Genomic DNA, 288,358 nt, shown 5'->3' on the forward strand with positions numbered 1-288,358 from the left:
TTTTTTTTGTTTATCTTTTTTTTTTATAAATAAATGCAAAAATATTGATCAATGTTTAGCAGTAACGTGAAGCACAATGTGTCACAAAAAAAAATTAAAATCTCAAAATCACTTGAGCGATTTAAAGCGTGTCAAAGTTATTGCCATATCAAGTGAACATGTCAGTTTTAAAAAATGGGGCTGTCTCTTTAAGGCAGTTTTTGGCTGTGTTCATAAGGGGTTAAAAAAAAATTCTAACAGAGCACTACCTCCTGACTCCCTCCATCTACTCTTTGCTATTCTCTGCCAGTTTTTTTTATATGTAGATTGTGAGCCCCATATAGGGATTACAATGTACTTTTTTTTTTCATTTAAGTATGTCTTTCTAGAATGGGAGGAAATCCACACAAACACGGGGAGAACATACAAACTCCTTGCAGATGTTGTTCCTGGTGGAATTTGAACCCAGGACTCCAGCGCTGCAAGGCTGCAGTGCTAGCCACTGAGCCACCAAGTCGCCCCAATTCTCTAACAGTTTTTAATGACAAGTCGCAGTGTTGACATCATGTGGACAGTACAGTAGCCAATTTGTGGCCTCAATGTTGTGGCTATTCAACAAACACCAGAAGAAAGCAGCACAGAGGATTCAGGAGGTAAGTAGTACTGTGGCCAACATTGATTCTAGAGAAGAGATTTTCGGTTACACACTTCATTTAGGGTATTTGTCCTTTCAGATTTACTGCCCTAAAGAAACTTTTTTTTTTCCTGACCCACTACAACTAGAAGATGTTGCCCATGGAAAAAAAAAGTCACTTTATTAAATATCTGACTGAGTCCACCACCAATACAAAATGACAATTTACTTTGAATCATGGTGAAGTGTTGTTTGACCTCAGTTTCCATCAGAACACATTTGCTAGCGCCGACTCAACTAATGGTAGGTCAGCATGCAGAGAAAGCCATGAGAAAGAAAAAAAAATGGCCTGAGCTTTGTGCAATTGGTTGGAATAAAGTGGTATATTTATAATATATACACAAGGCAGAAAAAAAACAAAGCTATGCTACTAGTTTATGACAAAAGGAATAGGCTAGAAATGATGCACAGTGGAAAAAAACTCTGCATTGGGGCAAACAAAGCCATTTAGCCAAATGTTTTTGTTCAGGGATTGGGCAATGTATCGTCGTCATCTTCCTCAGTCACATGCAATCCACCAATGCTATTTTGGATCATCTTTTTTCTCCATCGCCTTTTTCTGCTTCTCTTGCATTATCTGAGCATCTCTAAAATAAAAAGGAGGAATACATTACTTTGGTATTGTGACTGTAAGCTTAGAATTCTTTGCATAAAATTAGTTCTTTAATCACTGGATTAGGGACTACCAAAAACTACCTGTATATACTCGAGTATAAGCCGACTCGAATATAAGCCGAGGCCCCTAATTTTACTACAAAAAACTGGGAAAACTTATTGACTCAAGTATAAGCCGAGGGGGGGAAATGCAGCAGCTACTGGAAAATTTCAAAAATTCAAATGGTCGGAGTTTTTGGGTGCAGTAGATGCTGGGTGCTGGGGAAGGGGAGGGGGTGTTTTGGTTGTCTGTCTGCCCCTTCCCTGAGCTTGAGGACTGTTTTTTTTCCCCCACTTGGAATTCAGCCTGGCTGAATATAGGGTATCTGCAATGCTCCTATTAACCCCTTCCCGACGGAAGAGGAGCACTGCAGATCCCCTATATTCAGTAGACCAGGCACTTTCAGACACAGGGATACTTAATGTTTATGTGTTTCACAGTCATTTTCTACTTCTATATGTATTCTAGGGAAAGGAGGGATTTAGAATTTTATTTTTTTAAAGCTTTTTTTCCCCACTATTTTATGGGAGATTCTATACAATCGATATTGCAGCTGGTCATAGACACCCCATCCCCCTTAGGCCAGGTTCACACGGAGTTACGTGCCGCGAGATTTGGCACGTAGACGCCGCGTGACCCTTTGCGTGCCGTACACGCTCCCATTCATTTCAATGGGAGCGGGGAGCGTATGCGCCGCGCTAGTTTGCGGCCGTGCATTTATTCACGGCCGCAAACTAGCGCGGCGCATACGCTCCCCGCTCCCATTGAAATGAATGGGAGCGTGTACGGCACGCAAAGGGTCACGCGGCGTCTACGTGCCAAATCTCGCGGCACGTAACTCCGTGTGAACCCGGCCTTAAACAAAAAAAAATAAAAATTTTTTGCTGACTCGTATAAGCCGAGGGGGGCTCTTTCAGTACAAAAACTTTGCTGAAAAATTCAGCTTATACTCGAGTACATACGGTAATATTATTTAACACAAAGGGTGCCCTCACAAAAAATAAAACATAACTTTTAATAAGTAGTACTAAAATGGTAGGGTCTAGCCCGCTTATAAAACATAGTGATGTCTGTTCATTCTTAATCACTTCTTAAGTTTAAAACTACTATCTATAGTGGGTAGTTGTATAGATAATGGGGGCATGTATTGTTCACCGTCACCCCTTAGAGCCCCCATTCATCTAAAACAGCACCCCACCTAAAAGCGTGTCGGGAAAAACCTTGGTGGCAATGCATCGCAGTTCTTCCTGCAGCGCTTTAAACAAAGTTTGCAGAGTTTTCCTCCGCAGACTTTTTGTTGCAATTACACCTATAGGGAAACCGCCATTTCCGTAGGTATAATTGACATCCTGTGATTTTCAAAACCATGCCGGTTCTGGAAATCGCGGCGTGTCCGCACGGCGGTTTTTATCACTAAGTGGGCATGGGATTCACTAGAATCCCATCCACTTTGCAGGTACTGTAAGGCTGATCTTACACGACAGTAAACTGGGAAAAGAAGATAAACAGGATGGCACTGCTGGGTCTGTAAGTATGATTCCTAGTAGGCTGGAGGTGAATCAGAGGAACATAACCTTAAATATTAAGAGTCGTGGGGGTGCTACACAACCAGAAACAAAGCACTATGGCAATAATGAAAAAGTAGAAAAATTGGAAGGGCACTCACCCACATAGAGGCTCATCTTCATAAAAAGACTTCTTTATTTAAGTATCACATCTTAAAAACAATTCTTGAAGGGAGGGAAAGACAGCATCAAAATGGCAAGAAGGCCTTTAGTCCACAAACGGTCCGCAATTGTGGGTTCTCAATTGCGGACACATTGTATTCAGTGCGGCCTCTTACACCACCGGATATTCTATCCGTGGTGTATCGTGCCGTGATTGTGGTCCGCACTGAATACCGCAGGTCCACAAAGTTACGGACATCACAGCACGGCATGGACTTTCCCATACAACTCTATGGGCGTGTGCCGACGGACACAGACGTCTGTGGAATGACTTTTTGGAGTGAAATTTAGTGTTGCTGATCAGAAAATTGCGGACCGCAAAAACCACTAGTCGTGTAAGACCAGCCTTAAACGCCACGATTTTTCCCACATCATTTCCATCCCGTGGGGCCCCAGCCTAAATTTGTGTAGTACTTTCTAAATTGCACAGTTAGCTCAGTTAGGTAAATATGCATTATAGGGTTTTACATTAAACATTTTGCCTAGACTCATCTGCGATTTTAGATTCCAGAAAATTATAGAAATTGTCAACTTCTATGCATTACCTCTGCTTCCGTGCCGCAGCTGATAAGCCGTCATCCTGCTTTTTCGCCTTGTCTTGATTTTTCTTCAGATTCTTTGCTCTGGCAAGTTCACGCTGGTTTCCACCTGAACAAATAGAACCTCTATTACTTCTCTATATCAACCCAAAGTTGAAATAAATGGATAAATGGGAACTGAGCTGAAGATACTGGCACCCATCCACTATACAGAGACCAGAGCCAACTGCTTCAGCCCAGTGCTTGTGTATAGTATGGGTGAGGGAAACAGCCCCATACAGCTGAGATGTGTGAGGACCATCTGTCAGCTCCCCACTGATCAGATATTTATGGTCTTATCTAGTTCTGAGGTTCCATTCCCAAGGAGTAACGGGAGTAAACTCCACGGAGTAAAAAAAAAAATGTCATGCCAGAATTGCTGTTTTTTTAATCACCTTGCCTTCTTAAAAAAAAGAAAAAACAAAAAACTGTAGGCACCCTAAACTGGGACCAATAAAAACTAAAGCTCAACTCACAAAAAACAACCGGGTGGCAGAAAACAGCAACAGAAAGCAGTTTATAAACAAAACAAAAAATCTGCAATTTTTGAAAATAGTGAAACAAACTATTCTTCAGCAAGATTATGGTAATGCAATATTTATATAAAGATTTATAAGGGGGGGGATTTATAAGTTTGTACTGTTCCTCTGGCTACTGGAAGTACAGAGCCAAGCAATTAAAGGGGGATTATGTGATCACGATACTAATGTTCTATCCTTCAAACAGCTGATCGGTGGGGGTGCTGGAAGACATTCTGAGGAAATTCCCTATATTTCAAGACCACACATAAAGAGTCCACTGTGAGAGGATGACCTGTCCACAGCAAAAAAAAAAGCTGAAATTGTCTTATTTTCATTGGGAGATTTACCCCTGCGGCTGAGCCAGTTTTCAGTCTTTGCACTGCAAAACCATTCTGAACCCGCACAGAGAATATGATGTACTGTGGGTGCAAAGCCAGGAGTGCAAAACACTTTGTGCTGTGGGTTTTTTCAGCAGCCTGTGAGTCGGATTTGTTTAAAGGAAGTCTACCACCTCCCCTGAGCATATTCAGCAGTCAGCACCTTGTTACAGAGCACAGTGATAAATAACACAGCTTTGTAAAGTATGTCACCTTTATAGATTTGGAGAAAAATGCTGAAATCTTATGCAAATGAGGCAGTAGTGCACTGAGGGCGGCCCTTCAGCTCCCCAAAGAATTGGCCTTGACGCTCAGACCTCTCCCATCTCCTGCATGTGCTAGCCCATGGAGTGAGGTGTTGATCCTCCCTTGACATCACTCATGCTACTTGAATAGAAAGAACAGAGCTGAAAGACCCGCCCCCAGTGCACTAGAAAAACTTGGACAGTCTACCAAGATTTTGCGCATGAAAATGACAGACCAGTCTATAAGTAGTATGTTGATTGTCTGTGGGAAAAGTCACAGTACAGCTTGTCATTTATCCACTGAAATCTCTGCTCTATGTCAAGGAGGCGGTCCTATCAGTGTTTAATACCTATGTTTCTATGTATAGTCATAGAGGGGAGGTTATCAGTCACTGAGAGGACTCTATGTATACTCAAAGGGCTAGTTCACACGTGGGCAAAGGGGCGGATTTTGACAGCGGATTTCGCTTCAAAATCCGCCCCTTTACAATGGTGGTCTATGAGCAGCCGCTAGCGGAGAAAAGAAGCGACCTGCCCTATCTTCAGGCGGAAGCCGCGCGGGCTCAGCTCCCTCCTATGTCGGCTCATTCATTTGAGCCGACAGCGGAGGGGAAAGCCGCGACCGCGATGGTCGCGGCAGGCGGGTTTTGACAAGAGAGAGACGCGGCTCGCCGCGTCTCTCTCGGTGTCAAAACCCGCGCGGGCAGTTCACGTGTGAACTGACCCAAAGAGGGGAGGTTATCAGTCACTGAGAGGAAAACCTCCTGGACTTCTCATCATAGAAATAATACAACAGAATGAGTGACAAGTTATATTAAAACTATTCATCAATCTGCTCTATAACATGCTGCCTGCAGATTGTGCCGCCTTACCATGAGACAGGTTTCCTTTAGGCTAAGGCCCCACTGGGCGGAAATGCAGCGCTAAGGCGCTGCGGGAAGAACCGTGGCGTGAACACATTGCGGTTCTTCCTGCAGTGCTTTCAACAGAAAGTTCACAGAGTTTTCCTCCGCTGACTTTCTATTATAATTATATGCATAGGAAAGCTGCCGGCGTTTCTGTAGATATAATTGACATGCTGCGATTTTCAAAGCCGCAACGGTTTTGGAAATCGCAGCGTGTACATGCTGCAATTTTTTTTTTCGCAAAGTGGGCATGGGATTCGCTCCACTAATCCAGCTATTGGGACAGCAGGTGATGACAGACGGGTCTTTGGAGTGGTAGAGTGCTTCATTCACTTCTACAAATACACCACCTCATTGTTCGCATGGGGCACCTCAGTCCCATCACTGCTGGGGGTCATCATCACCTAACCTGAAGACAGGGAAGCAAGGTTATTAGTGAAAAACCCCTTAAGCCTATGGCCACATATAGAGTTCCGCAGGAGAAAATGCTGTGGGAAGAACCGCGGAGGCGACATCACAGATTTTCCCACACAAAGGTTTCCTCTGTGGACTGTTTCCATTATAGCTATAGGGAGACTGCCGTCATGTCTGTAGGTATAAATGACATGCTGTCCGGACCACTTACCCTGGACAAGCCCTGTAAGGCCCAGAATGCACCATACGATGATGTGATAGATAAAGCAGTTAGTGAGCAGCCCGCACAGCAAAGCACTTGTATCAGGGGCACATTTATCTCCACATGGGCAGAGGGTCTTGGCTCACAAGTTGGGACTGTCCCTTCACCAGGAGATCGGCCATCAATACAGCAGGACACTGCGGGCGGGGCGCTCTGTGTAGTTCCGAAGCTGGACACCCCCAGTGCTGACTGACCAGCCAGGTCTCCCCGCATTACAAACGGTAACGGTACTCGGCGCATCTCTCCAGCCGCCCCCGGGGCTCCAGGCCTTGTTGACGTGGCAAGCAGGCCTCAGGCCTATCCGCTCCCCTACGCCATTCTAGTCTGTCAGATATACATTCCGCGCCTATGTGGACATATGACAGTGTTCACACTACATATACTTACGGGTCATGACTCCGGTTCTCCGGGACTCGCTTCCCAGTCCTGCACCAACTTCTTCCTTAGTCCGCTGCGGTTCACCGTTTGCTGATCGCTGATTGGCTCTCCCACGTCACATGGGTCAGAGTAACATTCCTACAAAACAACTAGTTCTAATGTGTTACACAGAAGGCCCGCCCCTAGGAGGAGGAGCCAATGCGTGAGATGAGCGAATAGGAGCGCCCTTAGCGAGCCGACGCGTAGTCACGTACATACAGTACTATACGAATGTTGTCGTCACCGGGAGGTTTAAGGTTAAACGTCAAGGCTTCTGGGAAGCATCACGTGTCATGTGAAATTCTTCTGCTAGACACTAGAGGGCAGTACTGCACGTGGACTGGTGTGATCTAGGTAACCTAGGTCCTAAAGTACAAAAAGTATTCGAAGAGATCACATAGCTGTCCTTCACAGCCCCCTCACTGACCGCCTTAGTGCCCCATAATCCCCTCACTTTTACATAGTTCAATCATTGAGTGTTTCTCAAAGTTCTCTTTCTTACCACCTCCCCCTATTAGCGGCCTTCTTACTGACTGCTCCTCCTCCTCCTCTGTGGTCCTCTTACTGACTGCCTCCTCCCTGTGGTCCTCTTACTGACTGGTTCTCCTCCTCTGTGGTCCTCTTACTGACTGGTCCTCCTCCTATGTGGTCCTCTTACTGACTGCCTCCTCCTCTGTGGTCCTCTTACTGACTGGTCCTCCTCCTCTGTGGTCCTCTTACTGACTGCCTCCTCCCTGTGGTCCTCTTACTGACTGGTCCTCCTCCTCTGTGGTCCTCTTACTGACTGGTCCTCCTCCTCTGTGGTCCTCTTACTGACTGCCTCCTCCTCTGTGGTCCTCTTACTGACTGCCTCCTCCTCTGTGGTCCTCTTACTGACTGGTCCTCCTCCTCTGTGGTCCTCTTACTGACTGCCTCCTCCCTGTGGTCCTCTTACTGACTGGTCCTCCTCCTCTGTGGTCCTCTTACTGACTGGTCCTCCTCCCTGTGGTCCTCTTACTGACTGCCTCCTCCCTGTGGTCCTCTTACTGACTGCCTCCTCCTCTGTGGTCCTCTTACTGACTGGTCCTCCTCCTCTGTGGTCTTCTTACTGACTGGTCCTCCTCCTCTGTGGTCCTCTTACTGACTGCCTCCTCCCTGTGGTCCTCTTACTGACTGGTCCTCCTCCTCTGTGGTCCTCTTACTGACTGGTCCTCCTCCTCTGTGGTCCTCTTACTGACTGCCTCCTCTCAGTGGTCCTCTTACAGACTGGTCCTCCTCCTCTGTGGTCCTCTTACTGACTGCCTCCTCCTCTGTGGTCCTCTTACTGACTGGTCCTCCTCCTCTGTGGTCCTCTTACTGACTGGTCCTCCTCCTCTGTGGTCCTCTTACTGACTGGTCCTCCTCCTCTGTGGTCCTCTTACTGACTGCCTCCTCCCTGTGGTCCTCTTACTGACTGCCTCCTCCCTGTGGTCCTCTTACTGATTGCTTCCTCCTCCTCTGTGGTCCTCTTACTGACTGCCTCCTGTCAGTGGTCCTCTTACAGACTGGTCCTCCTCCTCTGTGGTCCTCTTACTGACTGCCTCCTCTCAGTGGTCCTCTTACAGACTGGTCCTCCTCCTCTGTGGTCCTCTTACTGACTGCCTCCTGTCAGTGGTCCTCTTACAGACTGATCCTTCTCCTCTGTGGTCCTCTTACTGACTGCCTCCTCCCTGTGGTCCTCTTACTGATTGCCTCCTCCCTGTGGTCCTCTTACTGACTGCTCCTCCTCCTCTGTGGTCCTGCCTCTTCCTCCTCTGTGGTCCTCTTACTGACTGCCTCCTCCCTGTGGTCCTCTTACTGACTGCCTCCTCCCTGTGGTCCTCTTACAGACTGATCCTTCTCCTCTGTGGTCCTCTTACTGACTGCCTCCTCCCTGTGGTCCTCTTACTGACTGCCTCCTCCCTGTGGTCCTCTTACTGACTGCCTCCTCCCTGTGGTCCTCTTACTGACTGCCTCCTCTCTGTGGTCCTCTTACTGACTGCCTCCTCTCTGTGGTCCTCTTACTGACTGCCTCCTCCCTGTGGTCCTCTTACAGACTGATCCTTCTCCTCTGTGGTCCTCTTACTGACTGCCTCTTCCCAGTGGTCCTCTTACTGACTGCCTCCTCCTCTGTGGTCCTCTTACTGACTGGTCCTCCTCCCTGTGGTCCTCTTACTGACTGCCTCCTCCCTGTGGTCCTCTTACAGACTGGTCCTCCTCTTCTGTGGTCCTCTTACTGACTGCTCCTTCTCCTCTGTGGTCCTCTTACAGACTGGTCCTCCTCCTCTGTGGTCCTCTTACTGACTGCTCCTCCTCCTCTGTGGTCCTCTTACAGACTGGTCCTCCTCCTCTGTGGTCCTCTTACTGACTGCTCCTCCTCCTCTGTGGTCCTCTTACTGACTGCCTCCTCTCTGTGGTCCTCTTACTGACTGCCTCCTCCCTGTGGTCCTCTTACAGACTGATCCTTCTCCTCTGTGGTCAGCGTTATGTGTATTATTAGATATATATTGTATCTGAGGTACCTCAGTATACACCGGGGATGTCTGGTGTCTGTATGTTAGGACATAATCCAGGTTTCTGTGATAAATCATGTCCTACATGCTGTCTGTCAGGGGACCTTCACACTTACGCCCCAGTGCGCCCTGTGCCAACCTGCTGGGTTTCCGTCCTCAGCTCAGAGAAACTGAACGGGGACGGAAACCCTGTGGTCTGCTTTAAAACTCATTTATTTGAATGGGTTTGTAAAGGTGACCGTCGGTATCCACCTGCGGCCTCTCCGCGGGGAAAACAGATTTTTTTTGGCTTGACACAAAGTCCTGCATGTCCGACTTTGTGTCCGGTTAAAAAAAACTGGTTTCACCACGGACAGGTACAAAACGCTCACGGGTGCTCACTTTTCAAACCCATTTACTTGAATTGGTTTTGAAAACTGACTGCCAGGTTTCCGTCCCCTGTTCAGATACTCAGGGCAGAAGACGGAAGCCCAGCAGGATTGCCTAAACGTGCAGGGGTGCAGATGTGAACCGGCCCTAATTAGCATATAAATAAAAACGGACTTATTCAAACACCACTGAGGCAATCTACATACTAAAGGTACGTGCAATGGCCTTACTAAAGGCTATGCAAGGATGTGATTAGTTAAAAATGACTTTTGCTAATGATAGAGTCCCTTTGATCTACTTCTGCCTTTTTTGGTGTAAATTGTGCCTATTTGAGTTTTTTTCTGTGCTATGCTTAATTTCTGAATCATTTGCATATTTTATTTTTCATGCTATAATGCTGCTCTCGCCACTTACGAGGGGCGTTCAATGTATTCTAGGTATCGGGGTGATTTAGTAATGAAGGTTTTTTAATTATCTCCATGTCAAATGACACCCCCTGAGGGTATAAATACACATTTTTAATTCATTATCATAATTACTTTTCAAGATATCCTTGGAGAAAGATGACCAGAATGACTGATGCAACAATGTTGTGAAAAATTGAGCATCGCGCTGTAAATAAAATTCCTTACAAAACAAGGAAAACCCCAGAAAATCATCCACTAAGAGATGGTGGCTGGTTATCAAGATTCTACTCCTTCATTATCCACCATTCTAAAGTGGTCAAGTGAGTTTAAATGGGGTAGAGAAAGCACTGAAGACAACCCCCATGCCAGCGGGCTGGTTAGTGCCACTACTGAGGAAAACATGAAATTTGTTGAGAAACTTGTACTTGAAGACGCTCGTATAAAGGTCAAAATGTTAGCATAAATGACTAAGCTATCCGTGGGTACCATTCACACTAGCCTTCATGGCCATCTTAACCTGTCAAAGGTCAGTGCAAGATGGGGGCTCCAAATGGTCACCGTGCCTCAGAAACAAGTGTGAGTCAAGTGCTATAGGGAGTTTTTGGAGCTCTGTGGTGAAAATCCACGGAGTATTTTCAACCGGATTGTTACCGGAGATGAAACGTGGGTTCATCATTATGATCCTGGGAGCAAGCAGGAGTCCAAGCAGTGGCAAAAAAAAAGGAGCACAGCCACCAAAGTAGTTCAAAGTCACTCCATCGGCCAGAAAACTCATGGCCACATTGTTTTGGGACTCAAAGGGAATTTTACTGGTTGAGTACCCAGAAAAAGGTCCTAGTATTATTGCTGCATCTTACGCAAACACTCTGCATAATTTGTGGGAAGCATTTAAAGAGAAAAGGCATGGAAAATTCACTGTAAGTGTGTTGCTTCTCCACAACAATGCACCAGTTCACACAGGGCGTGTTGCCAATGCTGCTGTGCAAGACTGTGATTTTGAAGAAATTGAAGAAAGTGATTACTTTCTGTTCCCCAAACTCAAGAAAGATCTTAATGCAAAGCGTTTTTCCGATGATGAAGAGCTGAAGGCAGCAATTAACGCACATTTTTTGGACAAAGAGGAAAAATATTTTTTACAGAGTTCTGAAAAGTTAGTTTCCAGAACAAACAAGTGTATTGAGGTTATGGGGGACTACATAAAAACATCCAAAAATAAAATTTATTCAGAATTTTAGGATTTTTCCTTCATGCCTGTACCGAGAATACATTGAACTCCCCTCGTATGCTTTTTGGCAAGAAAAATGGTGTGAACTAAATGGAGATTATTTTCACACTGTATTTATAACTTTTGCCTAAAAAAAAAAAAAATAAAAAAAAAAAATGGGCAAATGCACTCAAGTCCACGGGCAGCATAAGAGAGCCAGTCAGGTTAGAACGCATTAGAAACAGGCAAAGTGCATGTGGCCAAAAAAGGTGCATCCAAACTAATGTGTACAGCATTTGTTAAGGAGGCGCGCTGACATCATAAATAGACATCACTGTATAACGAGTCTAAAAAAAAGTGCACCTGCAAAAAGTATGGCCAAAAAGGGGCAAATGATAAATAAATAACCCCCAGTGAATCCTCTTTAAAACAACCAACCTAAATTGCACTAAAAGGTGGTCTTCTAGGGGATGGTCTCTCAAAGAAGTTGTTTAATATGGGAAAACCGAAAATCCATCTCAAAAAATGGGGTCTGGTTCTTTTGGAGAAGTTTTACTTTTTTTTTTCTCTCTTCGTAAGAATTTTACTTGTTTACTATTCCTATAGCTGTCGCTTATTTGTGAGGTGACCTGCAGCAGCACAGTGCCAGAAGAGGGCTCTTCAATAAGTGACCCTTTCTAAGACAGAGTCCCTGCACCTATGGCAATAAGTGACCGCAGCTATGAGACCCTGCACCTCTGCCAATATATGGCTGCAGCTGTGAGACCCTACACTTATGACAATATATGCGTACAGCTATGAGACCTCTGACAATATATGGCTGCAGCTATGAGACCCTGCACCTCTGACAATATATGGCTGCAGCTGTGAGACCCTACACTTATGACAATATATGCGTACAGCTATGAGACCCTGCACCTCTGACAATATATGGCTGCAGCTACGAGACCCTGCACCTCTTACAATATATGGCTGCAGTTATGAGACCCCGCACCTCTCACAATATATGGCTGCAGCTATGAGACCCTGCACCTCTGACAATATATGGCTGCAGCTACGAGACCCTGCACCTCTCACAATATATGGCTGCAGCTATGAGACCCTGCACCTCTGACAATATATGTGTACAGCTATGAGATTCTGTACCTCTGACAATATATGGCTGCAGCTATGAGACCCTGCACCTCTGACAATATATGGCTGCAGCTACGAGACCCTGCACCTCTCACAATATATGGCTGCAGTTATGAGACCCTGCACCTCTCACAATATATGGCTGCAGCTATGAGACCCTGCACCTCTGAAAATATATGGCTGCAGCTATGAGACCCCGCACCTCTCACAATATATGGCTGCAGCTATGAGACCCTGCACCTCTGACAATATATGTGTACAGCTATGAGATTCTGTACCTCTGACAATATATGGCTGCAGCTATGAGACCCTGCACCTCTGACAATATATGGCTGCAGCTATAAGACTCTGCACCTCTGACAATATATGGCTGCAGTTATGAGACCCTGCACCTCTGGCAATATATGGCTGCAGCTATGAGATTCTGTACCTCTGACAATATATGGCTGCAGTTATGAGACCCTACACTTATGACAATATATGCATACAGCTATGAGACCCTGCACCTCTGACAATATATGGCTGCAACTATGAGACCCTGCACCTCTGGCAATATAAGGCTGCAGCTATGAGACCCTGCACCTCTGACAATATATGGCTGCAGCTATGAGACCCTGCACCTCTGACAATATATGGCTGCAACTATGAGACCCTGCACCTCTGGCAATATAAGGCTGCAGCTATGAGACTCTGTACTTCTGACAATATATGGCTGCAACTATGAGACCCTGCACCTCTGACAATATATGGCTGCAGCTATGAAACTTTGCACCTCTGAGTGACAACATATGGCTGCAGCTATGAGACCCTGCACCTCTGACAATATATGGCTGCAGCTATGAAACTTTGCACCTCTGAGTGACAACATATGGCTGCAGCTATGAGACCCTGCACCTCTGACAATATATTTGTGCAGCTATGAGACTCTGCACCTCTGACAATATATTCGTGCAGCTATGAGACTCTGCACCTCTGACAATATAATTGTGAAGCCGATATACGCACGCTTCCCATTGAAATCAATGGGCTCTATTTTGAAGCGCCGCGCTCGGACACGTGTATAAGTGTCTAAATGAGCGGCGTACTTACGCCGTGTGAAGGGGCCCTAAATGTTTTTGTTCATTTGGCTATAAAAGAAACATTTTTCTGAAGAATTGTTTCTACAGTTTGTGACAAGAGCATTTGCTCCACTATTGGTTCATAGCATATAAAGACCTCAGAAGCTGTTATATGATCTGTGAAGCACATGAAGCAATTGTTTTTTTATCTATTTTTTGTCAGCAGAATATCTCACAAGGTATGTGAGCTGTGTGAGAAGAATCTTGCCCTACATCTGTTAAACCTGTAGAGGACAGTAAAAAGAATTAAAGGGGCTCTATCATTGGGAAAAGTCATTTTTAGCTAAGCACATTCTTGCATAGGCTTTAGGCCGGGTTCACACGGAGTATTCTGGTTCGTCATTTGGTACGTAGACGCCGCGGGAGGATTTGCGGGCCGTATATGCTCCCATTGTTTTCAATGGGAGCCGATACCGTACACACGGCGCTATTTTGCAGCCGTGATTTTGCAGCGGCCGCAAAATAGCGCCGTGTGTACAGTACCGGCTCCCATTGAAAACAATGGGAGCGTATACGGACCGCAAATCCTCCCGCGGCGTCTACGTACCAAATGACGAGCCAGAATACTCTGTGTGAACCCGGCCTAAAGCTGTGCAAGACTGTGAGTTTGAAGAAATTGAAGAAAGTGATTACTTCTGTTCCCCAAACTCAAGAAAGATCTTAATGCAAAGCGTTTTACCGATGATGAAGAGCTGAAGGCAGCAATTAATGCACATTTTTTGGACAAAGAGGAAAACATTTTTTTTACAGAGTATTGAAAAGTTAGTTTCCAGGTCAAACAAGTGTATTGAGGTTATGGGGGACTACATTGAAAAATAAAATTTATTCAGAATTTTAGGATGCATGGAGAAGCTAATTAGCAGATGAATAAAAACAAATAAAGACAAAATCTACTGAGGCAATTTACATGCAAAAGGTGTTTGTGGTATAGCCTTTCTAAAGGCTATGCAAGGATGTGCTTATCTAAAAATGACTTTTCCCAATATAGAGCCCCTTTAAGAATGTCAAGAGTGGCTTCTTATACTCCTCACTATCACAGCTGTAAGTGGCAGCCCCACATATGAAAGACCTTGTAACATGAGTAAAGTCTTCAGTTCCATTCTATTTGCACCTCACATGGAGCCAGATCTTGTTCCATTATTGCAGACGCTTGTCTCTAGTGGTTTTCCCTATAATCACTGTAATATGTAGGGGTAGCATCCTCAAGGCACTCAACATCCTAAACTAATGTATAAGGGTATACCATACATGCCTGTAGCAGACATGACTGCTCTAAATCAGGGACACTATCCTCTCTGCCTCCTTCCTTTAGAGTAGTTTACTTTTAGTGTTGAGCGAATAGTATTCAAAACTAGAGATGAGCGAACAGTGTTCTATCGAACACATGTTCGATCGGATATCAGGGTGTTCGCCATGTTCGAATCGAATCGAACACCGCGTGGTAAAGTGCGCCAAAATTCGATTCCCCTCCCACCTTCCCTGGCGCCTTTTTTGCACCAATAACAGCGCAGGGGAGGTGGGACAGGAACTACGACACCGGGGGCATTGAAAAAAATTGGAAAAAGTCATTGGCTGCCGAAATCAGGTGACCTCCATTTTAGACGAATAGTGGATTTCAAATCCGGGTCATATGAGAATGTGAACTTTGTGACTATGAGACAGGGATAGCTGTACAGGCAGGGATAGCTAGGGATAACCTTTATTTAGGGGGGAATGTTATTAAAAATAACTTTTTGGGGCTCTATCGTGTGTGTAATTGTGATTTTTGTGAGATAAACTTTTTCCCATAGGGATGCATTGGCCAGCGCTGATTGGCCAGAGTACGGAACTCGACCAATCAGCGCTGGCTCTGCTGGAGGAGGCGGAGTCTAAGAGCGCTCCACACCAGTCTCCATTCAGGTCCGACCTTAGACTCCGCCTCCTCCATCAGAGCCAGCGCTGATTGGCCGAATTCCGTACTCTGGCCAATCAGCACTGGCTAATGCATTGTATTGGCGTGATGAAGCAGTGCTGAATGTGTGTGCTTAGCACACACATTCAGCTCTACTTCATCGGGCTAATAGAATGCATTGGCCAATCAGCGCTGGCCAATGCATTCTATTAGCTTGATGAAGCAGAGTGTGCACAAGGGTTCAAGCGCACCCTCGGCTCTGATGTAGCAGAGCCGAGGGTGCGCTTGAACCCTTGTGCAGCCTCGGCTCTGCTACATCAGAGCCGAGGGTGCGCTTGAACCCTTGTGCACACTCTGCTTCATCAAGCTAATAGAATGCATTGGCCAGCGCTGATTGGCCAATGCATTCTATTAGCCCGATGAAGTAGAGCTGAATGTGTGTGCTAAGCACACACATTCAGCTCTACTTCATCGGGCTAATAGAATGCATTGGCCAGCGCTGATTGGCCAGAGTACGGAACTCGACCAATCAGCGCTGGCTCTGCTGGAGGAGGCGGAGTCTAAGATCGCTCCACACCAGTCTCCATTCAGGTCCGACCTTAGACTCCGCCTCCTCCAGCAGAGCCAGCGCTGATTGGCCGAAGGCTGGCCAATGCATTCCTATACGAATGCAGAGACTTAGCAGTGCTGAGTCAGTTTTGCTCAACTACACATCTGATGCACACTCGGCACTGCTACATCAGATGTAGCAATCTGATGTAGCAGAGCCGAGGGTGCACTAGAACCCCTGTGCAAACTCAGTTCACGCTAATAGAATGCATTGGCCAGCGCTGATTGGCCAATGCATTCTATTAGCCCGATGAAGTAGAGCTGAATGTGTGTGCTAAGCACACACATTCAGCTCTACTTCATCGGGCTAATAGAATGCATTGGCCAGCGCTGATTGGCCAGAGTACGGAACTCGACCAATCAGCGCTGGCTCTGCTGGAGGAGGCGGAGTCTAAGATCGCTCCACACCAGTCTCCATTCAGGTCCGACCTTAGACTCCGCCTCCTCCAGCAGAGCCAGCGCTGATTGGCCGAAGGCTGGCCAATGCATTCCTATACGAATGCAGAGACTTAGCAGTGCTGAGTCAGTTTTGCTCAACTACACATCTGATGCACACTCGGCACTGCTACATCAGATGTAGCAATCTGATGTAGCAGAGCCGAGGGTGCACTAGAACCCCTGTGCAAACTCAGTTCACGCTAATAGAATGCATTGGCCAGCGCTGATTGGCCAATGCATTCTATTAGCCCGATGAAGTAGAGCTGAATGTGTGTGCTAAGCACACACATTCAGCACTGCTTCATCACGACAATACAATGCATTAGCCAGTGCTGATTGGCCAGAGTACGGAATTCGGCCAATCAGCGCTGGCTCTGCTGGAGGAGGCGGAGTCTAAGGTCGGACCTGAATGGAGACTGGTGTGGAGCGATCTTAGACTCCGCCTCCTCCAGCAGAGCCAGCGCTGATTGGCCGAATTCCGTACTCTGGCCAATCAGCACTGGCTAATGCATTGTATTGGCTTGATGAAGCAGTGCTGAATGTGTGTGCTTAGCACACACATTCAGCTCTACTTCATCGGGCTAATAGAATGCATTGGCCAATCAGCGCTGGCCAATGCATTCTATTAGCTTGATGAAGCAGAGTGTGCACAAGGGTTCAAGCGCACCCTCGGCTCTGATGTAGCAGATGCTAAGCACACACATTCAGCTCTACTTCATCGGGCTAATAGAATGCATTAGCCAGCGCTGATTGACCAGAGTACGGAACTCGACCAATCAGCGCTGGCTCTGCTGGAGGAGGCGGAGTCTAAGATCGCTCCACACCAGTCTCCATTCAGGTCCGACCTTAGACTCCGCCTCCTCCAGCAGAGCCAGCGCTGATTGGTCGAGTTCCGTACTCTGGCCAATCAGCGCTGGCCAATGCATTCTATTAGCCCGATGAAGTAGAGCTGAATGTGTGTGCTTAGCACACACATTCAGCTCTACTTCATCGGGCTAATAGAATGCATTGGCCAATCAGCGCTGGCCAATGCATTCTATTAGCGTGAACTGAGTTTGCACAGGGATTCTAGTGCACCCTCGGCTCTGCTACATCAGATTGCTACATCTGATGTAGCAGTGCCGAGTGTGCATCAGATGTGTAGTTGAGCAAAACTGACTCAGCACTGCTAAGTCTCTGCATTCGTATAGGAATGCATTGGCCAGCCTTCGGCCAATCAGCGCTGGCTCTGCCGGAGGAGGCGGAGTCTAAGGTCGGACCTGAATGGAGACTGGTGTGGAGCGATCTTAGACTCCGCCTCCTCCAGCAGAGCCAGCGCTGATTGGTCGAGTTCCGTACTCTGGCCAATCAGCGCTGGCCAATGCATTCTATTAGCCCGATGAAGTAGAGCTGAATGTGTGTGCTTAGCACACACATTCAGCTCTACTTCATCGGGCTAATAGAATGCATTGGCCAATCAGCGCTGGCCAATGCATTCTATTAGCGTGAACTGAGTTTGCACAGGGGTTCTAGTGCACCCTCGGCTCTGCTACATCAGATTGCTACATCTGATGTAGCAGTGCCGAGTGTGCATCAGATGTGTAGTTGAGCAAAACTGACTCAGCACTGCTAAGTCTCTGCATTCGTATAGGAATGCATTGGCCAGCCTTCGGCCAATCAGCGCTGGCTCTGCCGGAGGAGGCGGAGTCTAAGGTCGGACCTGAATGGAGACTGGTGTGGAGCGATCTTAGACTCCGCCTCCTCCAGCAGAGCCAGCGCTGATTGGTCGAGTTCCGTACTCTGGCCAATCAGCGCTGGCCAATGCATTTCTATGGGGAAAAGTTAGCTTGCGAAAATCGCAAACTGACAGGGATTTCCATGAAATAAAGTGACTTTTATGCCCCCAGACATGCTTCCCCTGCTGTCCCAGTGTCATTCCAGGGTGTTGGTATCATTTCCTGGGGTGTCATAGTGGACTTGGTGACCCACCAGACACGAATTTGGGTTTCCCCCTTAACGAGTTTATGTTCCCCATAGACTATAATGGGGTTCGAAACCCATTCGAACACTCGAACAGTGAGCGGCTGTTCGAATCGAATTTCGAACCTCGAACATTTTAGTGTTCGCTCATCTCTATTCAAAACTCAATACCTCCCAAATACCTCCCTCCCATAGGTATGCGTGGAAGCGGCCAAACGCTAAGAGGTTAAGCCTCTCCCTTCCTATGGGAGTGAGGTATTTGATGAATACTATTCGCTAAACACTATTGACTTTCACACATGGTGAGGTTTTTTTCTAGAAAAACTCCATAGGCTTTGTTGCATTAAGCTTTTTTTGTACCAAAGCCAAAGGATTCAAAAGGAATGGGAAATATAGAGGAAAGGCTTATACTTCATCTCCCTGCTGCATCTCTGTCTGGTTTTGGCTCAAAAACAACATCAAAACTGCTATTCTGTTTTTCTAAAAATGTAGTGTGTGAAACTATTCTCTATTTCCTCTTACTGACTGTTTCCTTTCTCTACAGTCCTTTCACTGACTGTCTTCCTTCTCTATGGTCCACTTCCTGGCTGCCTTCCTTCTCCACAGCCCTATTACTGACTGCTTCCCTCTTCTACAGTCGTCTTAGTGACTGCCTCCCTTAAATTATATCTCCTGAGGTTCGGTCATCAATAAATTTGAGTTTATTGTTTGACTCTTAGTAAATGTAGGCCAATGAATTATTGGTATATTTTTCTAAGATAATTACACTCTCTTGTTGTCTTTAAGATTTTACCATTTATTTTATTATCTAGAATTATGCAAAAATATTTTCATCATATGATTTTAAGTATACATGAAAGGATCGTCCAGGTTTTTAATTTGTCTAGGCCATTGGTATTATACCCCCCCTTCTGTCCCTTAAGGTCACTGACAATGGATAAAAACATTTTCTTCTTTGTCAAAATTATTTTACATTTTAACATATATATATATATATATATATATATATATATATATATATCATACAACATTGTAACACTGTTTAATGTGCACATTAGCTACACATCTTGGGATACACAGGGATTGTTCAACATAGGTATTGATGACATTTCACTAATATACATGTATATTGCAATACTTGACATAGCCCTGGGATGGCAAAGGCGCTGTTTTGGAAAGAAATAGCTATCAGACATTAATAAGGAATATGTTTTATGTGCCATCATTGCTTAAGCTTAATACAGTTTTATTAATTTGATTATTTATTATGTTTTGAAGCAATATTTGTCTGACATTGAGCTCCAAATCATCTGCATAGGGCATAGAATGAAGAGTTGACATTTTAGATGCCTGCAGTCACCACTAGAGGGAGCATACTGTTTTACATTGGCCTCTACAATAACACATTAGTTCTAATTTATTAAAGGGATTCAATCATTAAAATGACAACACATAGGAATAGCCTTAAGAAAGGCTATTCTTCTCCTACCTTTAGATGTCTTCGCCGCGCCGCCGTTCTGTAGAAATCCTGGTTTTCTTGTGTAAGCAAATTAGTTCTCTCGCAGCACTAGGGGCGGGCCCCAGCACTGAACAGCACTGGGGGCATCCCCAATGCTGCGAGAAAAATCTCCAGCGACGCCTCTATCTTCATCTGGAACGGCCTCACCTTGCTTCTTCTTCCGCCGCTGGCTTCAAACTTCTAGGTATGCACAGCCGGCTCTGCCGTCGGACCTTGGGCAGAGCCGACTGCGCATGACCGCAGCAATTTTTCTGTGGTCGCTTACACAGTAAACTGGTGTAAGCAGCCATTTTCTTGTGGCTGCTTACACAGTAAGCTGGGGTAAGCAGCCACAAGAAAATGGCCGTGGGCATGCGCAGTCGACTCTGCCTGAGGCCTGACGGCAGAGCCGACTGCACATGCCTAGAAGTTTGAATCCAGCGCCGGAAGAAGACGCAGGGAAAGGCCGTTCCAGGTGAAGATAGAGGCGTCGCTGGAGATTTCTCTCGCAGCATTGGGTATGCCCCCAGTGCTGTGAGAGAACTCATTTGCATAAACAACAAAACCGGAATTTCTACCAAATGGCGGCACGGAGGAGACATCTAAAGGTAGGAGAAGAATAGCCTTACCTTTTAGGGAGAAAAAATTTCATTTTAATGATTGAATCCCTTTAACCATTTAACCCTGGCTTTGTGACGTTTTATATGTACTTGCAACAAAAATCGTTACAAGTGTCATTTTTATGCCACCCTCACCATTTTCCTTAAATGGTTTGTAGTGAGATTGCGCTGTGGGCAAAACCATCGTTCCTGCCAGATTTTTTTTTTTTTTTTTAAACTGTAATTTTTATTAAAGTTTTCAGAAAAATAAAACAAAACAACAAGGTAACAAGTACAAAATCAACCATCATTTATGCCAGTTTTTTGAAGTCTGAAATCCATGTCAGCTCTGACTTATAGATTTAGATAGATTTCAAAAAAGGCGGACAGCCCGCCGGTGGGTGCTCCTAACTTCTGATGAGTCCCACACCCAGTCATATATGAGGCTAATCCTCTGGCAGTACAGAGATTGTCTATATATAAGCAGATCTTGATGAATCCCCCCAACCTCTAGTAGAGACCGCAGGTAGCTGGAATGTCCTGTGTTAATGATGTACAGTAAAACCTCTTTGAGATGACTACCCAAAGTTTCATTGAAAATTGGTGTACTATAGGATGGTCTTCTCTAAGAGGATGGCCTGTATACATGATATATGGAGGAATTGGAAATCTGCCACAAGATTCTGGTTTGAATAAGGATGTGTCTTTAGCATTTGAAAATGAATCAGCTCTGAATTTTAGACCTACAAACTGCCTTGCTGTGAAAAGATGGACACCCCTATACAAGATTAGGGTGCTAGGAATGTTGAAAACTGTATAATCCTTTCCATTCAGTGCTTTCTTTAATACATGACTACAAAGTCTGTCCTTTGCAACGTATGGAGAGCATGGCCCGCTGACTCCATTTTTGGTGGTAGAAGTGGTCGCTGAGAATGCACTACTAGACACAGCTTCAACAATATGAAAGTAAGTCTTCAGTCATCATATATTATCTGCACATGTAGACGACAGTGACTGTAACATACAACTGAAGATTGTCCAGCAAACATCGGTATTCAGGTATCCTGCACAAAGATGAACGTTGCCAGTAAACTGAGTAGTGCTGCGGCCACGGCTCCGATCAGGAGCATTCTGCTGCTTACCTGAAGATACAAGAAATACAGAGGTAATTGTGCAGTCACAGGCTTACTTCACGAATGAAAACAATACAGCACACACAGTATTGTTACTACTAGCAGTTGTAAAAAGCACAATGATTTTCAATAGTTTTTCATTTCATTTTTTTCAAGTGTTTTGGGATTCTTTTTTTACTTTGTTAAAGGCGTTATCTAATTTTTCAAAAATGAGGCAAATAACAAGCTAATCTATATCCTGTTTTAAATTCAGTACTTTTATCTGATTTGTTTTCAGATCATTGACCTCAGCTGGGATGTTTTGTTTTCAAGCTCACTACCCCTCCCTGTGAGCAGTGCAGCCAGCAAACAAAACACATAGAGCAGTGGTTCTTAACCAGGGTTCGATCAACCCCTAGGCCATATGCACGGTTCATTTTGTGTACCAGTAAAAAAACATACCTGTGTCTTGAATTTGGAAAAAAAATCAGTTTTGATTTATCACTAAAGAAGGGTTCATTGAATGTGCATATGAAACTGGTGAGTTCAGTACCTCAAACAAGGTTAAGAACCACTGACAGAGTGAGAGCAGGTAGATGAATGATGGGAAATGTAGTTTATCCACAGATTCACTGCATGGAAATAATTGATACAAGGGACCGACAGTAAAATAAAGCCAATCAAAGGGTGCAAAAAGGAACAATGAAGATTTAGCCCTGCTGTGAATGTATTTACAGATAACTTTTGAAAGCTGGATAACCCCTTTAAATTTCTAACTTGCTTTCTTCTGTTGTTTTTAGAGTCTATGGGGAGAGATTCATCATCATCATTATTATTTTATTCCACTTGTGGCTTGTGATTTTATAGCATCACTTGTGATTAAAATGGCTGCAAGCGGCATTTTTTTCAAAGTGGATGGGTGTGTGGACCCAATGACCACCCCACACAATATAAGGTCCCTACATGTAGCTCCCACGTAATGCTCCCTTCCCCCTCAGTACCCATTCAGTCAGAAGATACATATTAACCACTTCCATATCAGATCCTTTACCCCCCTTCCAGACCAGGCACATTTTCAGGTTTTAGTCATGTTCCAGTTTAACTGCAAATTGTTTTTCTATTACTTTGCCAACCTACATGTATTTAGTCTCCTTTTTCTCGGAAAATAATGGGCTTTCATGCTTTATAACAAAATAAGTGATAAATTTAACTTTTTAGAAAAAAAAAAACAGAGGGAAAAGGGTAAAAAATGTGTAAAAAAAATGATTTTTCCTACATTTATATACATGATAGCCTAAAAAAAATGTAATACATATATAGATTCAAAATATATTTTATTTCTGCTGTTTGTATTAATACCACATTTGAGTATTTTCTCCATTATTTGGGCCTACAACAGAGCCTGCAATGAATGGTGTGCAAACCGCTTCGTTCCTGCATCCTAAGGCCAGGGCCCCACGGGCCGGAAACACCGCGATTTGCCCGCAGCAGAGACACCGTGGGAAAAATTGTGGCATTGTACAGTGCTGGCAAAGTGGATGGGATTCTACAGTGCTGGCAAAGTGGATGGGATTCATGCGAATCCCATCCCCACTTTGCGGAAAAGATCGCAGCGTAGACCCGCTGTGATTTGCAAAACCGTTACGGCTTTGGAAATCGCAGCATGTCGATTATATCTACGGAAATGTTCTCTTCTTGTCAGAGGAGAGGCTCAGCCAGTGATGAGAGCGTGGCACCATTACTACACTGGTTCAGCACCTCCAAACAGAGATTACATGGCTGTTCCAGAAGTCCAGTCAGTTTATAACATCAGGATCCCTCACATACCTGTTGAATAGAGAAAGGGGCAAGACTGAGCATCTGTGTCCATCTTGGCACTTTTACTGAGGTGGGTACTGAAAGGTGGCTCAACTGAAACAGCAGGTGGCACTATTATAATGGAAATCCCATAATATCTTGGGGTATAAGCAATTGTTTTCATATTTGTAAATTATTATAATTATGGGCGAAATTCACCAGATTTCGGGCATAATTTTTGCCAAAATACTGTGGCATGCCTTGTTCCATATTACTAAGGGTTTAGGCACTGTAAAAATATCATAATATTTAATAATAACTTATTCCCCTCCCACAAAATATGGAATAAACAGTGATCAACATTTCATAGAATCTCTAAAATGTTAATAAAATCTAAAACTTGCCTTTTTTAAAAAAAAAAAAAAAAATTAAAATCTTACATAGCACCATAAACAGAAATATAAAAAAAGTTACATTTTCACAATATAGCGGCGGAAAGTGATTTTTACGTTTTTTCAAAGTTTGGAATTTGTGCCATGGTGTTAAAAGGTAAAGACTATACATATTTGATATTGCTGTGAACGAACCACAGAATATAGGTAATGTGCCAATTTTACTGCACGTTGAATGCTGTAAACACAAAGCCGGTAAGAAAATAGTGCAATTGAATTATTCTAAAATTCCATTTAATTTTTTTCTGACTTTCCTGTACATTGTACAGAAAATTAATTGGAGCCACAAAAAAATACAATTTGTCCCCACAAAAAATAAGCCATCATATGTGAACATATGTGGGTTTATGTCTTTTTATACACATCATTAAGACAGCCATTAAGATAAGAACTGGGGGATCTGGCAATTGATTGTTTGTTGTTATAAGTATATAGTAATGAGCCTCTTCCCCCCCCTCCCTCCTGTAATTCTAGCCCTGTGTCCAGTTATAAATATGCAGCCTCTACAGAGTGTTTTTTAGTTATATCTGAAGAAGAAGCTCAGAGGAAAGCTTCGAAACGTCATATTCTGTCATCATTATGAGTTAGCCATTAAAAAAGGTATCACCTACTGAAGACTTGCAAAGTTTTTTTTGTTTTTTATGTGAACATAAAAATTCAAAAGTTATGACTTTCGAAAGGTGCAGAGGACAAATCGAAACGCAAAGTTGGAAAACTAGAATATGTAGAATTATTCTGTTTGCAGAATGCGATTGCATTTCCTAGTGATATGCTCTCAGTTTTAGATCAGTTTCCGATCAGTTTACTGTACATCCCCATACAGTGGCCCTCCCTCCCTCTAGGTATGCAGGAAACTTCTGCTAGTTCTATTCACTAGAATGTTGTTATTCCCTGCACTGCAGGTGGCCAGGAGCACTGCTGTTTAGGGAAAAATGGAAAGGAGCATTAAAGCACAGAGGGGGTCCTGGCAGTCGTATCTTACAATATGCTATCAATTTTGTGAAGGGAATATCTCCTTAAATGCCGTGTGCTAGAACTTTAAAAAAAAAAAAGTTTCTTATCTTTTAAGAAAATAAAACTCATAATTGCACATCTTCCTGTCTATTTATACTTTATTATACATTCTGCATAGAACAGATACAACATTCACAGTGATATGCACTCATAAAATAATGGGGGTACATGATGCAGAATGGAACTTTACCATATCCTTAAAATAACCTTTGTCCTCATTCTTTATTGTTGGTGCAGTGTCCCTATCTGCACTTGTAGTTAATGAAAAGTCTGTATTCACCTATAACCTTTATGGGAATAGTGGTCTTAGTTTACTGCTATAAGTTAGGCCAATCTATCTAAAAAAAAAAAAAAATAGGACATTAAAGAGCCATTGAAGTACAATACAGGTATGCCATTACTATTCTATAACATTAATAGAAAGTGGTGTATTACATAGGAGAAACAGAACTCACCCTCTGTTTTGCGCTGTGACGAATAAGCGGATTTAAGTCATCTCTAAGCTTAAGATGAGCTTTGGGTTTAGTTCTCACCAAGGATTTGGTGACTTCAGGCTGTCCTTTTTGTCTCCTTACCAGCTTGGAAAGCTCTGCATGGATTGCCTTTAAAGGAAACAAATGTTTATATTAACCTTATTTATTGTATTAGTCATAGTTTTGTGTGACAACAAATAAAGCAAATTGCTAATATTTTACATAATGTGTAAATCTATCTAACATTGTTTATCATTGCACATGTCCCACTTTTTAGACTATAGATAATTGACAACACTGCAAATGCTGACCCTCACTAATATCACACTCCCCAACATTAAAATTGCAGCACCAAGCAAGGAAAGTCTTGGAATTATCAAAATCACAGGATCAATAAATGTGTTTTTGCTATGCAATGGAAACAAAATCTTCAAAACATCTCAATTTATTCAGTATTATGTATGAGTTCCACATGCAGAACAGAAATACATGCACTTACATGCCTTAGTATGCTATCAATAAGGATAAAGGAGTTATCTGGTCTCTAAGATTGACAGAGTAAGCTTAGGAGAAGCCATCAATATTATACCTGAAGGGGTCTGACACCAGTGCCGGATTTACCAATAGGCTAGCTAGGCTTCAGACTAGGGCCTCAAGATCAAGAGGGGCCTACATTCAAATTGCTAGCAAAATTAAAATTACACTATTCTAAAAGCAGTGAATACTAAAACACAGCCGAAAATAAGGAAAAATTCTACGCATATGACTAATAAACAAACATAAAAATGTATTGGTTAAGATTGTGGCGGAGCTACCACCAGAGGGCAGCAACAACTTGCCCGCGACATACAAAAACCGGAAGCTGACGTAAGTCACTCTCTCTTCTACTTTGTATTCGACACGGTGAGCAGCAACGAAGGATTGCGCTCTCGACAATAAAGTATTTGTTCAGCTAATCTAAGAATGAGTAAAAGATTTGAAAGTGGCGCTTGCAAACGCAAGAAAAAGAAGCTACAAGAGTATGAGGCAAATCAATTAAGAAGCACAATGACCCAGACGAGGTTGTCTTCATTGAGTATTTTGTGCACCGAAAATGAGACCTTCAGAAAAATAGATTTTGATGAACTTATAGAAGAATTCTGTGTGAAAAAGTTTAGAAAGATATTCTTCTAATCTACTATTTTCTTTTAAATGTATGCTTGGATTGAATCAAAAAACGGACTTATTCAGAAACCACTGAGGCAATCTACATACTAAAGGTAGGTGTGGAATAGCCTTTCTAAAGCCTATACAAGGATGTAATTAGATAAAAATGACTTTTCCCAGTGATAGAGCCCCTTTAAATAAAATAACTATTAACATAAAATTTAATATGATATACAATTTGATATTTTATTTCTTGTGATCTGGATTTTGTTTGAATAAAGTTCCATTTTTGGTTTAGTTTAAGACTTAAAATTCATAATAATTCATACTTAAACTTTAAATGCGAATTATTATGAAATAATTTTATCTGAATTGAATTTGGTTTAATATTCAATGTACTGAATATATTTTATTTAATTTGATAGAAAATATCATAATTTTTATTGCGTATTTTATTTTCGTAGTCAAAGATTTTAATTGTTTGAATTTTGTTTCTTTGTAAATGTTGTGTGTTATGTTTGATTAGTTATTGATACAAGTACTATATATGGTGCTGAGAATAAATGGCCAAATAAGTGTTCTCGACTTTTGTATTATCCGTGTCACATTTTTTTTTATAAAGGTTAGTACCAATAACAACATGTTTCATTTAACATATTGATATATATCACAGTAATGATGTATTTTATTATCTCTCATGTAATTTACAAACTTAAAAATGTGAGGTGAAAGGGCCTCATAAGTGGAATAGCCTAGGGCCTCTTTTCATCTAAATCTGGCACTGACACCCAGGACCTATGCAGATCACCAGTACCAAGGCAGCACGCGAGAGGTTCTGCAATACTGCCCTGTTGAAGTCTATGGAGCAGCTCTTCTGCACTGCATCAGTAATGGTGATCTGCAGGAATCCCGAGAGTCAGATTCCCAAAAATAGGCCATCAATCTTAGAAACCGGATAATCCCTTTGATGGCTGTCTGAGGAATGTTATGCCATAGTGAATGCACTTGGACATGTAAATCATCAAGATTGGCTCCTGGCAGCTCCCTTTGCAATTAACAACTAATGACATTCCCGATGTGATCGGAAACACTGCAGGCTATGGTCGCATATTAGGGCATGTAGGCTGCTCACAGTAGCATAAACAACATGCAGCTCAATATTTTGCCGGTTTAAGGGGGCCCCATGAGGGTGCGTTATTGGCCGTATGATTAAAGTAACCCTGAATGGAACGCCTGTAGCTGGATGTCTAGCACTCAGTCCAATGTTGTGCAAACGTCTTCAGATGGTTTGTGTTAACACAGTTTGTCACCCTGTGGTTGGGGTGTGGCTTCCAATTTCACTTGCGATACAAAATCGATCACTACGTGTCATTCTCCCATCGGACGCTCTATCTTTCCATAGGCTCAATTCCATGCATCTCTTGCTGTCATTACAGTTCATCATTGTTCTCGTAACCACCTAGACACGCAACAATGAACAGTGCTAACATCTTGGCTTAGGTGCTTGGTGATCTACCGGAGTGATAAACCAAGGTCTCTTAGTTTGTGATAAGTATTGGTAACTGGCACGTCAATGAACAGGAAGTATCACCCCACACCACTTGATCCAGCTTTTAAGGTTTCATGTGGCGATAAAACATTTCTTTTAATCTGGCTTTTATGTCCTTCCTACCTGCCACAGATTGGTGTTCGGTGCTTAAAATTTGATCATTTACAGATCTTAGCGACACCTGATACTTCCTCAATTCACATAACATGCCTTGTCCTTCTTGGTGTTGCAATTTCAATGTTGAGTGTATATTCCAATTGATGCCACAGGTGGAGTGTGCCTGCAATGCACTCATTTCTCATTTATACTAGTTCTAAGTCGCTACACATTACATTTGAGGCATATAAAATGTTTACTGAGAAAAAAAACCATGTAACTGTATTCTAAATATATACTAAATGAATTCTAATCGATGGATCTATTATTTTTCTTAATTTTTTTTGTTTTATAAGGTAGTGAAAATGATTTTCTAAGTGTTTCTCTGATGAATCCGCTGTATAATGTGCAGGTGTATGCAAAGTATTCCTGTATATTTAAATCCATTTGCTGTTGACTTCGTGCCATACAAGAAGCTCTCCAGCATAGACACTTTTTCACCTGATTGTTTGTCACTGTGCAGGCTTCTTTTCAGATATACTACACTTATATCCCTGTAATCTATATTCTCCCCTGTTCCTGAGCATATTCCATCTTAGCTGTTATATTTTCTTTGCTCTGCTATCAGTCCCATGATTCTTCAGCACAATATCACAGGGACAGCTAAAGACAGTACTACATCTACCTGCTGGGGCAGTGCAGTTCCCTGCAATACACTAATATTCAACTCTCCTGCTGTTCTGTCAACAGTCTGTGGTCCAGAGTCTTCAGGGAGCTGCAGACATGGTGTGAGTGATGACATCACATTGCGCCTACTGCTCCTGGAGCAGAGACTGGGTGACTGATGAAGCAGGGTGCAGCCAGCTCTTGCTTTGCCATTGTAATGTCCAGAGAGGACACAGATGAGTTGAAGCCTGTACATACCTCCTGCTGACTGGGTATAAGACTCAAGCTAAGCACACATCTATCCTTATTGTATAATCATATTCATGACGTTTGTTTTTTAGAAAACTTATGCCTATAAATACATGAAGGTGTTAGGATGTTGAGATTTTTTTTTCTTTACCACAACATTTTTTTTTTCAACTGTAATTTTTATTGAGTATTTAAACAAGTACAACAATACAAATGAAAATCTAGGCAAATAAAAGCCAAGAACAGGAGGGAAAGGCTGAGCTGCCAGACCCCAAGGAAAGTAAAACCAAAACAGACATACAACTCAGCATCAAAATAATAGAAGAAAAAAAGGGGGGGGGAGGGACAACAGACAAACAGAAAAAGGAGGAGGAGAGGGTGGGGGAGTAGGGGAAGAAGGTCCAAGATCTGAGGCCACGCAACGCACAGTGAGCGTCCCAAGGAGACCAAATGATTAATATTTCTTATGGTCCTGAACATAAAAAAAACTTGCATGTGCCACTGCCTACCATAAGCATGGGATTTAGTGTTCATTGTTAAATACTGACATATTGAATGTTAATCTGCAAGAGAATGATGAGGTAAATATTGCCATTATATGCATTACCTCACTTATTTTTTGCAAAACAGAGGAAATTGTAAGTTAATTCTTGCTGTATTATTTTCAATCAGGTATACATGACTATCCCCATGATAAGGGTATGCCTGAACAAGCTTAATAGTCAACTCAAAGAGTAAGTGTGTTGTATGTTTATGGGGATCTCCAGTTTCATAAATGAAAAATTAACCCATGATGGCCGAAAGTTACGAGAAAATCTATGTTCCATATAACCATTGTCCTTCATTTAATGTATTGACATGCAAATCCCTGGTGTTGTATGATTGAAGAAATGCTGAAACCCAGATAGGGATTACTTCCCCCACATGTCTTATCACTGGAAATCAACAATATTTATTCAAGGAAAATACCCAAAAAGAGTGTTAATTATGTCTTCAGTCCTAATCCTGCCATAGATTTTAGATACAAATCTGTACAAAACATGTTTATTCTGTTCAGTCTTGACTGCAGTTTTTATCCAGTTTCTACATATATGCAAAAGAAGTTAATCTGATACTCAAAGTATGGCAGAAAGTAAAAAGCACAAAAAAGTAGGAAATTACTCTATTATGGGCCACAATCAGTAATGTGTCTTTGGGGGCATTCACAGGGAGTGTCTGTGCGCTGATTCTGATGTGGAATTCGCGTCAGCATCCGTGCGGAAATAAAGCCTCTCATTGATTTCAATGGGTTCCATGTGGAGAAAGGAACCCATTGAAGGCAATGGGAGGCTTATTTTTTCTGTACAGAATCTGCGCCAAAATACTCCGTGTGAATGCCCCCTTACATTACAACACATGCCAAGCACTAGGAGCCAGAAACAACATACAGCAGCATTGGGTACACATTTGGGATGTGCCCTCCTGGCCTTATTACCTGGATTTTTCCCTCTCCTTTAAAAGTCAGAATAGGACTCCTCATGATAATTACAGTGGTGCCCCCTTACCCTCATGTACTAATTACTGACCGAACATCAGTGGTGTAACTAGGAATGGCAGGGCCCCATGGCAAACTTTTAACATGGGCCCCCCCTCCCCAGCCGACACCAACGCCAAAGACCTCGACCGACCCCCTCCTCTGCATTTCTGCGCGCTCTATTATGTCCCTTAGTGGCCCCTGCACACAGTATTATGTCCCTTAGTGGCCCCTGCACACAGTATTATGTCCCTTAGTGGCCCCTGCACACAGTATTATGTCCCTTAATCACCCCTGCACACACTATTATGTCCCTTAGTCGCCCCTGCACACACTATTATGTCCCTTAGTTGCCCCTGCACTCAGTAATATGCTCCACTGTGGACACCCATAAACAATTATTATACTCTGGGGTCTTTTCAAACCCCAGAGTATAATAATCGAAGACCCAGGGGAATAAAATCATAAAAAACTACTGTTGTTTACCTGTCCCCCGGCTCCTACGCTGTTGGCCACCGCTGACGTCCTTCTTCAATGACTTCGGACGTCACATGACCTGGGATGCAGGCCGGGTTCATGTGACATCAGAGACCTCAGACAACTAGGCCTAAGTAGACAACTAAGCCTGCCTGAATCGTGGAGAGGTAAGTAACAGTGTTTTTTTATGTTTCTTACCTCTCCCGGGCCTCCGATCATTATTAGAGATGAGCAAACACTAAAATGTTCGAGGTTCGAAATTCGATTCGAACAGCCGCTCACTGTTCGAGTGTTCGAATGGGTTTCGAACCCCATTATAGTCTATGGGGAACATAAACTCGTTAAGGGGGAAACCCAAATTCGTGTCTGGAGGGTCACCAAGTCCACTATGACACCCCAGGAAATGATACCAACACCCTGGAATGACACTGGGACAGCAGGGGAAGCATGTCTGGGGGCATAAAAGTCACTTTATTTCATGGAAATATCTGTCAGTTTGCGATTTTCGCAAGCTAACTTTTCCCCATAGAAATGCATTGGCCAGTGCTGATTGGCCAGAGTACGGGACTTGACCAATCAGCGCTGGCTCTGCTGGAGGAGGCGGAGTCTAAGATCGCTCCACACCAGTCTCCATTCAGGTCCGACCTTACACTCCGCCTCCTCCGGCAGAGCCAGCGCTGATTGGCCGAAGGCTGGCCAATGCATTCCTATGCGAATGCAGAGACTTAGCAGTGCTGAGTCAGTTTTGCTCAACTACACATCTGATGCACACTCGGCACTGCTACATCAGATGTAGCAATCTGATGTAGCAGAGCCGAGGGTGCACTAGAACCCCTGTGCAAACTCAGTTCACGCTAATAGAATGCATTGGCCAGCGCTGATTGGCCAATGCATTCTATTAGCCCGATGAAGTAGAGCTGAATGTGTGTGCTAAGCACACACATTCAGCACTGCTTCATCACGCCAATACAATGCATTAGCTAGTGCTGATTGGCCAGAGTACGGAATTCGGCCAATCAGCGCTGGCTCTGCTGGAGGAGGCGGAGTCTAAGGTCGGACCTGAATGGAGACTGGTGTGGAGCGATCTTAGACTCCGCCTCCTCCAGCAGAGCCAGCGCTGATTGGCCGAATTCCGTACTCTGGCCAATCAGCGCTGGCCAATGCATTCTATTAGCCCAATGAAGTAGAGCTGAATGTGTGTGCTTAGCACACACATTCAGCTCTACTTCATCGGGCTAATAGAATGCATTGGCCAATCAGCGCTGGCCAATGCATTCTATTAGCTTGATGAAGCAGAGTGTGCACAAGGGTTCAAGCGCACCCTCGGCTCTGATGTAGCAGAGCCGAGGGTGCACAAGGGTTCAAGTGCACCCTCGGCTCTCCTACATCAGAGCCGAGGGTGCGCTTGAAGCCTTGTGCAGCCTCGGCTCTGCTACATCAGAGCCGAGGGTGCGCTTGAACCCTTGTGCACACTCTGCTTCATCAAGCTAATAGAATGCATTGGCCAGCACTGATTGGCCAGAGTACGGAATTCGGCCAATCAGCGCTGGCCAATGCATCCCTATGGGAAAAAGTTTATCTCACAAAAATCACAATTACACACCCGATAGAGCCCCAAAAAGTTATTTTTAATAACATTCCCCCCTAAATAAAGGTTATCCCTAGCTATCCCTGCCTGTACAGCTATCCCTGTCTCATAGTCACAAAGTTCACATTCTCATATGACCCGGATTTGAAATCCACTATTCGTCTAAAATGGAGGTCACCTGATTTCGGCAGCCAATGACTTTTTCCAATTTTTTTCAATGCCCCCGGTGTCGTAATTCCTGTCCCACCTCCCCTGCGCTGTTATTGGTGCAAAAAAGGCGCCAGGGAAGGTGGGAGGGGAATCGAATTTTGGCGCACTTTACCACGCGGTGTTCGATTCGATTCGAACATGGCGAACACCCTGATATCCGATCGAACATGTGTTCGATAGAACACTGTTCGCTCATCTCTAATCATTATACTTGGGGGTCTGCAAAGCTTTCTAGTGGTATATAGCACTGCCGGTGTCAGAGGACATGACAGGCTCTTTAAGTTTGTGAAAACCACCTAGCAGGTTCCCTTTAAAGGGACTGAGAAACAAATGACACTTATCTTCTGCCCACAGTATAGGGGATAAATGTCAGATCGCTGGAACAACAGGGGCTGTAAGGTTCTCCTGAATTCTCCAGGTGAATGTAGCGCTGTTGTACATGTGTGGCATACACTCTATTTCTTCTGAAGCATTGCCAAGATGGTGATCTCCAGTGCTGGCTACGCTGTCCTAGTTGTTGAACACCCAGCAATCTGACAGTTTCCCCTGTACTGTGGATAGCAGATACAAGTTTCATTTCTAATACAAATCTTTTCATTTCATATAGTGTAACTTACCTTCGTTGTAGGCTCCAATTTAAGCGCTTGTTTGAGAATAGACATGGCTTCTTCATATTCACCTCTTTCTGATAAAACCTGATATGGACACAAATAAGTAAATAAAAGACTTAGGGTAAATTCACATAGTGGAAAATGAAGAATTTCAGCCTCAGATTCCTCTTCATTTTCCAAACCACTGCATCCCTTTTCCCCATGTTCCCTGCAGAGGAATGCCAAAGCATACAATGGGTGGTAGAATTGTGGCAGAATATGACTCCAAATCAGAGGCAGATTCCACCAGGTGAACATAATCTAATGTTATGTAATAAGCCCTTATTTGAGATTTTCCATCATTTTTAATGCCACCCAAATAAATGTTTTACTTTAAAGTATACCTGTCTACCATATGAGTGTTTATGGGAAATCACACTATTTCTAGCCATTATATTGCCGCATCTGCTACCTCTTGTGTCACCCCCTTTACCTTACAGATTGTAAGCTCTTGTGAGCAGGGCCCTCAGTCCCATTGTGTAAATTTACTATTTCTTTGTATCTTTTTGTCTGTACTTGAACCCTACATATTGTACAGTGCTGTGGAATATGTTGGCGCTATTTAAATAAAATGTATTATAAATGTATTATTATCTATCTAAAGGTGCCATTCCTCCCTTCTCCTCCTATTCTCACTTCTTTCTTCTGCTATTGGCAGCAGCAAAAACTTACTCTCTCAATGAAGCTGAATCCATCTAGTCTCACCTTCTCAAGATGGATTTAATCAGTGAGATGAGAATAAATGCTCGGTTCGGGAGACGGGACAGATGAGAACAAGTGGCTATTAAGTGGAGATGAAAGAATTGTTCTCTACTAAGATATATCACAACATTTCTTATCTTTGTACTATTGCTTTATACAAAGTTTGTTAAAATGACAGTGACTATTTAAATAGGAAATCCTCTGACATGTCAGTGAGGTGACAGGCTTGCTGTTGTTTCATTGACCGTGCTGTGTGTCAGCACCATCTTTGTGCACATATTGATTTAGCTAATACTCATCTATGTAGTATTGGAAATTGTCAACGATCTTCCCCTGATAGGGAGGAACTAGACATTTGTTGATGCATCACAAGTAAGAGCCATCAGCATTTCTGTAACTCCAACATACACTAGCTCTGGCCCAAGAGTACTTGCAAGCTCCTTAAGTAACTCACTGAATATTTACAAATATTTTTATATTGCAATTTCTGAATGTAGTCCCGAGCTAACCTGTTTTTGAATTACTCAACTTCCCATACTAACCCACCATATTGTAGTGCTATGTCATGGCATGATAAAACCTGAAATATTACATTAATGCCAGGAAATTATCTTAAAAATAACTACAAAAACAGATTATTATTTTAATTAAGATTGAGAACAGGCTGAAATGTACTGTACTAAAGCCCATTCAGAATTGATATTAATAATGGAGAATGAAAACATTACTTTGTAGTGTTTATCTTAGTCATACATGAAAGGGTAAGGTGACATTACCTTGCCTTTCCTATAAAGTGCCTTTGCATTGTCTGCATCCATCTCTAGGACCGCATTGCAGGAATTAATGACGTCATCATAGTGATGAAGCTTCAGCTGGGCGGCTGCCAGGTTATTCAGACATTTGATTCGATGCTCACGAATCTCCTCTTCTTCCTCTGAGCTCAGTGGTTCTGAGTAATACAGATAATGGTGAGTCATTATCCAGGAGATGTGTGTGCGAACATCCCGTTACATGGTGCCATGACAACATAACCAGACATAGAGTTCCAGTTTGGAATACCAGCATAAGTAAAAAAAATAAAAAATAAAAAAACAACAACCCATAGCTAGCAAGTGGCACCTATGGGAGACACGATTCTAGGTGAGGAGTATACAAAGACAGGATTGGAATATCATGATTAGATTAGTATTTTCTGTAAATGACATTTGTAATTTATTCTGAGACCAATGATGTAGACGTAATACTTATCAGATGTGTATACATACATATTGCACATCAATTTCCACGTACGCTGCACATCACCTACACATGTATATTAGCAAGTGGACATTGTATTAAAGGGGATTTATCACTGGGAAAAGTCATTTTTAACTAATCACATATTTGCATAGGCTTTAGAAATGCTATTCCACACCTACCTTTAGTATGTAGATTGCCTCAGTGGTTTCTGAATAAGTCCGTTTTTACTCATATGCTAATTAGAATGGTGCATGATGCATCGTGCACCTCTTTGCTATTGTTTCCTAAGCACAGGCTGCTGCTGCTGCTGATGACTCAGCTTCCTGTTTGCCTCACACACATAGGAAATAATAGAAGAGACGAGTGCTGCTGGGAACTTCCTGTGCTGGCTGGAAGCTCATTAGCATATGAATAAAAACGGACTTATTCAGAAACCACTGAGGCAATCTACATACTAAAGGTAGGTGTGGAATAGTATTTCTAAAGGCTATGCAAGGATGTGATTAGTTAAAAATGACTTTTCCCAGTGATAGAGCCCCTTTAAAGGTTACTGTAAAATGCAAACTATACTAGATGTATTAGATTGAATTTTTATGTACCAACGCTTATTATTAATGAATGAAGCTATCTAAGAATTGTCAGTGTTGAGTCTTGGCTTGTACATTATGGTCAAGCATATAAAGAATAATGTAATTGCAACTACTGTAAATGATAAAAATATTAAAAGATATTACGAGATGGCAAGGATTTCACCAGCTTTATAAAGCTGGAATCACACAGGGTTTTTTGGGCCGGATTTTGACGTGGAGGCCGCCTTAGAATAGGTCCAAAAAAGTCTCCAAAATTCGCTCTGGATTAGGCCTAAATGAATGGGCCTAGACAGGAGGGAGGTGTCGCGCCGCGGACACTGCCGCGGATTCCGCCGCAGAATCCTTGGCAAGAAAGGGCAAGTTGCTTTACTTTTCCGCTTACGGAAAGAAACTGCTCGCGGAAAAATGAATTGAACAGCTCCCATTGAAGTCAATGGGAGGCAGTTTTTTGAGCCGGATTCTGGGTCGGATTCCGCATCAAAATCCGGCCCAAAAAACCCCATGTGAACCCATCCTAAAAACATGATGCTGCTCCGTGGGTAAATATAGTGAGCCTAGCCTTAATCATTGACTAGCAAAAATAAGCCTTTTACTCCTCAAAACAAGATCCTGTTGCACGTGAAGCAAAGTTTGGGTGTCAGAGGATGCAGACATACCCTGGCTATAACATTTGTGCATTTCTGACAGCTATTCTGCAACATGAAAGATAAAAAGCCCCCTATACCAGAAAAAAGGCATAAAAAGATGAGCAAACCTTGACGGAAATTTTTGCAAATGCCGTTTTTACATTGCTCTTGCTCTAAAATAAATGTTAGCTATGAGCTGACATAGATATCAGTTAGAGTCTTGGTTAGGCAGACAATGCTCCATATTGATGATGATGACCAGAAGCTTTCTTTCATCTTGTCTACTTTTCAAGCAGTATAGAGAGGCCTGCACGTAAAATGATGATATACAACTGATAATGATTTAGAGGAGCTTTGCTGCTTCTGACTGATCACAGCTATCAGCCATTTATGAAGGAGATAGAGCAGGATTTGGAGTTGAGCTGAGAAAAATAGGAGTTGGAGTTGGTGGTTAGACCTACTAACTCTACAGGCCTGTGGTGTTTGATAGAGGACATTTATAATAGTTTTAGTTACCTGCCATGCTAGGTGTGAGGATAGTCAGTGCTTGGCTATAAGAGTGCATGGCACTTCGAAATTCTTCACGTTCAAAATGAAAATTTCCACATTCCCGTTTCTGGTTCCCAAGAGTAATGCGGTCAGCTGTGGTAAGAGCAACCAGGCTGGGCTTGTCTCTGACTTCAAGTAATGTTACTTTATATAGTAGAGAGGCTTCTGATGGAATGTCTGGGTCCCTGTATTGAGGAATAGAGCAGTACAACATAGAACTACTGCATAAATATCATGTACATTATACTAATACATTATATTTTGTATTAAAGAGAAACTTTCACCGGGTTTGAAAATCTCATTATATACATCATCAGATGTGCTGTCACCCTTAGCGTTTTGGTGTTTTCTTTCTTCCAAATCCATTCAGCCATTCCACAGATAGAAGCCCTTTTATTATTGATGTAAGTCAGGTTTTACTGCCAAAGCAGGTGGTAACACTGAAAGACATATAGCACAAAGTCCCTGCCCAAGAGAAACCACAGTGTTACTGCCTGCTTGGCTAGTATACCCTAATTTGCATCACTAAAAGGGCTTATATCTGTGGAATGGCTGACAGCTCTTCTGTCATAGTGAAAATATGCTGCCATGTGTGTCTTTGTGATCAAATCACAATTTACCAAATCACAAATTGCTGGAGAGTAACATGTGGTTTTAAAATGCTTTATATTTCATCATTCCTTAAAGGGGACCTGTCACCAGTTAGAAAATACTAAATAACATACGTCATTTATTTCTCATATTTTTAAAATCCGTCCACCCATTCAAACGATATGGCCCTTGGAGGATTATATGTAAACTAGCTCTTATTCTCCATGAGGGGGGAACCTTTTATCCCCAATAAGAACAGAACGAAACCCCCAAATTGTTCTGGAGCACAGTGAGAATCAATGATGTAAGGCAGGGGTCCTCAAACTTTTCAAACAGTGGGCCGGAGGCAGAGCAGGTCGCACAGACATCAGGAGCGGTGCCCTCCAATAGGTAAAGTGAAGTGTGCTCCATGGCCTGGCCCGAGCTCCCCAGGAGCTTCATTATAAATGCATGCCTGCCGGCGTTGTCGGCGGGGCCAGACAGGAGTGCTTGGCGGGCCGCATGTGGCCCGCGGGCCTCAGTTTGAGGACCCCTGATGTAAGGCATGTAGTATTTTGTACTTAGCGATAGATCATCTTTAACCACTGAACATACCCTGAGGGTCAGTGCACATCGAGTTTTTTGGCACTGATTCCGCCTCAAAATCAGCTTCCAAAAAAGGCCTCCCAATCGAGTTCTTTTAAGAGGCTTTTTTGGAGGCTGATTTTGAGGCGGTTTCAGCATCAAAATCAGTGCCAAAAAACTCTGGGTGCATTGACCCTGAGGGTCCATTCACACAGAGTTTTTTGGCGAGGATTCCACATGGAAATAACACCTCCCCATAGAGTTCTATGGGTTCTGCTAGCTTTTTTTTCCCCACTACCGGTTTTTCTCCGCTAACGGAAAAAAAGCTTCCTTCAGGCGGATTCCACCTGCAAAAACCAACGCAGTTAATGGGATGTGGAAAATCCATGTGGAATTGGCAAAAACCACATGGAAAAAACGCTAGCGGTTTTTTTCAAGGTTCATACACTGTGCTGGAGGAAAAAACCTTTGATATAATATGATAATACTGATATAATCTGCGCTCTGTATTACAGTCATACATCCCATTATATGACTTTTAGGGTTTGAGAACCTTTAAATTATTGCACAACACACCGAACACTTTATCCTTGATTTTTTTTTTTTTCTTAACTTGGTACGCAGTACAAACAAGGATAACTAACCTTGCACTAGATGCTACAGCCTACAATGAGTTGGTGCTTACAGTATGTCTCTATGTATGGGCTCCAGAGTACAGATTTGAACATCATATTCAGAAATAGTAAAGTTTTCTATTATTACATGCACTATTGGAATTGTAGGTAGATTTTTAATATGTCCCTACTTCTTTCTTTTTCACCAATGTACCCAGCTAGAAACTGATCATTACTGGTTATTTGTTATTGCTTAAAGTGAATATTTCATAATAACGCTGACTTATTTCAGGTTTTTACTGATACGTCTTAAAATAAATACCTTCCAAGAAGACCAAAGGCATAAAGACCATTTGACAGTAGGAATGCCACTTCTCCCAACTGCATTGATCGGACACCCAACTCTAAAGCCTGTGTATACAAAACATGGCTATAGTCAGACATGCAGAATACAAGCATTTAAAAACAACGTGAAAGTATTGAACCATTTGGAATTATCCAGATATCTGTACAATTGTCTTCAGTCTTCACCTGTTTAATATATGGCCTTGCTTTTCTTACATTTTTCAGTTATTTGCTGAAATAATGTTATGCAGGATAAATACTGCATTAAGCTAAAGCTCCACGTAGTGGAAACGTTGCTTTTTGTTGTAGATTTTCAACATTTGTTGTGTTTTTTTAACCAAAGCCAGAAGTGGCTACAGAAGGAATGAGAAGTATAAAGGAAGTGCTTTGGCTCAAAGAAATGCTGCAAAATCTGCAACAAAAAAGCTGAGTTTCTGCAACGTGGGGCTGATTTTCTTCCCTTATTACATACGAGTATAGGGAAAATGCCAGCATTTCCACAGGTATAATTGACATGCCGCGATTTTTAAAAATGCTAAAATTTTTGAAAACGCAACTTTTCCGCAGTGTATTTTTTCTACAATGTGTGGATGGGATTATTTACTTTGCAGGTACTGTAAAACATAGTGTTTTGGGGGTTTTGCAGTGGTGATTCTGCAGCAGCTAAATCACTATGTTTTTACAACATGGAGCATCAGCCTAAGGCTCTGTTCTCACAGAGTAACGCGCTGCTCATTTAGACACATATGCACATGTCAGAGCGCGGCGCTTCAAAACAGATCCCATTGATTTCAATGGGTGCCGGCTTTCACGCGTAACACATTGAATTCAATGGGTTACAAAGCCTCCCATTGATTTCAATGTGTAGCGCACGTAAGCCGGCACCCATTGAAATCAATGGGATCTGTTTTGAAGCGCCGCGCTCTAACACATGTATACATGTCTAAATGAACGTTGCGTTACTCCGTGAGAACGGAGCCTTAATGTGTTTTTTTTTCCTTCCCTGGATAGAGAATCATAAGACTGCCCAATGCCTATTCTACTCTGTTCACAAAAGGGAGAGTAGACAAAATACAGGCTCTGTTCCTTGAGCTCACCTAACCATCTGCAACCACAGTCTCTGAATGTCAGAGATGACTTCTGTTTGTGCTCGGCACTTGGTGTAGGATCCATCCATTTGATGGCAGGAACCTTGTAAGAATAATCTTGTGGGTGACCACCTCCCCTTTGGGCAAACCTGGCATTTTTTTTTGTTTTTGTTTTGTTTTTTGAGAGAGAGCCATTTTAAACAGATTTCACACCAGTACTCTGATGGTGCCAAGAAAATGTAATCCATGTCTTTCTGATTTCCCACAATTTGTAAAACACCAGGAAAAACCTTGGGAAATACAAGAAGTGAAAGACCACTGCTCTTTCAGCAGGTCTTATAAAGACTGTTTAATCTTATAGAAATCCCTGCAGGCTGATCAATAGATATTTTCATGTACTGAATGAAGCACCATAAAACAATGACAAGTGGACCTGGTGATTTTTAATTAAAGTATATTATAAAGTGTATTTTAATGTTGTGGATCACTTAAAAGCTGTTCTTTGGGTTTTGAAAACCTATTTAAGTAAAGTAAATTACAGTATAACTAGAGAAAGACTGAGCGGGGCAGACGTTCCTAGAAATCAATTATAGAAAAGTAAACCTTTTGCATAAACCTAAAGACATAATGAAGCAGTTGTAACAGGTTTTAAATGGGGGCCATGTGCCCTTGTATAAAATGCAGTGGTGGTCAAGCATGTATACAGCTGCCTCATTCATACTTATATGGCTGATGATGATGGCGGAGCTATGAATTGAACGACAGTGCAAATGTTTGGCCATCACTTCATTCACATGAGGAATGGGAATAGGGGACCACGTTTTTGTTATTGACGGAGGTCAGAGCTTCACTAATCAGACATTTGTCATCTATCCTATGGATAAGTGATGTTTAAAACGTAGTACGATATCTTTAATGCCTTGAAAATGGTCAAGGTCACTGAGTAAAGCCTAAGATAGTTTAGACTCTGCTCACACTGGTCAAACTATCAGGGTTTCAGATATTTTGACAACATGACTTGTGCAGTCAGCAACAGTATTAGTGCAAGCAAGACTATTGAATACTGTGACCGAAATCTGACAGTCCACATTATGTGTGGGGAGTGGGGAGTGTCAGAATTCATGTATATCTGTTTATATACAAATCTGTCTTAGCTCTCATGACAGTTTTTTCCCTGTCAAACACTAAAACCCAGTGAAGTTATATACAATACCTCTTTAACCCCTTCCCAACATCCCCTGTAACAAAATGTCAGACGTTACATGTTTAAATATGGCACCTCAGACTGTCATAGACTTGTTTTTAAAACAATTTATTTGCACTTTTGGTCTGGAACCGAAAGTGCTTGTTCATATCTTATTATGAATAGAAATAGTAACATTTCATTTATCATTACCTGTATAACATCACCTTCATCCAGAACAAAGGACAGCTTGGGGTCTTTCTCCACCAGACTTCCATCTTCCAAAATTCCCATAAGGTAAACAGTTACTTGCTGTCCAGGGAGTGGTCTTGAGTCCTCACCACGACCTGGCCTCAGAATTTTCTTTCTTAACAGTGTATCATCTACAATGCAAAATATTTGATATACATGTGTCCTTGCTTAACCTTCTCTCATGGCTCAAGATATCTCAAAATGAGTCGCATGAAATGACTGGCTGTAGCACAAAAATTTTCTTTTGCAAAGCTAGTCATCTCATGCCAGAATAAAGCTACAGGGGTTGTCCAGTTTTGGGAAATAAATGTTGTATAATGGAGAGTAATACCACTTTCAGAGTATACTTTCTATATCAATTTACTTCCAGTGAATGAAAATCAGTCCATGGTCATGTGAGTGGTGCACGGTTCATTACAAGACATGTGTCTGATTACTCTGCTGTGACCGTAACACGTTGTGCACCTGTGTGTCCATCACATGACCATGGACAGTCCATCACATGACCATGGACTGATCTTTCACTGGAAATAATGAATCACAGCAAACAGATATCAAGAAACCACAAGGAATTGATGCAAAGAGTATATTGGGAAATTGTATAACTTTTCATTATGAGCACATTTATTTGCTGACACTGGACAAACCTTTAATAACTCTCAGCCTTCAGTAGGCTCTTTATTAAAGAGGAAGTTAAAAGGGTTAACCAGCTTCTAAAAATTTAAATGAGTGAATAGCATAGCAAGCCTCCACTCTAAACCTATAAAAAATGGAGCTTCTGAAGAATTCATTAATTTCCTATACAATGGCATTAAAGGTGGTGTTCAGGATATCATATTTTATGGCCTATTCTTAGGCTAGACCATAAATGTCCCTGTCTAAGCCTCTCACCTCTACCAGGTTAGTCTTCTCTACATCGAGCTGATGTGATGCAATAACATCGAAACGGCCGTCCTCGGTTGAGAGACTATACCTGGTAATAATCCTAGCATCATTGCAAAACAAAGACCCCTTGGAAGGTCGAGCATGATGTTAAAGGGAGCAGCCTCTATTGGTCTATATCACTGAGATTCTGTCTTCCTAATTACATCAGGGAAGACAGGCTTGCACATTCCAGTGAGCGCCCTCTATTGGTTTGCAACGCTGAGGTACCTGACTTCCTAATTACATCATGGAAGACAGATTTGCAAATTTTTCCCATAATTTATTGGAGTCAACAGCTCGCCCCTAAATGGATAACTACCAAAGAGAACACAAAAACAACACCGAGCAAACCAATGATAGTATAGTATTTTTGTATAGCGATCTAATATATAGACAAAAAAAGGTTAATAGACCAGATGGCCTCTCACCTGCTCCGGTTGTGACAATTGCGTTCACAACCACGTTTAGAGCTTTGCCATAATGGGCTGAAAGAGCAGATGGAGGGGGCAGCACGCCTTATATCCACCGGTAAACCAAAGGAACCCGGGAACGACAATGGAGAAAGAAGAAAGAATATTGGCGGCGCTCACTGATCGAAAACAGGTCCTTTTATTGGAGAACAATAGGCACAACGCTAAAAACACCAAAGCGTTTCGGGCTCCACTTGGATAACTAGGGTGACTTCTGCTGCCTGTACTATACACAGCACTGTTGGCTCTTTGCTCTGTACAATGGCCCAGCGCTGATACTGCTGCTCAGCTCCATTTGAAGTCAATGAGAGCTGAGCTGCAGTAACAGGTGAGGCCCCACTGAACAGATATTTATGGCCTATCCTAAAGATCGTCCCTTTAAGCTAATGTCCTAGAAGGTAGTCAAAGACATGGCATGGATCAGATGAAAGTTTATGTAAGTAAGATGGTATTTTTCATGGATAAATAAACCTGTGATCAGACATCCACAATAGAGATGAGCGAATAGTATTTTGCATAGTTATTGGTGTACTCAGTCGAATACCACGCGGGAAAAATTTGAATCCCCTCCCACCTTCCCTGGCGCTTTTTTTTTACAACAATAACTATGCAGGGGAGGTATTCGATCGAATATACTCGCTCATTTCTAATCCACAATAGTCTTTTTACTTTTTGAAGTTACTGTAATAGTCCTTGTGTGGTTCTTTTAATTTTAGTATAAATTTTGTGAGCAGATTTCTTGTGACTTAGTCAATGGGAAATCTCTAACCCAACAGTCTTTTTTCTTTTCTTTTTTTTTCTTATAGACTTTTTATGTGTGTGACATTGCAGGTGCCTTGTGGTCATACAGTGCTTTGATTGGACTATACGTGTTTACTCGGAATGTGATTGGTAATGGAAGCAAAAGATCTGGCTTTCATTAGAAAATATAAGTGTGGAATACTGTGACCTACTTAAAGTTTCATAAAGGCTCGTGTTACTTTGCTGACATAGGGACCTTGGGAAATTACAACATCAGGGCTCTTGCTCAGTACAGCACATGAGCCAAATCCTAAGAACTTCTGCACAGTGTGTTACTACAGAATGTCCTCAAAACAGAACAGGGTATTCTTCCTTAGAAATTACAGTCATCAATGGGATTTTATGGTGGGTAATCTCTTTACAATTGTGAAAAGAAATTAAATGGTTGTAAACAATTCATTGATGAAAGGCTAAATTACCGTATATGAGACTGTCAGCAGGCCAGCAAGAGAAAGACATCCAGGTGCTTTCCTTCTGAACAGAGAAGAAATTGCCAGATTCTATAAGCCCAAATTACCCCGGCTGTAAACATGAGGCTGATTTATTAAGATTGGCGTGTGGTATGTCTGTGTAAATCAAATGCTCTGGCATGAAATACGACAAATCTATTAAGAGGGGCATGTTGATATGTCTGCGCACTAGAAAGTAAAATCTAAGGCAACTAGGTGTTATTTACACTGGGTGAAATAATGGAAAATATATAATATGTCAAATATATCAAAATTATTATTATAAAAAAATATATAAAAATATGTGAGGCCACAAAGGTAGCAACCGTCCCCCAAACTTTTTATGAAAGTGATCAAGAAGCAAAAATGAGTATATTATTTCCTGAAAATTCTAATAAACTGAAATTAGAAAAATAAATTGTACATTATTGTATAATAAGGGGCCATTTAAAACAAACCAACAAAAAAATACCTAGTGGCATTTTTCATTGATACCATGTGTGTTACAATATTATCCTTTAGAAACTTTGCCTGTGTGGAAGAATAGCATCATCCATGCTGCGCCCAACAAACCTGTATGGCAGCATATGAAAGCAGTACAGGTCTGCAGTGTCGCACGTGCTCTGTGAACATAACTGCATGAAGGTTTAGTGTGAGATGCAGAAAATTCTAAGCTAAATATCAATTAAAGAAAATGTTACTGTGAGTAAATGATCATACACTGGTGCAAATAATATGTGTGTGTTAATGTGTTTGTTTTTGCAATATACATGTATGTGCAGAATCGTAGCACAAATGCAGAAGTTTCTCAATGATCTCAATACAATTGTATCATTACAGGACCAGAGTTTCAAGGGCAACAAGTAATCATTAGAGATGAGCGAACAGTGAAATATTCGATATTCGTTTCAAATAGCCCCTCAATATTCGACTATTCGAACGAATATCAAACCCCATTATGGTCTATGGGGAAAAATGCTTCGTTTCAGGGGAAGCCACACTTCGACTCAAGAGAGTCACTAAGTCCACTATGACACCCTAGGAAATGATGCCAACACCCTGGAATGCAACTGGGACAGCAGGGGAAGCATGTCTGGGGGCATCTAACATGCCCAAGTACCTGTATTACACCACTATCTCGTCAGGATCACTCTTAGCTTGCGATATACTGGAGCTGACTTTTTCCCATAGGAATGCATTGACCAGCGTTGATTGGCCGAATGCCATAAAGAGTACAGCATTCGGCCAATCAATGCTGGTTCTGCTGTAGGAGGCGGAGTCTAAGATCGGTCCACAGCAGTCTCCATTCTGGTCCAATCTCAGATGTAGCAGTGTTGAGCGCACAGCTCTACTACACCGGAGATGTAGCAGACCTGGCCGTGCGCTGAGCTCTGCTACACCCGAGATGTAGCAGAGCTGCATGTGCACTGAGCTCTACTACATCCAGAGATGTAGCAGAGCTGCGTGTGCGCTGAGCTCTGCTACACTTGAGGTGTAGAACAGCTGAGTGTGCACTGAGCTCTGCTACATCCGAGATGTAGCAAAGCTGAGTATGCGCTGAGCTCTGCTACACCAGAGATGTAGCAGAGCTGGCCATGCACTGAGCTCTGATACACCAGAGATGAATCTCTGGTGTAGCAGAGCTCAGCGCACACTCAGCTCTGCTACATCTCTGGATGTAGCAGAGCTCAGCACACACTCAGCTCTGCTATATCTCTGGATGTAGCAGAGCTCAGTGCACACTCAGCACTGCTACATCTCTGGTGTAGCAGAGCTCAGTGCACACTCAGCACTGCTACATCTCTGGTGTAGCAGAGCTGTGCGCTCAACACTGCTACATCTGAGATTGGACCAGAATGGAGACAGCTGTGGACCGATCTTAGACTCTGCCTCCTCCGGCAGAACCAGCGTTGATTGGCCAAATGCTGTACTCTGTATGGTATTCGGCCAATCAACGCTGATCAATGTATTCCTATGGGAAAAAGTCAGCTCCCGTATATCGCAAGCTGACAGGGATCCCGATGAGATAGAGCCCCAAAGAGCTGTTTCAGTAACATTCCCACCTAAATAAAGGTAATCCCTAGCTAACCCTGCCAGTACATCTATCCCTGTCTCACAATCACATAGTTCACAGTCTCATATGACCCGGATATTAAATCCACTATTCGTATAAATTGGAGGTCACCTGATTTCGGCAGCCAATGGGTTTTTAATTTTTTTTTCAATGCCTCCGTTGTCGTAGTTCCTGTCCCACCTCCCCTGCGCAGTTATTGGTGCAAAAAAGCGCCAGGGAAGGTGGGAGGGGATACAAATTTTTAGTGCGTTTGCCTCGTGGTTTTTGATTGTAATCGAATACCTCAAACGGCCTGATATTCAATCAAATATCAATTCGATCGAATGCTGTTCGCTCATCTCTAATAATCATTATTATTTGCCAACATACTTAGGTTAATAGTAATATTCAGAAATGTCAAACCATTTCTTCCCCAGTCTAAGACTACTATCTACTAACAATTACTGTTGCAGCCATAAAATTAAAGCCAAATATTGTGTAGGTCCTCATCATGCACCAAAACAGCCAGGGCAGATTAAAGGTACAAAGGGCTCTGGGCTGTTCAGAAAGCATGGGCGCCCTCCAATTCACATCAAAGATTCCTGTGACAGAATAAAGTCCCTCCATGTAGTATAATGTCCCATAATGGCCTCCACACAATATAATGTCCCATAATGGCCTCCACACAGTATAATGTCCCATAGTGTCCCAATCACACAATATTATGTCCCATAGTGGCCTCCACAAAGCATCATGATCCACAGCTACCTTCTAAGTAGTATTATGTCCTATAGTGGCCCCCACACCCAGAATAGTGTCCCATAATGGCCCCTCCACGTAGAATAATGTCCCAGAGTGACCCCAACACTAATGAAGTTAAAAAAAAAACAACACATACTACTAATGTACCAAAAAAATTGTTGTTTGGCCATACCCGAAATGTTTTGGGCTTGTCACCAATGAAATGCTATTATACGCTGGGGTCACTGGGGTCATAATGCATCTATAAGTTATAACTTTGGTGTGACCCAGGAGGCTCGAAGAGGATGGGGACACATGCTAGAGCCCAGGGGAAGTGTTTATTATGTTTTCTCTGAGGAGACCATAGAACCATGATGGCGAACCTATGCCACGGGTGCCAGAAGTGGCATTCAGAGCCCTCTCTGTGGGCACCCATCTGTGGAACAGATTATACTGTGTGGTGGCCACTGTGGAGCAGATTGTACTGTGTGGAGGCCACTGTGGAGCAGATTGTACTGTGTGGTGGCCACTGTGGAGCAGATTGTACTGTGTGGGGGCCACTGTGGAGCAGATTGTACTGTGTGGAGGCCACTGTGGAGCAGATTGGATTAAGAGTGGACCCTTTACCATTTATATCACACAGTATCTGTTTTATAGCAGACAGGTCATAATAACATTGCACGGTCACTATAAAACAGATCTCTACTATGTAAATAGTGAACATTAATTGTTCAAAATTACACCAAATGCAGTACAAAGTTGTTTGTATAATTGAAAGCTCTGTAAAGCCCATTCACACAACTGTATTTTTCAGGTCCATAATTGTCCGCACTTGTGGATCCGCACAGTATTAAGGTTAAATTGCCGTGTTGGTACATTATGATAATTTTGTGGGTTTTGGATTGCAGTTTGGGCACTCAGTCTCTAAAAGGTTCTCCATCACTGCCATAGAGTATAATAGAAGTCATGGTTTGGATGTGTTTGATCTCAGCAAAACAAAAGTGAGAAAAACTTGCAAATATTGAGGATTGCCCAACAAATACCTTCAGTAGACTACCATGCCCCACAACAGAATATGCTGATACAGTTGATTATGGAGTTAGGATTATAATGGGGAAAAAAATGAAATTATTTGCTGCTGGGCCCGGTTTCACCTCGGGCCCTGGGCAACCACACCCTTATTTTTAATCTGCCCCTGAAAACAGCCTGATCCATCAGGGCATGTACTCCAAAAGACCTCTGAAGGTGTCCTGTGGTATCTGGCACCAAGCCAGTAACAGCAGATAATGTAAATCCTATAAATTGCAGGGTGGGGCCTGCGAGTCTGACATGCATCAATGATTCTTCAGCTCCCATAACCCTGTTACCAGTTCACCAGTTGTCCTTCCTCATTTCACTTTTGATAGGTATTAATCCCTGCATACTGGGAACACCCCACAAGATGGACTGTTTAGGACATGCACTGAGACATCACAGTTTGGCCCTTGCCAAAGTTGTATCGTTCTTAACCTTCCTCATTCCGAGACATCTTCCGAAGAACTGACTGTTCACTATTCTAAATATTCCACCACTTGACAGATGCCACTGTCACATTGTCAGAAGATAATAAATGTTTATATTGCTTTATTTTTTACATAAATATTTTTTTTTAATATACAGTATATCAGCATTTACTATTTTTATTATGATATTGTGACAGTGGCACCTGTCAAGTGCCACACACACACTATATATATATATATATATATATATATATATATATATATATATACCGTATTTTTCGGACTATAAGACGCACTTTTTTTCCCCCAAATTTGGGGGGAAAAGAAGGGTGCGTCTTATAGTCTGAATGTGGCGCCTGGCACCCGCTGTACTAGAGAGGCGGAAGCCGGAAAGGGATAGACGCCGGGGCCTGAGACATCGCTGCGCTCCTCTGCCCTGCCTGAAGCCAGCAGCGGGAGGAGTGATGCTATTCCGCTCCTCCGTCCCCCCGCCGCTGGCTTCATTCAGGGCAGGGCAGTGATGTCTTAGGCACCGGCGTCTGTGATGGCTTCTATCCCTCCCCGGCATCCGCCTCTCTAGTACAGCGGATGCCGGGTCAGTATCGGTGGCCCCTTCTCCCCCGGGACCGGTCCCCACCGGCCCCGTACCTGTAGAGTTGCAGGCCGGCTCCTGCGCGGCGATATCGCAGGAGCCGACCTGTTCGGGTGACAGCCGGGAGCCTAATGAGGCTCCGAGGCCTGTCACTGCTGTATTAGTATTGCGGCTGGTCTCTATGACCAGCCGTAATACTCATAGACAGAATGTCCCATAGATGGCAATACAGTTGTATTGCCGTCTATGGGACTTGCGATCAAGTGACCGCAGGTTCAAGCCCCCGGGGGGGGAATAAAATAGTAAAAAAAAAAAAAAAGCTTTAAAAATATAAATAAAAGTTCTAAATCACCTCCTGTCCCTAGAAATTTTTTTATATATATATATATATATATATATATATATATATATATATCATAAACCACCGGGTTTTTTTTCAATAAAAGGTGATCTAAGCAATAGATATTCCCCAAAATGGTATAACTAAAAAGTACAGCTGGCCCCACAAAAAAAAAACACTCTATGCATCCCCGTACAGCTGCAGGGTCACCTGTCAATGTGGCCTTGCAGCTGTTGCAAAAACTACAACTCCCATATATTAAATAATTTACCATTTTTTGCTTCAAAATTTTTTTTCCCTATTTTCCTCCTCTAAAACCTAGGTGCGTCTTATAGTCCGAAAAATACGATATATATGCGCACACATGTATACATTTGTATCTAGATGTTATAATTTTAGCCATTGGGAACTTTACTCTTTGTCTAAGCATTCTAAAACATACGAGGATGTGCAGGGTCCTGAACATTTCTGATATGGCAGCTCCATCTTTAAGACTAATCTTTTTGCTTTTACATGCTTGTGGTTGAGACATCACTTTCATCTTTAACTTTTTGCAATCTAGTTCAACTGGTCTTAACTTCCCTTAATGTGTAAAACTGTTTTGCTTCTTTGTATGTATATTTAAGTATTTTATTTTTTACCGGTGGCCTTTGTGCGAGAAACCAATATCTACACTAGTAAGTAATTTCAAACAAGTTGGGCTGTTTACGTCCCACCACATTCATGTTCAGCCCACATTTTAAAGTGTTGTGAGAGTGAAAAAAAAAAAAAAAGATATATATTAAATGGCATTTTCCCAAAAATTGCACCTTTGCGGCATAGGACTAATGATAACTTCCCCAATAAATGTATTACGTTCATTACAAGAGTTTTAAATGATTATCAATTAAGAACCTGTAATGTATGGTACTTACAGACTATGTACAATAACATAATGTATACTGTATAACAAAAACACCAAATAAAATTGTATCATACCTGTAATATCTATCCACTGGTCTGAGGTAAAAATATGTTTGAAGCTGTAACCTCTACCTCCCAGGACATCTTCCACTGCTTGAAAGAACTGCAGTTCTTCCTCTTGGGGTGCATTGTCCTCAATGGTGATAGGGGGTAAAAGAAATTTGACTTGTTTTCCAAAACTAGGTGTCCTTTGCAGAAGCCTTTCTGTTTCCCTGTATTCTTCTGGCTGTGGTTCTGTCTCTTGCACACATACAATAGGAATCTTATCAATGTTTATGTTGTCTTCTAGTTCAAGTGATGTATCCCACATGGTTTCATGTTCCAGAGGATCTGGGATCTTCCCAGTCTGGGGAATTCCTTGTGGCATCACCTCTTTTACTTACTCTGTCAAAGAGATTTATGTTACTAACCAAATAGTGATATGACGGTTTATATCTTCCTTCTTCAGCTGTCACATCATCTTTTGGTTTTGCCTTACTATCTGATGAGGGTTTCAATATATATTTAAAAAGAGAAGGAAACACAAGCTCGGAAGGCAAGCTGTCTTCAACCTGAACCCTGAGTCTTCTAAATGTCTGTAATTCAATTACTGCTATTAACTGAATGATTAACATAAGCCTCTCTTCCCTCTCATTCTGTCTATTTACATTCGCGTAAGGATCTTAAGTCTGTTGACTGAGGGCACACATGAAGCCTTCCTGACATTTGTACAGAAAACCAGTTGTTCTCTGGAGTCCATATCCCTGAGCAAACTGACAAATTGGGCATTTTATTGGGCAACTTACATAAAACCATGTGTGGTATTTGTTTCATGATATGGGATCCATGTCTGGGCTAACTTAAAACCAGGCGAAATAATGGAAAATTTTTATTGTGTTTTTATTGAAATGTTTTTTCTTTGTAATGTACGACATACACAGTATACACAGTAAGTTAGTCTAATTGGCACAGAGAGCTGAAGATAATCCATGTCATACACGTGTGATGGAAAGCTGGACTGGAATATCTCAGGAGAACATTTCCATGGAAAAAATGATATGGATATACAACATTATAAAACTGAACCATGACTGTGTTGATACATTCTAGAAATTAAATAGTTACTTCAGCTGTTCTACTATACATAGAGAACATATCCTAAATAATGTAATGGACCTGTTAAATATGGAATTAGCTATAGTAACCACTTATCAGGTCACAAGAATTTAAGAGGAGTCTATCGCCTCCTCCAAGCTTGTTCAGCTATGAACACAGAATTAGAGAGTATATTACAGGGATAAATAATATACAGTGTTTCCCCGAAAATAAGACAATGTCTAATATTAAATTTTGTTCCTAAAGATATGCTATGTCTTATTTTCAGGGGATGTCTTATTTTATTTTTGTGTGCTGCTGCCGCCACTGCGCTGCGCTGAGATGTGCTTGTTGCGCAAAGACTGTATGAAGAAAAACATGCCGCTGCTGTGATGCCGTACGTTGTATCCACTGTTCCAGCTGCTGTGGGATACGCTGGGAGAGTGGACCCCTGCTGCATACAATGCTTAGTGTATGCTGTGAGAGAGTGAAGGGTGTGGACTGGGAAGACAGGTATGTCCCAGCCAGGCAGCTAAAGAGTGTTTGGTAAAGACCCACACCAAGGAGGTCAGCTGGGTAATCAAGGCTGATAATAGTCTGTGTGTGAGGACTAGGAGTGTGGCATCACACTGCCAGAGCTGACCTGTCCAGACCAAATCTACAGAGCAGGTACTGTGCCACCCGTTGTTGTTGTTGCCAAGGTGGGAGCCTGGTAGCCAGGCTTCTGTATAGTCAGGGAACAGTTTTCCTATGTTTAGTGAGTTCTCAGCCGAGAAGGCTTTTGTTTTGTTTATTGTGTGCCTTTGAAAAGGCAGTGTATGCACTACAAGTGAATAAAGCCTGAACTTGTGTGCAACCCAGTGTCTGTGTCCCTGTTTCCTGCACTGCTACAAGCATCTACTTGAGCGATTCCCCACAATGCACAGCGAGCATCTCCCAGCTCATCCTACAGCAGCAGGAACAGTGGATACAACGTATCAAAGCGGCCTCAGCAGCCAGCATATGTTTTTCTTCATGCAATCTTTGCGCAGAAAGATTATTATTATTGGGGGATGTCTTACTTTCGGGGGGTGCCTTATATTAGGCAATTCAACAAAACCTCTGTTATGTCTTACTTTCAGGGGATGACTTATTTTCGTAGAAACAGGTTACCTTCATTATATATGTCACTTTTGTAGTTTAGGAGGAAACCAGCTTTGAAGTCTTATGTAAATGAGGAAGTTGATGCCCTGAGGATGGGCCCTTCTCTGTAGGGGGCCACCATCTCTGACACCAGAACCTCCTGTATGATGAAGCTGCACAGATTGCCCACCACAGGTTTTCCATAGAGGGTGCAGAAACTCCTATCACAGTTACTGCTGATGATTATACAGGCTCCTCTCACACAGTTATAATGAAGGAGGTGGAAGTTTAGCCTCTCTGGTACTAGTGGTAGCTGCCCATGTGATTCTGTGCCAAAGCATCATGGGATTCATAGCAGAACACAGAGAATAGGAAGTTTAAAAATGTTCCAAGATAGTGACTGATAAACAGCAGATATAAGGCTGGACTGCAGAGTTTGATAGATAGGACTGCTTTTTTAAGCATGTAACTTATCTCATATTGTCACCTCCAATATGAGATACCATTACATTCTGTTTATATAATGCAACATCAGTCTGCAATCACCAAGAACATTATTGCTATTTCCTACTGAATGTAAAAATACATGAAAATGAGACTCTTGGTGTATATCTTGATCAAACTGTATACATTTTCATGTATTCCTGGATACAGTAAGAATTATTAGTAATGCTCCTGGTGCTAGAATCCTTTTGCAACTTTTCCTGTTCACATTTCTATTTCAGCCATTGCAACATGCACCTGCATTACTTGCTCACATTGTTTGGCAGTCCTGACCATTTCTATGTGTTGTTTGCATCCTCTCTATATAAACTACATTTAGTAAGGTGTGAAATATTGTTAAGATTTTTAAAGACCATAAATAAAGATATTTTTTAAAAGTCATGGTTAAAACATATTGTTTCATTTTGCAACTATTTTTGTTTAAATAGATAGACTCTTTGTTCACATGTGTCATATTAATACAACAAGCCATACTTCAATACTATCATTGCATGCTAAGGTCCTTACTCCGTATTTGAATAGTGTTTTTTTCAGCAACGGCGTATAGTTGGGGGAGGGGGCATTAATCTGACTTGTCCCCGCTACTATAAATGACTACAGGATTTGGGATTAGGCATTTGAACGTTAGAAACATCCTAATCTGTCAGGTCTAGACAAGTATATAAACTTGGCTGGTCTTTGGAAGCAAGCATAAAATGCATATACTGTCGTGTACTAATTAAATTGTCAGTAAAAACCAAACCTTCTTCATAGTAGGTGAGGACAATTTAGGATTTTATTTAGCATTTATTATCACCAGTTCATGTTATGCAGTTTGTTTACAAATATATATTAGTATGTCACGGAATTTATATCCGCTTTTGATTAATTTTTAATTAAGCCTTTAAGTACTACTCCTATTGTGACCTTAATGACAAGAATATATTTGTTATGTCCCAGTTACCTTCCAAAAGATATAATTTTTTTTTTCTGTTGCTGTAGCTATATGAGGGCTTGCTTTTTGCATGTGCCATTGGCAGGATTATAGGCTACAAAGAGCTTATTGATTAATTCTTTCGGAGGGGAATGGGGAAAAAAACATTTTGCCATATTTTTTTCTGCATTATAAATTTTGTGTTGCTCACCTTTCAGTATAAAAACATATTACCTTTACTCTATAGGTCAGTATCATTATGGAGATAACCAATATGTATACAGTTTTATCATAGTCTTAAGTGAACTTCATCAGATTTGTTTTTCAAGTACTTGTGAAGTTCAACCCCATTTGGTTTGGACTGAAATGTGTGTTTTTTGTTTTTTTTTTAAATAATTGAAATATTTTAAAACTTTTTATAAACTTTTTTTTACATTTTATTTACACCACCTACTAGTGAGTTTGATCACTAGTATAAAACACTGCAGTACATGTGTGCTGTAGTGTATTATGCCTGTGACATGAATGCTGTAAGGCAACCTATTAGGCCCTGCTTCTGGGAAGGACTAATAGGTGTTTCAAGGAAGCTAGGCAGATTGAGTTTTAAGCAATTTGGTCACCTGAAGCACTTAGGAGTATGTTGTCACACTGCCAAGGACAAAAAAGCATCCATAATTATTGCTGTCCATCGATCAGGGAAGGGTTATAAAACTCTTTCATAACATTTGACAAAAAACATACCCAGCATATCAATACAAACAACTCTAGCCAACTGTCAAGTGCGGTAGTGAAGGGGTGAAAATTTGGGCTTGTATTGTCACCAAATTACCTTGCAGTCATTGAGTTGACCATGAACTTCTCTGTATACCAAAGTATTCTATGCTCAAAATGTGAGGCTATCTATCCAACAGCTAACGCTTGGTCAGAACAGTGGTCTCAAGCACACCACCAAATTGACAAAAGAATGCCTGAAAACAGAAGAATCAAGGTATTGCAATGGCCCAGTCTTATCCAGACTAATCTAATTGAAAAATGCTGTGATGGGACCTTAAGAGATCTGTGGATAAATGAATGCCCACAAACCTCAATGAGCCAAATCAACGTCGTAAAGAAGATTTGGCCAAAATTCCTCCGAAAAGTTGTAAGAGACTGATGAAGTCTTACAGAAAACAATAACCTCAAGTTATTGGCTAATAGACATGGTTCTACAAGCTACTGATTCATGGGGTTGAATTAGTTTTTCACAGATGGCTTTTCCATTTTCCATTAACTAAGACCCTCTGAAGTTCAAAGATGATGTACTTTGTCTGTCTGTGCATCGCTTTCACATATGTGGGTGCCATAAACAGAAGAAAATAAATAGTGTAGAACAGATGTGTGTTACTGTGTATCATCAGTAATTTATCCCACCAGTTTAGTTATATACCATGGGGCAGATTTACCAAGCTAAATGCCTCATTATTCTGATGCACAGAGAGGTGAATGGAAGCTGGGCTATACGGTTACTACAGCTTCACAGTTACAGAAACACCTTAAGTTCAGTAAATATGCCATGTTGTTTCTGTGGACACAGACAAAAGTGGAGAAAAACTGGAATATAATTTTGTGCACTGCTGAGGTGGTGGATTTAATGCTCATATATACTGGTAGTGCGTTTCTACGCTCAACTGGCGTCTTCATCAGGCCAACCAAAGGAAGAAGTAGTAATGATTGTATGCCGTTTCTGTAGTTCCCACTCACCTTTATGAGAGTTATGGGAACAGCATAGAGCAGCACTACTCGACTGTATCCATAAGTCTTGCCCTAAGAATAACCTTTTACAGAAAGGACTATGGTTACAGAACATTATATCATATGTAAAAAGCTTTACAAAGTAATATGTGTAGTTGTAACTATGCGACTTGAAATGGATTATCTATGGGGAAACATGGCCTTTCTTTGTAGAAATACGAAGCTGTACTTATAGTTGTGTGTGTTTATGAGCATACAAGTCATGCTTTTCTCACTCATGGATTATGTAGTAAATGTATGTCTTGTTATACATATAAGATTAGAGATAACCTTTATCACACATCACATTATTTGCACTAGATGTCAAGTGGAAGACAGTTATGAAAGAGGATTTATAGAGCAACAAATGATATCTCCGTTTGTTAGACAATGTAACGGGATATAAGACATATTCCTCACGACTATCATGTCTGCCGTGTAAATCTGCCATATTAGCTATCAGATTTTTAAACTGAAACTGAAATCAAATCCCAAAAAGTTGTAGCTAAATGTCAAATATGCAAATATCATTTATACAGAGGCAGGAAAAAATAAGTGAACCATTTGGAAGCGTCTGTATTTTGCACTACATGTCCATTGTTATCCAAATCACAGTACTAGGTAAATGTTATCTAAGTTAATTAAAAACACAACTACAGTTTTATTGTTCATGTTTTTTATTGAACACATTGATGGTATGTTAACACTGGGGTTGGCCTATCTGTTGTTCAGGTGGACCACTGTAAAAGCAGTTATACAAAGAGCTCAGTAGACCCCTTTGGCTATAATGGGTCTGTTGGGTGACTGTTGTTTTAACATTGAAACCGGCAGAGGAAAAAGTTGGCCATGAAGAATTTATTTGTCCAACAATTACAGGGATAACAGACCGTAGTGCAGGTAGAAAAAAAGGATATAAAGCTCTATGTTACTAAAAGAGTTTCCTGGCAAAAACGTGTTTCATTTATGGAGTTGAGACTGGAGGTGCAGCATTCAAGAGTGCTTTGCCCATTAAATAAGACCGGCCGTATTTGAGCATTTATCTGGACCAAAAAAAAAACCCCTTCCCCTCCACCAAACCCCTTGTGTGTGATCTTCACATAAATACTGACCAAGTTACCTTTGAATGGGTGGGGTCGGCCACAGCTTTATTACATATATATGGCATATGTGTATATATATATATATATATATATATATATATATATATATATATCTGACATAAGCAGTAACCCTGTTCCCCTCCTCCTCAGCGAACGTTGTGGTGTGTGCCCCGCCTCCTGGTGGGCACACGTTGGACTTGTTTCCGGTGGGGCACGTCGCTGGTACTCTTCATCGCTGAGAAAGGGAGCCAAGGTCCTGCTACTATGCCTGCTGTGACAACAATTTAATGCAAATATATATTTACAGCATGTCATTTGCTAACAGAAAGAAGAAACAAACAAAACTTTTATCTGTACGGTACATAGTTAATGAGGTTGGATAAGGACATTATTCCCTACAAACGCTACAGTGGTGATCCAGAGGAAGGCGAAAAACCCCATGAGGCTCATGCCAATTTGCCCTACGTCAGGGGGAAAATTCCTTCCCGACTCCAAATCTGGCAGTCAGTATGAAAACCCTGGATCAACGTGTCCTTAAAATTCTAGAGTCCATAATCTGTTATATTTTTACTCTTCAAGAAAGGCATCCAACTGAGGAAATAGTGAATACTAAAGCATATCAAAACTTCTTACAGGAATACGGCAGTAGTCCATAACCTCAAGCCAGGGGTGAACCATTGGTTTCTGCCGCCTGAGGCAGACATCAGAAAGCCGACTCCACCCCCCGGGGGGCGAAGGGGGCGGGGCCTCGCGGAAGGGACGGGGCCTCGTGGAGGGGGTGGGGCATCGCGGAGCGAGCGTCTTGAGCAGGCAAGGAGAGGACCTGCTCTCTGCCTGAGCGTGAGGGGCGGCCGCTGGAGCAGCGCTGCTCCAGCGGCCACCCCAATCCACCGCTCAGTGACGGTGACCCTAAGCCAGCCCAGGACAGTTTGTCCTGGACTGGCTTAGGCCAGCAAAAATGCCGCCCTCCCCGAGGCCCTGGCATAACGCCGCCTGAAGCAGTCGCTTCAGGTCGCCTCATGGGAGGTGCGGAGCTGCCTCAAGCTAAAGAGACATTAAGCACACAAGTAAACCCACTAAAGAATGGTTGAGAAAGAGGAGGGTTTGGGTTTTGGAATTATCAGAAAAACTTAGCTATCAAGATGCCTTGGCATTACCTAAACAGGACTGTTCATTCAGTTAATTCCTTCTCGCTGCACTGTCAATGTTTACTCAGTGCTCAATAGAAGACGTGAGCAGTACAACAGTTTGTGTATTTTTACTTTATTACGTAGTCCCAAGGAGTCTCTTACCTTTTGTTGCAGGTGCATGCTTTTTTTGTATAAGGATAATAAAAACTAAAAATATAAATTAATCCAGTAAAAACGAAAAAGCACTGAGTTTTAGGAGGATCTATTGGTGGAAGAACAGTGTAATAATTGCCATTTATTGTCAGGACCATCACTATGTACTTAAAGGGATTTTCCCAGGAATATTATTGTATTTAAGATTGTAGACAATTAATCATTAAACATTTTTACAAGTACAAATAATTAAAACATTTGCAGAATTTTAACCCATTCCCGACATTTACTATTATGGTGGATGCCAGATGTTTAAAGATGGCAGACTCTCTGCTGCAGAATAGCCACCATAGCTACCAGGTCTCCACCGTAATATACAGTGGAGACCCAGAGCTAAAATAATAATGCCAACATTTTCCTATGATCACAGGTAAAGAATAGGTTAAAAGTATAACTGGTGAATTATAGGTTAATAGGACTACAAAGAACTGCAATCATCAAGGAAAATGCTAGTCATGAGCTGCCTGCTGATAATATTCCTCATCCTACCCTTCAGACAAGCCCTGACTGTCAGAGCGCTCTCAGCCCTTCCTTGTCTATGTCTACTGAGTCACTAGTATTCAAAGTGACACCTGTTTTAGAGAACGCCAGGAAAGGCTGACGTCTGTGTACACAGCAATGCTCCAGTGTAATCCTCTGGGCTGTATGGATTAATTGTAGTGTGAATATTTGATTATAGGGCATGCAGACCTTCATTCTGGTTTTGCAAACCTTATGTCGGATCTCATCTATTGTTATTAATAAAATGCGATAAAGTATCAGCATAGACCGCAGCATTGTTATGTGGTGTAATAAGGAATGCTCTTGTCCATAGCGATACTACTGTAGAACATACATCACATTATGATTGATAAAGCTAGCAGTGACATCTTCAGCACTCATTTATACAGAAAGATATTATTACTTAAATGTCTTCTCTCCACTTGTATCATTCTCTAAAACATGAAAAGTGGATCACAATTTATATGTCATTCTAAAAGCTACTTTGCAAATGAACTGTTCATGGCGCCCCCTGTCCCTTTGTTCTTTTGAGTAGTGGGAGTCTCAGGGCTAGTTCACACAGGCACAGAGGGGGCGGATTATGGAGCGGAATCCACGTCATAATCTGCCCCCTCACAATGGTGGTCTATGGAGACCGCTCGCGATCATGGAAAAAAGAAGTGAGCTGCCTTTTCTTCAGGCGGATTCCACGGCTCATTGAGCTGCAGCGTCCGCCTCACGGCAGCACCCTCTAGACTAGGCCCATTCATTTTGGGCCTACTCCAGAGCGGGAAGCCGCGACTGATAGTCATAGCAAGCGTGTTTTGGTCCCAATTTTGACGCGGCTTCCCGCATCAAAATCAGGATCAAAATACGCTATTCCGTCCCCATGTGAACTAGGCCTCAGAGGTTAATCACAGACTGATCCCATTGTTATGGCATGTCCTAGTGATATGCCATAATGTGGTTAGATAGGAATGCTCCCTAAAGCACTGTTCACATGGTTGTCCCCTTGTTATTCTGACCCATTATTTTTGCAGATAAACATAGTTTTCTGGAGACAAAGGCCATCATCTGGCTTTGGTTGCACCAGGATTCGGTGATGTTTGGCAGGCAGAATAGAGTAGCTGCTACGCTGATCTGCGTAAAATCCTCCAATAAAGCCCATATAAGTTATTAAGATTGTTAACCCCTTAGTGACCTGCCTGTTTTAGACCTTAATGACCAAACCATTTTTGCATTCTTCCATCAACACATATCAAGAGCTAGAACTGTTTTATTTGTTAAAATAATAATGTTACTGTATAGGGGCTTATTTTTTGTGTGACAAGTCGGAGTATATAATGGTACTATTTGGAGCATTTATCTAATTCATTATCTCATTCATTATGCTTATTTACACGGCAGTGTGAAGGCTGTTTTTACAATGGCCTTCACATGGACCTTTTGACAACACGTTTAATTCAATATTCATATTCAAATAGCTATCTTTTGCACATCAAAAAATGATATGCAATATCTTTGCCATGTGAATAGACCCATTGAAACTCATGAGTTTATTCATGGCCAAGTGAATAATGGACATCCATGCGCATCCACAGACAGACACTTTTCAGGAACATTATGTGCACAAGGCCTAACTTTTATTAACACTTTCTGGGAAGGAAAAGAAAACAGAAACTTTGCCATTGTTATATCATGTTTTATTTCACTCGCGTGCCATTTACAATGTGACTCTTTTTTTAAGTTTTCTCCCTCTGCAAAATAAAACCCTTTTCTCTAACATTCATTTTCTGGTGACATGAACATCTTATTATCTGTGGGAAGAACTGATATTTTTATTGGAGCCATTTTAGAGCATATAACATATTTGTATTGCTTTTTATAATGTTTTGTAGGAGGCTTAAAAAAATTGTCAATTCTGGTATTGATTTTTTTATTTACTTTTGTATTACTTACAAACCTTTTTGTGATATGGGATTAATGTTTAAATTTTTTTTTTCTTTATTAAACTTTTTTATTTTATCTTTTAGTCCCTCTAGGGAACTTTGAATTATAATCTTCTGGTTCCTTACACAATACACTACACTACCTATGTAGTACAATGTATTATACTGTCTGTTGCAGAATGACACGCAGTGAATTAGGACAAGCCTCTGGTTATTGATCTTGTCATTAAAGTATTAAACTGAGCGTGTTCTGTTCATGGGCATTAGGAGCAGGTGCCTGGCAGGGAGTACACAAGTGGGCACTCACTTCACACAGTGCAGGTGACACACTCTTATTTCAATACAAGTGACATTAGTTCACAGCTTCACACCAAAAGTAGCCACTGCCTAAGTCCAGCTCTATTGAGAAATTGCACATTTACAGGAATGATGGAGATGGGAGGAAAACACCCAAAATATGCACATTGGGAATATTTACTAAGCAAAGGGTACCAAATACAGTATAATGTGTATGGGACCACAACAAACAATGTAGGTCAGTGTGCTATCTGTTAAACACTTGGCTAGTACAATGATAGCGCATGCATTCTTGTGCATGGAGTCTTTAGAGTACCGTAATTTGTTGTTTTCTGTACACTTCAATGTTAGGTTTAGCAAATTTATTACACTGACCTAAATGTATCGAAAATGGGTTTTTTCCCTTTGTATTGGGTGGAGATAGCCTTAAAGACATTTAGCTGGAATGCTGAGCTGACTGTACCAGCAACGTGGGGTGTGCCTAAAGGTAAACAAGACGAGGCATCTCTCACGCAGCATGGTTGCGGGCCAGGGAAGTTGCACACATTCATTTCGACATTAAAATATGAAATGCAAACAGACATTACTATATCTTTTACATCTTAATTATAAGCAAATAAGCTGTAAATATGTATGCCTTCTGAAGGAGAAATAAGAGGAGCCAATGTAACTAGATAAAAATCTAAAATAAAGCTCTGTCACTATAAAGCTCTATCTGTCAGGCTGCAAAAGCGAGTGACTAATGTTAAAAAAGTTTTTACAGGAAAGTGATCAGCATGAAAAATATTAACTGATGGTCACGTGATGAACAATGATGCACAGACCAAAAACGATCAAAATATTAACAATGCATTGTGTATACAAATAATCACTTTATGTCACATAATAGCAGCCAGGATACAATTACATATATTAAGGAACAATGACACAAAAATAGTACAAAGCAGGATTTTTCTCTTTGACAATTTCAGGCAGAAACCCAGTGGACCTCATCATAGTCTAAGGAGGCAACCGGTATTTAAGCAGATAGGATTTACATTTTTTGGGTCCCCTAGTGGACCTGAAGAACGGAAACACAAGCGCTAGTGTGAACCTAGCATAATATAACTACAAATATCACTCGAGTATGTTTTCTATTTTGCCAGCAGGTGTCTCTGTTTCACACTAAACACCTTATTCCTTGGCGGATACAATACACTGAACAATATAACTCATTGATTCTCACATTTATGCAAAGACACAGCAGAGTCAGATTTTATCTCCTCTTTCTCCTTCTCATGTTTTGCTTATATGATAGTAAAGCAAGCTTGAAAGAAAACCACTAAGGCCTGGTTCACATCTGCATTTGGTAATCTGTTCGGGAAGTCCGCATAGGGACCCCACAAAACGAAATACCGAACGCATTGACAAGCGGCGTTCAGTGAAAGCACATGGACCCCATAAACTATAATGGGGTCTGTGTGCTTTCCGTGCGGTGTCCGCACAGAACATGCGAACAGAAAAGTACTTCATGAACTACTTTCCTGTCCGCGACTCAAGCGGAGACCGCGTGGAAAGCACACGGACCCTATTATAGTTTATGGGGTCCATGTGCTTTCACTGCACACCGCTTTATCAATGCATTCGGTAGTCTGTTCAGGGGGTCCCCATGCAGACTCCCCAAACGGATTACCGAACGCAATGTGAACCAGGACTAACTAGCAGGGGAATAAGTATACAGGGGATGCAGTAACTATGCCAATGTGGCGTTTTTTGGGTGCAGAAATAGCAGTCATAGCTGCATCTTCAGATGAAGCCCTTTTTGTGTAAAACACGTTTCCAGGAGGAACTAGCTAAACAAAATCTAAATTAAATGCAACACTGAGCACCATAAGTAAATTCCTTCTATATATTTTATTTCAGTTGTTTTAATAGAATCAATACAGCTACATCTCATGGAGTCTCTATTATCACTCTATGTGGTAATCCAATTTTATAACAAGCAGTTTTTTGTATCAAATTTCATAAGAATTGGGAAAAGAACATAGTTCGTGAAGCATCACATACCATATTATGAAGATATGCTAGAAGCACTGACAGAGCATTATACCATGGCACAAATAGTTCCCTATGTTACAAAGGATGGGGAAAACACATTGTTTCCTGTTGCGTTACTCAGATCTTTACACTTGTCTGTTTTTTTTCTGCTTCTACTACATTAACCTCAACAACGGATTGTTAGGGAGTCTTCACACGGAGTATACGCTCTGATCATTCTGAACGTAAAACTCGTTCAGAATGTTCGCATAAAAACCAGCTCCCTTTGACTTGAATGGGTGCCGGCATACGAGCACTACCCATTGAAATCAATGGGAGGCTTTTTTGCCTATTGCTTTCAATGTGATATGCGCACGTATGCAGGCACCCATAGAAATCAATGGGAGCTGGTATTTACACGCTCATTCTGAACAAGTTTTACGTTCAGAATGGGCGGGGGAAATATACTCCATGTGAAATCTCCCTTAAATTGCTGCCTAATTTATACCAAATATCAATGTCACTGCGTAGATTATGTAACAAAAAGTGTCGACACAAACCAACTGAACTGGTTTGGACATTGGACTATGAGCTAGACATCCAGCTATAGGTTTTTCATTGACCTCTCGCCACCGTTCTCAAAGACTAAAAGGATGTCAATGGAGGATGAAATGGAGGTCTATCCTCTTCAGCAATGAGACCCCTTTTTGTGTAAGACACATGATTGGTCTGGAAACCATGTTAGCAACTCCATGAATAAAACGTCACAAGGGAACATCACACTAGTGTCACTCCCAGAATTTTGGTGCGGGGTGGCATAATATATAGTAGCCGGACCCTTCTAATCTTCATTTCAAGTACACTAACATCTTGGCATTACATTGATTTGACTGTGGCACAGCTATTTCCAGTGTCCCAGGAACCATTTATCAACAAGACAATGTCAAGCCGCATCTCTGAACAACAAGGGTCAGTGGTTTTATAGGCAACAAATTTACCTATCAGTTTATTTTTGGGATTCAGGAGCAAACATGAGGAGAACATACAAACTATAAGCAGATGTTGGCCTTGGTTGGAACCTAGAGCCACCATGCTATCATGCCGGGCAATGTCTCTGGACTTGTCTCCCATCGAGCACATCTGGGTTGTCTTCAGTTTCCAACTGCAAAGGGATCTGCAAGAATCCAATCTTGATGATTTGTATGTCCAAGTGCATTTAGCATGGCTCCTCAGACAGCCATTAATAACCTTACAAGTCAAAGTATGTAAGTGCATGTATTTTCGCACATGGCATACACATTGAACACTGACTAAATCAAGATGTTTTGAATATTTTGCTTCCATTTTTTTATTAACATGTTTAGTGATCCTGTGATTTCCAGAATCCCAAGACTTTTCCTCCTTAAGCTTGGTTCTCATCTACGTTCAGGGATTCCATTCCCCTCTACGCATGAAAAATGCGGAGAGAAAAGCGATGCAAGCAGCACCTTTCTCTCTGCATTTTTCATGCAGAAACCAAGCGGAAACTACACCGTCCCCATTATAGTGTATGCTTTTTTATGCAGATTAGGTTTCCATTTGAGGGGTCCAGAAGCAGACCCCTCGAACATAAACCCAAACGCAGATGTGAATCAAGCCTGAGTTGTAAAATTTCAATGCTGAAGAATGGATATGCAGAGTCTGTATTCACTTTAAACCTGCTATCAAACATAACTTGTTAATCTGTATATAAAGAGATGACTAAATCGTAGTCTATGAAATATTACATATATTTTTGCCTTAATCTGAGTATAGCTTTTAAGCAGAACATTCCCAATACAATATTCCATTACAAAAGATGATGATTAGAGATGAGCGAACACTAAAATGTTCGAGGTTCGAAATTCGATTTGAACAGCCGCTCAATGTTCGTGTGTTCGAACGGGTTTCGAACCCCATTATAGTCTATGGGGAACAGATACTCGTTAAGGGGGAAACCCAAATCCGTGTCTGGAGGGTCACCAAGTCCACTATGACACCCCAGGAAATGATGCCAACACCTCTGGAATCACACTGGGACAGCAGGGGAAGCATGTCTGGGGGCATCTAACACACCAAAGACCCTCTATTACCCCAACATCACAGCCTAACAACTACACACTTTACACACTCAATACCACCTCTCTGACAGTAGGAAAACACCTTGAAACATGTGTATTTGGCACTTGCAGTGAGGAGAGCTTGTCACCAGCAGTGAATTTGGCCCTTGTAGTAAGTTGAGGTTGGCACCAACATTTGTTTTGAAAATCAGGGTGGATTGAGCCTCTAACCAGCAGAGTTTGGGCAAATTCATGGTGGAGGGAGCCTCTAAAAACCCCAGTTTGGACCAATTCATGGTGGAGGGAGACTCTAAAAACCCCAGTTTGGACCAATTCATGGTGGAGGGAGCCTCTAAAAACCCCAGTTTGGACCAATTCATGGTGGAGGGAGCCTCTAACCAGCCCAGTTTGGGCAAATTCATGGTGGAGGGAGCCTCTAACCAGCCCAGTTTGGACCAATTAATGGTGGAGGGAGCCTCTAACCAGCCCAGTTTGGACCAATTAATGGTGGAGGGAGCCTCTAACCACCCCAGTTTGGACCAATTCATGGTGGAGGGAGCCTCTAACCAGCCCAGTTTGGACCAATTCATGGTGGAGGGAGCCTCTAAAAAACCCAGTTTGGACCAATTCATGGTGGAGGGAGCCTCTAAACAGCCCAGTTTGGGCAAATTCATGGTGGAGGGAGCCTCTAACCACCCCAGTTTGGACCAATTCATGGTGGAGGGAGCCTCTAAACAGCCAAGTTTGGACCAATTCATGGTGAAGGGAGCCTCTAAAAACCCGTTTGGACCAATTCATGGTGGAGGGAGCCTCTAAAAACTCCAGTTTGGACCAATTCATGGTGGAGGGAGCCTCTAACCAGCCCAGTTTGGGCAAATTCATGGTGGAGGGAGCCTCTAACCAGCCCAGTTTGGACCAATTAATGGTGGAGGGAGCCTCTAACCAGCCCAGTTTGGACCAATTAATGGTGGAGGGAGCCTCTAACCACCCCAGTTTGGACCAATTCATGGTGGAGGGAGCCTCTAACCAGCCCAGTTTGGACCAATTCATGGTGGAGGGAGCCTCTAAAAAACCCAGTTTGGACCAATTCATGGTGGAGGGAGCCTCTAAACAGCCCAGTTTGGGCAAATTCATGGTGGAGGGAGCCTCTAACCACCCCAGTTTGGACCAATTCATGGTGGAGGGAGCCTCTAAACAGCCAAGTTTGGACCAATTCATGGTGAAGGGAGCCTCTAAAAACCCGTTTGGACCAATTCATGGTGGAGGGAGCCTCTAACCAGCCCAGTTTGGGCAAATTCATGGTGGAGGGAGCCTCTAAACAGCCCAGTTTGGGCAAATTCATGGTGGAGGGAGCCTCTAACCAGCCCAGTTTGGACCAATTCATGGTGGAGGGAGCCTCTAACCAGCCCAGTTTGGGCAAATTCATGGTGGAGGGAGCCTCTAAACAGCCCAGTTTGGGCAAATTCATGGTGGAGGGAGCCTCTAACCAGCCCAGTTTGGACCAATTCATGGTGGAGGGAGCCTCTAACCAGCCCAGTTTGGGCAAATTCATGGTGGAGGGAGCCTCTAAACAGCCCAGTTTGGGCAAATTCATGGTGGAGGGAGCCTCTAACCAGCCCAGTTTGGACCAATTAATGGTGGAGGGAGCCTCTAAACAGCCAAGTTTTGGGAAATTCATGGTGGAGGGAGCCTCTAACCAGCCCAGTTTGGACCAATTCATGGTGGAGGGAGCCTCTAACCAGCCCAGTTTGGACCAATTCATGGTGGAGGGAGCCTCTAAACAGCCCAGTTTGGGCAAATTCATGGTGGAGGGAGCCTCTAAAAAACCCAGTTTGGACCAATTCATGGTGGAGGGAGCCTCTAATTAGCCCAGTTTGGACCAATTAATTGTGGAGGGAGCCTCTAACCAGCCCAGTTTGGACCAATTAATGGTGGAGGGAGCCTCTAACCACCCCAGTTTGGGCAAATTCATGGTGGAGGGAGCCTCTAACCAGCCCAGTTTGGACCAATTAATGGTGGAGGGAGCCTCTAAACAGCCAAGTTTTGGGAAATTCATGGTGGAGGGAGCCTCTAACCAGCCCAGTTTGGACCAATTCATGGTGGAGGGAGCCTCTAAACAGCCCAGTTTGGGCAAATTCATGGTGGAGGGAGCCTCTAACCAGCCAAGTTTGGACCAATTCATGGTGAAGGGAGCCTCTAAAAACCCGTTTGGACCAATTCATGGTGGAGGGAGCCTCTAACCAGCCCAGTTTGGGCAAATTCATGGTGGAGGGAGCCTCTAAACAGCCCAGTTTGGGCAAATTCATGGTGGAGGGAGCCTCTAACCAGCCCAGTTTGGACCAATTCATGGTGGAGGGAGCCTCTAACCAGCCCAGTTTGGGCAAATTCATGGTGGAGGGAGCCTCTAAACAGCCCAGTTTGGGCAAATTCATGGTGGAGGGAGCCTCTAACCAGCCCAGTTTGGACCAATTAATGGTGGAGGGAGCCTCTAACCAGCCCAGTTTGGGCAAATTCATGGTGGAGGGAGCCTCTAAACAGCCCAGTTTGGGCAAATTCATGGTGGAGGGAGCCTCTAACCAGCCCAGTTTGGACCAATTCATGGTGGAGGGAGCCTCTAACCAGCCCAGTTTGGGCAAATTCATGGTGGAGGGAGCCTCTAAACAGCCCAGTTTGGGCAAATTCATGGTGGAGGGAGCCTCTAACCAGCCCAGTTTGGACCAATTAATGGTGGAGGGAGCCTCTAAACAGCCAAGTTTTGGGAAATTCATGGTGGAGGGAGCCTCTAACCAGCCCAGTTTGGACCAATTCATGGTGGAGGGAGCCTCTAAACAGCCCAGTTTGGGCAAATTCATGGTGGAGGGAGCCTCTAAACAGCCAAGTTTGGACCAATTCATGGTGAAGGGAGCCTCTAAAAACCCGTTTGGACCAATTCATGGTGGAGGGAGCCTCTAACCAGCCCAGTTTGGGCAAATTCATGGTGGAGGGAGCCTCTAAACAGCCCAGTTTGGGCAAATTCATGGTGGAGGGAGCCTCTAACCAGCCCAGTTTGGACCAATTCATGGTGGAGGGAGCCTCTAACCAGCCCAGTTTGGGCAAATTCATGGTGGAGGGAGCCTCTAAACAGCCCAGTTTGGGCAAATTCATGGTGGAGGGAGCCTCTAACCAGCCCAGTTTGGACCAATTAATGGTGGAGGGAGCCTCTAAACAGCCAAGTTTTGGGAAATTCATGGTGGAGGGAGCCTCTAACCAGCCCAGTTTGGACCAATTCATGGTGGAGGGAGCCTCTAACCAGCCCAGTTTGGACCAATTCATGGTGGAGGGAGCCTCTAAACAGCCCAGTTTGGGCAAATTCATGGTGGAGGGAGCCTCTAAAAAACCCAGTTTGGACCAATTCATGGTGGAGGGAGCCTCTAATTAGCCCAGTTTGGACCAATTAATTGTGGAGGGAGCCTCTAACCAGCCCAGTTTGGACCAATTAATGGTGGAGGGAGCCTCTAACCACCCCAGTTTGGGCAAATTCATGGTGGAGGGAGCCTCTAACCAGCCCAGTTTGGACCAATTAATGGTGGAGGGAGCCTCTAAACAGCCAAGTTTTGGGAAATTCATGGTGGAGGGAGCCTCTAACCAGCCCAGTTTGGACCAATTCATGGTGGAGGGAGCCTCTAAACAGCCCAGTTTGGGCAAATTCATGGTGGAGGGAGCCTCTAAAAAACCCAGTTTGGACCAATTCATGGTGGAGGGAGCCTCTAATTAGCCCAGTTTGGACCAATTAATTGTGGAGGGAGCCTCTAACCAGCCCAGTTTGGGCAAATTCATGGTGGAGGGAGCCTCTAACCAGCCCAGTTTGGACCAATTCATGGTGGAGGGAGCCTCTAACCAGCCCAGTTTGGACCAATTCATGGTGGAGGGAGCCTCTAAAAAACCCAGTTTGGACCAATTCATGGTGGAGGGAGCCTCTAAACAGCCCAGTTTGGGCAAATTCATGGTGGAAGGAGCCTCTAACCAGCAGAGTTGTGGGAAAGCAGGGTGGAGGGAGCCTCTAACCAGCAGAGTTGGTGGAAATCAGGGTGGAGGGAGCCTCTAACCAGCAGAGTTGGGGGAAATCATGTTGGAGGGAGCCTAGTATTAGCAGAATTGTGCAACGCTTATGGTGGATGAGTATGAGGATGCGGAGGAATTGGAGAGGTTGAGTACAGACATGGAGTTTCATGTTGGGGTGCTTTACACAGGTGGGCACAAAAATGAAGGCTCTATCCAGTGGTGGTTCATTTTTATCAAAGTGAGCCGGTCGGCACTCTCAGCTGACAGACGGGTGCGCTTGTCAGTGATGATGCCACCGGCTGCACTGAACACCCTCTCAGATAGGACGCTGGCGGCAGGACAGGACAGCACCTCCAAGGCATATAGGGCAAGTTCAAGCCACAGGTCCAACTTCGACACCCAATACGTGTAGGGCGCAGAGGGGTCGGAGAGGACAGGGCTGTGGTCGGAAAGGTATTCCCGCAACATGCGCCTATACTTCTCACGCCTGGTGACACTAGGACCCTCCGTGGCGGCACTTTGGCGAGGGGGTGCCATCAAGGTGTCCCAGACCTTAGACAGTGTGCCCCTCGTTTGTGTGGACCGGTGAGAACTTGGTTGCCTACTGGAGGAACTGCCCTCCCTGCCGCCAACGTCACATGCTGGAAACATCTCCATCATATTCTGCACCAATTGCCTGTGGCAAGCATTGATGCGATTGGCCCTCCCCTCTACCGGAATAAAAGACGAGATGTTGTTTTTATACCGGGGGTCAAGGATAGCAAAGATCCAGTACTGGTTGTCCTCCATGATTTTGACAATACGCTTGTCGGTTGTAAAGCACCCCAACATGAACTCAGCCATGTCTGCCACAGTGTTAGTTGGCATGACTCCTCTGGCCCCACCGGAAAGTTCAATCTCCATTTCCTCCTCATCCTCCATGTCTACCCATCCGCGCTGCAACAATGGGACGATTCGAAGTTGCCCGGAAGCCTCCTGTATCACCATCACATCATCGGACAACTCTTCTTCCTCCTCCTCCTCCTCCTCCATTAAACGCAGTGAAGCGGACAGATGTGTGGACCTACTCTCCAGCTGTGACGGATCGGATGCTATCCCTAACTCCTCTGTGTGATCTGAGTTATCCCTGATGTCAATCAGGGATTCTCTCAGAACACACAAGAGCGGGATTGTAAGGCTCACCATCGCATCCTCAGAGCTCACCCTCCTTGTGGACTCCTCAAAGACCCGTAGGATGTCACAAAGGTCTCTCATCCATGGCCACTCATGGATGTGAAACTGAGGCAGCTGACTTTGTGGCACCCTAGGGTTTTGTAGCTGGTATTCCATCAAAGGTCTCTGCTGCTCAACCACTCTATTCAACATCTGAAACGTTGAGTTCCAGCGTGTGGGGACGTCGCACAAAAGCCGGTGTTGTGGCACATGCAGGCGTTGCTGGAGAGATTTTAAGCTAGCAGCGGCTGCTGTCGACTTGCGAAAGTGGGCGCACATGCGCCGCACTTTCACCAGTAGCTCTGGAACATTGGGGTAGCTCTTTAGGAAACGTTGCACCACTAGGTTGAAGACGTGGGCCAGGCATGGAACATGTTGGAGTCTGGCAAGCTCCAGAGCTGCTACCAGGTTCCGGCCGTTATCACAAACGACCATGCCTGGGCCCAGGTGCAGCGGCTCAAACCATATTGCCGTCTCATCGAGGAGGGCATCCCTCACCTCGGAGGCAGTGTGCTGTCTGTCCCCCAAGCTGATCAGCTTCAGCACAGCCTGCTGACGTCTACCAACGCCAGTGCTGCAACGTTTCCAACTCGTAGCTGGGGTCAATCTAACAGCGGAGGAGGAGGCGGTGGCGGAGGAGGAGGCGGTGGCGGAGGAGGAGGCGGTAGAGGAGGAGGAGGAGGGGGGTGTTCTTCTCGTGTCCCTGCCAGGAATGTTAGGCGGGGAGACGAGGTACACCGGGCCAGTTTGGGAAGCAGTCCCAGCCTCAACTACATTCACCCAGTGTGCCGTCAGTGAAATGTAGCGTCCCTGTCCGCATGCACTTGTCCACGCGTCGGTGGTCAAGTGGACCTTTGTGCAAAGCGCGGAACTAAGGGCCCGCCTGATGTTGAGTGACACGTGCTGGTGCAAGGCGGGGACGGCACACCGGGAGAAGTAGTGACGGCTAGGGACGGCATAGCGAGGTGCCGCAGTTGCCATCAGGTCCAGGAAGGCGGGAGTTTCAACAAGCCGGAACGCCAACATCTCCTGGGCCAGCAGTTTAGCGATGTTGGCGTTCAAGGCTTGCGCATGTGGGTGGTTAGCAGTGTATTTCTGCCGCCGCTCCAATGTCTGAGAGATGGTGGGTTGTTGTAAAGAAACGCCTGATGGTGCCTTTGATGGTGCAGGAGAAGGAGATAAGACAGGACCAGGGGAGGATGAGGTAGAAGTCAACAAAGTGGCGGAGGCAGATGAAGTGGTGTCCTGGCTCGTCCTCTGGAGTGCATCGCCAGCACAGTCAGCAGTGGCAGTGGCAGAGGCAGAGGCAGTGGCAGTGGCGTGAACGGCAGGCGGCCTTTGTCCTGCCGTTGCTGCCTGCCACTGATTCCAGTGCTTGGATTCCAAATGACGGCGCATTGAAGTGGTGGACAGGTTGCTCTTCTCAGAGCCCCTAATCAATTTCGAGAGGCAAATTGTGCAGACAACACTATATCTGTCCTCGGCGCATTCCTTGAAAAAACTCCACACCTTCGAGAAACGTGCCCTCGAGGTGGGAGTTTTTCGGGGCTGGGTACGAACTGGAACATCTTGGGAGATTCCGGGTGTGGCCTGGCTTCGCCTAAGCTGCTGACCTCTGCCTCTGCCTCTAGCTACCCTTTTTGGTGCTGCACCTGCCTCAACATCCACACTACTTTCCCCGCTTGACATCCCCCCTGTCCAGGTCGGGTCAGTGTCCTCAACATCCACCACTTCCTCTTCCAACTCCTGTCTCATCTCCTCCTCCCGCACAATGCGCCGGTCAACTGGATGCCCTGACGGCAACTGCGTCACATCATCGTCGATGAGGGTGGGTTGCTGGTCATCCACCACCAAATCGAACGGAGATGGAGGAGACTCTAGTGTTTGAGCATCTGGACACAGATGCTCCTCTGTTAGGTTCGTGGAATCGTGACGTGGAGAGGCAGGTTGAGGGACAATGAAAGGAGCGGAGAACAGCTCTGGGGAGCAGGGACAGTTTGGGTTATTGTTCTGTAAAGCTTCGGAATTTTGGGAGGAAGGAAGACAAGACTGTTGGGTAATAGGAGGAGAGGAGGCAGAGTCTGACTGGCTGCTGGACAATGTGCTGTAAGCGTTCTCTGACAGCCATTGCAAGACCTGTTCCTGGTTCTCGGGCCTACTAAGGTTTGTACCCTGCAGTTTAGTTAATGTGGCAAGCAACCCTGGCACTGTGGAGTGGCGCAATGCTTGCTGCCCCACAGGAGTAGGCACGGGACGCCCTGTGGCTTCACTGCTACCTTGCTCCCCAGAACCATTCCCCCGACCTCGCCCACGGCCTCGTCCACGTCCCTTTCCGGGAGCCTTGCGCATTTTGAATTCCTAGTTAGAAATTGGCACTGTATACCAGTAGTAAAAATTGTGGGTGCACGTAACCCCAATATATTCTTTGAATTCCCAGTCAGAAACTGGCACTATATGGCAGTAGCAAGAAATGAGGGTATTTGTATTCCCAATATACTCTTTGAATTCCCAGTCAGACAATGGCACTGTATACCAGTAGTAAAAATTGTGGGTGCACGTAACCCCAATATATTCTTTGAATTCCCAGTCAGAAACTGGCACTATATGGCAGTAGCAAGAAATGAGGGTATTTGTATTCCCAATATACTCTTTGAATTCCCAGTCAGACAATGGCACTGTATACCAGTAGTAAAAATTGTGGGTGCACGTAACCCCAATATATTCTTTGAATTCCCAGTCAGAAACTGGCACTATATGGCAGTAGCAAGAAATGAGGGTATTTGTATTCCCAATATACTCTTTGAATTCCCAGTCAGACAATGGCACTGTATACCAGTAGTAAAAATTGTGGGTGCACGTAACCCCAATATATTCTTTGAATTCCCAGTCAGAAACTGGCACTATATGGCAGTAGCAAGAAATGAGGGTATTTGTATTCCCAATATACTCTTTGAATTCCCAGTCAGACAATGGCACTGTATACCAGTAGTAAAAATTGTGGGTGCACGTAACCCCAATATATTCTTTGAATTCCCAGTCAGAAACTGGCACTATATGGCAGTAGCAAGAAATGAGGGTATTTGTATTCCCAATATACTCTTTGAATTCCCAGTCAGACAATGGCACTGTATACCAGTAGTAAAAATTGTGGGTGCACGTAACCCCAATATATTCTTTGAATTACCAGTCAGAAACTGGCACTATATGGCAGTAGCAAGAAATGAGGGTATTTATAACCCCAATATATTCTTTGAATTCCCAGTCAGACAATGGCACTGTATACCAGTAGTAAAAATTGTGGGTGCACGTAACCCCAATATATTCTTTGAATTCCCAGTCAGAAACTGGCACTATATGGCAGTAGCAAGAAATGAGGGTATTTGTATTCCCAATATACTCTTTGAATTCCCAGTCAGACAATGGCACTGTATACCAGTAGTAAAAATTGTGGGTGCACGTAACCCCAATATATTCTTTGAATTACCAGTCAGAAACTGGCACTATATGGCAGTAGCAAGAAATGAGGGTATTTGTATTCCCAATATACTCTTTGAATTCCCAGTCAGACAATGGCACTGTATACCAGTAGTAAAAATTGTGGGTGCACGTAACCCCAATATATTCTTTGAATTCCCAGTCAGAAACTGGCACTATATGGCAGTAGCAAGAAATGAGGGTATTTGTATTCCCAATATACTCTTTGAATTCCCAGTCAGACAATGGCACTGTATACCAGTAGTAAAAATTGTGGGTGCACGTAACCCCAATATATTCTTTGAATTCCCAGTCAGAAACTGGCACTATATGGCAGTAGCAAGAAATGAGGGTATTTGTATTCCCAATATACTCTTTGAATTCCCAGTCAGACAATGGCACTGTATACCAGTAGTAAAAATTGTGGGTGCACGTAACCCCAATATATTCTTTGAATTCCCAGTCAGAAACTGGCACTATATGGCAGTAGCAAGAAATGAGGGTATTTGTATTCCCAATATACTCTTTGAATTCCCAGTCAGACAATGGCACTGTATACCAGTAGTAAAAATTGTGGGTGCACGTAACCCCAATATATTCTTTGAATTCCCAGTCAGAAACTGGCACTATATGGCAGTAGCAAGAAATGAGGGTATTTGTATTCCCAATATACTCTTTGAATTCCCAGTCAGACAATGGCACTGTATACCAGTAGTAAAAATTGTGGGTGCACGTAACCCCAATATATTCTTTGAATTACCAGTCAGAAACTGGCACTATATGGCAGTAGCAAGAAATGAGGGTATTTATAACCCCAATATATTCTTTGAATTCCCAGTCAGACAATGGCACTGTATACCAGTAGTAAAAATTGTGGGTGCACGTAACCCCAATATATTCTTTGAATTCCCAGTCAGAAACTGGCACTATATGGCAGTAGCAAGAAATGAGGGTATTTGTATTCCCAATATACTCTTTGAATTCCCAGTCAGACAATGGCACTGTATACCAGTAGTAAAAATTGTGGGTGCACGTAACCCCAATATATTCTTTGAATTCCCAGTCAGAAACTGGCACTATATGGCAGTAGCAAGAAATGAGGGTATTTGTATTCCCAATATACTCTTTGAATTCCCAGTCAGACAATGGCACTGTATACCAGTAGTAAAAATTGTGGGTGCACGTAACCCCAATATATTCTTTGAATTACCAGTCAGAAACTGGCACTATATGGCAGTAGCAAGAAATGAGGGTATTTGTATTCCCAATATACTCTTTGAATTCCCAGTCAGACAATGGCACTGTATACCAGTAGTAAAAATTGTGGGTGCACGTAACCCCAATATATTCTTTGAATTCCCAGTCAGAAACTGGCACTATATGGCAGTAGCAAGAAATGAGGGTATTTGTATTCCCAATATACTCTTTGAATTCCCAGTCAGACAATGGCACTGTATACCAGTAGTAAAAATTGTGGGTGCACGTAACCCCAATATATTCTTTGAATTACCAGTCAGAAACTGGCACTATATGGCAGTAGCAAGAAATGAGGGTATTTATAACCCCAATATATTCTTTGAATTCCCAGTCAGACAATGGCACTGTATACCAGTAGTAAAAATTGTGGGTGCACGTAACCCCAATATATTCTTTGAATTCCCAGTCAGAAACTGGCACTATATGGCAGTAGCAAGAAATGAGGGTATTTGTATTCCCAATATACTCTTTGAATTCCCAGTCAGACAATGGCACTGTATACCAGTAGTAAAAATTGTGGGTGCACGTAACCCCAATATATTCTTTGAATTCCCAGTCAGACACTGGCACTATATGGCAGTAGCAAGAAATGAGGGTATTTGTATTCCCAATATATTCTTTGAATTCCCAGTCAGACAATGGCACTGTATACCAGTAGTAAAAATTGTGGGTGCACGTAACCCCAATATATTCTTTGAATTACCAGTCAGAAACTGGCACTATATGGCAGTAGCAAGAAATGAGGGTATTTGTATTCCCAATATATTCTTTGAATTCCCAGTCAGACAATGGCACTGTATACCAGTAGTAAAAATTGTGGGTGTATATAGCCCCAATTCTATTGCTAGGGGACTTGCAGGGTATTTCTGGGGTGAAGGTGGGGGGGCACACCGTTGGAACGGGTATCGGGGTATATATCGGGTATACGGGAATACACTGACAGTGTATTCCATTCAGGATCCTGGGAAAGCTGGGTTGCGGCGATTGAGCCCGTCAGTGCCACGTTACACTGACAAGCTTCTCCCTGGAATTTAGCTCTTACAAGAGCTGTTGGTTGTCTTCTCCTTCCTATCCTAGCCTGTCCCTGCCTACCCAGAATCTAAGCCCTAGCTAGCTGGACGGAAACCTCCGTCCTCGGTGAATTGCAAGCTCAGAATGACGCGAAGCTGGGCGTCGCTGTTCTTTTAAATTAGAGGTCACATGTTTTCGGCAGCCAATGGGTTTTGCCTACTTTTTTCAACGTCACCGGTGTCGTAGTTCCTGTCCCACCTACCCTGCGCTGTTATTGGAGCAAAAAAGGCGCCAGGGAAGGTGGGAGGGGAATCGAGTAATGGCGCACTTTACCACGCGGTGTTCGATTCGATTCGAACATGCCGAACAGCCTAATATCCGATCGAACATGAGTTCGATAGAACACTGTTCGCTCATCTCTAATGATGATGACATTAAATCAACCACACGGAATAATAGTATTCATTTCTGTTTCTTCATTACGAAGGTGAAATGAGTTTTTTATTGCTGAATCTCTAATATTCACTATTAATTCTGCTCATATGAAATAAAAATAATTCAAAACAAGCCATACTAAAGAATAACATCAGGTTGTCCTATATCTCACCCCAACCCTGGTCTAAAGTTATTGCAAATATGCACATAGCCCAAGAGATAATGAGCACATGAAGGTGTATATAAGTTGTGTAACCCCAGTAAACATACTATTATGAAATATGAAGGCTATTGTATACAGAAAGTTATACTAACTTATACTGCCCATATCCTCAAGGCCAGTTTGAAAAGGTGGAATTACCTGAAATACAATAAATATGCCTGACTGCTTCAGCAAATAAATGTTAGTGTTTGTGAAATTAAACGTTCTAAAGCTTTTCAATATACTTTCTGTATCAATTGCTTGTGGTTTTTTAGATCTCTGCTTGCTGTCATTCATTCTGCTTACTACCAGTTGATAAAATTCTGGTCAAGGTCATGTGATGTACAGTCCATGGTCATGTGATGTACAGTCCATGGTCATGTGATGGACACACAGGTGCACAGCTCGTTACCATGCAGATGTCTGATTACTGAGCTGTGACTATAACGAGCTGTGCACCTGTGTTTCCATCACATGAAAACAGCTCTTAAGCCCCAATTTTAAATCTGTATTGGGTCCCCTGCTCCTTTGTGTCATTTAGTATTGTGGTATATTTTTTGTGCCATATGGACCTTTGGAGAACCTTAAGGTCCATTGCCAGGTAGCAAATACTACCTCTGCATTCCCTATAGCTACACCCCTAATACAGATGTATTATTGTGTGTGAATATAGAATGCGTCCGGTCAAGAAGTACACAATACTTTCAGCATATTTGACATTGTTGGACTGAAGGGCCTAGAGCCCACCAGAGGAACTTGTCCTGGGAGCCCACCCAACAGCTTCCTGCTAATAGCCTACACCATGGTACCTTCACTGAAATCTTACATATGTGCTGACTATCCAGCATTACTGAGTATGTTCCCAGTATAGTTAGCACTTATAGTACTGTGCACACCCCCAATAGTTCCATGGTCAGTTCATGCACAGTACTGTATGGGGAATGACACAGCCATGAAGCACTTCACTTACGTGCAAGATTATAGTGAGGAAACTGTGATGCAGAGATAGCACACAGGGTTGCCAGTAGGACTTTTAAGCCATTCCCCCACAGTATAATGCTCCACATAGTATCTAATGCTCCACAGTGCCCTCCAGAGTAAAAATACTCTCCTGAGTATCCCATAGTGGCCTTACATGGTATATAACACTTCAAACAGTAAAATATGATCCCCAAAGCCCAAACATAGTATAATGTTCCACCATGGCCTCATATAGCTTAATATGCTCTCCAGAACCCCCACACAATATATATAAATATACCCTAGTGGCCCCACACAGTGTAATATGCTCCCAAGCAGCCCCACACAATATAATAAGTCCTACACAGCATAAAAGGCTCCCCACAGTGCCCCTTCCCATTATAATGTTCCACAGTGACCCCACACAGTATAATTTTCTCCCCAACAGCCCTACACAATATAATAAGTCCCACACAGTATAAAAGGCTTTGCACTGTGGCCTCACATAGTATAATATGCTCCCCAGAGCCCCTCCCTAACACAGTATAATGCTCTACAGTACCCCAGTATAATGCTCCACAGTGGTCCTCCATAGCATAATATGCTCCCCACCACAGTATAGTATTCCACAGTGGCCACACACAGTATAATATGCTCCCCACAGTGGACTTAAATAATATAATATGCTCCCCAGAGACCCTCCCTACCACAGTACAGTATAATGCTCTACAGTGTACAACATGTACATCTCTTGGGCATCCTTGCATTGCTCCACTCCTCTCCTGGGCATCATTGCATTGCTCTGCTATCTTCCTCAGGTTCTTCTTTAGGTCGGTGGCTGACATCACGCATTCTGGAAGTTACCACTGAGGCCTGGCATTGGTCCTCAGGGATCAAGTGAGGCATGCTGACTATATGACTCTTGATGATAGCTACAGGCCAGAACGTGACACCGGACTTTGCCGGCGGCCGGCCGCTTAACCCCGGATGCGTCCATTCATTCCTATGGGTGCGTGCTATTCGAAACGGGAGTTTCGAATAGTACTCGCTCATCTCTAGTTCCCACCAACAAAAAAATATTTTATAAAATGGCACAGAATTCTAGAAAAATGTGAAAAGGTACACATCTCATCCACAAATCCATCCCCTTCCGCTCCCAATCCTACACGACTTGGTTTGTATTCTGCAGGACATTTGGGGTTTACTATCATGTGTCAGAACTTAGGTCCACCAGAGGACACTCTGGTAATCTGCTGGACTAGTCCGCTAATAATTCACACTGTGCAGTTCCTTCCCCTCTAAGGTCTAGTTCACACGGGCACGGAATAGTGTATTTTGGTCCTGATTTTGACGCGGGAAGCCGCGTCAAAATCGGGACCAAAATACGCCAGCCGTGACTGTCAGTTACGGCTTCCCGCTCTGGAAATGAATGGAAATGGACCCAAAATGAATGGGTCTAGTCCGGAGGGTGCTGCTGCGAGGCGGATGCCGTGGCTTAATGCCGTGTCAAAATCGGGACCAAAATACGCCTGCCGTGACTGTCAGTTGCGGCTTCCCGCTCTGGAAATGAATGGAAATGGAAATGGACCTAAAATGAATGGGTCTAGTCCGGAGGGTGCTGCCGTGAGGCGGATGCCGCGGCTCAATGAGCCACGGAATCCGCCTGAAGAAAGGGCAGCTGCTCACTGCTCTCCACGTGGATTCCACGTGCTCACTGCTCTCCACGTGGATTCCGCACCAAATTCCGCCCCCTATGTCCCTGTGTGAACGAGCCCTAACTTGCCTGCCTGCAAGCTGAAGGCCTAATGTGCACACCTGTGAGTTTTCCAAACTAATTTCAGGCACCACCTTATGTCCTCCTTGCCCTCAGCATTGCAGTTGAGGTGCACAGCTTTGCTAGTTCCTGTAAGGCTTGCAGCTGGCTTGCCCTGTATATTTGCAGTTTTTGAGTCAGAAATGTATCCTGAAGCTTCTGGGCCCCATTGTAAAATCTGTACTGAAACCCCTACCTACCTAGTGCCACTTAGAATAGTGGTATAGTTTATGTGGCAGGAGGACTTGTAGGGGGGCCCTCAGGATCCAGGGCCCAGAAGTAAATACTACCTCTGCACCCCCTATAGCTGGACCTCTTTTTACAGTGTATAGTAGCTTGGCCCCTGACTCTACATCTGTCTGCTCATTCTGATCTTCCTGATACTTGTTATCAGCTTTGGCTCGTACTGACTCCGCACCAATCTGCTCATCCATATCTACCTGATATTTGTTACCAACTCCTAGGCCTGTATCTCAGCAGTTTTTGTCTGTACCTTCAGTGCTTTCTGTTCTATGGACAGCTATACTGGGACCACTCTGAGATGTAGTGACCTGGTAGCCTCTCCATGGGGAAAACCAGATCACTGTACAGAGATTAAAGGGATTCTATCATTAGAAACCCTTTTTACAGTAAATACTGTAAAATACTGTACAGTAAGTACTCTGCCGTTCGGCCACAGGAAAATGGCCTACGGACATACGAAGTCGGCGCGTTTGTACCCAGAGAAGTGGATCGTGTGAGAAGGAGGCGGAGAAGAAGATAGAGGCGTCTCTGGAGAGTTTTCAAGCAGCAATGAGGACGCCCACTGTGCTGTTTAAGTGCTGGGGACCACCCCCAGTGCTGCAAGAAAACTCATTTACATAAAGAAGAAAGAAGATGTTTCTAGTGAAAGGCTGCGTGGATCAGAATAATAAAGGTAACAGAAGAATTGCCTTACTTAAGGCTATTCATATGTTTATTTACTGTAAAAAGGGTTTCTAAAGGGTAAAAACCAGGGAGGCTACATAGATAATGCCCTTGGGAGTTTCCCAACACTTAGGCTAAGGCCTGACCTTGTGGAAGCACAGTTTTATTTTGTTGCCTTTTTTTGAGCCAAAACCAACAATGGCTACATTAGGAATGGGAAACATAAAGGAATTTCTTATACTCCTACCTTCTGCTCAATCCACTCCTGGCTTTGGCTCAAAAAAGCGCAACAAATAATGCTGCGTTTCCGCAACGTGAGGTCTTAGCCTAAACCGGTTATGTGGCTCAGTGGGACCACAATCCACTGCCTGCTATGGATGCAATGGAGCAGGGGCACACAGCATCTGACACCGCTTAGCACCAGGACCTTGTATGTGCCGCCTCCTAATATCTGCCGGGCACTGAAAGCCCTGACGGATCAGGGGCCCTGTGAAAATGGCAAATGTAATTTATAATTTTGCACAATGTTTTACTTCATAAAACAATTACTATAATAATCAGCCTAATATATGTCATGAAAATAATACAGACAAGTTAGATCCATCGATGTGGTGAAAATCAACAAACACTGTCTGAGCTTTGAGACCCAACAACTCCAGTGGTTAAGGGGTTAAGAGAAGCTAGGGAAGGCTTGGAGCTTTATGAATGGGCAGGACACGTGTAGCTACACTAGTACCAAGTGACAGCTAGAAAGTACATGACACATTGTTGGAGGCTTCAGTATGACAGTAGTTGCCATTGCTGCTGCTTGTGCTGTCAGTTCTTCCCCCTCCTCAGTCTCTGTTATCTGTCCCTCCCTCCTCCCGCCCTCCTCACGCCTCCCTGGGCTGCTATCTCCAGTTCCCCTGCTTGTGCAGCTGGCTGTCAGTGTTTGCCATGTCTCGGCCCGGGGAAGAGCTGAGCGGGACTCTGTCTTATCGGACTGAGCCCAGGAAAAGCCCTCGCCTCAGCCTCTTCCACCTGAAGCTGACAGACTCTGCCCTGCGCTGCCTGCGGGACTTCCAGAAGGGGCTGGTAAGAAACTGCTGACACAAAGTCTCACTACTTTCTACTGTATAATACAGCAGCACCATGGTGCACAGGCTCTCCAGCTGTTGTGGAACTACAACTCCAAGCATGACTAGCTGGAGGTCCGGCAATGCTAGGAGTAATAGCTCCACAACAGCTAAAGAGCCACAGGTTATACAGCATTACATTAATGCATATTGTCCTTATACTTGTGTATAATAATGTATACTGCCCTGATACATGTCTACAATAATGTATACTGTCCTTATACGTGTGTCTAGTAATATAAACTGCTCTTATACTTGTGTATAATAACGTATACTGGCCTAATACTTGTGTATAATAATGTATACTGTGCTAATACCTGTGTACAATAATGTATACTGTCCTATTACTTGTGTATAATAATGTATACTGCCCTAATACCTGTGTACAATAATGTATACTGTCCTATTACTTGTGTACAATAATGTATACTGCCCTAATGCTTATGTACAGTAATGTATGCTGTCCTAATTCTTGTATACAATAATGTACACTGCTTTTATACATGTGTACAATAATGTATACTGCCCTAAGACTTGGGAACAATAATGTATACTGTCCTAATACTTATGTACAGTAATGTATGCTGTCCTAATGCTTGTATGCAATAATGTACACTGCTTTTATACATGTGTACAATAATGTATACTGCCCTAATACTTGTGTTCTTTGGTGCAAGTGCTTCACTTCACCACACATCTGTCTGCCATGCTAACTCTATATTTCTACTGCTTGTTTATTCCCTGCCATACCATTTGGTAGTTATGATGTATATTTTCTATAGGCGCAGTCATTTTACAAGATAAGATTGTGATCCCTTTTATGTCATTTATATGGGTTATAATATTGATATTGTTTTATTGATCACTTCATATAGCCTCTTATAAGACTTTATCTTGTATCTTCTTTGCACATATCATTCCCCAACTGGTCTCTTATATTTTCTTTATCCCATCTGTTTTGTGTATTTCAGTTTTGTGTCCTGTGTACCTTACCACTGGCATATGGGTAAAATATAATACCATCTGCTGTGCCCTAGTGAAGGGTTCTTATGCCCTTGATATGTTATCTTTGATATTTACACTCTCCCACCTGTTGCCATATGTTGTGCTCTCTCCACCATTGGGCCACTTCAGATATATCTTTCGACTGCCCTTTATAATTCACCTGACATTGTGGGATCGGCAACATTGTTGTCGTAGTCACCATGCAGGATTTTGTCCTGTGTGCCATTTGCACAAACCAGTCATTGACCTGACAGTGTTACATTTATTATAACTTTGCAAATATAATAAAAGTAATGACAGGTGTGGCATTTTAGTTCTGCCCTACATATCGCCCTGCCCATCTTGTGTTTTAGTCCTAGGTTATTAAAGGGAGTCTGTCATCTGAAAACTCTATCCAAAGCCATTGTTCGAGGCACTATGCTGAGCACCATATATAGTCCAATAGATGCTCCATTATGTATTTATTTTTCTTTAATAAATATGCAATGGAGGCTAAAGTGCAGTGGGGGTGTGCCAGAGCATCCAAGGCCTCTGCATTGCACTTTAGTTTAATTTGCATATTGATAAAAATGGCTTTTTTCAAGGAAATGATGCATCTATTTGTCTAGTTAAAGTCTAATGGTGCTGAGCATATTGCACTGTGGATGGTTTAATATGGTGTTTCCTGGTAGCAGACTCCCTAGCTGGTTTTATGTATACACAAAACATATATATGACTGCACCAGTCTAGGCATAGGGTGCTCACCAATGGGAAAATGATTTGTCCCTTTCAATATAACTCCAAAAAAGCAGGCGGCACACCAAAAATTGTGAAGGAGGTTTATTGCCACATACTGGTTTTATGTATACCTATTATGTTCAGGTTGTGATAAATTGGAAATGGAAATCCTATCCTATCTGATCACTATCTGACTCTCAGTTATTGCTGATATTGTGGAAGCAGCGATCGGTTTGTGCCCAGGGTAACCTACCCACCTGCTTATCACTGACATGGACATCTGTTCCATATAAAGCTCATGCTCTTTCCTCTTCACATATCCGTTGAGCTAATTCTGCCTTTATCCATCAACCTTCCTGGCATATATCTGGTTAATCCTCGATAAAATCAGATTTCTATGAGCGCTGCCTTTCCTGACACTCTTAATTTGATCATATGTCCACTATGCCTTCCAGTCACCTGAATGGTGTATTTCTAGTTTACCAGCAGTCAGCACAACATTATGGAGCACATGTCTCCAAGTGTCATTTCAGATCTTATAAGGCATATCAATGAAGCTGCCAGTGCAATTGTCAATGCATTTACCACTCTCTGTCATCCCTATTTGTAAGTGTAAGTGGTTAGTATGCTGCTGGACAGGCCATGGAAATGTAAACTGTCAATGCTTTATTTTAGGCTCTTTATGTGGTTTACTAACCAAGGTTTACAGCTGTTGTATGGCAAGCCACTATTTATTAATGCATGAAGGAATACTAATGCAGATGCGGCTTATATATGATTGCAGTGGTTTAAATTGATGCCTTATGGTACTAATACATTAGCTCCACTATGTGCTCACAGTCTATAGGTAACGCTGTTGGTGGACGCTATGACTAGTATTTCAGTATTGTATCCGCACCTGTGTTCAGGCTGCAGATGGTTTGTACTACTGCGTAGTCTCAGTTTCTGAAATAAGATTAAAATGTCAACTTTCAGTCTCACAACATATAATGATTTTATCTTCTTATCAGTATTAACTGTTTAACTGCTAACTAGAGGCAACAATAGATTAGTTGCTATACTAGTAAATTGGATGCTATTCTTATGATGGTTAGAATCTATCTATCTATCTATCTATCCATCCTTCCAGACTGGACTTCACCCTTTACAATGCCCGTGTTTCATATTACCAAGCAAGTGATTTGACAATCTACAGCATGCCCTCAAGTTTAAGTCTCATTTGTTTGCATGCACATGTATTATTTGCTGTGGTTCATGGACAACATCCACTTTTTCATATGGGTCCATGTTTTTCAGTATTAACACATAGTGTATCAGGGACAGGGCCTTGGTGGCCACCTGTCACTGCCACTAGGTGAGTGAGAGGCTGAGGGTTAATTGATTTACTGTCTCTGTTAGAATTTTATCTGTTCATGCTTTATGACAGCCTAGCTGGTTTCTTCCACCATTGTTTGGAGATGTCCTGTTATTGAAATGACTATCTACCTTCCTTATCTATTGTATGGGCCCTATTGAAATGCTTATCCATTTGGGCACTTCAGGGTCCATTGTCTCCAGCCAAAAGGTGTTGGATCAAATCAGCTCAATGCATTATTGATTTATCCCAAAATATATGTTTTAACTACATAGGTTCTAAAGAACTTGACAACATGGGGTTAATGCTGGCCATAGACATTTGAAGATGCCCCCAACCAAACAATGTTTCAACATTTTCCCCACCTTGGGGCTCTACTTTATAAAGGCATACATTGTAACACAGCTAAAGCTATTGGAATCATTTTCTTCTAGTTGTATTACTGTTTTTTTCCAGTATTAATGTTACCATAGATTTTACATTGTACCCAAAAAAAAACCTTATCTCAAATCTATTACCAGCCTTATTCTGCCCTTAGTCTGAAGTGTAGACAACCATTCTGAATTTAGCCACCTGTCATTTATGTGTAAGCAAAGTTTTGTTAGGCAGTTTATTAGTTGCAAGTGTTGTGAAGTCCAATGTATTCATGAGTTGTGGACTCCCCACCATTGCCCAGTCACTGATTGACAGCCTTCTCCCTATTACTGTGTTTAAGGAAAACGCTGTCAATCATTGTAACAAGGGATTTGCATCTAACAGATTGCCTTTAAGATCAATGTTAGTTCATTTGTCCATCGCCTATAACAAAAAAAAGAGTTGAAAATACTCCAGACTGGGACTCTTCTCTTTCTTCCCATAATGCAAAGGCCATGTCTTCAATATGGGTGCCACGTGATCCTGTTTGAAAGTTTTAGACTTCCAGTAACATTGTAAGCCTTCCCTCCTTGTATGCCAGCCCACTGTTTGCTGTTTTTGCTTGCTTTGATAGCTTGTTCACATGTTATATTTAACTTCTCATTTCATGGATTTCTCGTATATAGTGTTGTGGCAGTTAATGGCGCCATAACATAAGTAATAACAATAGGCTGCATTCTTTGGTTAATACTAGCATGGGAAAGATTAGCTGCAGGTTTGCACAATGGACTGTTCTATCTCCAGTTGCCTACAGTCTTGTATGTCTTCCACCCCAATATCTCATTTATGCTTGGATACCATTAAGAGGAAAGTACAATGATAAGGGACAGATAAGCACAGTGAAGCCGTTGTAAATGTCAAATGTAAATCTCTATACTGATAACATAATATCTATTATTTCAATAATTATATTTCTATATTTTAAGACTGAAAAACAAAAGATGGTTGCTCAAGTCAGGGAGACAGAAAGATATGTATCAGCGGAAACCAATGAAAAGTACTTAGACGTTAAAAGAAGACTTGTCACTTTTTTTTTTTTTTTTTTTGCGCAAACCTTGTTATTTACTGTACGTGGAAGTAAAAGGGTTTTAGTCTTTGTAGTTTCATATAGAAGAATGGATCTCTTAGGCGAGATAACTGATTTACAGCCCGCCATATTTCCACATGGCAATAAATGAATTTGGCAACATTTCAGTATTTCTGCTTGTGCACCAGAGAAGAATTTGGTTAGGGATGCTTATTCAAAGCTTAACTACTGTTAAAGTATGTGAACGCTATTTGCATCTATACGTGATATGTAAAAAAAAAAAAAAGAATAAAAGATTTCTATTCTAAATCATGATTGTAAAAATGGAAAGAATTTGGTTCTCTTTAAATGCAAACTACTATTTTGAAGTCTCTTATCTCTCTGTTTAATTCTACTGCTGCTAATGCAAACTTGTAGATGGGAACATGTTCCCTTGTCTCGGCCAATAAGTCAGTACATTGTGACCTTGGAACAACCAACATGCCTTGTAGCTATGTTTTTAAATGCACTCAAAAAATGGTGGTGATGACCATTCATGCCCATAGTTTCTTAGCCATTCAGTCCACTGGGTATAGAGAAGAGGAACCATTTTAAGTGCATGTCATTGATTTTGGTCAACTAGCAGTGAATAGTAGCAGTAATATTTTGTTGGTGGTTGCAGATGAGCGGGACTTTTCATCCTTGGTTAACTTTTAAGCAAGCAAAGTAAAGAAAGAAGGAATGGGGTAGCCAAGGTAATGAAACAAAGGCAAACAGAGATATTAATAAAATTCAAGAACCAAGATAATGTTAGAAAATGATGGTAAGCAGTGGTTCCTAGAGACAATGCAAGAGTATAAGCAACATTATTCATCTTGGAAGAGCACATCCATTCATAGAATAGACAAAACTATTGCCAGTGTCTATGTCTTATGCTGGGATTGAATATGGGCAGCTTGGTAAATAAACAAGAGTGATAAATGCCAAGACAAAAAAGAGGTAGAAGTAGAACCTACCAGAGCCTACCACAAAGCAGCCACCAAATCTTTGTGTTTTACCGCACTGTATGTATATTTATATGTGTATGTGTATATATATATATTATTTACAGGAAGTAATTGCACCTATTGTAAGTTCACGTAACTGTCTGTGCCAGGCTAACCATCCTATATCTATATGCTGCAGTGGTTCATCCCTTTATGGTTCAGTGCGAATCATGATTGAGGAGTTCTAAATAAATTGAGGAATAAAACTAGACATTAAAATCATATATTAAAGGGAGTCTATCATTGGCTCTATTGATTTTAGCCAAGCATATATTTGGATAGTCTTTATAAAGGCTAATCCAGACATACCTTTCATTCATTAATCCTCTCAGCCGTTTGTGAATTAGCCCGCTTTTAATATGCTAATTAGCCACCGGAAGTCTTTGTGATTCTCTCTGAGCACAGTGTGATATATGTTAAGAAGGAGGAGATGAGTCCTCATCATCAGCCTTCCCTGCTCTCACCTCCCCCTGTTTACACATATCACACTGTGCTCAGAGAGCATCACAAATACCTCCGGTGTCTAATTAGCATATTAAAAGCGGGCTAATTCACAAACTGCTGGGAGGATTAATGAATAAAAGGTGTGTCTGGATTAGATTTTCTAAAGATTATGCAAATATATGCTTAGTTAAAAATCACTAGAGCCAATGATAGACTCCCTTTAATATTATAAAATGTACATTTCATTTATGTCTTTTAGAACTGCTTCACACCTGAACAATGACACACAGCCAATCACCAGCTCTTCTGTTTCCAGACACATAGCCTTAGAGAGATCTGATAAGAGACTCTGAAGGTTATTTACCCCTGTAGAGAGTCTGGCTCATAAACAACTGTTCTCATATTTATCATTATGTTATCAGTCAGCAACTCTTTCTTTACTGGAATGTACTGAATTCAACATAGTGTTTATGGTGTTATGATGCAGCTGATGGGGGGGGGGGGGGTGTCACACACGACTATTGGATTCAACTTGGTGTATATGGTGCAATGATGCAGTTGATGGGGGGAGGTTCACCCAGAACTACTGGGTTCGATATGGTGTTTATAGTGCAGTGATGCAGCTGATAAAGGAAGGTTCACCCAGAAGCACAGTGATTATGAGCTGAAGATATCACTACAACAATGGAATTCAGATGGCACATGTTTATCACCAGCTTGCTAACCCCATCAATAGGCTACCCCAAAATGACCAGTGGTATATTTTGTTCACTTACATTCATATTTCAATAGAATCAATAACATACCTCCCAACTTTTGAAGAACCGAAAGAGGGACAAAATGTGTGGCGCGCGCAGCGCGCCGCGGCAAATTTAGCCACGCCCACTTTTGTGTTGACTCCGCCCACTCATTAATTTTTCATGTGCCCGCACACAGTATAATCCTCCTACAGTCACCCGTAAATTATATGTCCCCCCTCTATCTCTCCCCCAGTTTCATATACACCCTTCATCTGCCCCCAGATTCATGTCCCCCATCTCTGCCCCCAGATTCATATCCCCACATCTCTGCCCCCAGATTCATGTCCCTCATCTCTGCCCCCAGATTCATATCCCCACATCTCTGCCCCCAGATTCATATCCCCACATCTCTGCCCCCAGATTCATGTCCCTCATCTCTGCCCCCAGATTCATGTCCCTCATCTCTGCCCCCAGATTCATGTCCCTCATCTCTGCCCCCAGATTCATGTCCCTCATCTCTGCCCCCAGATTCATGTCCCTCATCTCTTCCCCCAGATTCATGTCCCTCATCTCTGCCCCCAGATTCATGTTCCCCCAGATTCATGTCCCCCCTCCATCTCTGCCCCCAGATTCATGTCCCCCTCCATCTCTGCCCCTAGATTCATGTCCCCCCTCCATCTCTGCCCCTAGATTCATGTCCCCCATCTCTGCCCCCAGATTCATGTCCCCCATCTCTGCCCCCAGATTCATGTCCCCCATCTCTGCCCCCAGATTCATGTCCCCCCCTCCATCTCTGCCCCAGATTCATGTCTCCACATCTCTGCCCCCAGATTCATGTCCTCTCCATCTCTGCCCCCAGTGTCATGTCCCCCCATCTCTGCTCCCAGTGTCATGCCATCCTCTCCTTCATCTGCCCCCAGATTCACGTTCCACCTCCACATTAAACTTACCTTCTCCTCCGCTCCCTCGCCGCTCTCTGTGCGCCTCTCGCTGACACATGCGGCTGAAGGAAGGAGCTGACACAGGTCAGCTCCTCGCTTCGCCGCTGCGTGTCTCTCTCGCTGACACATATGCGGCTGAAGCGAAGAGCTGACATGTGTCAGCTCCTCTCTTCGCCGCTGCCGCCGGTTCCCGGCTTGCAGACGCGACGTGACACATCGCAAGCCAGGAGCCGGCGGCAGCGGCGAAGAGAGGAGCTGACACATGTCAGCTCTTCGCTTCAGCCGCATATGTGTCAGCGAGAGAGACACGCAGTGGCGAAGCGAGGAGCTGACCTGTGTCAGCTCCTTGCTTCAGCCGCATGTGTGTTCAACTCAGATCTGCGTCCTCTGGATAATATATACCCTCTGGACGCAGATCTGAGTTGAAATCGGGACATATCTCCCTCCAACCGGGACCGCGGGACATGTCACCCAAATCGTGACTGTCCCGCGGAAATCGGGACGGTTGGGAGGTATGCAATAATTTAGTTGTGACAAACATCAATTTGGATTAGGTTACAAGTATGGATTTGGTTTCCAAAGCCAAACCAATGTATCTGTGAGATCAACTGATTTTCCACAGATTTTCTTAATAAAAGAGGATACTACTTGCAAGGAAACCCTTATGAGTGAGAAGATACTCCAACAATTCTGATAGTTAGACATCTGACTTCCGCTGTAATAGTATGGTGGATGTGGGGAAAGGGTTAAGGTTCATGGGTTATTCAGTTTAGACCTCCCTGTAGTTGTCTTTTTGTAATCACAATGTAAACATGCATGAAGGGACAGTACAAATTTCTGTGGAACTTTTCACTTCTAGACCTGTGACAATGACAAAGGGACATCCTCTGTGCCGCGAGGAAAGAACATCTCACCAGCATTATAGATTGGGATTCTTTACTGTCAAAGTAGTAAGGCTATGGAACACATTTACACAGGATACCATGATGGTAGCTTCATTGTGCAAGGTCAAGAATGGCATGGATACCTTTCTTGAACAGAACATTATTACAGGTTACAGATTTTAGAATTTTGGTAAAGACAAGTTTTTATGCTGATGTCAGATTAATAGTTAGGAAATAATTTTTTTTCCTCTGATATGGAGCAATTGGCATGTTTTTTTGTTTTTTTTTGCCTTCCCTTGGATTAACACAGTAGTGTCATAGTTTAGACTTAATTGACCAATGTCTTCTTCCAACCTCATCTACTATGTTACTGTACTCCACCACACCCACAGCTTCACAAAGTGTCCTCGAATCTGGAGAATTCTCTCAAAATACTTACAAAATGACACAGAACACCAAGATTTCAGTATCGGAAATTCCCCGAAATGCTATAACTCAAAGGTGTATTTAGCCCCATTGAAAGACAGCTTATGCAGCCCTACATATGGAAATATACAAAAGTTAGTTGTCAGAATCTAGTGACTCAAAGAATTAAATCTTAATCTTAAAGACTTAAGAATTAAGTCTTAAATGTAACAAAAACTATATAAATTTGCTAGACACATGTAAACTGCTAGTTGGGTGTTCATGGGATATACTTTGGTTTCAATATGAGTATGACAACTCAGTATATAAACTATGCCCCTACTAGATATAAGGTCAAACACAGAATACAGCTAGACCTATCCAAGTGGACCACAAAAAAACTCCCCAAAAAACCAAACTATATAAATCTGGTATCATCATAATTTTACCAACCCGCAGAATATTGTTAACATTTTGGCTGCATAGTGACTGCCGTAAAAATGAAGCCCATAAGAAAGTCACGCAAATGCAGTTTTTCTCTAATTCCACCCTACTCTGAAATTATTTTTTCTCTAGCTTCCAGTATATTGTATGAAATATTAAATGATACCATTATGAATTAAAATTTGGCCAACAAAAATGAAGCCCTCATACGGCTCTGAACAGAAAACTAAAAAGGTTATGGCTTTTGGAAGGCAGGGAATAAAAAATTAAAATCGATAAATGGCTGTGACAGGATGTGATAGAAATTTCAGGCAGTGATGACAATTGTACAGATGTCTTTTGTATGTAAGATATACACACTTCTCTAAAGCTCTGGCAATAACCGATCTCTGGGCATATATTTAGAAACTGAATTGGGATCATACATGGACATAATATGGAAATCGTCATAAAGGTCAAGTTCATCAGGAAGTTTCTCAGATTACTCTCAAGTTCTTTTTAATGAAACAGGTGGATGTGACGGTCATAGAATAAGGGAGCCTTCACACGGAGTTTACGCTCCGCTCATTCTGAACCAGTGGCATAACTACCGTGGTAGCAGCTGCCACAGGGCCGGGGACATTAAGGGCCCGGCGACAGCCGCTACCGCTGCGTTTTTTTTTGTTTTTTTTTTAATACGCCGGTACCGGCTGGAGTTACTCCAGCCGGTAACGGGCCCTATATACTTACCGATGCTGGCAGGGGCCGGGATCGGTAAGTGACGGCGCAGGCCCCACAAGCACTATTATACTCGGAGGGGGGGGTTCTTTTCAGATCCCTGAGTATAATGATTGGAGGCCCGGGAGAGGTAAGATGACCTAAAAATCTGTGTTACTTACCTCCCCAGGCTCCAGGCAGGCTTCGGCCTACTTGCTTGACGTCATATGACCCGCAACGCAGGGCACCGGTCATATGACGTCGTGGAAGATGGCCGACAGCGACGGAGAATGCAGGGGAGTCGAGAGATAGGTAAGTAACAGTAGTTTATGTTTGTATCCCTCTGGGACATAATACTGTGTACTGGGGCCACTATGGGACATAATACTGTGTACTGGGGTCACTATTGGGTCATAATACTGTGTGCAGGGGCCAATATGGGGTATTATAGTGTCCGCAGAAATGGGGGGGGGGGGGCGGCGGTAGGGGTCAGTTGGTCGAGGTCTTCAGTGTCGGTCGGGGGAAGGGGGGGGGGCATGTCAAAAGTTCGCCACGGTCCCTGCCATTCCTAGTTACGTCACTTTTCTGAACGTAAACTCGTTCTGAATGAGCGGCGTTAAAAGAGATCCCATTGATTTCTATGTGTGCCGGCATATGCGCGTATCACATTGAAAACAATAGGTAAAAGCCTTCCATTGATTTCAATGGGTATCGCGTGTATTCCGGCACCCATAGAAGTCAATGGGATCCGTTTTAACGCCGCTCATTCTGAATGAGTTTACATTCAGAATGAGTGGAGTGTAAACTCCGCGTGAAAGCTCCCTAATAGTTATATTTGGATGGATAGATATGTCAAAGAATTATTCATACTATAGCATAACTTTCATACAGCGTGTGTGTGTGTGTGTGTGTGTGTGTGTGTGTATATATATATATATATATATATGTATTACTGCCTATATGCAGCAATATATATATAATCAGAGAGCTAGCTGCAATTTCTGTCTACCTTCGGTACAATCTAACATGTCTCTAGCAGCTGTTTGTATGAATCATCCTTATGACGTAATAGAAGGAAAAAAAATAACAAAAGCTACTGGATAATAGAAACCGCACTGCACCCGGCCGAGATAATAAAATGGCTTGTGTAGTTCTTATTTTGACATGCCAGGAGGGGCTATCTGTGATATTGTTTTACAATACATTTATTTTCCTTATAAAATGAACATTGGTCCATAACTTCAATAGGTATATACAGTACTAATTTAATATATAAAATATATTATATAAAAAAAAATGTCATATGTCATTATCTTCATTTTTTTTTTACAATTTTGTTAACACTTGTACTGACCAGTGGGACGTTAACTGACGGTAGGCCAGGTACAATAAGATTTGGTTTGTATACAGAACAGTAGAATGAGCCATCTCTCACATGAAATTGTAGAAAACCATGCTTGACCCACACAAGCCTTTATCTTAGAGCTTGCTGATGAAGATAAAGGGGGCTCCCCATTATAATCGACAAGAGTCTGAAAAGTGGTAGCTATGGATAGGCAATAAAATGTTGTCAGTGGAAGTATACCAGTAAAGTAGCAATGTGCATAGAAAATAAGAATATCTCCTTGTACCAATACTACATGGTCCTCCGCAGCCGGAGTAGAGAGTAGATATACTGTAACACAATGACTGCGAGGATGGCTTGTGCACTAGGGGAGCATTTACTACTGACCTTTGCTTTGTCATCCTCTGGCAGGGCCTGTATACTGTACATGGGGATGGGCAAAATATACACAGGACTCAAGTAGTACTTATAACTGAGTCAGATTGTAGCCACAGTGTTTGTACTAGTCAGGTTGCACAATAAATAAGGTGGCAGCTATTTTAACCTACACCCTCTCCCCTTATTCACAGGCTCCATCATAGTGCAAATGCTATAAGCATCCTCTGTAGCAGTTGTTCCCCTATAATATACTATCTCAGGAAAGAAGCTGTCACTATGTAATTCACCTGTAGTGAGGCTGAATGTGCTTTGTAAGACTTTCTTTTATTTAGATACAATAAAGAATCAGATTGTGCAGAGAAAAGTCTGCTATAATGACAATGTCGCAGGTACGGCTGCCTGGCTGGATCTCCTTTATGTACAAATTCTATGTATCTATCTACTTGCCCATCAGTTGTAGTGACTGAGCCTGAGATTGTCCAGAAGAGCTTTGTGTTACACTTCTAGCACCTTTTGCTTGGTTGTAGACTGTAATATTACGAGGACGTACTTTAGTACAGCTTTCCTTTATCTTTATGGAAGTTTAGGGTCAATATTTAACAGCTCTGCGGTCACACAGCACTAGTCTTACCTTGTGGATATCAGTGGTTATCCTGGTGGTTGGATGCTGAAGCTGAGTGCAGGGTTGTTTGTTTTTTTTTTTTCTATTAATGGTATAACAATGGAAAGCATCCATTACACATAGTGATAAGTAATATGGCAGTAGTCATACTAGACAAATTGGCATGGTTAGGAGAAAATAACAAGACTACAGTATTCAAAGTGTCCAAGTGGCACTAAAATAGCTTTCTGTAGTTTTTCTAATACACAAATGAAAGGGGAGGGAAGGGGAAGGTAAAAATGCAAGAGTAGAGGAAGACAGAAATTAATAGGGGAAAAAGGGAGAACAGACTTATCAGCTTTAGGGTTGAGCGATCGGGATCGGAATTCTGACCCGATCTTTTCCAGCGGGATCGAGATTGGAGGTGATCCCAAGATCGCCTCAACCCTAAAAGTGACTTTTCCCATAGAGAAGCGTTGACTAGGGTTGAGAATCGGGATCGGACTCTGATCGGCGACTGAGCAAATTTCACAATTGAGATTGGCTGGAAAATGATTGGAAATCGGATTTTAAAATGTTTTACATACGCTCTCTTCTATCTAGAAACGGAAGTAAGAAACATTTCCAGTAATCAGTGGCTTGTCCATGACCACACACGACCACAGTTGGTGCATTTTCCAGGAGCAGTTGTTCTTGGTCCATTGAGAGCATTTGTATATAGCATTCATGTATAGCTCTGCATATATGGATCAGTAGTATGTCAGTAACACACTTCCACACCTCAAAGAATACTTTCACATTTTGTTCTTTGTTCCTCCACCCAATCTATTTTCATGACATAAGTCACTTTTTCTAGACATAGTTTGTAAGGTGGATCTGTGGGGTGTAGCCACATTTGAAAGTTCGGTCTCCCTTCCTTCCCCCCTGGCTGCCATGAAGTGGAATAGTTTAAGTTTGATTTTTACAGGTATACAATTTTGTACAAGGGTCTTTTTTTACATGGGCTGCTTTCCTGTTCTGATGTGTGATAATAGTATGTCGATAGCACTTGTATCCTACAAGTAATACTGTAATCAGGGCCGGCTCCAGGTTTTTATGGGCCCTTGGGCGACAGAGCCTCAGTGGGCCCCCTTGTAAAGGAGGTGGGGGAGTCGAGACACTGTGCGTTGCAGATGAAGCGAGTGACGTCATGCAGGAGTGTGGCGTCACCAACGCCATACCTCCCAATCTTTTAAAGAGTAGAAAGAGGGGCAAAATGTGCGGCGCGCTCTGCAAATTTAGCTCCACCCACTTTTATGTTGATTCCACCCATTCTCATTCATTTATTATGTGCTCCCACACAGTATAATCCTCCTACAGTCACCTGTAAATTATATTCCCCCCCCTCCATCTCTCCTCCAGTTTCATATACACCCTTCCTCTGCCCCCAGTTTCGTGTCCCCCCCTCCATCTCTGTCCCCAGTTTCATCACGTTCTCCCCCTTCATCTGCCCACAGTTTCATGTCCCCCGTCTCTGCCCCAGTGTCATGCCGTTTCCCCCCTCCCCTTCATTTGCCCCTTCAGTTTCATTGGGCCCCCTCAATCTCTGTCCCCAGTTCCATGCCGTTCTCTCCCCACCCCCTCCATCTGCCCCAGTGTCATGCTGTTCTCCCCCCCTCCATCTGCCCCAGTGTCATGCTGTCCCCCCCCCCCTCCCCTTAATTTGCCCCCCAGTTTCATTGGGCCCCCTCAATCTCTGTCCCCAGTTCCATGCCGTTCTCTCCCCACCCCCTCCATCTGCCCCAGTGTCATGCTGTTCTCCCCCCTCCATCTGCCCCAGTGTCATGCTGTTCCCCCCCCCTCCCCTTAATTTGCCCCCCAGTTTCTTTGGGCCCCCTCCATCTCTGTCCCCAGTTTCATGCCGTTCTCTCCCCACCACCTTCATCTTCCCCAGTGTCATGCTGTTCCCCCCTCCCCTTCATTTGCCCCCCAGTTTCAAGGGCCCCCTTCATTATGTTTCACCTTAATATGTAATACAAAACAAACACTTACACTCACCTTCTATCACTCACCTTCCCTCGTTCCCCCGACGCTCCTCTCTCTCTCCCTCCAATCACATACGCGATGCAGGAGCTGTGAGATCAGCTCCGGCCCGGCTTGCGTGTGTAAGCGTGATGTGATGACGTCATCACGCCTACACACGCAAGCCGGGCCGGAGCTTTAAAGCAGGAACTGATCTCTCAGCTCCTGCATCGCGTATGTATTCCAGCTCATCGGCGGACGGACGCCGATGAACTGAAATTGTGACAGGTAAGTGCCGGGGGGCCCCCAGAGGCTCTGTGGGCCCCGGCACTTGCCCGACTATGCCGTGCGCTGACGCCGGCCCTGACTGTAATGATCAGGAGTATAGGGAGAAATGATCATTAATAAGATTTCTGAGCCCATACAGTTGCATTTTGTCAGCGGCACATCCCCTGTTTGCATTTTTATGTTTGTAAAAATATGATCAGCTGACAAGCACTTGTATGTTTATTGTACATGGGGCAATGTAGTCCACTTCATCATTGCGTCTTAAGAAATGTTCATCATACAACAGATGATCTGAACCAGGGATCAAGTCACATCTCGGCCTCTCAGTATACTTTATAAGGGTGGAAATTTTCTATAATCTAGTTAATATAAAGATAGGTTTGGACACTACTCCCTTTTCATTTGTTCCTTCTCTTTACCTGACCATTTCTGATTATAAAAATATTAGATAAAAGCAGGAATTCAAGGCACCAGGTAGGCAATGTCCATATAAATTTGCTGCTTGTGTCTAGTTCTTAGCTTTGTTTCTATTTATCATTTGGTCTCATTGGCTCCTAAAGTCCAAAGTTACTTGTTTATCCCAGTAATAGACACAATAGATGTGATCATCCATCCATGATACAGGGCGGAAAGGAACAAGATTCTCTGATCATTGCACAAGCTGTACCTTAGAAGTAGAACATTATGTAAGATAAAGTCTTGTACTTTGTGGTAAAAACAAACAATGTATTATGCCCACTACTCATGTTAAAGTTTTTCTTTGCAAAACACAGAAGTTGACATGGGAGTGGGGAAGAGTATAAATGAGATATTTCAGCCTCCTCATTGTCAGATCCTATCCCAGATTGGGCTATAAATATTAAAATACAAAATGTGAAATGTTGCCCTTTGAAAGTTATCTACCTATCCATGCAGTCACAAGTGATGTACCCCAATGTTCAGTGCTGGGTCGCCTGCTATTTAACTTATGTATTAATGATCTAGAAGATGGGGTTAATAGCACTGTCTCTGTTTTCGGGTGACACCAAGCTATGTAGTACAGTACAGTCTATGGGGGATGTACATAGGTTAGGAGTTGGTAGGTTACAAGTGTTTGGGCATCCACATGGCAAATGAGGTTCAATATGTATAAATGTAAAGTTATGCATCTGGGTAAAAATAATCTACATGCAACATATGTCCTAAGGAGAGTAAAGCTGGAAGAGTCACTGGTGGAGAAGGACCAGGGTGTAGATCATAGATTAAATAACAGCATGCAATGTCAGTCAGCTGCTTCTAAGGCCAGCAAGATATTGTCATGTATTAAAAGGGGTATGGACTTGTTGGACAGGGATATAGTATTACCACTTTACAAATTCTTGGTGCGTCCTCATGGAATATGCAGTTCTGTTCTGGGCACCAGTTCATAGAACGGATGTCCTAGAGATAGAAAAGGTACAACAGAGAGCCACAAAGCTGATAATGGGCATGGAGGACCTCAGTTATAAGGAAAGATTAAAATACTGTAGTTCAATTTGTTTATTCTTAGGGGCAACACGGTGGCTAAGTGTTTAGCACTGCAGCCTTGCAGCGCTGGGGTCCTGGGTTTGAATCCCGCCAGGAACAACATCTGCAAGGAGTTTGTATGTTCTCCCTCTGTTTGTGTGGATTTCCTCCCATTCTTCAAAGACTTAGTTAAAATGAAAAAAATAAATAAAAATAATGTACATTGTGATCCCTATATGGGGCTCATAAGCTACATAAAAAAAAAAAAAAGTTTAGTCTTAAGAAGAGACATTTAAGGGAAACTTGACATGCATTCGGGGATTCCGTACCCCTCAACCGCATTAAAATTGTAGAGAGAAAATCGCTGCAAGGAGCATTTTTCCCTACGCATTTTTCGCACTGAATCACACAAACCCCATTATAGTCTAGGGAGTCTGCAGGTTTTCTAAGGTAACTGCTTTTTTTATGTAGATTAGGTTTCTGTTTGGGGAGTATCCAAGCAGACCCCCCTGAACAGGAACCCGAACGCAGATGTGAACCTAGCCTAAGTCATATGGAAAATTATGTATACAGCCACAATGTTAACTGCAGCTTGAAGCAGGTCATTTTGTTTGCTTTGGGTGGAGATATAAACAATTCCTAACAATATATGTTTCAATAGCATATTGCTTGTCACCATGCAATATAAGATTTGTAGAATTCATACTAAATGCAGTTCATTTTGCCTTTTGGTAACAAAGTAGTTAAAGGGGCTCTATCAGCAAAATCATGCTGATAGAGCCCCACATATGCGTGCATAGCCTTTAAAAAGGCTATTCAGGCACTGTAAAAGTTAAATTAAACTACCCCCCCGTTTTAAAATAATAACTTAAAAAAGAATGTTCTCTACTTACGGAACGTGCACCCTGGGCGGGCATTCAGGGTGCGCCGTCTTCTTCTTCCCCGCCTCTTCTTCCTCTGACGTCTTCGGGTCCCGTCCTCCTCCGGCGCTTGCTCGCGGACACTGATAAAAAAAAATTAGCCCGGGCGCATGCGCAGTAGCACGCGGCTTCTACTACGGCTACTGCGCATGCGCCCGGGCTATTTTTTTTTTTTTATCAGTGTCCGCGAGCAAGCGCCAGAGGAGGACGGGACCGGAGGACGTCAGATGAAGAAGAGGCGGGGAAGAAGATGAAGACACACCCTAAATGCCCGCCCAGGGTGCACGTTCCGTAAGTAGAGAACATTCTTTTTTAAGTTATTATTTTAAAACGGGGGGGGGGGGGAGTTTAATTTAACATTTACGGTGCCTGAATAGCCTTTTTAAAGGCTATGCACGCATATGTGGGGCTCTATCAGCATGATTTTGCTGATAGAGCCCCTTTAAATATAAGCCATGCTCACGTATTAATCTAACCTATAAGGCTCTCCACAGTGCTTTACTTACTTGTCCAGCAGCATCTCAGTCTATGGCCCTACCCTGGCTCTACAGTATATTCTACCAACAATATTCCATATCTTCCATTACTGTCTCTAAGACAGTTCTCTAGAATGTATCCAGGACAATGAACTTCACTTTCAACACTGACCTATCACTTTCCCTAATCTGTGTTCTTTGCTTTGTCCCCTCTTCTTCATTATTCCTTAAAGGGGCTCTATCAGTAAAATTATGCTGATAGAACCCCACATATGTGTGAATAGCCTTTAAAAAGGATATTCAGGCACCGCTAAAGTTATATTAAACTAACCCCCATTTTAAAATAAAACCCTAAAAAAGAATGTTAAACTTATCTATCGTGCACGGTGGGTGGGCATTCAGGGTCTGATGTCATCTTCAGCCACGCCTCCTCTTCCAGCGATGTCTTCGGGTCCCGTAGGAATACGAGACCCAAAGACATCGCTGGAAGAGAAGGCGTGGCTGAAGATGACGTCGGACCCTGAATGCCTGCCCACCGTGCACGATAGATAAGTTTAACATATTCATTTTTTTTATTTTTTTTTAGAGTTTTATTTTAAAATGGGGGGAGGGGGAGAAGGGGTAGATTGATATAACTTTAGCGGTGTCTGAATAGCCTTTTCAAAGGCTATTCATGCATATGTGGGGCTCTATCAGCATAATTTTGCTGATGGAGCCCCTTTTAAAAGCTGATTCTTTAATTATTCAGTATTTCAGACAATTAAATGCATTTTATGTCTTTCAATACTCTGTTAGCCATCTTGTTCTTTGTATAAAATATAGCTGCACCATAATACATAATGAGAACGCTTAACTTTTTGTGTCATACTTATTGCCTTGTACAAATGACGCTGGGTTCACACCTGCGTTTGGGGTCTCCGTTCTATGGTTTCCGTCTTCTGCATGCCAGAAGACGGAAACCATAGACCGGGTCCGGCCGTGCGCGGCGGTGAGCGTTTTAGGCTCTCCGCCGCGAAACCGGATTTTTTTATCCGGACACAGAGTACTGCATGTCCGACTCTGTGTCCGGATTATAAAACCCGGTTTCGCGGCGGAGAGCCTAAAACGCTCACCGCCGCGCACGGCCGGACATCTCTCTCACCCATTCAAATGAATGGGTGAGAGAGACTCCTGCAGGTTTCCGTATCCTGCCTGTGTTTTAGGCAGGAAACGGAAACCTAAGTACGGAGTGCCGGGCCGCAGATGTGAACGAGCCCTGACAAATGTTTGTAATGCTCTTTTCTCATGGGGACTGAAGGCGCAGGGTGTGTTATGGAGTAGGGAAAGTAGTGGTTCCCATACAGGCACTCATCCCCAACACCCACAAAGAAGCCAGTTTACCTATTGGTATATTTTTGACATGTGGGAGAACATACAAACTCCATGCAGATGTTGCCCATGGTCAGATTAAAACCTAGGACACCAGTGCAGACTCTAGATTAGACTGTAAACTTTTGAGAGCGGAGCCCTCATTCCTTATGTTAAAATTATGAGTTGTGTAGCTTGTATTTTGTATATGTAATGTTTGTACATGCATCTGAATTGTAAATTGCCACAAAATATTACCATGTAAGGCTCCGTTCCCACGGAGTAACACGCCGCTCATTTAGACACGTATACACGTGTCAGAGTGAGGCACTTCAAAACAGATCCCATTGACTTCAATGGGTGCCAGCTTATGCGCGCTACCCATTGAAATCAATGGGTTATAAAGCCTCTCATCGATTTCAATGTGTAGCACGTAAGTGCTGCGCTCTGAAACGTGTCTAAACGAGTGGCACGTTACTCCGTGGGAACGGAGCCTAAAGATTATAGTGGTCATGTCTTGGGGTGTCTGTTTTGTGCCGTTACTTTGTACATTTTAGCATGAATTTGGTGTAATTTATGTATTAATCATGGAAGCACATAATAATAATTAATAATAATATAATATTTATTATTATTATTATTATTATTATTATTATTATTATTATTTAGTTTTTTATATAACACCATTAATTCCATGGTGCTTTACATTTGAGGGTTTACATATGGTACACAAACTATACAAACATAATACTAACAATGACCGACTGGCACAGTGGGGTAGAACGCCCTGCCCGCAAGGGCTTATAATCTATGGGTCTTAAGCACATGGCTCTGCATAGGGGTTGTGTACACAAAACTGATTTGCATAACAGTCCTTTAACTGTTACTCAAATGTTTTGACTATGCAGGCATTATAAGATCTCGTACATAAGTGTCAATCATTCTAAATTCGGAGACCTACATTATTGACCCAGATAGAGTTTGTTGCCTCACTACTTTACAATGCTGCCTTGCCACTCTCATTAAGGTCGAGATGAACTCTACTTTTGTCTTTTATTGTGTGCATGTTGACAGCCCCATTCAATGACTTATGTCTTCTCTTTTATGAAGGGTTCAGGATCCTCATTGCCACAACCGGTGATCACATTCCAGGAAAACCAGGGGGTGAGTAACCTTTCTCACAAAGCAATGATTAACATGGATATGCTAATGATAAGATTTAGGCTGTCTGTATTTATCTCAGAAAACCATGTCTTGCAAAGAATACTCTTTAACTAGTGAAATAACAGGACAAGCAATTGGACTATAATATAATGCTCAGAAACCTTAATATTAACACATTGCAATGCTTCTTTTATTTTTTTGCTGCAAATAAAGCACTTTAGCATTTTACAGTCTTTTAGGCTAAAGCTCCATGTAGCGTCCCGTAGCAAAGAAGCGCTGCAGGAAAAACTGCAGCAGTAACACATCGTGGTCTTTCCCGCAGCATTTTTTCCAGAAAGTTCAAAGGTTTCCGCTGCTGAATTTTTGCTTCAATTATACCTATAGGGAAACCGCTGGTGTTTTTGCAGGTAAAATTGTCATGCTGCAATTTCCAAAACCGCAACAGTTCTAGAAATCGCAGCATGTCCTTTGTTCTATGCAAAGTGGGGATGGGTTTTCGCTATTGTAAAATGTTGCATTTTTTTCAGTGGCATTTGGCCTTATGGTTTTAATGTGTTTGTCCAAGAATAGATATTGATGGCCTCTCCTTAGAATCGGTCAATATCAAAGTCCAAGGTCCAGCCTCGGTACCCCTATCATTCAGCTGATGCTGCCTTCTAAGTGAACGGGAGCTGAGCTGCAATAGAGCAGTTCAACCACTACACAGTGTATGGAGCCATCTGCTTCCAGCTCCATGCACTCTGGAGATCTGATAGCCACAACATCTGATTGGTAGGGGTGCAAGGTGTCAGACCACTACCAATTTGATATTGATTATATATTCAATATTTACTCATGAGCTATTCCTTTAAGTTATACTGGAAAATGCAAGGAACGATCTAGAAGTGGCCAAGTATGTATCACAGGCTCCCAAGCAGGCAGTGGTTCCCATACAGGTGAGCAGTGTTCCCTACAGTTATGTACACCTTCCTGTGAGCCTCTGCTCAGTTCAAATGCAAAGAGAAGGTGCGTCTTTATTCTTCAGTTATGCAGATGCCCTCCCCTCCACCTCAGGAAGAGGCAAGCAGTAGTCGTAGGTCGGCTCTAGTCTGTGGCGCACTCCTTCTGCACCAGTCTTGTTGTGTGCTGTGTGTTTGCAGTAATAGTGGGATTGGTGTGGATTTGCTCCTACAAATAAAGTTGATCTATCTATATAGTAGTACCAGTGTGTGTGTGTGTGTGTGTGTGTGTGTGTGTGTGTGTGTGTATGTATGTATTTCAGTCACAGAGTTGTCAGTTTTATCTTTTGTGTTACATGGGACTGCAGGACTGTATTAAATGGGTCTGCAGCCACATTATCAGTACTGAGAGAGTTAGTAATGTGCAATCTGTGGTGTTAGCTAATACAGATAATGCAGTAGATGGCACCTGCAATCCTATGTACCACCACAGATAACACACAGCAATAAGTCTCTGAGTACAGATAATGTAGTAACTGTTGCCTGCAGTTGTATGTACCATCTCAGATAATACCATAATGGCTGTTTGAGTCAGATAGTTATCACTGTTATCTAAGGTGTGACATAGGTCTGTCTATAGTTATATAACATTATCTGCACAACATCATGAAAAGGGGGTATGGCAAGCCCCAAAAGGGGTGTGGTTTTAGTAAAAGTGGGTATACAGATTTTTGTGGCATCAGGTCTCCTTAGTCTCCACTGACAATAGTTGGCAAGTATTAAGTAACCTCTATTATATTAAGTGCACTCAGTTATCTTGGTGTCATCTGTGGTGATACATAAGGCTGCAGCTAACTTACATGTACTTTGAAAAACCATGGCAAATAGAGAAACAAATGTTTTCTATAAGGTGTGTGTATTTTTATTTTTTTAACTTTACACCATTTACTGTGCAGTAAAAATGTCATGTTGACCTCTAATCTGTGGGTTATGACGTTATGATGTTTTACGACACTGTATTCACTTTTTGGCAGATACACCAATGTCCTTGTTAGGTTTTCTGGTCACCCAGCCCCTTAGTCACCCCCGCTCAGCAGCTGTTGAGGTTTAGAGGGAACATTACAGGTGCGAGGATCCATAACCTTTCATCAAGCAGTGTTCACAATTTTGATAACAGGTTTTTCCATTGAGGACAGAATAAGATGACATGCCCATGACCATGTACTTGTTGCCGGGCCATGATTAAACTCCAGGGATGGCACACGGATAACATCTGTGTGCTGCCATGCCTCCACGGTGCCATTCACTGAGCTCAGTGAGCTGGGCCTCAAAATGGCCAGGAAGAGGCCCTGTCCGGAGTTTTGCTCCTGGCTCACGCCTCTTTAGGCTAGTAAGTCCCCACATTGCGGGAAATACATTTTTTTGTGTTGCAGATTTTGCTGCAGTTTCTTGAGCCAGAGCCAAGAATGGCTATAACAGGAATAGGAAATATATAGGAAGCTTTTGTACTTCTCCCTTCTGCTCAATCCAGTTCTGGCTTTGGCTCAAAAAAATGGAACTAAATCTGCAACAAAAAAAATGCAGTGTCTTGCAAATGTGTGGCCTCAGCCTACATGGTCTTGTATATGGGGCTATAGCAATGAATGTTTGCTATCCGTGAAAAAAAAAGCTGGCACACTGACCCTCATGTGCATGAGGCCTTACCTAGTGATGTGGTTATCCTTCACACTCTTTTTATAATTCTTACTCTCATACAATGTAGTTCCTTCACAAGTACTCACCACCCAATAACAAAAGGAGGGACCAATTAAGGCAGTTGCCACTCTCTGTATGGGGACAACAGCAACCATATAGTCTGCCTTTATTGGTTTTATACACGCTTGACCATATAGTCTTAGAAAACTTTGTACTGTTGGCCTTAATGGACATGAAAGAAACAGCATACTATGTTCCAGCAGGAGAGGTTGTACATTTCTAACACAATACAAATAAAGAAATAAGCATAAAAGCAGCAAGGTGTACATGACTCATGCTTAATCCACTTAAATTACAGTCATGTCTATGACTACTTTTATTTCCTTAAAAGGCATTGCATTATTTTCTATTTGCACCTTCAAGTTTGCTATATTCTCCATTGCCTTCAGACACCAATTCAGTTCTATGTTTCCTATATAGATAGCTCACAAAAATATACATGTTGGATACTACTGATGTTACAGGGAAAAGATTGCTGTTTAACATGGATGCTATACTAAATTGTCCCTACAAATTAGTTTAGGGTCTCATGCAGATAACCTTATGACATCTCTGTTGTTCTGGGCGGTAAAAGGACACCCATACAAGCACATGTGGCCTTATAGTATCTCTGTCTGTTTCCAGTTTTTAGAGGCATATGAAGGCTTATTTTGTTGACACATACCTTAGGCTAAGGCCCCATGGAACGACACGCAGCGCTAAAGCGCTGTGGAAAAAAACGCGGCGGGAATGCATTGCGGTTCTTTCCGCAGTGCTTTAAACAGAAAGATCACAGAGTTTTCCTCTGCGGACTTTTGGTTACAATTATATCTACGGGCAAACCGCCAGCATTTCCGTAGACATAATTGACATTATGCGATTTCCAAAACAGCGCCATCCGCACTGCTGTTTTAAACGTAAAGTGTGCATGGAATTCGCAGGAATCCCATCCTCTTTGCAGTTACTATATAATGCTGCAATTTTTTCCGTGGCATTTCCGCCACAGGCACTTCGTGGCATTTGCGGCCCGTGGGGCCCCGGCCTTATGAAGTTGTTGACCCATAGAAGCCATGATTGGCATATGCAGTACAGAGTGCCACTATATAGCCTCTGCTGTGGATCTGAGTTTTGCTGGCTATGAGGTTTAGTCCAAACATTCTAAAGCTGGGTTCACACAGGGTTTTTTGGGCCGGATTTTGACGCAGAATCCACGTCAGAGTCCGGCTCAAATAACGGACTCCCATTGACTTCAATGGGAGCCGTTCACGTCATTTTTCCGCGAGCGGTTTCTTCAATCACGGCTAGCCATTTTATGGACCGGATTCTGAGGCGGCCTCCACCTCAACATCCGGCCCAAAAATCCCTGTGTGAACCCAGCCTTAGAAGTTAGTCTTCAGGATTGGTCACGTTGGATTTCATGCCCAATACTATTTCCATGGGACATAACTCACCACTGGAATTGTGAGTGGGGTTTGGTACCTCAGCCGACAGATTTATTACAGCTCGTGTCATTTTTTTTTGCCAACAGCATACAATTGTCATGTATGCTCTGTCCATTTTAGGCAGGGTTCACACTGGGTTTTTTGGTCTCGAAGCTGAGGTGGAGGCTGCCTCAAGTTCCGGTCCAAAATACGGGTAGCCACGACTGGATTAACTGTGCAGTGCACCGGCATCCAGTTGCGGTCTCTGCTCCGGATTAGGCCCAATGAATGGGTTTATTTGGGAAAAGGGAGTGTCTTCAGGCGGATTTGCGAGGCGACGCTGCCTGAAGAATGAGCATGTCCCTTCTTTTTTCCTGGAGCCGGAGCAAACGTCTCCTGGAAAAGAGAACTGACCGGGTCCTATTGATTTCAATGGGAGCCATCTTTTTGGTCAGGATTTTGAGTTGGATACGGCCTCCAAATCCTGTCCAAAATACCCCGTGTGAACTCAGCCTTACACAGATCAAATTCAAGACCATGTTTTTTTTTCTTTCTAAAAATGGTTGATTTGTTCTTCACCATTGAGAAGGACAGATGAACAGGACCATAAAATCAAATTGTCTGGCTGCTGTCTGTTATAAACACTTACAGTATATGTATGTTGAAAAAAAGGCAGTGTGAACGAGGCCTAATATTGTGGACTGCTCACTGGATGGTTATTTGCATTGTGTAAATTTGGTGAGTGAGAAGAAACCACAAAGTATTTCATTGCAACACTGTAAAATAATAGTTTCAATATATATGCAAACGCGCTCTCAGCACAAAGTTATATTCATACATTTACAGAATGAACGTTAACACTATTCTACTCAAAAATACATAACTTGTACCATTTGAAAAATGCATTAGTCTATATAACAAACAAGTAAAGGAAGTGTAGAACGAAGGCCTTACACGGATCATTGCCTCCATCTGCTTTTATCATGGTGATTTGCTTGTGTGAGCAGTGTGAATTTAGTTAATATATATCAGATTTGATCAACTCTGGCAATTTCTCTGAACTCTATCCCCTAGAAAGCGCTCTCTAAACCTTGTAATGGCCTCAGTCTTTTCGGTTGAGGGCCATTCTGTTTTGGCAACATTGTAAAGTTATAACTCTGGTACTTCCTGTAGTTCCATTGAACTGCGTACCATAAAACTCTATGGTAATGTAAAATTCAGTACAGTAGAAACATGCAGCTACTTTTTTTTGGAAGAACAGAAGTTTTTTTTATGCCCTGTCAAAGCAAATGGTTTTAATGATGTCACAAGATTCCATGGTACGCTGCCAATACAACTCCATGTGTTGGCAGCCTAGTTCTACAATACCGAGTAGTAAGGTAGTTCTCCATCAATTACTGTCATATTGCTGTCATATTGGATTATAATAGGCAGAATAGATATATCAGCAATACAAAGTCCATATCACAGCTTTGTCCTTTCTAGCAGGAGCCTGTCAGGTCTTTCATATGTATTAAACAATAACAGCCCCAAGTATAGGTGGTATGCATATGTTCCAACATACATTTGTGGCTGCAGATAGACTTATCATATCTCCCTGTATTGGGCAACAACCTTACAGATGTGCTGCATTTGTCAAACAGCCATATTTTATTAATGTGCATGTGCTGCAGCCAAAGCGCCATACTAAAGGCAGTAATGTCATAGAAGACCAAGGGGCGCATTGGGCAGAGGTTACTGATGGAGCACTTACTGTGCTTCCAACTGCCATCAAGGTACTCACAACCTTATTTACATGATGTATAAGAGTCCTTTTTCTCAGAAATGATGTTGATCTGCGACTGAAAGGTATGTTGAAAGATGTAAGTGCACTATATGGAGCTGTTACTGGTTTAATACCAATAAATTAGCTAACAGACTGCTTTTAAGGTTGATTTTTACCTTTGGTCCACATTTTACAGTTTGCATATAAAAAAAAAATAAATAACATTGCAAATACAATGATCTTGTACCATTGCTGAGTTTCAGCTTGTATTACAGACATGAACTGCATTGAGCTCGGCTGTAACTTCTAGCAATAATGCATATGACATTAAAGGACGGTCTATTCTTCGGATAGGCCATCAGTATTACATATGTGGTGTTCTTTTCTATACTTTTCATAGCAGCTGTTTGGCATATTGCATTCAAGTGAATGGATGTGTGTTTATTGGAGGTCAAGGGAAAAATAGCCATTAACTAAATAACCAAGCTATTTGTACCATATTTCAGAAGATGTTTGAGCCTGAGTGTCTTCAGGCTGGATAATATTTTAGTACCAGTCTTGAAGGAGGGGGGGGGGGGTCGCATATACGCTGCAATTTCCAAAACTGTTGCTGTTTTGAAAGACTCAGCATGTCAATTATATCTATGGAAACGCCGGTGGCTTTCCTGTAAATATAAGGATAAGTTCACACGAGGTTTTTTGGTCAGGATTTTTGGTCAAAATCCTGACCCAAAAAAATGGCTCCCATTGATTTCAATGGGAGCCGGTCAGTTCTTTTTTTTGGGAGCCGTTTGTTCCGGCTCCCAGAAAAAAAGAAGCAACATGTTCATTCTTTCAGGTGGAGTCGCCTCGCGACATCCGCCTGAAGACATTCCCTCCTGACTAGGCCCATTCATTTGGGCCTAATCCGGAGCGGAGTGCGCGACTGGATGCTTGTGCACTGCACCAGCATCCAGTTGCAGCTTCCCGTATTTTGAACTTGCCCTAATTGTAACAGAAAGTCTTCAGAGGAAAACTCTGTGAACTTTCTGTTCAAAGCACTGCGGGAAGAACCGCAATGCGTTCACACAGCGCTTTAGCACGGCGTTTCCGGCCCGTGGGGCCTTAGCCTCACTTGCTACCTGAATTGGGCTGTTTAATATTAAGCTTGGGTATAGATCTCTATAGTTGTGTTTTCAAAGAAAAGTACTATGCCCAGTGAATGTGCTCTTCGTGCCTTTATGTAGGTGTTTGTTCTTTAGTATACGACACAACTGATAAAACCATTAGTATATACACTCACCGGCCACTTTATTAGGTACACCTGTCCAACTGCTCGTTAACACTTAATTTCTAATCAGCCAATCACATGGCGGCAACTCAGTGCATTTAGGCATGTAGACATGGTCAAGACTATCTCCTGCAGTTCAAACCGAGCATCAGTATGGGGAAGAAAGGTGATTTGAGTGCCTTTGAATGTGGCATGGTTGTTGGTGCCAGAAGGGCTGGTCTGAGTATTTCAGAAACTGCTGATCTACTGGGATTTTCTCGCACAACCAGCTCTAGGGTTTACAGAGAATGGTCCGAAAAAGAAAAAACATCCAGTGAGCGGCAGTTCTGTGGGCGGAAATGCGTTGTTGATGCCAGAGGTCAGAGGAGAATGGCCAGACTGGTTTGAGCTGATAGAAAGGCAACAGTGACTCAAATAGCCACCCGTTACAACCAAGGTAGCCAGAAGAGCATCTCTGAACGCACAGTATGTCGAACTTTGAGGCAGATGGGCTACAGCAGCAGAAGACCACATCGGGTGCCACTCCTTTCAGCTAAGAACAGGAAACTGAGGCTACAATTTGCACAAGCTCATTGAAATTGGACAATTGAAGATTGGAAAAACGTTGCCTGGTCTGATGAGTCTCGATTTCTGCTGCGACATTCGGATGGTAGGGTCAGAATTTGGCGTCAACAACATGAAAGCATGGATCCATCCTGCCTTGTATCAACGGTTCAGGCTGGTGGTGGTGGTGTCATGGTGTGGGGAATATTTTCTTGGCACTCTTTGGGCTCCTTGGTACCAATTGAGCATCGTTGCAACACCAAAGCCTACCTGAGTATTGTTGCTGACCATGTCCATCCCTTTATGACCACAATGTACCCAACATCTGATGGCTACTTTCAGCAGGATAATGTGCTATGTCATAAAGCTGGAATCATCTCAGACTGGTTTCTTGAACATGACAATGAGTTCACTGTACTCCAATGGCCTCCACAGTCACCAGATCTCAATCCAATAGAGCATCTTTGGGATGTGGTGGAACGGGAGATTCGCATCATGGATGTGCAGCCGACAAATCTGCGGCAACTGTGTGATGCCATCATGTCAATATGGACCAAAATCTCTGAGGAATGCTTCCAGCACCTTGTTGAATCTATTCCACGAAGAATTGAGGCAGTTCTGAAGGCAAAAGGGGGTCCAACCCGTTACTAGCATGGTGTACCTAATAAAGTGGCCGGTGAGTGTATTTTTGTGTAGAGGTGCAGGTATTTCCAGCAGGTTTTACCCTCATGAGTAATGCCATGCCTAACTCCATTTCAATACCTCGGTTACCTAGGATCTTTATTTACTGACCACAAACATTCATTTCACTGTAACACGGTTATTGTCTTGTAACACAGCATGTAACGCACAGTATGGCAGATTTACTAATCCTCTCTATGATTTGGACAGAGTGTAAACTTAGTCTAAAAATGTCCCAGTTTTATCACAGTAGCCGCTGGTTAAGTTTATTCCACCTATTTAGTTGGCTTACTTTGCACCAGAATTATCATAAGCATCTTAAACAACATCTGCTTATTGTGAAGTCACCTTGCTGAGTGAGGTGAAAGGTGGAAAAAAGTTCCTAAAACATCCAATAAGACTAAGGAGGTTTTAGGCTTCATGCATGTATAGTTTTTGTTAGAGCGAAAAAATGCCCATGTTAGCTAAAGTGACAAATCCAAATGGAGCTGTTCTTTTTTTTTTTTTTTTTTTTTTTTTTTCCCAGTGCAGTTTAGACCAGAAATGCAAATAAGTACTTGAAAGTACCCCCAAAATTGTCATCCTATATTCAGAGCATAACTAATAACCGTGGGGGCCCCACAGCAAAACTTGTAATAGGGACCCCACTCTATCATGACCAAGTTTGGGACTTGGAAAGAGATAACGCAGTCGTCTTACAGTTCTTCGATAATGTACACAGTGATGTCACAGTACTGATAATGCACAAAGTCATATCATACTTTTGGGATAATAGACTCAGTGATGTCACAGTTACATAATGCGCACACAAAAAGATCACTGTGTACACTGTGACATCACAGCATTATACTGATGTCACATGCAGGCTGGTGACTCTTGCTGCTATCTCTGCCACGTTGACAGATATGCCAATGTAAATACTGTGCTGCCTATTAAAGGTGGCAACTATTTACTAATAAAATGGCTGCCATACCTAAGAACACAGTCTCTGCATACATAGTGCAGCAGGGGTGGTTTTGGGCAGCTCCATAGAAATAGTAGTAGGGTGCACAGTCGTACTGGTGATTGAAGGGAGACAAAGGCCTTATAAAAAGAGACCAGTCTTATAGATAGCAAATACTACTCATATCTCTGTACAGCCTCAGGCACCAGGGAGTGACAAAGGAAATTTACACAGAGCTTATTTTATATACTGTATATTTTGTATATACAGTGCTGTGTTTTAGGTGTGGAATAAATGCTGCAGAGTAACATTGTTTTCAAAAATAGAAACCGTTTATTTTTGTCAATTAACAAAATTCAGAGTGAATGAACAAAAATAAATCTGACTTGGCAGCATCCCTATGCCTTTCACTTTTGCACAGTACTGTACATATAGTGTCCCTTAGCTGCCTTATCTACTCCTTTAGGGATGTCATGAAGTAGACATCAGAACATAATTATGGCTACTTTCACATCTCTGATGATTTGTTTTTCAGTTTTCTGATCCATTATGGGAACAGAATGACAGATCTATCATTTGACACCAACAGCGTCTGACACAGCCTATTGATTATAATGGGGTCTGTCAGATTACCGATGTGGTTTCTGTCATTTTGCCTGACAAATTAGCACAACATGCTGCGCTATTTTGTCCTTGATTTTTTTTTTTTTTCCCCAGAATCTGCGATAGTGGCTCTTAACAGAACCCCTGTGAACCTAGCCTAAATCATATTTTTCATATAACCACATAAAAAATATGGTGATGAGTTCTTTATTTTGTATTTAATCATTTGATCACCATTAGAAGATGGTTGGGTTATTGACAGCTCTGTTGTACCTAGATAAGGTAACATTGCACACCATACAGTACACATCTTGTAGATAAAGCTCTGTCTACATCTCCCCTGTCACTCCATGGTCTCTAGGGAGGGACTATGCTTCAACACTTCCTGGAGACTGTAAGAGCCTGACATGTACAGTATTTTGTCATGCTAAGCTGCCATAAAGCATGCATACCCTGCTGTAGTATACAATCTATACAGTAAACCAAGAAGGAAGCGTGTATCCAACATGCGGTAACCCAGACCAGTCACTACAGATCAACTCTAGTGATGTCGTTCACCATTGAGCCGGCTCTTTGAAGTGAAGGATAGGAGTCAACTCCTTACTAGGACCTCACGTAACCCCTTTATGGATAATCCTGCCCATATGTGGCTCACCACACCCTCTACATAGGTAACCCCACCTTCAAATGGGTCAACCAGTCTCCTTATAACCTAATAGTATGACATCTTGTGACTGACAACAATCACTGGGTCATACTATTAGGTTAAAAGAAGACTGAGTGGCCCATTTGTAGGCAGGATTAGCTATGACGAGGGAGAGGTTAGCCACATATTGGTGGGGTTACCCATAAAGGGGATGGGGTAAAGTGAGCTGTTGGCTCCTAGTCAGGAACTTGCTCCTATCATTCACTTCAAAGAGCCAGAACATAGAGCCGTCTCGTTTGCCAACGACGCATCACTAGAGCTGATCTGTTTTATTAAAGATGTTGTCCAGGAGTGTCACAACTCGAAGAGGAGACTGGGGAAGGCAAAACCTTCAAACAAAAAAACCCCACTCTTCTATCCTCAGTGCTTTGGTGTCTGCCATGGCTGTCTGTTCCACCATGCGCTGTGCCTTTGTCGGTGGGAGTCCCGCACCTCAGCAGCCACAGGGAAGGGACACACTATGTAGGGACTAGAGATGAGCGAACAGTGTTCTATCGAACTCATGTTCGATCGGATATTAGGCTGTTCGGCATGTTCGAATCGAATCGAACACCGCGTGGTAAAGTGCGCCATTACTCGATTCCCCTCCCACCTTCCCTGGCGCCTTTTTTGCTCCAATAACAGCGCTGGGTAGGTGGGACAGGAACTACGACACCGGTGACGTTGAAAAAAGTAGGCAAAACCCATTGGCTGCCGAAAACATGTGACCTCTAATTTAAAAGAACAGCGACGCCCAGCTTCGCGTCATTCTGAGCTTGCAATTCACCGAGGACGGAGGTTTCCGTCCAGCTAGCTAGGGCTTAGATTCTGGGTAGGCAGGGACAGGCTAGGATAGGAAGGAGAAGACAACCAACAGCTCTTGTAAGAGCTAAATTCCAGGGAGAAGCTTGTCAGTGTAACGTGGCACTGACGGGCTCAATCGCCGCAACCCAGCTTTCCCAGGATCCTGAATGGAATACACTGTCAGTGTATTCCCGTATACCCGATATATACCCCGATACCCGTTCCAACGGTGTGCCCCCCCACCTTCACCCCAGAAATACCCTGCAAGTCCCCTAGCAATAGAATTGGGGCTATATACACCCACAATTTTTACTACTGGTATACAGTGCCATTGTCTGACTGGGAATTCAAAGAATATATTGGGAATACAAATACCCTCATTTCTTGCTACTGCCATATAGTGCCAGTGTCTGACTGGGAATTCAAAGAATATATTGGGGTTACGTGCACCCACAATATTTACTACTGGTATACAGTGCCATTGTCTGACTGGGAATTCAAAGAGTATATTGGGAATACAAATACCCTCATTTCTTGCTACTGCCATATAGTGCCAGTGTCTGACTGGGAATTCAAAGAATATATTGGGGTTACGTGCACCCACAATATTTACTACTGGTATACAGTGCCATTGTCTGACTGGGAATTCAAAGAGTATATTGGGAATACAAATACCCTCATTTCTTGCTACTGCCATATAGTGCCAGTTTCTGACTGGGAATTCAAAGAATATATTGGGGTTACGTGCACCCACAATTTTTACTACTGGTATACAGTGCCATTGTCTGACTGGGAATTCAAAGAATATATTGGGAATACAAATACCCTCATTTCTTGCTACTGCCATATAGTGCCAGTGTCTGACTGGTAATTCAAAGAATATATTGGGGTTACGTGCACCCACAATTTTTACTACTGGTATACAGTGCCATTGTCTGACTGGGAATTCAAAGAGTATATTGGGAATACAAATACCCTCATTTCTTGCTACTGCCATATAGTGCCAGTTTCTGACTGGGAATTCAAAGAATATATTGGGGTTACGTGCACCCACAATTTTTACTACTGGTATACAGTGCCATTGTCTGACTGGGAATTCAAAGAATATATTGGGGTTATAAATACCCTCATTTCTTGCTACTGCCATATAGTGCCAGTTTCTGACTGGTAATTCAAAGAATATATTGGGGTTACGTGCACCCACAATTTTTACTACTGGTATACAGTGCCATTGTCTGACTGGGAATTCAAAGAGTATATTGGGAATACAAATACCCTCATTTCTTGCTACTGCCATATAGTGCCAGTTTCTGACTGGGAATTCAAAGAATATATTGGGGTTACGTGCACCCACAATTTTTACTACTGGTATACAGTGCCATTGTCTGACTGGGAATTCAAAGAATATATTGGGGTTATAAATACCCTCATTTCTTGCTACTGCCATATAGTGCCAGTTTCTGACTGGTAATTCAAAGAATATATTGGGGTTACGTGCACCCACAATTTTTACTACTGGTATACAGTGCCATTGTCTGACTGGGAATTCAAAGAGTATATTGGGAATACAAATACCCTCATTTCTTGCTACTGCCATATAGTGCCAGTTTCTGACTGGGAATTCAAAGAATATATTGGGGTTACGTGCACCCACAATTTTTACTACTGGTATACAGTGCCATTGTCTGACTGGGAATTCAAAGAATATATTGGGAATACAAATACCCTCATTTCTTGCTACTGCCATATAGTGCCAGTTTCTGACTGGGAATTCAAAGAATATATTGGGGTTACGTGCACCCACAATTTTTACTACTGGTATACAGTGCCATTGTCTGACTGGGAATTCAAAGAGTATATTGGGAATACAAATACCCTCATTTCTTGCTACTGCCATATAGTGCCAGTTTCTGACTGGGAATTCAAAGAATATATTGGGGTTACGTGCACCCACAATTTTTACTACTGGTATACAGTGCCATTGTCTGACTGGGAATTCAAAGAGTATATTGGGAATACAAATACCCTCATTTCTTGCTACTGCCATATAGTGCCAGTTTCTGACTGGGAATTCAAAGAATATATTGGGGTTACGTGCACCCACAATTTTTACTACTGGTATACAGTGCCATTGTCTGACTGGGAATTCAAAGAATATATTGGGAATACAAATACCCTCATTTCTTGCTACTGCCATATAGTGCCAGTTTCTGACTGGTAATTCAAAGAATATATTGGGGTTACGTGCACCCACAATTTTTACTACTGGTATACAGTGCCATTGTCTGACTGGGAATTCAAAGAGTATATTGGGAATACAAATACCCTCATTTCTTGCTACTGCCATATAGTGCCAGTTTCTGACTGGGAATTCAAAGAATATATTGGGGTTACGTGCACCCACAATTTTTACTACTGGTATACAGTGCCATTGTCTGACTGGGAATTCAAAGAATATATTGGGGTTATAAATACCCTCATTTCTTGCTACTGCCATATAGTGCCAGTTTCTGACTGGTAATTCAAAGAATATATTGGGGTTACGTGCACCCACAATTTTTACTACTGGTATACAGTGCCATTGTCTGACTGGGAATTCAAAGAGTATATTGGGAATACAAATACCCTCATTTCTTGCTACTGCCATATAGTGCCAGTTTCTGACTGGGAATTCAAAGAATATATTGGGGTTACGTGCACCCACAATTTTTACTACTGGTATACAGTGCCATTGTCTGACTGGGAATTCAAAGAATATATTGGGGTTATAAATACCCTCATTTCTTGCTACTGCCATATAGTGCCAGTTTCTGACTGGTAATTCAAAGAATATATTGGGGTTACGTGCACCCACAATTTTTACTACTGGTATACAGTGCCATTGTCTGACTGGGAATTCAAAGAGTATATTGGGAATACAAATACCCTCATTTCTTGCTACTGCCATATAGTGCCAGTTTCTGACTGGGAATTCAAAGAATATATTGGGGTTACGTGCACCCACAATTTTTACTACTGGTATACAGTGCCATTGTCTGACTGGGAATTCAAAGAATATATTGGGGTTATAAATACCCTCATTTCTTGCTACTGCCATATAGTGCCAGTTTCTGACTGGTAATTCAAAGAATATATTGGGGTTACGTGCACCCACAATTTTTACTACTGGTATACAGTGCCATTGTCTGACTGGGAATTCAAAGAGTATATTGGGAATACAAATACCCTCATTTCTTGCTACTGCCATATAGTGCCAGTTTCTGACTGGGAATTCAAAGAATATATTGGGGTTACGTGCACCCACAATTTTTACTACTGGTATACAGTGCCATTGTCTGACTGGGAATTCAAAGAATATATTGGGAATACAAATACCCTCATTTCTTGCTACTGCCATATAGTGCCAGTTTCTGACTGGTAATTCAAAGAATATATTGGGGTTACGTGCACCCACAATTTTTACTACTGGTATACAGTGCCATTGTCTGACTGGGAATTCAAAGAGTATATTGGGAATACAAATACCCTCATTTCTTGCTACTGCCATATAGTGCCAGTTTCTGACTGGGAATTCAAAGAATATATTGGGGTTACGTGCACCCACAATTTTTACTACTGGTATACAGTGCCAATTTCTAACTAGGAATTCAAAATGCGCAAGGCTCCCGGAAAGGGACGTGGACGAGGCCGTGGGCGAGGTCGGGGGAATGGTTCTGGGGAGCAAGGTAGCAGTGAAGCCACAGGGCGTCCCGTGCCTACTCCTGTGGGGCAGCAAGCATTGCGCCACTCCACAGTGCCAGGGTTGCTTGCCACATTAACTAAACTGCAGGGTACAAACCTTAGTAGGCCCGAGAACCAGGAACAGGTCTTGCAATGGCTGTCAGAGAACGCTTACAGCACATTGTCCAGCAGCCAGTCAGACTCTGCCTCCTCTCCTCCTATTACCCAACAGTCTTGTCTTCCTTCCTCCCAAAATTCCGAAGCTTTACAGAACAATAACCCAAACTGTCCCTGCTCCCCAGAGCTGTTCTCCGCTCCTTTCATTGTCCCTCAACCTGCCTCTCCACGTCACGATTCCACGAACCTAACAGAGGAGCATCTGTGTCCAGATGCTCAAACACTAGAGTCTCCTCCATCTCCGTTCGATTTGGTGGTGGATGACCAGCAACCCACCCTCATCGACGATGATGTGACGCAGTTGCCGTCAGGGCATCCAGTTGACCGGCGCATTGTGCGGGAGGAGGAGATGAGACAGGAGTTGGAAGAGGAAGTGGTGGATGATGAGGACACTGACCCGACCTGGACAGGGGGGATGTCAAGCGGGGAAAGTAGTGTGGATGTTGAGGCAGGTGCAGCACCAAAAAGGGTAGCTAGAGGCAGAGGCAGAGGTCAGCAGCTTAGGCGAAGCCAGGCCACACCCGGAATCTCCCAAGATGTTCCAGTTCGTACCCAGCCCCGAAAAACTCCCACCTCGAGGGCACGTTTCTCGAAGGTGTGGAGTTTTTTCAAGGAATGCGCCGAGGACAGATATAGTGTTGTCTGCACAATTTGCCTCTCGAAATTGATTAGGGGCTCTGAGAAGAGCAACCTGTCCACCACTTCAATGCGCCGTCATTTGGAATCCAAGCACTGGAATCAGTGGCAGGCAGCAACGGCAGGACAAAGGCCGCCTGCCGTTCACGCCACTGCCACTGCCACTGCCTCTGCCTCTGCCACTGCCACTGCTGACTGTGCTGGCGATGCACTCCAGAGGACGAGCCAGGACACCACTTCATCTGCCTCCGCCACTTTGTTGACTTCTACCTCATCCTCCCCTGGTCCTGTCTTATCTCCTTCTCCTGCACCATCAAAGGCACCATCAGGCGTTTCTTTACAACAACCCACCATCTCTCAGACATTGGAGCGGCGGCAGAAATACACTGCTAACCACCCACACGCGCAAGCCTTGAACGCCAACATCGCTAAACTGCTGGCCCAGGAGATGTTGGCGTTCCGGCTTGTTGAAACTCCCGCCTTCCTGGACCTGATGGCAACTGCGGCACCTCGCTATGCCGTCCCTAGCCGTCACTACTTCTCCCGGTGTGCCGTCCCCGCCTTGCACCAGCACGTGTCACTCAACATCAGGCGGGCCCTTAGTTCCGCGCTTTGCACAAAGGTCCACTTGACCACCGACGCGTGGACAAGTGCATGCGGACAGGGACGCTACATTTCACTGACGGCACACTGGGTGAATGTAGTTGAGGCTGGGACTGCTTCCCAAACTGGCCCGGTGTACCTCGTCTCCCCGCCTAACATTCCTGGCAGGGACACGAGAAGAACACCCCCCTCCTCCTCCTCCTCTACCGCCTCCTCCTCCGCCACCGCCTCCTCCTCCGCCACCGCCTCCTCCTCCGCTGTTAGATTGACCCCAGCTACGAGTTGGAAACGTTGCAGCACTGGCGTTGGTAGACGTCAGCAGGCTGTGCTGAAGCTGATCAGCTTGGGGGACAGACAGCACACTGCCTCCGAGGTGAGGGATGCCCTCCTCGATGAGACGGCAATATGGTTTGAGCCGCTGCACCTGGGCCCAGGCATGGTCGTTTGTGATAACGGCCGGAACCTGGTAGCAGCTCTGGAGCTTGCCGGACTCCAACATGTTCCATGCCTGGCCCACGTCTTCAACCTAGTGGTGCAACGTTTTCTAAAGAGCTACCCCAATGTTCCAGAGCTACTGGTGAAAGTGCGGCGCATGTGCGCCCACTTTCGCAAGTCGACAGTAGCCGCTGCTAGCTTAAAATCTCTCCAGCAACGCCTGCATGTGCCACAACACCGGCTTTTGTGCGACGTCCCCACACGCTGGAACTCAACGTTTCAGATGTTGAATAGAGTGGTTGAGCAGCAGAGACCTTTGATGGAATACCAGCTACAAAACCCTAGGGTGCCACAAAGTCAGCTGCCTCAGTTTCACATCCATGAGTGGCCATGGATGAGAGACCTTTGTGACATCCTACGGGTCTTTGAGGAGTCCACAAGGAGGGTGAGCTCTGAGGATGCGATGGTGAGCCTTACAATCCCGCTCTTGTGTGTTCTGAGAGAATCCCTGATTGACATCAGGGATAACTCAGATCACACAGAGGAGTTAGGGATAGCATCCGATCCGTCACAGCTGGAGAGTAGGTCCACACATCTGTCCGCTTCACTGCGTTTAATGGAGGAGGAGGAGGAGGAGGAGGAGGAAGAAGAGTTGTCCGATGATGTGATGGTGATACAGGAGGCTTCCGGGCAACTTCGAATCGTCCCATTGTTGCAGCGCGGATGGGTAGACATGGAGGATGAGGAGGAAATGGAGATTGAACTTTCCGGTGGGGCCAGAGGAGTCATGCCAACTAACACTGTGGCAGACATGGCTGAGTTCATGTTGGGGTGCTTTACAACCGACAAGCGTATTGTCAAAATCATGGAGGACAACCAGTACTGGATCTTTGCTATCCTTGACCCCCGGTATAAAAACAACATCTCGTCTTTTATTCCGGTAGAGGGGAGGGCCAATCGCATCAATGCTTGCCACAGGCAATTGGTGCAGAATATGATGGAGATGTTTCCAGCATGTGACGTTGGCGGCAGGGAGGGCAGTTCCTCCAGTAGGCAACCAAGTTCTCACCGGTCCACACAAACGAGGGGCACACTGTCTAAGGTCTGGGACACCTTGATGGCACCCCCTCGCCAAAGTGCCGCCACGGAGGGTCCTAGTGTCACCAGGCGTGAGAAGTATAGGCGCATGTTGCGGGAATACCTTTCCGACCACAGCCCTGTCCTCTCCGACCCCTCTGCGCCCTACACGTATTGGGTGTCGAAGTTGGACCTGTGGCTTGAACTTGCCCTATATGCCTTGGAGGTGCTGTCCTGTCCTGCCGCCAGCGTCCTATCTGAGAGGGTGTTCAGTGCAGCCGGTGGCATCATCACTGACAAGCGCACCCGTCTGTCAGCTGAGAGTGCCGACCGGCTCACTTTGATAAAAATGAACCACCACTGGGTAGAGCCGTCATTTTTGTGCCCACCTGTGTAAAGCACCCCAACATGAAACTCCATGTCTGTACTCAACCTCTCCAATTCCTCCGCATCCTCATACTCATCCACCATAAGCGTTGCACAATTCTGCTAATACTAGGCTCCCTCCACCCTGATTTCCCCCAACTCTGCTGGTTAGAGGCTCCCTCCACCCTGATTTCCACCAACTCTGCTGGTTAGAGGCTCCCTCCACCATGAATTTGCCCAAACTGGGCTGTTTAGAGGCTCCCTCCACCATGAATTGGTCCAAACTGGGGTTTTTAGAGGCTCCCTCCACCATGAATTGGTCCAAACTGGGCTGGTTAGAGGCTCCCTCCACCATGAATTTCCCAAAACTTGGCTGTTTAGAGGCTCCCTCCACCATTAATTGGTCCAAACTGGGCTGGTTAGAGGCTCCCTCCACCATGAATTTGCCCAAACTGGGGTGGTTAGAGGCTCCCTCCACCATTAATTGGTCCAAACTGGGCTGGTTAGAGGCTCCCTCCACAATTAATTGGTCCAAACTGGGCTAATTAGAGGCTCCCTCCACCATGAATTGGTCCAAACTGGGCTGGTTAGAGGCTCCCTCCACCATGAATTGGTCCAAACTGGGGTGGTTAGAGGCTCCCTCCACCATTAATTGGTCCAAACTGGGCAGGTTAGAGGCTCCCTCCACCATTAATTGGTCCAAACTGGGGTGGTTAGAGGCTCCCTCCACCATTAATTGGTCCAAACTGGGCTGGTTAGAGGCTCCCTCCACAATTAATTGGTCCAAACTGGGCTAATTAGAGGCTCCCTCCACCATGAATTGGTCCAAACTGGGTTTTTTAGAGGCTCCCTCCACCATGAATTTGCCCAAACTGGGCTGGTTAGAGGCTCCCTCCACCATGAATTGGTCCAAACTGGGGTTTTTAGAGGCTCCCTCCACCATGAATTGGTCCAAACTTGGCTGTTTAGAGGCTCCCTCCACCATGAATTGGTCCAAACTGGGGTGGTTAGAGGCTCCCTCCACCATTAATTGGTCCAAACTGGGCTGGTTAGAGGCTCCCTCCACCATGAATTTCCCAAAACTTGGCTGTTTAGAGGCTCCCTCCACCATTAATTGGTCCAAACTGGGCTGGTTAGAGGCTCCCTCCACCATGAATTTGCCCAAACTGGGCTGTTTAGAGGCTCCCTCCACCATGAATTTGCCCAAACTGGGCTGTTTAGAGGCTCCCTCCACCATGAATTGGTCCAAACTGGGCTGGTTAGAGGCTCCCTCCACCATGAATTTGCCCAAACTTGGCTGTTTAGAGGCTCCCTCCACCATGAATTTGCCCAAACTGGGCTGTTTAGAGGCTCCCTCCACCATTAATTGGTCCAAACTGGGCTGGTTAGAGGCTCCCTCCACCATGAATTTGCCCAAACTGGGGTGGTTAGAGGCTCCCTCCACCATGAATTGGTCCAAACTGGGGTGGTTAGAGGCTCCCTCCACCATTAATTGGTCCAAACTGGGCAGGTTAGAGGCTCCCTCCACCATTAATTGGTCCAAACTGGGGTGGTTAGAGGCTCCCTCCACCATTAATTGGTCCAAACTGGGCTGGTTAGAGGCTCCCTCCACAATTAATTGGTCCAAACTGGGCTAATTAGAGGCTCCCTCCACCATGAATTGGTCCAAACTGGGTTTTTTAGAGGCTCCCTCCACCATGAATTTGCCCAAACTGGGCTGGTTAGAGGCTCCCTCCACCATGAATTGGTCCAAACTGGGGTTTTTAGAGGCTCCCTCCACCATGAATTGGTCCAAACTTGGCTGTTTAGAGGCTCCCTCCACCATGAATTGGTCCAAACTGGGGTGGTTAGAGGCTCCCTCCACCATTAATTGGTCCAAACTGGGCTGGTTAGAGGCTCCCTCCACCATGAATTTCCCAAAACTTGGCTGTTTAGAGGCTCCCTCCACCATTAATTGGTCCAAACTGGGCTGGTTAGAGGCTCCCTCCACCATGAATTTGCCCAAACTGGGCTGTTTAGAGGCTCCCTCCACCATGAATTTGCCCAAACTGGGCTGTTTAGAGGCTCCCTCCACCATGAATTGGTCCAAACTGGGCTGGTTAGAGGCTCCCTCCACCATGAATTTGCCCAAACTTGGCTGTTTAGAGGCTCCCTCCACCATGAATTTGCCCAAACTGGGCTGTTTAGAGGCTCCCTCCACCATTAATTGGTCCAAACTGGGCTGGTTAGAGGCTCCCTCCACCATGAATTTGCCCAAACTGGGGTGGTTAGAGGCTCCCTCCACCATTAATTGGTCCAAACTGGGGTGGTTAGAGGCTCCCTCCACCATTAATTGGTCCAAACTGGGCTGGTTAGAGGCTCCCTCCACAATTAATTGGTCCAAACTGGGCTAATTAGAGGCTCCCTCCACCATGAATTGGTCCAAACTGGGTTTTTTAGAGGCTCCCTCCACCATGAATTTGCCCAAACTGGGCTGTTTAGAGGCTCCCTCCACCATGAATTGGTCCAAACTGGGCTGGTTAGAGGCTCCCTCCACCATGAATTGGTCCAAACTGGGCTGGTTAGAGGCTCCCTCCACCATGAATTGGTCCAAACTGGGCTGGTTAGAGGCTCCCTCCACCATGAATTGGTCCAAACTGGGCTGGTTAGAGGCTCCCTCCACCATGAATTTGCCCAAACTGGGCTGTTTAGAGGCTCCCTCCACCATGAATTTGCCCAAACTGGGCTGGTTAGAGGCTCCCTCCACCATGAATTGGTCCAAACGGGTTTTTAGAGGCTCCCTTCACCATGAATTGGTCCAAACTTGGCTGTTTAGAGGCTCCCTCCACCATGAATTGGTCCAAACTGGGGTGGTTAGAGGCTCCCTCCACCATGAATTTGCCCAAACTGGGCTGTTTAGAGGCTCCCTCCACCATGAATTGGTCCAAACTGGGTTTTTTAGAGGCTCCCTCCACCATGAATTGGTCCAAACTGGGCTGGTTAGAGGCTCCCTCCACCATGAATTGGTCCAAACTGGGGTGGTTAGAGGCTCCCTCCACCATTAATTGGTCCAAACTGGGGTGGTTAGAGGCTCCCTCCACCATTAATTGGTCCAAACTGGGCTGGTTAGAGGCTCCCTCCACAATTAATTGGTCCAAACTGGGCTAATTAGAGGCTCCCTCCACCATGAATTGGTCCAAACTGGGTTTTTTAGAGGCTCCCTCCACCATGAATTTGCCCAAACTGGGCTGTTTAGAGGCTCCCTCCACCATGAATTGGTCCAAACTGGGCTGGTTAGAGGCTCCCTCCACCATGAATTGGTCCAAACTGGGCTGGTTAGAGGCTCCCTCCACCATGAATTGGTCCAAACTGGGCTGGTTAGAGGCTCCCTCCACCATGAATTGGTCCAAACTGGGCTGGTTAGAGGCTCCCTCCACCATGAATTTGCCCAAACTGGGCTGGTTAGAGGCTCCCTCCACCATGAATTTGCCCACACTGGGCTGGTTAGAGGCTCCCTCCACCATGAATTTCCCAAAACTTGGCTGTTTAGAGGCTCCCTCCACCATTAATTGGTCCAAATTGGGCTGGTTAGAGGCTCCCTCCACCATGAATTGGTCCAAACTTGGCTGTTTAGAGGCTCCCTCCACCATTAATTGGTCCAAACTGGGCTGGTTAGAGGCTCCCTCCACCATGAATTGGTCCAAACTGGGGTGGTTAGAGGCTCCCTCCACCATTAATTGGTCCAAACTGGGCTGGTTAGAGGCTCCCTCCACCATTAATTGGTCCAAACTGGGCTGGTTAGAGGCTTCCTCCACCATGAATTTGCCCAAACTGGGCTGGTTAGAGGCTCCCTCCACCATGAATTGGTCCAAACTGGGGTTTTTAGAGGCTCCCTCCACCATGAATTGGTCCAAACTGGGGTTTTTAGAGGCTCCCTCCACCATGAATTTGCCCAAACTCTGCTGGTTAGAGGCTCAATCCACCCTGATTTTCAAAACAAATGTTGGTGCCAACCTCAACTTACTACAAGGGCCAAATTCACTGCTGGTGACAAGCTCTCCTCACTGCAAGTGCCAAATACACATGTTTCAAGGTGTTTTCCTACTGTCAGAGAGGTGGTATTGAGTGTGTAAAGTGTGTAGTTGTTAGGCTGTGATGTTGGGGTAATAGAGGGTCTTTGGTGTGTTAGATGCCCCCAGACATGCTTCCCCTGCTGTCCCAGTGTCATTCCAGAGGTGTTGGCATCATTTCCTGGGGTGTCATAGTGGACTTGGTGACCCTCCAGACACGGATTTGGGTTTCCCCCTTAACGAGTATCTGTTCCCCATAGACTATAATGGGGTTCGAAACCCGTTCGAACACACGAACATTGAGCGGCTGTTCGAATCGAATTTCGAACCTCGAACATTTTAGTGTTCGCTCATCTCTAGTAGGGACACATCCCATTATCAAGAGAACTAGTAACAATCAGTTGTCAAGTTATTTATACATTTCTAAGAGGAATTATGGGGGAACAGCACATCAAGGAGTTCTAAGAAAAGATATTCTGAAGCAAGCAAGCTTTCATTGTCCTGATGTCTGTTTCTGTTTCTTTTCTGCTTCCCATAAATTAAAGGCCATTTTCCATGAAACAATTTTCAAGGTCCCTCTGAGAATCTGATACAGGATCACATGGTATTTCCTATCATCGCGGCCCGTGCCATGATTGCCTAGCAACATGTCTTGCTCATTAGCCTCATTTATATTTGCCGATACCTCTGTACACGGCGCTGGATTTTATATATGCAAAATCAGTACAAATAAATGATAAGAGATTTTTTAGATTTAATTTGTTATTGTATTTGTACACTAGGCAGTAAATGTACATTCATCTGCACCCAAATTGGAGTGACCATTGGCTGTAAGTAGGCCTGTAGAAATCCTTTACCGGATGTACACGAAGAGCCCACTTTCTCTTACTTTCCTAAAAATACAACATCCACATGGGTTGTATGAAGTGCCGTAAACTGGTTTCTGCCGCGTTTGGATTACTGTAATACATAGACTCTAAACCTGCACTTGTCATAGGGCGACGTCATCATAGAAACACTTCCTCCTGTGCTCTGGTTTTGTTCAGTCTTGTCATAGAGACATTGGGATAGATTAATATGTGTCACAGCTGTAAACCTGGAGTAAAAGTGTTCTATGTGCTGTCTCAGGAGGCTTACTCCATATTTATCAAACAGCTGAGACAATTTTGTGTGGGTGCGGCTCTTTGGTCTTAGGCGTAAGACATATTAATCAATGTCTAAAGGCAGACATTTTTCTCACGAATGAAGAGCACACATAAAAAGGATTTTACGTTTGCTGAAAGTAGTGGCATAGCATCGGAACATGCTGTTATTTCCTGATCAAGTGAAGGGGTCCTGTGATTATAATGTATGACTTAGGGATTCAAAGAACACCAAACCTAGAAATCAGAAACTACTCCCTAAGATTCTGCACTAGACATTACACACGTCTGAAGTCCTTCTTTAATTTCAGTAAATAACCCCTTAAAAATGCCACTATCTTCGGCTTCAAAGAGTCAGATGGCAGTTTTGACCCTGTAAAACTGCTGATATCACAAGATAGGAGACATAGAGACCATATAAACATACTTTGGTGGATGGTTTTAGTAGCCGAGAAGTCATGTTAGGAGTGATCTTGAAGCTAAGACCACACGTGGCGTCCTGCAGCAAAAAAAGTGCTGCGGGAAAAATTGTGGGGGCAATGTATTGTGGTTCTTTCCATTACACTTTACACAGAAAGTTTGCAGAGGTTTCCTCTGTGGACTGCGCCAGTTTTGGAAATCATGGCATGTCCATAGCACGGTTTTTACGGCAAAGTGGACAAGAGATTCGCTAGAATAACAATCTACTTTGCTCTGACTATGAAGCACTGTGACTTTTTTTTTTTTTTTTTTCCGTAGCGTTTCCACCACAAGCAAATCACAACATTTACACCACATGAGGCCCCAACCAAAGGCTAAGGCCCCACGGGCCGGAACAGCCACGCTAAACTGCGGCTGGAACAACCCTGGCGTGAACGCATTGCAGTTCTTTGAACAGAAATTTCACAGAGTTTTCCAACGCAGACTTTCTATTACAATTATATCTATGGGAAAGCCGCTGGCGTTTCCGTAGAAAATAATTGACATGATGCAATATTCAAAACCACAATGGTCTGCAAAGTGGGCATGGGATTTGCATGAATCCCATCCGCTTTGCAAGTACTGTAGAACGCCGCAATTTTTCCCCGCAGCATTTCCGCCGCAACCAAATTGCCTTAGGCTCCACGTTTCAGAAATCCAACTTTTTTTGTTGCAGATTTTGCAGCAGTTTTTTGAGCCAAAGCCAATCCCGGCTACAAAAGGAATAGGAAATATATAGGAAGTTCCTATACTTTTATCTTCTGAAATATAAAGATTGAGAGTCTACAGTAGTTGATACCTTTTTAATGGCTAACAAAAATGATGATAGATTGCAAGCTTTCGAGACTACTAGGTCTCTTCATCAGGCATGGTATGACACAATTTCTGAAGGCATGCATATTTATACACTAAATGAGGAACAGGAATCAAGTGTTCGGTGTGACAGGTGATGGAAAGCAGTACACACACAAATAATTTGTTTTTTAACTTATCAGTTCAAAGGATGGCCCTCTGAATTTTTTTTATGGTCCCTTTTGATTGGTGATGTGATGCTTAGTTCTTATAGAAGGCTATTTGGTGTCCATAGTGGACAGTGGGTGGGAGAACAGTACATGGCTGTTATATAAAAAAAAAAAAAAAAAAAAAAAAAGTGGAGGTTTTCTAAACAAAGACTCTGGTAGGGCTACATTGGTGGCCTAGCGCTATCACATGGATAGCAGGTTGATTTTAGTTGGATCTGTATAATGGTTCCTTTATCAATAGTATCTGATTCCAATGGATCTTATAAGGGAGATCTTCTTCATATTCAGTTTATTATCCTTGCATCACACAGAACTCCACTGCTAAGTGGGTTCTCTTTCTCTCTATTTTGGTAAATAAATGCATATAGAACATAATGTCCTTTTAAAAGCATTCAGGAGAATTGGAAAATATTTTATTTTGTTGTAAAATATAGGAATTAAATGTAAGGCTAGGCATAGAATGTCTGGACTAATGTACCGTAGTATGTTTATAACCCTCTGTTTACATTGGTATATTGTGGCAGTGCATTACTTGATCCCTTTTGGCACTGATGACTAGATCACGAAGTCCACACATATACTCATTATCCTAGGTTTCAGTCTGTATTCCAGCCATCTGATCGACACATTGGGCTACCATTTGCTGACTACATATTCTTCTCTTATTAGTTGTATTGTTAGGTTATTGTACCTTTTTATATACCTGAAGCCCCTATCAAGTACTTCTGTTTCCATTCACACTTTTACAACTTCTCACCAAAGTCTTAGACATTACACTTATTCCATTTTTCTTTTGTTAAATTGACGCTATTATAGAATGTGTTAAGATTAGAGATGAGCGAACACTAAAATGTTCGAGGTTCGAAATTCGATTCGAACAGCCGCTCAATGTTCGTGTGTTCGAACGGGTTTCAAACCCCATTATAGTCTATGGGGAACAGATACTCGTTAAGGGGGAAACCCAAATCCGTGTCTGGAGGGTCACCAAGTCCACTATGACACCCCAGGAAATGATGCCAACACCTCTGGAATGACACTGGGACAGCAGGGGAAGCATGTCTGGGGGCATCTAACACACCAAAGACCCTCTATTACCCCAACATCACAGCCTAACAACTACACACTTTACACACTCAATACCACCTCTCTGACAGTAGGAAAACACCTTGAAACATGTGTATTTGGCACTTGCAGTGAGGAGAGCTTGTCACCAGCAGTGAATTTGGCCCTTGTAGTAAGTTGAGGTTGGCACCAACATTTGTTTTGAAAATCAGGGTGGATTGAGCCTCTAACCAGCAGAGTTTGGGCGAATTCATGGTGGAGGGAGCCTCTAAAAACCCCAGTTTGGACCAATTCATGGTGGAGGGAGCCTCTAAAAACCCCAGTTTGGACCAATTCATGGTGGAGGGAGCCTCTAAAAACCCCAGTTTGGACCAATTCATGGTGGAGGGAGCCTCTAAAAACCCCAGTTTGGACCAATTCATGGTGGAGGGAGCCTCTAAAAAACCCAGTTTGGACCAATTCATGGTGGAGGGAGCCTCTAACCAGCCCAGTTTGGACCAATTCATGGTGGAGGGAGCCTCTAAAAACCCCAATTTGGACCAATTCATGGTGGAGGGAGCCTCTAAACAGCCCAGTTTGGGCAAATTCATGGTGGAGGGAGCCTCTAAAAACCCCAGTTTGGACCAATTCATGGTGGAGGGAGCCTCTAAAAACCCCAGTTTGGACCAATTCATGGTGGAGGGAGCCTCTAAAAAACCCAGTTTGGACCAATTCATGGTGGAGGGAGCCTCTAAACAGCCCAGTTTGGGCAAATTCATGGTGGAGGGAGCCTCTAAAAACCCCAATTTGGACCAATTCATGGTGGAGGGAGCCTCTAAACAGCCCAGTTTTGGCAAATTCATGGTGGAGGGAGCCTCTAAAAACCCCAGTTTGGACCAATTCATGGTGGAGGGAGCCTCTAAAAACCCCAGTTTGGACCAATTCATGGTGGAGGGAGCCTCTAAAAACCCCAATTTGGACCAATTCATGGTGGAGGGAGCCTCTAAAAACCCCAGTTTGGACCAATTCATGATGGAGGGAGCCTCTAAAAACCCCAGTTTGGACCAATTCATGGTGGAGGGAGCCTCTAAACAGCTCAGTTTGGACCAATTCATGGTGGAGGGAGCCTCTAAACAGCTCAGTTTGGACCAATTCATGGTGGAGGGAGCCTCTAAACAGCCCAGTTTGGACCAATTCATGGTGGAGGGAGCCTCTAAAAACCCCAGTTTGGACCAATTCATGGTGGAGGGAGCCTCTAAACAGCCCAGTTTGGGCAAATTCATGGTGGAGGGAGCCTCTAACCAGCCCAGTTTGGACCAATTCATGGTGGAGGGAGCCTCTAAAAACCCCAGTTTGGACCAATTCATGGTGGAGGGAGCCGCTAAACAGCCCAGTTTGGACCAATTCATGGTGGAGGGAGCCTCTAACCAGCAGAGTTGGTGGAAATCAGGGTGGAGGGAGCCTCTAACCAGCAGAGTTGTGGGAAAGCAGGGTGGAGGAAGCCTCTAACCAGCAGAGTTGTGGGAAAGCAGGGTGGAGGGAGCCTCTAACCAGCAGAGTTGTGGGAAAGCAGGGTGGAGGGAGCCTCTAACCAGCAGAGTTGGTGGAAATCAGGGTGGAGGGAGCCTCTAACCAGCAGAGTTGGGGGAAATCAGGGTGGAGGGAGCCTAGTATTAGCAGAATTGTGCAACGCTTATGGTGGATGAGTATGAGGATGCGGAGGAATTGGAGAGGTTGAGTACAGACATGGAGTTTCATGTTGGGGTGCTTTACACAGGTGGGCACAAAAATGAAGGCTCTATCCAGCGGTGGTTCATTTTTATCAAAGTGAGCCGGTCGGCACTCTCAGCTGACAGACGGGTGCGCTTGTCAGTGATGATGCCACCGGCTGCACTGAACACCCTCTCAGATAGGACGCTGGCGGCAGGACAGGACAGCACCTCCAAGGCATATAGGGCAAGTTCAAGCCACAGGTCCAACTTCGACACCCAATACGTGTAGGGCGCAGAGGGGTCGGAGAGGACAGGGCTGTGGTCGGAAAGGTATTCCCGCAACATGCGCCTATACTTCTCACGCCTGGTGACACTAGGACCCTCCGTGGCGGCACTTTGGCGAGGGGGTGCCATCAAGGTGTCCCAGACCTTAGACAGTGTGCCCCTCGTTTGTGTGGACCGGTGAGAACTTGGTTGCCTACTGGAGGAACTGCCCTCCCTGCCGCCAACGTCACATGCTGGAAACATCTCCATCATATTCTGCACCAATTGCCTGTGGCAAGCATTGATGCGATTGGCCCTCCCCTCTACCGGAATAAAAGACGAGATGTTGTTTTTATACCGGGGGTCAAGGATAGCAAAGATCCAGTACTGGTTGTCCTCCATGATTTTGACAATACGCTTGTCGGTTGTAAAGCACCCCAACATGAACTCAGCCATGTCTGCCACAGTGTTAGTTGGCATGACTCCTCTGGCCCCACCGGAAAGTTCAATCTCCATTTCCTCCTCATCCTCCATGTCTACCCATCCGCGCTGCAACAATGGGACGATTCGAAGTTGCCCGGAAGCCTCCTGTATCACCATCACATCATCGGACAACTCTTCTTCCTCCTCCTCCTCCTCCATTAAACGCAGTGAAGTGGACAGATGTGTGGACCTACTCTCCAGCTGTGACGGATCGGATGCTATCCCTAACTCCTCTGTGTGATCTGAGTTATCCCTGATGTCAATCAGGGATTCTCTCAGAACACACAAGAGCGGGATTGTAAGGCTCACCATCGCATCCTCAGAGCTCACCCTCCTTGTGGACTCCTCAAAGACCCGTAGGATGTCACAAAGGTCTCTCATCCATGGCCACTCATGGATGTGAAACTGAGGCAGCTGACTTTGTGGCACCCTAGGGTTTTGTAGCTGGTATTCCATCAAAGGTCTCTGCTGCTCAACCACTCTATTCAACATCTGAAACGTTGAGTTCCAGCGTGTGGGGACGTTGCACAAAAGCCGGTGTTGTGGCACATGCAGGCGTTGCTGGAGAGATTTTAAGCTAGCAGCGGCTACTGTCGACTTGCGAAAGTGGGCGCACATGCGCCGCACTTTCACCAGTAGCTCTGGAACATTGGGGTAGCTCTTTAGGAAATGTTGCACCACTAGGTTGAAGACGTGGGCCAGGCATGGAACATGTTGGAGTCCGGCAAGCTCCAGAGCTGCTACCAGGTTCCGGCCGTTATCACAAACGACCATGCCTGGGTCCAGGTGCAGCGGCTCAAACCATATTGCCGTCTCATCGAGGAGGGCATCCCTCACCTCGGAGGCAGTGTGCTGTCTGTCCCCCAAGCTGATCAGCTTCGGCACAGCCTGCTGACGTCTACCAACGCCAGTGCTGCAACGTTTCCAACTCGTAGCTGGGGTCAATCTAACAGTGGAGGAGGAGGCGGTGGCGGAGGAGGAGGCGGTGGCGGAGGAGGAGGCGGTAGAGGAGGAGGAGGAGGGGGGTGTTCTCGTGTCCCTGCCAGGAATGTTAGGCGGGGAGACGAGGTACACCGGGCTAGTTTGGGGAGCAGTCCCAGCCTCAACTACATTCACCCAGTGTGCCGTCAGTGAAATGTAGCGTCCCTGTCCGCATGCACTTGTCCACGCGTCGGTGGTCAAGTGGACCTTTGTGCAAAGCGCGGAACTAAGGGCCCGCCTGATGTTGAGTGACACGTGCTGGTGCAAGGCGGGGACGGCACACCGGGAGAAGTAGTGACGGCTAGGGACGGCATAGCGAGGTGCCGCAGTTGCCATCAGGTCCAGGAAGGCGGGAGTTTCAACAAGCCGGAACGCCAACATCTCCTGGGCCAGCAGTTTAGCGATGTTGGCGTTCAAGGCTTGCGCGTGTGGGTGGTTAGCAGTGTATTTCTGCCGCCGCTCCAATGTCTGAGAGATGGTGGGTTGTTGTAAAGAAGCGCCTGATGGTGCCTTTGATGGTGCAGGAGAAGGAGATAAGACAGGAACAGGGGAGGATGAGGGAGAAGTCAACAAAGTGGCGGAGGCAGATGAAGTGGTGTCCTGGCTCGTCCTCTGGAGTGCATCGCCAGCACAGTCAGCAGTGGCAGTGGCAGAGGCAGTGGCAGTGGCGTGAACGGCAGGCGGCCTTTGTCCTGCCGTTGCTGCCTGCCACTGATTCCAGTGCTTGGATTCCAAATGACGGCGCATTGAAGTGGTGGACAGGTTGCTCTTCTCAGAGCCCCTAATCAATTTCGAGAGGCAAATTGTGCAGACAACACTATATCTGTCCTCGGCACATTCCTTGAAAAAACTCCACACCTTCGAGAAACGTGCCCTCGAGGTGGGAGTTTTTCGGGGCTGGGTACGAACTGGAACATCTTGGGAGATTCCAGGTGTGGCCTGGCTTCGCCTAAGCTGCTGACCTCTGCCTCTGCCTCTAGCTACCCTTTTTGGTGCTGCACCTGCCTCAACATCCACACTACTTTCCCCGCTTGACATCCCCCCTGTCCAGGTCGGGTCAGTGTCCTCATCATCCACCACTTCCTCTTCCAACTCCTGTCTCATCTCCTCCTCCCGCACAATGCGCCGGTCAACTGGATGCCCTGACGGCAACTGCGTCACATCATCGTCGATGAGGGTGGGTTGCTGGTCATCCACTACCAAATCGAACGGAGATGGAGGAGACTCTAGTGTTTGAGCATCTGGACACAGATGCTCCTCTGTTAGGTTCGTGGAATTGTGACGTGGAGAGGCAGGTTGAGGGACAATGAAAGGAGCGGAGAACAGCTCTGGGGAGCAGGGACAGTTGGGGTTATTGTTCTGTGAAGCTTGGGAATTTTGGGAGGAAGGAGGACAAGACTGTTGGGTAATAGGAGGAGAGGAGGCAGAGTCTGACTGGCTGCTGGACAATGTGCTGTAAGCGTTCTCTGACAGCCATTGCAAGACCTGTTCTTGGTTCTCGGGCCTACTAAGGTTTGTACCCTGCAGTTTAGTTAATGTGGCAAGCAACCCTGGCACTGTGGAGTGGCGCAATGCTTGCTGCCCCACAGGAGTAGGCACGGGACGCCCTGTGGCTTCACTGCTACCTTGCTCCCCAGAACCATTCCCCCGACCTCGCCCACGGCCTCGTCCACGTCCCTTTCCGGGAGCCTTGCGCATTTTGAATTCCCAGTTAGAAATTGGCACTATATACCAGTAGCAAAAATTGTGGGTGCACGTAACCCCAATATATTCTTTGAATTCCCAGTCAGACAATGGCACTATATACCAGTAGCAAGAAATGAGGGTATTTATAACACCAATATATTCTTTGAATTACCAGTCAGAAACTGGCACTATATGGCAGTAGCAAGAAATGAGGGTATTTATAACCCCAATATATTCTTTGAATTCCCAGTCAGACAATGGCACTATATACCAGTAGCAAGAAATGAGGGTATTTGTAACCCCAATATATTCTTTGAATTCCCAGTCAGACAATGGCACTATATACCAGTAGCAAGAAATGAGGGTATTTGTAACTCCAATATATTCTTTGAATTCCCAGTCAGACAATGGCACTATATACCAGTAGCAAGAAATGAGGGTATTTATAACCCCAATATATTCTTTGAATTACCAGTCAGAAACTGGCACTATATGGCAGTAGCAAGAAATGAGGGTATTTGTAACCCCAATATATTCTTTGAATTCCCAGTCAGACAATGGCACTATATACCAGTAGCAAGAAATGAGGGTATTTGTAACCCCAATATATTCTTTGAATTCCCAGTCAGACAATGGCACTATATACCAGTAGCAAGAAATGAGGGTATTTATAACCCCAATATATTCTTTGAATTACCAGTCAGAAACTGGCACTATATGGCAGTAGCAAGAAATGAGGGTATTTGTAACCCCAATATATTCTTTGAATTCCCAGTCAGACAATGGCACTATATACCAGTAGCAAGAAATGAGGGTATTTGTAACCCCAATATATTCTTTGAATTCCCAGTCAGACAATGGCACTATATACCAGTAGCAAAAATTGTGGGTGCACGTAACCCCAATATATTCTTTGAATTACCAGTCAGAAACTGGCACTATATGGCAGTAGCAAGAAATGAGGGTATTTGTAACCCCAATATATTCTTTGAATTCCCAGTCAGACAATGGCACTATATACCAGTAGCAAGAAATGAGGGTATTTATAACCCCAATATATTCTTTGAATTCCCAGTCAGACAATGGCACTATATACCAGTAGCAAGAAATGAGGGTATTTATAACCCCAATATATTCTTTGAATTACCAGTCAGAAACTGGCACTATATGGCAGTAGCAAGAAATGAGGGTATTTGTAACCCCAATATATTCTTTGAATTCCCAGTCAGACAATGGCACTATATACCAGTAGCAAGAAATGAGGGTATTTGTAACCCCAATATATTCTTTGAATTCCCAGTCAGACAATGGCACTATATACCAGTAGCAAGAAATGAGGGTATTTATAACCCCAATATATTCTTTGAATTACCAGTCAGAAACTGGCACTATATGGCAGTAGCAAGAAATGAGGGTATTTGTAACCCCAATATATTCTTTGAATTCCCAGTCAGACAATGGCACTATATACCAGTAGCAAGAAATGAGGGTATTTATAACCCCAATATATTCTTTGAATTCCCAGTCAGACAATGGCACTATATACCAGTAGCAAGAAATGAGGGTATTTGTAACCCCAATATATTCTTTGAATTCCCAGTCAGACAATGGCACTATATACCAGTAGCAAAAATTGTGGGTGCACGTAACCCCAATATATTCTTTGAATTACCAGTCAGAAACTGGCACTATATGGCAGTAGCAAGAAATGAGGGTATTTATAACCCCAATATATTCTTTGAATTCCCAGTCAGACAATGGCACTATATACCAGTAGCAAGAAATGAGGGTATTTGTAACCCCAATATATTCTTTGAATTCCCAGTGAGACAATGGCACTATATACCAGTAGCAAGAAATGAGGGTATTTGTAACCCCAATATATTCTTTGAATTCCCAGTCAGACAATGGCACTATATACCAGTAGCAAAAATTGTGGGTGCACGTAACCCCAATATATTCTTTGAATTACCAGTCAGAAACTGGCACTATATGGCAGTAGCAAGAAATGAGGGTATTTGTAACCCCAATATATTCTTTGAATTACCAGTCAGAAACTGGCACTATATGGCAGTAGCAAGAAATGAGGGTATTTATAACCCCAATATATTCTTTGAATTCCCAGTCAGACAATGGCACTATATACCAGTAGCAAGAAATGAGGGTATTTATAACCCCAATATATTCTTTGAATTACCAGTCAGAAACTGGCACTATATGGCAGTAGCAAGAAATGAGGGTATTTGTAACCCCAATATATTCTTTGAATTCCCAGTCAGACAATGGCACTATATACCAGTAGCAAGAAATGAGGGTATTTATAACCCCAATATATTCTTTGAATTCCCAGTCAGACAATGGCACTATATTCCAGTAGCAAGAAATGAGGGTATTTATAACCCCAATATATTCTTTGAATTACCAGTCAGAAACTGGCACTATATGGCAGTAGCCAGAAATGAGGGTATTTGTAACCCCAATATATTCTTTGAATTCCCAGTCAGACAATGGCACTATATACCAGTAGCAAGAAATGAGGGTATTTGTAACCCCAATATATTCTTTGAATTCCCAGTCAGACAATGGCACTATATACCAGTAGCAAAAATTGTGGGTGCACGTAACCCCAATATATTCTTTGAATTACCAGTCAGAAACTGGCACTATATGGCAGTAGCAAGAAATGAGGGTATTTGTAACCCCAATATATTCTTTGAATTCCCAGTCAGACAATGGCACTATATACCAGTAGCAAGAAATGAGGGTATTTATAACCCCAATATATTCTTTGAATTCCCAGTCAGACAATGGCACTATATACCAGTAGCAAGAAATGAGGGTATTTATAACCCCAATATATTCTTTGAATTACCAGTCAGAAACTGGCACTATATGGCAGTAGCAAGAAATGAGGGTATTTGTAACCCCAATATATTCTTTGAATTCCCAGTCAGACAATGGCACTATATACCAGTAGCAAAAATTGTGGGTGCACGTAATCCCAATATATTCTTTGAATTACCAGTCAGAAACTGGCACTATATGGCAGTAGCAAGAAATGAGGGTATTTGTAACCCCAATATATTCTTTGAATTCCCAGTCAGACAATGGCACTATATACCAGTAGCAAGAAATGAGGGTATTTATAACCCCAATATATTCTTTGAATTCCCAGTCAGACAATGGCACTATATGGCAGTAGCAAAAATAGTGGGTGTATATAGCCCCAATTCTATTGCTAGGGGACTTGCAGTGTATTTCTGGGGTGAAGGTGGGGGGGCACACCGTTGGAACGGGTATCGGGGGTATATATCGGGTATACGGGAATACACTGTCAGTGTATTCCATTCAGGATCCTGGGAAAGCTGGGTTGCGGTGATTGAGCCCGTCAGTGCCACGTTACACTGACAAGCTTCTCCCTGGAATTGAAGTTATATGTAAGCCCAATATATTCTTTGAATTCCCAGTGAGACAATGGCACTATATGGCAGTAGCAAAAATAGTGGGTGTATATAGCCCCAATTCTATTGCTAGGGGACTTGCAGGGTATTTCTGGGGTGAAGGTGGGGGGGCACACCGTTGGAACGGGTATCGGGGGTATATATCGGGTATACACTGACAGTGTATTCCATTCAGGATCCTGGGAAAGCTGGGTTGCGGCGATTGAGCCCGTCAGTGCCACGTTACACTGACAAGCTTCTCCCTGGAATTTAGCTCTTATAAGAACTGTTGGTTGTCTTCTCCTTCCTATCCTAGCCTGTCCCTGCCTACCCAGAATCTAAGCCCTAGCTAACTGGACGGAAACCTCCGTCCCCGGTGAATTGCAAGCTCAGAATGACGCGAAGCTGGGCGTCGCTGTTCTTTTAAATTAGAGGTCACATGTTTTCAGCAGCCAATGGGTTTTGCCTACTTTTTTCAACGTCACCGGTGTCGTAGTTCCTGTCCCACCTACCCTGCGCTGTTATTGGAGCAAAAAAGGTGCCAGAGAAGGTGGGAGGGGAATCGAGTAATGGCGCACTTTACCACGCGGTGTTCGATTCGATTCGAACATGCCGAACAGCCTAATATCCGATCGAACATGAGTTCGATAGAACACTGTTCGCTCATCTCTAGTTAAGATTCTTTCGTTCCTTTTTTTTTCCTTTTGATGGGACACTTCTCCTTTGTTAGGCCCGGTTCACATCTTCGTTCTGGCCATTCCATTCTCCTATCCGCATGAAGTACATGGAGAAAAAAAATCCTGCATGCAGTACTTCTCTCTCCGCATTTTTCATGCAGAAACCACATGGACCCCATTATAGTCTATGGGGTCTATGGGTTTCCTTAAGTAACCACTTTATTCAGATAGATTTCAGGGGGGGGGGGGGGTCCCAAGCGGACTCCTAAACAGAAACCTGAACGCGGATGTGAACCGGACCTTATAATTAGGGACTGTTCAAAAATTTAAAGGGGTTCTCCACTTTTAGACAAATGTTTAGAGATGGATGTTATTGTTTGCATAAATAAATTTTCCAATATACTTTCTGTATCAATTCCTCAGTTTTCTAGATTTGCTTGCTATAATTCATTCTGTTTATGTCTATTGGATAAAAATCAGTCCATGGTCATGTGATGCACAGTCCATGGTCACGTGATGAACACACAGGTGTACTGCTCGTTACCAGACAGATGTCTGATTACTGTGCTGTGACTGTAACGAGTTGTACACCTGTGTGCTCATCACATGACCATGGACTGATTTTTATCCAGTAGATGTAAGCAAAATGAATGACAGCAAGCCGAGATCTAGAAAACCGCGAGGAATTGATACAGAAAGTATATTGGAAAATTGTACAACTTTTCATTAAACAAACAATAACATTTTTCTTTCAATATTTATCGGAAACTAGACGGCCCCTTTAAAGGACACCTTTTAAAAGCTTTGACGTTGCAAACATAAGTTCAGGCAGATTTAATGCTTGGATAAGATTTATGGCTGCATCAGCTTTTTCCTGTTCTGTCTCAGTAACCATCAGTGCTGAGTATAGTCCAAACTGCCCCCGGATGTCAGAACCGTGTGTTTGCTGTGGGGCCCCCCGACATTACCTGCTTAATTGCAGCTGCCCTTCATCTGTGTGTACTGTGCACTGCAGCGGAGAATGAATCCTGAATGTATCCATCATTGTGTTACTTTGGCAGTGGCTCACTTTAGTGTTTTTAATGCATGGAAGAGGAAAAGCATTTCAACACTTGTAATAGTGTGTACCTAAGACTAACATTAGTGCCACTCTTGGCACTTTAATGTGTTTTCACAGGGAAATATAGATGTTGCAATTGTTTAAACTGTGCCTCTGGGTTGCCGCCAGGTTGTTTTAAACAGATAAAATAGGGGTTTCACAAGCAAATGGCCCCTGGATTGCATTTTCCACAGCTGCTTTTCAGACATTGGTCTTATAGAACTGACTTTATTAGACAGCATCACTTCTAACATTGTGTGAAAGGTTGTAAATACTGTAGAGACAGCCCATGCAGTTTGCTTCAGGGGGGCCCTAAAAAAGGGGGAAATGTTACCGCTTGTTAAGGATGATGCCAAAATAATGGTGACTTATGCAAACAAGTGATGACCTTAGTTAAGGTCAGCAAAAAACCTGGGCCTCTTGTTCCTTTTGTTGCCACTCGCTTGAAAATCTAACTTGGTCCAGGCTCCCATACATTTAAATGGGCGATGCCAAAAGGAATATTTGAAATAATATATTTCAACTCCAATTCTCAGCAACAAGCAGACAGGAATAGGGACCCCAGGCTATATCCCCACTATATATAAAATAAAACTGTGTTAGTAGTGTAACAGACCCCCTTCTCGTCAAACTAAAAAGTGACAGGTGCCCCGCCCCTTTTTTGATGTAACCACGCCCCCTTTTATTATATGACCACGCCACCTTTTATATGATTATTTTTGACGTCACTACGGCCATTTTATAATTAACACCCCCCCCCACACACACACACACACACACACACACACACACCCTCCCACCCCACCCCCAACCCCTTTATAAATATGATGCTACGCCCCTTTTTATATAAGCTCTCCTTTTGCGCTGGCATAAATGATATTTCTTTGATAGAAAGGAATATCATTCATTTCAGCGCAAAAAGTGCCCGCCCCCCTTTTTATATATATGCTTCTCTCCTTTTGCGCTGGCATAAATGATATTTCTTTGATAGAAAGGAATATCGTTCATTTCAGCGCAAAAGTGTCCGCCCCCCTTTTATATATATGCTTCTCACCTTTTGCGCTGGCATAAACGATATTTCTTTGATAGAAAGGAATATCGTTCATTTCAGCGCAAAAGTGTCAGCCCCCTTTTTATATATGCTTCTCCTTTTGCACTAGCATGAATGATATTTCTTTAAGGAATATCACTCAGTCCATTGCAAAAGTGTCTATAGTTTTATTTAAGATAAATAATATACCTATTTATTGTTGATGTAACCAGCTATGCACTTCAGCACCGCTGCGTGGCGTCATGAGTCAAGCTCCTACACATCCACCCCAGAAGACGGCAAGACATATTGTGACATGGCCGTACAAAGTTCCCCTAATACAACTATGGACCGTGCTTCTGCGCAAGCGTGTAGCGCAAAAACATGTCTTGACATGTAGAGGACCTGACCACAATGAGCGATTGGCATGACCGCGCATGGCTTTTCAGCAGAACTTATGGTACATTCTGCGTACGAGCAAAAACCACAAACACACAGCATTTATTTTAAAAAATATATAATAATTTTATTCAGAATACCAAAAAAAAACAAAAAACAAACACATGAAATATTATTATTACAATGTTAACCACGCCTGCTGTAATAGTGGAAAAGTTCTCACTTTAGGTAATAAAGTCGCATGGGGCAGTCCCGAGGCTGTGGGTGATGAGGGAAAAATGTGGGTTCTGGACCGAGGTAGTTCTGAAGTTGAGGGATGAGTTAAATTCATTTTTAAAAGGTCCAGATTTTCCCTTCTGGTCGGATTACCCACTACACTGGAGGGTATATTTAATTCGGCCATCGAGCTGAAAAATACATCCCAGCCGGGAGGCGTATTCTTTTTCACCAAGCTGTGACTCTGCGTGGCGTGTTTAATGAGATCCAACATATTAGATCCGGGGATCGGTTCCCCTCTGTAAATAAATTCACCTTTGTCATTCCAGGCTGTGACATCTGATTTCTGATCCATTTTGCTCAGTATAATTTCTGCGCTCCTTTTAAAGCGCGGGCTGACACTGTCAACAATTTCACGGATTGAAGCATTTTTATCAGGTAGTGTATTTGACAATTGCTGGTGGTCGGTGAGAGGAGACGCAATAAGGTTCAAACTAGATAACTCGGTCGTCTCCTGTTTTACAAGATTCAAGTACCTCGCTAGCACCTCTGTGTATCTCTTAATTTTCACATCATCAGGGAGATCTCTGCGCTGTAAAATGTTGTTAAGCTCTTCCTCAAGAGTATGCAGGGTATTTTGGCGCATAGTGGGTGCTGGTGTAATAGTCTGTTTTAGTTTGTTAAGTTCACTTTTAGGAACCAGGTACATCTTCTCTGCGTGTTCCATTACTTATTAGCAATAAGACCAGCTATTAGCGGTATAGCAAAACTCAGCAGAGGTCCTATAAATCCGCCGCACTGGTTCACTATGCGCTTCTTTTTCTTTGCGTCTATATATTTATTCCCCAGCTGTCTTATAGACTTACGCCATTTCTTGAGTATATTCTTCTGTCTCTCTTTTAGAGGAATTCTACCTTTCAAAATATTTAAAGCAATTTCACCTATGGCCAGTATTAAATCTCTACTGGCATTGCGTAAAATTGATGTCCTGAGCGGCGGGGGTGCCTTCACCAGAGTTTTTAAGAGGTGCCAGTTACGGCGTATTCTCTCAGACATCTTGTCGATACTATGCGCAGGACATAGAATGTGACTAGATCTCTAAGTTTTTGTCTTATTAACCTTTGATTTTCTTTTGAACATAGGCAACTGGTAAATCTGGTGGAAACAAACCCGCTCTTAATCGCATATCCTCAGGAGTAGAACCTCTTAAGTCTACTAACAAATAACCGTAAGGGTTACGTGTCGCGTCTTCAAAAGCTTCTAAAAAGAAGCGTGTTTTCCCCGGGTACATCTGCCATGCTAATGTCATAACTTGTAATTTATCACGAGGATTATTAAAGAGAACCATGTACTTTGTGTTTAAAGCTATTGTTCTACTCTTTTTACCCTGACAAAATATGTTCTGAACTAAATAGAAAATGCTTAGATTTCTGTGATGTACGTACTTGGTGAAAGCCTTCTCTATCTCGCCATTCTGGCTAGCGCTCTCCATGAGATCATCAACAATTGTCAAATTTACCTTGTCAGGGGGAAAAAGTTCATCGTCTATAAAAGTTGCCGGTAGACCTTCAATAAAACGTATGTTAGGAATGGTGCGAGACAGATCATCGTATAATTTTTGCCAACATGCATAAAACCAGACAATATTTTCGGGTTTGTGTGATAAATGAGTGTCAGCGTAATGTAACAATTGTTTTACAAAATAGCTTTTCCCTGAATTACTTGGTCCCGCTAAAATGCACGAGAAAGGGTGCTGTAACCGAGGATCCATAATAATGATGATGAGGGCGGCATCCAAAATGTTCCCAATTATATTCTAGGGCAAACCTGTATTCTAAGCGGTGCAACCGCCGTAAACTGCGCTGTAGACGCCCTATTTCTTCTCTTGATCCATGGCCGTGTATTTCAATGCTCATGTGTCTCACAAGAGCGTTCCACAAATCTAGTAAAAACACATAAAAAAAATGGAGTGGGGTAATGTAACAAGACTAATACCCGAAAGGCAGTGTTGTAAAATCATCGAACAGATGACGTTTTGTGTAAACACATCTCTGTGTTTTACTCAGAGGCCGAGTCTCAATACACCAGTATTTCTTATTACGAACAATGCCAGGCTGTTGAACAAATAACGATTTCTGGGTGTGAGCGTCTGAATTGCGGGGGTAGTCCAAAACTAAATCTTTTAAACTGTCAAAATTAATAACCTGGCTATTGGCGACATTCAGTGTTATCCCCTTAACTTTCAAGACAGTCTTACCAGTGTTCAGTTTGTAGCCGTATGTTTTTGGGCCTGCAGATACAAACTCAGTTATGTAGGAGTCATCGGGTATTTCACTGGTCAATTCACCCAGATAGTCGCCTAAAGGCGGACACCACTCACCATCACGATGGATGAAGATGACAGAGTCTGTGTCGTGGTAGAGACACCGTTCCTGCAGTCTGTCCAGTAACTTGTACAGTTCAAGTCTGGCATAAGCGGTAGTAAAGCAAGCTATAAAGATGTTTGTGTTTCTGTTGACCGTGTAGTGATCTTTTACATATTTCCAATTGACAGTGGCCGTTTCATCGTCTATAAAATTGAGCTCTGAGACTTCATAGTAGGGGAGGAAGACATAATTGAAGAGCTCGTCAGGGTCTGTGACCAAACTAGTTGTTGGTAAATTTGATTTTTGACCAAACTTCCCCCATAACGAATTTAGAAAAAGTTTGGAGATTTGTCTTTTTGCTGGGTTTACTTCAATTTCATCAGGTCTTAATCGTACACCTTCTTTTTCATAAAAGTCAGCTACGTATTGAGCCTTCTTTTCATCATCAGTGCATCTGCTAGGGTAACCCGAGGCCTCCTGTTTATCCCTGAGATGTAATTTAATGTATTTAGCAAATAATTTGTCACTTGAACGAGCAAAATCCCACACCTCATAGACCTCTGCTATTCTATACCCCTTTTCAATGGCCATTTCTAACTCTATGGTGCACCATGTCCCTGTGAGAGCTCGTTCCTCCTCAGTATGCGTGCAGGGGTCCGTCTGAGAGTTTGCAGCGCATGTATAACACAGAGGGAACATTAATTTTTTGTTAAGCTTCACAGGCAATACTGGAAAGAACAGATCGCGTGGAGGGTATACCTTAACTCTGGCAATGCCGAAGTATTTTTTCAGATGTCCGAAATTCTCATAAATGATCTTGGGGTGACCTACAGGATATCTTTTTGTTTTGTTGACAAAGGGGTAGAGGCTTGTGAAATCAAAGTACTTAATGGTCTCACCCTCAGACAACTTGTGATACAACTTAATCGCGTTAGTTCTACCGCCATAAAGGGCATCTTTTCCACTATTACAGCAGGCGTGGTTAACATTGTAATAATAATATTTCATGTGTTTGTGTTTGGTTTTTTTTTTTTTTTTTTGGTATTCTGAATAAAATTATTATATATTTTTTAAAATAAATGCTGTGTGTTTGTGGTTTTTGCTCGTACGCAGAATGTACCATAAGTTCTGCTGAAAAGCCATGCGCGGTCATGCCAATCGCTCATTGTGGTCAGGTCCTCTACATGTCAAGAAATGTTTTTGCGCTACACGCTTGCGCAGAAGCACGGTCCATAGTTGTATTAGGGGAACTTTGTACGGCCATGTCACAATATGTCTTGCCGTCTTCTGGGGTGGATGTGTAGGAGCTTGACTCATGACGCCACGCAGCGGTGCTGAAGTGCATAGCTGGTTACATCAACAATAAATAGGTATATTATTTATCTTAAATAAAACTATAGACACTTTTGCAATGGACTGAGTGATATTCCTTAAAGAAATATCATTCATGCTAGTGCAAAAGGAGAAGCATATATAAAAAGGGGGCTGACACTTTTGCGCTGAAATGAACGATATTCCTTTCTATCAAAGAAATATCGTTTATGCCAGCGCAAAAGGTGAGAAGCATATATATAAAAGGGGGGCGGACACTTTTGCGCTGAAATGAACGATATTCCTTTCTATCAAAGAAATATCATTTATGCCAGCGCAAAAGGAGAGAAGCATATATATAAAAAGGGGGGCGGGCACTTTTTGCGCTGAAATGAATGATATTCCTTTCTATCAAAGAAATATCATTTATGCCAACGCAAAAGGAGAGCTTATATAAAAAGGGGCGTAGCATCATATTTATAAAGGGGTTGGGGGTGGGGTGGGAGGGTGTGTGTGTGTGTGTGTGTGTGTGTGTGTGTGGGGGGGGGTGTTAATTATAAAATGGCCGTAGTGACGTCAAAAATAATCATATAAAAGGGGGCGTGGTCATATAATAAAAGGGGGCGTGGTTACATCAAAAAAGGGGCGGGGCACCTGTCACTTTTTAGTTTGACGAGAAGGGGGTCTGTTACACTACTTGTGTTACCTATAGCACTGAAAAAATTGCTTTGGTACCAAGAATTTTTCACAATAAAAGGGTATTTTTTATACTGGGGGGGGGGGGGGGGAGTGACAAAGAAATGGGAAGGGAAAAACAATCTCTAGGACTCCCCTGGCATTGGATAGTGATTTCTGATGGCTCAAACAACTCTAATTTAGGTTTTTGCTATGTGGACCCCAATGTTGTCTATACATCTAAGGCTGCTTTCACACAGTCAGTGTTTGGTCAGTTATTTTCATCAGTGATTGTGTGCCAAAAACACGGAACAAGTAGAAATATCTATTATATGTGATCCTTATTTTGGCTCACAATCACTGACTAAACACTGCTGGAAGAAAGCAGCCTTTTAGGCCGGGTTCACACAGGGTTTTTTGAACTGGATTTTGAGGCAGAGACCGCCTCAGAATCCGCTCCAAAAAACAGCTAACCACAATGCACTGCACCCGCATCCAATCGCTGCATTCCAGATTAGGCCCAAATGAATGGGCCTAGTCGGGAGGGAGTGTTGCGAGGCAGACATCCGCGGCTGAATCAGCCACGGAATCCGCCTGAAGAAAGGGCATGTCGCTTCTTTTTTCCACGAGTAGAAGCAAACTGCTCACGGAAAAAGGAAATAACCGGATCCCATTGATTGCAATGGGAGGCGTTTTTTGTTTTTTAGCTGGATTCTGACACTGATTTCGCATCAAAATCTGGCCCAAAAAAGCAACGCTTAAATAAACTGAGGTCACTACCAAATCTCGACCTGGTTTTCAAACCCCCCCCCCCCTCCAAAATATATGCAGTAAGTATTCTGCTACTGCCCCATAGTGTCGGTCTTGGAGCCACTGATTTACTATAGCTATTAACTGCACTTCCTACCATATATCTGTTATCTCTCTATCAAGGTATTTTACACATTCTTGACAGCATGTGTATGTCCGCTTGCAATTTGAGAAGTGTCATTTTAAAAAGATTATTACATGGGTTCATCTGAAGCGCACACAGACCTTTAATACAGATATGTATCTGCATGTACTTGTTTTCACCTGTAGTGCTTTAAATCCAATGTTTATCTTCATACCTGACTATACGAGGTCTACTTCCTGGATACATAAATGATGCAGAGTTGTGGAGCTACCTTAGTTATGTACGCTGTATAACACGTTGCCTGTGCATGTTTTGGCACAATACCATATTTCAATTTATTAACATTTAGTCATTCTATCTAGTTATTATAGCATATAAAAAAATGAGAGAAATGCCGCTAAGACTGGGCATATACAGAATAGAAAGCTGCTGAATTAAGGGTCTGACAACAAAGACCCCTGCTGACCAGCTGTTTGAAGGAACTCCTGTAAATGCTGTGATCCCTTCACTACAACGCATGCTGTTTGTTTCATAGCAACTGTGTGATGTATTTACAGCTTTTCCCATTCTCTTCTCTGGCATACCTCCCAACTTTTGAAGACCAGAAAGGGGGACAAAATGTGCCACACGCTATGCGCACCAGAGCAAATCTAACTCCGCCCACTTTTACATTGATGCCGCCCATTCTCATTCATTCTTTTATGCAGGGGTGGGCAATTAATTTTCCCATGGGGCCGCATAAGAAATTGAAACTATGCTAGAGGGCCGTGCCACGGCAAATTTAGCTCCACCCACTTCTACGTTGACTCCGCCCATTCCCAATCATCTTTTCATGTGCCCCCACAAAGTATAATCCTCCTACAGTCACCCGCACACTATATGCCCCCACATTATAATGTTCCCTTCCAACTGCCCCACAGTATTAAGTCCCTCTCCTGGTGCCCCAGTATAAACTGGTGGAAACTAGAGGGGAAATGAAACTGGAGCAGCTGGAGGGGGACATTAAACAGTGGGGGTAGTTGGAGGGGGGCAATAAATTGACAGCTGGAGCAGGACATGAAACTGGGGGCAACTAGAGGGGGACATTAAAATCGGGAAGCTGGAAGCTGACATTAAACCGTAGGGGTAGCTGGAGGGTGACATTAAACTGGGGGCAACTAGAGGCAGACAAGTCCCCCTACAGCTTCCTCCACGGTTTAATGTCCCCCCAGTCTAAGTGCCCTCTTCATCTACCCCCAGTTTCATGTCCCCCCCCTCCATTTCTCCCTCAGTTTCATATCCCCCTTTATTTTCCCCATTTCATGTCCCCCCCCATCTCTCCCCCAGTTTCATGTCCCCCCCTCCATCTGCCATCTCTGCCCTAGTATAACATTCCCCTTCCATCTCTGCCCCTAGGTTACTGTGACACACACACACACACACACACACACACACACACACACACACACACACACACATAGACAGACACACACATAGACAGACACACACATAGACAGACACACACATAGACAGACACACACATAGACAGACACACACATAGACAGACACACACATAGACAGACACACATATAGACAGACACACACATATAGACAGACACACACATATAGACAGACACACACATATAGACAGACACACACATATAGACAGACACACACATATAGACAGACACACACACATATAGACAGACACACACACATATAGACAGACACACACATATAGACAGGCACAACACAGACAGGCACACACATAGACACACACCATATATAGACACATATAGACAGACACACACCATATATAGACACATATAGACAGACACACACCATATATAGACACATATAGACAGACACACACCATATATAGACACATATAGACAGACACACACCATATATAGACAGACACACACCATATATAGACAGACACACACCATATATAGACAGACACACACCATATATAGACAGACACACACCATATATAGACAGACACACACCATATATAGACAGACACACACCATATATAGACAGACACACACCATATATAGACAGACACACACCATATATAGACAGACACACACCATATATAGACAGACACACACCATATATAGACAGACACACACCATATATAGACAGACACACACCATATATAGACAGACACACACCATATATAGACAGACACACACCATATATAGACAGACACACACCATATATAGACAGACACACACCATATATAGACAGACACACACCATATATAGACAGACACACACCATATATAGACAGACACACACCATATATAGACAGACACACACCATATATAGACAGACACACACCATATATAGACAGACACACACCATATATAGACAGACACACACCATATATAGACAGACACACACCATATATAGACAGACACACACCATATATAGACAGACACACACCATATATAGACAGACAGACATAGACAGACACACATATAGACACACACAGTCTCTCTCTCCACCCTGCAGCTCACCTTACATCTCTCAGTACTTTATGACACGCTCCACATCTCCATCTTTGGCCGGCACTAAGACACGCCCCCTAGACACGCCCCCTTAGACACGCCTCCCTAGTCAAAGCTGTGCGGGCCGGACTGAATCAGTCAGAGGGCCGGATGTGGCCCGGGGGCCGGACTTTGCCCAGGTCTGCTTTTATGGGCCCCACACAGTATAATGCTCCTACAGTCACCCGTATATTATATGTCCCCATATTATAATGTTCCCTTCCAACTGCACCACAGCATTAAGTCCCTCTCCTGGTGCCCAAGGTTTAAACTGGGGGGAACTAAAGGGGACATGAAACTGGAGCAGCTGCAGGGTGACATTAACTGTGGGGGAAGTTGGAGGGGGACAATAAATTAATGGCCGCTGAAGTCTCCACCCTCCATCTCTCCCCCAGTTTCATGTCCCCCTCTCTATCTCTGCCCCTAGTTTCATGTCCCTCCCCTTCATCTTTCCCTATTTTCATATGCCCCCTCAATGTTTAACATGAAAAAAAAACCTTATACTTACCTTTCCTCAATCCCCTGCAGCTCTCTCTGCAGTCACTCACGGAGTTGTAGGCGCGATGTGAGTGTTATCAGATTGCGCCTACAGCTTCTGTGCCCAGGGCACAGCGCTGAACCAGGAGTTGTCTGCCACAGCTCCTGCTTTACTCGCCAGTGTTTTCAAATCATCTGCGTCCTATCTTTTTGCTATCTTCAGAAACATAATTGCTCTTTTGTTGGGTTTTAAAATGTTTTTAGTAAAAGGATTTGCAGTGATATACTAAAGTGAAGAGGGAGCTGAGAATTGGCAGAATCACAGTAGAAAAATTAAGAAAGGGGGCACTAGGAATTGTAACTACATTATGCAAGTATTATGAAACGTCTCTTGTGACCCAGATGGGCACTTAAGATCTGGTATTTGCTGCAGTAGATTTTCAGAGCAGTATTGATGATGCACTTTTCTTCTTTACTTTTGTTGCTATGTTAAGTGGGTCTTGGATGACATTTTGAGTGAGCGGCTAACTAGATCCAACACAAGACCACTCACCTGACAGTAGACCATTTTATTAGGTTAATGCCTGCTGAAACTAACAGCATTGCTCAGGAACAGTAGAGGCTAGAATGGGGGTGGCACAAGAATTACATTGTGCCCCTACACCAGGGAAAGCTCAAATTGAGTACAAAGCCCCAACAAATACAAATACATTACATTTCCATACATACTCCATAGGCCAGATTTTCGTTCAGTATATGATATTTTTTTTTTTTTTTTCTGCAGTGCCCAATTGCAACCACAGCAGAAAGCACAGACTACATTTTGCAGTATAGTAAGAATAAATGTATATCAATGTACGTCAGCCCTGTGAGTGCCATCTCCTGTCTGACTGTGCAGTTTTATTTAATAGGCAAAGGGATACAAGGAAATAAATAGCCTCAGTTAAAATAATACACTCTTGTTGAGGTTTTGTGTGTCTATGTATCACCTATTTACATGATAGATTAGGTCACTGGAGGACCCCACTAATGGGACCCCTACTGAGCACTTGCATGGCTGCCTCCCTGTTCCTCCTCCCTGGGATGTCTGTAATGGGTTTAGTTCTTATTTGTAGCCATAGATGTATTATTTTACCAGCAAGACAATGTCATCAGCTGTCAACTTGATCCACAACGCAGTCACATTTTATCTTAATGAACAATCCACTTGAATGAAATGGTTTTACAGAATTGTTCTTCTTCATATAATCATCTCATTTATATTCCCATTTTAGTATTCACTGCTGCAGGAAAAATAGTAGATTTCTACCTATTATGTAATATTGTAGTGCATTGGAAAACATCCTGGGATTCGCGGAATGATACTGTGTTTTGCATACTTCATCAGCTTTGGCAGATTACAGAGTATTTTGCTTGGACAAGAAGGAAGAACGGACAACTGTGGATATTAGAAGATGATGTAGAGATGGCATCTCAATCTGATTAGGAGGGCTTAAGTAAGGGCTACTTAAAGGCAATGGTTTCTGCTCCAGTAACACACTACAGTAGACTGAAACTTTACCACTACATTAAGGAGATGGCAGATGAGAGCTAAGTACTTAAGATTAGTTGTTCATGATATAAAGCTTGATTAGTAAGGTGAGCAGACATCTTTGGAAAGTGGTGGGTAAGAGACTCCATAGGGCGTGTAAGCTGCCAGCGGGCTCTGTCAGATAAGATGAGCAGAGTCAGCCACTTAGCAGAAAAGCCACTTAGGAAGCTGAGTGTATTCTGTGTCAAGCACAGTTCTGATGGGAGAGACACAACCACCTGTACTTAGACCTGCATTTCAAGACCCGCTACCATTCTAGTCCTGTCTTCCAGAAGTGCAAGCTGCAGCTTGAATGCTTGTGATAATGCTAAGAGCCCCGAGCTGGAGACTTGTAGAGGCCTGAAAACAGGGATGCCGGGATACATGGTCGCTCTGACATGTTGTATGCTCTGGCTTGGGGATTAACCATCTCTTGTCTGCAAACATCACCAACACTCATTTGTTTTGTGTGTGAAGATAATGCCTTCAAGGCAAATGGGATTCAAGCCCTCAGTGCCTAAAGTACATCCATGTAAAATAGTCTGATTGTATATGGAAATAAATTCTAAGCCATACAGTTTGGAGGTTGTTATTGTTGTTGTTTGTTTTTTTTCCCTTTCTTTTTGCATTTTGTGTTTTTCAAATTAAAAATTAGCACAAAAATTAGCAAAAGAAATGATTCTAGTCTGCAAAGAGACAAATCCATAATAATGATTTGAATCACTTTGAAATCTCTGCAGTAAAAAGAAATCTTCTACTTTCTTTTCTCATTTCATGTTGTTAAGTTTTGCGTGCTATTCCCTGCATGGAGTAGAATACAAATTGCTTCTATCTGTAACCGTCCAGACTATAGTTGTGGCCCAGTGGATCCGCTATGTAGTCATGATAAATGCAGGCCCAAGGCTTTCTTTTTAATAAACTATTCCTTTACTGAAATACTTGTCAAAGTTAGCACCTATGGAAATAATACTGACATAATTCAGCATCTTTCAAGCAATGGTCTTTAGTCAAAGTTTCTTTTACGCTCTGGGTTGTCTGATGACACAGAAAAGAAGCGGGGCTCAGATCCCATTAGCTTCTACCATAAATGACCAGTGATGCATTTGTGACTGTATCTTCTGCTGTGTCCTCTTAACATGTATTTACCATCACGCATCAAGCCACAAAATTAACTTGTCTGTGTTCACGCTGTTTGCACTGTTAACTGTGTAAACACACCTACTGTACATTATCTGCTTGTTTTCTCAGTGTACATAGCTGGAAATATGAAAATGACATGTTATTATTGATCTGCAGTAGCGATCATGTACAATATTCATCTATACAGGTCCATAATATAAAATCACAGCATAGGCGATTTCTAGAAAAGCAGTTATCACAATGGTGTCTTAGACAGGATAGGCCAAACATTGGTAGATGCAAGTTGCAACAGTGTAGAAGCCGTACTGCAACAGCAAGCCAATGGATCGCTGTATCATGTGATGGCGGATTTTTATTTATAGTGGTTATTCATTGCTCGTTACAATAGATAAAGCATTTGTGGTTTAAAAGGCTTAGTAAAATGAAAATATTTTGTTGCACTTGCATACTGTATATTATATTAGACTGCTTGTTGTCAACAACCGAGATCTGTATAAAATCTCTGAAGTGGTTTTTACAGCAATATAAAAAATCCACAAGGGCTTGAAGAGACTTTTGGATGGGTGAATAAGAAATCACCCTTATGGCGGCCATTTTGTTTAAATGGCTCCTATTTAAGATTTTTAGATTACCACTGTGAAGTACTTGACTCTGTAGCCCATGATTTTTTTCATCCGTGTCAGTCCCTCCCAAGACTCCTACCAGTCTAATTGTGATCTCCCTTGCGCCCATCTGTTTACAGATTGAGGGCCCCAGTGATTTTCTTACCTAATTATTGGGTTATCCAGGGCAGCATCTGGATAAGCCCCCAAAGGAGAATCGGAGACTGTTTCAACAATTGTACAGAAGATTCATGTGAGCAAAAACTCTTTCCAATCCAACCCTGACCCATGAAGCACCATGTTTTGGATATTCCTAGTTAAAGCTAATGTTTTAGCTTTATGGTTTTGTATACTCCTATGCACTGTTTTTTAGTAGCATGTGTGAATAATGTCTCCTCGAATCTGTTATTTCAGCAGTTACGTGAGACAATTGAAATAAACCCAATATACATATAGCATTCAGAAATGTAACAAAAGAAAAAGTTTGCCAAATAATTTCTTGAAATTGAAAATCATGTCTTATTTGGTTATTGTTATTTGTATGTATTACTTTTTCTTTACAATTATCTCCTTGGACTCAGCCCCGCCTTATTACTAGTTCTGTTTGTGAAGTTTGATGGAAAGTGACACTTACAACATTAATCTGACACCTTGAATGACAACCTGAAACTATTTTCCATTTTGGTTGTGCAGGGAAATGCTTTTTCTTGTCAGTGTTATTCCTCTAACATTCAGAAAAGAATGCGTGGTTATGCCTGCAAATAGCTATGTCACTACTGGCAATATAATGTACACGTAATGTTATAAATAGGATCCTGTGGCTCTGCATTTAGCCGTACAAACCTTAGAAAATTGAGGTTGTTTTATATAAGAAATAGTGCCACTCTTGTTCAAAGGTTCTGTCTGGTATTACAGCTTAATCCCATTACAGAGAATGAGCTGCAAAAGCAGACAACTCTGGCGTTGTTTCTAGAGAGAAAAAAAACAAGTTTTTTAATATCTTACAAACCCGTTTATAAATGATGTTCTGTTCCCAAATGACCTCATGTAAAATAGTCAGTGCATTCTACCTATAATGTTGTTTGCATCATTAAACTCCTTGTTCATATTGTTGAGACACAATAAGTGTGTCTATATAAGAAGCAGAATATAATTTACATGATGCATATACTCTTTATTTCTGAATATGACGGCACTATATAAGTAAGCAAATAAGTAATAAATATGTGTTTATATAGAGCTTTATAGATTTTGAATTGTTGGCCCAATATAAGCAGATATATGTTGTATATGTCAGATTCTCTGTAAACTTAAATTTTAGTAAAGTAAAGCCGTTGTCCAAGTCACTGTTGTCCTCAGCAGTGATATGCCGATGGTGGTCACTCCTGCATCTTACAAAGGGGTTAGGCCTGAACAAGGACATGAGCTACAATATCTGATACAGTATATAGTCCATTGGCGGCACTGTATTAAGCCAAAAATAGTATTTTAGTAATATTTTGACATGGGTTTCAATGAGGTCACAATGATTTAAACCACCAGAATTTCACATTTCTGGAGCTTTCAAATGTTCTGGAATTTAACAAATTTTTTTTTTTTTTTTTTTTTTTTTTATAACCAACAGTACATCAAGATTCCTTCTCCCATCTCTGGTTCAGGTGACAGAGTTCGGGTCTTTGCCTTCTACCTCTCTAGAGAGATTAAAGATAAACCCCAGTCAAGTTTCGAGTGCATTAGACAGGGCACCTCATGGTGAGAACAACTATTTTTTTTTTTTTTTTAAACTTTTCTCTAGTAGATGTTTTATATGGCTTGTGAAACATACTGAGTAGAGATGAGCGAATACTATTTGAAACGGCCGTTTTGAATAGTACCTACCCATAGGAATGAATGGATGCGGCCGGCATGCAGACTTTGCCGGCGGCCGACCGCTTAACCCCCTGCGTGCCAGCTGCGTCCATTCATTCCTATGGACGCGTGCTATTCAAAACGGGAGTTTCGAATAGTACTCGCTCATTGTCGCATGTCAAACCTTGGTCTATAGGATGAGCTGTCCATATTCTGCATAGGTTAGGACAGACAATGAGTATCAGATTGCCAGGGGTGTGACCCATGGCAAATAAATCCATAGTAGTGCTTAATACTCACTGTTCGCATGTGCAGTCTTTGCTTGAATGAATTTTACTTGCTGCTCCTGATATCACTGTTATTTACATGCAGTCAATCTGTAAACAAACTACATTTCCCATGATTCATCTGCCTGCTCTCACTCTCTGCGTTTGGTGCTCTTGGCGAAGGGAGGGAGGGGATGCAAAGAAGGTATCACAGCGCCATGTGACTTCAGATGTGGGAATGATTTTATTTCCTGTGATTTTCTTCTAGGGAAGAGCAGAGAAGGCATGGGTATACAGGGAGTGAGAGCAGGCAGATGGATCATGAGAATTGTAGTTTGTATACAGATTCACTGCATGTAAATAATAGTGATTCAAGGAGCAGCAAGCAAAATAAAATCAAGCAAAGGCTGCGCAAGGGAATAGTTTGTATTTACCACTGCTGTGGATGTAGTTTCAGATACTTTATGGAAGCTGGATGACCCCTTTCAGGGAAACTGTCATCATGAAAATGTTGTGTAATCTGTAGGACGCATGTATAGAGGAGGAGTAATTGAGGAGATTGATATATAGTCTTGTAGGAAATCATTCAATATAACCTGTCATTTATCCACTTATGTCTATTCTATGCTTAAAAGCAGTAATTGAGTCAAGTGGGCGGCCCCATCAGTGACTGACAGCTACTGCTATATGCACAATCATACAGAAGGCTGTCAGTGACTGATGGGACGCCCTCTAGACTCCATTATTGTTTCTAAGCATAGAAAAGCTGAGCTATAAAGGACAAGTTATACTGAATCTTTCTCATAATGCTATATATCAATCTGTTCAGTTAGATTTCTCCTGCTCTATAATATGCTGTCTGCAGATTATACTGTATTTTCATGGTGACAAGTTCACTAAGAAATAAAGCGAGTTAATGCACTGACAGTATCTCAGTCTTGTGGTAAGAATGAAGAGCAAGCCCTTTATTCCAGTTTTGCAATCTACAGCGGCAGTACATTGCATAGACAGCAATACTTTTTGCCTACAGATATACTGTTCTTTGGCATTTTTACAGGAACCATGACAAAATAATGCTGCTCTGACATATGAATTGATATTGTGCAGGTCTCAGGTTAGGGATGTAGCTATATGGCGTGCAGATGTAGTCGTCGCACTAGGGCCCTAGTATCTAAATGGACCACAGGCCCCTCTTTCACCAACGGCTTAACTGGAAGGCCCTAAGGCCCTTACCTACGTTTTGCCATTTAGAATGCTGGCATAGTATATGAAGCAGAGGGAACATCCTCATGGTTCATATCAGTAACAACTGCTACCACTACGCCTCCTATAAGTATGCCCTGTCTGCCACATCTACCTCAGAATTTCAAATGACACAAGGAATGCGAGGGTACTGTGACAACTTTTCAGAGGATCCAGTGTTGCCCCACTATTTAAGGCAAATTTACAGAGGGTAGTGCCCAATTTCCTGTACATAATTGTATGATATCCTGGTGCAAAATTTTGCATTCTTTAAGGGAAAGTTCTTTCTATTTACTTTCATTTCATCTAGCTTAAGTTCTGCTGAATTTAATTACATATATATATATATATATATATATATATATATATATATATATATATATATGAGACACCTAATAGTTCTTCAATATCTGCTCTAGGAATGGCGAGAAACAGCTAACTTGCATTGGCACTATACAGGATAAGATCACCGTATGTGCTACTGATGAATCCTACCAGTTAACACGTGACCGCGTATCTCAGGTAGAGAAGGAAACGTGGAGCAGAACCGCCATTGAGATCAAGCCTGGAGCATCTCATCGAAGTATGTATAGATGGTGATGAGTGCATTGGAATGAGAATATTTCTACTTTAATGTCATTTTTATTTTAGTTTAATTGTAATAGGAAGGATAACATGAGCAGAAGATTTCTTGTAGTCTTTTAGTTTATGGGAGATTGTTTTGTATCCTGCATGATGGGAAATTAGTGATGTTGCATAACACTGAAGCTGTAAACCTGTCACTCATAAGGTTGTCAAACAAGGGCCTGTCATGATATCGGTGCCAGGCTATTGTTCATGACCTAATTGGAGCAGATCCTGAAATTTAGTTTCTAGGGCTGAACACACAGATGGCGTCTACAACTGAAACCGCATGGCACAGGAGATAAGTTTTGCACATTGTTTTATAGGTCATGCGTTGTTTTATTTTTTTACCTTTCATTTGCTTTTTGTACCTTAACCCCTTAGCGACCCTTGACGTAACTGTACGTCATGGGTCGCATGGGGATGTATGGAGCGAGCTCACACGCTGAGCTCGCTCCATACACGGCAGATGCCGGCTGTATAATACAGCCAGGACCTGCCAATAACAGCAGCGGTCGGTGCCCGAGCCGATCGCTGCTGTTAACCCTTTACACACTGCGGTCAAACGCGACCGCAGCGTGTAAACAGCGCAGGCGGCATGGGCGCCGCCATGTTTCCCCGATCGCCGCCCTCCTGAACGTCACATGAGGGCGGTGATCGGTTGCTATGACAGCCGGAAGCCTATTGAAGGCTTCCAGGCTTGTCTCTGCACAAGATCTATTAGACGATGCCAGAGGCCAGAGGCATCGTCTAATAGAAGTGCTGCGATTTTCCTATTCACTGCAATACTGTAGTATTGCAGTGAATAGTATGAGCGATCAGACCCCCTAGGTTTCAAGGTACCTAAGGGGTCTGATCATAAATGTAACAGAAGAAAAAAAAAAGTTTTTAAAAGTATTAAAAAAATAAAAAAAATATAAAAGTTCAAATCACCCCCCTTTCCCTAGATTAGCTATAAAAGTAATTAAAGAACATTAAACATAAACATATTAGGTATCCCCGCGCTCCAAAATGCCCGAACTATTAGAATATTAAAACATTTATCCCGTACTGCAAACGGCGTAGCGGCAAAAAAAATAAAAACAGCCAAAAAGCGTTTTTTTCAACACTTTGCCTCCTATAAAAAATTGAATAAAAAGTGATCAAACCATCAGATCTTTCCCCAAATGGTATCAATAGAAACGTCATCTTGTCCCGCATAAAAAGACACCACAACCAGCTCCATACATGGAAATATGAAAAAGTTACAGGTGTTAGAACATGATGACACAAAATTTTTTTTCTATTTTGCAAAGTTTATCATTTTTTTAAAAGTATCAAAACATTTCAAATACTATATAAATTTGGTATCACCGCGTTCGTACTGACACGTAGAACACAGGTAACATGTCATTTGTACCAAACAGTGAACGCTGTAAAAATTAAACCCATAAGAAAATGGCGCAAATGCATTTTTTCTCCAATTGCACCTCATTCTGAATTTTTTTCCAGCTTCCCAGTACATTGCACAGCATATTGAATGATGCCATTACAAAGTACAATTTGTCCCGCAAACAATAAGCCATCATGTGACTCTGTGAACTGAAAAATGAAAAAGTTATGGCTCTTGAAATGTGAGGAGGGAAAAACGAAAATGCAAAACCAAAAAATGGCCTTGTCCTTAAGGGGTTAAAGAGGACCTTTCACCACTTTGCAACCTGTGCAGCTTTCTGCCCCATGTTATAGATGCAGCTGCATAGACTGTAGTGCACTTTGAATTACCTCCCTAGCCCCCCTCGTTTTGGAGCTGTGAGCCCCGTAAATTTTGGCGCCCTGTATGGTAATTAAGGCTTTAGTGTCAGAAGGGCGTTTCTGACGATAAAAAGAAAAGCTACGTCAGTCTGACACTGTCCAATTAGCAGTGGACAGTGTCGGAGCTGCTTCTCCTGCCTAATCTCGTGAGTTCTCGTGAGATCAGGCAAACGTCTCTTCACAGGGCTGCACAGAAGACCCGGAGAAGCGATCCAGGCTGAGCACTGAAGTGGATGAAGGAGAACTTCAGTGACATCTTCACAGGTAAGTGAAGAAACCCCTAAGCAATGAGCATAACTGCCCTGTACACCCTGTGGTCCTAGGTCTAGCCCCTATACAACGAGCATTAACCCCTATAGCCCCCTAGGCAACGAGCATTAACCCCTATAGCCCCCTAGCAATGAAGTTCTCCTTCATCCACTTCAGTGCTCAGCCTGGATCGCTTCTCCGGGTCTTCTGTGCAGCCCTGTGAAGAGACGTTTGCCTGATCTCACGAGAACTCACGAGATTAGGCAGGAGAAGCATCTCCGACACTGTCCACTGCTAATTGGACAGTGTCAGACTGACGTAGCTTTTCTTTTTATCGTCAGAAACGCCCTTCTGACACTAAAGCCTTAATTACCATACAGGGCGCCAAAATTTACGGGGCTCACAGCTCCAAAACGAGGGGGGCTAGGGAGGTAATTCAAAGTGCACTACAGTCTATGCAGCTGCATCTATAACATGGGGCAGAAAGCTGCACAGGTTGCAAAGTGGTGAAAGGTCCTCTTTAAAGACATTTGCCACTTTGACCAATGCATATTTATTAGAAAGTAACACAGCCTTGTGTTTCTTTTAATAGACTCCACTGCAGAAATTCTGACACTGTTGAATTTTTTTTTCTCTAGACAACACCACTCCCAAGCAATCAATGCAGCTAGGTTTCATGACTGATATGCTACTTAGTTTCTACTGTCAAGTGGGTGGTCTCAGGCAGGACCAGCAAAGGGGCATGATTGAGAACTCTCTGATATTGTCCAATCAGAGGCAGATAGTTAGGCACTCAGAATCATGCTTGTTTTGGCCCAAGACAACCCACTTGACAGTAGAGCATTGAACTAGTATATCATGCATCAAAGCTAGCTACATTGATTGCTCATGAACATAACCTCTTTTAGGGTTGAGCCAAATGGTGTATACTAGCCAAGAGATAACACCGCATAACATACAACACATAGAGCCCCCTCCTAGAGAAATCAGTGTTTTGCCTACTAGGCTAGTATATACTAATTTGCATGAACATTAAAACGGTTTATATCTTTGGAATGGCAAAATGGATTTGGATAAACAAAACCCCAAAATGCTCACGTGACATCAGATGATGTATGTCCAGATGATGTATACCATTGAGCTTTTCAGACCTGGTGACAGGTCCACTTTAAAGGGGTTGTCACACACAGTATGTTTAGCCTGAGCCTGACTTGTGGTGGTTAATGCTATTCAATTGTAGTGTGTATCATCCACCCCCTTTAAGTATTATATGGTGCGTCTTCCTGTTAATGGGCTGTATGTTTAATGCAACACTTTTTGTAACTGCTTTCCACCATGGGAGATGAGGATCCTAAACAGCAGCCCCCTCTATTAACGTAAAATTCTTTACCAAGGTGTATAAAAATGGGTTTTCTAAACTGGACAATGGCTTTAATATTTTGTCATTGACATAGTATAATATACTAAGGACAGACGTGACTCCATGCTAAATTGCCATGTTAGCAGATATACATGCTATTGTGTTTATAGGTGGTTTTGAATGTATAGCTGGTCAATAGGGTCAAGTAAGGATATACGTATGTGTGCGTGTCTATCTACAGTACAATCCCTAGGGTGAAGTGTAATCCTTCCTTGTATTGATCCTTCCTTGTAATCCTTCCTTTTACAGAACAATGCTGGTTCTTTATCACATTTTTCACTTATGAATATCTTCCATAATAAGGAGACTTTCTCTGCACCCTGTAGGTCTACTCCTAAATGAATACTATTCCCTTCACACACCTTCTCTATGATGACATAGGCAAATCATCTATATAAATTTTACAAGTAGAACTTAACTTGTTGCTTCTTCTTTGTGGAGCTTAGATGTTAATAATCATATATCATTATTTATTATGCCTTTATAACATTTTGTTTGTTGCTATTTTATAATTCTTGGTCACACTTTGATACATGAGCGCATTGGATGGGTTGTTGGATTTATTAACAAGTTCCTTTTATTAACGTATTTGCTTTTCCCACCAGAGCCTTCTCTTCTTACATGTGCTTTTTCTTCTAGAGACCTTTCTCTAACACTTCATGACCCCTGTATGATATTGTAGTTATTATATAGTGTTTGTTTTGAGCAGATTTAGAAGGTAAGGTTTGCCTTAGCAGCGATTTTTCTTGTGCATCACATGTAGGATTATCACATCTGATAACACAGCTAGATCCAGTATGTTCTCTCTATTTAATAATCCCATCAATATATTCCTATAGTGTTTATTCTGGTAACGCTTATAGACAGTTCCAGCTGTAATATTACCTGTGTGGGATTTTACCATACCTAAACATGCAATAGGCATCGCATGAGCACGTGAGCAAGTCCCATCTTACAATATTGAATGAATGCCTTCATTTGTACAGTGTAAGTGGATAAGGTGTCAGTATTACAGGGCAGATCTATTGTAATAAAGTCATGTTTGCTGTAAGGGCTAGGTAATTGTAGTCCATATGGTATACGGCACTTTACTGATCTGTACATTCATCCCTTCCACCGATGATTCATTTATGAGTGGGAAATTAAGACATATGTTTTTCGTACAGTCTCGGTGCCAATATTAGCACAGCCTTCACCTTCTATGGAGGATTTGCTGCCATTCTGCTAAGCTAAAAATTCATATGGCTAGCTTCAGTGGATTAAGTACAAGCTGTGATGAATATAGACACACGTAGGATTTAACTGCTCATATGAAGGATTTCCTAGAACCTTGTTCCAGGAGCTTAAGTAGAGTCCTTTTATCCAGTGAAGGATGCATGTAAGGAAGGCTAAGTGACATAGCTCCCCCACATTAAAAAGTCATCTATATAGCATCTCCCTATATATCAAGGACCCACTGGGCTTGGGAAACTAAACATGGGTACTGGTATTTTATTTGTAGTGATGCAGTTCAAAGATAAGGCAAACTGTTGGTGAAACAGAAGCCTATAACCCGTAGGACTGACAGAGTAGTTATAATAGTACACGTAAAAGATAAGGAGGAGATAGCTAAGTATAGTGTGTCCTAAATCTGCTTTGCAGCATAATCTTACTACGCACTACTAAATATTTGCAATACTGGAGGCTGCTTGTTAGCCCTAGTATTCATTTGCATTTTGACTTATTAGTCTTTATTCTTTTGTTTGTACTTTACAGTTTGTACAATGCCGCGGAATATGTTGGCACTATATAAATAAAATGTATTATTATTAATGGGAGTGCCGACTGTCACCAGTCACGCACACATTGTCTGGCTGTGCTCAGGTTGAAAGTAGAGCAAGATAAAATGGTTGGTCCACATAGAAAATTCAGCATGACCTTTTAAGGGTCGAGTTGTAGCATATATTTCTGGGACTATCCATGTGCGTGCTGGAGAAGCAATCTCATTCAGCTGTATGGCAGAAGTGAATCTGACATGTAAATATACCACATTGTTTTGTCAGTAAAACTACTCTTATCAAGTGTAGGATAAAGAGGACCTAGCACCCCCCCTGACATGGCGGTTTTAGAAAGTGTTTTCCCCTCAAGCTAACCATACTGGAACAGCTTTTATTATATTTTTGCATTGTGCTGTTCCTCTGTTATTCCTCTTAGAAATGTTTAAAGAAATTGACAGCTGGGTATAACCATCCTCTCTTCTAAAATGGGTGTGTTCCTGCACAATCTGATGCTATCAGCTTTGGACTACAGAAGAATTTGGAAGGACATGCCCCCTACTGGTAATGCCCACTTGTCAATTTCTTCATAAATTTTGAGGAGGATTAACAGAGTTCTTAGAAAAGACTGTAGAGAACTGTTATATTATGGTGAATGCAATAATTTACTTAAACGGACATGTTAGTAGAGGTGACAAACTAACCAAAAAAACATTGAAGTGTTTTTTATCATAGCTTGACACCTTGCTTTGTCCCTTTTTAGCACTGCTATTTTCCTTAAAGGGGGTTATGCCATGAGCAATATTTATACCTGATCCATAAGATTGAGGATAAATTGCTGATCATTGTGCGTGTGATCACATTGAACGGAGAATGTTCTACTCGCATTGTGAATGCAGCTGCGGGAAGGTGGAAGCGGATACACTGCTGCTCTCATTGCAGTCAGTGTAGGTTCTTGCTGACAGACTCCCTAAGGCACTACTATTATGTATACAAGGGGCATGTGAGCAAAGTTTTAGAGGGCAACTCCATCAGTTAGAGGCTTTTCACCAACTTTTGGAGGTGACCATTAACCCTATTATTTTTAGGTGGTGTTTGATAATATAAAGTACTTTGTGCTTTAGAAATGTGTCCCATTGTGCAGGGGCAAAAGGTGGGAGTCCATCTACACTCACAATAGTTACTCAATAGCTCTATATGTGAGCAATGAAAAGACTAAAAGCGTTTTTATTTTTTTATTTTTTTTGCTGATGTAAAGCAAAAAGTACCCCAACTTTTTGCAATATATAAATGTCACCTTTGTATTTATATGCCTTTCATTTTTATTATTTAAACCAAACCCTAGTTTGACTACTATTTTGATGCCAGCAACATTTTCAATGCTCCACATATGTACACAAATGGGGAAAGCCAAGAGTAAACTGAGCTGTAACGCGGATCACCAGCACTGAACTACAGCATTGGTTATAGAAGTTCTAATCCAGAACTTGGAAGAAATGTTGTGGTCTGAGATTGGTAGAAAGGACCCTCTCCGTATACTAGAGACGGAGACATTGTCAAAACTGTGTACTACAATTTAAATTTTAGTGTACACTATTTGACATTAAAACAATACATAAACGACTATGGTTTTATACCTAGAACAGCCTGTTATGCTGATTTTTGTTGCAATTATTTTACTACTTTTTTTTTTCTCACTTTACAGGTTTTTTTTTTTATTATTTATGGGGGGTTTCTGTTCTCTTCTGTGGCATCATTTTGATGCTTGATTTTTCTGTACATGGTACAAGTTAGGGTTAAGAGTCTCTCCGTCTCTGCCATCCTCAGAGGGGTGTTTCACCTGAGCGACATTGGGGGTTTAGCAGAGTGCACCTGCTTTCTGAGAATTAGCTAACAAGCCTCTAGCTAGCGCAGACTACTCCCACCTCCACTTGCTCACTAATTATTCTTTTCAGGGCCCAATTAGTGTGTTTGTCTTTATCGATATTCTTTTCTTGCATGAATAGCCTAGCAACCTGATATGTAGGAATCGAATAGCTATGAAAGCTGCTGTTTCTGCCTTTGAAGTTAACATATACCTGGAAAAATATCTTAAAGAAGGGTGGCTAATGCCAGTTCTTCAACACTAGAACAGATGCTTATTCAGAATATGAGTCAGATGTAATGCATTCATTCTATGCTCTGAAGTCTTGTCAGTAACCTAAATGCTAAGACGCATAGGGGTATGTTCACATATAGGGGATAATCTGTACATTTTCCATTGGGGTTTGTGGGGGGAGGATCAGGAGCATATTACAATAACAGCAATGTGGTAAGATAGTTAACAAATCTTATTCACACACTGTAGGGAAAAAATATGGTTGGAAATTGGTTTTGCCGTGTGGATTCTGAATTTGCAGCATCTTCATTCATTCTGTAGACTTTCACTTTGGATTTCATCTTAGATATTTGATTCAGATGTAAGTCATATAGATGAAGGGATGGGGTTGTCACAACCACTAAGTGTGACAGAAACATTAGATGTGAGGCAGATAGTGAGATCGACAAATACGTCAACACTTTGGTAGATGGTATGTGCATTTTGCGTCACTTACTACAGAAGAGTGGTAGAAGAGAGACAAGGAACATGACTATGAGGAACGGGTTTATCTTGTCTGTGTAGTTCCCATGATGACAGAATAGAACAGATTGAAACAGATCAGAGAAAGTGCTTGGTTGAGTTGGAACATGTTAAGAGCTGGAGAAAGTAAGAAAAATAGGACTATTATGGTGATGGTCAGAAGAACAATATGTGAAATCAAGCAAAGGCCTAGTCTTTAATGCACTGGAGATACAAGTGACACAGTACATACAGTCTAATGCTATAATGCTTTGTGCTGTCAGAGCTGAGGAACTAAACAAATTCTTATTCATAATATTTAAAAAAAAAAAAAAAAAAAAATACTCAAATTGCTCAAAAAAGTTATCGGTCTAGCAATCTTACTTGGTGACATGCAGCTTTCTCAATAACAAAACCACGTAAAAACTGATTTTATCAGCTTCACAGAAGATGCAAACTCAAGGATATATTTAATAATTATTGTCATGTTGCCCACTGTCTTCAATTTTGGACATTTGCACCGCTGGCCCACGGGGAGGTGAAATATACCCTGCATCCTAAAACCCAAAAGCTATATAGAAATCTAGTCATTGTCATAGGCATATTAAGCTATAGGATTTTCAAGGAGTTGGTTATGTAATAATTGCTTTTGGGGGTACACATAGGGTATAACTAAAGATTTGCTATTTTTCTAGGTAAATGTGTTAAGATTTCCAGTAAGAACAATATGGAGTCTGGGCCGGAGAGCTCCTCGCCAAATCATCGTCCTCCAGTATTCTTAACGCCAGCAGCCAAGAAATGCAACCGAGTGAACGGAGAGCGAAGACCACTTCAAGAGTGGCTTATTCATCTTCTAGCCTTAAAGCCATGTCGGAAACATTCCCTCATAGAGCGTTTAGAAAAATCCAACATGTTCCCCAGAGATCACACAGAGCTACTGTCTGCACTGGATGAGGTATGAGTTTATACGTGTTTATACCTGTTGGAGTTCCCAGCAATTATGATCCAAACTCAGACAATCCTGGAAGGTTACACCACAGATCTGCTGGCACAATTTTATATTACATTAGTTATTGTCTTATGAATAATCAAAATTATGGTTAGACCCATTTGAGAGGTGCCAAATAAAGACCCATTTTAGGGTCTGTCTTATATTAACAACACCTGCAAAGTTCTCCTGAAATGAATGTAGATCATTATAGAACAATATTACAGAACCTAAAATGTTGGAATTGAACTGGGTCTGTTTATTCCATATAACCATAAGGTTACCACAGTCAGGGTAAGATCTCTTGCATAACTCATTCAGGAATTCTGCTCTCCTATACCTCTAAAGCAAGAATAGCTCTCCAGCTGTTGCTAAACTACAACTCCCAGCATGCATACTTGCTCTGTTGTTCTTGAAACTCCAATGGAAGTGAATGGAGCATGTTGGGAGTTGTAGTTTCACAGCAGCTGGAGTACCAAGGTTCCCTATCCCTGCTGTAAAGGAATCATTAGAGGATATTTGTTTTATGAGCTGTGCCAAAATCCTACCCTGCTATTGAAAGACGTATGAGAGAACAGATCTTCCGTGTGTCTTTTTAAAAGGAATGTGTCACCAATGTTTTTATTTAAAATCAGATAGTGAAATATAACTTTTTTTTTTTTTTTTTTGCTACTGTTTTTATTTTCTATTTATAGATTTATTTTTCTAACTATTTTCTGTAAATTATTATGAGGGAGGCATTCATTTTTTTTCTTCTTCATTCTGGTGACACATTTTCTTTAAGCATGAAACTAGCAGCAAAATCGGGGAGTTGAATTTCACAAATGGATCCATTTGTTCTCAGTGACATAAGCTCCCACCAGGGGTGGTACACTGCCAAACGTGCATGGGAATAAGGGGATCAGGAGAGCCTGCAGGATCCTTCAGCCGACTGTCATATTATGTGTGTGTGTGCTACTCAGAGGCTACAAAAACTACTATAAAGCTCAGACACTTGGACCTGTTAGATCGATTTTACATGTTTAACTTTTGTCCAAAAACAAATTTTATAGCAGTGGCATAATAGTCGTTTGGTTTCTTAGAACAAACCGCAAATAACAAAATAATAATAATAATAAACACATATAAAGATAATTAATAGTAATAAAAACTAAAAACTAACAAAGCACAATGGCTTTATGTGTGCACTTTTATGACGTCTATCTAGCTAATGCAAGTTGCCTATATATTTATATTTATAGACCCATTAGTTTAGCTTAAACTTTTGCATTAGTTGGAAGACATAACTTATATGGGAATGTATTTTGCTGGAAAAATGCCAGTTTTGAGCTTGCGAGCTCTTGCCAGCATGCAAAGCTCATATTGGACAGATCCACCCTCCAATTTTGGGATTACCTTGTTTATATCTACTAATTTGAATTACGAGAAGAAAGCTGCTGAAATCATTTTACTTTATGGAAAGATCTTACTTAATCTGAGCTCCCTGACCTTCTATTCATCTGAGGTCTTGATAAGAAGAACACGTTGAATGGACTGAGGTATAACGTTTCAGGATTTTTTGACCTGATATGTATAAATGACTAGATTGGATGTATTATAATCTGTTTTATCACAGTCTGCCATTTGATGGTTAAACATATCCTCCTAGAACAGACATGCTTTCTATACATATATGTAATTTGAGATGTTCTTGGTTTGACATTTAATATTAGTGCATTTTCTAATTCTACTTAGGTTGGATGCTTAAGTCCAAAGGATGGCAAGTACTGCTTGAGGGAGGAGCTCTACAACCAGGTACAAAAGGACTGGATGGGATACACCCCAGAAGAAAGGCAGCACATGACAAGTACTCTTGAAAGGTATGAGACCTTGTCACATGTGTGATGGTCATATGCATTAGATGGATGTCAGCTGGCCAATCTGTGAGCGTGCATGTTGGGGATCAGCAGCTATCAAACGTACACGTCCAGTTTAACTCCTATGTATGGTGTACATAGTACATATTTTAACTTTCTAGTATCATTACTACGTCATTCTTAAATTCTGTGGAAAATATTTAAAATCTGTGGTTAATCCTGAAAAATCTCAGTTTGAGGCCCACATAGCAAAAGGCAGCTTAAAAAAAACGCTGTGAGGAAAAAACACTGCAAAAAGGCATTGTTTTTGGGGGGGTTTTCCTTCAGCATTTTTGATGTTTTTGCTGTCTTTTTCTCTGCTTTTTTCCTTCTCCTATTAAAAAACTTGATATATACTAAAATTAACATGCTACGTTGATGCGATTAACCAAAATCTCATTTGCTTTTATGGTACTGTGAAACACAGTGGTTTTATCCGCTCCGTTTTTGCAAAAGCAAAAAATGCTGCATTTCCGCTATGCGGAGTCTTCACCTGAAAGAGTTTTTTTTCAGTCCTTAAACAGGATCTGTCACCAAGTAGAAAATGCTCAATGTGGTACATCACTTGATTCGCACTTTGTTCCTGAATAATTTGGTGGTTTCCTTTTTAAAATCCACCAAAAGATATGGAAGGTTATAGGTCTGATTCTCCAAGTGGGCGATAAACTTTGGTTTTTCTCTCAAAAAACAAAATGTTCATGTCCACATGGAGAATCTTCCAAGGGACATATGTTTTGAATGGGTGGTCAGATCTGAAAAAGAAAAACACCAAATTGTTCAACAAATCATGTATGGAGTTTAGCATTTTCTGCTTGGTTGTAGATCCTTTTTAGGCTAAGGCCGCACATTGTAGAAACGCAGCTTTTTTTGTTTGTTTTTTTTAGCCAAAGTCAGTAGTGACTACAAAAGGAGTGGGAAATATATATATCAAGTACCTATACGTCTCCCTTCTGCTCAATCCACTCCTGTCTTTGGTGCAAAAAAGCAGCAAAATTGGCAACAAAAACAGCTGCGTTTTCGCAACGTGGGTCTTAACCTTTAAGGTGTATTTATCCACTAAGTATGAGACATTCCCTCTGAGCATTTTGAATAGCTTTACATTATTATTGTAATACTAAGATATGACTTCTATCAAATTTACTACCTCTAGTAGGTATCTGAAATATGACTTACTAGTACTGTGACAAGTTCTCCTTCCTCTTAAACTATGGTCAACATTCTACATGTACCACTTTGGCAGTGACTGATGGATAGTTGTGGTTTCCTTGCAGTCTGTATTGGAAGGAATGGTTATCACAGAAAGGTTTCACACATTTGACTAATTTATTTCTTAGTCCGGAATTATGTTAGTGAATTGAAACTTGTAGCTTTCCATTCGACGCTCCATCAATCACAGGAAGGTTAGTGTGAAAGTGAGATGTTGCTCAACCTTTCCTCACATCCTGCTTATTATGTGGTATACATGTGCCCAAATTGCATTTATCTTTACTCCAATTATTTAATCAGATCCACCCAAGGCTTTCTTCTCATGGCCTTACTGTTTTTATCTCATTTCACAATGTTGTAGGAGACATCAAAGAATTTCTTCATCACAGAATTACCAGACAACTGCAGAGAGAGTGAGAACACACCACAGCCTGTTATCTACCCATCCCAGTGCCCGGCATAGGCCTCCTGATTCTGTAAGTTATGAGAGACTCCACTACTGGGTGAATGCTATGGATCCTAATATCTACTAGATATATTCCAAATAAATCATATTTATTCCAATTATTTTATTGCATATATTCTTGAAGCTTCACCTCTAATAAACAGTGTTTACTCACAGATATATTTTTCTTCTGTACAGTCATGAAACATAGGTTCTTACAGTAGGCATATTTTGGATGATTGTGTAATTTGCATAGATTTTAAGGCATACATACACAGAAGTGAAAAGTGGACTGAACCTGCTAATTTTATGTGTATAGGGTTGTCCTAACATTGCCATGACAGATTATATCGGGGAAGGAAGGATCAGGCATGATGAGAAATATTCTGCCTGATCCTTGTTTTCCCTGGAGATAAGCTAACACCACAAGGGGTTGGCAGTAGATCTACCCCCCCCTCCCCATTGAAAACACGTGTGCTTGGTACAGGTATCTGGGAGAGATACACGTTGACTAAGCAAAATTTGGCTGTCAGCTGTCTATTATTAGTATTGTGCAAAAAATTTAAGCAGGAGTGGAAAAAATGCTTCAAAGTAAGAATGCTTTCATACATAGATACACGTGTACACACAGTTTGTAGGAACTCAGCAGGGAGGTTGTTCCACACATCTTGGAGAACTAACCACAGCTCTTCTGTGGATGTAGACATGATCAAATCCTTCTGTTTCTTCATGTAATGACAGACAAACTGACTGGATGATGTTAAGATCTCTGTGGGGACCATATCATCACTTACAGGACTTCTCGAAAGGGCGGTCACACCAAATATTGATTTCATTTAGATTTCTGTTTTTTTCATTTACTACATGCCATATATCAGGAAAGACAGGTCCTCTTTAAATTGGTCCCCCGACATATTGAATATATATACATATTGTAATTGGTGAGAGTAAAATTGCTTTGACCCCCTACTGATGCAGAGGAGGGTCATTCTGCAGCTTAAATAAGGAATTTCTCTTTGTGCGCTGCAGTTTGGACCAGGAAACCAAAGAGGTAGATATTCTTGGGATCAGTGGTGGAACCAGAAAGTTCAGCCCTCAACAACTGTAGCTTTTTCAATAGAGAACCCATCATTCTTTATCCTATGAAAGTAAAATAGTTTTCCACTCTAAAAATATTGATGACCTATCCTAAAGAGTGACTAATATCACTAGGGGTCTGACACCCGGCACACCCATCTATTAGCTGTTCTCTGTGTATTGGTGGGACTGAGTCACTGAAGCTTAGAATGCATTCAAGTGAATGATCTGCAGTACTAGGTCTGGCCACTAAACTGAGAACTGCTGATCGATGGCGTTCCTGGGTGTCAGACTCCAACTAATCTAATTCTGATGACCCATCTTTAGGCTAGAGTAGGTATCAATATTTTCAGCCCATAAAACCCCTTTAAGGCTACAAGGTTTGCCTAAACTTATCCATTTTGTTTTGAATTTTTGCTTTCAGAAACGCCAGGCAGAAGCAGAGAGCGCAGAGAACAAGAACTATAAAAGAATAAAATCTTCACAGATGGACAATCATTTACATGAAGGACACTCTAATTCTCTATCCGCTTCAGACTCTCATAAAACTAGACACCATCCAGGTTCTGAAACTGGAAAAAGTACAGGACCAGTCCCTGAAAACCACAGTCACAAAAAACAGAAATCGCATCAAACATTGGAAAAACGTCACCGCAGAGAAACACATAAAAGGACAAAACCTTGTGATGAATCAGAAAATGACAAACTTAAGTTTAGACAGGAGACAAGTCATGTTTCACATCTGGATGGTACATCTGACTGGCACAAAAGTGAGAAGAGAGATCGAGAATCCAGTGAGGAGGAAGAAGAGGAGGATGACTGGGAAGAACAAGCTCTTATGTTGGAAAGATGCCTCACATCTCCTGAAGGTAAGCATGGTCTTGATGTGTCCTCAGGCTGGGACCAGAAATGTCACTGTGGTATTAGTCTGTGACCCCAAAATGTCTTAATAACATTATTTGGAGATGTCAAATATCATTGTACATTACGCTGAACATCTAAATGCCAGTGTATACCATTATATTGAAGACACTAATACAAGATGGGCTTTATAGTGAGTCTAAATAATGGAGTGCCATTAGTCATAGACCGAAATGACAACAAGCCATTATTCATAGACCCCAAACTGCTAGCACAGCATTACTCTGAAATCCTAAATACCAGTGTGTGATATTCGTTTTATTATTAGTGCCATTATTCTGAATGCCCAAATACCAGGGTACCTTTATTCCAAATGCCAAAATGCCAGCTTGCCATTTTCCAGAACGCCTAAATGGGAGTGTGCCATTTTTCATAAACCCCCAAAATGTCCACGTGAAGTTATTATGAGAGGTCAAATGTCAGCAAACCATTATTCATAAACCCCAAAATGGCAGCATGCTAAATCCCAAATGTCAGTGCATGCCATTATTTTGAGAGCCCAAATGCCTGCGAGCATTTGTCTCTTTCCAGAATACATAATATAATACACTGTATAATACAGAATATACAGTGAATAATGAATGTATTTATAAAGATGGAGAAGTTAGCAATGCAAACATAGGATTTTTCCTGTATGACACGGTTCGCCTAATCTGAGTCCGCGTTCAGGTGACTCATTCAGATTGATTGAGTTACATCTGACTCATCTCTGGTTAGGCATTAATAACAAACAAAGGGACAATACAAGGAGACTTTCTCTCCAGCCGCACAGCTAAATGGCAAACTGATATACACGGTTGCTTCAAAAATACCCTTGCTATAAATAATGGCACTATGCATTTACAGAATCGCATAATTATACAGCAGATATCCTATATAAGCTATGGACAAATAAACATCTGCATAAAACCATATCACAGACACAGCCAACCATAGGAGTATGCAGTCAGGGACCATTGGCCTTTGTTGTCTGGGCACCTAGAGCGTCACCTTAAAATCCACACTTGATTCCGCTATAATTTATTGGACAGTATCATATAGGCAGGTATCGAGCAGTTGTATATGGGTGGGATTTAGATAAGACCCGTCATCTATCCTGACATGTCTCTTTTAGTAAATACTTGTATTCTCCACAAAATCTTAGGGGGCATTCACACTACCATTGCAGTGTCCATAGCTATTGTCCATTACAAGATTTTAGCAATGGACATTAGCTGAACCATCAGTAATCCGTTAAAATTTCCATTCATTTCAATGGGATTTTATCTTGTGTCCTTTTACACCCAATCCGTCAGAAGTCCGTTTTTTGCCAGCGGACAAAAAATCCTACATGCAGGACTTCTGTGTCCGTTTGAAAAAAACGGATTCTTGATGGACGGCAAGTGTCTGTTATTTTTTTTAACAATGAAGTCTATGGGCAATAGACTTATAATGGACGGTAACTGATAGCCATCAGTTACTGTCTGTTATTTTGGTTCTGTGTTTTTTGTTTTTTTTCTACACATGCTCATAAAGCAAAAACAACCCCCCCCCCAAAAAAAAATAATAAATAAATAAAAAAAATGGGCAGTATAGAAAAAACAAAACGACGGACACTAACTGACACTGACTGATGCTAGTGTGACTGTTTTTTTTTTTTTTTAATTGATCCATTAATTGGATCAGTTAAAAAAAAAGCAGACGCCTCAATATCAGTGTCAGTTAATGTCTGTTATGATAGGTGTCCATTATTTTATTTTATTTTTTTTAACAGACACCATCATAACGGAATTCAATGGTAGTGTGAACTCTGCCTTAGTGGGCTGTATGACAAGCATTTCCACAGCTATTCCTCTTAGAAATTACATGCATTGACAACTGGGTGTTAACAGTTTCACACTCTGACAAAGTCCAATAAATGCTGAGAGGACTAGACCATGTCAGACACCTCTCCATCTGGTAACGCCCAGTTGTCAGTTTATTCAGAAATATTTAAGAAGGATAACAGAGGAGCAGCACAGTGCAGACATTTTAAGGCAAATTGCTCCAGAATTGTTGTTATATGGGAAATACAAGTATTTACTAGAATACATATGTAAGGAGAGGTGACAGCTCCTCCTATAGCACTGTATCATTATTATTTGGATGCTATGGGGTAAATCATAAGGGTCGCAACAGGACACCAGTTAAACTGAGGGTGGATAGCAAAAGTCACCTGGCTCCATCTCTGAAATAAAGATGAACGTAACTCAGTAATACATTTGTGTTGCAGTTCACTAACATTCAAGGGAAACTGTAGAAATCTATGTATACCTGCTGGTAGGGGCAGGTGCATGTTTTATGTTTCCACATCTGACCTCCTAGAGTGCTGTGGATTGGACATCTGCCTCTACCTGTTTACATAGAGATAAAGCCATGTCCTCAGAGTCACAACTAAAACAGTGTATCAGAAAAATGTGATAAATACAGATAAATACAAAGCTTTCATACCACGCTTGCCTTAGGCAAACACAGCAGCGTTACATGCATCTAGTTCAGCCTGTAAGGTTACATTTTAAACATGGTGCAATGGAGGCTACAATGCTCGGTGAGAGGCGTCGATTTCAGCCAGCTATTGTAACTTGTGGTGAGATCTGCTATTGTGAGTCCATGTAAAGTCCTGGACTCGGGCTGAACACCTGTACTGCTCTTTGTTCCAAAGCAAATATGAGCTGATGGTTAAACGATAAAAATGTGCAGGTTGCTTCACAGTGTCTAAAAAAGCACCATCAGAGTTAATCCGAGAGCAAGCGGACATTGCAGATATTAACTCTTTACAGATGATGGGGAAGTAAACACAGAATAATATGCTGAGCTATAAATGTACAATATTATAATCGCAGAACCTAAGACTGTTTGGCAGTGGTAACTTCATGACAACACTTCTAGTCCTGATTACTTGTTGCAGATTTTTGAGCCAAAATCAGGAGTGGATTGAGCAAAAGGTAGAAGTCAGTGGCGTAACTAGGAATGGCGGGGCCCCGTGGCGATCTTTTGACATGGGGCCCCCTCCAAGAGGGATACATGGGCGTGCAGGCTGTCTGTGAATAAGAGGGTGATGTGGGGTGCAGTGTGTGTATAAGCAAAAGGGGAAATGGGGGTGCAAGCTGTGTGCGAGCAAGAGGGTGATCTGGAGGGGGAAACCCCCCATTCCACCACACTCTTGCTCACCCACAGCCTGCGCCCCCACGTCACCCTCTTTGCTCACACACAGCCTTCCCGCCCATTCCCTCCTCTTGCTCACATAGGGCAGAATGGGGGGGTGCAGAATGTGAGAAAGGAAGGAATGGGGGTGCAGACTTTCTCACACACAGCCTGCACACCCATGTACCCCTCTTCCTCACAGCCTATAACCCATTCCCCCCCATTGTACACTGACCTGTACAATCCAGGTAGCTCCGCCCACAAAAGACACAGACAAAAGAGTCTGTGTTAGTAGATTAAAGGACCTTTGATGACGTCATGTCTCAGGTCCTTCAATCTACTAGTATAGATGCCAGCACAGGGCCTGGGGACAGCGGGCAGAAGATAGAGGTTTCTCCTGCCCGCTGTCACTATGCAAGTGCTGGGAGGCAGCAGGGGCCTGGACAGCAGGTGGCCCCTGCTTGGGTGCAATAGTAAAGGCAGCAATTGCTGACTTTACTACTGTTAAAAGTTGGACTGTGGAGGAGGCAGCTCCTCTGCATCTTCAGGCAGCCCCCGGCACTGCAGTATATAGGGCCCGTTAACGGCTGGAATAACTCCAGAAGGTAACGGCCTATTTAAAAAAAATAAAAATAAATCTGCAACGGTAGCAGCTGTCACGGGCCCCCTAGTATCCCGGGCCCTGTGACAGCTGCCTCTTCTGCTACCACAGTAATTATGCCCCTGGTAGAAGTATAAGGACTTCCTATATATTCCCCACTAGCTTTTACCCGCGACTTCGTCTGCGGTGATTTGAGAATTGGGCGGACACAGACGTGTGAAACTGTAAAAGTGCTTTAAAAAGTTTGGTGGGCTAGCAAATGTGATGTGATGTGTTGTATTGTGTATGTCGTTATACAGACAATGTGATGTGTTGTATTGTGTATGTCGTCATACAGACAATGTGATGTGTTGTATTGTGTATGTCGTCATACAGACAATGTGATGTGTTGTATTGTGTATGTAGTGATACAGACAATGTGATGTGTTATATTGTGTATGTCGTGATACAGACAATGTGATGTGTTATATAGTGGAAAGCTATATGTAAATGTGAGTGAGTAGAGTGAGGGCTACTCCTGAGGTGACAGTAAGGAGTGTGCAGGCAGGTTGAGGCAGGAAATGCCAGGCAGTGTGTGTGAGTGTGTATGTAGTGATACAGACAATGTGATGTGTTGTATTGTGTATGTGGTGAGACAGACAATGTGATGTGTTGTATTGTGTATGTGGTGAGACAGACAATGTGATGTGTTGTATTGTGTATGTAGTGAGACAGACAATGTGATGTGTTGTATTGTGTATGTAGTGAGACAGACAATGTGATGTGTTGTATTGTGTATGTAGTGAGACAGACAATGTGATGTGTTGTATTGTGTATGTAGTGAGACAGATAATGTGATGTGTTATATAGTGGAAAGCTATATGTAAATGTAAGTGAGTAGAGTGAGGGCTACTCCTGAGGTGACAGTAAGGAGTGTGCAGGCAGGTTGAGGCAGGAAATGCCAGGCAGTGTGTGTGAGTCTATAGCTGGGGCTAGGAGTCCTGCTTTTGTGAGTCTCCTGCTAGGAAGCCATGTTGTTTAGTGGCACCAAAAGTAGCCTGTGACTCAATCCTAAGGGAAAACTATGTTTGTGGAAAATTGCACACAAATCCGTCCAGGCGTTTTAGCGTGATTGAGGAACAAACATCCAAACTCACAAACATCCAAACACACAAACTTTCACACTTATAATAGTAGTAGGATTCCTTTTGTAACTATTCTTGGCTTTGGCTCAAAAAACTACAATAAAAAAAGCTGCGTTTCCGTAACGTGGGGCCTCAGCCTTAGGCTAAGGCCCCAGGGGACGATTTGCAGCTATAAAGTGCTGCGGGAAAAACCACGGTGGGAGCGCATTGCAGTTCTTCCCATAGCACCTTAAACGCCTCTGGCGTTAACGTAGATATAATTGACATGCTGTGATTTCCAAAACCGCACTGCGGTTTTCACCGCAAAGTGGGCATGGGATTGTCATGAATCACATCCACTTTGCAGTTGCGGTAAAACAGAAACGGCGTTTCTGTTGCAAGCAAACTGTGGCATTTCAGGCCCGTGGGGCCCCAGCTTTAACCCCTTAGCGACCCTTGACGTAACTGTACGTCATGGGTCGCATGGGGATGTATGGAGCGAGCTCACACGCTGAGCTCGCTCCATACACGGCAGATGCCAGCTGTATCATACAGCCAGGACCTGCCACTAACAGCAGCGGTCGGTGCCCGAGCCGATCGCTGCTGTTAACCCTTTACACACTGCGGTCAAACGTGACCGCAGTGTGTAAACGGCGCCGGCGGCACAGGCGCCGCCATGTTTCGCCGATCACCGCCCTCCTGAACGTCACATGAGGGCGGTGATCGGTTGCTATGACAGCCAGAAGCCTATTGAAGGCTTCCAGGCTTGTCTCTGCACTAGATCTATTAGACGATGCCAGAGGCCAGAGGCATCGTCTAATAGAAGTGCTGCGATTTTCCTATTCACTGCAATACTGTAGTATTGCAGTGAATAGTATGAGCGATCAGACCCCCTAGGTTTCAAGGTACCTAAGGGGTCTGATCATAAATGTAACAGAAGAAAAGAAAAAGTTTTTAAAAGTATTAAAAAAAAAAAAATATAAAAGTTCAAATCACCCCCCTTTCCCTAGATTAGCTATAAAAGTAATTTAAAGAACATTAAACATAAACATATTAGGTATCCCCGCGCTCCAAAATGCCCGAACTATTAGAATATTAAAACATTTATCCCGTACTGCGAACGGCGTAGCGGCAAAAAAAAATAAAAACAGCCAAAAAGCGTTTTTTTCAACACTTTGCCTCCTATAAAAAATTGAATAAAAAGTGATCAAACCATCAGATCTTTCCCCAAATGGTATCAATAGAAACGTCATCTTGTCCCGCATAAAAAGACACCACAACCAGCTCCATACATGGAAATATGAAAAAGTTACAGGTGTTAGAACATGATGACACAAATTTTTTTTTCTATTTTGCAAAGTTTATCATTTTTTTAAAAGTATCAAAACATTTCAAATACTATATAAATTTGGTATCACCGCATTCGTACTGACACGTAGAACACAGGTAACATGTCATTTGTACCAAACAGTGAACGCTGTAAAAATTAAACCCATAAGAAAATGGCGCAAATGCATTTTTTCTCCAATTGCACCTCATTCTGAATTTTTTTCCAGCTTCACAGTACATTGCACAGCATATTGAATGGTGCCATTACAAAGTACAATTTGTCCCGCAAACAATAAGCCATCATGTGACTGTGAACTGAAAAATGAAAAAGTTATGGCTCTTGAAATGTGAGGAGGGAAAAACGAAAATGCGAAACCAAAAAATGGCCTGGTCCTTAAGGGGTTAAAGGGATTTTCCCACGCTCACTACCATGTTTACATTTGTAGACAATTAAAAGTGAAACATTTATGCAAATATAAATGATTAAAAATTTTGAAGATTTTTTTTTTAACCATTTTAGTGGTTACAGTGTTTTGTCTTACTAGGTTGCCAATGGATATAACCATGAATGAGGAAACTTTCTATGGTCTATGACTTGTCAGAACCTCAGTTATTATGGCCAGTATCTTTTCATGCATGTAGCGTCCTCGTCTGATCTGTCCACAACAAAAAAAATCAAATTAAATTTGCAAAAATGTTTCACTTTTTATTGTCTACAAACTTAAATATTGCTCCTGTCATAAAAGAACGGTAAATGGAAGTCAAAACGAGAAAGTTTTGTGATGATATCTATAAAACATAATTGTAAGTTCAGAAAACTCAGAATAGAATTAAAGGGGAGTTCCAGTTCCTTTTTTTACACTCTGGGGAGGCTTAAAATAATAAACATTATATACTCACCTGTACAAAGAGGTGAGTATATAGTGCTTATTATTTTAAGCCTCTCCAGGGTGAAAAAAAAATAGTAATTGGAACACCCCTTTAAGTATATGTTCACATGGAGTTTTTCCACCAAGGATTTGGTGTGTTTTCTGTGTCAAAAAATGAAAAAATGCCCACAACAAAGTCTAAACTGTGTGGTGGGAGTTGGTGATAGACGCATCTTTTTTTCCAGTGCTCAGTGCATCCGGTCATATCTAGTCTTAGTTTTAGCACTGGAAAAATCTTGTTTAGCCAAAGTATTTTCAACGAGAATCAAAAGGGATAAGGCAAATAGAAAATCAAGCCAGAGTCCTATTTCTCCTATAGTTGCCATTGGAAGAGGATTGGGCCTCTGTACCTTTTCCAGTGACTTGGGAGAGTTTTTTGCAAGTTTATTGTTTTGTTATTATCTTTGTTACTCATTATTAGCAACAGCTGGTAATTGGGTTCCTTCGACTGACCTGCTCTGTGTTCTTATCAGGGATGGCTATACAGTGTGATAGAGTCAAATGGACACTGACAAACCCCATTGACTTTAATGTTGTCCATTCTTTTTTTTGTTTTGTTTTGTTTTTTACAGCAGAAAGCACTGCAAGGAATGCTTGACAGAACCCTGACAGGGGCTCCTAAATAGCCTTAAAGGGATCCCATCATTAAAATCAATTTTTTTGTCCCTAACATGTAGGAATAGCCTTAAGAAGCCTCTGCGTCGACGTTCGGTATATAATCCGGTTTTCATCTGTATGCAAATTAGTTCTCTTGCAGCACTGGGGGCGGTCCTCCACTCTCAAACAGCACTGGGGGCGTCCCAATGCTGCGCGAGAACTCTCCAGCGCGGCCTCCATCTTCTTCAGGAATGAGTCTTCTTCGCATCTTCTTCCCGGGGGTTGGCTTCAGACTTCTAGGCCTTGGGCAGAGATGACTGCACATACCTGCCAGCCACAAGAAAATGGCTGCTTACAATACTATGCAAGTGGCCATTTTCTTGTTGCCGGGGGGCATGCGCAGTCTGCTCTGCCCGAGGCCTAGAAGTTTGTAGCCACTGCCGGAAGAAGACACAGGGAGAGCCCATTCCTGAAGAAGATGGAGGTGGCGCTGGAGAGCTCTCTGGCAACATTGGGGACGCAACCAGTGCTGCGAGAGAATCATTTGCATACCTATGAAAATCAGATTATATACTGAACGGCGTCCCGGAGAAGACATCTAAAGGTAGGAGAAGAATAGCCTTTCTTAAGTCTATAGCTACGTGTTAGGGACAAAAAATGACTTTTAATGATAGGATTTCTTTAAATACGACATTTCTCCACCTTCGCCTACTCCAGTTCTTTGCATCGGTTTATAAATGCCGCAGCACTAATTCAGCACAATTGTAATTTTTTTCTCTATCCCCCACCATTCCTGAGCAATCAAAACCATTACTTTTTGTTCCTGAAATGCGATTTAGGCTGTACTGTCAGGTGGGCAATGTCAGGGGAGGGGTTGGGATATGTGATTCAGAGCTCCAGTCAGTCAATATCAGATCTCAGAATCACACCCCCTTGTCTGTTCCTGCCTGACACCGCCCTCCTGACAATACAGAGCCTAAATAGCATATCAGGCACCAAAACTAACAGCATTGATAACTTTGGAATAGCGGGGGCTAAAGGAAAATTCCAACTGTGCCAAAATCAGTGAAACAGAACCTATTAAATGAGGGGGTGAAAGATCCTCATTGAGAGCCTATGTTTAATATTAAGAAAGGCACCCATGGGCACAATGTTACTTCTATGACATAGCCAAGACTTCTAGATTAACAGATCTACAATAAAAAGACCCTACCACAAGTGTATATCCTTATCTCAACTTCCTGGATCCTTGTAAGTGTGACGGATATTGGGAATGTTTATTGGCTCATATGTTTAGAGTGGTTACTAGTAGAGATGAGCGAACAGTGTTCAATCGAGTACATGTTCGATCGGATATCAGGCTGTTCGAGATGTTCGATTGGAGTCGAACACCAGGTGGCAAACTCACTAAAAATTCGATTCCCCTCCCACCTTCCTTGGCGCATTTTTTGCACCAATAACTGTGCAGGGGAGGTGGGACAGGAACTACGACAACGGAGGCATCGAAAAAAAATCTGAAAAAGTAATTGGCTGCCGAAATCAGGTGACCTCCAATTTATACAACTGGTGGATTTAATATCTGGTTCGTATGAAACTGTGAACTATGTGACTGTGAGACAGGGACAGATGTACAGGCAGGGTTAGCTAAGGATTACCTTTATTTAGGTGGGAACTCACCCAGCTCTTTGGGGCTCTATCTGGTTGGTATCCCTGTCAGATTGTGATATGCGGGAGCTGACTTTTTCCCATAGGAATACATTGAGCGCACGGCCAGTACTGCTACATCTCGGCATAGGAATGCATTGACCAGTGTTGATTGGCCGAATGCCATACAGAGTACAGCATTCGGCCAATCAACGCTGGTTCTGCCAGAGGCTTGTCTGTGAGGAGGCGGAGTCTAACATCGGACCAGAATGGAGACTGCTGTGGACTGATCTTAGACTCTGCCTCCTCCGGCAGAACCAGCGTTGATTGGCCGAATGCTGTACTCTGTATGGCATTCGGCCAATCAACGCTGGTCAATGCATTCCGAGATGTAGCAGTGCTGGCTGTGCGCTCAGCACTGCTACACTGGAGATGCAGCATAGATGAGTGTGCAGCAGGGTTCAGCGCACACTCAGCTCTGATAAATCTCTGATGCAGCAGAGCTGAGTGTGCAGCAGGGTTCACATCTCCGGTGTAGCAGTGCTGGCCGTGCGCTCAGTGCGGCTGCATCTCCGGTGTAGTCGAGCTGAGCGCACGGCCAGCACTGCTACATCTCGGAATGCATTGACCAGCCATACAGAGTACAGCATTCGGCCAATCGACACTGGTTCTGCCGGAGGAGGCGGAGTCTAAGATCAGTCCACAGCAGTCTCCATTCTGGTCCGATGTTAGACTCTGCCTCCTCACAGACGAGCCTCTGGCAGAACCAGCGTTGATTGGCCGAATGCTGTACTCTGTATGGCATTCGGCAAATCAACGCTGGTCAATGCATTCCTATGGGAAAAAGTCAGCTCCCGCATATCGCAAGCTGACAGGGATCCCGACGTAATACAGTGACTTGGGCATGTTAAATGTGCCCAGGCATGCTTCCCCCTGCTGTCCCAGTTGCATTCCAGGGTGTTGGCATCATTTTCTGGGGTGTCATAGTGGACTTGGTGACCCTCCTGAGTTGAATAGTGGTTTCCCCATAAACGAGTATTTATTCCTCATAGACTATAATGGGGTTTGATGTTCGATTGAACAGTCGAGTATTGAGCGGCTACTTGAATCGAACTTTGAACATTTCACTGTTTGCTCATCTCAAGTTACTAGTAATGGCATCTATAGGGCAAGTGTGATATATAGCAGTATAAATGCAAAATGTTTGCTGTACTATCAGTCAGTAACCTGATTTTTGTTGCCCCTAGAAAAAGAAGAGCTGTCAGAGTCCACTGAAGAAGTAGCTGATTATTTCAGGTATAGTACAATGCATTAATAATGCAATTTCTATATAATGTATCTTAGTCTGATTTTACTATATGAAGTATATGAATCCTATTTCTTTACATCACAAATACCTGTAATCAACACAAAAGTTAATCTTGACCAATAACACCCATATATAAAGCCAGAAAATGCTATATGCTCCTGTAGATGAATGAAGCGTATTTTTCTATAGAGAGATGTCCATCATCATTACCTCATTGTGCTTCCTACTCTACTATGGCCACCATTCATTTTGAATGGGATGTGGCCCTGTCACGTAACCTGGAAATTGCAAAATGAACGTTTGCTAATACAAAGAGCATTCGCTTGGCAGCTGCTACGGCTGAGGTTTTAAGTGACATAGTGAACACACCTTTTTTGGCATCAAATTGCTGTTTAGAAAATCTAATCTTTATCTTTGTGCGTATCACCTGCTTGGTGCATAGAGATTGCCCACTTTTGCCTGTGGTCATCACCCAGCACCACTCCTTACATACAGATTGACAGGTTTTGGTGTGTCGTGATCACTGTTTGAAAACAGGTGCTCGGCATGGGCACAAGTCGATTTTTCTTGGCCGCAAGATGTCACTTGGATGCAAAAAAGGTATGTTCACTATGCTACTAGGCACCCTAACAGCATATGAGAGGTGTAGAAGGGATTTTAGTAGTGGTAAATGTCCATAAACTCTGCTAAGATCTGGGGCGCACAGCAATAGCATCTCTATGAAGGACACTTACATAATATATGACATAAGGGCTATCCCATAGTATAATATAGTGTCTTCATTTGTCACGATGCAAGATGTACTAGTGATTGTCACAATTTTAAGGTACATTGTGATAGGTACATGCAGACGCCTCATAGTTAGACTGTGTCTTTGGCTCATATACAACATACCGTAGCATGTTTCCCATTTTGGTAATTCTGCATATATCATTAATAAGAGAAATTACAAATATTCTCTTAAGCCATTCTGTTACTGAATTTGTGACATGTTAAAGGGAATGTCTCTTAACACAGCAGCTTCCTTGATGAGCTGAACATGGGGGGGGGGGGGGGGGTCCCACTGTCATTGAACACTGCCATTAGCTGCTCTTTTCCACTGCAACAATTGAAGTGACTTTTTATATTTTATATTTAGATATCTTATGCATATTGCTCAGTCCATAAAATAGGATACAGATCAGATCTGGTATTATTTATCTAAATAGTGCATGCATTGACCAAAAGCACAATTGTGCAGCACGAGGAATGGGATAAAGGCCCAAATTGAAGTAAAATTTACAATGCAATAAATATTTCCAAGTATTAATGTTATATAATTCTTACAAATATACAATATCCTCATTTCCAGCACTGTATTCACAAAAAGCCTACAAAACAATGTTCAGGTGGTTAGACGCCATACAATGTGCAAGTTGTCCCTTGCCAATTTGTCTTCATTAACCTTGCTAAGAGACCCCCTTGGCTGGTGACAGAAGTAATTTTCAAGGTTAAATACAGTATGTATAAGGAGCTAAGTCTCCTGGCACTACTGACAGAGAAATTTAACTCTTTCCATGCTAATGAAAGGTACAAGTAGGGCACTGTTGTATACAATAAATCTGTATAGAGGCCAGTAATAGTACATTAGTAGGTCTGGTCTTCCACAGGTAAATTTAGTAAGATAACTCATCTGTATCAGACAGGGGGGTTATTGCATACCAAGGACACATTTGGAGAGAATTCAATTATTTCTATGTCAATCTATTATGCAGGATTAGAAAAACGTGTTTGCTTTGTTTCAAAAAACAGAACCGCACCTGTCAACAGGTCCACTTTAATACTGACTGCCAGGGAGACCTTATCCTAAAGCCATATGGGACTGGTCCAGTGCAGGATGCCAGCTGAAATTGGCTGGTTTTCACCACTACATTTTGACGTGATTCTAAAATTAACATACCGTGTTTTTTTTTTTTTTTTTTTTTTTTTGTAGTGTGTAGATAGGATTTTATGAAATCCAACTAACTAGAGTGTAGTGTAGTGTAGTGACTACACTTACATTGTACTTCAGCCTGCAATTTGCTATGTTTTCTGCCTAGGACCAGGAGCACTCAAGCCAAAGTTTTGATTTGTTTGTTATGCTATATCCTTGACCCTATCTGCTCCTTGTATGCCAGATGGAGACATAGGTTACAGGGGGTCAACTATTGTCTATCTGGTGTACTTTACAGTATATGTCCTTGTATACTATTCTCCAGTGTGCACCCTGAGCCCCATATAGATATAATTAACTAAACCATACAGCTACTTGCAGTATGGGTGTGGCCCTATTATACCTATAAACCTCAGCAATAAGAAACCTTAAAAAAGGCAGGCACTGCATGTCCACTGATAAGTTTTTTTTTTTTTTTATGTAAGGAAATGTAGAACCCTATGCGAACAAGCCCTAATAGACTGGATTTGGTGGATAATGGTTCTCCTTGGGAAGACTGCCAAACTGGAGTAAGGCCAAGATTAAGTAGAGTTTTACAGGGCGGGCAATAGTCCCTGAGGAAAAAAAAAGCTATGTAAAGTAGTACTGTCTGATGCTTTGTCAGGCCTTGCAATAGACGTAAGGATATAACGTATACCAGAGCCTTCTCCATATGACAAATAGGATGGGAATTCTCAGGGATGATTCTGGTTTGGCTTGGATCTTAAAGTTGGCCATACACATTAGATTTTTATTGGTTGAAATGGCTGATTTCAGACAACAATCAGCTCTGTAAATGCCACAAATGTTTGTGACCAACCAATGGCAGACTTTAGTCTGTCAAAAGCGGATCAGCTAAGCTATTTGTTCTGCAGGTGTTTGAGGAAAACATCTTTAACATATTGACTGATCAGCCAACATTTGTTCGTCTAAACAAATAAACAGCCCCCTTGAGCAATTTAGTTGTTAACATTGATGGTGGGCTCATTCGTAGGAGCAACCTCATCATCACCCATATGGCAGCATGATGGTCATCTGCAGTCAGATATGTATGGCCAGCCTTAGGTCGAATTTCAAGACTGAGACCTCAGTCCGTGTGTTGGTCAGTTTTACCGCCCTGTACGTTCTGCTGGGAGAGGAGACTCTTAGCGGTATAGTTATCTATGCTGCTAGGAGTAGTTGCCTCCCAGTGACTTACTGGTCCATACTGATTATACCAGACAGTAAGTTGCTGGGGGTCAGCATATAGATAACTATACCGCTATCCCTCTGCAGTCGGTTCAGGCCAATAAATCCAGCTAACACATGGCTGAAGCCCGATCGTGTGATTGTTAATTTAGTAATGTTAAACCTGATGATGGGTCAGACATTGATTTATAGGACAGCTACTTCTAACTGGTACTTGCTCTGGGAGAGATACTTTGTATACCTCATATAATGGCATCTCTGTAGTAGGTTATGGAAATTTTGATTGAAGGATAATACATACTGGAATACTGTATCCCACAATACAAACTATATTTTCATGGGGAAGCCATTTGTTTTGCAGCTAGTCTATTATGCATGTGTTCTCATTGCACAGCTTTGCCACTTGTGGGATGAGCTCAGTGCCTATGGCTCTAAACATATACAACGTTTTATACAATAATTATCGAGCCATAAATAACATACAGCAGTGATGGCGAACCTTTTTGAGACCGAGTGCCTAAACTGCAACCCAAAACCAAATAAATTATCACGGAGTGCCAACACGGCAATTTAACCTTAAAACTCTGTGGGTCCACAATTGCGGACCCACAAATTACAGTCATGTGACTGGGGCTTTACAGATCTTGTACTGAAAGGTAAAGGTCTCTGCATTCTGTACTTTTAAACAATTAATTTTCACTATTTACATCGCACAGGATCTGTTTTATAGTTTACCGTGCAATGTTATTACATCCTGTACTAATTTCACGTCTGCTATAAAACAAATACTGTGTGATATACATAGTGAGGGGACCCCACACAGTACAATCTGCCCCTCAGTGGCCCCCCACACAGTACAATCTGCCCCTCAGTGCCCCCCCACACAGTACAATCTGGCCCACAGTGGCCCCCACACAGGATTATACCTGTATACTCCACAGTAGCCCCCTCCCACACAGCATGAACTGGTCCACAGTAGCCCCCTCCCACACAGCATGAACTGGTCCACAGTAGCCCCCTCCCACACAGCATGAACTGGTCCACAGTAGCCCCCTCCCACACAGCATGAACTGGTCCACAGTAGCCCCCTCCCACACAGCATGAACTGGTCCACAGTAGCCCCCTCCCACACAACATGAACTGGTCCACAGTAGCCCCCTCCCACACAACATGAACTGGTCCACAGTAGCCCCCTCCCACACAACATGAAATGGTCCACAGTAGCCCCCTCCCACACAACATGAAATGGTCCACAGTAGCCCCCTCCCACAGAGCATGAAAGATCCACAGTAGCCCCCTCCTACACAACATGAAATGGTCCACAGTAGCCCCCTCCCACACAACATGAAATGGTCCACAGTAGCCCCCTCCCACACAGCATGAAATGGTCCAGAGTAGCCCCCTCCCACACAACATGAACTGGTCCACAGTAGCCCCCTCCTACAGAGCATGAAAGATCCACAGTAGCAGCATAAAATGGTCCACAGTAGCCCCCTACCCGCACAGCATGAAAGTCTACAGTAGCCCCCTCCCACACAACATGAAAGGTCCACAGTAGCCCCCTCCCATACAGCATAAAATGGTCCACAGTAGCCCCCTACCCACACAGCATGAAAGTCTACAGTAGCCCCCTCCTACACAACATGAAATGTCTACCGTTGCCCCCCTCCCCTGACAGTGCAAACAAACACAATATAGTTACCTGAAGAGCTGCCAGGTGTTCTCTCTTCTGTTCACTGCGCGCGCTGATGACTTACGTCATCACGCCCGCGCTTGTTCAGAGGTCACACTCTGTAGTCAGTGTAGGCCGCGTAGTACGCGTGGCCTACACTGAGCTACACTGACAGCTTTCAGCTGGATGCGCATTTGCACAACCAGCTGAAGGCAGCGATCGCTCACTAACGGGGAATCCTGCATCGGATTCGCCGTTAGTGAGCGATCAGGGCGACAGCACGCGTGCCAGCAGAGGGGGCTCTGCGTGCCCTCTCTGGCACGCGTGCCATAGGTTTGCCATCACTGACATACAGGGATACTTTATATTCTTATTCTAATGGGAACGGCATTGTCCAAACTTGTGTGAATTGAGGCAGTGCTTGCATACTCTTAACAATAAACATTTGTGTTCTGAAACCCATATTTGTAGTCTAGGCTTAAATGTATGTATTTGTGCATTCTTTTATTAGTCTTGACATGTGTTAGCATAGAAATGGGGTGACTGTGCATACTATGAGATGACTGTGTGCCAGATCAGCCCAGTTAATAAAACAAATACAGCTGCAGGCTTGAAGTTTCAGAAATTCTTATTTTAGTATATATGTAATAGCATATAATTGGAGATTGCTTCCTACACACAGCCAAAGTGCTGATTGACAGGACCTCCCCCAGCGCAAGCTACAGCACAGGGTTCAGGACAATGTTGCCACCTAGTGGTTGGTTAGGATAATACATACTAGAGTGACCTCTTATCTGCGTTCTGCATAAAAAAAATCAGAGCATTAAAGTGGAAAGATTACTTAGGAGAATCAGCCTATTGAATATTGTTACTCTCTTTTATAAACACACAGTAAATACACCACAATTACATCCCAAGATCAGCGGAAACTGTATGAAGATGAGTTTGCCTCTGACTACACAGAATATCTAGAGCTGCATGCCAAGATTGGTAAAGTTCTGGAGAGATTTGTGCACCTTGGCTCAAAAATGAAGAAGTATCAGCAAGGAACGGTAGAGCACAAGGTGAGAATGTAATATATTCCATAAATGGGTCCAATTTTTTTTTTTTTTTTTTTATTCCAGGTTACCTTCAGTCTCACTCCAAATGAGGAGATGTCAGTCTAACATAATAGTCAAGAATGTTTTATTTTATTTTCAACCATATCATATTGTAAATTCTGCCCTAACTGTGGGTCCAGCTAGCAGTATTATATGGATCTGTGATTAATTGAGTTCTGATCAGTATATAGGTTAAAGAGGATGCTGTTATACAGAGAGCTCTTAGAGAAAACAATATTGTTGTACTATCCTTTTATTATCCTAAATAATATTATATGCATTTTATTTGCTGTGACTGCTAGTAATAGGACCAAGGTTACTTGTACCTGGATGTAGTTATAGCTGCACACAATTCTGGGGTCACAGAAAAAGTGCGTGCCACCATGATTAATTCCAGGTTATTTCTCAGTCTGTGTGCCTTGTACAATATATGGGTGTGGCTTAATATGCTAAACTGTGAACTGAAAAGTGTGCCAAAACAGCATTAGACCCTTAGGAAAATCTGGTGCAGTTTAACCCTTTCCTGACATCCACTGTACTATTACAGCAGAAATCAGGTGTTTAAGTATGGCGGCTGCCATAGCCACTGAGACAGCAGAGACCCCCAGCGGTAATACCCGTGAGCGAAGCCCACTACAATTGCGGGGTATTAACCCTTACATTGTGGCTCCTAAATTAGAAAAAGGTTCCTACTGAGCTACCCCAACTAGGCTGGTCACTTCTCCGGTCTTCTCCAAAGCTCCCATGTGGCGAGACCGCAGGAGTTGTCCAGTTGTCATGGCAACCAGGACCTTGTGAAGGCTCCCAGCCATGTCTTTACTGCACTGTCTACCAATAAGTATTTGGACGCCTGCGGTAGAATAGTAAAACAACATCTATTCATACACAATAGTTGGTAGATCCCAGCAGATGCTTCCTTACAGATGGTATTGATGGACACAATACTCCCAGATGCCTGGTGACACTCCTGGTGTATGTGAGCCATCGGGCGGGTGCGGTTTCTCTGGCCAGCACTCGTCGGTCTCTATTTCCCAGTTTCGGGGGTCTGCCGACTCGGGGCAGATTCCAACAATCACCATTCACCTTCCACTTCTTAATCACATAGGCCACTGCTGACTTTGGGTAATTCAGTTCTCTTGCTATGTCCCTTAAGGATCGACCATTTCTGTAGTACCCCACAATTACCCCTTTCTCAAAATCAGACAACTCTGCACGTCGAGGCATCTTGCAGGTGACGGTACTTTTCCGTTATTGGGCCAGCAGTCAGCATCGGCTGTTTCCCATTTAACGGCAGAAGGCGTGACGTACATCACAACCACAGATAACTTCATTTGCATGGGTGTCCAAATACTTATTGGCAGTGTATATGCCGATTGAGGCTTGCCTGTGGCAGATACGGTGAGTTCTAACTACATCCAGGTGTGTTACCCCTTCAATGATGGTAATAATCTAGAATTAATTGTTGCGGTTTTGGAAATTGCAGCATGTTAATTACACCTATGGAAATTCTGGTGGTTCCCTATAGATATAATGGAGTAATGACTTTGTGTGAATTATTATGGATATGTGGTCTTTACAGCAGACAAGGCAATGATCTGACCTGCTACAAGATTGTTATTCATATTGCTTGGTGTGTATCTGTACAATATTGACTGTAGTATTCTGGCATTTCATTGGATTATAACTAAGTCGTTGCTATCAGATAAATGCTATTTTTGTGTATCTGTTCATAAATGACCGCTCTAAAATGTCATCTCTTTCTTTCAGATGGTTGAAAATAAGATTTTGTCAGAATACAAAAAGTTCAAGAAGGTGAGGATACAGATTGTCTGTTCATTTATGAAAACAAATTCATAAATCGCTAAACCACTGTTGAGACCAACCAAAGAGTTGGCATCTGTATAGCGTGTTAGTTTTCTACTGTGCGGCCTCGTGCAAAAGCCTCAGTCTAAGAATCGGTAAATGTTTCTAGCCACTATTTTATTAACCCTAATAGCTAATCCTACAAAGGGATTGTGTGTATACCAATCATACATCACAGGATAGATTTGGGATATTTACTATACATACACCAGGAAAGATCCCAGCGCATAAGTTTAACTGAAAGCTTCTGGATCTGTTTTAAAGGGTTTTTTTCCGGGGTAAAATATTTGATGAGCTATGATAAGCATATTCGCTTACTCATGGGTATGCCAGGTCCTGGACCCTCACCTATCTGATATTGATGAAAATTAGAAACACATTCTCATATATAGGAAAATGATGGCTGCAACTATGGCTAAATGTATATCTGGGGTTTCTATTGGCTAAAGCTCAATGAAAATCCTAAACAGGAGCTGTATAACACAAAGGTGGACCACACTAGGACAGTAGATTAACAGAATATGTTGGGGGTTCTTATCTTTTTCATTAGTGTCATTCATGTTTTTTTTTTTTTTTTTTAAGCAGTGTTACATTCTAATATAGATGTGCAGCAATTTTATGGATAGTAAAATTTGACATTTCCTGAGAGGTACTTGAACTGTATTTACATATATTTGTCTCTTCACCTAGACGTATCCTGGCTACAGGGAAGAGAAGACACGTTGTGAATACTTGCACCATAAACTCTCTCACATCAAGGACCTGATTCTGGAATATGAGAAGAATACAGCAACTTAGCCAGACTTGGTACAAGAGACATTTGATCTGTACCCCCAAGACTATAGGTCACTGATCAGCACAGCAAGTCTGAGCAGAAAAAAAAAAATATATAAAAAAAAAACTCCCAAAAAACCTTCATATAAAGCTACTTCTCAGCAAAGCAAGCAGCTCATGGAAACAAAGTGCCATCAAACTACTGTATGCTACTGTAGTAATATGCCTTGACGCATCACAGCTACAGCCTTAAGGAGGACGCAAGGTTATAATATGTACAAATAAGACAAGGCAGCTTTTAATGGTGACCTGCAAAGGTTTAAGTGGGGGGGGGGAGACATGTAATGTAGAAATGAACTAATGTGGGCTGTAATGATCTATTAGGGAAGACTGAGCAGTATACCAAGAGCCTAATCCTAGAACACAAGGAAGAATTCATCTACTGTGCTGCCTGCATGGACACTACTGAAGTGGGTCAGACAGTACCTGTACTGTACAAATAGCACTTAAAGGCCACACACAAAAAAAACTACTGCATTTGACTTATTTTTTTAAATTGGGGGGGGGGGGGGGGGGAGAGGAATGGGCTAAGGCCACAAAAAAAGCCTCTGCATTTTCATTCTCCTATTAACCCTAGAACATACGTTTAGCTGCAGAAGCGCGAGTGTTAACATGCTGTATTTTCCCAAGACAAATCTGCAGCTTTTTCTGCAAAATGTGGATGAGAATGTCCAAGCTCTCATTCTATTTGCTGGTGCTGTTAAACACAACTCCTATACTGTTTCTGCAACATGTGGTCTTAGCCTCAAATTTTAGAAGAATAGCGAGCTAAATATTAGATTGTATAATGAAAAGTTAAACAATTTTCCAAATATGCTTTTTGTATCAATTCAGTTTTCTAGTTTTCTGCTTAATTCCAGTGGATAAAAAAAAATATTGGAAAATTGTGTAACTTTTTTTTTTATACTAACATGTCTGAAACTAAACAACCCCTCTAAGTACATTTGCCGTCATACTATCAATTGTCCTTGGAAGATCAAAGTGTACCTCCAATTATTCAGCTTTTCATCAGTGAATACTATAGGTGAACATAAGGCATTTCTTAAATGTTTTGTCCACCTTTCCTTCAGATTGTCTTAAGTAGCAATTGTGCCCATATCCAGCATCACATACAGAAGTGTGCTGACAGTTTACCGTAGTTCATTGTGTGACTGTACAGTGATAGAGAAGTCTTACTGCACACAGTAGTCAAAGAAAGGCTCAGCTGCCACCTTTAGCAGTTCCAAGCAGTTAGATTTTAGGTCCAAATCAGCAGTAATAAGATTACTCAGCTTTATACGAACCTGTACTACTCATTTATGAGAAGTCTTATACTTGTGGGGTACCCTTTAAAAGAAACTAGTAACTGGACATGGGTTATCTGCCAAATCAGACACTATCACTCAATAGGCCTTGATATAGTACCATTACATTCTGAACTAGTATGTTTTGTGGCATCTACAATTAAAGTTTCTTGATCTTATATTCATTGTTTATGTTGTTGTAAGTCATGACATTTTACAATAAATGAAGTTGCGTTTTAGTTAAATTTTCAAAAACACCCATCACATAGGGAGCAGGGGTTATATATTCTCTACTGGGCAGTCTATGGAGGACCTTTCACGTTCTCATAGCTATAATGTTAAGGCAGGGTTATGATTTCATATCCTTGTCAGCTTTCCACTATACTCCCTGTTGGAGAGATTGGTGTCAACACTAACTGCACTGGTATCTTTCTCCAATGTCTGAAGGATGGGCATTAGCAATAACCCTAGGCTTTAAACTGTGAGGACCATCCCCTCTCAGTATTCTTTTATAGACTTAGTCATGGGTCTGTGTTCTTCAGTCCAGAAATTATGCCCCACCCTTCTGCCAGTGGGGAAATGTGACAACATTAACTGCAACGGGACAAATACTGAAAAGCCCATAGTGTACTGAATTTAATGCACCATCAACTGTGTAGTGGTATAATACTGCACATCTATGAAGACTTTAAAGGTCTATCCTCATTACATTAGTATGGTGAGAATACCCAGGAGATGCTATAATGTAGCGTAAAGATGCAAGTCCCAACACTCATCTGGTTATGAAGTAATTGGATAGAGGAAGTAACTTCTGAGTGGTCATCGTTCTTCACTTGTGTGGAAGTTCCATAAATACCTGTGCACACTTAAAAAGCTAACCCAGACACCTGGTTTGTCTTTTGCTGGATGGATTCATAGTCTTCAATGCTATTGCATACAAAAGACATCTGTCAAGTGTACATTTAGGGTGAGTTCACACTGCGTATACGCCAGCTTATTCTGAACGTAAAACACGTTCAGAATCAGTGGCGTATAAAGCAGTTCCCATTCATTTCTATGGGAGCCGGCATACAAGCACTCCCATTGAAGTGAATGGAAAGTGCTCACGTGTACGGCTAGCTCTGCTCATGCCGAGCCGTACACGTGAGCACATCCCATTCACTTCAATGGGAGTGCTCGTAGTGAAAAAAGCATCCCATTCATTTCTATGGGGAGCGTATGCCGGCTCCCATAGAAATGAATGGGAACTGCTTTATACGCTGCTGATTCTGAACGTGTTTTATGTTCAGAATAAGCTGGCCTATACTCAGTGTGAACTCACCCTTAGATGAACAGCATTTTAAAGTCAAGACCTTCCTCTTCCAGCTTGTAACTGCTGAAAGTAACTTACCCAGGACAGATGTGATTTACATTTTAAGAGCTGTTAAGTGGAACATGAGCATCAGACTCATCGCACCAAATTATTAGACCTGGATATGTCTGTCAATGCATGGACACAGATAAGACCAAGGGCGACTCCCATTTTGTACTGAACTCACTAGCATATCAAACCACCAAAAAAAAACAAAAAACACACATTTTGGATTTAGCTCATCAGCAGTCTTGTGGTTTTAATCCACTTACAAAACTTCAAGACTGCTGTCCAATCAGGATTACAGTATGGGACAGTTATGCAGTGAGTGACTCAGCATCATGATACTGTCAGCCCAGCTCTCCTGAGTGTAGTTTTTTCACAGTTTTGCCCCTGATAAAATTTGAATAAAAGTGTTCTAAGCACTAGCAATTCTCAAAATAACAAACGTACACCTGGTCCCACAAAAAAAAAAAAAGTTTTTGATTTAGCTGCGTTTTGCTGCATGGGGCTTCAGCCTGAAGGGGTCTTTTTTGGTGCGCTGGTGATCTATTAAAACATACATGCCATGGTCATGTCCTGTACATTAGCACTGGTATATTCATCAGGAAATATTAATGTCAACACATTTCTCCTCTACAGTCAGACAAGAGTTAAGGTTGGGGGGAGTTTATTGTCGAATCAGTTTCAAATGTACAAAAAAAATAAAGTTAAAAAAAAAAAAAAAAGTAACAAAAACAAATACCATCAGATTTCAGAGACCCCATCCAACCCCGACCCTCCCAACCATGATGGAAAAAGTGGTGCCCCCCAGACAAGCCACAGATAGTCAAAGGTCCTTGGATCTTTCCAGCAGTGCATCTAAGAAATAATCTCTATTCAACTGTCATATTCCCTTCTGGAAAGTGTTGCTTCAGTGTCCACAATGTGTTCCCAATAAATCCCAGTAATTTCAGGATGACAATACCACCCTGAGGAAGTGCTACTTGGACGACATCTTACAATTCTTCTTTCTTCTTCTTTTTCGGTTTTTCATCATCTTTGACAATTGGAGGGTTTGTAGCCTCCCTCTTCAAGTAGCTGAGGAAATCACTAACCTCTCTGCCTCCCTACAATTAGAAAAGCAGATATTAGAGAGGTAGGCTTATGAATTAGTACTGCCCGTTTGTGACATGTTAACCCCCCCTCACCTCCTCCTGTGGAATGGTAGACAAGGACTGTATGTAAAGACTGTATAGAGGCTAGCCTGCTTGGGTAAGCAAGTCAGTCAATTTACAGATTGTGAGACAGAATCACAACTCACCTCATATCTCTTTGGACTTTGCTTACTTCCAGCTGGTGCAAAGTAAATGGTGGGGAACCTACAAAATACATACATTTAGAATAAAATCTGGAAATTTAAATAAAAACCCACAAGATGAGGTGATAAAGAGTATAAACTGTACACACTTAGGAAATTTCCAGTGTGAGGCAAATATCAGTTGACAGATATAATATTGAAAAGTTATAGTGTATGGTAAACTATCAATTGCACAGGTTTCTAGATCTCTGCTTGCTGTCATTTTACTTACTCAGTAGATACAAATCAGTCCATGGTCATGTGACTTACATACAGGGGCACAGATCGTTACCAGGCAGACGTCTAATTGCTGTGACTAATGAGTTGGCCATCACATGACCATGGACTGATTTTTATCCACTAGAAGTAAGCAGAATGAATGACAGCAAGCAGAGATCTAGAAAACTGAGGAATTGATACAGAAGGTATATTAGAAAATTGTACAACTTTACAGTATACAAACAATAACATTTGTCAGAAACTGGACAACATCTTTAACAGACACTCAGATTTGGGATCAATTTCAATATTGGACAAAGATTATTTTGATTCTGTAACTGCTCAACCATGTTACTTGCTACTTACCCCCTGACTTCGTAGTTAGAAGGCACATCATTAGCAGTGGCATCCATCTTGGCAATAACAATGTTGGGATCATTGGCCAACTATACAAAAAATACAGAAACAACATTACTTGCTGATTGAGTTTTACATAATTCTTATAAGCAGAGGGTAACCATGATTGTTAAAATATTGCACATTAGTACATTTTCTCATGATGCCTTGGTGCATCTCTGAGTACTAGTATCTCCCAAAGATAACCTGCAGGTAGCAGAAACTCAACAGATCCTACAAAGAGGTGAATTTGTCAAAGGCTTTAGTAGTTCCTCAAGATGTCCAGGAAGAACAAACATTTTAAAGCATACCCATCACTACATCTGATGATTCAGGATGAGCCATAGAGTATACATGAAGTGGCGTATTTTGCTTCCACCACGTCATGTGGTCATCATCTCTGGTTCTCATGCATACAGTATATGGGACCAAAGAAGAGGTCACTGTATGGGCCATACAGAGGCCCCTTCAGTGGACTGCCCTTATAGCATTATTGGGTTGTTACTTGTCTGTCCATTCCTACTCAGTTTCTCTGCTCCAGGTTCACGGTTATAAAGTCATATGCACCTAGAGGAGAAAGAGGGAGGCGCCAGAGAGCCGACAGGAGAGTATTCGTACTAGCTTGTAGGCCAAGCTACCTCAACAGTCATACACAGCATGGGTACTTCTGCCAAAAGAAGATCCTGAAGCAGCAGGAAAGGACTGACCGCGGAGGGAGACACCAGAGAACCTGGGGACAGGAGAGTATAGGTCTCTTCCCAACCACCATATAAATCATTAAAAAAAAAAAAAAAAAAAAAAAAGTTGTTCATACACCAGGACTATGGAAGAATCTCCTTGCCAGTCAATGGTCTCAGCAATACCCCTTTATGTATCTTTATACACTTGCAGATAGTCTTAAAGTAAAAACCCTCTAGTCCAAGAGATAAGAATAAGTTGTTAGGGTGCCATTTACTTTAGAAGCATGTGTATATATGGACAACACAAGATCCCGTTTTGTTTTTGGGTCACTAGTATCAATTAATATATTTAACCATACTTTGTCTCGGAATCAGAGAAAAACAAATGTAAACAGCAATCTGACTGGATCTGTAAGCCGCCTGATTTTCAGGGATGCATAGAATAGTGCCATGTTGTCCACAAAACAAAAAAATATATTAAGTCTCCATTCTTCTTCTACAAACCAAGAAAGGATGTATACTAGAGATGAGCGAGTACTATTCGAAACAGCATTTTCAAACAGCACGTACCCATAGGAATGAATGGACGCAGGGGATTAAGCAGCAGGATGCCCGCCCTGTCAGTGTGACCGCCGGCTCCATTCATTGCTATGGGTGCGTGCTATTCGAAACTGCCGTTTCGAATAGTACTCACTCATCTCTAATGTACACATGTCCCCAATAAGTTGTTTAATATGAGTAAAATCAGGTTTAAGGCCCAGAAACTCCACGCAGTTCTTCCGCAGCGCTTTAAACAGAAAGTTCACGGAGTTTTCCTCCATGGACTTTCTGCTACCATTATATCTACAGGAAAGCCACCGGCGTTTCCTGTAGATATAATTAACATGCTGCAATTTCCAAAAACGCACCGGTTTTGGAAATCGCAGTGTGTTTGCGCTATGGATTTTAACGCAAAGTGGGCATGGGATTCACATGAATCCCATCCACTTTGCTGTTACTGTAAAACACCATGATTTCCGTGGCGTTTCCAGCCCATGGGACCCCAGCCTAAGGGTGCATTCACACCGAGTAAACGCTGACGGATTCTGAACGTAAAACACGTTCAGAATCAACGCATACAAAGCAGATCCCATTCATTTCAATAGGAGCCGGCATACCTGCGCTCCCCATTGAAATGAATGGGCTGCTTTTTTCCCTTATTGGTTTCAATGTGATATCAGTTCAGCGTATACTTAGTGTGAATGCACCTTTAAAGCGGTTTTATTAGGTAGCCGCATGGAACAAATTAATCAAGCAAGGTGCAATAAAAACACATCAATGCACAATTATGGATAGATCAGTTAAACCATAAGTCATGCACCAGAGACTGCTAGCAATAAAGGGGATCTAGCAAAAAGACTGGCAGGGAGGATCCAGTTTGCATTGTTGCCTCTGCTACTCAACCTTTGCACAGCAAAGGGTGAAAGCCACAGAGAAGAAACACCATAAAGTGACATGCTGAACACTAAGGGGGCGTTCACACTACTGTTGGTGTCCAAGGCTTTTAGGAGGTTTGTGCATACAATTTGTTTGGTTTCCACTTTTAGCAACTCATACATTTACTAGCATTTTTTCATAAAACATTCACTTTAAATCAAAGTTGCATGAAGGTGTGTTCGTATACAGTACCAAGTGGCATTGAGACAAAGCTGCAGGAGTCTACTTTAACAAAATATATAGGTGGGGGGGGGGGTTGGAGGATTTTTTAATGTCGCAATTTAGGTTTGATTTATCTATCTCAAAACTGGAAATTTTGCACCTCCAGTAGCCAGAGCAATTTTCACAGAGACCCTTGGCAGTGAAAGGGTTAAACGGACACCTTCTGAGCAGACACCAACTGTAGTGTGAACCCTACCCAAGTCTACACATCTGAAGCATGGCTCAAATATATAAATGTACTAAGTAATAAAATAGTTATTTTTATTTCTGCAAGTCACCTCCAAGGTAAGAGGCTTGTAAGTCCCAAACTCCAGGGCAAGTCTTATGGGAACAATCAAGCAGCTGAGTTTCGTAGCTTATGTGAAACAGCACAGCTAAATGGACTACACCATTTCTGCAGCTCCCTGTTATGGAAACAGAACAGCACTGCTCACACCCTGATGGTCAAGAATTACAAGCTTATTCCCATAGCAGTGATTTACCAAGGTATGAATAACCCTTTAAAAAGTCACCCTAGAGTGAAAATCCAGACATACCTTCTCTCCAAGTTCCTTGTATTTGGGTTCCAAGTTTTTACAGTGTCCACACCATGGAGCATAGAACTCTATCAGAACATCCTTGCTTTCATCATTTACAAGTTCATCAAAGTTTTCAGCCACAACCACCTAAGTAAAGTCAGAGTAAAGGTTAGAGGCACTACATGAGCCAAAACCCTGCCAAAGGCCAAAGTTGCTGGACTTTGACTAGAGTCACACTGCAAGTAAACATCTGAGACATTAAAGAATTCGGTCACCACCAAAAACCCTAGTAACCGAAGGGGCAGTCACTAATATATTGAACCCATTGCGGCCCCAATAAAATATATATCTCATGATTTGACATGTTCCTCACTAGGACATGGGCATGAGGCTCCATAGATAAATGGCTTTACCTTGACTGGGCCATCGTTGTTCTGAGGAATAGGTTCAGACTTCATGTATTTCTTCAGTTTACCATCAAAATAATCTTGCAGGAATCTCTCTAGTGCCTTTCCATCACGACTAGAACAGAGTTAGAAAGCAATGGTTACTCCATATATAGTATTGTGGCTGAATGATGTACTTGCTGTTGAAAAGCTGCCAGGCTTGAGACAGAAAGGTGTTGCATTGTATACTATATCAGTATGATAGACTGCATACTTACGTAAACTCCTCCTGCATAACATATTTCTCTCCTTTGGCATTCTTAATCCCAACCACAGGAACGTCTCCAGCACTGGCATCCAATCCAAACTCGGTCACTTCATGTCCAAAGGCCTTACGGTTGGCAACAGCAAAGGCAAGCTTCTGACCAGCATCGAGGAACTTCTTAGCCACCATCATTACTCTGAAATTGAAGCGAGGATCAATGTCAAAAAGTGATTGGCTAAAGGCATTAGTCAAGATGCTGACATACAGGATATTTATATTAAAAATAAATTATATTTCAACCTGTTGGTAATTTTACTATCTTCTTAAAGAATCTATAACCAAAATTACTGCATAGTTCACCTATTTCTCCAGTAGTTAGAGCCCTTGGGATTCTTCTCATAGTCCACATCATAGTAAGCGACAAGCAGATCCTTTCCTTGGATTAATTCTTTGTTGTCTTCAGTCAAGTGAGGGCAGATGCCAAAGCTTTTATATATAGAAAAAAAAAAAAAAAAAAAAAAAAAAGCAGAGAAACACTATAGTTAAGATTACACACAAAAAAAAAAAAAATTATTCTCCCATATCCTTTTATAAGTCATTACTATATAATTTGCTGACATTGCAGGATTTTCTACATGTTCATAAATGCAATTTTACAAGTCTTGCAGAAATTAAAGAGGACCTTTCATGTCCTCAGACACACGTGATGTGATACACCACTAGAAAGCCGACAGTGTGCTGAATTTCGCACACAATCGGCTTTCCTGTTCTGTCAGGAACGCCCCTCCTCACAGTAGCGTCTATTGCGCTGTACTGTGAGAGGGGGCATTCCTTACCACCCAGTGATGACACTGAGGAACGCTTCCCCTACTCCTGACAGTATTGATCCATAAACTAGTACCTGGAAGGGAGGGGGGGGGGGGGGCGTTCCTCACCGCTCAGCATCATGGCTGAGCCGTAAGGAATGCCCCCTCTGACAGTACAGTGCAATAGACGCTACTGTGAGCAAGGGTGTTCCTGACTGACTGTCAGAAACGCCCTTCTGACAGTGAAGAGCTATGGTACCGGCACCGATAGCTCTTGACTGGGGCCCAGAACAGGAAAGCCGATGTGTGCTGAATTCAGCACACTGTCAGCTTTCTACCTGTGTATTACACCGCATGTGCCCAAGGACGTGAAAGGTCCTCTTAAACTTACTTTTAGTGGGAGCTCCCATCAATGGAAGTGCAAGAAATGGGAATATGTTGTTTTGCCATCTCTACCACTCCAAAGAAGTGAATGCCGTGGAGAATATGCTTCCCAACCACTGCTCCATTCATGGAGACAAGCCACCCCCTTCCCCAGTGCCTTGATCAATGAGGGATTAGGGGGATAATCTGCTTTGATGGAAAACCCCTTTAAGCTAGTAACACTGGACAACTGTCAGCTAATGCAGACACTTCCTTTGTCTAGAACAGACATGCATGCTCTTGCATACACATTTGAATGGGAAAGGTGGTACTACCAGAGAACAGAATATAGGTCTGGGCATGTATAATCCAGCATGCCGATTTCTTCCCCAGTTATGTGCGCTGCCAGAATGTCAAGAGGACTAGCTAATTTTACAATCAGAAAAAACGAGAGATTACCGATCTCCTGAGATTTCTTTTTTGCTTGCCAGCTTTACGTGCAATGAGAAAATAAGATCAAAAGAAGAAGGATGATAGACTGAGTACTGGGATTTTTTTTTTTTTTAGAGGGGCACTTTGAATTTTGAGAGTGTTACATGTACAAGGTACCATTATTACTTTGTATAGGAGTTCAGAGCTCCAATTGGCAAAGCCTTAACCCATTGTTACATAGGGCAATGAATTCACACTTTATAGTGTCTGGTTGAGGTTATCATTAGAACTACTCACATGTGATCTTCGATGAACTTTTTGATTTTGTGGGTGGTGATCTTTTCATCAGCAGGGTATGTGACAGAGCTGTCTTCAAACTTGTTTGCAAGACGTTGTGGACGGAATAAAACAATACCCCTTTAACAAAGGAAAAGGACAGTTTTCATGCAAATCCTCAGGAATGTGCAGCTGGAGACCATATTACCATGTGTGCCAAATGCACAAGACACTATGTACTTACTCTCCATTGGAATCATATTTGTCCACTAGTTCTGTTTCATCGGTGTGTGCAAAACGGTATTTCTCTCTTAAGGTGTTGGCAGCTTTCAGATATTCTGAATGAGCTGGGCTATACAATTCACGGAAGAAACCTTTGTGGGAGTAGAGTAGAAATTATAAATTTCTGGCTTTCACATCAAGGCAATCTTCAGGTGCATTCACACTGAGTATACGCTCACTGATTCTGAACATGTAACTTGTTCCGAATCAGCGGTGTATCACATTGAAAGCAATACGGAAAAAAGCAGCCCATTCATTTCTATGGGGAGCGCACATATGCTGGCTCCCATAGAAAGCAATGGGATCTGTTTTAACGCTGCTGATTCGGAACAAGTTACACGTTCAGAATCAGTGAGCGTATACTCAGTGTGAATGCACCCTTCCAGTGTATACCGAATTTCCCTCATGACTCACCAACTACACTTGCATCGGATTCCCCAATGAATTTCTCAAATTCTTCCACAGATCGCAGATCAACAGAGGCAGGGCCAGCCTGTTTCTTCATTGTGCTGACGATACCATCTTAAAAATAAGTAACAAAAGTTTTAACATTGCTGCACAATTAATCTTATCACACTCAGACATGAATACTGTACAGCCAAATGTCATGTGACAAGTCAATTTGACACCATATTCTTTAACCGTCACGACAGGTAAAGTTTTGAAACAAAAAAAAACGCCATGTTGATTGTAGGTCATAATCCATGAGAGAACACCCCCCCCCCCCCTCAAAAAAAAAAAAACAAAACAAAAAAAAAAGAAACAAAACTGCATCAACCTGTTATTATGCCTAACCTGAGCACTTTAGAAGTGCCAAGAGGAAGCAGCGACTTTTCATTTGATAGCTTACCCCTTACAGTTGCACTATGAAGCAGAAGCAAATATGGGGTTTTGTTCTGTTGGGGTGGGAGGCATCACCTGTATTTATTGGAAAGCCCCAGGGCCTTACAGTGTTTAACAGTTTAAGGTCTCAATTTTATTCATCTTATTAAAGAACAAGCTGATATCAACTTTATTACCGTATATACTCGAGTATAAGCCGGCCATATATAAGCCGAGCGCCTTAATTTTACCGCAAAAAAAAAAAAACTGGGAAAACTTATTGACTGGAGTATAAACCGAGGGGGGGGGGGGGGGAATGCAGCAGCTACTAGAAAATTTCAAAAATTAAAATGCCCGGAATTTTTGGGTGCACTAGATGCTGGGGAAGGGGAGGGGGTGTTCTGGTTGTCTGTCTGCCCCTTTCCTGAGCTTGAGGACTGGGCCCCCCCGGCCCCCCCCCCCCCCTTCCCATTTGGAACTCAGTCTGGCTGAATATAGGGTATCTGCAGTGCTCCTATTAACTCCTTCCCAATGGAATAGAAGCACTGCAGGTACCCTATATTCAGTAGACCGGGCACTGTCAGACACAGGGATACCTAATGTGTATGTGTTTCACAGTCATTTTCTACTTTGAGGGCCGGTTTACACCAGCGTCCGATATTTGTTATGCAGGTTTCCGTTTCCTGCCCGAGAAACCGGGCAGGAGACAGAAACTGCCAGGCAGTTTTCAAACCCATTCATGGGTTTGAAAAGTGTCCGCCAGTGAGCGTCTTCTGCTCTCCACAGCTAACAGTTTTTGCTTTTTTTTTTAACCAGACAGTTGGACATGTAGGACTTTGTGTCCAGTATAAAAAAAAAAAAAAAAAAAAAAAGCTCATGGGTGCTCACCGGCGGACACTGAATGTCTGTTTCTTCTACCAACGGAAAACTGCATAACAGATCTGGTGCTGTGAACCCGCCCTTATATGTATTCTAGCGTCTGCGTTCCTGGCCTGCTAGCAGAAATTTACCGTAATGACTCTAGTATAAGCCGAGGAGCACTTTTTCAGTACAAAGACTGTGCTGAAAAACTCAGCTTATACTCTAGTATATACGGTAGGTTTTTTTATGACTTTTTAATACATATATTCCCCAAAACATCCCTCATTTACATTAGAAAGTAGCATAAATTAAGTCCTTGAGCTGGTGCAGATGTCAATACAGGCATACGTGTCCCATATATCTGTTTCACACCAGATTTAACCATTTTAGATACTTTCAGCAGCTTGCCCAACAGAGCCAGGGCAACTTTTGGCACGGGTTCTGTTCTAAATTGAGGCAACAAATAGGTGGCATGAGCTTAGATTAGACTCGGCAGTGAAATGTGGCAGATTATCCAGCATCAACCCCTGTGAGGAATCTGGCGCATTTAAACAGTCTAATCTAAGTTTGCATGGCTTGTTATAGGATGTGACTGTTTATTCTGAAGGCAGCCCACTATTGTGTCTTGCACTCTAAAGGGCAAGATCCAAAATAAATATACATAGAGTTTTAGGTATTGTGTACCCTCTCTATAAACGTAATCATGCAATTATGGCTATATACCTTAATGGTTGGTTTAGTAAGCATTAACAGCCATGTCTGCCACTCTCACCCTAAATCTACTCATCATCACCCCCCACTCCCTCCCCCTTTCCTGCTAGGCACCCGTGCATGCATGTGCTCTTAATTGGAAGAAGGAATGAACTACTGTTAGACATCTGAGTGGAGAATTCAGCTTCAGGCATATAGTCATTGCAGTTTTTAATCTATGAAAAACAGAAGCTATGGTATACAGCGTCATCTATAGTAATGCCCACACATTTATAAGTCTCACCCTTTACCTATAACATAACATCATCTTACCAGCAACCCTAGGGCCATCATAAGCTCCAGATTCTTCTCCATTTCTGAACACTTTAAGAGTAGGGTAACCACTGACTCCATATTTGTTGCAGGTGTTAGAGTTTGCAGTACAGTCAACCTGAAGATATGTGAAGTTCAAATTTAGTATTTTACGGTTATATGTTTATCAATTTTTCCACAACAGTTTGCCCAAGATTAGAAAAACACCACTTCTGTATTCATGAAACAGACTGACAAGTCATTTTATATCCTGGACAATGTCTTTAACTTTTATTTAGTTACTCTAGTGCACTACAGTAAGTTGTCAGAACACAGTTTCTGTGGCACCAGGTAACAGACGATCGAGGCATGAGGCAGATGCCATGTGCCCCAAATTAGGGAAAAGATTCCGAACTCTAGATTTAGCAATCCCTGACTCAAGCTCTCCCCCTCAAATGATGCAATTCCTATAATACAAAGGTTAATTGGAATCATCAATGTAATTTGTTACTAGATAAGGGTCTGATGACCTGGTACCTACCACCTGTGGTAGGGTATTCCATAGATGGGATACTAAGTGTAAAGAAGCCTTTTCTATAAGCCTCTACCATCCACTTGTAAAGAACGCCACTGTCCCCTGCTTGTTAGTACACTGCAGAACAAGTTGTGTCCTACAATAGTTCTTTGTACTGACCACGCATTTACACATGGAAATCAGATCACATCTATGGTGTCAGTTTTCCAGGCTAGACATGCCCAGTTTTTCTAACCTCATTTCAAGAAAAAAACAAAAACAAACTTCCATTCAACTGAATAACTCAGGTTACTTCCTTTAAACCTCTCTAATTCTCATTCATATAAATAGCTTTTAGATCCTGCACACTGCTTTATTAGTAGTGAAGTGTAGAGATGAGCGAACACTGTTCGGATCAGCCGATCCGAACAGCACGCACCCATAGAAATGAATGGAAGCACCTGTGACGCTGACTTTGACGGCGGCCGGCGTCACAGGTGCTTCCATTCATTTCTATGGGTGCGTGCTGTTCGGATCAGCTGATCCGAACAGTGTTCGCTCATCTCTAGTGAAGTCTGATCACTGCTATTAGCTCTGGATCTCCGCTGTACAATACAGTAGATACCTGGAAGCTATGGAGGCAGCTTTGCAGCCACCATCATTAAAGACCCAACAACAGTCATAATAGTATGGAGGATGTCAAGAAGGTTAATATTTCAAGTAGTGGAGATTAGGTTTATGAGTGCCTACCAAAACAAACATGCAACAATGTAACACATTGTAATGGCAAGTGCTCCAATGCAAGATAATTCCTTTCAATATCTTCCTACTCTTGCTAATAGATAAGGAGCAAACTTAGTTTATTATTCAATGGATTTTAGGATTTGCCTGCAACAGTTTGTTTTGGCTAACTGAGGAACAACCTGCAAGAAAAAGGAATATCGCACCTTAGCCAGAGCAACGGTTCCTTTCAGCTTAGTGGCAGCTGCTTCATATTCTGGTGCAAGCCTTTTACAATGTCCACACCTGGAAAGAAGTAGAGTTTGAGCCCAGTTATTAAAACAAGCTAATGGAAAGTTTCCATTGACATACACATGAATAATATCTGAATATAGAGATGGGCAACTATGAAGTCCTTGAATGAAGCGAAGAGTTCCCACTAAAAATAGCATAGAATTGACAAGAGCGATACTGCACGCCCCCCTGGTCCATTTATACAAGGAGAAGTTGGACCTCAACTGGTTGCAAGAAGGAGATTCCTAGCAGAACCCTGCCGATAAGACATTAATTCCTTATTCTCAGGGAAAGGGGGCAAGTTTAATTTGTGGTGCAACCTTTTTAAAGAAGAGTAGGATTCCATTTCGCAAGAACAGACAGATATAAATCCAAGATAGAGATCTGAACATCATAAATGCAATTCTGATCAGAAAACCACAAACCTGTGCTTACTAGAATAATGCTTAGCTATAAGTCACTCCATGAGCTCAAGTATTTATAGGTTTGGGCCTCACTGTGGTAGATTTGTACAAATTTGTGATTAAGGAACTGGAGATTATATTTAAAAGCCTGGCTGCATAAAAGAAGCTAGTGAGGAGGGGGGCTATGAATGTAACCACATGGGGACGATGCATTTGCTACATTGTGCTTAGCGTAGTAAGTCAATAGTCATGCTGCAGGCCATGGCTTCCTACAATGATACAGGATGAGAAGGAGGAAATCCTTTAAGGCATTGCGTACATGATGGCTTGCTTCATATGCTAGTCCAATCAAAAGTGGCCACCAAGTTCCTGGGATCCAATGAGCAGCAGACACCACAGCAAGGACACACCTCCCCCCAAGCAGCAGAGCTAAGGAGGCCGGGAATCGTAGTCCATGAGAGTGACATCACCCACTGACTAGAATGAGAGTAGAGCTTACAAGAACTACAAGTCCATGCAGCAACCAAAACCAGTGCATGACTGAAAGAAACCAGGGACTAAAAGTGAAAGAAAGCAATCGAAAACAGAAAGTAACAAGGTTTCAGTTATTGGCTCCATCTTTATATAACGTCTAGAAATAAACACTAATAGAAGAAGTTGTCACTATACTGGTTCTATATCAGGTGTCATTGACCTATGGCTGACTAGAGAGTGATGTAGGAGGTGCACATGAAAGAAAAGGTTAGTTATACATAGCATTAGACATGACATAATGGTAAAATGTAATCCTGGATCCCCAAAATTAACATTATTCCCAGCACAGAGAGCACCATTGTAAATCTTGTACCCCTGCAAGGGAAGAGGCAAATGCTGAATATCTGGCGCCTATCACTATACACAATGCAGGGGGCAGGGACTGACAGGCCACTATGAAGGGGGCAGGAGGGGCAGGGACTGACAGGCCACTACTGGTATGTGCCAAGTCCACAACCATCTATAATAGTTATGGACTACAACTATACAGAAAACCTGAAGCATACAGAGTGTATATACAGCCTGATCTTACTACAAGGCAGGGCAGGATAATAGCACAGGACATACAGATGACTGGCATCATCCATTTGCTTTCCAGCAGTATTATAAACTCTGTAAATCTCTGTTATCAGCCACCTCTGAAGCTCATCTTCCTCACTGGGACCCCCCTGAGGCCAATGATTAACGATAGTCATCCACTGACCTATATAGCGAGGCACTGCAGAATAGCAGGCCCTGTACATTGTAAGTCAGTGGCTATAGGGACGTTCTATGCATAGCCTATGCTGTGCACTCCAGCTATGTAAGGAGCAGTCATACACCAGGCCCCACAGGACTATCACTGCGGTGCCGCCCCTGCATACGGCCAGAGCGTCAGTGGTGCAGCGCCCAAGATACCACTCACCATGGTGCAAAGAACTCCACAAGGATGATCGGATACTGGGTGATGCTGCTCTCAAAGTCGTCGTCTGTGAACTCCAAGACATCGGAGGCCCAGGCGGTGCTGGCGGCTAGAAGACACAGGGCGCTGAGGAGGAGGCTGCGCGTCATGGCGGAGTCAGTGCGGAGCGCGGTGCAGACTCTCAGCAGCGCGGACTATCCTGGACTACTGGGGAAGCCGGAGAGAAAAAGGGAGAAAACCTGCCGGAAGTAGCTACGGCTGGACCAGGAGCCGGAGTGTGGCAGCCGCTCATTGGCTGTAGCGCGGTGACGTCATCAGACGGAGGCGTCAACTTGGCCTTAAAACGCTGCTGGGCGAAACCACTGAAAAGCAACGAACTAAAAGGCGTGGCCGGGCAGGGGCGGGAAAACTTGTCAGCCACTGAGGTGTGACGCTGTCGAGGTCACGTGATTGAGGTTGTCAGGGAGGGGGCGATTCCTGACCTAGCCAAAATCATGGACAAGTCACAGGTCGTTATAGTAATCAAGAAAACAGGGGTAACCTGCAATATATGTGCACGTGACCTTAAAGGGGAGGTCAAAATGATACTGCGCCATGTTATTAGATTGCTCCATTGATTTCCTGTATGGCAACTCTCTGGAGAGCACTCACACCTTATTGAGCTGCTCCGAGACTGGGAGTCTGACAACTTTCTGAAACTGCCCGTATATGTATCTGCATAGGATGGGGGATACGAGCAGGCCAAGTGTATATAAATGAGTGCCAGGCCCTTGTATATAGGCCCATAACTGCTGTTTAGAGGCCCCTAACAGTCATTGGATGAGCTCTGTGTAGCCATTCACTGGGGTCAACCAACAAGAAGCTCTTCAGGTTCAGAAGACTAAAGTGCGCCCTTGCCAAAGTAATCTCATCCATTTAGCAAATGTTACTAACTCTCTTCATAGTGGAAGGTAACTCGACTCTTCTTCATCAGTGTCATCACTACTGGTTAGTCCCCATTCAGACTGGATCTACATGGCTATAATGGATCCATATTATATGGACTGTTTTACAGCTGCAAATCCTGTCCTGCTGACCTAATCCTAAAACCCCACACTGCAAATTGCAGCTTTTTTTAATTGCAGATTTTGCTGCGTTTTTTTAAGCCAAGCCCAGGAGTGGGTTGAGCAGAAAGGAGAACTATAAATGCTTCCTTTATATTTCCCATTCCTTGTGTAGTTTGGCTAAAAAAAAATGCAGCAAAACCTGCAACAACAATAAAAAAAAAAACACCAACCTCCATTTACACAACGTGGGGCAGAAGGCTAAAGCCGCACCTGTTTTCTTCTTGGCTGACTCCTCCAGACTATCTTTCATTTCCACAAGGTCATTTCAAGTTTCTTCCATCTTCACAAGCTATGAGCACATTTGAGACTTGAGTGGTTTGTGAAAATAGAAGACGAGTACAAGTCACTAATTCTACAACCTCTTAATAATTTTGGCACATCTCCCGCCAACATAGCTGATAAGTAAGACTGGCATACTACACCAGCTCAAAAGACTGAGTATATTTAGGGTTAAAATGATGTTTAAAGATTTGTAGCTGTTTCGGGAGCTCACAGAAGTGGGGCTGTTTGCGATAATGTTGTGGTTATGGTGTTGTGGAGGAAGATCTCATACATCCTGTCCAGTAGTGCTAGTGAATAACACCGTAGTCAGGCTTTCTGCCTCTTGTGTGCAGTTTTCAGCACATGGTGGTACAAGTGTCATATATTTCACCAAATGTTAAAATTTATTTGACCTTTTTAAAATTCTTGTAACGTCATATCTTACCCATAGGCACAATCTATATTGATCCTGTAACACAACACTAGAATGGTCCCTATTGAATTCTAAGCACAGATAGTCTTGGTACACGTGAATTAAACACATTTTTTTGCTTTCCTATCAGCGTTTCTGTTGCTGAGATGTTAGGTTTTTTTTTCCTGATCTGCCTGAAGGCATCACCATTGCTCCATGCAATGGAGGGACTGAGTGCTGGAAAGCATAACTTTTTGTAACAGTTAGAGCACCGCTGATACCCTCGTTGTAGCAAACACATAAATAACATATCAGGTTAAAAGTGAATATCTTTTGCAATGGAGGCAAAGATCAAGAAGCAGTAATAAGGGTTTTAACATGAAACCTGGGTGACTGTGCTTATTGTTCAATAGGGACTGTCTCTCAGACAGACTCCCTTTATGCACGTGTAGTGCAGGCCATCTTATTTTATGATGTGCAAGCGCTAATTCTGATGTATGTGGTTACCATGCTCCAGGAAGCACAAACAATGAACTACCATCTTGTTAATCGTAAACTTAATCTAACATTCATTTAGGAAATTCCAGACTATAGCTCTGTGTTAATGGCATAAAACAAATACACATTTTATGTCTCTGTCTCGCACCTGAACACGTACAATGTTCAGGATGTACAATAGAGCCACTGCATTTCCTGGGCCCTGTTGGTCTCTGTTTACCAGGCTCTTGCCTGGTGTGCCATGTCAGCACGTGAATACTGCAGCCAATCCCTAGCTGTAGCAGAGATGTAAAGAGACCACTGAGGTCACCACTGTGGCCAGTAAATTACTGCAGCAGGTACATGTTGTATCAACAGTTATCGCTGCAGTGAATAAAAATCAGCAAGGGACATGGTGCAGGACAACCACTTTAAAAATCCCTGTCTTGCTTGTTTTTTTTTTTTTCCTTTTAGGTAAAGATTGAGTTTGCCAGCTAGCCACTGCCCCACTCTAAGCCCCCTTTCAGATGACCGTATGAATGGTCAGTGTGCTAATTGGGTTTTTCCCGGATAGCACACTGCCCCATTTATTTCTGTGGGCCCCTATACATGACTGTGAATTACACGGTCACATGTGCAGGCCTGATAGTCTGGCTGCAAAAAACAGAACAGGTCCTATTCTTGTTCAATTTTGCAGCTGTGCTTGTGCGGCACCTATTCATTGAATGAAGCGTGGCCAGTGCACAGACAGCACACGGACGATATCCGTGTGTCACCCTCGCGCTGCTTGTGCTATTCATTCATGGCTGGTTAGCCACCTGCTTAAGGGTAGGTTCACATGGAGGAATTTGCTGTGAATTTGGGGACACATTCCATCCATATTTTGCCTCCCATTGTTTTCAATGGGCGGGGGCAGAGATCACAGCAGGTCGCTGACAAAATAAGTGTCCTACTCGATCTTGCCGCAGATTCTACGGCTCTAGACTCCCTTCTGATTAGGCTCATTCATCAGCAGAAAGCTATGACGGAAGGCCGATGCCCTGCGGAAAACGGCGGTGGAAAATGAAGAGGAATTCTTGTTCATTTTCCATCATGCGAACTTACCCTTCACTTGCTGAACTACTTTGCACATCTCAGCATTTCTTATCTCAACAAGTCTGCAGCATTTATAAGCTGTAAGGCCTTATTCATATATCCTTATTTCACTGATGCTCACGCATTACACCAATGAAAATCAACGGGGCAGTGATCCAGAGATATACAAAGTATAGAAAATCTTCTTCATCAACCACAAAAGGGCAGAATGGGGAGCTGTCCATGATTAGTACAGACCTCACATGTCTGCATCCACCTAAATTTATCCATCCAAATGCATGAGACCTAAATTAGGGAAAGGCTCTCTACTGGAACTGCGAGCCCCCTCCCCAATTACCAGTGATAGAAAAATCTAGATGAGAAGTAGTTTGACTGGCAACAGAAGCTGTCCTAATTCTGGGCCTAAAATGTGAACACAAGGAAAATCTGGAGCACCAACAGCTGAGTTTACAAGTGATAGACTTCATTACTTATTGTATGAAAGGACACAAAGTATCAAGTACAGAATGACAGAACACAACAAATTAAGAAATATAACATTGAGTTAGGGGAGAGAGGTTTGTGGACAGGAAGGGTGGCGACCTGAAGGGATCACTTTGAGCGATAAGGAGAACACAGAGTTACCAAGAGACAGTGTGACGGAGGGAGGAAGGTGGAATGACAACACTTGAATGCATACGGATATCTTGACCTTCTCTTTTATGTCCTACATTATCACTATGATCCTTTGGTGGGAGAAATGGGAGCATTTGTATCTGGGGTAATAATGTAATATCACTCAGGCGTTAAGATGTTACTTAGTATTCTGTTCTTCTTAGAAGTATTCTGCTTCTCTTGTATGTTTTGTTTTGTCATCCTACTGCTGACTCCAGTGCGGGATATCCATCCCAAAACCTAAGGTATCTTTGGAGACTTTATATTGTCATTTGTAAATGGCATTATTCTCTTAGTCATTTATGTAATATCACATTTATTACATTCTATCTACATTGGTTTGTCAGATATATTGAAAAGTCCAATAATCAGATGTGTGAAAAATAAATCTGAATGCATTTCCCAAGAATGAGCTGAGAAAGTCTTTTAAAATGAGGTGGGGATTTAATGCTATAATGTCTTCTGTTTGGTGATCTCAACTAATTGCTCAAGACCAAGAAGAACCTGTAGACAATTCCTCCTTGTATATGGAGAAATAAAGGAACACTCCCATTGTATTGCTTCATTAGTATTTCTAGCTTATTAATATGTGGCCACTTTTACACTGAGAGGAAATCCTCTTCTAGGCCAAGGCTACATTAACATGACAGTGAAAACTAGCTGTGTGGTGTGTTTTTTTTCAATAGACGTCACATGGGAGAATTAAATTCACTTCCGGTGAATGTGGGCTGTTTTCATGACCATTTCTCATGTCCTGCTTTCTGCCATTTTTAACAGATCCCTCCATACAATGAAATGAATGTTTTTCACAGACATTTTGCACCACAGTTGTGTACATCTAGCCAGGACAAAAAATGCTGTGTTTTACAGTACCAGCGAAGTGAATGAATAGGGGAAGGAAAAAAAGCAGAGAAAAATGTAGTAAAACTCAATAAAAAGCGCTGTGGGAAAAAAATTCAATTTGTTTTTACTGTGTTTTTTTTTTATCCCACTGCATTTTTTTTTTAGCTGTGAATCACTATGTCGGGCGTAGCCTTAGGCCGGTTGCAGGCAACCGTGCTGCAGTCAGCGTGCCATAAATTAAAAGGACGGGTTGCACATGGGGGATCTGGGGATGTCCCCATGTGCCGCCATTCACGGGCCATGCTTCTATGGCTCCATTCATTAAATGAATAGCAGCCACGGACCACAAAATAGGACAGGAATAGGACCTGACTGTCGGTCCGCACACGAGACTGAAAATTACGGTCATGTATACGAGCCCATAGAAATAAATGGGTCAGTTGGCAATCCATGAAATACATGTATAACACACTGACCCACGCCACAGTCAGCTGCAAGGGGCTTTAAGGCTGGAGTTGCAGAGTCGGCAGGTGAAACCACCAATCCTAAGGGTAAGTTCACACGATGTAACGTTGAGCGTGATCTGGCATATATACACGTGTCGGCAGATGACACGCTCAAAATGCTCCTTGATTTCGATGGAAGTTAGGATCGTATACGCTGCGTTATTTTGCAGCCGCAAAATCACGGCCGCAAAATAACGCGGCGTATACGATCCTAACTCCCATTGAAATGAATGGGATGTTTTTGCGAGCGCAATCTGCTGACACGTGTATACGTGCCAGATTGCGCTCCACTTTCCTCCGTGTGAACTCACCCTAACTCTTATACAGCACAACATCAACTCCTGCTCTAACTTCTTCATGAATGGCTGATAGCTATAGTCCGTTAGAAGCTGAAAAACAAGCTGTGAAACTCTGGTAATACATTAAAAAGCCAGTGATTAAACTTCTGTGAAACTATACAAACTGTACATCTAAGTAATTAAATAATATAAAAAAATAAATAAATTAAAAATAATCATTTTATTTAGTTTTTCCATCTCCACCCAAATTTGGTACATATGAAATACCACTATATCTGGCTATTATATGTCTTGTATTCTGAATTGTTTGTGCTTTAACCCAATGCAGACTTTATCTGTAGTTTGGTGGGTGTCGTAGTATGCACACAGTAAACAGATGACAAAATGCTTCTATGCTAGAATAACATACTATTTCTCATTCAGAAACCGACCCAAGATCTTGTAGAACATATAAAGAGAGGTCTCAAAGTGCAATGATGTGAATAAAGTGTCTGTGATGGAAACCTATTATTTAGCTTCAGCATTTGCCTAAGGCTAGGTTCACACCTGTGCCTGCATTCTGTTTAGGGTTTTCATCCCTGATCCTGCATTTTTTGTGCAGAAACTTGGCGGACCCCATTATAGTCTATGGGGTCAACGGGTTTTTGTATGTAAACGCTTTTTAAGTGGATTAGGGTTTTTGTTCTCCAGATGCAGATGTGAATCTATCATAAGTCTCTGCCTCTCATTCCTCAGCTAATGCTTCCTCCCTCCCTCCATAGATTTCTAGACACGTGTAATCTGATTTATGTGACCGTTGGTTTGTCTCAAGACAGATGTAGCAGAGATTTCAAAGTGAAAGTCAGTTTAGTAGGGAAGGGGGAGGAGGAAAAGAGTCTGATAACAAAAAAACATTTTACTCTGATAACATAGATTACAAAGTTTATGATATTTACCTGTATTATTGATAATTGCAATGTCTGTAGAAACAAACTATATAGTAAAATCTCTCTACAAAAAGTCTGTGTATAGACTAGTCTATGGATTGTAAAGTCATTCTGATTGAAAATGTTTTTTTAATTTTATCTATAACTGGTTAAAAGGTTTTCTTCTCATCTGTATGTGATCTCTGAGAGTCCTATATCCAAACCCCACACAGATCAGCTGTTCCAGCAGCCTCCAGGTACCTACTGCAGTGTATGGGGAGCACATGCAGACTGCTCCTATTCTTATAATAGAAGCAGCGCTGCAGCCCTGTCCACTGTATAGTGGTGGTTCCAGGAAACTGCACTGCAGCATCTGCAGACTGCTGCAATAGCTGACATGTATGAAGTCTGGGTGTCAGACCCCCACAGATCACGTACTAATGACCCATCCTGTGGAAACTGGAAAGAAAATTCCATTTGAGGACGAAAAACTCCTTTAGGTTAAGGCTCCATGTAGCAGAAATACAGCGAAAAAAATGTTGTGTTTTAAAGTACTAGAAAAGTGAATGAGAATTCATTAATTTTTTAATGCTTTTAATTGAATTAATTTTAGCTGAAGTTTACTACAAAAGACTTAGCCTTACAAAGGTTCTCCAACCAGAAAAAAGGTGGTAAATAAAATAATGAATTCTCAGCTCACTCTTCCCCACCTGTCCCTGTTATGGCGCTGCTAGGGCCCTGCTCGTCTCTTCTTCCTTATACTTTCTTCACACACAGAAATCCAGCTGAATGAAAATAACAACTTGTCCTGTTACTGGCTGAGGCAGAACGCCGCCATTGGCCGACTGATTGGGTATTTCAGGAGCGTCAAAACAGGACTATAGAGTAAAGACTACCTGGGAACTTAGCCAGTGTCAGAGCAGAAATATGTATGTGGGTGTTTAAAATGAGATCTATATCATTGCACAATATAGATATTACTATGAAGTTATCTGAAATGAAATGACACAATTCTTATCTGTTCTTCTAGTTTGTAAAAATAAATTGTAAATAATTACAGGAGAGCAAAATAAATGATCATAAAACCAAGTCTGTGCTCCTAGAAAAAGCAACAATAACTGAATAACTAGTTAGACAAGACAGTGACTGGTTTTAATGACTCTTATGTCACCAGTCCGCCCATGCCTTTGGCATTTATACAGCAACATGAAGAATGAAGATGGTACTGATGGTGATGAGACAGGGATCTCCATTATGGGAAACAGTAAGAATTTTACAGCATACTGGTTCCTATATTAAATAAGGCATGCAGGGGTTGGACAACATAAAATGAAGTCCTCCTATTTTTACAAAGTCAAGTTGAACTCTTCTTAACACACCTACCATTGGTGGAAGAGTTCCCATTTCTCTCAGGCCTAGTTCACATCTGCGTTGGGTATTCTGTTCGGGGTGTCCGCTTGGGGACCCTCCATACGGAATACCGAACACATTGACAAGCGGTGAGCAATGAAAGCACACGGACATAGACTGTAATGGGGTCCGCGTGTTTTCCACAAGAATCATGCAGAGAGAAAAGTAGTTCAGGAAGTACATGTAGGTTCTCTCCACTTGACTCGTGTGGACACATGGACCCCCTTATAGTCTACGGGGTCAGTGTGCTTTCATAAGCTCACTGCTTGTCAATATTTTCGTTATTCCGTTCGGGGGATCCCCAAGCAGACTCCCCAAACAGAATACTGAATGCAGATGTGAACCAGACCTAAGTCACAAAACTTATGTCGCTGATGATTAAAGGGTTGGCCACTTTCAGACCAATATTGACAAACAAATGTACAATGAAAAGTTATACAATTTTCCAATATACTTTCTGTAACAATTCCTCACGGTTTTCTAGATCTCTGTTTGCTGTCATTCATTCTGTTACTTCTAGAGGATAAAACTCTGACCATGGTCATGTGATTTACAGTCTATGGTCATGTGACGGACACACAGGTGCACAGCTCGTTACCAGGCAGATGTCTGATTACTGTGCTGTGACTGTAACGGGCGGCACCTGTGTACATCACATGACCATGGACCATAAATCACATGACCAAGGTCAGAGCTTTATCCTCTAGAAGTAACAGAATGAATGACGGCAAGCAGAGATCTAGAAAACCGTGAGGAATTGATACAGAAAGTATATTGGAAAATTGTATATCTTTTTATTGTACTTTTGTTTGTCAATATTGGTCTGAAAGGGGCCAACCCCTTTAAATTGATCTCTTGTACTATTCTCAAATGTTTTTATTTGTATAGGGGGGTGATATATCAGACTTGAAATCCAAAGGGGAAGGATTGCTGGTGTGCGCGCTTCTCCACATTACAGCTAGCATTTCCTTTTGCGCTACTACTTCTCTTTCTCCCAACAATTGGACTTTTTTGCGGGCCTGGTTTGGCAGCAGTTGAGGTAAGGACCCCTTGACAACGAGCATTATGGCCGGTGTGTTTATGACTATTTATATATGTATAGTCATCACGTATCACCTCATTTATAGGTGATCTGGACCGACTTATACGGGCACATGCCTCCAGTTTGATTCTATTTAAGACTATACTACAAGTGAATACGTCTCATTTGTTTTTATCACCTATGTCTCTTGTTATCACCCTATGTAGCACTCGGCCTTATATAGACAGTTTTTTATATGTATAATTTCACAACTGTCAGCATCTTCATGCATTACTGGGATTATTAGTGCATGATTGCATGATTCCATATCAGGTCTCTTCTGGTACAATATATTACTCCTTGACAACCCTACCATATATATGGACCTCCATAGAAGGAACTTGTTGAAGATACCCTACCATTTCTTGTGCATGACTCATTGTATATTTGTTAATAGGTGTACTTGTATATAGGTGTAACATCTCTGCCTGTTCGGGTCACTGCACCACCCTCTGCTCACGTGCTGCGGCACAGGAGGCGGGTGCAGTTTGGTTCTTGGATTAAAGTTTTTGGTCGCACTGTGTGAACTCGGCTCTAGTTCTGTGATTGCATTTGCACCACACCCGTCTTCTGCCAATGTTGCCTCTGTCCATTAAGTGGTTAATCTGGCCTTGCCCTGTGATTGACAGCTGCCTTCCTGTGAACTCCATGGGTGGGTTCTTCCTCCCTATTTAGCCTTGGTTCCCATTCACACCAGTGCTTGCTATTGCTGTGTGCATACCTGCTCTTACTGTCCCTGTTTGCTTATACTATTATCCTTGACCTTTGGCTTCCCTCATTGACTATTCTTTTGACTCTGATTTGGCACTTCATCGCTCTACTGTTACTGAACCCTGGCTAGCTGACCTTCCATTGTTGTTGTTTGTCTTGCCTGCGTTTTGTGTTTCACATATTCAGGGAGGGACTGTCTTACCTAGGATAGGGTCTGGCAATAGGAAGGGAAAGTTGGGGGCTTCAGCTTAGGGCTCACTGTCTCTTGTGCCCCGCCCCAGGGTTTTAACAGTTACTGAGGAATTGCTGTCCTAGCAATTCCCTTACAATAGGTCACTTGTACAGTATATATCATATATGCTGTATGCATTATTGCTCACATTATGGTTTTTTGTGTATCTTATGTAGAGTCTGAGGAAGGTCTCTGGACCAAAAACGTTCACTCAAACTTTACCAATAAAACGTATGGTGATTGGTTCAACACAACATAGTGTGAAGTTCATCTTTTGCCTATTGAGACGGGGTGGGACCCTAACTTCACCTATTGGAACTACGTCTGTATCCTTACGAACATTTATCAATAAGATATAATCTATATGACTGGGTCATCACCAGTGATGGCAGGGGTGGCAAGAGACTAAAACTCCACTATGTACAAATGGGGATGTTTGCATCATTTTGTCCCCTGGATATCCTAAATGAGGACTTATGTGACAGTATATGTATTTGCAATATTCTCAACATGAAGACTACCTACAATATCTGCTTCAAGCTCTATGCATTGTATTATACAAGGATCTACCCCTAAACAGCTGGTTCAGGCAGGGGCTGGCAGTAGGCCCAACACCAATAAGACATTTAAGGACAGGCCAAAAGAAAAAAAACTTGGCCATATGTCTACTGCTTATTAACTAGTGAAGAGGCAGCTGAGTGATAATGCTAGATCTGTCCGGTGCAAATCCAAAATGTTAATATAAACATGTCTAAAGATGAAGGCCACATGAGCATTTTCACACTTCTAGGATTTTTGGTTTTAGGTCCTAGATAGAGGAATATGGTAACAGGAACCTGTCCTTTATATTGACTACCACTAGCTATGTCTTATGTTTACCCTACATTAGATGTATACTCATGAATGCTAAAAACATAGATCTATGTCCGTGGTGATGAACCTATGGCACGTGCGCCGGAGGTGGCACTCAGAGACCTCTCTGTGGGGAACCATCTGTGGAACAGATTATACTTTGTGCGGGCCACTTTGCTGCAGATTATACTGTGTGGGGACCCCTCACTATTTATATCACAAAGTATCTGTTTTATAGTAGACACGATATTATTACAGGGTGTAATAACACTGCACGGTCATTATAATACAGATCCTATGCCATGCAAATAGTGAACATTAATTGTTCAAAATTATGCTAAATACAAACCTTTACCTTTCAGTACACGTTGTTGTGTATCATTAAAATCTCACACGAATGTAATTTGCGGGTCCGTAACTGTCCGCAATTGTGGATCCGCAAAGTATTAAGGTTAAGTTGCCGTGTTGGCACTTTGCGATAAATCAGTGGGTTTTGGAGTGCAGTTTGGGCACCACTGATCTATGTTGTGTTCTATAAAAGTGGATTTGTAACTGGATGAACTACATTTTCAATTGCAGGGAACTCTACAATAAAATGAATTTCTTTACAGACTGGTAGAGGTGGCATATGGTATTCTTCAGCTCTTAAGGCAGAGTGCAAAATCTCTCTGGCACTTGGACAAAATAATCACAGGTTGTGCCACAATAAATATTGAATTGGCGATTGGGATTATAAAATATCATGGAACACATCCAAAATGCTGCAAAGAAGGAAGATTCTATGAGGAATCATGCACAAGGCTGTTTACTCATCATATGCACTGTATGTACAGATTCAGGGATCCCCTAAGGGTGGCTGAAATCTGTTTAACAATACTGGATGTTTGCCATTGCATACAGGTTGGGAAGGTCAGATGGCAAAATGGAGGACTCATTGTCTCACATTTACCATTCTAAGTCCACCATTTTCATGGAATTGTTTGCACTAAAGTTTTGACGCATTTATTTTACGTACATTAATTATTCAGATGTGCAAAAAAAAAAAAAAAAAGAATGGGGGGAATTCATCATTCCCTCCATGCAAGTTTTCTGGATGATATTGAGGCACATGTTTGCTGCCAAACTGATTTATTGTAATTCACATCAGTTTTCTGGAGTAAGTTAGAATGGCAAGCTACGCCAGCATATACTTGCTGTAGACTTCAATTCTGTTGTCAGGATGGAAATCAGAATTGTCAAGAGGTTGCAGCCAAATCATCATTTTATGCAAGAAACTTTTTTACCTCTGCTCTGCCTTCACCACTAACCCAAAAGGTAATGTGGCAATGGTGGGCTGGGATTGGAGCCATTGGCTCTACCAGATTTATCATCATTTACACCAGAAATCTGGGGTAAATGGTGTTTGAAATTTATGTCAGTTATGAGCTGGTATACATTTACCCTCCAGACTCATAACCCAGCAGAGGATGGACTCATTTATAATGAATATGGGGCTATGAAGACTGGTTTGTCCATCTTAGATGCCAAAATATACAGCTACTCAAATATACCTCCATATATGATACTGTAGGAAAAGGACAAAAGCATATTGTAAAATACTGCTTAACACAAAAACCTCTATAGCTCTTAGGGGGCGTTCACACTACCGTCAGTGTCTGACAGCTAGTGTCCGCTGCTAATGTCCGTTCAAAATCTTGCACAGACGTTAGCAGCGGACACTAGCTGTGTCCGTGACATTTTTCATTCATTTAAATGGAGATCGGGTGCGTTGTTTTACACTCCGTGCCTGTCCTTAAGTGTCCGTTCCTAAAGATGTCTGACTTTTCAAGCGGACAGACAAAACCTACATGTCGAGTTTTGCTGTCTGCTTGAAAAGTCGGACATCTTTAGGAACGGACAATTAAGGACAGGCACGAAGTGTAAAACAACGCACCCGATCTCCATTTAAATGAATGAAAAATGTCACGGACACAGCTAGTGTCCTTCACAAAGAAAAAAAGGAGTTAGACTAGTAGTAAGGTGGAAAGGAGGGACAGAAAAGATCTACTTTGTTCTAAGGGGGAGAATTATAGGAGAAATGGCGGTAATCACAACAAAAAAGGGGTTGTATTTTCAACTCCTTATAGTCCCCAGTTTAATGAAATCAGGAAATTAATAATGAAAAATCTACCTATATTAGAGACGGATGTGATCTCAAAAGAGATCCTAAAAAATGGAGTCCAATGCATTCCAAGGAGAGCTAAAACCCTGGGTAATATTTTATCCCCGAGTTGTCTTTCTCCTAGATATGATGTTCTCTCATCCGAAAAAGTGGGTTTCTTTAAATGTAAATCTCCAAAATGCAATGTGTGCAAATTTACAAATGACTGTGCCATTGTCTCTAGTTATGCTTCTCCCTTTTCACGTAAAATTGGAACCTATATGGACTGTAATAGTGAATATGTTATTTACTGTATAAAATGCACTTCGTGCAATGTTGATTATATAGGGTGTACAACCAGAGCCTTAAAAATTCGAATAGGAGAACATGTTAGGGACAGTGGCAAAGACATAAATGATAGTATGTCGGGGGTATCCAGGCACTTTTCTGTTCAACATCAGGGTGGAGTACACACGATGCGATTTTTTGGAGTAGAAAAAATAGACAAACCGCTTAGAGGTGGAAACATGAAAGCTTTATTATTGAAGAGGGAAGCTTGGCACATTCATCAATTTAATAGTAGGGCCCCTTATGGGATGAATATTAAATCAGACTTATCATATATATACTGATATGGGCCATCCTTTCCCTTTTCCCCTTTTTTTATTCCCCCCCCCCTCCCTCCCGTTTTTCCGGTTTCATTTGTAATATGAATATAATCCTTTGGTACTTACTGTGTTTAATATATCCAATATATGCCTTTTCTGGTTCCTTTTCCTCTTTTCTGGCAAAACTTTTGATTTCCGTTATCCTTGAATATCAATATACGGTGTATGTTTGAACTAGAGGGCGCTGTTGCGGCTATCCATCTGTAGTTATTTATATGCTGTAATTTTATTGGAGAGAGAGGTACCATGTGACATAGAATGGGAGGTACTTTACGTTCCATTGATTAAGAGGGATATTCATAGAGAGGCGGGATTTCTTTCTTTCTTTTTTGGCAGACGTAGCCTTTCCCCATATCATGTGATCCTCTCTGTATCACATGATCGGAGATATCACGTGAATGGATTACTGTGATGCTTGGATTATTCACCTATGCTTAGAGAAATACAGAAGTCTATTATTGGAGGTAATGCAGGTTTCTCTTACATATTGTAAATTTGGATGATCCTATTAGAGTATATCCATAGGTTTTTCTTTCTTCTTTTTTCTTTTTTCTGTTTTTGTTATACAAACGGCATCTATGTATTTGTGACTGGGATGCTATTGGGTATATCTTTTACTCTTTATTAAGGAATATTCGCCTATTGTAAGAGAATATTACATATCATATAGACAGTTTATCTATATGTATTATTTAGAATAACTAATTGTGGAAATTTTAAAAAACTACTGATAGGCGAGAGCAGAGGTCAAATGTCAGCTAGCCTCAGGTGACACCAATACACCGGATGTTAAAGAACATATAAATGTGTGCTTAGTTCAGAGAGTCAATACGCTATGATTAAGAGGTCTACCTACCTCGAAACGCGTTAGCGGTTTTTACTTCACTCTATATGTTTTCTTTCTACCACTTCGTTTGTGTTATGTATCTATTTTTTTAAGAAGATGAATTAAAGTTACGAGTTTTAAAGACTGGAGTGTTGCGGACCATTATCCTCTTTTTTTCTACCCTTCGCACAGCTAGTGTCCGCTGCTAATGTCTGTGCAAGATTTTGAACGGACATTAGCAGCGGACACTACCTGTCAGACACTGACGGTAGTGTGAACGCTCCCTTAGTGTGAGGTACTGTACATGCTACTTTAAGGTGGAGGCCCCACATTTTGAAAATGCAGCGTTTGTGTTGCAGATTTTGCTCCGTTTTTTTGAGCCAGTCAGGAGTGGTTTGAAAATAATAGCAAATATATAGAAAGCACTTAGATGTTTCCCTTCTGTTAAATCCACGCCTGACTTTGGCTCAATAATACGTGGGGCCTTAGCCTAAACACGTTAAGGCAAACGGAGTCATAAGTGGACGTGTACTCCCAATTGCACAACCCGCCATATAGCATGAATAAGTCTGGGTTCACATATATCAGAAGTGTCCAGCCAATTGTCTTATTCCCTAGCCAGACATACTTGATGACAAGTTATCCAATCCATAGCCTCAGATCGGGCAGGCATTTAAACCTGGCCATGCTTGTCAGCAAATCCCTTGCTATGGACTTTACCCTGATATAGTTTATGTGACCCTCCAGCAAATCCCCTTCTGATACGTGGAAGAAATTAGTCACACAGATAGTTATACAAAAATACTTTAGAATATATCTAGACAAAAAAGTTCCATTATTTTAGTTAAAAATATTAAAGATTTTTTTACATAAATTTTTTTTATATAAAGATTCAACCATAGGCTTCCTGTGATTTTCTGTTGCATACATGATAACATCTTACAATTGCACCATTTTTTCACAAGAACTAAGATGCTGTGTTGGATAGAGAGCTGGTGAACCACTGGCAAAAGCACAAAGATGTATGGATTCATATACAAACATACAGGTCACATTCACTTATGTAGTCTGGGGCTGACATACAGTTAGGGCCAGAAATATTTGGACAGTGACACAAGTTTTGTTATTTTAGCTGTTTACTAAAACATGTTCAGAAATACAATTATATATATAATATGGGCTGAAAGTGCACACTCCCAGCTGCAATATGAGAGTTTCCACATCCAAATCAGAAAAAGGGTTTAGGAATCATAGCTCTGTAATGCATAGCCTCCTCTTTTTCAAGGGACCAAAAGTAATTGGACAATGGACTCTAAGGGCTGCAATTAACTCTGAAGGCGTCTCCCTCATAAACCTGTAATCAATGAAGTAGTTAAAAGGTTTGGGGTTGATTCCAGGTGTGTGGTTTTGCATTTGGAAGCTGTTGCTGTGACCAGACAACATGCGGTCAAAGGAACTCTCAATTGAGCTGAAGCAGAACATCCTGAGGCTGAAAAAAAAGAAAAAATCCATCAGAGAGATAGCAGACATGCTTGGAGTAGCAAAATCAACAGTCGGGTACATTCTAAGAAAAAAGGAATTGACTGGTGAGCTTGGGAACTCAAGAAGGCCTGGGCGTCCACGGATGACAACAGTGGTGGATGATCGCCGCATACTTTCTTTGGTCAAGAAGAACCCGTTCACAACATCAACTGAAGTCAAGAACACTCTCAGTGAAGTAGGTGTATCTGTCTCTAAGTCAACAGTAAAGAGAAGACTCCATGAAAGTAAATACAAAGGGTTCACATCTAGATGCAAACCATTCATCAATTCCAAAAATAGGCCAGAGTTAAATTTGCTGAAAAACACCTCAAGAAGCCAGCTCAGTTCTGGAAAAGTATTCTATGGACAGATGAGACAAAGATCAACCTGTACCAGAATGATGGGAAGAAAAAAGTTTGGAGAAGAAAGGGAACGGCACATGATCCAAGGCACACCACATCCTCTGTAAAACATGGTGGAGGCAACGTGATGGCATGGGCATGCATGGCTTTCAATGGCACTGGGTCACTTGTGTTTATTGATGACATAACAGCAGACAAGAGTAGCCGGATGAATTCCGGGATATACTTTCAGCCCAGATTCAGCCAAATGCTGCTAAGTTGATCGGACGGCGCTTCATAATACAGATGGACAATGACCCCAAGCATACAGCCAAAGCTACCCAGGAGTTCATGAGTGCAAAAAAGTGGAACATTCTGCAATGGCCAAGTCAATCACCAGATCTTAACCCAATTGAGCATGCATTTCACTTGCTCAAATCCAGACTTAAGACGGAAAGACCCACAAACAAGCAAGACCTGAAGGCTGCGGCTGTAAAGGCCTGGCAAAGCATTAAGAAGGAGGAAACCCAGCGTTTGGTGATGTCCATGGGTTCCAGACTTAAGGCAGTGATTGCCTCCAAAGGATTCGCAACAAAATATTGAAAATAAAAATATTTTGTTTGGGTTATGTTTATTTGTCCAATTACTTTTGAGCTCCTAAAATGTGGAGTGTTTGTAAAGAAATGTGTACAATTCCTACATTTTCTATCAGATATTTTTGTTCAACCCTTCAAATTAAACGTTACCATCTGCACTAGAATTCTGTTGTAGAGGTTTCATTTCAAAACCAATGTGGTGGCATGCAGAGCCCAACTCGCGAAAATTGTGTCACTGTCCAAATATTTCTGGCCCTAACTGTAGGTTCAGTACCTGTTCATACCATACTAACACTGCCAAGGGAATAACAATGCAGAACAATAATGTTTCCCTGAAGACCTGGAATAATGGGCACCATATGTGTTACAATAAAAACTATAAATAAATTACAATGCATATACTGTATGTATGTTACCAGACGTGGATTAGTTCGGCACTGGCTCCTGATGATAAGTACTATTCTTAAAGGGGCTCTATCATTGGGAAAAGTCATGTTTAACTAATCACATCCTTGCATAGCCTTTAGAAAGACTAATCCACACCTACCTTTAGTATGTAAATGGCCTCAGTAGTTTTTGAATAAGTCAGTTTTTATTCATATGCTAATTAGACTCTTGGTGCACCATCGTGCACACCTCTCCTGTTGTTTCCTATGAGTGTATACAGCACAGGCTGCTGATGATGATGACTCAGCTTCCTGTTTGCACACACAGATAGGAGAGAATAGCAGAGAGGAGGCTGCTGGGAACTTCCTGAGCTGGCTGGAAGCTCATTAGCATATGAATAAAAACGGACTAATTCAAAAACCACTGAGGCAATCTACATACTAAAGATAGGTGTGGAATAGAGTTTCTAAAGGCTATGCAAAGATGTGATTAGTTAAAAATGACTTTTCCCAATGAAAGAGCCCCTTTAACCCCTTCCCGCCGATGGCATTTTTTGATTTTCGTTTTTCGTTTTTGACTGCCCTCTTTCTAAACCCCATAACTTTTTTATTTCTCCGCTCTCAGAGCCATATGAGGTCTTAATCTTTGTGTGACAAATTTTTCTTCGTGATGCCACCATTAATTATTCTGTATAATGTACTGGGAAGCTGGAAAACAATTCAGAATGGGGTGGATTTGAAAAAATGCATTTCTGCGACTTTCTTACGGGCTTCAGTTTTACGGCGTTCACTGTGCAGCCAAAATGACATGTCCCTGTGTTCTTTGTTTCGTTACGTTTCTGGGAATACCAAATTTATATGGTTTTATTTACATTTTAACCCCTTAAAAAAAAAAATTCAAAACTGTGTTAATTTTTTTTTCTAAAACTCACTATATTCTGGCAGCCGTAACTTTTTTATATGTCCGTGTACGGGGATGCATAGGGCGTCTTTTTTTATTGCTTTGATCACTTTTTATTCAAATTTTTATCAGAATCAAAACAGTAAAAAAAAAAAATGGTTTGGCACTTTTGACTATTTTTCCCGCTACGGCGTTTACCGTACAGTAAACATATCTTTATAGATTTGTAGAGCGGGCGATTTCGGACACAGGGATACCTAACATTTATGTGTTTCATAGTATTTAACTACTTTTATATGTGTTCTAGGGAAAGGGAGGCGATTTGAATTTTTAATACTTTAAAAAAATTTTTTTGCATTTATTAGACCCCCTAGGGGTCTTGAACCCCAGGGGGTCTGATCACTAATGCAATGCATTACAATGCATTGCAAAGTACCGGCACTTCTATTGCTGGCTATGTAACATAGCCTGCCATAGAAGTAATGTAATGACAAGCTAGGGAGCCTCCACAAGGCTCCCGGCTGTCATAGTAACATGATGCCGGCCCCGGAGCTTACTCCGGGTGCTGGCGATCACCGGGAAAATGGCGGCGCCACCGGGAAAATGGTGCCTTGGTCAGCTTTGACCAAGGTGCCGGAAGAATAATGCGGGGGACCGATCGGAGACATTAGTGCCAGTTGTCTACTGCGTAAAGTACAGTGGATGTCGGGAAAGGGTTAAGCAATGCATCCTCTTTTTAGAACTTTTTAGACTAGGACTAATTATACAGTTAACAGATGCCATGTCCACTCCGATCTCTGAGGACACACCATACCTTGATAGCATCAAATGGCAAAGCAAAAAAGAAAACATTTATTATGTAGAGAAAGCAAAAACTTTGTCGCTTTGTCACTTCTTAAGACTGCAGTCTTAGCTGACATGGTAGAAAATCAAAGACATTCAGCCGTCCAGAATATGAAGATAACTAAAACTGGATAAGATTAGTGATGGAGTGGGGCCTCAGTTCCTCAATTTAACCACTGCAGTATATGAAGCTCCGTACAATGTATAGGGCTTCTGGTCCATACACTAGAGCGGTGGCACTTGAAACTGCAGCCCTGCTTCGATTCATTTGAACTGGACCAGTGCTACTTCCAGCTGTCTATCTTATATACGGCTTTCATCAGCTGATCAGTGTAGGGTCCAGGCATTGCACACTGGCCAATCTAATACTGTTCTGTGGAAAGGTTATCAGTATCAATCATCCTCAGATCCTGGACAAGTAGAGATGAGCAAACACTATTCGAAACAGCCGTTTCGAATAGCACGCTCCCATAGAAATGAATGGACGGGGGGTTAAGCGGCCGGCCGCCGGCAAAATCTGCGTACCGGCCACTTCTATTCATTTCTATGGGAGCGTGCTATTCGAAACGGCTGTTTCGAATAGTGTTTGCTCATCTCTACTCTGTAGGCTAAGGCCCCATGGTGTGAACCACAGAAAAAAATCCATACACCCCCGGAGCTATCAGCAAAGGGGGACATGACTTTGGGATGGGGGAACCAATAACTCCTACAGTTTCTTCTTCGTGCAGTAGTTGAGTAGATTTATACAGACTGGGTCAGCTTTAAGAATATATCGGTGTATATTCAGCTTTAGGAGTATATATCAGTGTATATTCAGCTTTAGGAGTATATATCTGTGTATATTCAGCTTTAGGAGTATATATCTGTGTATGTTCTGCTTTAGGACTATATATCTGTGTATATTCAGCTTTAGGGGTATATATCTGTATGTTCTGCTTTAGGAGTATATATCTGTGTATATTCTGCTTTAGGAGTATATAGCTGTGTATGTTCTGCTTTAGGAGTATATATCGGTGTATATTCAGCTTTAGGAGTATATATCTGTATATTCTTCTGTAGGAGTATATATCTGTGTATGTTCTGCTTTAGGAGTGTATATCTGTATGTTCTGCTTTAGGAGTATATATCTGTGTATGTTCAGCTTTAGGAGTATATATCTGTATATTCTGCTGTAGGAGTATATATCTGTATATTCTGCTGTAGGAGTATTTATCTGTGTATGTTCTGCTTTAGGAGTATATATATATCTGTATGTTCTGCTTTAGGAGTATATATCTGTGTATATTCTGCTTTAGTATACGGTGCTTAGTGTGTTACTGTAGGGAGGGAGGAGTTTATGAATAGATGTCACTTACTGTCTCATCCATCTTCATCCTCTTTCTCATCACAAGACCTGGATGAAGCATTTCCCGCCCTCTCGCCCTCTTTGCATCACTATGTTACACTTGTTTTTTTTTTTTTTCACATTTTCCTATCTAATGTATTATTGTATCATTGCTTTGTTACTGTAATTGTGTATTTGGCTCTATATATTCAATTATGAGATGACTTTGATGAGTTATTGTTGGGCATTATCCTTCTAAGCCCAAGGGAAGGGCAGTCCTCCAGCCATGGTTCCCTAGAGGTTTCCTCCACAGGGGTTTTTTCCTCTCCTGAGTGCTGTAGGATGACTCTTTGTGAGTCGGGGGTTTGCCATTATTTAGTCAGTCGTGTGTAATAAAGTATTACGTGTCACATGGTCCATTAATAAACTGTCACAGCTTTACTTTTGCGGTTGCAGAGTCAGGTGGAAGTTGCAGGCAAGTTATTGTAGACTTATTTTAACTAATAGAGGAGGTTAAACCTCATGGTGGTGAACAGGCTGAGCTTTAGAAATGGTCAGCCTGAAGGATGTCGTAATAGTAACGTCATCCAGGGGCGGGCACAGTGGTCGTTGGTGCCCTTAAAGTGTACTGGCTCTGCTAGAATTGCAAGCCGAAGCGTGCCGCCTCCCTTTATTTATTTATTGCTGTTTGGCCGGGTGCTGTATGTCAGACAGCTGGGGATCTCACAGTATTTGTGAATCCCAATGGTCTAGCACTTCACCTGACTCCTTCTGTCATTATTTTACTTCTGTGAGTTTAATAACGCTGTGGCCATTTTGACACCCAAAATAAAGTGTTTTGTGCATTTATTCCAAAGTCATTATTTACCGTAGTTTGGGTGGTTTTAGGAAGGAGTGAGGGACATCCCATATCCAAAAGTCATGCGGACAAGACTGTGGTTGAAACACATTGTGGCCTTTTCTGCAGCCTTTTTCTCTGTGGACTTTCTGCCCCTATTATCCTTATAGAAAAAACACCAGTGTTTTTGTAGGTATAATTAACATGCTGTGCTTTTCCTCTACAGATTTTTTTGTTTTAGGGATAGCCAGAATCCCATCCACTTTGCAGGTAATGTAAAACTGTCTTTTTGCCGCAGTATTTCCACCATAGCCAAAATCCAGCATTTTCACAATGCAGGGCCTGGCCTTAAAGGGATTTCCCAATTTCAGTAATATGGGTAAAGGTAAATAAGAAAATAAGCAACACTCAACATCCAGATAGCGGTCCTCCACAATCTTTATTTTATGTGTAATCAGATTTTATTAAAAATTTTATATAAGAACAGGAAGGGAAAAAAGGAACAAAACCAAGTTAAACATGTTATAAATATCACAAAATATAAGGTACGCAGCGGTGGAAGGTGGAAGGGGAAAATGATCAATAGCCTTCAAGAAAAACAGTGGGTTCCTCCAATAACGAGAAAAAGGAGGAAAAATCTGACAACTCCTGAAACACCACCCAGGACCGACAAAGAGTGTAAAATTTGGAGGGATCTGGGGAATCCTCCACGACCAGGGCCTCCATTCTCCTGTAAGAATTCAACCAGGAAGGGCGGACTAGTGCTACGCCAGTGCCTACGAATGACTGTTCTGGCAGCCGTGAGAAAATGTCGCAGGAGATCCTTCTTTGCTGCAGAGATTCTGCTAGGAATAACCGAAAGGAGGGCCAGTTGGGGAGATGTTGTGACAGTACGGCCACACACCTTGGTATACAAGGTAAACACAGCGTCCCAGAAGGGCCTAAGGATGTCACACTCCCACCAAACATGGCATAGGGTACTTTTCTCAGTGCCACAGGGCCAACACCGGTCAGACACAGCGGGATAAATCCTGTGAAGAAGGTCAGGACACCGGAACCAATGAGACAAAATTTTAAAGTTCTTCTCTTGCGCACTGCAGGGCAATGGTAACTTATGTATAACTAGGAAGGACCTGTCCCAATCCACAGGTGACTGACCCATGCGGATGTCGGAGTCTCATAGATTAGTATGGGAGGCCAGCGTGACATTAAGAGCTTCACTCTTGGAGAAGATCACAGTCTTTGCTTTCTTGGTGGTAGCCATGATGTACCCGTCTACTCTTGTGACTGCTGCAGTCCATCACTAGCCTTAGCAGTATATAGCACAGGACCACTGAGCCAATGATTGGCCGTAGCAGTCATGTTTCTACACAGTGACATAATACTCAGGGACTAATGGAGAGGCGAGGGATTGAATAGGTGTGTGTTCCTTATTTTATGTCATTCCCTACCTTTTCCTAAATGGTTTTATGACTGAAAAATCTCCTTTAAGTGTCAAATGTACTTGCATGCAGTTGTCACGTAAGATATTTATAATTGAAGACTTGCAGACCGAGCACTAAAAAGTTTTCTCTCAATTTGAAAACAGTAGATTCGTATATTAACCTTCTAACAATAAAGACCTCTGTCTGTAAGTCCTTGTGATTCTGTTTGATGGAGCTATAGGAACTCGCTATGCTGCCTTTCATTGCCTCTATAATAAGGCACAATGTTCTCCCCTGGAAGATGCAATAGACCATACAACAATATATCGTCTCACATACTCAGTGACCAAAAGTCACGTGAAGGCGTGTCCCAGTGCCTGTTGTGTTGGATGTGGCGCTCAAACAGTGTGATGCAATGCGGCCGAAGGCGCTAGTGTCACCAGGATATCTGAGCAGTCTGATGCAGACAGGTGTCTGAATGTGGGATCAGTGCAAGACGCATGGGGCATAGCATTTTACCCAGGAATTTGGTTTTCCAAGGTCAACAGTGTCTTGGGTGGACCTGTAATATCGCAGAGACAACATTGGCATCCGCATAAACCAGCGCACCGGTTGACCATGAATGTTCGATGAACTAACGTCACGTCACCTCTGAAGAGTCGTACGGGGCTCTCGATGGTCTACTGTGGGTCAAGTCGCCGTCGATTTGAATGTGGGGCTCCAGGACCCCATTTCCACCAGGACTGTACGCCGAGTACTGCACCACATAAGCTTCAACAGTCAATGCCCGACCCGTGTCCCTTTGCTGAAGCCACAAGACAGAGCTCAAAGACTGGCATGGGCCCGTGACCATCGTCATTGGACCATGGAACAATGGCGGCAAGTGGCATTGTCTGATGAATCATGGTTCCAGTTGTACAGAGCTGATGGGCATGTGAGAGTCTGGCGTATGCCCCATGAAGCCATGGATCCTGCATGCCAACAGGGACATGTCCAGGGGAGAGGTGGCTCTGTCATGCTCTGGGCCATGTTCACATGGTTGCAATTGGACCCCATTGTCCTGGTGAAGGGATCAATGACCGGTGCTCGATACGTGCAACTTATGGCAGACCACCTGCACCCCTTTCTGTTGTTGGAGTTTCCTGATGGGGATGCTATGTACCAACAAGACAATGCAACATGTCATCGCTCGTTGGTGACAGGGGACTGGCTTAATGAACACACCAGTGACCTCAGGACCCTCAACTGGCCTGCCTGCTCGCCCGACCTCAATCCCATAGAGCATATATGGGTTGCTGTGGATACCAGTGTCCGCTCCATGGATCCAGTGCCAACTACACAGGACCAATTGTGGGCTGCAGTGAAGACTGCGTGGATCAATATCCCTCCAGAACTCTTCCAACACCTCTTTTAGTCCATGCCTCGTCATCTTGCTGCAGTTATGAGGGATCGCGGAGGGGCTACCCGCTATTAACAGTGCATCCGGTACATTCCCATAACTTTTGGCCACTGAGTGGCCATTATATATGCTTCTGCAGATAATCATATGTAGTCATATGAAGGTAAAGTATGGACCTTTAGATTTCTATGGATGATATATTACAGATGTTTAATATGGTTGTATAGATGAACTGAAGTGGGTTAGAAAGGGGCTCATCAAATTTTAATCAATTTTATAGGATTTAGTTGCCATAGTATATCAGACAATAGACAACTAACTTACTTTCGTAGGCTGTTTGGTATGACAAATAAGAAGTTTGTCATAGGGTTTTTGTTCTCATTACAAAATTCTGCTCAATTAATTTGGTTTATTGCCAAAATGACCATCTGTGTTTAAGTTCTGCAAGTACTAATATATTGGAAGTTCTTGAGAAGGATACAGTCCCTCGGGCACATCCTTCTTAGAGGACTCCAAAACTGGTTCTACTTGTGAACACAATTTCAAGGTGCCAAATGCACGTGGCAGTGGCAAGTAAAGGATAAAGTATGACTGTGCTTCAATATAATGGATCTCACACGTTGTTAGAGGTTGTTCCTGATTTTGTTGCCTATATTTATCAGCTGTACTGTATAAGTGGTTGCTCACAAAATCAATGTATTCCCTTGTCACAGGATCAGGGGACCGACTACTGATCCAAAAATGGTAGTGCTCTGCACCCCAGTCTGAATGGAACAGTGGTCAGCAGCATGCGTCACCACACCGCTTATTACAATAGGACCATCAAAAATATATAAGCGTTATACTTCAGTTGAGTCCAGCAGTCTCATTGAAATGAATGGGCACAGACACCCGCTCTGCGACCATTGCTCCATTCAGGCTGGATTATAAAGCACCCTAGTTCTTGTGATTGGTGGGGTCTTGTGATTTGGTTGAACCTCAAACCATTTTCAATTTATATTAACTAAATTTTTGGGGCAAACCCAAGCTCTGCATAAGGATATCCATCATTAAATGTTGTTTTTGTATATATATTAAGTTATCTAAATTTAAACTACACCACAGAGCAAATTTACTGTGCAGGAGAAGTTGCACATAGGACTTTAATCTTCTGTTTAAACCAATAAAAACTTTACAGAAGAAACTTCCATCTTTGTTTTACATTAGAGTGTATGTCCTGACCTTCTTCACAGGATCTACCCTTCTGTATCCGAACGGTGTTGGTGCTGTGGTTCCGAGAGGGGTACTTTGCTCCATATATGGTGGGAGTATAGCACCCTCAGGCCCTTCTGGGACGCAGTTTTCTTCCTGTACTCCAGGGTGTGTGGCCGGGCGATTGCTGTGTCTCCACAGCTGGCTCTCCTTTTGGTCATTCCTGGCCGGATCTCTGAGATAAAAAAGGATATCCTGCGGCACTTCCTCACGACCGCCAGGGCCGTCATTTCCAGGCATTAGCGCAGTACTACTCCGCCATACCTTGTTGAATTTTTACAGGAACTTCTACTTATCAGGAGAATGGAGGCGCTGGTTGCGGAGGACTCTCTGGATCCCTCCAAGTTTGATGGCATCTGGCGGCTCTGAGTGGTGTTCCAGGAGTCTTCAGATTTTTCTTCCCTGTTTTCCTGACGGGAGGACCCTGCCACCCCTTTCTGTAGGTCTTTGATCTTCCCCCTGGTCTCCCCTCTGTGTCCTCCCGACATCTGTTCTTCTATCTGTGCTTGTTTTGGTCTGTCCTCCTTGTCTGTCCCTGTTTTTTTTTTTTCTTCCCCATCATTCGTTTATGTCCTCATCTGCTTTGCTCAGCAATGTGACTATTATTAATTTGATCATTTTGAGAGGGCTCTTCCTTGTTCCGTTGTTAGATTGTAAGGCCTGCGTGCCTTTGACAGTTGTATTTTGCTTTGTTTGACTCCCCCCCCACACACACACACACTATTGTTACAAAACCCTTAATAAAACCTGATTACACATACATTAGAGTGTATGATGATAGATGCAAATTGTTCTAATCCTTATGTTGAATCAGAATAATGGACAGAAGGGCAGCATTGTGGAAATAGCCTAATACTGAAGTGTTATTAAACTCTTAGGAAATACACACACCAATGAGTGTGCATCCGAGTTGAGTGCCAAATCTATGCATGGAAAGTGTCATCCGAATGACTTCCGTGATACATTCACGTCTATGGGCTTCCAGATCCATTTTGTTACGATAACACGGAGCAGAATAAGGCCTGCTCTATAATCATCAGTGTTGTTGGAACAGAATTGATCTGGAAGCCCCGTAGACATGAATACATCATGGAATGCAGTCAGATGTCATCTGACTGCATTCTGTGATAGACTCGGCCACCAACTTCGATGCACACACGGTTATGTGCATGGACCCCAATTGTTTTCTCTTAGTTCTAAACACGCGAATTACGTTTTAACTGTTTAATAGATCTGTTTAAAGGTGAGGTTACATCAGTGTAGTTTCATCTATTTCGGCATGTGTTTCTTGAAACCACATAGGTGTTTTGCACCCTTGATCAGTGTCGGCCATTTTCATTGATGTAGAACATTCAGCACATGTGTTACGCAAGTAATAAAAGCACATATAATAGCACCCTAGGGGTGTTTCTGAAGGGTAGGACATCAGAGGATGCGGTAACATTAGAAGACGACAATCAGGGTTTGTTTTCCAGATCTGAACAGCTGCCACCTTGTAACTCTATACACATAGTGACTGCACTTCTGAGATAGTTGCTGTTTGTGATTTATGCACAAGGTGAAAGTGGTTTAGTTACTGATGTGAGTGATAATGTCAGGACTAAGTGACCTATTTACTAAAAATCCAAAATGATCTCTCTAGATCATATCAGCCGGAATGAACATTAATAACGATTGCCCTATATAATGTTATTATTGTATAGACTAGTGTTTCTAAGTTTTACAGAACCATCAATTGACAGATAAAATGCAAATGCAGGTTGCCCTGAGATGACGATTCCGTCTGAATTTGCTTGCCAAGTAGATCAGATATCAGGTCATTTGGAAAACCAGAGCAGTGAATAGCAAGGACTCTTCAGCTTCTCGGTTACTAACAACCACAATACTCTAATGCCTGCAGGTCTACTGAACAAAGCTCTAATCACTATAGGATGCAATGCTGATGAAAATCAGGATCAGTAGAACTGTGGAAGGTATGGCTATTGTGGTTTCAATACATACTAAAATGCAGAACTAAAGTTCTTCTGTGTGCTGTCATGCACTTCCATATGTACAGGGATTTTGGACAATTGTATGCTTCCAATTTTATGGAAACAGTTTGGGGAAAGCCACTTTATGTTGCAGCATGAATGTGCGCTATGCACAAAATATGGTGCACACAGGCATGGTTGAGTGTAGGCCTAGATAAGTCAGAACAGATCCCTGATCTCAACTCCATTGGGATGAACTAAACTGGTGATTGCGTTCCAAGCTCTCTATCCAACATCACTGTCTGACATCACAAATATTCTTCTGAATAAATGGGCAAAAATTGCCAGAGACACACTCCAAAATAATATAGAAAGCCTTCCCAGAAGAGTGGAATCTGGTTTTAGCTGCAAACTGGAGACTGATCATTAATACTTAAGGGGGTGTTCACACTTGCGCCCCTATCAAGTCAAGCTATGAGTAGGGGGCTTGGAATGGACGCCCTGAAACGCGTAAACTGATTATTGTGTTTCACTTCATGGATCCTTGTTGGTGTAAACTTTTATGGAATTTTATATGAGTAATTGGATGCTGGATGTTTTACATAGCCCCTATCAATCCGCCTTGTTTCTGTTCTAATCCCCGGAGAAACTGGATAAGGGACGGGCTTGCCCGCTGTCAGTTTTAAAACCCATTCATTTGAATGGGTTTTTAAACTAAACTACCGGTGTCCGTATGCAGCCTCTCCACCTGGAAACCATTGTTTTTTGCACAGACACAAAGTCGGACATGCAGGACTTTGTGTCCATCCAAAAAAACCCAAAAAAAAAACGGTTTCCAGGTGGAGAGGCTTCATCGGACACCGCTGGTTTACTTTAAAAACCCATTCAAATGAATGGGTTTTAAAACTGACCGCCGGCAAGCCGTCCCCTATGCAGTTTCTCCGGGGGTTAGGACGGAAAAAAGGTGGACTGACAGGGTTACAAGTGTGAATGCCCCCTAAGAATTTAGAATGGCATTTCATAAAAATTCCTGTGGGTATAATGTATATGTGTGCCAATTTTCTATCTATCTCCATACACACACAAGTTATTTTCTGAGTGTGGATAATTGATGCAGAAGACTAAGGAAAATGTGCTGGAGAATGTCAAGTCATATATTAGAACCTAGAGCCTTGTCTAGGCCCCCCTTAGCATTGCTCTTGTACTGTGCTGATTTGGTATGACAGCTCTTCTTTCCTCTCCGCTAACAAATTTCATATTCTGCTGACATCTTTTGGAGAATAACTACAGGGAATCTGATTTCCCCTGTGACTGTATTATTATAAGTGTTCTGCAAATCTGTTTCCCACTCATTTCAATGGCATATCTGCCTAAGGGGAAGACAAAGCAGAGGGGAGTGGTACACACACAATGAAGTGCTCTCTGACCAGGCGCACTGATCCAGCACGCCTGAGTGAAATTCTTTTTATATCACCTGCTTTTTTGCTATAATATACCACATCATAAAGGGAACAATTGAAATAATAGAACCTATGCTTAAGGCTCCATGCACACAAATGCGTGTTGTCATTGTGCTGGTCAAGTTTTTCTCAACTAGCATTCTGACCCATTAATTTCTATGACAAAGAAAACAATAGCGTAGACAGTGGTTAAAATTGGGCCGGAACACATCGGAACTCAGTTCCGGGATTCCAATATAATTTCTTATTTTTTACAGTATAATTTATATGGTATAAACTAAGAAATTGTCTGACAATGTGGAACATAAAAAACAGTTACTTACCTCTCTCAGCTCTGGAAGGTTTCAGGTCTAGTTGGGTGACGTCCCAGATGTCACATAAGCCGGGGCTTGTGTCCTTATGCGTCGTGATGCAAGCCCCTGCTCACTTGACGTCCCGTGAGATGGCCAACATGCATCTGCGGGGAGTGTGCCGGAGCCAGGGAGAGGTAAGTACCGTAATAGCATTTTTTGTATCCTTCCCAGGCCCTGGGTCTCCAATTATTATACCCTATAATAATTGGGGGGGGGGGGGGGGGGGTTGGGGATGCTAGCGGTAACATTACAACAAATACAATGCAGTAATATTTTGTGCAGTAATACTCACAGGAGACGTCTTCCCACATTTCCAGTCTCTTCTCTTTGGACAGCCATGACCACTTCTTCCATCTGTGACTTGACTCTGTAAATTTTGAATCAGACACATCTTTGACTGCTCACTTCTCCACGCACCCATATATATACACATCCCACAGCAGCCCCTGCAGCCTATATTATGCCCCACAGTGGCATAATAGACTGTGGGGCATAATAGAGGTTACAGGGGCCACAGTGGACCCTTCAAGCTATATTATGCCCCACAGTTGCACAGCCAATAACTATTATTATATTCACGGGTCTTTTCATACCCCCGAGTATAATAATCGGAGCCCCAGGGGAGATGAGGGAGCATAATAAACAGTGTTACTTACGTCTCTGGGATCTGATATTAATCCTAGCAGGCTTCGGGCCTATATGGTAATGCCTAGATGTCACATGGTCTGGGATATTACCATGTAGGCCCAAAGCCTGTGCTAGCAGTACCATACAGGCCCAAAGCCTGTGCTAGCATTAATAGTTGATAAAAAGCGGGGGGAAAGAAGCGAGCAGCTCCCATTGACGTCAATGGGAGCTGTTTTTGGTAGCGGATTTTGAGGCAGATTCCGTCTCAAAATCTGCTGCCAAAAAACCCAGTGTGAACATACCCTTAAAGGGGTTTTTCAGTGGGATGTCAAATATGAGCTGTCCTAGCAAGTAACATGGGTGCAGCTATCAGGGGTCAACTCACTTCACTCATTCAATCTTGCACTTACCCTTCACTCAGGCTGTAAATTGAGTGTAAATCGCACCCCAACACAGTCCACACGCCCCGAATACACGCTACCACCACCTAGTGTATTCAGCTCCAAGGATAATAGGAATCCCAGATACAAAAACACTTCAAAAAGGGAATGGGTTAATACAGCAACGCAAAGTAACCTTAAATTTTATTTAATATCCAAATGGTTCAGTGCTATGTATATAAGACAAGTTAACAAAAACAACACAACATTGCAAACAGCCTTAAAAAAAATGGGATAAAAACAGAATAATACTTAAGGCTAAAGCCCCACGTAGTGGGCCACAATGAAAAAGTGCTGAGGGAAATTACAGCAATTCCACTGTGTGTATTTTTCTGCAATATGTGGATGGGATTTGCAGACTGTAAAACAACGTGGTTTTTGAATACACCACATGGGACCCCAGCCTAAAAGTCTTTATCCCATGAGTTTGAGAATATTCTGCAATGAAATGGACACACTCAACGTTCTCAGCTGGCTCCACACTGGTGATATCAGTTCTAAGGTCTTGTAAACTCTTAAGAATAGGGATTAGCCACACCTAACTGCCAGGGTGCTCCCCTATCCTTAGTCCCTGAGGAGTATTTATATATTTGTATTAAAGAATCATGATATAACAAAAAGTGTTGCTCTTCTCATCAACCCCACTCACATTACTTTCGACCTGATGCCCATTGACCTACTAGTCTTTACTCTCTAGTCCCATCTATATGCACAGGGATGTCCACTAAGTCACTAACTGCAGCAGTGCTGTCACCAGTGATGGGAAAAGTAGCCATTTCCTGTGGTAGGGACAGCCTGGCCCCCAATACAAAATGAGATCCCCACCCTCCCCTGTGTCATGTACAATAATGCTAGATTTTATGTGGAAGAGGGACCTTTGGAGTACTTTCAGGGTTCAATAGCAATTGCTATTGCTGCACTGCCTATAGCTTCACCCCTGTGTAAGAGGGGTGCAGTGTTGTGATCGGAAAGGTAAATACGTTATAATATTCTGAGACTTTTAAATAAAAAAAAAACGCAGCCCTTTATGGCACTATAGAGTACAAAGCACCTTGAAAATTAGCATATAGGGGAACATAACGAAAGATTAAACACCGTGCTGTTATATAACCTAATTAGGTACAGTTAAATTAAACTTCAAAGAACACCGCCACCTGGTGGTGCAGTCGTACCATTCCAACATCAAGGACCTAACCACTTTGCAGACCTAAGAGGAAAAAGATGAATTTCTAAAAAAGAAGAAATGAAAAGGGTAAAAAGTTACTACATGACTGAATACCATTGCATCTAGCAAATGCAGAGAAGAATAGTAATGTCTGGCTCACATCTCTGTTTGGTAATCCGTTCTGGGAGTCCGCATGGGGACCCCCTGAATGGAATACCGAACGCATTGACAAGTGGTGAGCAGTGAACGCACACGGGTCATGTGGAGAAGAAAATAGATCACAAAGTACTTTTCTGTCCACATGTTCTGTGCGGACACCGGGCCGAAAGCACACGGACCCCGTTATAGTCTATGGGGTCCGTGTTCTTTCACTGCACACCACTTGTCAATGTGTTTGGTATTCCGTTTGGGGGGTTCCTCATACAGACTCCCCGAACAGAATACCAAACGCAGATGTGAACCAGGCATAAGAGCCAAATGATTTCTGTCTCAAGCAACACTGCCCTCTATGGTCAACCTTATAGAAATAACCACGTAACAGATTTTACATTCAGATGAGCAATTCTCCAGTAAAAAGGATAAGCGTTGTGTTCAGTTCTCAAAGGAAAGGTTCTCCTGCCTTCAGTCATCCTGGACAGATGTAGATTCAAAGATAAGCCGAGTCAATGCATTTAGATGTATGACGTGACCAGGATAGTTGTATGATAGATGCATGTGAGAGTAAAGACGGGAATGCTTGAGATTATGCTGAGAAAATTAATTTTCAGATATTTATTTCCATAGAAGTGAAATATCCCAGACTGATAACGGAGCATTCATCTGTATTGTTTCTATGGGAACACAAAAGGTTTGCTGCTCAGATAAACTGCAGCAACATCTGAAGAAAAACAGGACATCAATTTTAGATCGCCGGAAATCGAACTGCTGGGACCCCACAGATCAGCACCTTCCCTGTGCCAGCGTGAGCTACAGTGCTCTCCTGCTTACTTTTCGCTATAGTGAGTATTACAGCAGTTGTCCCATAGACTTGATTTGGACAACCACCTCAGTAGGGTTCCCACTAACCCACAGTCCACAACACTCTCTGTTCATTGAATCCCTTGGTGAGAAAAGTGCGTTACAAAAGTACAGATTATAACAGCTTGTGCCAACACAGGGAAACAACTGTGCTCTAGTTCATGACAGTCGCACCCCAGGAAACTAAAACGGATGTCCTATTATATGGGTCATCAATTTTCTGGGGGTGCGACTGCGGTGAACATTAAAGCTCAGTTGTTTCCCTGTGTTGGTACAAGCTGTTATGCTCAGTCACCGATCTGGGGCGAAACGTGCGTCGTGAGTTAGTGCTGGGTCTTTCATCCCTGGTAAAGTAATGTCACTTCGCGTTATGTTTTCTCTCTGCTTTATGGCCTTATACACAGGATTATCATGTCTGACCTGATTACCTTTACTTGGCAGTGAGTTACATACACCCTCCATCTTACTATTCCTGATTGGTGCATATGCTTTTATTTTCATTAGACATTGCCTTCATTTGGTAGTGAGTTACATACACCTCCATCTTACTGCTCCTGAGTAGGTGCGTACTCCTTCATTTTCATTGTACATTGCTTTTGCCTGGTATACCCATTACCAGTAGTAGAACTTCATGTGTTCCCCCTTTTGTCTATGTAGGTTTATGTTTTTAATAATATGTTTTGTTTTGTTTTTTGCTATTGTTGTATATGTGATTTTTTTTAATCATTTAATAAATTATACTTTTTATCTCAGTGGGATTATGTTCTTTTCTTTGATTTTTCTTAGCCATTAAATGAGTTAACACTTAAGCAGCTACTTTCCTTATTATCAAGGGGACTTGGAAGCCTTAATACACATTAGTTCAGTTGGAGTTTATGGCCAGTTTAGGTCTCCATGACCTGGCCTGTGCCAGTGACTAAGATTGAAACCATTAAAACAATGCATTAAAATTAGCTCCCTCCATCTTATGTTACTTGTTGCAGTATTCCAGTACTATGAGGGTCCATTCACACGGAGGACGTTGGCTCTGATTCTGGCGCAGAACCCACATCAGAATCAGCGCCGAAAAAAAGACTCCCATTGACTTCAATGGGTTCCATTTTCCGCACGGAACCCATTGAAGTCAATGGGAGTCTTTTTTTTTTTTCAGCGCTGATTCTGAAGCGGATTCTGCGCCAGAATCAGCGCCAACTTCCTCCGTGTAAATGGACCCTCATGTTGATGACCTTTCCTTAGTCTGGACCATCAACAATAGATTGGTAAAGTCTCACACCCAGAGCACCACTACCTCTTCTTAGACCAGTGATATCATTGTCCATTGTTCACATAACCATTCTGCAGATTAGTGCCATTCACGTGAATGGGGCTGATTTGCAGTGCCAAACATAGCCACTGTGTAATGTACAGCGCTATGCCTGCAGGGAAGAGGACACTGCAATCAATATCCTAGTTCTGGAAAACTGCTTTTAAGCGTACAAAGTTCACTTCCACTCTGTGTTTTGCAAAGGTTGAAATCTGTAACATAGAGGGAGTGCTGTGGAACTGAATGTTTTTGGGGGGTGTCTTATTTACAGACTTTTTTATGCTTTGCATTGACAGGGTTGTGTTAAACAAAAAAAAACAAAAAACCTTTTATTCCATTTACACCAAACACAGCCATGTACAATGTATAGTGGCTATGCTTTCTATTGCAACTCAGTCCCAGGGTCGGACTGGGGTGTCTAGGGCCCACCAGTGGAATTATTTCTAGGGGCCCACCATCAGGACCCTGCAAACCAGCGATACCAAGACAGGGCGGCTGAAGGTAATAACATATCAGGAGCCATGCTGCTCACCCGCCATACAATGTGCAACAGACACAGGCGGGGACAAACGGGGTGCTGGGGACAAAAGCTCAATGAAAAACACTGTGGAAAAAATATATTGAGATTCACTGCAATTTTTTTCCCACAATGTTTTTTTAGCTGCATCTTGCTGTTGCGCCTAATCCTTAAAGAAGACCTTTCACCATCTGGGGCACATGAGGTTTAATACACCGCTAGAAAGCCAACAGTGCGCTGAATTCAGTGTACTATTGGCTTTCACGTTCTGTGCTGGTACCGTAGATCTTCATCGTCAGAAGGACGTTATGACAGTCAGTCAGGAACGCCCTTCGTCACGGTAGTGTCTATAGCGCTGTACTATGAGAGGGGTCGCTGCTTACCAGGCAGCGATGACGCTGAGCGCACAGTACAGTGCTATAGGCGCTGCTGTGAGGAAGGGCGTTCCGGACTGACTGTCAGAAACGCCCTTCTGACACTGAATAGCTACGGTACCGGCACCGATAGCTCTTCACCGGGGGGGCACAGAACGGGAAAGCCGGAAGTGCGCTGAATTCATCGCACTGTCAGCTCTCTAGCAGTGTATTAAACTGCATGTGTCCCAGGTGGTGAGAGCTCCTCTTTAACATCTCAATATACTGTACACCACACTATAAGGACAAGGCCTAACACAGCGTCCCACAGCAAAAAAACACTGCGGGAAAACCCCTGGCGCCAACACATCAGTTTTTCCTGCAGCGCTTTTTGCAGAAACTCTACAGAGGTTTCCTCCGAGGACTTTCTGCTCCCATTATATCTATAGGGATACTGTAAGTGTTTCTGTAGGTATAAATGACATGCTGCGATTTCCAAAAACTGCACACAACAGTTACCTACACACTCATACATATACATATTAAAGGGGATGTCCAGGCTTAATTATTTTTATGGCGTATCCTCAGGGTAGGCCATAAATACCTGATCATTAGGGGGCTGATACGCGGCCCCATCAGCTGTACGGAACCACTTCTGGCGCCCATTTTGTACACAATACAGGACTGGAAGCAGAAAGCTTCATCCACTGTATAGTTGCCTGGCAGATTCACTGCAGCTCAGCTCCCACTGACTTCAATAAGTGCCGAGATGCAGAGAAGGTGCCGGCTGATATACAGTGGACAGAGCTTTCTGCTTCTGGCCCCGTATTGTGTACAGGACTGGTGCCAGAAGTGGCTCCATACAGCTGATCGGTCTGAGGGCTGGGTGTCGGCTCCTACAGATCAGGCATTTATAGCCTATGCTGACAATAAACCATAGAAAATTATGCCTGGACAACCCCTTTAATTTCCCCCCCGAATGCCCCACACTTTAAAGAGGTTGTCCAGAATAATTTTTTTTTTTTATTATAATTATTCCGGGGAGGTGAAAAACAAAGCACTCAAAAAAAAACCACACTCATGTGTTCCCAGTGCTCCGGTCCTGCAGTTCTGCTGGTAGTTACATGCCGGACTGGACCGCACTGGGAGACACTGGGAACAGGAGAGTATGCTTGTGTGCTTAAAAAAAATAGAAAGCGTTTTTAAGGGCTCCTTCACATCTGTGCCCCGGCTCTCCACTTTCAGGTTTCCATTTCCTGCCCGAAACTGGGGAGGAGACGGAAACCTGCAGGCATTTTTCAAACCCGTTCAAATGAAGTGTGCGTCCGTGAGCACCTGTGAGCGTTTTGTGCTCCCTGCGGCAAAATGTTTTTGTTTTTTTCAACTGGACACAGAGTCGGACATGCAGGACTTTGTGTCCGGTTTAAAACGGTTTTGCCGCAGAGAACATAAAACGCTCACTGGCGCTCACGGCCAGACTTGGTCCGACAGGTTTCCATCTTCTGCATGCAGAAGACGGAAACCAGACGCTGGTGTGAATCCAGCGTTAGCTGTGTTTTGCTCAGTAGGGCCTAATCCTTGAAGGGTTTGCCCAGGAATTACAGGTTTCTACAAGGAGGCCGGTGAAGGAAAAAAAATAAAACCCACACTCACTTGTCCCTGATTCTCCTACCCCTGTCCGCTCCAGCGGTGCCCCAGAGTTTTTTCAGTCCTCGCCACACGTAACTGATGAAGTCAATCATCTGCCTCAGCAGCCTAAGGAAAGAAACCGCGATATCACTCTCATGTCACCTGTGATGTCACGTGTCCTTTCCTTAGGCCGCTGATTGGCCTCAGCAGTCACGTGTGGCGATGACATCTGCTAGAACATCGCTCCGGGAGCCACTGGACCAGACGGACGTGGGAGACACCGGGGACAGGCGAGTATGGGTTTTGCTTTTTTTCTTATTTGTGACTTTATCCCTTGCAGAGAACTGTAATTCCTGGATAACCCCTGTAACATCTCAGTATACTGAATATCACACTATAAAATACAATTCTAGTATGCATAATGGTAGACATGTACAGAAGAAAACAGAAACACACTCATATGCTGGATATACTTAGGCCTGGTTCACATCTGCATTCGGTATTCCTTTTTGGGAAGTCCGCTTGGGGTTCCCCCGAACAGAAACCTATACGCATTAAAAAGCGGTGAGCAATGAAACCACACGGACCCCATAGACTATAATGGGGTCCATGTGTTTTCCCTGCAGTGTCCGCATGAATCGTGTGGTGAGAAAAGTGCTGCAAGTACTCCTTTTCTCTCCACGTGATTCATGTGGACACCGCGAGGAAAACACAAGGACCCCATTATTGTCTATGGGGTCCGTGTGGTTTCATTGCTCACCGCTTTTTAATGTGTATAGGTTTCTGTTCGGGGGAACCCCAAGTGGACTTCCCAAAAAGGAATACTGAACGCAGGTGTGAACCAGGCCTAATACAAATAACATATATTTACACACATACATTCATGTACAATATACATACACATATACACACACACACCTACCTATCTATCACTTTACACAAATATACACATATTAAATATACATACATATATACACACACCTATCTACAAGCATACAGGGCTCACACAGTACATCAGAGACTTTACACAAATATACAAACATTAAATATACATATTTTTACCCAAAAAATGTACTTACATTTGGCCTGGTTCACTGGATATGAAGGAGGCTCCTGTGCAGCTTTGTCCTGTCTGGCCTGTGGTGAAAGCTCTGCAGACTTCCCCCTGCACTCTCCGATCTGTGTGGGGGAGGGGCAGCACACGTCCTGCTACATGCCGGCAGTGCACAGCGCAGGGAGGAGAAGCCCCGCGCCTGCTAATTCTCACACACTCGCAGGGAATGGTACAGGGGCCCATTTTGGGATGGTCAGGAGCCCGATCGGGCCCCTGAATATCCCGATCGGGCCCCTGAAGTCCCTGAAAGTACATTTGGAAATGAAAACTAATAGTCAGCCTCGGGGGCCCACCGGTGGATCCCCCGGTTTACCGGTGGGCCAGTCCGACCCTGCTCAGTCCCATTTATTTCAATGGTACTGAGCATGAACATGGCCAGGTGACTAATGGATTTCACGTCACAGGCCTAAAAATTGAAGTGTAGCTTATCCAAGCACCGCATTCTCTTCGAACAGCTGATCATGTAAGCCCCAGGTGTCAGACTTTACCAAACTAATATTGGTCTATTGATGTTATAAAGTACATTACATTGAGAAACAACATAGCTGTATGTTGCTTATGTATGTCACTTTTGTAGATTTATCGAAAAACAACTTTGAAGTCATGTGCAAGTGAGGCAGTTGGTGCACTGGGGGTGGAGCTTCAACCCTACGATCACTGCTGTCGCTGTCTAGGTAGGATGGTGACAGTAGAAGGGTTATCTTTCACGTCACAGGGAGGTGCAGGCAGGAAATGGCTGCTCCAAAAACACAGTATCATGTGCTTCGCAATGGCCCCCACACAGTATTATGTGCTCCCAAGAGACAATAGGTACAGCGGTCAGGGAAGAAGACTTTCCTTGACCACTATCATGATGATTGAGGGCCCCGGCCATTTCCAGCTGGCCGTGGGCCAGTACCTCTCCGGCTGCGATCATTACACCATGCAGGGGATGTCTCTATACATTTTATACATCAGATGATCCAATGCCCCCATAATATAGGAGTAAGCACTTGGCTCATTCCGAGCCATACATGTGAACGCTTATAAACACTCCCATTCACTTCAATGGGAGCGCTCGTAGAGAAAAAAACCCAGCCCATTCATTTCAATGGGGAGCGCTCGTATGCTGGCTCCCATTGAAATGAATGGGATCTGCTTTATACGTGCTGATTCTGAACGTGTTTTAATGTTCAGAATCAGTCAGCGTATCCGTAGTGTGAATGCACCCTTATATTAAAGATCCCAGTTATAATTCAACCAATGACCCTTTTTATAAGGAATGCCCCATAGTGCCCTCCATACAATATAATGCCCCACAGTGGTCTCACCACACAGCATTATGTCCTCCAATGGCCCCATCATGTTCATTGCAAATACTGCAAAAATTTACAGGTTCAACAGAATCCATAGTTTTTTTTAGTTCACCTCTCCTGACCTATTATACTCTGGGGTCTCTTCAGACCACAGAGTATAATGATCGGAGGATCAGGAGAACAAAAAACAAAAACGTGTTACTCACCTCTACTGATCTCCAGGCCTCTTCAATGAACCCGTATAACGAACCCCTGGCGTGACCCATGTGCCTGCAGAGGCCCTTTATAGTAACACTGATTTTTATTTTTAATTTCCTCTCCTAGGCCTCCAATCATTATACTCTTCAGTCCAAAGAGACCCCAGAGTACAATAGCGATTAATTTCAGATGCATTTAGTACAAACAAAACTGCCAGGTGAAGCTTGCAAAGTAGTCCAACAAACACCCTATTGAGTGCTCATCACATGACCATGAACTAACAGCAAACAGATCTAGAAAACTGAGGCATTAATACAGAAAATATATTGGAAAATTGTAGAACTTTTCATTGGACAAAAAAATAACATTGGTCTCTCAATATTTATCTAAAACTGGACAACCAATGTTATCACAGAAATATCCGTTAATACCATGTTATTGTCAAAAATATATTTAGCCACATGATGTCTAGCTAAAGTTATATGGAATTCAAATTCTTTGAGGTGGTTTTAAGCTCTATATATTTCTAGTTTTCGTGAAGGTGAAAAAAAAAAAAAAAAATCTAGTGTAATACAAGGCATAACAAAATAAGAAGATTTAAAGGGGTTGCCAAAGACAGGACAGATGACTCCTCTAAAAAGGGGCATTCACAATACCATTGGTGACCATCAGTAGAGTCCACAGCTATTGTCAGTTATAAGATTTTAGCAATGGACACTAGTTGAACCTTCAGAAATCCGTTAAAATTTCTATTCTTTTCAATGGGATTTTATCTTGTGTCCATTTACACCCAATCCGTCTGAAGTTTGTTTTTTCCAGCAGACAAAAAATTTCTACATGCAGGACTTGTGTCCGTTTGAAAAAACAGATTCTTGATGGATGACAAACATCCGTTATTTTTTTAACATTGAAGTCTATGGGCAATGGACTTACAACGTACAGTAACTGATAGCCATCACTTACTGTCCATTATTTTGTGTCTGTTTTCTGCGGATGCTCAGAAAGCAGAAACAAAAAACGAGAGTATTAAAAAAATTTAAAAAAATAAAAAAAATAGACGCTAACTGACACTGATGCTAGCGTGTCCATTTTTTAAACTGATCCATTAAATTGATCAGTTAAAAAAAAAACTGGCACATTAACATCAGTAAGGGCGGGTTAACACCAGCGCCCGGTCTCCGCTTTGTGGGTTTCCATCTTCTGCTGACAGGAGACGGAAACCCGGCAGTCAGTGTCCACCCGTGAGCGTTTTGTGGTCTCCGCAGCAAAACAGTTTGTTTTTTTTTTTTTTTAACCGGACACAAAGTCCTGCATGTCCGACTTTGTGTCCAGTTAAAAAAACAAAAAAACAAAAAAAACAAAACAAACACACAACGGTGTCGCCACGGAGACCAGAAGACGCTTGTGGGCGGACACTTTACAAACCCATTCATTTGAATGGGTTTGAAAAGTGACTGCCAGTTTCCGTCTCCTGTTCAGTTTCTCGGGCAGAGAACGGAAACCTGCAAAGTGCAGACTGGGTGCAAGTGTGAACCCGCCTTAAGAATCCGTTAATGTCTGTTATGACAAGTGTTTTTTTTAAACAGACACCTTAATAATGTGAACCCTGCCCAATTAAAACACAAAGATAACAGTCTGTTCTCTGTAGAACCATGCTAAGTGTTCTATACAAACCCATGTAATGTAATTGATCTACATTTATATTACATTTCTAGTAATCATAATCTCTCGTGGTAAAAGCAGAAAGTCTATATCTACTGCAATACTTCAGTGTCCTGTTCATCAGTCAAAGTAGCCTCCTCCATCTTGCTGAGTAATACAGGAAGCGAGAAGAAGAGATGGAAAAACCCCTTTAAAAATTACCTGTGCTAAGGATAGGTATAAAAAGGAGTTGAGAAATCCGTCAAATCTCCATTTTTATTTAACACCTATTCTCAGAATTGGTTACGGCTGAGCAATTATGACCCAACTCAAAGTCAAATTATTGAACAAATCATTTAGATTAATGAATGATTATTTTAGGCCACTTTTCATGTTGCATGCCATGAATTTTGGATATTATTATTATACAAGTAATAAGGATTGGATAGCATACAGTTACTGATATATCCTGTCACTAAATGTGAGCAAGTTCTCGTTGATTGAGCGGAGTTTCGATTTTGGTCATATTGTGATTAATAGTCTGTCCCTTGAATAGGTCATCAATAAGATAAGTGGGAGTTTGACATCAGGGACGCCTGCTGATCAGCTGTTGGAAGAGACTCATCTCAGTTTACACTGAACGACTGTTATGTAACAATGTGTAATGTAACTACCACCATGTTTAATCATACAAACAAGCAATGTACAAGGGCTAAGGCCCCTTCAAACAACTGCCCCAGCCCCCACCTGATCTCTTGATGACTTATCCTCAGGGTAGGTCATCAATAAAAGTGAGTTGGACAATTATTTAAACATAAAATACAGATGATAAGCAAACACAATAGGCTTTATTAACAATAGAATTTATTAACAGTTTATTATTGATTCCTCCCATATAGTGCAAATAAAGGCAATGATGATTAAAGGTCTGTTCCAGGAAATGACACTGACTGTCTACGTTCGTAGAATGTAGCTTGAGAGATGTCTGGATTCAGCGAGACATCCCGCATATTAATAATACCTGTCTATGAGGGTCTAGATGTTGAGCTTCCACTGGTAAACATTGAGGACTTATTCTTAGGATAAGCCATCCATGTTATTTCCCAGAAAACCAATTTTACTTATAAAATAAATGAGTACTGACTGTGGTCCCCCTCCTCCCCCAAGCACCAGACTGGCTAAAATAGAATACTTTAAAAGATGCTTTAATAACGAAAATAAAATTTTGCTATCAAAATCTAGAAATGTCCATGTTTAGTTTATTGAGAATCCTAATGCTTTAACAATTCTCCTGTGGGGTCATTTATGAGTTATGAGGAGCAAAACATATTTGCGAAAGTCCATAATAAAGATGACATCTACACAATTGTTCAGTGCATAAAAAAAAAATAAAATCTATTCCCTTCCCTCAAGTCTTTCAGGTAAACAGTTTTAGGCACAAAGTTGGCAAAAAGCATCCTCAAAAACATGGAGGATCATTTTCAACCTAAAAACCTCAGTCCCGCCATACCAGAGAACCCCAACACAATGAAAATTAGTTTTGGAAGACGCCATTTGTGCGAGTTTAGTTCATGGGGTAAAATCTCCAGGAATGTTATGTAGACAAAGGTTCCAGCAGCTAAACCTTCCAGAACAGCCTGGACAAGGATGCTGCCATTGGCTTGGGTTTCCATAACCCCAATCCCTATACTTATGCCAATAGGTGACATCAGGGCAAACGTGACAATTGAGAGTACAAACCATCTGGTTTTCACATTGCTCTGCATCAATAGCAGCGATAGACTCACAGCAATGATACTTTTATGGATAAGAATAGCAACTGCTATTTGTAGGACCTCTGACTGTGCGCTCTGCAGTCCAATGGCTATTCCTTCAAAGACAGAGTGCAGAGACAAGGAGAGGATGAGTATAAAGGAACGGAAGGAAGAGTGAGCATTGAAATCCACATGGAAGTGGCGCCTTGCATGTTCTACATCATGATGTTGGGTGCTGTGCGAGTGGTTGTGGAAAGGATCCTGAACAGCTGAAGAGTTTGATGAACCAGATAATAATGGGGTGTTCTCTTCAGTCATCCCATTACTACACTCCAGAACAATGCGCTCTACAATCAAGACCAGGAGGACTCCAATACCCAGGATGAATTCTGGCAGAGGAAAATCAGTCTAAAGATGTAAATGAAATGAAACAAATAAGAGTACAAATGTAACACGTTCTCTGCATTTAACAAAATGAAAAACAGTCCCTCTGGAAATTTCACAATCCCAACAAACATCATTCACATTTGGAGCTTGACAGAGGAATAAACAGCAATTCTCTAAATTGGGTATACCCATCTTGGGGTACCCATGGCATCTCTCCTGCACAGGGGTCATCTGACATGTCTACTTTAAGGAGCGGGCCATTTCGGGCTTGACATTGACTTTTCACTGCTGTAGACATGTCTCTATAGTAAACGCTTGTGTTTCCTACTATCCACTTCCTAACACTTGACATACATTTACATCATAATGTCTGGTTAGATGAAAGGCATTGGCTCATTATACAGCAGACGCCTGCCAGCAGCTTCCAGTATTGGAGCTTGTTCTAATTATGGTAGTTTAACTCCCTAAAATGGAGTCTTAGTCCCTAGTTTGGTCTAGACCCTATTAGATGGGCCGATATTCAAGGATATTATTGGCAACAAGCGCTTCTAGGCTCCTTGTGCTGCTGACTAGTGAGTAAACGCTTGATGTTCAGCAGATCATTTCTTTTATGCAAAATAGAAAATGCAAGCTATCAGCAGCACTGCCATCCTTACAAATCCATGCAATGGCACAGGGAAAGAAGGATCACAGCAGAGACTATTCCTCCCCCATTCAGTTTCCATTAGCCTGATGTACACAAGTGCTTATCTATGTTCTTTCTCCTTGATCGGCACTTGAGGGGCCAAGATCTGGTTGTGTAATACAGACTTTACATGGTGAGCTTATTAAATGGTTTGGTCAAACTGGTGACACCATGAGTATACCAACACCTGCCATATAAACGCCATCAAAACTCACAGACAAAAATATACAGTCTTTGTAACAAGTACACATACTGTAATTTGCTGCTGCTGCATCGCCTCCTTCATGTCTTTTAGAAAGTCCGGGATAATATCCAGCAGACAGGCAGCCAGGAAGACTCCTCCTGCTATGCAGCTGATAAAGCTTAACCACATCTGTTGCGTCTCTGAAAAACAGATTACAGGACAATATAAGAAGTGTTGGCAGTCAGAATGACCAATGCAGTAGAGTTCAGGACTGCATTTCATAAATATCATACGGTTCGATCAATAACTCATCTTAAAGGTGTTGTCTTAAGTACGGTGTTGTCTTTTCGTATGGAAGCAAAAAAAGAAGAACAAAAAGGAAGGGTGCTGCACTAGGAACCCTTGTTGAATCATACCCAAAAACTGACCAAAGGTGGGATCTATGACAGTCAACTCATCGCCAGGGGTGGTCTTAGTGAGACAACCCATATTGGCCATTTCCAATAATGTGCACGCAACTGCTGAAAACTAAGAATTATAAAAGGTTCCTTATGATGCAAAATAAAGTTTATATGCAATATTCCTGCATTTGTATGTAAAGGTAAACCCTAAAACTGCAGTGAATTGTCATATAAGTGTTTACATTGCACTTCAAGAGCTAGATCTGTTTATACAAAATCCAGAGGTAATCTGCACATCATTAATAATGAACTATTTCTTCAGTTTATAGTAACATAGACAGACCTGTGAAAAAATAAGCAAGCACTCTGTTCTCCTGACTTCAAGATATAATGGTCTATAAGACACACCCGAGTTTAGACAAGACATGAAAACAATTATAATAATAAAAAAAATGTAAACATCCTGGTGGTCTAGGGCAGTGGTTCTCAAGGTGCGGTGTGTGTTTTCCTGGGTGTATGTCCAACTATCCCTGAGGGTACGCACTGCGGTGAGAGTCCCCCCCCCCCCCAAATAGTAGTTTGTGGGGTTAGTCACCCATGAATTACAATTATACTCTGAGGGTCTATTCGGACCCTCAGAGTATCAGTAGCCGAGGCCACAGGGAGGTAATCAAACATAAAAACAGTACTACTTACCTGTCCTGGCTGCTCTAGAGCCGAGCACAGGTAAATAACACTGTTTTTATGTTTGACTGCCTCTCCTTATTAGACTATGAGGGTCTCTTAGTGTGAGTGCCACTGACTCTTCTTGTGACTGATCTGTGGGGTCCCAGCAACTAGAAGTTCAGGAAAGCACCATACCAGTGATGGGATCACACACTAGTACAACAATGCATTTTACCATGCTGTCATATAAGCCGCTGCCTGAGGCCGATGCCCTTCTTTCAGACAGACAGCTGTCACGGATAAGATGGCAGTCCTTCGCTGTGCAAGTTCGGCTCAGGCCCAGGACCCTCCCAGATGTACAAGGCTCAGTGATGTGTCCTTAGTGGAAAACACCAAAGAGAATGCACTGATTTTCCAGATGTAAAGTGCAAGTCACAGGCTTATCTGCACACCGGCTGGTGTGACTACACACATTAGTTACATATTCAGTGACACTAAGGATCTCCAGAGCAGCACTGCTCACTAGTGTGAATGCAGACATAGAACACTGCAGCTATAAATAACCTCTATGGGGAAGTTACAATAAGAGGGAACAGTCTGTGGAATATACTGCACAGTCCTGTGGTCACATGACTCACTGTCGGGAGACTGTCACGTGATGCAGAAGGCTGCAGGGTACAGGTAGTCACATGACCCTGCCTAGATGAAGTATACATCGCTGTGTATATATGTTAGGGGTCAATCTAATCCGTATACGATATACTATTATACTGCAGGGTACCATATATTGCAGGGCACAGCCACTAGACATAGCCTGATGCCAAGGACTCACCTCTCCCAACCTGGAAACATTTCATTCTGGACGGAATCAATCCAAAGAAGAGGGTGAGGAGCAGCAGCCCAAACAGACAGCCCAGCTTCACCTGTAGCAAGTACTCCATGCTGCCGCCCTAGTGTCCTGACCCCTGGAGTTCCTGAATAAGCAGCTCAGCAGCCACTATGTGTTTATAGCACGGCCAGCAGTGAGGCTTATGGGGCGCTGTGTGAGGACGTGAGCCCGAGCAACAACCGCGCATCCCAGAGAGAACCGAGCCCCGGGCGCGCACTCCTGGGTAAGGGATTTACTAGACATTCCCACGTGACTGACCGGCAACCAATCTGGCCACGCCCCCTCAGAATTGGCCTGTGCGTATAGCGGCGGAGACCAGCACAGTGTATGTATAGGGCGGGGACAGGCGCTTAGGGGGCGTAGCTTAGGGCGTAAGGCGTGGCTATTCACTGTACTGAGCGGCGGGGCTGTGTATGTAACTGGAGCCGGGGGCTTCCCTGCGGCCTAATCATGTGGCCTCGTCAGAGCTGCAGTCACTGAATTGTGACCTTGTTTAGACCCTTATGGGGACGCTTTATAACAGCAGACAGTGTAGAATACAGCTTGTCTGTGCTCTGCTTGTGGTTACTATTTGGTCAGGCAGAAAAAATCTGTTTTAGGAATTTGAAGGCGATTTTAATGTGAATTTCTGAAATCTGCTTAAAAAAAACTGCTCCATAATCTGCCTGCCATTCATTTCTATGGGAGAGTCAAGCAAAAGCCACCTGAAGAAGGGGCAGGACATATATTGTTTGTATACATAGAAGAAAATAGAAGATCCGCAACGCTTGTCTGCTCCATTACAAAATAGCTTTTAATTCAATCCATTAAAAAGTAATAAAGATACATGATGTGAAAAAGTTGAGAAAAACATAAAGTAAAAAAGTGGTGTAAAAACCGCTGTCAATGTATGGATGGAAAATGGCCTTTTATTGGAAAAAGCAGTACACCACGTATCTGTCCACTTGAGAAAGGTCCCAGTGTGGACCATTACGTGGTGTACTGCTTTTTCCAATAAAAGGACATTTTCCATCCATACAAGTTGCTGACAGACCGGATTGTTATTTATATATACAGTATATATATATAATACTAGCTGGTACCCGCGACTTCATCTGCGGTGATTGTAGCAGTGGGTATATACAGGCGCGGGTAAGGTTTTCGTACTGTGTATAAGGTATGGGATATGACATGTAACTTTGTATCTTGTTGTTGCTGTATTTCAGAGAATACGTGAGACTTTTGTGTTGAATGTAATTTGTATTTGAGCTGCTATACGGTGTTGGTATAAACTGTACATAGTGACTTTGGGACAGAGGTATTTGAAGTTAATATACTTCGATATACAACATTGTATGATTTGTTATTTGCTGCCAGTAGTGTGTTGACATTTTTTTGTTTGTAAAAGTTGCCATATTCTGACAGCAGTCACTTTTTTATTTGTCTGTGTCGGCGGATGTCTTTTTTTGCGGGGCCGGGTGTAGTTTTTAGTTGTTGCATTTTCAGGAAATGCTATTGGTTTGATCAACTTTGATTGATATTTGTATGATAATGAAAATAGTGAAAAAACAGCGGTTTTGGACTTTTCAGTATGTTTACCGCTACGGCGTTAAGCATCCAGGCAAAATATTTGTATAGCTTTGTAGAGCGGGCGATTTCGGACACAGGGATACCTAACATGTATGTGTTTCACAGTATTTAACTACTTTTATATGTGTTCTAGGGAAAGGGGGGGGGAAATGAATTTGTAATACTTTTTATTTTGTATTTTATTTTTTTCCCTTGTTTTTTGTTTATGTTTTTGCATTTATTAGACCGCCTAGGGGTATTGACATGGGTGGGCGGTGTCGCGGATTGTCAGAGCGGTGGGGGTCGGCAAACATGGCTGCTCTGGAGCGTTAAAGAGAGCCTCCTGGAGTATCGTTAAGGTGAGGGGCAAAGTGGTAAAGTTTATGTATATGAGATTGTGTGGGGTTAGGGGATCGGCTGTAGAGGGCAATATGAATTTTGTGGCTTGCTATGGTCCAAAGTGTGTGAGATTGCAGAGATGGTGGTGTGAGTTTGGGTTTTCTGGGGGTCCTGGCACAAACGTATGTGTGCTATTGTGACGAAAAGTAGCCTATTGCGCAATCGGGTGTATTAACTATGGGTTTTGCGTGATTGAGGAACAAACATCCAAACACACAAACCCACAAACTTTCATATTTATAATATTAATAGGATATATATATATATATATATATATATATATATACAGTAGGGACACAAAGCTGTGGAGGCAACTGGGGAGGGGGGGCAGAAAACTGTGGAGGCAACCTGGGGGACACATGAAACTATGGGGGCAACCTGGGGTGAGGACATGATACTGTGGGGGCAACATGAGGGGGGCATGTCAGTGTGGTGGGACATGATACTGTGAGGGCAACCTGGGATGAGCACATGATACTGTGGGGGCACTTGACATTATAAGCGGCATATTGTATGGGGCCACCAGGGAGCCATTTTACTGTGTGAGAGCCACTAAATGGTGTTATACTATGCGGGGGCCCTTGGGGGAGCATTATAATTTGTGCAGGTCAGGTATTTCTAGGTTGGAGTGATGGGGGCCCACTTATGAAATCTTTGCACAGGGCCCACCAACGTGTTAAAACAGCCCTTATAGAAGGGCACTACCTCATTCATTAGTCACGAACAGCAATATTTCCAAGCCCCACCCCCCTTTAGCCCATGGCACTTTTTAGTAAGCAATACCAAACTGCTTGCAATAATTCAGTGATACTTTCTGTTGAGAGTCATCTTAAGACATGGCAGTCCCAAGCAGGTCTAGAGCCCCCGCTTCACTGCTCAAGAGGATTTTAGTATTATAAGTTCTAGTCTTACTCCCTGCATATTCTAACGCTCTCAGGCTAGGCTGGTTTCTGCGGCAGCTCTCCCATGACTACACAGCCTGTCACAGCTACACCTAACATTTGCTATACTCATCCACAGCTCAGTACACACCTAGTACAGGTCACCACCATATATAGTATGTTCCCTCCTATGAAGGGAGCCCATGTAGCACCATTCACCAGGCTCCACATCCACGACCAGAAACAGTGTAGCTCATTTGCCTGCCTGTAAATCAAAATATGTAATGAATGGTAACAAGCAGTTAAGTGTTAAGGACACTTAGCAGAAAAAGGAACCCATTGAAGTCAATTCCTTTTTTTTCAGCGCTGAAATTCCACACCAAATTCCTCACCATTTTCCTCCGTGTTAATGGACCCTCAGATTGGTTGTTCACATATGTGTGCCCACCCTAGCCAAAGTCCCTGTGCCCACCGTATTTCCAGCCATAGTAAATGAAGGAGATTTATGAAGCCTGACATTTACAACACCAGTGTTCATATTCCCTGTGTCGGTAGAGGATGTGCCTGTCATAAATCAGGTGCACGCTCTGCAGGCTGTGGGCCTGTACTTAAATCTATGTTAGCTCATAGTTGGTGTAGATGTAAGGGATCATTCACTCCAGTCTAGTGTATAATATAATAAATCTAATGAGTTATCCAAACCATGCCCCCATTCATGAGAGTGATGTGGGTGGCACAAAAAATTCTCACTTTGTAATGCTTTTTACTCCAAATAACTGGCACACAAGGAATATTCAATCTGCCCCATTGCATTCACGTGTCAGCACCAACAGTTCTAGCACCAGTTAGTGTTATACAATTATCCAGACACCATGTAGCATTTAGTATATTCCCTTACAAGAACATAATCACAAACTATATAAAATTCAAACAGTTTTAATGTATTGAACACAATTTCAAATATAGTGACATACAAAGCATTTTTGTTACTTTAAGAGGAACAATATGCTTATTCAGAAAAAAAAATGCAGCTCATCCAAACAGAAGGTGCAGTACTAGCAAGCAAATTATTCATAGGAAAAAAGACAGAGACTTCTTTCTTTCATATAACATATTTATTGTTTGTAACACTGAAATGATCTTCAATAATCTAACTAGTTTCAGTGCACAAAAAGTGGTGCAATTTCTTAAACAGGACCTTTCATGTCCCCGAGTACATGCAGTGTAATACATCGCTAGAAAACTGACAGTGCGCTGAAATCAGAGCACTATCGGCTTTCCCATTCTGTGCCCCTACTGAAGAGCTATTGGGGCCGTTATCATAGCTGTTCAGTGTCAGAAGGGTGTTTCTGGCAGTCTGTTAGGAACGCCCAGTGCCGCACCTCCCATGAGGCGACCTGAAGCGAGCGCTTCAGGCGGCACTATGCCAGGGCCTCAGGGAGGGCAGCATTTTTGCTAACCTAAGCCAGTCCAGGACAAGCTGTCCTGGACTGGCTTAGCACGGAGCGGTGGTTTGGGGAGGCCACTGGAGCAGCGCTGCTCCAGCATCCTCCCCTCACGCTCAGGCAGAGCGCAGGCAGTCTCCGGGCCTGCTCTGTGCCGGCGAACGGCGCTAAGCCCCGCCCACTTTTGAGACACCACGCCCCTCCACTAAGCCACACCCCACTCTGCCCCCTCCTCCCGTCGGGGGGGGGGGGGGCTTTCTGTACTTCGCCTTGGGCGGCGAAAGGAGCAGGTTCACCCCTGGGAACGCCCCTCCTCACAGTAGTGTCTATTGCACCGCACTGCAAGAGGGGGCATTCCTTACCACCCAGCAGCACCAATAGCTCTTCAGCTATTACACCACATGTGCCTGAGTACGTGAAAGGTCCTCTTTAACATTGCAGAACAGCCATATGTAGCAAAACAAAAGTTCTCTGTTGCCCTACTACAGGAATATACCACCAGGCCACATCCACTTCTCTGGCCTGTGGTAAAATCAGAGATCTTCTTCAATCCTCCAAGAAGACATAACTATAGGATCCACCAGGCTTGAATGCGCCACTAGTTTTCCAACTAGGCTAACTACTCCCACAGCCCCAGCAGACTCTATAGCGCTACCCACTCAGGCTGACAATACACTTTATTTGTTACCACAATTCCAGACTACTACTCTGATGGGTCATTGTCCTTTTTGTGAATCATGCTCAAGGCCAAAATAGCCATTATTAGTGCCCTCTCAGAGGAACACTGTGTCCTGGCATACAACTATGTTTTTTTACATACAGATCCTTAGAACTCAGGTCTATCATCTTACTTGGAATACCCGCACTCTTCACCACTGGTGCCAAACCGTATCCCTTTACAAGCTCCCCCTGCCGCCTCCATCAATATGGTGGAACAGCCTACGAGTGTCACCACACTCCGTCTCTAGCCAGCACTAGGTACTTCTTTGGTTGGGCCAGTCCACTATACATGCCATCATACCTTTTTCTGAAGACTCTCATTTCTTTATTTAGTCACAGCACCAGACCTGTGGTGGTGCTGCAGAGTGCACTGTGGCCTGTCAGCCAGCTGTAACACAATGTATGCAGTCACGTGAAAAACAAAATGCACAGTCTCTGAATTCTATGGTTTTATCTATTCAGGCATAAAAAAGTGAGATGAACAACACATACCAAATTATATTAGGTCATTGTTTATTTAACAAAAACTAGGCCAAAATGCAAAAGCATTGTGTGAAAATTGAAGTAAACCCTGAAGGTGGTGACATGCTATATACCGAACGCAGTTATAACTTCACTCAGATCTGGCACCACAGTATTGTAAGTAATGAAAGTAAAACAAGCAAAATGCCCTGTGAGAACCCAGCCTTACAGTAGAAGTATAGGCAGTTTACAGGTCTGGGGCATCCAGGCATCTGTTAAGATAATGCCAAGAAAGACACCAGTAATGATCATCAATCTGGTAAAGATTACAAAGCCATTTCCAAACTGAAATCCATCATTCTGTAGTGAGAAAGATTACTCTCAAGTTAAAAACATTCAAGACAGATGACAATCTTCCCAGGAGTTAAATGTTCAGGGTTATGACAATACAATAAAAAAACAAATGGCTTCTAAAAAGACAACGGCAGCACTGCTTAAGTTTGCAAAGTTGAATCTGAACAAACTACAAGACTTGTGAAACAATGTCTTTTGGAGAGGAACAAAGTGGATGTTTGGCCGTAATGCACAATGTACAAACACCTCATACCAAGGGTCAAGCACAGTTGTGGGAGGTTGATGCTTTGGGCTTGTTTTGGATCCACAGAATTTGGGCACCCCATAGTCATTGAGTTGACTATGAACTCCTCTGTATACCAAACTTTAATGGTGCACTGTACTTCAACTATCTCCAGCACTCCGATTGAGATAAATGGAGTGGTACACACTGTCCGTCTTGCTGCTCCATTCAAAACTGGAGCGCTATGTATTCCTGTTCTCATCATCAGTGGGTTTCCCAGCAATCAGGTAGTTACCTCCTATCCTTAGGATAGTAGATAACGTGCTGTGACCAGAATCCCCCTTTAACTAGACAATAGGAATCTTGCCAAGAGGGGTGTTCTTCAAACCAAAGATAGGCAATTTTTATCAAGGGGCTAAATGTATGTGTGCAAATGGCTCTGCAAAGTTCACTCATCAGGTTGGAGGATTGTGCTTGTCTTCTTACACAAAATTAAATACTAATAATATGATGGCGCAAATCCTGACTGAGATGCAATCTTTAAAGGGAGTCATTCAACAGAACTCAAGATATCAAGCCATATCAAATAGACAGACTAGGGTCATGTCAATCAAGTGGTATTCCCCATAGTGAACAACAACAAAAATTGAGGAATCCAAAAAAAATTATTAAAAATATATATATTTATTGAAAAAGCAATAAAAAACATACAAAACATATAACATACAATGGAGGGCAACACAGAGGGGTCCGACTGTAGAAAAACAGTCCGACAGAACCGTACCCCTCTCACTATTGATGAACCAGAGAGTTTCTCCCTATATATATGGTGTATAATCCTAATTAATCAATCCCTTATAGAAATAAATAAATACACTGCACCAATATAATGCACATATGTATAATAAACAAAGTGCATAAAAATATACATATAAACCTCCAAAGGAGTATAACCCCTATAACACAATCCCCAAAATTGGGGTATATTATACGTATAATGAGGAGTAACTAGTTTAAGAGGTGAATAGGAGGTATAACAATGAAAGTCATAGGTCCAAAATCAATACATACCCAAAGACATTTTGGCAGTGTAAGTAAACCATAAGGGGTTAACCCCGGAACAACAAGAGTGAGGGAACCAAGACACCCCGACGCGCGTTTCGCCTTAGCGTGGCTTCATCAGGAGGTGAATGACAGTACATCGCGATAGCATATAAATACCCTTCTAAATAATCGTCATAATACAACACACCTGTAGTTGCTTGCATCTGCAGTGTTTCCATGTCCCTTCATTTCCGGCTAAAGCCACGTATGCGCAGTGACGTCACCACGTACGCGTACCGTGATGACGTCACTGTCATTATCAGATGTTAAATAAAGTTCTGGCCGGTGCGCACGCGTGAACGCTCCGGCCGAATAAAATAACTAGAGGCCGTACAATACGGCTAGAATACTACAAAAACATGGCCGCCGGATAGGACATATATAAATAACGATCTCTAATAGAACGGAGCAGTTTATAAATAACATACAAATTCATAAATACAAAATAAGATCCCACATAATAATATATTAAATAACAGATAAACAGGTAAATACATAATTATATTGAAATTACAAACAATAATACATATATAAATAACGATCTCTAATAAAACGAAGCAGTTTATGAATAACATACAAATTCATAAATACAAAATAAGATTCCACATAATAATATATTAAATAATAAATAAACAGGTGAATACATAATTATATTAAAATTACGAATAATCCATAAATATAATGTCAAAAAACAAAAGTGTAAGTGCAATATATATAATATACATAATCAAAAAATAGTGACAAATGTATTATTACAATAATATAAAAAAGTGCAAGTGTAGTGCATATAATATACATAAAAGTATATATGATTTCTTATTTTAAAAGGTAACAAAATTAAATCAAGCAATAATACAATATTTAATCAAAAAGTGCAAAAGTGCATAATTATTAAAGTGCTATCAATAAGTGCAGTGCCAAAAGGTGCACACAAAAAAAAAAAAAAAAAATTATTTTCAAACAGCTCCGACTTCAGACATCTCATACAATGGGTCCAAATAAAGATTCAGGAAACATAGACAGGGCAAACCTACAACAATAACAACATAAAAACAAAACAAATTAGTGAATTATAATAAAAAGACAAAGGACACCATACTTAATAAAATTCGCGCAAGATGGAAAATACCAAAAAGAAATTTTACAAAAAGGACCTAAAACTTACAGCTTCATTTAATCCAACTGGGCTAGCTGTATCTAACTCCACAATCCAACGGGTCTCTTTACGCAATAGAGCCTTGCGTAAATCACCCCCCCGACTTCCTAAATGGACCCTATCAATGCCCCGTACCCTGAAACCCCGAGGATCACTCTGATGAAATTCTTTAAAATGTCTGGGGACAGGTTGTAATCTTTCGAAATCACGAGATCTCGCAGATGCTGATATTGCTCAACTGCAATGACCGGAACATACGTTTGACCACTGAGATTAGTCATGATCATGTGGACTTTTTGGATGTTTCCATTAGATGTAACTCCGATGGATTTATTACCACCGATGTCCATAGGAAGGCCACGTCCACAAACGCTCTGTTACACGCCTCCTCCTCACACTATCCAAAGGTGAAACAGGCTATACCAACTGGCCAATTTTTGCGGATGAAAAGAATCTGCTCCAACGATACAATGTTCGAGAGACAGGCATCTGATCTTACCAGGAGATTTTTGAATCGGGGTTATCGTCCGAAAAATATTTCTGCAGGATATGAGAGGGCTAAAAGAACTTCTAGAGAATCATTGTTGGTAAGTAAGAGGAAGAGAGGAGAAGTACCTTCCTCTCAAAATTTACGGTTTGTTACTAAATTTAATTGCCAATGGCGGGTCCTACAGGACATTCTACAAAAACATTGGAATGTTCTACATACAGATCGTCAACTTTCACAGATCTTGCCTGCATATCCTCAGATTACATGGAAGAGATCTAAAAATTTACGTGATATTCTTACCTCTAGTCATTATGTGCCTGATATGCCGAGGTTTATATTTGGGAGTCGAGGTCCAGCCTGGGGCTCTTTTTGTTGTGGCAACTGTACTGCTTGCAAGTATATGTTACGTACATCTACGTTTGTAAATTCCAAAGGTGATAGGGAATACAACATTGTTCAACACATTTCGTGTAACACAGAGGGGGTGATCTACTATGCCACATGCCCTTGTGGGCTAATATATGTTGGTATGACCAGCAGGGCCCTTAAAGTACGTGTACTTGAACATGTTGGGAAAATATCAGCATCTGCGAGATCTCGTGATTTCGAAAGATTACAACCTGTCCCCAGACATTTTAAAGAATTTCATCAGAGTGATCCTCGGGGTTTCAGGGTACGGGGCATTGATAGGGTCCATTTAGGAAGTCGGGGGGGTGATTTACGCAAGGCTCTATTGCGTAAAGAGACCCGTTGGATTGTGGAGTTAGATACAGCTAGCCCAGTTGGATTAAATGAAGCTGTAAGTTTTAGGTCCTTTTTGTAAAATTTCTTTTTGGTATTTTCCATCTTGCGCGAATTTTATTAAGTATGGTGTCCTTTGTCTTTTTATTATAATTCACTAATTTGTTTTGTTTTTATGTTGTTATTGTTGTAGGTTTGCCCTGTCTATGTTTCCTGAATCTTTATTTGGACCCATTGTATGAGATGTCTGAAGTCGGAGCTGTTTGAAAATAATTTTTTTTTTTTTTTTTTTGTGTGCACCTTTTGGCACTGCACTTATTGATAGCACTTTAATAATTATGCACTTTTGCACTTTTTGATTAAATATTGTATTATTGCTTGATTTAATTTTGTTACCTTTTAAAATAAGAAATCATATATACTTTTATGTATATTATATGCACTACACTTGCACTTTTTTATATTATTGTAATAATACATTTGTCACTATTTTTTGATTATGTATATTATATATATTGCACTTACACTTTTGTTTTTTGACATTATATTTATGGATTATTCGTAATTTTAATATAATTATGTATTCACCTGTTTATTTATTATTTAATATATTATTATGTGGAATCTTATTTTGTATTTATGAATTTGTATGTTATTCATAAACTGCTTCGTTTTATTAGAGATCGTTATTTATATATGTATTATTGTTTGTAATTTCAATATAATTATGTATTTACCTGTTTATCTGTTATTTAATATATTATTATGTGGGATCTTATTTTGTATTTATGAATTTGTATGTTATTTATAAACTGCTCCGTTCTATTAGAGATCGTTATTTATATATGTCCTATCCGGCGGCCATGTTTTTGTAGTATTCTAGCCGTATTGTACGGCCTCTAGTTATTTTATTCGGCCGGAGCGTTCACGCGTGCGCACCGGCCAGAACTTTATTTAACATCTGATAATGACAGTGACGTCATCACGGTACGCGTACGTGGTGACGTCACTGCGCATACGTGGCTTTAGCCGGAAATGAAGGGACATGGAAACACTGCAGATGCAAGCAACTACAGGTGTGTTGTATTATGACGATTATTTAGAAGGGTATTTATATGCTATCGCGATGTACTGTCATTCACCTCCTGATGAAGCCACGCTAAGGCGAAACGCGCGTCGGGTTGTCTTGGTTCCCTCACTCTTGTTGTTCCGGGGTTAACCCCTTATGGTTTACTTACACTGCCAAAATGTCTTTGGGTATGTATTGATTTTGGACCTATGACTTTCATTGTTATACCTCCTATTCACCTCTTAAACTAGTTACTCCTCATTATACGTATAATATACCCCAATTTTGGGGATTGTGTTATAGGGGTTATACTCCTTTGGAGGTTTATATGTATATTTTTATGCACTTTGTTTATTATACATATGTGCATTATATTGGTGCAGTGTATTTATTTATTTCTATAAGGGATTGATTAATTAGGATTATACACCATATATATAGGGAGAAACTCTCTGGTTCATCAATAGTGAGAGGGGTACGGTTCTGTCGGACTGTTTTTCTACAGTCGGACCCCTCTGTGTTGCCCTCCATTGTATGTTATATGTTTTGTATGTTTTTTATTGCTTTTTCAATAAATATATATATTTTTAATAATTTTTTTGGGATTCCTCAATTTTTGTTGTTGTTTAGTTGAATTAGTTTTGAGGTTATTTATTTATTATTTGATGGATAAATTTGGTTGGTTGTATTCCCCATAGTGGCCCTGAACACAGTATTATGTCCCTTGGTGGTCCCTGCACACAGTATTATGTCCCTTGGTGGTCCCTGCACACAGTATTATGTCCCTTAGTGGCCCCTGCACACAGTATTATCCCCCATAGTGGCCCCTGCACACAGTATTATGCCCCACTGTGGACACCCATAAACAATTATTATACTCTGGGGTCTTTTCAGACCCCAGAGTATAATAATCGTAGACCCGGGGGAATAAAAACATAAAAAACCACTGTTGCTTACCTGTCCCGCAGCTCCGACGCTGTCAGTCTCCGCCGTCGGCCTTCTTCAATTATGTCGGACGTCACGTGACCCAGGACGCAGGCCGGGTTCATGTGACGTCAGAGACATCAGACAGCTGGGCCTGAGACCTGCCCAGATTGTGGAGAGGTAAGTAACAGTATTTTTTATGTTTCTTACCTCTCCCGGGCCTCCGATCATTATACTTGGGGGTCTGAAAAGACCCCCGAGTATAATGATAGTGTTTGTGGGGCCCGCGGTGTCACTTGCCGATCCTGGCCCTGCCAGGATCGGTAAGCAAATAGAGCCCGTTACCGGCTGGAGTAACTCCAGCCGGTAACGGCCTATTAAAAAAAAACAAAAACGCAGTGGTAGCAGCTGTCACCGGGCCCCCTAATGTCCCGGGCCCTGTGGCAGCTGCCTCTGCTGCTATGGCGGTAGTTACGCCCCTGGATTTACTATCTCTTTTTGCACCACACCTAAGGTTGTTTCTAGTACATTGAAGGACTTCCATGACCTTTCTCCCCCCCCCTTTTTTCTTCGTTTTCCTGTGTATTTTCTATTATTTTTGTTTTGTATTTTTTCTAATGCATACTAATACCCCACGGATCAGATGGTTGTAGTGAAGTAGTGTTCCCTTATTATCATTCGGTTAGTACTGCAGTCTCTTACCAAGCACAGTGCATATGCAGCTGCATTGTTTAGTATTGGAGATCAGCACATTCACTTGAATGGGGCTAAACTGCGTACAGCCCATGAGGCTAATGAACGGACCATTACATGGCCTATTCCCATCTTAGTCCCATTCAAGTGGTGGACCCTTGCGGCCTTTAATTAACTATCCTAAAGATAGATAATCAATTAATAAATTCTGGAAAACACCATTATGCTAAGGCTCTAAATGTGTCCATAAACTCCCTGTGTGATCAGATTTCATCAGTAATCCCAGCATTGAATAGTGGATACAAAGAAATAATAGATAATATTTAACAAATCATTACCCCTGTAAATGACTACATTGTTGTATAGTCATGAGTCAGTTCAACTTTCACTTTTCAACATTTTTTGCTTTATAGCATACAATCTGCTAACCGTGATGGCCGTCATATGGTATGTTGTGAAACAATGCAGTCTATACATGAGTATCCATACCTTGAAGCAATATTGAAGACAAGAATGAGTTTTAACCCTTCAGTTTAATTTGGAATTAGTAGCTTAAAGGGATGTTTATGCATTTTTTTTACATTCTGGAAGGAGCTTTAAATTTCTGTTTTAACCTTTCACCATTCTTGCCTTTAGCCATAATTTACTTTGGTATAATCTCCCACTCCTTTCTGCTAAGGGCAGGTTCACACCTGCATGCCGTCTCCGCTTTAGGCAACCCGTTGGGTTTCCGTCTTCTGCCCCGAGAGACTGGACAGAACCCCGGCGGTCAGTTTTCAACCCCATTTACTTGAATGGGTTTGCAAAGTGACCAACCGTGTGCATCTTCTGCCTCTCCGCGGCGAAACCGGTTTTTCTAACCGGACACAAAGTCGGACATGCAGGACTTTAAAAAGTCCAGTAAAAAAAAACGGGTTTCGCTGCAGACAGGCAGAAGACACACACGGGCGGTCACTTTGCAAACCCATTCAACTGAATGGGTTTGAAAACTGACCACCGGGGTTCTGTCCCCTGTCCAGTTTCTCGGGGCAGAGGACGGAAACCCACCAGATTGCCTAAAGTGGAGACCGGGTGCAGGTGTGAACCCGCCCTAAGCCCACTTTCCAGAAAAGTGGTGAGAGCAAAGGGAAAAAAAGTAAAGTGTCCCAATATTCTGAGGTTTCTTCACAAATCTCAACTTTTTTAAACCAAACTAATGTACATGAAGGAATACTATATGTGGAACCACCTTTGGAAAAATTGTAATTTATGATAAAAATGCCCTGGGTTGTCGGGGCAAATCAGAAGGAGAAAAAGTCAACTGTATAAGGGATTTATCTCCCAGCATGTTAAAGACAAACTGCAAACATGCTTTCAATTCACAACCTGGTATCAGGAGCAGAATTAGGTTGGGGATCCCCTGATGGGATGGGGGGCATAGTTAATAGTTTATATAGGTTAGATGGAACCTTTCTGTTTGCCGCTCACGTTTATAGTGAAATCCATGCAAATCTCTTCGGTATGACTAGACGCTGTGATGGGTGGGCTGTGAACTTGTGGTTTGCTTCGTCTTGCTTTGTTTTGTCTGTTTTTTAGATTCACTGTTTTTGTATAACTGGCCTTATTTTTAATGGAAGCATTCTTTCTGTGGCCAAACCGCAGAACTCACAAATAGACAGGACTTTGTACAATCCTAAGGCCCTATGCTGTGGGTTCTAGTGAACTCTGGTTACTAGTAGAGATGAGCGAACACTAAAATGTTCGAGGTTCGAAATTCGATTCGAACAGCCGTTCAATGTTCGTGTGTTCGAACGGGTTTCGAACCCCATTATAGTCTATGGGGAACAGATACTCGTTAAGGGGGAAACCCAAATCCGTGTCTGGAGGGTCACCAAGTCCACTATGACACCCCAGGAAATGATGCCAACACCTCTGGAATGACACTGGGACAGCAGGGGAAGCATGTCTGGGGGCATCTAACACACCTAAGACCCTCTATTACCCCAATATCACTGCCTTACAACTACACACTTTCCACATTCAAAAAAACCTCTATCAAAGTGGGAAAATACCTGGAAACCTTCTTTACTCCCCAAATGGATGGACACAAACCCCAATTTAAGCTCAACAAACAGTAACAACCACCCCTTTAAATCACGTTCCCCATGACAACCACAAATGGAATAGGCAATGGGAATTCCAAAAGCCCTCACCCTTAACTGTCATTTTGAGTGTGTGTGTGTGTGTGATGTGGTAAGACCTTCCAAAATTCACTTTTCTAGCCCTTAACATGAGCCCTTCCAAACAAAGTTACAGAACCTTAAGCTGAGCTACCAGCAGAGATTGAGGCCCTTGGCATGAGTAGAGCCTTGCACCAGCAGTGTTTTTGGCACTTAGGGTGAGTTGAGCCTTGTACCAGCGTGTGTCCCTTAACATCAGGCGGGCCCTAAGTTCTGAGCTTTGCACAAAAGTTCCACATTAACTAGGCTGAATGGTACAAAGATTAGTAGGCCCGAGAACCAGGAACAGGTCTTGCAATGGCTGTCGGATAACGCTTAAAGCACATTGTCCACCAGCCAGTCAGCCTCTACCTCCTCTTACCCAACAGTCTTGTCCTCCTTCCACCCAAAATTCCCAATCTTCCCAGAACAATAACCCCAACTGTCCCTGCTCCCCAGAGCTGTTCTCCCTTCCTTTGACTGTACCGCAACCTGCCCCTCCATTTCGCGATTCCACGGACCTAACAGACGAGTATCTGTGTCCAGATGCTCAAACACTAGAGTCTCCTCCATTCCATCTCCGGTCGATTTGGTGGCGGATGACCAGCAACCCACCCTCATCGATGACGATGAGACGCAGTTGCTGTCAGGGCAGCCAGTTGACATGCGCATTGTGCAGGAGGAGGAGGCGAGACAGGAGTTGGAAGAGGAGGTGGTGGACGACGAGGACACCGACCCCACCTGGACAAGGCGGATGTCAAGCTGGGAAAGTAGTGTGGATGTTGAGGCAGGTGCAGCACCAAAAAGGGTAGCTAGAGGCAGAGACATGTCCAGAGGCAGAGGTCAGCTGCTTTGCCGAAGCCAGGCCAGACCCGGAATGTCCGAAGATGTTCCCTTTTGTACCCAGCCCAGAAAAACTCCCCCATCGAGGGCACGTTTCTTGAAGGTGTAGAGTTTTTCAAGGAATGTGCCGAGGACAGATATAGTGTCGTCTACACAATTTGCCTCTCGAAATCGAGTAGGGGCCCTGAGAAGAGCAACCTGTCCACCACTTCAATGCACCGGCATTTGGAATCCAAGCAATGGAATCAGTGGCAGGCAGCAACGGCAGGACAAACGTCGCCCGCCGTTCATGCCACTGCCTCTGCTCACAGTGCTGGCGATGCACTCCAGAGGACGAGCCAGGACATCACTTCATCTGCCTCCGCCACTTTGTTGACTTCTCCCTCATCCTCCCCTGTTTCTGTCTTATCTCCTTCTCCTGCACCATCAAAGGCACCATCAGGCGCTTCTTTACAACAACCTGTTAGGAGTATTTAGGTTCTTTACTTTCTATTTTTCTTACCTGGGGAGTTTTTGGCTGCGCAGTGTCTGGGGTGGCATCCTGGCGCTGCGGGGTTGTCCTGTCGTGAGTATTGGTGCACACCTTCTGACTTGCACGTGCGCACTGATGGTAGGCAGCTTTATCTCCTGGTTGATTAGTCTGTCCTCCCATTTGCACCTGGGAGGAGTGGTCTCTACTCTGTATTTAAACCCATGCCTCCCATGGTTCTGTGCTGAGTGTCGCTTTTACAGAGCTAGGCCTTAGCAGGAGGAGTAGGTGGTGTTCTGGGATAGAGGAAGTTCTGTGGTTGATTTTTGGGAGGTTTGGGTGAACGAGTTGGTTTGTGTGTTTTCCCTTCTGTGTTCACCAATCCTCCCTCTGTGTATAATTGACTGTGTGAGTGAATTGCCTTATCCTTTGATTTCTACTCAGTTTCCCTGTGTTTGTTTCCTAGTGTATGGTTCCTTCCCATATTGGTTTGGGGGAATCCTTTCCCACATTTTTCCTGTGTGCTGCTTGTGTTGTTAGTCAGCGCACACCCTTGTCAGTCCCTGTCAGTAGCAGCTTCACTTGTTCGTTAGGGGTGACCCCCTTTAGTCTCCAGTCCCTAGAGGTCTTATAGGGCATTCCTTCTCCCACTTCCCTCTAGGCCTACGGAATCAGTGAGAGAGGAGCTGTCGGGGTCAGGCTTAGCCTGAGTACAGCCGACCCACACCCGTGAGGCAGGGACCGGGATAGCTAGTGGGAGTAGTGCAGGGTGAGATTCCCTACTGCTATCCCTTAGCCCCGTTGCAGCTACCTGGACTGACATAACAGTACACTCAGCCTTAACATTCTTTGAACCCGGCACATAAGTCACATTAAAATGGAACCGCGCAAAAAATAGAGCCCATCTGGCCTGCCGTGCATTTAATCTCTTCGCCGACCCAAGATAAATCAAATTCTTGTGGTCAGTAAATACCTGGACTGGCCTTCTGGCCCCCTCCAGGAAATGACGCCAATGTGCGAACGCTAGTTTTATTGCTAGTAGTTCCCTATCTCCGATGTCATAATTCCGTTCAGAGGCAGAGAATTTCTTAGAAAAGAAGGCACAGGGATGCGTACCCTCCTCGAACTCCTGAGAAAGTACTGCTCCCACCCCCACCGAGGAGGCATCCACCTCCACTCGGAAGGCCAACCTCTCATCCGGCTGTCTCAAAATGGGAGCGGACGAGAATCGCTTCTTCAGTTCTTCAAACGCAGCTAGCGCCTCTGGCGACCACTTAGCACAGTCAGCCCCCTTCTTAGTCAAGTCCGAGATAGGTTTCACAACCTCAGAAAATCCCTTGATAAACTGGCGATAATAGTTGGAGAACCCCAAGAACCGTTGGACCGCCTTTAGGTTCTCGGGTCGCGGCCACTCCAAGACTGCCCTGACCTTCTCAGGGTCCATCTCGAACCCCTTGTCCGATAGGATATAGCCAAGGAAACATAATTTATTGACCGCGAACACATATTTCTCCAGCTTAGCACTTAATTGGTTAACCCTCAGGAGATCTAAAACCTCTCTCACTCTCTCCCAATGAGTCTCCAAATCCGGGGTGTAAATGAGTATATCGTCCAGATAGACCACAACCCCCCTCCCTATGACGGCACTTAGTACATCATTAATAAAATTCTGAAAAAACGCAGGCGCATTGGTTAGACCGAAAGGCATCACAAGATTCTCAAAGTGTCCTAGGGGTGTGTTAAACGCTGTTTTCCACTCATCCCCCTTCTTGATTCTCAGCAAGTTATACGCCCCACGTAAATCTATTTTACTAAACCAGCGGGCTCCCGTAATCTGGCTGAATAGATCCGAGATCAACGGAATGGGATAGGGATTCCGCACCGTGATTTTGTTAATCTCCCTAAAATCCAAACAAGGGCGCAACCCTCCATCTTTCTTCTTTACAAAGAAAAACCCCACTGCTACTGGGGACTTAGATGGGCGAATATGCCCCACCTCTAGACTCCCCTCAATATACTCCTTGAGCGCCTCCCTCTCCGGAATAGTGAGATTGTACAACCTTGTCTTGGGTAGCACAGCATTTGGTATAAATTTAATCGAGCAATCATAGGTGCGATGTGGTGGTAATGTCTTGGCTGCCCTTTCCTCAAAGACCTCCCTGAACTCACATATTTCTTGAGGCAAATTGTCTATAGACAAAGACATAACGGATATGGGCAGACATCGACCATTACACCCCTGCCCCCAAGAAACTACTGACTCGGTCTCCCAGTTGATAATAGGGTTATGCTGCTTCAGCCAGGGCCACCCCAAAACTACTTGTGCTGGTAACTTTGACAACAAGAACAAGTCAATCTCTTCCCTACTGCTATCCCTTAGCCCCGTTGCAGCTACCTGGACTGACATAACAGTACACTCAGCCTTAACATTCTTTGAACCCGGCACATAAGTCACATTAAAATGGAACCGCGCAAAAAATAGAGCCCATCTGGCCTGCCGTGCATTTAATCTCTTCGCCGACCCAAGATAAATCAAATTCTTGTGGTCAGTAAATACCTGGACTGGCCTTCTGGCCCCCTCCAGGAAATGACGCCAATGTTCGAACGCTAGTTTTATTGCTAGTAGTTCCCTATCTCCGATGTCATAATTCCGTTCAGAGGCAGAGAATTTCTTAGAAAAGAAGGCACAGGGATGCGTACCCTCCTCGAACTCCTGAGAAAGTACTGCTCCCACCCCCACCGAGGAGGCATCCACCTCCACTCGGAAGGCCAACCTCTCATCCGGCTGTCTCAAAATGGGAGCGGACGAGAATCGCTTCTTCAGTTCTTCAAACGCAGCTAGCGCCTCTGGCGACCACTTAGCACAGTCAGCCCCCTTCTTAGTCAAGTCCGAGATAGGTTTCACAACCTCAGAAAATCCCTTGATAAACTGGCGATAATAGTTGGAGAACCCCAAGAACCGTTGGACCGCCTTTAGGTTCTCGGGTCGCGGCCACTCCAAGACTGCCCTGACCTTCTCAGGGTCCATCTCGAACCCCTTGTCCGATAGGATAGAGCCAAAGCGTCGCATACCCGTCCCCACGGTCTTCTACATCCATTGGAACCTCCTAAGGCACCTTGGACTCATTTGTCTATGGATTTCATCACGGGCCTTCCGGTGTCTAAGGGTTTCACGGTCATTTGGGTAGTCGTTGACCGCTTCACGAAAATGTGCCATTTGATCCCGTTTTCCAGGCTGCCATGTGCCAAGACACTATCTGAGGCGTTTATTAAAGAAATTGTAAGGTTGCATGGTCTTCCTGAGGAGATCGTTTCGGACAGGGGACCGCAATTTGTGGCTAAATTCTGGCGGGCTTTTTGCAGCAGGTTGGGAGTTACACTATCGTTTTCCTCCGGGTTTCACCCAGAGTCTAACGGACAAACAGAGAGGAAGAATCAGGATGTGGAACAGTTTTTGAGGTGTTTTGTTCGAGAGAACCAGAATAATTGGGCTGCCTTTCTCCCCCTGGCAGAATTTTCCCTAAACAACCATGATTCCAATGCCACAGGTACCACACCTTTTTTTTGCTCCGGTGGTAGACATCCTGTTTTCGGAGTATTTTCTTCCATTTCTTCCCCAGTTCCGGAGGAGGAGCTATTTTCTAAAAAGCTGCAAGGGGTATGGTCCCGTATCCGAGAGAATCTGGTGCGGGCGTCGCACCAGGCTAAGGTCCAGGCGGATCGGAAGAGAGGAGAGTTGCAGTTCTTCCCTGGTGAGATGGTTTGGTTGTCCACCAAGAATATCAGGTTGAAGGTTCCTAGCAAGAAGCTGGGTCCCAGATTTGTGGGTCCTTTTAAGATCATCAAGATGGTAAATGAAGTGGCGGCGCAGCTGCAACTACCTAAAAGGTGGAAGATAAACCGGGTCTTCCATGTCTCCTTGTTAAAGAAGGCCAAGAAGGGAACGTCTCCAGTTAAGGTTCCACCAGTTTCTGAGTCCGGGGAGTATGAGATATCCCGAGTTCTGGATAGCAAATATGTTCGGGGGAAGCTATGGTATCTGGTGGCATGGAAGGGATACGGTCCTGAGGATAATTCTTGGGTCCTAGAGTCGGATGTGTCAGCTCCCAGACTCGTGGAGAAATTCCACAAGGAGTTCCCGAAGAAGGATGCTCCTAGAGAATCCGGAGTCTTCTCCTTGAGGGGAGGATCCTGTTAGGAGTATTTAGGTTCTTTACTTTCTATTTTTCTTACCTGGGGAGTTTTTGGCTGCGCAGTGTCTGGGGTGGCATCCTGGCACTGCGGGGTTATCCTGTCGTGAGTATTGGTGCACACCTTCTGACTTGCACGTGCGCACTGATGGTAGGCAGCTTTATCTCCTGGTTGATTAGTCTGTCCTCCCATTTGCACCTGGGAGGAGTGGTCTCTACTCTGTATTTAAACCCATGCCTCCCATGGTTCTGTGCTGAGTGTCGCTTTTACAGAGCTAGGCCTTAGCAGGAGGAGTAGGTGGTGTTCTGGGATAGAGGAAGTTCCGTGGTTGATTTTTGGGAGGTTTGGGTGAACGAGTTGGTTTGTGTGTTTTCCCTTCTGTGTTCACCAATCCTCCCTCTGTGTATAATTGACTGTGTGAGTGAATTGCCTTATCCTTTGATTTCTACTCAGTTTCCCTGTGTTTGTTTCCTAGTGTATGGTTCCTTCCCATATTGGTTTGGGGGAATCCTTTCCCACATTTTTCCTGTGTGCTGCTTGTGTTGTTAGTCAGCGCACACCCTTGTCAGTCCCTGTCAGTAGCAGCTTCACTTGTTCGTTAGGGGTGACCCCCTTTAGTCTCCAGTCCCTAGAGGTCTTATAGGGCATTCCTTCTCCCACTTCCCTCTAGGCCTACGGAATCAGTGAGAGAGGAGCTGTCGGGGTCAGGCTTAGCCTGAGTACAGCCGACCCACACCCGTGAGGCAGGGACCGGGATAGCTAGTGGGAGTAGTGCAGGGTGAGATTCCCTACTGCTATCCCTTAGCCCCGTTGCAGCTACCTGGACTGACATAACACAACCCACCATCTCTCAGACATTGGAGCGCCGGCAGAAATACACTGCTAACCACCCACCCACGCAAGCCTAGAACGCCAACATCGCTAAACTGCTGGCCCAGGAGAGGTTGGCGTTCCGGCTTGTTGAAACTCCCGCCTTCCCGGACCTGATGGCAACTGTGGCACCTCACTATGCCGTCCCTAGCCGTCTCAACTTCTCCCGGTGTGGCGTCCCCGCCTTGCACCAGCACGTGTCACTCAACATCAGGTGGGCCCTTAGTTCCGCGCTTTGCTGCAAGGTCCACTTGACCACCGACACTTGGACAAGCGCCTGTGGTCAGGGATGCTGCTTATCTTTAAGGACAGGCAGGGTGAATGTGGTGGAGTCTGGTCCCGGGGTACAAACTGAGGTACCCTATCTCCTCTCCCAGGCCAAAATTCATGGCAGGAGTAGACTGAAACCCTACGACGCTGCAACCTCCACCACAGCTACTAGCGGCAAACGCTAAAACACTGGTGTGGGGAGACGTCAACAGGCGGTGCTGAAGCTCATCAGCTTGGGGGACAGACAGCACAGTGCCTCCGAGGTCAGGGATGCCATCCTGGCTGAGATGGCATTTTTTTTTCCCTGCTACACCTGGGGCCTGGCATTTTTACGCCTGTGATAATGGCTGGAACCTGGTAGCGGCTCTGGAGCTTGCCAGCCTCCAACACGTTCCATGTTTGGCCCACGTCTAACCTAGTGGTGCAAAGTTTTTTGAAAACATACCCAAATGTACCGAAGCTACTGTTGAAAATGCGGCGCTTGTGCGCCCACTTTTGCAAGTGCACAGGAGTCGCTGCTAGCCTAAAAACACTCTAGCAAGGCCTACATCTGTCCAAACACAGGCTGTTGTCCGTCATTCACACACGCTGAAACCCTACAATACCATATCTTGAGCAGGGTGTGTGAGCTGCACAGACCTTTGATGGAGTTCCATCTACAAAACCCAAGGGTTTCTCAAAGTCAGCTCCCAAAGTTTCTGCACCATGAGTTTCCAGGGGTGGCAGAGTTATGGCTAGGGGCAGAGGCATGGATAGGGATGATGTCTAGGGGCAAAAGCAGTGTGGATGTGGAGGCAAGCTAAGCAGGAAAAACTGGGGGTACAAGCTAAGGCATGGACTAGGGTGATGTCTAGGGGCAAAAGCAGTGTGGATGTGGAGGCAAGCTAAGCAGGAAAAACTGGGGGTACAAGCTAAGGCATGGACTGGGGTGATGTCTAGGGGCAAAAGCAGTGTGGATGTGGAGGCAAGCTAAGCAGGAAAAACTGGGGGCACAAGCTAAGGCATGGACTGGGGTGATGTCTAGGGGCAAAAGCAGTGTGGATGTGGAGGCAAGCAAAGCAGGGAAAATGGTGGCTAGAGGCAAAGGGATGTCCATAGGCAGCAAGGGCAAAGATGCAAAACTCTCCCCTGTTTCAAGAATTTTCCTGACTTGTCTCCCCACAAAACATTCCTGGGAGGAGGGCTGAAACACCACCCTCCTCCTCCTCCGCTGTTAGATTGACCCCAGCTACGAGCTGAAAACGCTGCAACACTGGTGTGGGGAGACGTCAGCAGGCTGGGCTGAAGCTCATCAGCTTGGGAGACGGACAGCACACTGCCTCTGAGGTCAGGGATGCCATCCTGGATGAGATGGCAATTTGTTTATCCCCGCTGCCCCTGGGGCCAGGCTTTTTTGTCTTGTTGGAGGGCTCTGGAGCTTGCCAGCCTCCAACACGTTCCATGCCTGGCCCACGTGTTCAATGTAGTGGTGCAATGATTTTTAAAAACATACCCCAAATTAGCTGAGCTAAGGGTGAAAGTGCAGCACTTGGACACCCACTTTCCCAAGTCTACAGTACCTGGAGCTAGCCGCAATACACTCCAGCAAGACCTACATCTGCCTGAAGCACCTACTGTTGTGCGAGGTCACCACACGCTCTAACCCTAGATACCGTATGTTCAGCAGGGTGTGTGAGCAGCAGAGACCTTTGATGGAGTACCAGCTACAAAACCCAAGGGTTCCTCAGAGTCAGCTCCCTCACTTTCTGCACCATGAGTTTCCATGGGTGGCAGACTTATGGCTAGAGGCACAGGCATGGATAGGGGTGATGTGTAGGGGCAAAAGCAGTGTGGATGTGGAGGCAAGCTAAGCAGCAAAAACTGGGGGTACAAGCAGCCGGTGGCATCATCACTGACAAGCACAGCTGTCTGTCAGCTGACAGGCTGACTTTCACCAAAATGAACAGACAATGGATAGACTCATCATATACATGTCAGTTACATGACAAATTTAGTGCAATTTGCAAGTCCAAGATGGGTTGGAGATCTGCAGAGAAGAATCTCACCACCTCTTGCGGGTGCCATCATTTGGAAGGCAAGCCCTGGGCTCAGTGGGTGAGAGCAAGCGCAGGATAATCGTCGTTTGGCCTGGCGGCCACTGCCTTTCCCACTGTTGACAGGGCTGGCGCTGCAGTCCAGACCAGCAGCCAGGACACCTCCACATCTGCCTCTGACACTTTGGGGAGTTCACCCTCATCCTCACCTTTTCCTGCCATTTCTCCTTTTGCCCGCGCCATCATGCGCCTCTTCCCAGCAATTCCCCATCTCCCAAGCCTTTCATTTCATGCTAAAGTACAGCGCAACCCACCCACATGCCCAAGGCTTCAACGGCCTCATCTCAAGAAATCTGGCCCAGGAGATGTTGGAATCCCGGCTGGGGGACACTCTGCCCTTTTTGGGCAGAGTGTCTACTGCGTCACCGCACTGTGCCGTCCACACCAGCACTTTCCCCCAAACATGAGGCGGTCCCTAAATTCAGCGCTTAGCCCTAAAGTTCCACGTGACCAGTTACGAATGGACAAGTGCATGCGGACAGGGACGCTACCTTTCAATTTTGGCACAGTGGTTGAATGTAGTTGAGGCGTGGACCGGGTCGCAAAATGTGGTGGCCTGACTTGTCTCCCCACACAACATTCCTGGGAGGAGGGCTGAAACACCACCCTCCTCCGCTGTTAAATTGACCCCAGCTACGAGCTGGAAACGCTGCAACACTGGTGTGGGGAGACGTCAGCGGGCCGTGCTGAAGCTCATCAGCTTGGGGGCCAGACAGCACACTGCCTACAAAGTGAGTCATGCCATCCTCGATGAGACGGCAATGTGGTTTTTGCCACTGCACCTGGGCCCAGGCATGTTGTCATGTGTGATAATGGCCGTAACCTGGGATCGGCTCTGTAGCTTGGCAGCCTGCAACATATTCCATGCCTGGGCCACGTTTTTAACTCATTGCTGCTAATCATTTTAAAAAGGTACCCCAATGCTCCTGAGCTACTGGTGAAAGTGTGGCGCTTGTGCGGATAGTTTTTAAAGTCTATAGTTGCCGCTGCTAGCCTCTATGCACTCCTACAACGCCTGTACCTGCTGGAACAACGGCTGTTGTGCGACGTCTCCACACTGCTGGCACTAAACATATCATGTGTTGAGCAGAGTGTGTGAGCAGCACAGACCTTTGATGTAGTTCCAACTCCAAAACCCTCGGGTTCGTCAAAGTCAAATCCCTCAGTTGCTCAACCATGAGTGGCCATGGGTGGCAGACTTATGTGAAATCCCATCCCATCCATTGCACTGGACACGAAACATTAGCATGCGCTCAGCACAACTTCAGATATGGCAGCTGCGTTAAGCAGGGTGCAGGGTACAACACAGACCAGGCCCGAGCACCAGGAACAGGTGTTAGAAATACTGCAGCATCCGCCATTTCCTTCCAATTTTGGGGTTTTGGACCCGCCACCGACTTGTCTGGACCTAAGTGGGGATCATGAGACACAGTTGCCATCAGGGCAAGCTGTGGTCATGTGCGGTTTGCAGTAAGGGGCCAGTGCGCAATTGGAAGAGGAGTTGGTGGATGACGAGGGCACCGACCCCACATGGACAGGGGTGATGTCTAGGGGCTAAAGCAGTGTAGATGTGGAGGGAAGCTAATTCAACAAAAAAAAAAAACAGGGTAGAAGCAAAGGCATAAACTGGAGTGATGTTTAGGGGCTAAAGCAGTGTAGATGTGGAGGGAAGCTAATTTAACAAAAAAAACAGGGTAGAAGCAAAGGCATAAACTGGGGTGATGTTTAGGGGTGAAAGCAGTGTAGATGTGAAGGGAAGCTAATTCAACAAAAAAACAGGGTAGAAGCAAAGGCATAAACTGGGGTGATGTTTAGGGGTGAAAGCAGTGTAGATGTGGAGGGAAGCTAATTCAACAAAAAAAACAGGGTAGAAGCAAAGGCATAAACTGGGGTGATGTTTAGGGGTGAAAGCAGTGTAGATGTGGAGGGAAGCTAAGCAGCAAAAACAGTGGGTAGAAGCAAAGGCATGCAAAACTCTACCCTGTTGGAAGACTTATTCCTAGGTCTGGAACACGTTAATGGCCCCCCTGGACAAATTACTGCCACTCAGGGGCCTAGTGTCACCAGGAGGGACAAGTATAGGCGCATGTTGTGGGAATACTTGGCCGACACCAGCTCTGTCCTCTCCGATCCCTCTGTGCTCTACAGCCTACACTTATTTTCTCATCTTTTTTTCTGCACTGCACATCTCTTGCCTGCTTCCTTTGGGATCTTACAAGTGGTGGTCCACTTCCACAGGTGGTAACTTCACTAGACAGTGTAACGGGAGTAGCTGAGGGATCGCTGTCTTAACCACTTTTTGGCACAAAATTAACTTCCAAAGCCAAATATGTTGCAAGTATATGATGCAAGGACACCTACACACCTATCTCTGACACATTGGGGAGTTCACCCTCATGCGCCCTTTTGGCCTGCACCATCATGCGCCTCTTCCCAGCCACTCCACATTTCCCAAGCTTTTCATTGCAGGCAGAAGTACAACACAACCCACCCCCATGCCCAAGCCTTTAACAGCCTCATCGATAAACTGCTGGCCCTGGAGATGTTGGTGTTTGTTTATGCTTCTGGAGACCCAGGCCTTCCGTCAGCAGATGGCAGCTGGGGCACCTCCCTATGCTGGGCCTAGCCGTTACTACTTCTCTTGGTGTGCTGTCCCTGCCTTGCGCCTGCATGTGTCCCATAACATCAGTCGGGCCCAGAGCTCTGCGCTTTGCTGCAAGGTCCACTTGACCACCGACACATGGACAAGCGCCTGTGGTCAGGGATGCTGCAGTGCTTATCTTTAATGACAGGCAGGGTGAATGTGGTGGAGTCTGGTCCCCGGGTGCAAACTGGGGTGGCCTATCTCCTTTCCCAGGCCAAAATTCATGGCAGGAGTAGACTGAAACCCTACGATGCTGCAACCTCCACCCCAGCTACTAGCGGCAAACACTGTAACACTGGCGTGGGGAGATGTCAGCAGGCCGTGCTGAAACTGATCAGCTTGGGGGACAGACAGCACAGTGCCTCCGAGGTCAGGGATGCCATCCTGGCTGAGATGGCATTTTTTTTTCCCTGCTACACCTGGGGCCTGGCATTTTTGCGCCTGTGATAATGGCTGGAACCTGGTAGCAGATCTGGAGCTTGCCAGACTCAAACACGGTCCACGCATGGCCCACATTTTCCAACTTGTTGGTGCCATGTTTCTTTGAAACCTACACCATTGTGCCTGATATACAGGTCAAAGTGGGGCCATTTTCGTAAGTGAGAACTAGCCTCTGCTAGGCAGAAAACATTCAGAGCACACTCCTCTCATCTTCGCACCGTTGGCTGGCGGAGGAAGACGAGGGGGTTGGAGTGGCATCTGATGTCCCTGTCCCACACGAGGCTAGAGGGTGCACTTCAGTGCATCCCATTGCTTCACCACAAATGGTGTGAAGGGGAGTGGAAAATGGAGGAAATGGAGAGTGACCCTCACAGTTGGGGCCAGCAAAGGCATGCCAAGTAACACACTGGCACACATGGCTGACTTCATCTTGGGTTGCTTTTCAACACATATTTCACATCATGAAGAACAAATAATACTGGATTTTTACAAGCCTCGAACCCTGGTCTAGGTCTAATGTCTGTTCCTTTCTTATATTAGGGGAGAGGGAAAAAAAATTACTTCAGTGATACGTTTAGCGTACATAGACTGACTATTAATGTGTATCCCACTTAGTGTTGTTAGGGTTACACACCGTCACAACCTGGCTAAAGCTTCTATAGCTGTTAATAAAGTCAACATAACTTTACGGTATCCAAAAAGACAGCTGGTACCGACAGAGAGCAAGACAAATGTCAACCAAAGCTGTGAGCTCTGAACACCCACAGTGACTTTGGCGTCATCATCATTATAAGGGAGCGGGTGGTAATAAATAACTTGGCAGTGCCTAAAACCCAAAAAGCTTATACAACTATATTTACATTAAGATACACAAATGACACTTTTCAGTAGCATGTCATGAGACAAGCTGATAAGCTCTTCCTTTGTGCAGTGCTATTTGAAAGTTAAACGCTGCCTTTATTTTAATTCTGGAGAAGGTGCAGACATTAGATTTAGAACATGTTGTCTTTATTGTCCAAATCCTCTATATAGGTAACGTGTTTTTCGGGCCGAGCTGTCTGGGAACGAGCTGGTGCAGCACTGACAACCTGGGTGAATATGGCAAGAGCCTGAGATGTAGGGTGAATGAATCCCCAAATTATTTGTGGAATTCCCAGTGAGACAATGGCACTATCTACCAGTAGCAAAAATTGTGGGTGCACGTAACCCCAATATATTCTTTGAATTCCCAGTGAGACAATGGCACTGTATAGCAGTAGCAAAAATTGTGGGTGCACGTAACCGCCATATATTCTTTGAATTCCCAGTCAGACAATGGCACTATATACCAGTAGCAAAAATTGTGGGTGCACATAACCCCAATATATTCTTTGAATTCCCAGTGAGACAATGGCACTATATACCAGTAGCAAAAATTGTGGGTGCACGTAACCCCAATATATTCTTTGAATTCCCAGTCAGACAATGGCACTATATACCAGTAGCAAGAAATGAGGGTATTTGTAACCCCAATATATTCTTTGAATTCCCAGTCAGACAATGGCACTGTATAGCAGTAGCAAAAATTGTGGGTGCACGTAACCCCCATATATTCTTTGAATTCCCAGTCAGACAATGGCACTATATACCAGTAGCAAAAATTGTGGGTGCACATAACCCCAATATATTCTTTGAATTCCCAGTGAGACAATGGCACTGTATAGCAGTAGCAAAAATTGTGGGTGCACGTAACCCCCATATATTCTTTGAATTCCCAGTCAGACAATGGCACTATATACCAGTAGCAAAAATTGTGGGTGCACATAACCCCAATATATTCTTTGAATTCCCAGTCAGACAATGGCACTATATACCAGTAGCAAAAATTGTGGGTGCACATAACCCCAATATATTCTTTGAATTCCCAGTGAGACAATGGCACTATATACCAGTAGCAAAAATTGTGGGTACACGTAACCCCAATATATTCTTTGAATTCCCAGTCAGACAATGGCACTATATACCAGTAGCAAGAAATGAGGGTATTTGTAACCCCAATATATTCTTTGAATTCCCAGTCAGACAATGGCACTATATACCAGTAGCAAAAATTGTGGGTGCACATAACCCCAATATATTCTTTGAATTCCCAGTGAGACAATGGCACTGTATAGCAGTAGCAAAAATTGTGGGTGCACGTAACCCCCATATATTCTTTGAATTCCCAGTCAGACAATGGCACTATATACCAGTAGCAAAAATTGTGGGTGCACATAACCCCAATATATTCTTTGAATTCCCAGTCAGACAATGGCACTATATACCAGTAGCAAAAATTGTGGGTGCACATAACCCCAATATATTCTTTGAATTCCCAGTGAGACAATGGCACTGTATAGCAGTAGCAAAAATTGTGGGTGCACGTAACCCCCATATATTCTTTGAATTCCCAGTCAGACAATGGCACTATATACCAGTAGCAAAAATTGTGGGTGCACATAACCCCAATATATTCTTTGAATTCCCAGTGAGACAATGGCACTGTATGGCAGTAGCAAGAAATGAGGGTATTTGTAACCCCAATATATTCTTTGAATTCCCAGTCAGACAATGGCACTATATACCAGTAGCAAAAATTGTGGGTGCACGTAACCCCAATATATTCTTTGAATTACCAGTCAGAAACTGGCACTATATAGCAGTAGCAAAAATTGTGGGTGCACATAACCCCAATATATTCTTTGAATTCCCAGTCAGACAATGGCACTATATACCAGTAGCAAGAAATGAGGGTATTTGTAACCCCAATATATTCTTTGAATTCCCAGTCAGACAATGGCACTATATACCAGTAGCAAAAATTGTGGGTGCACGTAACCCCCATATATTCTTTGAATTCCCAGTCAGACAATGGCACTATATACCAGTAGCAAAAATTGTGGGTGCACGTAACCCCAATATATTCTTTGAATTACCAGTCAGAAACTGGCACTATATAGCAGTAGCAAAAATTGTGGGTGCACATAACCCCAATATATTCTTTGAATTCCCAGTGAGACAATGGCACTATATAGCAGTAGCAAAAATTGTGGGTGCACGTAACCCCCATATATTCTTTGAATTCCCAGTCAGAAACTGGCACTATATACCAGTAGCAAAAATTGTGGGTGCACATAACCCCAATATATTCTTTGAATTCCCAGTGAGACAATGGCACTGTATAGCAGTAGCAAAAATTGTGGGTGCACGTAACCCCCATATATTCTTTGAATTCCCAGTGAGACAATGGCACTATATACCAGTAGCAAAAATTGTGGGTGCACGTAACCCCAATATATTCTTTGAATTCCCAGTCAGACAATGGCACTATATACCAGTACCAAAAATTGTGGGTGTATATAGCCCCAATTCTATTGCTAGGGGACTTGCAGGGTATTTCTGAGGTGAAGGTGGGGGGGCACACCGTTGGAACGGGGATTTGGGGTGTATATATGGGGTATACGGGAATACACTGTCAGTGTGTTCCATTCAGGATCCTGGGAAAGCTGGGTTGCGGCGATTGAGCCCGTCAGTGCCACGTTACACTGACAAGCTTCTCCCTGGAATTGAAGTTATATGTAACCCCCATATATTCTTTGAATTCCCAGTGAGCCAATGGCACTATATAGCAGTAGCAAAAATTGTGGGTGCACGTAACCCCCATATATTCTTTGAATTCCCAGTCAGAAACTGGCACTATATACCAGTAACAAAAATTGTGGGTGCACGTAACCCCAATATATTCTTTGAATTACCAGTCAGAAACTGGTACTATATAGCAGTAGCAAAAATTGTGGGTGCACATAACCCTAATATATTCTTTGAATTCCCAGTGAGACAATGGCACTATATACCAGTAGCAAAAATTGTGGGTGCACGTAACCCCAATATATTCTTTGAATTCCCAGTCAGACAATGGCACTATATACCAGTAGCAAAAATTGTGGGTGCACATAACCCCCATATATTCTTTGAATTCCCAGTGAGACAATGGCACTATCTACCAGTAGCAAAAATTGTGGGTGCACGTAACCACAATATATTCTTTGAATTGCCAGTGAGACAATGGCACTGTATAGCAGTAGCAAAAATTGTGGGTGCACGTAACCCCAATATATTCTTTGAATTCCCAGTGAGACAATGGCACTATATACCAGTAGCAAAAATTGTGGGTGCACGTAACCCCAATATATTCTTTGAATTCCCAGTGAGACAATGGCACTATATACCAGTAGCAAAAATTGTGGGTGCACGTAACCCCAATATATTCTTTGAATTCCCAGTCAGACAATGGCATTAGTATATACCAGTAGCAAAAATTGTGGGTGTATATAGCCCCAATTCTATTGTTAGGGGACTTGCAGGGTATTTCTGAGGTGAAGGTGGGGGGGCACACCGTTGGAACGGGGATTTGGGGTGTATATATGGGGTATACGGGAATACACTGTCAGTGTGTTCCATTCAGGATCCTGGGAAAGCTGGGTTGCGGCGATTGAGCCCGTCAGTGCCACGTTACACTGACAAGCTTCTCCCTATGGGTAGAAAATGCAAATCCGCCTTCCATGATGTAATTAGGAAGACAGTTGCTGCCTCATTGTTGCAAACCAATAGAGGGCGCTCACTGGAATGTGCAAGCCTGTCTTAAGACAGGATTCCAGTGAAATAACCCAATAATGGCTGCTCCCTTTAGCCTCATGCCCGACCTTCCAAGAGGCCTTTGTTTAGCATTACATCATGGAAGGCGGATTTGCATATTCTTCCCATAGTTCCTTGCAAAGTGGAGTGCTAAAGGCTTAACAAGTCTCCACACACCTATATGGTGGTCTCTCCCTAAGGAGTGACAATATCCCCCGAACCCTGTCTAAGCCTCTCACCTCTACCAGGTTATAGTCCTCTCTACATCGGGCTGATGAGATCCAACCAGATCGAAACAGCTGTCCTCGATTGAGAGACTATAACCTGGTAATAATCCCAGCGTCATTGCTAAACAAAGGCCTCTTGGAAGGTCGGGCATGAGGCTAAAGGGAGCAGCCATTATTGGGTTATTTCACTGGAATCCTGTCTTAAGACAGGCTTGCACATTCCAGTGAGCGCCCTCTATTGGTTTTAAACAATGAGGCAGCAACTGTCTTCCTAATTACATCATGGAAGGCGGATTTGCATATTCTTCCCATAGTTCCTTGCAAAGTGGAGTGCTAAAGGCTTAACAAGTCTCCACACACCTATATGGTGGTCTCTCCCTAAGGAGTGACAATATTCCCCGAAGCTTCTCCCTGGAATTGAAGTTATATGTAAGCCCAATATATTCTTTGAATTCCCAGTGAGACAATGGCACTATATGGCAGTAGCAAAAATAGTGGGTGTATATAGCCCCAATTCTATTGCTAGGGGACTTGCAGGGTATTTCTGGGGTGAAGGTGGGGGGGTACACCGTTGGAACGGGTATCGGGGGTATATATCGGGTATACGGGAATACACTGTCAGTGTATTCCATTCAGGATCCGTGGAAAGCTGGGTTGCGGCGATTGAGCCCGTCAGTGCCACGTTACACTGACAAGCTTCTCCCTGGAATTTAGCTCTTATAAGAACTGTTGGTTGTCTTCTCCTTCCTATCCTAGCCTGTCCCTGCCTACCCAGAATCTAAGCCCTAGCTAACTGGACGGAAACCTCCGTCCCCGGTGAATTGCAAGCTCAGAATGACGCGAAGCTGGGCGTCGCTGTTCTTTTAAATTAGAGGTCACATGTTTTCGGCAGCCAATGGGTTTTGCCTACTTTTTTCAACGTCACCGGTGTCGTAGTTCCTGTCCCACCTACCCTGCGCTGTTATTGGAGCAAAAAAGGCGCCAGGGAAGGTGGGAGGGGAATCGAGTAATGGCGCACTTTACCACGCGGTGTTCGATTCGATTCGAACATGCCGAACAGCCTAATATCCGATCGAACATGAGTTCGATAGAACACTGTTCACTCATCTCTAGTTACTAGCACTTGCCCATTCTATGATGCACTACCATACAGGGTCTATCTAGGGCTCACTTTCAAAACCACATTAGAACTGTGACAGCGGATTTGTGTCTTAGACATTGTTATCTCACTGACTTTGATACTATACTTGATAACAGAGATATCCTGGTCAGATACAGACTGTGGTTAATGGTGTCTGCATAAAATATTGAACTGTTTGTTTTTGGTTTTTGTATTTAATCTGAATAACTTTAATAAACACATGAAAGAAAACAAAGATTCCTTTTAAATGTTTTACAGAATGGTTTTCTTCCTCCACAACTATATCAGTTTTTTATTATGCATAAACGCGAGAAGTTTGCGCGTCGTGCTGCAATCTTTCCTATTGAAGTGGAGCAGAATTTTGTCAGGCATGCTTTCAATTTGTGCACCTTCCCATCTCTATGTTCATTTTTTAGGAGGGGAATACAATGCACAATCCAGCACTAATACAGCCACAATATAGGACTCAAATAGTAGTAGTGAGTAGTGACTATCTTCAGATTTCCACTAGAGGGCACTGTTTTACAAGATGTGTGATATTAAGAGTTAATGACCTTTGCAGTAATTTATTTATGTAGATATTTCCTATTTTGAACACATATAATAATAGTAGACATATACATATCACTTCCAAAAAAAAAAAAATACCCTTGAAAATGAATCATGTAGATTACAGGCACGCTTTATATGGTTCTAGAAGATGTTCAGTCTCCATGGCAACATATCCTTGGCGCAGACAGCACTATTTGGAAGTAAACAATTTAAAAAAGAGCAATAGGTCTCACATGGTGCCTCGGTATTCAGAAAAGCAAATGGAGCCTAGACGCCGAGCCGAACCTGCATCCCAGCCCATCAATAATTCACCTCTTCTTCTTTTGTATTCTAGGAATGAAGGACCAGGACACGGCTGCTCATGGCATCAGGATGGAGGTGCAAAGTCTCAAGTTACCAGCTGAGACAAGGCTGTGACGGGGTTGTGGTATCAGATGAAAGGCTAAAATGATCCAGTTTAACATTAAAAAGTGCTATTATTTGTGGTCACCTGATACTTGTACTGCCATTGATCACATTTCACTTCTCCATACTAAGTTGTTTAATGTATAGCATAACTAATAAGATTCCTAGTTAGGAGTTCACCATTGCCACCGCTTACCTTCACCAACAGTAAGATCATTTACTAACTACCAAAACTCTGTAGAAAGAAAAAGGACAAACCAATAGAAAGAACAGCCCCATATTGTCAAGTAGAACCTAAAGAACTTGGGTGGAGATATATTGTAGATGCTCCTTTTCATGTAACGTAATCTATAATCCATAGTGCTAACAATGAGTCCGATACAGTGAGAACAGTCAGTAAACTCAAGTAAACTGAAAAATACATCTAAGGGCTGGCCAACCCTTTCAAGTAAGCCTGGAGGGAGCTGCTCCTACAGAACAACCCTCCATTTTGGCTTACAAAGCTGGTTCTACAAGGTTCTAATAGGGCATATGAATAGGGTTTGTCTTCATGATACTACCTGTTTAAAGGGATTCTACCATTAAAATCGAATTTTTTCTCGTTGACACATAGGAATAGCCTTAAGAAAGGCTATTCTTCTCCTACCTTTAAATGTCTTCTCCGCACCGCCGTTCAGTATAAATCCCGGTTTTCGTCGGTATTGAAACGAGTTCTCTCGCAGCACTGGGGGCGTCCCGATGCTGTGAGAGAACTCTCCAGCGCCGCCTCCATCTTCTTCTTCAGGAAAAGCCTCTTCACGCATCTTCCTCCGGCGCGGGCGGTCAAACTTGTAGGCTTCGGGCCTAGGGCAGAGCCAACTGCGCATGCCCACAGGCCACAAGAAAATGGCTGCTTACTTACTGTGTAAGCGGCCATTTTTCTTGTGGCTGTGGGCATGTGCAGTCGGCTCTGCCAGAGGCCTAGAAGTTTGACCACCCGCACTGGAAGAAGACGCATGAAGAGGCCGTTCCTGAAGAAGATGGAGGCAGTGCTGGAGAGGTAATTTGCATACCGACGAAAACCGGGATTTATACCGAACGGCGGTGCAGAGAAGACATCAGAGTAAATTCTGACAAGACTCCTAAGAGAGGCAATGAGAGTCCTTACTGTGTTGCCCACCAAAGGCATATTCAGGATTTTCTAGAGGAGGGGTTTCTGGGATGGTGTCAGCCAGTGGCGTAACTAGGAATGGCGGGGCCCCGTGGCGAACTTTTGACATGCCCCCCCCCGACTGACACCGACGCCGAAGACCTCTACCGACCCCCTCTTACGCATTCCTGCATGTTCTATTATGCCCTATAGTGGCCCCTTCACACAGTATTATCCCCCATAGTGGCCCCTGCACACAGTATTATCCCCGATAGTGGCCCCTGCACACAGTATTATTCCCCATAGTGGCCCCTGCAAACAGTATTATCCCCAACAGTGGCCTCTGCAAACAGTATTATCCCCAACAGTGGCCACTGCACACAGTATTATGCCCTATAGTGGCCCCTGCACACAGTATTATGTCCCACTGTGGACACCCATAAACAATTATTATACTCTGGGGTCTTTTCAGACCCCAGAGTATAATAATCGGAGACCCAGGGGAATAAAAACATAAACAACTACTGTTTCTTACCTGTCCCCGGCTCCTACGCTGTCTTCTCCGCAGCCGTCCATCTTCAATGATGTCGGATGTCACATGACCCAGGACGCAGGCCGGGTTCATGTGACGTCAGAGACATCAGTCAACCTGGCAAGGAGGCCTGGCAGGATCGTGGAGAGGTAAGTAACAGTGTTTTTTATGTTTCTTACCTCTCCTGGTCCGCCAATCATTATACTTGGGGGTCTGAAAAGACCCCCGAGTATAACGATAGCAGCGGTAGTGGCTGTCACCGGGCCCGTAATGTCCCGGGCCCTGTGGCAGCTGCCTCTGCTGCTATGGTGGTAGTTACGTCACAGGGTGCAGGACAGGGGGCCGTATCATAGGGGAAGTTCCACCCACACCATATAATGCCTCCTACAAAATATATTGTCCCCTAACTGCCCCCACACATTATAACGTCCTCAAGTCCCATACTGTATAACATCCCTAGGTCAAACACTTTATAATGAAATTGTCCTGAGCCCACACATTACATAGGCATGAGCGATGAGTATAAACCTTAGTATTCCTTCATCACTGCTGTAAGCTTTCATTGTATACCAGGCTATTGCTTTCCTGAATCCTCCTCCAGGCGAGTAATGGTCAGCCATGTTCAATTTTAACCATGGAACTGTCCCCTTGTATACACCCCTGCCATCCACAATGGCTGATTGACCATTTTACCTTTATCATTGAGTGTACTAAGAAATCTGTCAGTCAGTGTATGTGGGTAGGGCAAGCAGGACTCTCACTGTCTCTCCTAGGAGAGTCCAGTCAGGATTTATTCAAAAGTGGAATTTCCCTTTAAGTAGTTTACCTATAATTTATTTATTTTACAGAAAGTCCCTGGTTAGATGGCCATAAAATGTATTCTCAATATATATTATGATTAATTAATAAATTATGATTAATATGAAATTCTGAATTATTGGATAATGTTTGTAGAATGAGGATGCTGTACTACTTATCATGTGCATCACATGCACAATAGTGTCCCTTGTTAGACATAAAGAATACAAAGCGTTCAGGCATTGTCTATGGCCTCCTATAATTACAGAGGGTATTTAAGAGCCTTGAATTTCTGCCAATTAGAACAGACAATAGTCTGGTTTTATCAACACCAATCTGTCTGCTTATGCTCAGTGATATCAGAACTGGGAGGCCAATTATCATCTAGAGCACAAAGCCATCCATCAGCCACCCATCAGAACCGTCTCTTTCAACCGTGTAATATGAATGTTGGCTACAGCCTCTCCAAGCATTGAGAGCGCTCAAGATAAGAGATTTCATAGGTTTCAATTTCTACCGCGCATGAGGAATGGCACTGCACACCAATTGCGAGTTACAGATACTGTAAAAATGAAAGGTTACAAGACTTGGGAGAAAGTCACAAAAGTTTCTGCACAAAGAGATTGTGTAGTTCTGCTGTTTTGTATGTGATGAGAAAACTTTCTATTATCTGTCAAATTGTATATCTTATAATATTACTCAATTTCATCCAGAAGCATAATGTTGTACTGTAACAGAAGATTAGTCAGAACATATCAAGTACCCAGCACCCAGTTAAGATGGAAGGTGAAGTTTTGGCATTCTGGTTTTCTGTGATGAAGTCCTCAGTAGAGTGGAACAGACCATTTGGTGTATGGTATGTGTATTGTACATGGCCTTTTGTGTCCATGATAAAAGAAGGATCAATCATGTTGAATTTCAAGGCTTGATCCTTTGTTTTCAGAAAAGATAAGCTACTTTCAGGACTGTCTGGCAGTGTCTTATTCCCATCTCAACATTCAAAACACAAGAACACTTGTCCAAATTGTGTATAGTGTTGTTAGGAATAATACTTGTCAGGTGAACGACAATACAGCAGAAAGCTATTGGTGTATGGTCACCATTATGATAGGCCATCAGGTTTTCACTACAGTGACCACCTTTGCTGGTCCCCCATATTGTAAGAGAGACCAGGAATGGGGCCATTATATTTTGTGGGGGCTAATATCCTGTGGACATTTAAGTATGTGTGAGACATTGAGGGGAATATTAAAGGGGGTTTCCCATCTCCGTTTCAGCTTTGCCTGCTGTCTCCTCTTCCCACTTCCTGTACCTCCCCCCCCCCCAACTTGCTAATCTGGGCACTGTGAGGTATCACAATACTTATACAGATCAGATAATAAGCACATGCTTGTAGAGAATGGACTCCGTGTTATCTGTGTGTTTACATAGAGAGATAACAGACAAGACTTTACCTGTAAACTGCAATTAGCTCAACTGATTATACTGCCAGCAGAGCTGGAGATAACAGTGAGAGCAGTGAGTGATGTCACTTATCCTATCACACAGGTCCAGTGCTATGGAAACGCTGTGTAAACAATGAGAGGAGTAATTTCACACAGCAAGAAAACAAAGCAGCATTTCTAAAGTAATATATTTAGGAAAAGTCTTCAATTTACATAAGCTACCAGTATAGATTGGATCCCTGAGATGGGAATACCCCTTTAAAGAGGTTGTCTGGGCCTAATTTTGTATGACAATATTTCACAGGGAGAAAATATGTGTGCTCTATATAAAACAATTCACTGAAAAGCGGAGGACACCATCCGCTCATAGAACAACTAAAATATAACTTTTATTAAGCTCATTAAAAGTATAGAGCATGAA

The 288,358-nt window shown here is 42.9% G+C and overlaps 5 protein-coding genes across 5 annotated transcripts; 1 reads left to right on the forward strand and 4 right to left on the reverse strand.

The window, feature by feature from the left end:
* Positions 1 to 968: 968 nt before the first annotated feature.
* Positions 969 to 6,898, reverse strand: SERF2 (small EDRK-rich factor 2). The gene is made up of 3 exons (XM_075273331.1): positions 6,745 to 6,898; positions 3,601 to 3,703; positions 969 to 1,260 (listed from the first exon to the last, which is right to left on the reverse strand). The coding sequence occupies exons 1-3, from the start codon at positions 6,749 to 6,751 to the stop codon at positions 1,197 to 1,199; spliced, it is 174 nt and encodes a 57-aa protein (XP_075129432.1). The 5' UTR covers positions 6,752 to 6,898; the 3' UTR covers positions 969 to 1,196.
* A 14,417-nt stretch (positions 6,899 to 21,315) lies between these two features.
* Positions 21,316 to 51,242, reverse strand: LOC142202942 (peptidyl-prolyl cis-trans isomerase FKBP8-like). The gene is made up of 8 exons (XM_075273332.1): positions 50,696 to 51,242; positions 41,807 to 41,976; positions 39,300 to 39,388; positions 37,176 to 37,393; positions 34,981 to 35,153; positions 33,470 to 33,547; positions 25,341 to 25,487; positions 21,316 to 21,652 (listed from the first exon to the last, which is right to left on the reverse strand). Exons 1-8 carry the CDS (start codon positions 51,045 to 51,047, stop codon positions 21,566 to 21,568), a joined length of 1,314 nt encoding a protein of 437 aa, XP_075129433.1. The 5' UTR covers positions 51,048 to 51,242; the 3' UTR covers positions 21,316 to 21,565.
* A 30,331-nt stretch (positions 51,243 to 81,573) lies between these two features.
* ELL3 (elongation factor for RNA polymerase II 3) lies at positions 81,574 to 189,148 on the forward strand. Its single transcript, XM_075273392.1, has 12 exons — positions 81,574 to 81,711; positions 101,801 to 101,854; positions 153,149 to 153,276; positions 155,300 to 155,463; positions 164,013 to 164,272; positions 166,040 to 166,164; positions 167,768 to 167,882; positions 169,353 to 169,797; positions 180,462 to 180,510; positions 186,227 to 186,398; positions 188,202 to 188,246; positions 188,988 to 189,148. The coding sequence occupies exons 1-12, from the start codon at positions 81,574 to 81,576 to the stop codon at positions 189,093 to 189,095; spliced, it is 1,803 nt and encodes a 600-aa protein (XP_075129493.1). The 3' UTR covers positions 189,096 to 189,148.
* Positions 189,149 to 192,351: 3,203 nt separating this feature from the next.
* Positions 192,352 to 205,754, reverse strand: PDIA3 (protein disulfide isomerase family A member 3). Its single transcript, XM_075273399.1, has 13 exons — positions 205,481 to 205,754; positions 203,572 to 203,650; positions 202,132 to 202,249; positions 199,840 to 199,947; positions 199,388 to 199,517; positions 199,165 to 199,284; positions 197,627 to 197,752; positions 197,280 to 197,462; positions 197,029 to 197,137; positions 196,634 to 196,762; positions 193,690 to 193,769; positions 193,069 to 193,126; positions 192,352 to 192,874 (listed from the first exon to the last, which is right to left on the reverse strand). The coding sequence occupies exons 1-13, from the start codon at positions 205,624 to 205,626 to the stop codon at positions 192,764 to 192,766; spliced, it is 1,497 nt and encodes a 498-aa protein (XP_075129500.1). The 5' UTR covers positions 205,627 to 205,754; the 3' UTR covers positions 192,352 to 192,763.
* Positions 205,755 to 246,689: 40,935 nt separating this feature from the next.
* Positions 246,690 to 251,032, reverse strand: LOC142204863 (zinc transporter ZIP1-like). The gene is made up of 3 exons (XM_075276190.1): positions 250,771 to 251,032; positions 248,941 to 249,071; positions 246,690 to 248,023 (listed from the first exon to the last, which is right to left on the reverse strand). Exons 1-3 carry the CDS (start codon positions 250,877 to 250,879, stop codon positions 247,343 to 247,345), a joined length of 921 nt encoding a protein of 306 aa, XP_075132291.1. The 5' UTR covers positions 250,880 to 251,032; the 3' UTR covers positions 246,690 to 247,342.
* Positions 251,033 to 288,358: the final 37,326 nt, after the last annotated feature.

The sequence above is a fragment of the Leptodactylus fuscus genome, chromosome 5 (assembly GCF_031893055.1).
Source record: "Leptodactylus fuscus isolate aLepFus1 chromosome 5, aLepFus1.hap2, whole genome shotgun sequence".
Lineage (NCBI taxonomy): Eukaryota > Metazoa > Chordata > Amphibia > Anura > Leptodactylidae > Leptodactylus > Leptodactylus fuscus.

Excerpts from the sequence above, each read along its gene's own strand:
- SERF2 (XM_075273331.1), bottom strand. Across the intron at positions 1,261-3,600 it reads GCTGCGGCACGGAAGCAGAG|AGATGCTCAGATAATGCAAG; the intron begins GTAATGCATAGA and ends TTTTTATTTTAG.
- LOC142202942 (XM_075273332.1), bottom strand. The coding sequence starts at position 51,047 with ATGCCACAAGGAATTCCCCAGACTGGGAAGATCCCAGATCCTCTGGAA. Across the intron at positions 41,977-50,695 it reads CCAGTGGATAGATATTACAG|ATGATACACTGTTAAGAAAG; the intron begins GTATGATACAAT and ends TTTGCATTGTAG. Across the intron at positions 33,548-34,980 it reads CACTTTATAGGAAAGGCAAG|GTTTTATCAGAAAGAGGTGA; the intron begins GTAATGTCACCT and ends TGTCCATATCAG.
- ELL3 (XM_075273392.1), top strand. The coding sequence starts at position 81,574 with ATGTCTCGGCCCGGGGAAGAGCTGAGCGGGACTCTGTCTTATCGGACT. Across the intron at positions 153,277-155,299 it reads ATTAGACAGGGCACCTCATG|GAATGGCGAGAAACAGCTAA; the intron begins GTGAGAACAACT and ends TATCTGCTCTAG. Across the intron at positions 155,464-164,012 it reads GCCTGGAGCATCTCATCGAA|GTAAATGTGTTAAGATTTCC; the intron begins GTATGTATAGAT and ends CTATTTTTCTAG.
- PDIA3 (XM_075273399.1), bottom strand. The coding sequence starts at position 205,626 with ATGACGCGCAGCCTCCTCCTCAGCGCCCTGTGTCTTCTAGCCGCCAGC. Across the intron at positions 199,518-199,839 it reads ATCCGATGCAAGTGTAGTTG|GTTTCTTCCGTGAATTGTAT; the intron begins GTGAGTCATGAG and ends ACTCCCACAAAG. Across the intron at positions 197,463-197,626 it reads TCTAACTACTGGAGAAATAG|AGTAATGATGGTGGCTAAGA; the intron begins GTGAACTATGCA and ends CTTCAATTTCAG.
- LOC142204863 (XM_075276190.1), bottom strand. The coding sequence starts at position 250,879 with ATGGAGTACTTGCTACAGGTGAAGCTGGGCTGTCTGTTTGGGCTGCTG. Across the intron at positions 249,072-250,770 it reads ATGTTTCCAGGTTGGGAGAG|AGACGCAACAGATGTGGTTA; the intron begins GTGAGTCCTTGG and ends TCTGTTTTTCAG. Across the intron at positions 248,024-248,940 it reads TGCAGCAGCAGCAAATTACA|ACTGATTTTCCTCTGCCAGA; the intron begins GTATGTGTACTT and ends TTACATCTTTAG.